Source organism: Bufo gargarizans, chromosome 1 (assembly GCF_014858855.1).
Source record: "Bufo gargarizans isolate SCDJY-AF-19 chromosome 1, ASM1485885v1, whole genome shotgun sequence".
NCBI lineage: Eukaryota > Metazoa > Chordata > Amphibia > Anura > Bufonidae > Bufo > Bufo gargarizans.
The window spans coordinates 658,406,204-658,670,679 of record NC_058080.1 but is presented as its reverse complement, the minus strand read 5'-3'; the positions used below and the strand labels follow the sequence as shown (position 1 = coordinate 658,670,679).

Here is a 264,476-nt window from a genome sequence, read left to right as displayed (position 1 = left end):
GTGGTTCCATGCTCAAATTGACAGAAGGCAGGACAACACAAGCTGTAGTGCAGCACAAAATACTGCCACCCCCGCCAGAGTATTCAACTGTATCGCCTCAGGACGACGATAACAGTTGAATTCAAGAGAGTGGTTGCTGGCCAGGTGCATTAGCATCAGATACTTCTAGCATTAGTTAATGCTGATATTATCAGATTGTTATGTACCTGGCCAGAGGCCAAGAAAATGGATTTGGCGGCCCCCTGGCTATTGGCCCACTGGGAGATTTCCCTGTAGGATCTATGGCCAATCGCAGGAAAGCCACAGGTTGGAGATCACTGCTCTACATGGCAACTTTGGAAGTTAAAGGGGTTGTCCAAGTTAAAAATGTTAGGCTACCTTCACACCGGTGTTTTGGCTTTCCGTTTGTGAGATCCGTTCAGGGCTCTCACAAGCGGTCCAAAACTGATCAGTTTTGCCCTTAATGCATTCCGAATGGATAAGGATCCGCTCAGAATGCATCAGTTTGGCTCCATTCCGCTCTGGAGGCGGACACCAAAACACTCCCTGCAGCATTTTGCTGTCCGCTTGACGAAACTGAGCGGAAAGGATCCGTCCTGACACACAATGTAAATCAATGGGGATGGATCAGTTTTCTCTGACACAATCAGGCAAAATAGAAAATGGATCTGAACTCCATTGACTTTCAATGGAGTTCATGACGGATCCATCTTGGCCATGTTACAGATAATACAAACTGATCCATTCATGACGGATGCATGCAGTTGTATTATTGTAACGGATCCGTTTTTGCAGATCTATGACGGATCCGCCCAAAACGCGAGCGTGAAAGTAACCTTACTTGGGCAAACTGCAGGGAGGCTGGAAAAATAATTAATAAAAAACATAAACTCATCTTTCCTAGACCCCTCTGATTCAGCACTGCTGATCAGTGTTCTCTGCTGGGCTACAACCTCATCGTAATATTTTGGCTGCAGCAGTGACGCCCCATCTACCACTGCAGCCAATTACTGGCCTCAACAGTGTATGGCACAATAATATGTAGGTCAGTGATTGTCTGCAGTGGTCATACAGAACATCAACGCTGAAGCCAAAACGTCACATCATGGCTGCAGCCCAGCAGAGAGAACGGAGACGTGCTGTTGGATGGGAGGGGGCTTTGGAAGGTGAGTTTAGTTTTTTATTACCAGTCCCTAGACAGCCCCTTTCCCATCAGACCAGACATTGGGAAAGTAGGTGTTTTTCTGTTTGCTCCCTTAAAGGGGAGTTATGATTCTAGCAAGCCCGAATCAGTGTCATCTCTCATAGCAATATTCCTGCTTAGTGCTAATAATCCCAAAAACTGAAGCAAATCTGGCAATTTAGAATCCCGACCCAAAGCCATGACCTTTGAGATGTTGGTTTCTTTCTTTTGGTATGTTAGCAGTAAAGTTCATGGCACAAACTAGACCAAATGACTAATACTAGTCCCCGTCCAGTCCTGTGTATCTATTAGCAACTTACGGTAGGTTCACATCACATTTTTGCCATCCGTTTTAACGTATACAAAAAACGTATACGTTAGCAGATGCCTCAGACTAATGCCATAGAGTGGCCTCCGTTCACCATAGAAAAAAATTGTAAAAAATAAATAAAAATTGCAAAAAAAAGTATGTTAACGGACCCTGCAGAATGGAAAAGTGTGGTGTGCTACGCTTTTGTATCCCCTTTTTTTCGCTCTGAATTCCTCTGAAGACCTACTGTAGGCACTTTTTTATTTATTTGTGACAGAAAAAGTGGCATGGGGGCTTCTTAAACAGGTTGTCCATCTTTTATTAAAGGGGTTGTGTCACTTCAGCAATTTACATTTATCATGTAGATAAAGTTACTACCAGGCAGTTACTAATGTATTGTGATTGTCTATATTCAAGGGTGCCAACTGTCCAGAAATTCCTAGACAATCCGTAAAAATAGGGAACTTTTTTTTCCAGTGTAAAAAATTAGATGTGTTGTTTTATTTGAGGCTGGTGGGACTTGAGCAGGTCACTTTCATCATACCTATAGCTTTCTAAATAAACAAAGAGGGACACGCCGTGCAAAGTGTGCTGTGGCATATTTTTTCCGCACTAGGCCACGCCTCTAACTCCACCCAAAACATAACTATGCACCTAATCCCAATCAGTCCACTTCATACCCCCACATAGTAGTTATTCCCCTTTTATGCCACCGCACAGTATTTATGCCCACATTGTGCCACCTCACATAATTATGCCCAGCTGTGCCCCCAGTTATGTGGCCACAGTAATATGTCCTGTAATGTTCCCCCAGTATTATTCCCAGCTGTGCCCACAGTAATATGCAGTTATGTGCCCCCAGTGGTATCCCTTCCCATACTGCATCACTTTGCGGTTTGTACAACTTCCTGGAGTGTGCTGATGCTAGAAGCTGTTACTACTGCATCCACAAGATAAGTCTGTTTTCTTTATTTCTGTTTTCCTGTGGGCTTGATCCTAGGTGACCCTGACTCCCTCCGTATTAAGTGTAGGGAGCCGGTGGTCGTGTCCCCTCACTATTATAGGGTGTTCAGGTGTTATACAGTCGAGGAACGAGGATATGCAATTTTCTACCATTGAGATTTTTGCATAGGCTGAGCAGTAATGGAGAGAGCTAGGGCTCTTACAGGCCTTCCCTCCTGTTCCTTAGTTTTGGATCAAGTCAGTCAGATCTTCATTTGTGTCTTCTAGTTTTCTGTACCAGGAGAGCTACTGCAATACGGGACTGTTCCGCCGGATCAGGGACGGTTGGGAGGTATGCTTTCATGGTAATTCTCACCTTTTTAGAGCTCACAGTTAATGCTGATAATATGTTCACTATTAGTAGCTGACCTATAGACATGGATTACTTATAATCTTTATAGTTCTTTATAGTTTTCCAATTTTTCCGTAAAAAAGGTTGGCTGTCCGTGATTTTGGGATAAATGGTCCAGAAAGAAAGAAAAATTAAGGTTGGGGACCCTGTCTATATTGCCTCCTTTGCTGGCTTGATTCATTTTTTCCCATTATGCACAGCTCATATCCAGGGGTTACAACAACCCTACAATCCATGCTTGCACACTATAGGAAAAAGCACCGGCCTCTCTGGTGGCTGGGAGCGTGCATATGTACGCATGCGCGACAGCTCCCATCCTGGCCACCTCATATCTGTGCTGCAGCGGTGGTCGTAACCCCTGGAAACGAGAAGTGTATAATGTGATGGAAAAATGAATCCAGCCAGCAAAGGAGGCAATATGGACAATAACATTAGTAATTGCCTTGCATCAACTCTGTCTAAATGTTAAATAACTTTGTCTACATGATAAATGCCATTTGCTAAAGTAAGCGCTTTTGGCAACAAAGAGAGAAAGGCGCTCATAGGGTAAATATGTAAAGTACCATTTTCCCTCACCTAGGGGAGGTAATATGCTCACCTGTTGGGGTTGCACCTAATTGGGTGCAACTACAATGAAGGATGAAAAATAGTGGGGATTGGTTGGTGCTGCCAGTCTTGTCCCATCACCCTTAGGTCGGGGCCAAACCGCCAATCGGGTGAGTGTGAGAACTGTAGAGTTGCTGGACCAAGGGAGTCCAAGAAGAGCGGACAAAATAGTCGATTACTGATCCTTCTCCTCACACATGCCCAGCCCCGCAGACTGAGTGTTTGAACATCAAAATGGTGGATTATTAATCCCTGTATCATAGTGGGATTAATAATCCACCATTTTGATGTTCAAAAACTTGGTATGCTGGGCTAGGCACCTGTGAAGAGAAGGATTAATAATAATCCACCATTTTGATATTCAAACACTTGGCGTGCGATTAATAATCCACCATTTTGATGGTCAAACACACTGGGTGTGCTGGGCAGTGGCACCTGTGAAAAGAGAGGCAGAGTAGCAGTGACAGAGAGACTGAGGCCAGCAGCAGCCATTTCAGTCAGACTAAAATGGCTGCTGATGGCCTCAGTGAGTCTCTCTGCCACTGGCTGCTCTGATTGAGTGCCTCTATCACACTCACACAGCCCACTGCCCTGCTTCCCAGCATTAACATTTACTATGGAGCTCTGGCTGCTGCTCACTCTGGCTGCTGATGGAAGCAGGTCCTCCTTGCTTGCTGCTTTCTTGTAGTTGGCTGCCACCTGCCACCCACAGAACCAGCCCGTGGTCTGATAAAGCTGGCTGCTGGCACTGAGAAGACTGGTGGCGAGCATTAGTTAGGTCACACTCACAGATGGGGCAAGCACATCAGGGGCTTCGGCTGACGGAGATATGCACTGCAGCTTCTCCTTCTGTGCCGGAGGAGGCGGATCTGCAGTGAGTGACTGAGTCATGTGCCCGCTCCTTCTGTGCCCGTCCTCAGCACTCTTCCGCCTAGCTTTGTTCCAGCCTTCCACCGTGGCGGTGACGGGGGCGGGAGCCGGCTGTTACCGTCTGCAGCAGGCAGCGCGTAAGTGAAGCGCTGCTGCTGCAGAGTATATTTTGCTATATTAATTTGTACATACTTACTTAGTTACTGGTGGCGCAAAATGGGGCGTTTGGGATGGCGAATCGGCGATGGGCCCTTTACTCACCCTGGGCCTGGGGCTGCCAACCCAAACACCCCAATTATAATCCGCCACTGTTGGACACTCACCGATCAGCTAGGGATGGCCTATTCTGAGGGTACGCCATGACTTAATAAGGGTCCATTCACACGTCAGTTTTTTCTTTCCTGATCTGTTCCGTTTTTTGCGGAACAGATCTGGACCAGATCTGGACCCATTCATTTTCAATGGGTCCTGGAAAAAATCGGACAACACAATGTGTGCTGTCCGTTTCCGTTGTTCCGTTCCGCATGTCCGATTAAATATAAAACTTGTCCTATTCTTTTCCGCAAAAATTGGATCCTGGTACAATACAAAGTCAATGGTTCCGCAAAAAACGGAAGACATTCGTATGTCATTACGTATGTCATCCGTTTTATGCGGAATCCATTCCTGGAAATTAAATCCTGCCCACAGAAATCACTTATTCACTTTTTTTTTTTCAATTTTTTTTCAAAGAAATCCAAACAACTTTATTTGCTTTGTGAAATTTATACATGTTTCCGTTTTTTGCGGATCCGCAAAAAACGGATGACATACGGAAACATTTTCAGGAACAACGGATCCGCAAAAAACGGACTGAAATTCGGAATATAGAAAAATACTGACGTGTGAATGTAGCCTAAAAGGTGCATCCCTTTAAATATGGCATTCAGCCTGAAATCCACATTTTTTACTATCTTTACACCACAAAATGCATACATACATACATTAATAAATCTACTCCAAGGTTTTAGTTAACCTGCCAACCTGTCAAACTTTCAAACCTGTCAACAGTCAACCTGTCAAACTTTAAAGGGGTATTCCCAACATGGACATTTCTGGCATATCCACAGGATATCCCGGTGACTGGCTGCAGCAGCCACATGAACAATGAATGGCCAGTGACTGCTGCAGGCCCAGTGGGGATCAGAGAGGTGGTGCGGGACATTGAGTGAGTGCATTTTTTCATTATTAATTTTACACAGCCTCCTGTACTCTGATAAAGAGGTTTTCCAACCCCTTTAAAAGTGTCAGAAAATCCCTTTAAGGAGTGGCCTATTTTGAGTCTTCAGGGCTGACATTGTATAGCGGCTTTACATTGTATAGTGGCTGTGCTTGGTATATCGCTCAGCCTCATTGAAGTGAATGGGGCTGAGCGCAATACCAAGCACAGCCGATATACAATTTATGGCACTGTGCTTGGTAAGGCAGCGGCGATCATAGGAGTGCCGGTGCCTTCTCATACAGTTGAATGGCGGTGGTCCTGGACTCCCCCCTCCCCGATCAGATACTGATGACCTATCCGGAGGATAGGTCATCAGCACAATCATCCACCAATATTTCATAGAGCCTAGATAGCTTGCAATCCGCTCTTCTCAATAGAATTTTGCAACTTACAAAAGGATTGGTCATTTCCACAGATGAAAGCTTCTTTTATTTCCCGAAGGAGTGCCACTTCTGTCCCCAGGCTGTGTCTGGTACTGCATCTTAGCCTATTCAATAAATGGCTCAGGATAAGCTATTTATTAACTGTACATTTACAACCTGTGTGTAACCCCACAAGACGACTGCAACCACACAAAAAAGAGAAAGGAGAAATTCTGCCAAGAATAAAAGGAACCGAAAAGAGGAAAGTGGAACTTTTTAACTGAATTGATAACACTCATATATAGATAATGCAGAAGAAAAGAGGAAGAGGGAGAGAATGAGGTGGAGGTGAACATGTTCCCAAACCTTTCTGAATAGAAATATGCAGTAGATGTGGATCACACACATTTACTACATCTCTATATATGTACATATTTATACCTGATCCTGAAGTCTCCCCAGATTTTTTTTAGTTTATTTCCAATTTTAGTAATTCTAAAGTTTCATCCAACAATATCACTAACACAATGACTTCCAAAGAGGATGCATTGGAGTGTTCAGTGACAAGAAACGAAGCACTGGCCTTGCTTGGGACAGCCCATTGGGCACTTCAGAACTAATTTTCATATGGGAATAAATTTTGTTCTCTCTAAAAGTCAGGCCAAAATGACATTTTCTAAATGTGTTTAAGTCTCCTACCCAGCCCTGCAATTGTTTTGCAAGGCATAACCTATCTGACAGGTACCTTTTAAAGGTAGTAACTGAATAGGGCTACTTTCACACTAGCCTTTTAGTTTTCCGGTATTGAGATCCGTCATAGGGGCTCAATACCGGAAAAAAATGCTTCAGTTTTGTCCCCATTCAAAACTGAACTGAACAGAACGGAATTCTCCAAAATGCATTCTGTTCCGTTTAGGCTACTTTCACACTAGCGTTCGATCGGATCCGTTCTGAACGGATCCGCTCATATTAAAGCAGACGGCGGCTCCGTTCAGAACGGATCCGTCTGCATTATAACTTAGAAAAATTTTCTAAGTGTCAAAGTAGCCTGAGCGGATCCGTTCAGACTTTACATTGAAAGTCAATGGGGGACGGATCCGCTTGAAGATTGAGCCATATGGTGTCATCTTCAAGCGGATCCGTCCCCATTGACTTCCATTATAAGTTGGAACGGATCCGCTCACCTCCGCACGGCCAGGCGGACACCCGAACGCTGCTTGCAGCGTTCAGGTGTCCGCTCACTGAGCGGAGCGGAGGCTGAGCGCTGGCAGACGGATGCATTCTCAGTGGATCCGCCTCCACTGAGAATGCATTAGGGCCAGGCGGCTGCGTTCAGGGCCGCTTGTGAGCCCCTTCAAACGGAGCTCACGAGCGGACACCTGAACGCAAGTGTGAAAGGAGTTGCGTTCCCAGACCGGAGAGCAACCTGCAACATTTTGTATTTTGCTTTTTGTCCTGGGATTCAGAGCAAGACGGATCCGGCATGACCTCCAATGGAAGTCAATGGGGACGGATCAGTTTTCTCTACCACAATCTGCCACAATAGAAAACGGATCCGTCCCTCATTGACTTTCAGTGGAGTTCATGATGGATCCGTCTTGGCAATGTTAAAGATAAAACAACCGGATCCATTCATAACGGATGCAGATGGTTGTATTATCAGTAACCGAGCATTTTTGCTGAACCTATTTACCTATCTACGGTGCCTTGAAAAAGTATTCATACCACTTGAACTTTTCCACATTTTTTCACATTACACCCACAAACTTAAATTTTAGTATTTTATTGGGATTTTATGTGATAAACCAACACAAAGTAGCAAGTATGTGTGAAGTGGAAAGAAAATGATACATAGTTTTCTAAACATTTTATAAAAAAAAATCTGAAGTGTGGTGTAATTTGTATTCAGCCCATACTCTGATACCCCTAAATAAAATCCAGTGTAACAAAATGCCTTCAGAAGTCACCTAATTAGTAAAAAGAGTCCATCTGGGTGTAATTTATTCTCACTTTAACTGAGCGGTTTGTTACAGAACATTAGTGGACAAACAGAATCATGAAAACCAAGGAACACACCAGACAGGTCAGGGATAAAGATGTGGAGAAGTGTAAAGCATGGTTAGGTTATAAAAAAATATCCCAAGCTCTGAACATCTCACAGATCACTGTCCAATCCATCATCCAAAAATAGGAGTATGGCACAACTGCAAACCTACCAAGACATGGCCGTCCACCTAAACTGACAGCCCAGGTAAGAGGAGAGCTAATTAGAGAAGCAGCCAAGAGGCCCATTGTCACTCTGGAGGAGCTGCAGAGATCCACAGCACAGGTGGGAGAATCTGTCCACAGGACAACTACTAGTCATGTACTTCGCAAGTCTGGCCTTTATGGAAGAGTGGAATGGAAGCAAGCCATAAGAAGTTCTGTTTGCAGTTTGCCACAAGCCATGTAGGGGACACAGGAAACATGTGTAAGAAGGTGCTCTGGTCAGAAGAAACCCAAGTTGAACTTTTTGGGCTCAAAACAAAAAAATGCTATGTGTGGTGGAAAAATAACACTGCACATCACACCATCCCCACCATTAAACATGGTGGTGGCAGAGTCATGCTGTGGGGTTGCTTTTCTTCAGCAGGAACAGGGAAGTTGATGAGGAGATGGATGGAGCTAAATACAGGACAATCCTGGAGGAAAACCTGGTAGAGACTGCAAAAGACTTGAGACTGGGGCGGAGGGTCACCTTCCAGCAGGACAACAACCCTAAACATGCAGCCAGAGCTACGATGGAATGGTTTAGAGCAAAGAATATTGATGTGTTAGAATAGCCCAGTCAAAGTTCAGATTTAAATCCCACTAAGAATCTGTGACAAGACTTAAAAATTGCTGTTTACAGACGCTGACTGACTGAACTTCAGCTATTTTGCATAGAAGAATGGGCAAACATTTCAGCTTCGAAGGCCCCATGCACACGGCCGTTGTTCACAGCCGTGTGCGGGCCGTGGAACCGCGGCCTGGATCCCTCCTGAGAGCAGGAGCGCACGGCGTCACTGGTTGCTATGACTCCGTGCGCTCCCTGCTGCCGGCACAGTACAGTAATACACTGGTACGATCTATACCAGTGTATTACTGTACTGTGCCGGCAGCAGGGGGCGCACGGCGTCATAGCAACCAGTGACGCCGTGCGCTCCTGCTCTCAGGAGGGATCCAGGCCGCGGTTCCACGGCCCGCACACGGCTGTGAACAACGGCCGTGTGCATTGGGCCGAAATGTGCTAAACTGGTAGAGACATACTCCAAAAGACCTGCAGCTGCAATTGCAGAAAAAGGTAGTCCTGGAGGCCTGAATACAAATGCATGGCACACTTTCAAGATTTTTATTTATTAATAATTTAGAAAAGTACTTTGTGTTGGTCTATCACAGACAATCTCCAAAAATACATTTAGGTTTGTGGGTGTAACCTGAAAAAAATGTGGAAAAGTTCAAAGGGTATGAATACATTTTCAAGGCACTGCATCTATCTGAAAAAAAATTAATACTTTTGAGATTGCAAATTTTACTGCATATTACCGTGATTTTGCTGTGTGCTGTTTTAGTACCAAACAGCAAGCCTGTGAACATTTACCTTAATAGCAGGGCTATTGGCTAAATATTTTGTATGTACTTACAATGCTCCTTGAAAGTTTGTGAACCCTTCAGAATTTTTATATTTCTGCATAAAGTTGACCTAAAACCACATCAGATTTTCCCAAAAGTCCTTAAAGTAGATACAGATAACCAGATCTAACTAATGAGTCAACAATATTAGACCTGATCATTTATGATATTGAGGAAAATGATCGAATATCATGTCTGTGAGTGGCAAAAGTAAGTGAACATTTAGGATTACAGGGAGTGCAGAATTATTAGGCAAATGAGTATTTTGACCACATCATCCTCTTTATGCATGTTGTCTTACTCCAAGCTGTATAGGCTCGAAAGCCTACTACCAATTAAGCATATTAGGTGATGTGCATCTCTGTAATGAGAAGGGGTGTGGTCTAATGACATCAACACCCTATATCAGGTGTGCATAATTATTAGGCAACTTTCTTTCCTTTGGCAAAATGGGTCAAAAGAAGGACTTGACAGGCTCAGAAAAGTCAAAAATAGTGAGATATCTTGCAGAGGGATGCAGCACTCTTAAAATTGCAAAGCTTCTGAAGCGTGATCATCGAACAATCAAGCGTTTCATTCAAAATAGTCAACAGGGTCGCAAGAAGCGTGTGGAAAAACCAAGGCGCAAAATAACTGCCCATGAACTGAGAAAAGTCAAGCGTGCAGCTGCCAAGATGCCACTTGCCACCAGTTTGGCCATATTTCAGAGCTGCAACATCACTGGAGTGCCCAAAAGCACAAGGTGTGCAATACTCAGAGACATGGCCAAGGTAAGAAAGGCTGAAAGACGACCACCACTGAACAAGACACACAAGCTGAAACGTCAAGACTGGGCCAAGAAATATCTCAAGACTGATTTTTCTAAGGTTTTATGGACTGATGAAATGAGAGTGAGTCTTGATGGGCCAGATGGCTGGATTGGTAAAGGGCAGAGAGCTCCAGTCCGACTCAGACGCCAGCAAGGTGGAGGTGGAGTACTGGTTTGGGCTGGTATCATCAAAGATGAGCTTGTGGGGCCTTTTTGGGTTGAGGATGGAGTCAAGCTCAACTCCCAGTCCTACTGCCAGTTTCTGGAAGACACCTTCTTCAAGCAGTGGTACAGGAAGAAGTCTGCAAGGTAAGAAAAACATGATTTTCATGCAGGACAATGCTCCATCACACGCGTCCAAGTACTCCACAACGTGGCTGGCAAGAAAGGGTATAAAAGAAGAAAATCTAATGACATGGCCTCCTTGTTCACCTGATCTGAACCCCATTGAGAACCTGTGGTCCATCATCAAATGTGAGATTTACAAGGAGGGAAAACAGTACACCTCTCTGAACAGTGTCTGGGAGGCTGTGGTTGCTGCTGCACGCAATGTTGATGGTGAACAGATCAAAACACTGACAGAATCCATGGATGGCAGGCTTTTGAGTGTCTTTGCAAAGAAAGGTGGCTATATTGGTCACTGATTTGTTTTTGTTTTGTTTTTGAATGTCAGAAATGTATATTTGTGAATGTTGAGATGTTATATTGGTTTCACTGGTAAAAATAAATAATTGAAATGGGTATATATTTGTTTTTTGTTAAGTTGCCTAATAATTATGTACAGTAATAGTCACCTGCACACACAGATATCCCCCTAAAATAGCTAAAACTAAAAACAAACTAAAAACTACTTCCAAAAATATTCAGCTTTGATATTAATGAGTTTTTTGGGTTCATTGAGAACATGGTTGTTGTTCAATAATAAAATTAATCCTCAAAAATACAACTTGCCTAATAATTCTGCACTCCCTGTAGTGGATTATTTCAAAGTGAAATTAGAGTCAAGTATTTTTAATTAATGGGATGACAAAGGGATCTGTCAAGTTTGATCTTAACAACACATTTGTGGAAGTGTAGTGTCCCACTAGGTAAATGTGGGCACTACACAAGGGTCAATATGGCCACGTTATTGTCCACCTCCTGTGGAACATGGTCATTGTATTTTATATGATGTTTTATGTGATTTTTCCTGTGTATCTCCTGTATCAGGCATGTTAGGGGTAGTTCCTCCTCCTAGACAGTAAAGGTAGCTAGGGAACCCCTAGTATATATAGTTATGCCGAGACAGGAAAGAGGCAGTGCAGTGCAGTATAGTCCAGGAGGCTAGTCAGTGCAGTCTAGCCTGCCTGAGGGTTCTGAGCAAAGTAAGCTCAGAAGCTGCCACCAGGAGAAGGGTTTTCCTCCTGAGAGAAACTAAGTTCCTACAAAGTACAGTGCAGAGCAAAAGTGATTCCAGCCGAACAAGAGAGCTGAAGGGCAGAAGGATCTATTTAAAGCAAGGAGACATATACCTGAGGAAGTTTTCCCTAACCAAGGATAAAGCCAGCAATAGGGCATACGGGCCTTGGGATAAAGACAAACAGGATTCTGAGGAAAGTGCAGCCTGATCTGTAAGTGTTTAACCCTCTGAGTATCTTGCAAGAACATTGTGCCTGCCAATTGATGTAAAGCCTGCATGTTACTACCTCTTGCATATGGAACTTTGACCAAAGACTGTATATAGTTAACTGTTCCAGTAAACAGAAGTTTTGGTTCACCACAACATCATGTTCCTCAATTATTACTACAATAAATCGGTGTGCCACTGTCACCGGCACTCGCGTCACGAATTTAAAGGGATCTTGCCACCGGCACATTAAACAAGCCTGCAACATCCAGGACACCTCACCCACCATCAGGCCTGGTCCCTATACACAGAGAGTGCCCCAGAGGTCCCCTGTGCCAGCCTCTCCATCACTGCTGTACGTCTGCCCAGGGTATACAAAAGACTGTGAGTACTATAACCACCCTCGGTTAGTAACCCCCTGTGACCTCACCATTCGCCAGACCCTGCAGGGCAGCGTACTGCAGAAGTGGATCATGGCACAAACAAAGGAGATTTCTGAGGAGAGTTGTTGCTGGAAAAGGTCACCAAACCATAACTAAAGAGTTTGGACTCAACCAATTCACAGTGAGACTGTGTACAAATAGGAGAAATTCAAGACCAATATTACCCTCCCTAGGAGAGGTCAACCAGCAAAGATCATGCTAATAACAAGGTGTGTAATAGTCTGCGAGATCATATAGAAACCCAAGGTAACCTCTAAGCCTGGGATGCCCAACCTCTGGCCCTCTAGCGGTTGCAAAACTACAATTCCCAGCATGCCTAGACAACCTACAGCTATTGGGGTATGCTGGTGAATTGTAATTTAGCTGGAGGGCCACAGGTTGAGCATCCCTGCTCTAACCAACTAAAGGCCTTTCTCGCGTTAACTAACGTTAATGTTCATGAACCCACCATCAGGAGCACACTGAACAGCAATGATGTGCAAGGCATAAATGCAAGAATAAACCTGCTACTCTCCAAGAAGAACATTGATGCCCACCAGCAGTTTGCTAAACGTCACCTGAAGAAGCCAGAATTATATTGGAACAATATTTTGTGGACGATTGGGACCAACATAGAACTGTTTGTTTTAAAAGAGAAGCATTGTTTGTAGAAAATATAACTCTGGTTAACGAGGAAAGTTAAGGATTTAGAATGGCCAAGTCAATGTCTTGATCTTAATCCAATAGAAATGTTGTGGAAGTACCTGAAATGAGCAGTTCATGGTAGGAAACCCACCAACATCACAGAGCCGAAGCTGTTTTATATGGAGGAATAGGCCCCTCCAAGCCGATGTGCAGGACTAATCAACAATTATCAGAAATGTTTAGTTGCAGTTATTGCTGCACAAGGAGGTCACACCAGATACTGAGTTTTAAATACTTTTGCCACTCATAGACATGTGACATTGGATAATTTTCCTCAATCAATAAATGAACGAGTATTTTGGACTCATTTGTTTGATTTGGTTATCTTTATTAGGGATGAGCGAATCGACTTCAGCTGCTTCATCCGAAGTCGATTCATATAAAACTTTGTTGTAATAATGTACGGAGCAGGCGCTCTGTACAGTATTAGAATGTATTGGCTCCGATGAGCTGAAGTTATTACTTCACGAAGTCTTATGAGACTTTGTGTAATAACTTTGTTAATTAATTATTACTGTAAAAAAACTTGATACCGCACTCAGCATGTCCTTTTGGTATCATGGGAAACTTGAAACGTATTACTCCCACCACTATACAGAGAAGTCATAGCCACAGTGTAGGTGTGTTAGGGTATTAGAGATCTGCGAAGTATTGTAAAATTTGATTCAGTTGTTTAGCCGAATTTTACAAAAAAATTTGCTTTGTGATGAATTACTTCGTCATGAAGCACATTTCTTTGTAAGCAGTGGGTGCAATGACAGGGAGCAGTAATTGCGCCGCTCCCCATCATTGTACCTCTCAGATGCCGCGTTCATAGCTTATTGCGGCATCTGACAGTAATATCATAGTGTAAAATAAAGAAAAAAAATTATATCATATTTACCTCATCCATTTGATCGCAAAGAGGTGGCATGCATACGTTTTTTCTGGCTTTTATAATCAATGGGGTCTGGCGGTGCATGGTATTATCTGGTTAGGCCAGATATGGCGTACTCTGGCAGGCTGTTACAAGCTTATTCTTCCTGGTCGTGATTTCAGAGCTGCTAGCAGTGATGTCCGAGAGAAGGAGATGTCAATCAACCTCGAGGACAGAACTCTGAGTTTGCAAGACTGCAGCATGGGCCAGAAGACTCCAGGTATCAGCACCTGGCTAGCCACTATTAAACTTATCTTTCTGAAGAATAGGATGCTGACAATTTTATTGCTCTTGTTAGAAGCAGATTGCATTAGTTTACCAGATCATCTATTTACCTAATTTGAGGACAGCATAAACTGGTGACAAAGACCCTAATAAAAGGCTAGGGCAGTTACTTACCAAGTTACCCAGTCGTAATAAAACGTTATTAAAAACATACAAATAAATTAAAAATGTGAAACAATTGTAGGCAACCAACAGGAAAGGTATTAGAGCGCAGATATGTGCCATGCAGGTTGCTAATCGCAGTGATCTAATTCCAGGTTTGCAGTGTGGCTATTCCGGCAGTTCACCCCGGACTTCCCACACTACTGACAAAGGAGTCCAGGTGCAGTTCCCAGAGGTAGTAAAAATAGAAAGTCTGTCTGGGAGCAGGGGGAAGGAAGACTCTAAGGGCTGTTTCACACGAGTGAATGCCGTGCGTAAATGACAGCCAAGCACCGCACTGGACAGCAGAGACACAGAGCATTAATGCGGTATGCCAGACCGACAGGGGAATTATGTGTGAGGTCACGGTGTGAGCAATAGGTGGGCCGAGGTAAATACAGTTCTGGTTACTCACGGTTACGTCGTCCCTGGGCAGGCTCGCATAAATGATAAGAAGAACGGCACAAGAATTCTCTGGGGGCACACTCTGGTGTAAGGGACACAGGCCAGATGGTGGTTCGAGATGACCTTGATGGTCTGTATTAATGGGCCTATGGCAAGGTCCCTTGTAGTCGTGACGCCAGTACCTTTTGTAGTGGTACAACCATTTACTGTAGTGTTAACTAAGCAATTGAAGACTGAGACAAGGATGGTGCAATCCAACTTATAACTTTTACTGAATGTTGCTCCTAGTAACAGTTACATCCATATAGAAAACAGTCTCTTTAAGATGGACAGAGGTAAAGCTGCAACAGGCCCACTGCTAACAGGTGTGATGTCTCTCTAGCTATTAAATGATATAGATTTTTATGCTTACTGGTAGAGGACTTTTATACTGGTCCCTGTTATCCCTAGTGCAGGTTAGTGAGGCTGCTGCAGGCTGGTAAATCCTTCACTTGTAACTCCAAAGGTCCTAAGGCGCGTGTAACAATGGCCATAACCCTTTGGGTCTCTGCTTCTTTAGTGCTTTCTGGATTAATATCCTTCTGAGTATATGGACCACTTCAACTCAGGGCTGAAGACTCCAGACTGAACTGGACTGAACTGCCTAAAGACTCTCTGCTAGACTGCACACCCTGACTAGGCCTGATGGGATGTGTTATCTCCCTCTAGTGGTAGGCTCAGTATAATGCAATCTAACACACCTGTTGGCAGGGATTAAGCATAAAGATGCACTGCAGCATAAGACAGGTTATATAAAGCATACAAAGCATAACACAACAACTTTGCAGTACCCACGAGGGTAGTGGGACACTGCATACCCCCTTGTTTAACCCGTGTCAACCTCAACACGAAGATGAAGGTCTCCTGAAAGATACAAAAAGAGAACAATCCTGCAGGCATGAAGAACAGTACAACAACCCATAACAATACTTTTTCTTGAGACTGAAAAGCAATTGGTTAGGCACAATTGTAAATATCAGGCAAACATCCAAAAATTGTAATAAACGAGTAAAAAGGGGCATCGTTTCTTCCCTCTGGAGACTGATGACCAGGGGCGCTGACCTGGAACACGGAAAAATTATACACCAGGATAGTCCACAGGCTTAACTGGTAGTTCAGACACTTGAATTGGAGGCTGATGTTCCTCTGCAACAGTCTCATCTGGAAGGATTCCCCTTGGAGTATCTTTCTCCTTGTTACACAGTTTCAAGCGATTGCAATGTACTATTTGAGGTGATTTGTTTTCTCTGGTGATCTCATAGGTGTCAGTTGCTGAATTGTGGATAGCTGAAACGATATAAGGATCTCTTTCCCACTTACTGTCCAACTTGCTGGTGCGATGATTGTTCTTTAGCCACACATATTCACCAATTTCAAGAGGCTCTGCTTTGGCAGATTGGTCATAATCTTTTTGCTGCATTTTGTAAGAATGTTCCATGCGGTGGTGAACAATTTCTTGTGCATCAGCTAGACGTCTTTGGTGCTCGCTCACCCAATCAGTTTTTGGCAATGGATTGATGGCATCAGGCACTTGTACGTCCAAAGTATGGTCAGCATGTAGTTTACCTTGTCGGCCAAACATGAGATAGTAAGGTGTATACCCCATGGAACAGTGAATGGTATTATTATAGGTATACATCAATTGAGGTAGAAGAGTAGGCCAATCATTCCTGGTAGCAGGTGGCACAGCTCTAAGCATTTCTATTAGGGTCTGGTTCATTTTTTCACAAAGTCCATTACCTTGGGGATGGTAAGCTGTCGTTCAGATTTTCTGGCAATTGTGAAGTGAACACAGTTCTTTGAAGAGTTGCGACTCAAAAGGCGTAGTAGAAGTATTCGTGATCTCATGGTGCATAGCCACTATACACCAGTGGCCCAAAAGAAAACATGGCTTGAAAGAGGAATCAGTGGCAACTTTAAATGCGGAGGTTGCGTGGCGTGCCCCTTTATGACCAAGACAAAAACATTTAGGAGTAACAACACAGGCAAAAGTTATACAATACAAGATTTCATCAATTGTAGAAGCATGGGAGTGATCTACAAAATCACATGTATTTGTGGAATAGAATATATTGGTAAGACAATCAGAGAACTGAGGAGGAGGATAGGAGAGCATGTCGGCGACGTTAAAAATCGGAGAGACACACCTGTGTCACGACATGTAAATACTGAACATGACGGAAAACCCGACTGCCTTTCCTTCACGGGAATTGAAAGAATTAAGTCGGGAATTAGACGGGGGGATGTGGACAGGAGGATCCTCCAATGTGAAGCAAAATGGATCTTCTACTTGAAAACTGTCCACCCCTCCGGTCTAAACGAGCAAGAAAACTATAGTTGCTTCATATGACTGCAGAGCTGTCATAATATAATATAGTATACCACCTGCTCTGTAGGGTTAATCCATGCGCACACCAAGCGTAGGGTAGGTATAGGTTGTTATTTTTAATAGGAAATATTAGCATAGCACTGCCAGTAAAAACATAGTTTATCCTGGATTTTGTCAGAGCGATTATACCGGGATCGAGGCTTGTGCTTGGTCATTCTGTCAGATTAATATCCTAGTTTCATTTATATTTGCAATTGAGCAATACTAAAATAGCAGGCAAGCTATCAATTGCAGCGTATGGGCCTTGCAGATGCGAGCTGGGCAGTTGCCAAGCAACTGGTGACGCTCAGACGCAGGCCCTGACCTCACTTCCGGTGAGCCCGCACCATGTGATGCCAGCTTCCGGTCCGGTCGAACGCACGCGAGCGGCGTGCGTTCCACAGACTATTCCAGATACTATGGCCGTTGTGGACAGGTGAGACAGGTGAGACGGGTAATCGGGGTGCGTACTTGTACCGGGAGGTGGGGTATATTAAGAGGTGGACAGCAACCAACAATTGCTCACCCAGATGACCATTTTGGGTGAGACAGACAACTTACATGGGACACTTCCCATGTTATGGCGTGGATATGACCCATTGAATATCCAGATTGGAAGTACGAGGCTAAACATTACCTTCTTCTTTCAGTAAGTAATCTGAGTCTTTAATACACCCATTTAGAGTTACCACTCAGAGTATTTAGTGATCTATAATTAGTATATATTTGTAATTTGTTTCTAGTTACCCTTGAATACATCGTTGAAGTCCCCTGATGAGGTCTGGACATTGAGACCGAAACATGGCGTATAGGGCTGTGCAATTAGGGTATTAATAGGATTAGGCCCCTACTGAGGGCAAGGTTCGGTATGGGGTCGCCCCTGTCGGGGCGGGTGCTCCATGTGTGCTAGGCAGGTGTGTATTTAGCTCCCAGCCCACTTGTAGGTAGGAAAGACACAATAGGGCTATACAGGAGTACTCACACTGCCTTAGACATCAGCACCCAGGTCACGCAGATTCTGGTAATCATCGAATACCTGAACCACCCTCCACAGGCCGTGGCATCCACCAGACGTGGTAAGATCAAACCATTTTCTTATCTCAACGTGAGACACTATCCGTAGAGGTATATGTAATTCTTGTTTGTCTGTGGAGGTTCATGTAATTATTGTTGTAATAATCGTTGTTTTTCACCCATGAGTAATTTCTAATTTAAATGACCTAGTAAACGTTATATTTTAACAATCCTCATTCACATAAATAATTCAGTGATTTTCAAGCAGACCCATTCATTTCTATGGGGCCTGCGTTGCGTGAAAAATGCTGAATATAGAACATGCTGCGATTTTTACACAACGCACAAATTATGCATGAAAATCACCGCTCATGTGCACAGCCCCATTGAAATGAATGGGTCCGGATTCAGTGCGGGTGCAATGCGTTCATGTCACGCATTGCACCCGCGTGGAATTCTCACTTGTGTGAAAGGGGCCTTAAAGTTTAAAATAAAAGAATGAATAAATATAAATATATATATATATATATGTTAATAATGTAGAAATGTCTGTGAGTGAATGAAAGTGAATCATATGTTGAGAATAATGTAAATTAGATTATAAGTGAAATGAATACATGTAATTGACAAGTAGCCCAACCTTGTGAAACGGGTGGAATCGTTTTTTTGACATCATTTTCATCTTCTTTCAAGCGTAAATGTTAGCAAATTTGCCAGGACCGAGCATGATCCCCGCTCTGCCCCCGTCTTGCCCACCTGCAGAACACAGCGTAAAAACGTCCATGTGACTAAATATTGCTGCACGGCCAGTCAAAAAAAGGCACTTGGTCAAGAAAAGGGACTATTTTTACTACTAAAATAGTCGCAAGTCCCTTAATCAATGACCCCTAGTATGTTCTGACCAGATGGATTGAGTCTGGATGGAACATAAACTGGTGCAATGTGAAGTGCAGATGTAGTGCGGTTTCTTGTGGAGCTAGTAATGCCAGATAAGGCTAAGGAATTATTGAAGAGGTTTACAACAAAGGACAAGGAGCGGTCATCAGCAGTCTTTTTAGGACTTGAACTGCTATACAAACCTGTTATAATCCCAGTATAAATCACCAGTCTGCAGGTTTTTTTTATGCAGATGCTGCCACCAGCTGGCCAATTTGTTGATCTGCAGTTTTTCTTTTAATTTCCTTAGGACCAGACCAAATATTGGGAATCTGACGTGTCACTTTATGGATGCTTTTACTTGTCTAAGCCTTGCTGAGATTGTTTTCTCGTGACACATTGCACTTCATGACAGTGGTAAATAAAGATTTCACCTTTATTTCTAAAAAAAAAATCCCAAATTTGCTGAAAATTTGCAATGATCAAAACTTAAATTTCTCTGCATGGAGTTTGTATGTTCTCCCCGTGTTTGCTGGGGTTTCCCCAGGGTTCTCAGGTTTCCTCCCACACTCCAAAGACATACTGATAGGGACCTTAGATTGTGAGCTCTATTGGGGACAGCGCGATGCTAATGTCTGTAAAGAGCTGCGGAATATGTCAGCGCTATATAAGTGCGTATAATAAAATTTCCCATATGTCTACTTTATGTTACCATCATTTTGTAAATGTCATTTTATTTTTTGGGGATGTTCAATGTATTAGAATTTTAGATGCAATTTTTAAAAGAATTTAAGAAAAATGCCAAAACCCGCTTTTTAAAGGACCAATTCAGTTATGAAGTCACTGTTGGGCTTACATAATAGAAAACACCCATAAATGACACCATTTTACAAACTAAACCCATTAAGCTATTCAAATATGATTTTTCAAACTTTGTTAACCTTTTAGGTGTTCTACAAGAATTAAAGGAAAAGCGAGGAGAAAGTTCAAAATTTCACTTCTTTTTGCACATTTTCCATTTGAAACATAAAGTGAATTAGAAAGATTTGAGAATGAATAAGCTTACGCAGGCTACGTGAATAAATCTAGTGATTAAATTTACAATAACACAAAAATTCACATACAGAATAATAAAAAGTAAATAAACATCACCAGCCTAAATGGGGTGAAGACTCCGTCAATCATGCTATTATAATCCATGGCTGTCTAATAAAAGTCAAAAGTAACAAAATGACCACTGGTGAGCGCCAATCCTAGACATAAATCAAGGTGGCGTTAGGAACTAATTGTTTAAAAAAAATTATCTAGGTCGATAGATGGATATATAATAAAATATGATAAAGCATATTACTGAATTAAATAAATATAATAAATATAAATGTGTCTCCGCTCACTTCACTGGGGGGTGAAGCCACCAGGATAAGCTCAAGACACCTGTGGCAAAGATATTCCTCCCCGGCCGGGATCGCCTGTAGTATTGTAGAAGTTAAGGTCAGCCTCACGGTCGTGCAATAGGATGGTAAGCAGCACGCGGGTCGACAGCTTCTTCTCACTTCCTTTATTTTTTATAAATAAGCGGCTCAACGAGTTTCGGGGGTAAAGCAGAATCTCCCCCTTCTTCAGGAGTCAAATAATAACATATACATACAAGATAAACATATATTACCTTTTAAAAGATGTCTGATACATGTGGTTTTCCAAAAAAGTGCAGGAATTTCGAAAAAAGTGCGGGAATTGCAGGACCGGAAGTGATTTCACTAATGGTTTTTGTGCGTTCCAGAGTGGAGCGCAACTGCGATCCTATTTTGTCACTATAGTGAGGTCTATTAAATCCTATTGCCCGCTATTGGCGTTTTTCTGTTATTAGAAGGTATGTTTAAAGTGATTGAGGTACCTAAGAGGAGGCACTCGTTCCTCTGGGCGGTCTGATTAAGTCACTTCCGGTCCAGTCCTACTGCTTCCTGTTAGATGCGTTCCAGCGTGGAACGCATATCATGCGTCTGGCTTCCGGTGTAATAACCCATCCACCATGGGGCTCACTTTAAAGCAATATGTCTAGAGGATCGGGAGTGTGGGCCGGGATACTGATAGGGAGACAGGAGGATCTATATATAATACCATAATGAGAGACATATATAAAACCATAGGACTGCTCAAAGGGGGGATAAAAATCATATATTAGGATAAGTGAAATCCGTATTAATATCCGTATTAGAAATGAAATGGTGTAACTTGTCCTCTCTCAGTAGTCTTGCATTCTCAAGATTGTGTAGTGTGTGCATTTCTTTCAGCCATTCTGGAATTGAGGGAGGTGATTTCTCTTTCCATAGTCTAGGAATTAGACGTTTGGCAGCATTAAGGATATGTAGTGTGAGGGGATGTTTGACGTTTAATATTTTTCCAATCAAATCTTACAAGTGAGTGAATATTTAGTATAATTACTTTTTTTTTTTTCTTTATTGCTTCCTGATGAAGCAATAGGCGAAACGCGCGTCGAGGAGCGCACGCTACACCGACTAGCCCATATCCTTACCACGCTGAACAACAGGGTAAGAAATGAGATATACAAATAGAAAATGTGATAGGCTTCCATGAATATACTATAACAGCGAATGACATCATTTAAAATGCCACACCACAATCGTCATTTCTCCCACACTATATTGATTGTGCTGTGATCTGAGAGGACTGCAGATAATCGCCGGAATCAGCTAACTGATATTATATGCTGACCTGAGCATCCTATTGCAGTCGTCCAACAGCACAACCATATATATAATATATTACCAGTAAATACAAGTGATGTTGATATTGACTACAATGTGTAGCACTCTGTATAAATTTCTGCAATTAAATGTTTTATATATGTATGTTTTTTATGTAATTTAAACAATAATAAAATTCATCCTAAGGGATATTCTTGTACTAATTTCTCCTGAGTTGATATTCATATAGGTGGTACATTCCTATCAAACATAGGCTGTCTTAATCCAGTTGAACTATATAAAATATACAGTATCAGACCGTCCAACGGGTCATTACAATAGTCGTTCACATTAACATTTTAACCCTACTACCCACCCCCCCACCCAATTGAAGAGAAAAGAAAAAAGAACAAAGAGAAGAGAGAGAGAGAGAAAAAAAAAAATCAAACACCTTGGCCCTGGTTCAACCATTTCCTCCAAATTTTATCAACTTTTTCATCTCTATCCCTATATCTCTCAGCCGCCTGTTCCAATTTAATCAGATTGAGCACTGCTTCCTGCCACTGTCCCACTGTCGAAGGGTCTTTATTTATCCATCTTCGGAGTATAAGCAATCTAGCCTGAAATAATACTTTACATAATACCGATTGTAACTCTCTTTTTAGTTTAAGATGTAGCGTGGCCCCCAAGATACAAACAATGGGATCTTCCGGGACTTGGATACCCAAAAATACTGATGTTATATCTACAATCTCTTTCCAATACCTTAATAATTTGGGACATCTCCAGAAACAATGCATAAGATCAGCCTTCTCACCCATACATCTTGGACACTTATCTGAGACTCTAACCCCCATTTTCTTTAACACCCAAGGAGATCGATGTAACCTGTGGACGATAAAAAACTGGGAGATTTTATGTGAGGCCCTTTCTGACACCTTAATATAACTTCCAAGGGCATCATTCCATTTTTCTTCCGTAAAAGATAAGATCTCTTTTTCCCACTTTCCTGTAGCTGGTATTATAATCCGTTCTTTCTTCAGCTCCATCAGAATTCTATATCTTTTTGCCGTAATTCCATTTTTTTCCACTTGGTTGGTAAATTTATATATTCTATTTGAATGTTCTTTTGTATATATATATTTGGATTAACTGCTGATCTTACGGCGTTTTTAAGTTGTAGATATTTGTAACTATCCTTTTGGTGGATCCCGAACTCCTTTACTAAGGTAACCAAGTCCTTCCGTTTATATCTCCTTCAAATATTTGAGCTAGATATTTTATCCCCTTTTTTTACCAGTCTATATAAGGCTTGATCCATTGCATTTCCTTTAAATTAATATTTTTTCCAAATAGGTGTGTACTGCAAGTACCACCCATGTACATTCCATTAAATTCATTATCCTATTTCCTGTATTATTTTTCCCCAGTGTTCCTGCTTCCAACACCTCTAAGTAATTCCTGTCCCCAGTCCACCCCATCTTTAATAATTCCTCCCTCCCCACTACTCCCTTTAAACTTCCTTTTATCTGACTATATTGTGATATTAAATAATAAAAAAAACTATTGGGCACTGTTAATCCACCTTCTTTTACTGGGAGTTGAAGAACTTCTCTCCTGAGCCTTGGAGTCTCCCCTTTCCAAACGAATTCCCCCATTAGACTGTCCAACAACCTAAAAGTTTTCTTAGGCAACCATATTGGGGCATTTTGTACTACATACAGTATTTTTGGGAGAAAAATCATTTTTATTAAATTTACCCGACCCTGAATTGAGATTGGTAATTTTTTCCAGATATGTATTCTGGTTCTGAGTTCTTTTATTAAAGGGAATACATTAAATTTTTCATAGTCTTGCATATTTCTCGAAATCTGTATGCCTAGATATTTAAAACTCTCGTGTTGCCCGAGCACATGCACCCTTGAAGCATTCTGTGATATCCCTTTCCCTAACAACATCATATGGGATTTCCCCCAATTTATCTTTAATCCCGGAAGAAAAAAAAAACAAAACACGTATCTATTATATCTATTACTCTGTTAAACTCATCCCCAGTATTGTGCAAAAACAATAAAATATCATCGGCATACATTATTAATTTCTCATTTCCGTTCCTATATTGGAACCCCTTACAGTCCTCACTATTTCTTATCATACATGCCAAGGGTTCTATTGCAATAGCAAATAGTAATGGGGAGAGAGGGCATCCCTGCCTAGTGCCCCTGTAAAGGGCAAAGGGCAGGGACAAGCTCCCGTCCACCATCACCCGGGATGTTGGATTGGAATATATGAGTCGAATCCATCCTATAAATTCCTCCCCTATACCAACTATTTTTAGAACTGCCCATAAATACTTCCATTCAATACAATCAAACGGCTTTTGTGCATCCAATGAGAGTATTGCTTTTTCACCAACTTCTGTTTCATTAGCTTCAATGTTAAGGTACAATCTTCTGATATTTGAGTATATTGTTCTTCCAGGTATAAAACCTGTCTGCTCTTCTTGAATTATACCTTTAATTACTTTAGAGAGCCTATAATTACTACTGACACGTTTATTATAAGTCTAACTTTGAATCTCGAGATTGCTAATAAAGACTACGGTCCTTACTGGTTCAGTAATAAATAGTCTTTCAAGATATAATATCCTTGTAATATGCGCACACAATAACATGTAAATATACTTACTATATACTGTGCATGATTATTAATGATATGTACTTTGTATTTTATCTATCGCTTTATGTATACATCGAAAAATAAATGTATACCGACATAAATTATTTGTATTCCTGTTATATATGAAAAATTTTCAAGAAAAACAAAATGTTACCAGAAATTAAATGGGACACAAATAACAAAGAAAGTTAAAACTAATCATGATTAAAGGGTTTCTACCACCAGTAATACTGTTATGTAGCTGAGCAGGGGAGGACTGGCAGCCTTAGTCCTGGGGGGCAAATCTAGTCAAGTGGCCCATTTTTAGCCCCGCCCATAATTAAAAGCCCCTCCTACATATAATAGGCCACTCCCAACACACACTGTACAGCTGACATTTTATAGTTGCGGCCTGTCTCTACACATCATACGGAGAGGGGAGGCCGTCCTGGCTGCACTGCCTGCTTATATAACAAGCTACAGCCAGGAAGCTCCTCCGCTCTCCTCCCTACCCTGATCCTGCTCAAGGCCTGTGGTTCCCCCCACCATCTGCCACCCGCCCGTGGCCTGCTGCCCCCTTTCGTCATCCTCACCCAGTTCTGAATCCTCCTTCTGCAAATGGCAGGAGGAGGAGCCGGAGCATCTCCTCTCCTACATAGCGCCACATACCTCTTACATCCAGTGATGTCACCTTTGTTGTAGACGTTCTCTTTCCTCATCTTCTCCATTCAGACCAGACCGCCATGATGATTTTTCTGCCATCTCCCTTCTCTGCAGAGATTGAGAAACAGACATTAGTTTCCTGCCACCCCCAATACTATACTGCAGAAACAGTCCCCCTGGAAATACAAACTACCACACAGATAGTGCCCCCAATACTGTACCCGCTATGCCCCCAATACTATACTGCAGAAACAGTCCGCCTGGAAATACTACTACCACACAGATAGTTCCCCCTTAAACAATTATTGGCACACAGCGCTCTAAAAAATAACTGCGCCCAGACACTAATAGTATAAAGATAATGTCCCCCAAAAATAATTGTGCTAAGCTGATACTATGCCAGGGTGCCCCCAAAGTAACAATGCTCCCCAAAATCCCACCAATAGAAATAATTCTCTGCCAGAGCACACTTAGTAGTAATAATGCCCCTATAGTGCCCTAGTAATCATGTTCTTCATAGCCCCTAGTAGTAGTAAAGCTCCCCATAATACCCCCTAGTAGTACTAATTTTCCCTATAATATGACAGTACATGAAATACCCCCGCTTAGTGCCCGCAGTTGAGCTAATGTCCCCATAATGTATGCCAGTATAAAATACCTCTATATAGTGCCCCAGTAAATGCCCTCATACTGCTCCTCTCCCCCTTCCCCATAGTGTCCCCATAATATGCCAGTAAAAAAATGCCCCTTAGTGCCCCCAGCAGATGCCCCTATAGTGCTCCTCTCCCCCACAATGTACCAGTAAAAAAATGCCCCTTCTTAGTGCCACCATATGCCCCAATAGTGCCCCCCAGAATGTGCCAATAATTAAAAAAAAAAGCCCCTTTAGAGCCCCCAGTTACCCCTATAGTGCTCCTCTCCCCCATGGTGCCCCCCCATAATGTGCCAGTAAGAAATGCCCCCATAGTGCCAGCTCCCCCAATAGTGCCAGCCCTCCCCCCATAGTGCTAGCTCCCCCTATAGGCCCCCCATAGTGCCAGCTCCCCCTATAGGCCCCCCATAGTGCCAGATCCCCCTACAGTGCCCCCCATAGTGCCAGCTCCCCCTACAGTGCCCCCCATAGTGCCAGCTCCCCCTATAGTGCGCCCCATAGTGCCAGCTCCCCCTATAGTCCCCCCCATAGTGCCAGCTCCCCCTATAGTACCCCCCCATAGTGCCAGCTCCCCCTATAGTACCCCCCCCATAGTGCCAGCTCCTCCTATAGGCCCCCCATAGTGCCAGCTCCCCCTATAAGCCCTCCCCCCATAGTGCCAGCTCCCCCTATAGGCCCCCCCATAGTGCCAGCTCCCCCTACAGTGCCCCCCATAGTGCCAGCTCCCCCTATAGTCCCCCCCATAGTGCCAGCTCCCCCTATAGTACCCCCCCATAGTGCCAGCTCCCCCTATAGTACCCCCCCATAGTGCCAGCTCCTCCTATAGGCCCCCCATAGTGCCAGCTCCCCCTATAGGCCCCCCATAGTGCCAGCTCCCCCTACAGTGCCCCCCATAGTGCCAGCTCCCCCTATAGTGCGCCCCATAGTGCCAGCTCCCCTTATAGTGCCCCCCATAGTGCCAGCTCCCCCTATAGTGCGCCCCATAGTGCCAGCTCCCCTTATAGTGCACCCCATACTGCCAGATCTCCCCCCAATAGTGACAGATCTCCGCCCCCCCCATAGTGACAGATCTCCGCAAAGAAGAAAAAATAATAAAAAAATACTTACCTCCATCAGCAGCGTGTGCTGCCGGCTCAGGCGTCGCGATGATAATGACGTCATCGCGCTTCCTGAGCCGGCCTCTGATAGGCTGCAGGCATTAGTGCCTGCGGCCTATCAGAAGAACAGGGGAGGGACACGCCTCTCCCTCCCCTGCCCCACAGCACACAGCGGCCGCAATTACATCCAGGGCCGCGCCGCCTGTGGTGATCGGCGGTGCGGCCCTGAAGAATAAAAATTATTTTTTTTTTTTTAGACAGGCGGCCCAGTGGCGATGCGCTAATGTCAGCACTACATAAGAGTATGTTTCTAACGTTAGTCCCTGCAGCCGTTTTTGTTAAAAACGTACTTTTATAGATATGCTAATGAGCCTCTAGGTGCTATGTGGGCGTCATTAGCACTTAGAGGGCTCCGTTCACTAACCATTTCAGCCGCCCATGGAAGTAAATCAACAACAGAATGGCTTAAACAGAAGAAAGCAGTCAGAGTCCTGACCTCAACCCGATGGAGATGCTGTGGCATGACCTCAAGAAAGCGATTCACACCAGACATCCCAAGAATATTGCTGAACTGAAACAGTTCTGTAAAGAGGAATGGTCAAGAATTACTCCTGACCGTTGTGCACGTCTGATCTGCAACTACAGGAAACGTTTGGTTGAAGTTATTGCTGCCATAGGAGGTTCAACCAGTTATTAAATCCAAGGGTTCACATACTTTTTCCACCTGCACTGTGAATGTTTACATGGTGTGTTCAATAAAAACATGGTAACATTTAATTCTTTGTGTGTTATTAGTTTAAGCAGACTGTGATTGTCTATTGTTGTGACTTAGATGAAGATCAGATCACATTTTATGACCAATTTGTGCAGAAATACATATCATTCCAAAGGGTTCACATACTTTTTCTTGCAACTGTATACTTGTGTTTATAGGGGAGTATGGTTAGTAGTTTGTATGTTCGAAAGATTCATTCAGACCAAAGCTGTTGGTAGGAGTGGGGGACCCACTCAATAGGGGTAACCTGCAGTAAGTTGGGGTCTCCATTATGGTGTGTGATTTTTCTACTGATATTTGAACGGTGCTCGTTCATTCTATCCCTAAGGGATTGGGTAGTTCAGCCCACATATAGAAATTCACAAGGGCACTTCAGTAGATATTTGACATATGGCGGATATCTATGATTAAATTCACCTGTGGAATCTCAATTCTCTTTCTCTTATCAGTGATCATAGAACAACATTTACATCTGTTTGTTTCACGTTTAAAAACCCTGGCTCTTCTTGACCATCTTTGTTTCTAGTTTCTCTTTTTTTTTTTGTGGTGATGTGTTTCGGGCACATTGGGGCTAATAGGTTCTTTAGAGTTTTTGTTCTCCGGAAAGTTATCTTAGGAACGTTGGGAATAATTTTGACAATGATGGGATCTTTAAAAGAGGACTGTCCAATTTTTTGTTATAATGTCCCTTATTTTCATATGTACTGAATTATATCTCGTGATGAGACTCGGTTGTTGGGCGTCCTGTGGTGGATATTTGGTATCCCTTTTTTGGGTATTATTTCGGGTAGTATTTCTTGGAAGGAGGCTCTCTTCTTGGGAAATCTTGCAGATTCTTTTTACGGAGTCTTTTAAAAAAAATTCGGATAGCCTTTCTCTAGAAACCTATTTCTCAAGATGTTTAGTTGAGTTCTTATTTCCCTATCGTTGAAACAGTTTCTTCTTACACGTTTCATTTGGCTGTAAGGTATATTACGTTTCCACTTCTGATAATGGCAGCTTTTATAATCTAAATAGCTGTTGGCGTCAACATTCTTAAAGTGGGTCTTAGTGGAAATTTTGTTATTATAAACTGAAAGGTGTAGGTTCAAGAAAACGATTTCCGTTGGATCATATTCCAAACTAAATTATAGATTCCAATCATTACAGTTAAGAGATTCTATATATTCTTTAAGCTCGGGGGTACCCCCCTGCTAAACAAGAATAATATCATCAATATAACGGCGATAAAATCGAATTTTAGGGTGTATTGTCAAACCAAAAGATGTTTCAAAAATACCCATAAAAATGTTGGTGTATGACGGGACAAATTTGGTCCCCATCACAGTGCCCTTGGTTTGGATATAAAAGGTTTTATTGAATATAAAATAATTGTGATGGAGTATAAACTCAATAAATTGTAATATAAATTATTTTTGTAGGGTGGGTAGTGAGGGATCTTTAGATAATATTTCAGAGACAGCTTTTAATCCTAAATCATGTGTGATGTTGCTGTAGAGAGAGGTGACATCCAATGTGACCCATATGTAATCTTCCTGCCATACTAGTGGTTCAATTAGTTGGATCAGGTGGACCGTGTCACTTAAATACGATGGCAGGAGGGGGACATAATTCTGTAGATAGCTGTCTACGTAGGCCGAGAGATTGGCTGCTAATCAGTCAATTCCCAAGATAATGGGCCTACCCGGGGGGTTTGTTAGGGTATTATGTATCTTGGGAAGCAAGTAAAAGCGGAATATCGTAGGATGTTGAACAGTCAGAAACACCTTTTCTTTGTTTGTTAGGATTCCTTTTTTGAAACCGGAATCTATAAGTTTGTGTAGGGATTTTAATAATTTTTTTGTTGGATCTTCTTTAATGGTAGGGTAATATTTTTCATCTGACAATATCCCGTTGGCTTCCTCATGATAATAGTGGGCTTCCATGATAACTATCCCCCCCCTTGTCTGCATTTTTAATCACTATTTCTTTGTTCCCCATTTTAAGAGCCTGTTGTTCCATTTTACTTAGATTATGTGGATATTAGGCACGTTTTTTAGGGGTGTTAAAGGCCACTTGCAGGTCTTTAAGGGCCATGTTATAGAAGGATTCTATATGCGGTCCCCTACTTTCTAAGGGGTAGATGATTTAGCCTTTTTCTGAGAGGGGACCGGGTCGGGTTCTGATGTAGTGGGTGCACACAGGCCAATATCTAGAGGAACCAGAGGAGATGGTGTAGTAATAGTGGATGTATGTGGTTCTGGTTTTGCATGAGGTTTTAAGGCAAAATTACGCTTAAGGGTCAGCTTACGTATAAATTGGCTTAGATCTACGAAAAGCTTGAACAAATCGGGTTGGTTAGTGGGACAGAAGAAGAGTCCTTTACTTAATAAGCTGATTTCATTCAGTTTAAGTTTATAATGAGATAAATTGAAGATGCCTCTCGTTCTTTCGTCTGTCACTTGATTTATTGTTTTTTGGATTTCTGTTTTTTCTTTACTGGTGTATCTGTGTTTTCCCCCCCTGCAACCTCTTGGTCGGAAAGTTGTCTTTTTCGTGAGGTGGGGATTGGGGAGTAAAAGTGTGTTATTTTTGTTGATTGTGTGTTCTGGACTTTGGATGATGTGTATTTGGTGATGTCAACACTGGACTCAGGAATTGGATTGCCAACCATGTTTGTCTTATTGGAGGTGTTAATTTTTTTCCTTTTAGCGCTGTTGGCGGTCGGTGGTTTAAAAAAGGACTTTCAGACAGACTAGTTGGTAGTTTAAGAAAATGATCCGGGCTAGTGCTTGACACTGAATGGGTGGATATATTATTTAATGGATCTATGCTTCCACTACTGGTATCAAGATTGATGTTAGATATTGGCGGGTCTGCTCTGAGCGGTTCTGTTTTTTTGAGGAACAGATCTGTGTCAGGTCCGTATTTAATGCTAGGAGTTATTAGGGCTGCTGGTGGAGTGTTGTATATTGATACATTGTTCTCTTCTATAGGGTGTCTATCTCTGGATTAGATGTTGTACGTGGAAGAGGGACTGGCGGGGATGTTGTTTAATCTTGATCATCTATATAATTAGATATTAGGTTTTTGGGATTTTTTATTTCCAGTTCAGAAGCATAATTATAATTAGTTTTTGGAGTTTGTTTTGAGTCTGTTTCTTTCTGTATTCGTGTAGCGGGTAAGGAGGATATGTTTATTATGGTTGGAGCCCCAAAAGGGGTGCTGATCTTTGATCTTTCATTTTGCCTTTGTGTATTGAGTGTAGGATTCTTCCTACGTATATCAGTACGACTTGCCTGGGTAATCTTATTGACAGTGAGATTAATGGATTGACTCACGTGGTTCTGGATGTTTCTGTTGTAGAATGTCCTACCTAGGTGGTGTTTGTTAGTTGTTGGGTGGCATCTAGTGGCTACTCCAGTGGGACCATAAGAGACATGTTCGTCCGATGGATATATATGACATGAATGATTATGGGTTGGTGGGGGATGACCTATTGGTCTATTTTTTTGTTTTCTGTCCCATACTCATACGGTTTTGTTTTTATAATCTGTTAGGTCTCTTGAGAGTTTGAAACATTTTGAAAGCACGTCATTGTATTCAAAAATTCTAAGGGTTTTACATTTAAAATGAGGAGGAATGGCACTTTTTTCTGTTAGACGTTTTTTCAAATAAAGGGAAAGGGTCTGGCAGATAGATTTGCGTTTTTGTATAAGTAGTCTAATGAATTCCTTGGAACATTGGTCACTAGTCTCTATCCATTGGGTTATAAACAATTCATCATTATAAAAATATGGTTTGAAAGATAGTCTCAAGCCACGTGGAAGGATGCCCAAATTTCTATAAATAGAAAGAAAATATACCCCGTTATAACACATGAACGACACCCCAGGGTGTACAACAGAGATAGGGCAATCATATTCACATCCTACCTAGAATGGAGGGCCTGGCGGAGTCTCCTGAATGAAGGTGGGTAGCAGAGTTTTAACCTGTTAGCCCCTCCTCCAGTGTGCATCACGCATGTCTCTGAGATCACTCAGGAATGGGGTCTTATCAGCACAATGGGGGATGGGTACTATCTCTAACCCACTTCAATACATGGGAATCTTATCAACTATTACACAAAGTGTTAGGCAGCTTTCACACTACTGTTTTTTTTTCCATTTACGGACCATTTTTGCGTTTCAATGGTTCCACAAAAAAAACGGAATGTACTCCGTATACATTCTGTTTCTGTATTTCTGTTTTTTCGTTCTGTTAAAAGATAGAACATGTCATATTATTGCCCGCACATAACGTTCAATGGCTCCATTCAAGTCAATGGGTACGCAAAAAAAACGGAACACATACGGAACGTGCTTCTGCGCTTTGGGATGTGCTGACTGACCCCCTTTTTTTTTGCAGTTTGCACTGGAGGTGTGGCTGCCTCCCCAGCCATGCACTCCTGACCAGCTCATCTGCCCCCTAGGCTGATTTTAATTAGTGTGAGTATATAGCTTGGCCTGCTCCCCCTCACTCACTGAAGCCATCTGGCACCAGGAGAGAGATAGTTTGTGGACTCTCATTGCAGTCCTTGGTGGCCATTTGGCGCCGGGAGTGGTGTGGAGTGGGCTCGGCATGCATGTTGGTACCTGCTTTCCTAGGATATAATGGAGGCCATTTTGGCACTAAAAAATGACAGAAATTAAAGCGGGCCCAGCATGCATGTGGAACCTACACTTGCTGAATTATATTATAGCCGTTATGGCACATAACAGGTAGAATTTAGTGTTAGGAACCCGTCTTACAGAGATCGCCTTGACGTGCGGCAGACAGGCTCAAATAATTTTGTACAAAATGATTTGCCAAGCATCTCTAACTTATTATATAGCATTTGCAACTGTGACGCAATTTTGTACTTTATTTGGTTTGCAGTGAGCTGTTGCATTGTATGTCTAGTTTAACAGTCTTGTTCTCAGCCATAGCAACGTGCTCCTGCGCTTTGGGATGTGCTGACTGACCCCCTTTTTCACATACGGAAATGCATCCGTATTTCTTCCGTATCCATTCCGTTTTTGCAGAACCATCTATTGAAAATTTTATACCCAGCCCAATTTTTTCTATATAATTACTGTATACTGTATATGCCATACAGAAAAACGGAACGGAAAAATGGAAAAACAACAGAAACAAAAACGGACTGCAAAACACTGAAAAAGCCATACGGTCGTGTGATAGAGGCCTTAATCAGAATTAGGGCTCGTTCACACAAACGTTTTTTGCGTTCAGTATACAAGTTATTTTTTCCGTATATGGAACCATGCATTTCAATGGTTCCACAAAAAAAAGGAATGTACTCCGTATGCATTCCGTTTCCGTATTTCCGTTTTTATGTTCAAAGATAGAACATGTCCTATTATTGCCCGCAAATCACGTTCCGTGGCTCTATTCAAGTCAATGGGTCCTCCCAAAAAAACGGAACACATACGGAAATGCATCTGTATGTCTTCCGTATCTGTTCTGTTTTTGTGGAACCATCTATTGAAAATGTTATTCCCAGCCCACTGTATATGCCATACGGAAAAACGGAACATAAATGGAAACACAACAGAAACAAAAAAACGGAACAACGGATCTGTGAAAAACGGGCCGCATAACACTGTAAAAGCCATACGGTCGTGTGAACGAGCCCTTAAAGGGGAGAACCAATCAGTCACTTAAAAATACCCTTACAATACACCATTTAAATCACCTGTAAGGCAGTAAGGGTTAACAGCAAAACAAAACTCAATATTTATTACCCTGATTCTGCAGTTTACAGAAACACCCCATAGGTGGTCATATACTGCTGTATGTGAGCACGGCAGGGCACAGAAGGGAAGGAGCAATATATGGATTTTGTAAGGCAGATTTCACTGATTTTCACAATTTTAAGTTGCCATGTCCCATTTGAAAACCCCCTGATGCACCCCTAGAGTAGAAACTACAAAAAAGCGACCCCATTTTGGAAACAACAGGATAAGGTGACCGCTGTATATAAGTTGCTATTTTGGGGTATATATGATTTTTGTTCGCTCGATATTACGTTTTTTGTGAGGCAAGGTAACCAAAAAATGGCTGTTCTGGCTCCATTTTTTGTTTTTTTACAGCGTTCACCTGACAGGATAGATCATGTGTTATTTTAATAGAGCAGGTTGTTACGGATGCGACAATACCCAAAATGTTTATTTTTATTTTTTGTTTCAGTTTTACATAATAAAGCTTTTTCTGAAAGCCAAATGTTTTTTATTGTTCTGATGATCGTCTTGTGTAGGGGATCTTTTTTTTGGGAAGAGTTGATGTTTTTATTGATACCATTTTTGAGTACATGTTTTTTTTTATTGATTGTTCAATATTATACTTTTTGGCGCAATGTGACCCAAAAATTTCTTTTTTTTTTTGCACAGTTGCACAGGAAGTAGATCATGTGATATTTTTATAGAGCAGGTTGTTACAGAAGCAGCGATACCTAATATGTCTATTTAATTTATTTCAGTTTTGCACAATAAAAAACATTTTTGTCTCTGTTTTCTGAAAGCCATATTTATTTTATTTTTTTGCCGATCGTATTATGTCGGGGCTTGTTTTTTGTGGGAAGAGTTGACGTTTTCATTTATACCATTTTTGTGTACATAAGATTTTTTGACTGAGTTTACACTAAGATGACAGACAGCTGTCCTCATATATCATGAATTATGAGCTGGAAATATTGCTTCCATCATAGGGAAATAAATGGTGGAGGGCAATGTTTTTTTCGTTGTTGATGGCAACAGCACTATCCGTGTCCTAGTAAAAATAGCTTGGTGCCTGTCCAATAGAAGTCTTTTCTGCCACGAGGCCTTATACAACCATAATTCAATATATCACGACAGTTCGGAAGTGTTTATTTTTGTCCACCAAATCTTAGATTATATAAGATTCCATTCACACATGAATCCAATAATTTGGGGCATATGAGAACACTCATTTCCAACCATACGTAGGTGCTAGTCAGAGCATAATGGCAGAAACGCTGAAATTAATTGATTTATGTGTAAATACAATTTTATGATCTAAGTTTTGGCGGACAAAAATAAAGATTACCAAATTGCAGTAAAGTTTTGAGTGCTTTTCTGATATATTGAATTATGGCTAGCACTCTTATAGGAGGACAATAAGACTGGCACTGCTATTGGTGGCCAGCACTGCTATTGGTGGCCAGCACTGTGGCTTTGAGGCTTACTGATAATAGTTATGAAGGGTCTGTGGCAGGCACTGTTGTGGAGGCACTGAGCACTGTGCTATTATGGGGGCAGCCCACTGTTGTGGAGGCACTGAGCACTGTGCTATTATGGGGGCAGCCCACTGTTGTGGAGGCACTGAGCACTGTGCTATTATGGGGGCAGCACACTGTTGTGGAGGCACTGAGCACTGTGCTATTATGGGGGCAGCCCACTGTTGTGGAGGCACTGAGCACTGTGCTATTATGGGGGCAGCACACTGTTGTGGAGGCACTGAGCTATTATGGGGGCAGCCCACTGTTGTGGAGGCACTGAGCACTGTGCTATTATGGGGGCAGCACACTGTTGTGGAGGCACTGAGCACTGTGCTATTATGGGGGCAGCACACTGTTGTGGAGGCACTGAGCACTGTGCTATTATGGGGGCAGCCCACTGTTATGGAGGCACTGAGCACTGTGCTATTATGGGGGCAGCACACTGTTGTGGAGGCACTGAGCACTGTGCTATTATGGGGGCAGCCCACTGTTGTGGAGGCACTGAGCACTGTGCTATTATGAGGACAGCACACTGTTGTGGAGGCACTGAGCACTGTGCTATTATGGGGGCAGCACACTATTGTGGAGGCACTGAGCACTGTGCTATTATGGGGGCAGCACACTATTGTGGAGGCACTGAGCACTGTGCTATTATGAGGACAGCACACTATTGTGGAGGCACTGTGCTATTATGGGGGCTGGAGGCACTGAGCACTGTGCTATTATGGGGACAGCACACTGTTGTGGAGGCACTGAGCACTGTGCTATTATGGGGCAGCCCACTGTTGTGGAGGCACTGAGCACTGTGCTATTATGAGGACAGCACACTATTGTGGAGGCACTGTGCTATTATGGGGGCTGGAGGCACTGAGCACTGTGCTATTATGGGGACAGCACACTGTTGTGGAGGCACTGAGCACTGTGCTATTATGGGGGCAGCCCACTGTTGTGGAGGCACTGAGCACTGTGCTATTATGGGGGCAGCCCACTGTTGTGGAGGCACTGAGCACTGTGCTATTATGAGGACAGCACACTATTGTGGAGGCACTGAGCACTGTGCTACTATGGGGGCAGCACACTGTTGTGGAGGCACTGAGCACTGTGCTATTATGGGAACAGCACACAGTTGTGGAGGCACTGAGCACTGTGCTATTATGGGGACAGCACACTGTTGTGGAGGCACTGAGCACTGTGCTATTATGGGGGCAGCCCACTGTTGTGGAGGCACTGAGCACTGTGCTATTATGGGGGCAGCACACTGTTGTGGAGGCACTGAACACTGTGCTATTATGGGGGCAGCACACTATTGTGGAGGCACTGAGCACTGTGCTATTAGGGGGGCAGCACACTGTTGTGGAGGCACTGAGCACTGCTATTATGGGGGCAGCACACTGTTGTGGAAGCGCTGAGCACTGTGCTATTATGGGGGCAGCACACTGTTGTGGAGGCACTGAGCACTGTGCTATTATGGGGGCAGCACACTGTTGTGGAGGCACTGAGCACTGTGCTATTATGGGGGCAGCACACTGTTGTGGAGGCACTGAACACTGTGCTATTATGGGGGCAGCACACTATTGTGGAGGCACTGAGCACTGTGCTATTAGGGGGGCAGCACACTGTTGTGGAGGCACTGAGCACTGTGCTATTATGGGGGCAGCACACTGTTGTGGAAGCGCTGAGCACTGTGCTATTATGGGGGCAGCACACTGTTGTGGAGGCACTGAGCACTGTGCTATTATGCACATACATATTTCCACCTTATAATACAATGCGCTGAGCAGATAATACAGGAGCATTAGCAGAGTACGTCCAGTCCTTCTGTGACAGGGATCAGAAACCTCTGGCACTCCAGCTGTTCAGAAACTACAACTCTTAGGATGCATGTTTGCATGTTGGGAGTTGTAGTTTCACAGCAGCTGGCGACCCAAAGGTTGCTGATTCCTGCTCCTCCTCCGCTAGATGGCGCACTTCGTTGGAGAATGTAAGAGCGTCCTCCGCAGCTAGATGGCGCTCTTCACCGCTCGGCGGGACACTGTACAGACAATACGTTTTTCTTAGCCTTCAGCAGCAGCTCGGTACACACGGCAGAACATAAACCGCAGGAGAGCCGTGACTGTAAGTGTCTACACCCTCCGTTAGTTACTCGTCCTCCTTGCAGGACTCGGGGTCACATGGCGCCGCCCACTGCTGTCATCACCCAGTGACACCGCTCCGTGACGCTCCAAGATGGCGGCCTCCATGCTGAGCCGGTACATGCTGCTCTCCAGGGCCCGGGCGGCCTCTGTAGGTGCCGCAGTGACAGGTACGGGGAGCAGGGGGTGCAGCCGGCCCGGTGTATGGGTGCAGGACGCCGGTCTGCTGTGACATTGGGACGTCCTGTGACCCCTCCTGTCTGCGGACAGGGAAACATGGCTGTCTGATAGTCTGCTTCACCAACATCAAATTCTGTGCTTGCTGTCAGGGAATGGAAATCTTCAGAAGCTGCAATCCTAATATGGAGCTTGTATCAGATCTGTGCCAGTGCTCTGCCTCTGGATGTAGGCACTGAAGTGTCACATCAGCACCCAGACTGGGCGCAATCGGTCACTTCACAAAAGCGCCAGAAAATCGCAGCGCGCAGATGCACTCGCTGAAGTGACTGGACCGCATGTGGACGCCACCCATGTGTGCTCCCTTTAAAAACGGACCCCCTGCACACAGTGAGTGAACGCACATAAGATCTGCATACATTTCTGTGCGTTTCTGCAGCATATCCGCAATGGAATCTACAATATCCGGCAGCGGTTTGATGCGGTTTTGTTGCAGACGTCACCCTTCATTGCAATAGGGTGAATCTAAAACTGCAAACGTAACTGACGCGCTGCGGATTCAGAAATCCACACGATGGGTCAATCCCCGTACAGAAAACCTATTCTCATACACTTAACGTGCTGCGGTTTTTCTGCAACGTGTGCAGGTGGCCCGAAGGGGCGGTATAAGGGCGCACACAGGTCTGGTCTGTTTTTTTTTTTTACTCACTGAAAAAATGTCATGGTAACAACCCAGTTTTTTTTCTCCATACGGCATGTGGGTTTTATGGCAGTTTTTTAGGGCTGTATGGGTTTTCTTGTGTTTTTCTCCCTTCAGAGCAGGAAATGGGGAAAATGCCAGAAAACTGCCAAATCTTTAACTTACTGCGTTTTGAAAACCCTCCAGTTACAAAATAATGCCACTGGACAAGAAACTCGTGCGTGTCCTGCGTTTTGTATCTCCGTAGACTAACGTCTGTGTTTCTAGCCCAAGGACCCCTTCACACGGCGTCTTCTGACATCAGGATTGACACATGCCAAAAAAGCAGCAGCAGCGTGCAATCACCTCCCATTGTTTTCAGGCGATTTAAAGAACTTCTGTCAGCATGATCAACCCTATTAAACCAGGCATACAGCCTAGTAGGGTTGATCATGCGGATGGAAATGACTCATTGGTTGGAACCGAGATTCCAGGTAATGAATGCTCCGTACTACAGAGGATCCGGTGTCTGCAGAACTGAGTCAATACTAAGAATGAAAATGCGGAACAGAATTGCGGACGTGTGAATGGAGCCTAAATGCAAGACAAACTCCTGACGTGCCCAGCCTAACAGTATTACTCACTAGTGACTTTATGTTGGACACAAGAGCATCAGGTGTGAATTGAGGTTTAGTGTGGACACGAGGACCCCGTGGCGCATGATATTTGTAGTAACTGATCGTTTTCCAGACCAGGACCATACTGTTTAGAAGTGGGATTTTGTAATTTCTTAGTTTTATTGTGTTTTTAATTTTATTTGGATGATCGTCTCAGACGATGATTTGGTCTTTTTAACGAATTAGTATTATAGCTTTACGTTGTGGGTTACTTGAGTGACAGTACATTTGTGTTCTCTGATTAAAACAATACCTTTATGTCTATAGGCATAACTGTTGCGGAGAGAGCTGCATTTTTAGCAATATGAAAATGAGGTGGTTCGAGCACCAAGGGGCTGGCCAGAGCACCCCTCTGATCTGGGTACCCCCTCTTCCTCCTTGATTGACAGTGCTAGACAGTTAGGCAAGGAGAGGGATAGTGTCCAGCTCCAAGAGGTGTTACAAAAGCAGTGCTCCAAGGGCTCTGGCCAGCCCCTTGGTGCTCGAACCACCTCATTTTCATATTACTAAAAATGCAGATTTCTTGCAAACAGTTCCTCCTACAAACCTAACAAAGGAATTTCTTTTAACCAGCATGATCGACCCTTCCTGGGTTGATCATGCTGACAGATGCTCTCTAAAGCCATGACCATGCCAAGATAGGACACATCTTTCTTGGCGCTGTGTCTGGATGGATGCCCCTGGAAGCCATGGAGGTTCTTTCGTGGTTTAGCTCCATTAAGTTGGGCTGAACTGTGAGAAGGTTCACAGCATTAAAATTGGAAAACGTGAAAACCATGTCAGAATCCACCGTGAGTATATCCTTAAAGGGAACCTGCCATGTTGAATTTGATGTCTGAGCTGCAGGAGGAGCTGAGCAGACTGATATATAGTTTTATGGGAAAAGTTTGCTGCTGCTGTGAGGGGGGGGGGGGATGTTATCTGAAAGATAATCCTCATGACAATGGTAGATGTACCATAGGGATTTATATTATTTTTTTTAACCCCTCCAGCCCTATTGTACTATGCATTCTGTATTCAGAATGCTATTATTTTCCCTTATAACCATGTTATAAGGGAAAATAATAATGATCGGGTCCCCATCCTGATTGTCTCCTAGCAACCGTGCGTGAAAATCGCACCGCATCTGCACTTGCTTGCGGATGCTTGCGATTTTCACGCAGCCCCATTCCCTTCTATGGGGCCTGCGTTACGTGGAAAATGCGCGAAGAGGAGCATGCTGCGATTTTCACGCAACGCACAAGTGATGCATGAAAATCGCCGCTCATCTGCACAGCCCCATAGAAATGAATGGTTCCAGATTCAGTGCGGGTGCAATGCGTTCACCTCACACATTACACCCGCACGGAAATCTCGCCCGTCTGAAAGAGGCCTTAGACTTTTCCCTGCCATTCATCATTGCAGTGAGCGTTGTGAACGGCACAGGCAGCTGTCGGGGGATATAAAGCAAATGCTTTAGGCTGAGTTCACACGGGCGAGATTTCCGCGCGGGAGGTGAACTCATCAACGCAGGCCCCATAGAAGTGAATAGGGCTGAGTGAAAATCGCAAGCATCCGCAAGCAAGTGTGGATGCGGTGCGATTTTCACGCATGGTTGCTAGGTGACAGTCTATTCACTGTATTATTTTCCCTTATAACATGGTTATAAGGGAAAATAATAGCATTCTGAATACAGAATGCTTAGTAGGTGGTCAGTTGAGGGTTAAAAAAAATTAAATAATTAACTCACCTTCCATGGTGATGGACCATGTGATTGGAGCTTGTGATCTGACGTCACCACAGGTCATTTAGCCGGCAGCTCGTCATTAAAGAAGTAAGAAGAGACCGGCAACTACGCGATCAAGAGGAGAAGGTGAGTTAATTATTATTATTTTTTTAAACCTCAATTGACCACCTACTAAGCATTCTGTATTCAGAATGCTATTCTTTTCCCTTATAACCATGTTATAAGGGAAAACAATAACATCTACACAACACCGAACCCAAACCTGAACTTCGGTGAAGAAGTTCGGGTCTGGGTACCACAGTCGGTTTTTTTTATCAAGCGCGTGCAAAACGCATTGCACCCGCGCGATAAAAACTGAACATCGTAACGCAATTGCAGTCAAAACTGTCTGTAATTGCGTACCTACTTGCGCGGGTTTGCCGCAATACACTGGGACGCATCCGGACACGCCCGTGTGAACCCAGCCTTATATAAAAGAAAGGATCAATTTCAAAGGGAATTGATCCTGAAGGAGGACATATAAAACACCTCAAAAAGAGATCGTCGTTAATTTTCTTTTATATTGCGCAATCAGTAAAACATGGTGCAAGCTTCTATACAAAAATATAAATGATTTATTATACAATAACTAAAGATACAATCAAAGCTTAATGAATACAAAAAAACTGAATAATATGCAATAATACACAGTAATATGCAGTGCCCTAAATTTGCTACTAGATGGATAGCTCTAACACAAATACCAGTGTTCCATAGCACCTCTCAAACATAAAAATGTAATGCAACCGTCTCGACCACAATTATGAGATATAAAATTCAATAGTGATAAGGACAGATACGAACCCTTGCTCTGCTCAAACTATGACCAATCTCGGATATCGGGTAGTATCGCTACACAAATTATAAATGATCAGGCCTGATATTACTATGGAATGGGATGATTCCAATCGAAGAGTTTCTCCGATATCAATATTGGATCTTTTATTCAGTAATATGCATCTTTACTAACGTGGGGAGTTACTAAATGTCAAGTCAAATAATTCAATCAATACTACACATAATAAAGTTATACGTTACCCGAGAATGCAGATGATATGCAGAGTCTTAGGGAAGTCAGCTCCTAAAGTACGTTCTGGTCATTGGGATTTTTCTCCTGGGCTCTCTCTCCTCTGTTTCTTTCTTTTCTGTGTCTCTGGTTTTGTTTTGTTTTTTATTTATTTTTTGTTTGTTTTTTCTTCTTCCCTTCATGTGTGTATGAGGTTTATGATCACAAACTTATCAGTTAGACACACCTTCCTAACTTTGAATTTTTTAATCATTGTCGGTTAGGTGTGTACATATGATAATGACTGTGATGTCACTATATCACCCAGAATGCATTTCTGTTGTTGGTGTAATGTTACTTATTCGTACCTAGGTGGCACTATTGCATAAGCTATTAGCATCATACTAGTAAGGGTTAAATGTTCAGGTCTAATTTCGTCTTACATTCCAGAATCCATACATATAACATAAGAAATCATAAATCGGAGCTAAGGGATTAACTTTGACACATGGACCAATTAAAACACAGGTGTTTGGGTACCATTTGAGACATTTCCCAAGCTACTAAATTTATGGTACCGATAAGAATATAACGGACCTTGTACTTTCACAGACGTGTGTCCCCTCGGTTCATTGTTTTAGTTAAAATACCACCATCTCACTAACCAAGTTTACACTTAAAATTCTTTTCATCATATTTTAGTAATGTATGTTGTTCCTAGTGAGAAATATATAAGATAATAGATGCATTGATGTCCTTTATAATATCCAATAATATAGTACAATACATGTGTCCTATTGATTATCTTATACTAAAACTTAAAGGGGTTCTGCACTTTGTTTTAACTGATGATCTATCCTCTTCTGATCGGCGGGGGTCCGACACCCGGGACCCCCGCCGATCAGCTGTTTGAGAAGGCAGCGGCGCTCCAGTAGAGCCGCGGCCTTCTCACTGTTTACCGCCGGCTAGTATCAACTAGTGTGGGCACGGCTAAGCTCCATTCAAGTGGGCAGGGCTAAGCTCTGTTCACTTAAATGGAGCTTAGCCGTGCCCACGCTAGTTGATACTAGTCGTGACGTCAGTGGGCCGGCGGTAAACAGTGAGAAGGCCGCGGCGCTACTGAAGCGCCGCTGCCTTCTCAAACATCTGATTGGCGGGGGTCCCGGGTGTCCGACCCCTGCCGATCAGAAGCTGATGATCTATCCAGAGGATAGATCATCAATTAAAACAAAGTGCAGAACCCCTTTATTGTTCACTATACGTTAGGGCTGCACGATATTGGAATTTTGTGCGATTGTGTGATTTGCTTGGATTTTCAAGGCACACAGAAATTACTGATAATGCTGAAATGTAGTTATGCTTAACTCAAGAACTGAAATGCACAGTGTTTTTCAAAATAAAACATCTTTTACTAAATTGATCAACATATTTGCATTACTGCAAAAGTACAAAATACAAAACTTGCCATTTTCTTAATAGCACTGCATAGAACAGATATAAAATAGAATATTTTTATATCTGTAACTGATGTATCGCCGGCCGCGCTGTGCAGCATAGCTGCCGGCGATACATTCGTGTCATCCACGTAAAAAGTCAACCATTGCTTTATAAGACGCACTGCCATTTCTTCCCCCCCTCCCCCCGCTTTTGGGGGGAAAAAAGTTTCTTATAAAGCGAAAAATATGGTAATACAATTGCAGGATTTTTGGGTCGGCCAATTGGCGATTGCGATATGGCGATTTATTGCGATTGCTTTGGCGATATATTGTGCAGGCCTACTATACGTGTATACTTATATCACAGTTTTTTGCTTCATCAATGGACATTAAAGGGACACTGACAGGCCCAATAAGCATATTTAGCTATATATATGACTGCACAGGTCTTCTAAAGTGTATTAAAAATCATATAAGTATTCCCCCTGTCCACCTTTTTATAAATAAAGTAAACTGATGTTTTATAACCTGGTAGAATCGTCTTCTTTCTGCCCAAGGGGCAGCGTTTCAGCTTCACTTGCGCCCAGCCAGCCGCCCCCAACCGCCGGTTTGAAGCGCCGCCCTGCGGCTTCTGCTGTCCCCGACTTTACAAGATCCGGCGCATGCCCAGTACAAAGCTATGGGCATCGGACTCCATTTCATCTTCAGCGCATGCGCCCGGCACCCTCACTGGCTGGGATCACATCGCGCCTGCGTCCCCTCTGCTTCTTAGAGGCTGCGTCAGCCTCTGCGTTCTGCGCCGGGCACTCTTCTCATTGCCAATGCAAATCCTGGATATAGCAGGGGGAGAAGAGAGGATGCTGCAAGCACCATGAAACAGGAGGCTGCATGAGGGGTAGGGTCGGTAGTGGTCAAGGAAAAGCATCACTGTCCCACTATATACCGTACACTATTAAACAATGTGCACTATAGTCCAGGACACTATCACACTATTTACTGTATCACTATAACAGTATATACAGTCAGGTCCATCAATATTGGGATATCGACCCAATTGTAACATGTTTGGCTCTATACACCGCCACAATGGATTTGAAATGAATCGAACAAGATCTGCTTTAACTGCAGACTGTCAGCTTTAATTTTCAGACTTCTTTTTTCCAGCACATCACACAGATGCCCAGTAATGAGATCTGAGGAATCTGGAGGCCAAGTCACCCATCCTTTATCATGTTCCTCAAACTATTCCTGAACAATTTTTGCAGTGTGGTAGGACATATTTTCCTACTGAAAGAGGTCACTGCCATTACAGAATAATGCTGCCATCAGGGGTTGGCTTAGCGCGATGTTTAGGTTTCCCAGCAGAACATTGCTTGGAGGATCAGACCAGTCCACCTTCCTACTTTGCTCCATGGTTGAGTTAAGGTGCTCATCTGCCGTTGTTGGATCTTTCAGCAGGGGGCAATGGTCAGCATGAGCACTCTGACCGATCTGCAGCTACACGGCCCCATACACAGCGTGCTGAGATGCATAGTGTGTTCTGATACCTTTCTATCATACCTGGTATTCACTTTTTCAGCAATTTGTGCTACAGTAGTTCTGCTTCTAAAACATCAACTTTAAAGAGGCTCTCTCACCAGGATCAACCCTATCAAACCAGACATACTGGCTGGTAGGGCTCATTATGCTGTTTAAAATAATACCTTTCTTTTATCTGTAGGATAAACAGCTGCAGAGAAATCCTATGTTTTTATTTATTTGCAGAAGAGAAATTGGAACACTAGGAGGCAGGTCTGAATCCTTTGAGCACTGCATTGTAACACCCCTTTTGCTCTGCACACTCCCCCTCCCCTTGATTGACAGGGCTAGACATCGGCATGCTGAGGGCAAAGCTGTGTCCTTGCATATACATATCATATACTCTATGTACTATAGCTTTGCCACCCTGAGTTCTGCTCAGGCGGCTAATAGACATATTACTGCTTTATTCACAAGCACAGTATATAATTATAACACCATTGATATCTGTTATCTTATAAGCACTTGGAACCGAACCAGAGTTCGGGAAATGGCAAATTAATCTATTAAGTTATTGCTCGAAGTCTCGCGGGACTTCGCGAAGCAAAACTTAGGCTCATCAGACCCAGTACATTCTAATACTGTACAGAGCTCTTGCTCCATACAGTATTAGAACGAAGTTTTATGTGAATCCCTAATATAGACTTTTTCTTAGGGGTTGAATGTGGAAGAAAAAAATATAATTTTAAAAACCTGGAAGTCTCTCCCAGGATTGAAACCTGGGATCTGTACATGCAAAACCATGGGCTTACCCCCAAGCTATAGCAGTACCACATAGAGATGCATGTTTTTTCAATGCTTATAAGCTAAAACACATTACTGGTGTCTGTATGATCTTATATTCTGCCTGTGAATAAAGCAGTAATATATAAGATTTCTGAGCAGATCTCAGTGTGGTGAAGCTATAGTACATAGTGTAGATGATAGGAAACAGCTCTGCTGTCTAGCCCTGTCAATCAAGAGGAGGGAGTGTGTGCAGAGCACAGGGGGTGTTACAATGCAGTGCTCAAAGGATTCAGCCCCGTCTCCTGGTGCTCGAACTTCTCATTTGTGTATGAATAAAACTCATATTTCTCTGCAGCTATTTATCCTACAGACAAAAGAAAGGTATTGTTTTAATCAGCACGATTAGCTCTACCAGCCAGTATGATTTAATAGGGTTGATCCTGGTGACCGAGCCGCCTTAAGATGTGACTGGTCAGGTACTATCTAATATACCCCAGCCCTAGATAGGCACCATTGTCCAGAGATCATCAATCACTTCACCAGTCAGTGGTTTTAATGTTATGGCTGTTCGATGTATATGCTCTGGAATATGTGTGATTTACTGAATGACTTCTTTATTTTGCAGGAAAAAGGTTCCTACTTTCTGCAGCATATACCAATGCCAAAGCATATGAGAAATGGGAGAAAGAGAGCCACAATTTAGGTGAGTGCTGATAAGTAGTATTCTTGTGTACGAGCAGTCGATAATTTTACGTGTTGTGTCATTAACACGTCAGGGATTCATGGATATGTGCTATACACGGACAGCACACATGCTTTAGCATGGTTCGTGGTTTGAGCACGGGAGCATGCTCTATTTTGTCCACGTTAACGGATCCATCACTCTCATTGTAGTCTATGGGTCCCTGAAAAACACGAACGCAACACGGATGCCATTGGTGTTTCACGGACCATTAGGAGGAAATTCTATGAAAATTAATTTTCAGATGTGCAGTGTCAATGAAACACTGATGACACATGGACTAAAAAACGGACACACGTTTGTGCCATGTGACCACAGAGCGTGAGTGAACCGCTTGCTAGTCTCCTGCTGGCTGAAACTGCGCTGCACTGTATCCTGACATACACACATCGTTAGGATGTAGTGCACGGACTGCGCACTATGACCTGACGCTGTGTGTATGTCAGCATACAGTGCAGAGCGTGAAGAAGATGATGCAACTGCGGAGTGTCAGCAGTGCCCCTACAGGAAAGGTAAGTATTTTATTTCAATGGCACTGGGGGGGAGCGACTGATGGCACTGGGGGGGAGCGACTGATGGCACTGGGGGGGAGCAGCTGATGGCACTGGGTGGGGGGGAGCCTGATGGTGCTGTGAGAATTGATGGCATGAGGGAAGGGACTGATGGCGCTGAGGACTGTTTGCTCAGGGGTCTGATGATGGCACGGGGGGGTGAGTTTTTATAAAGAAAAAACGTTCTTTTAATTCGTTTTTTTTCTTATTAGAGTACTCAATTAATCATTGGAGTAAGGCCTCATGCACACAACCGTGGTGTGTTTTGCGGTCCGCAAATCGCGAATCTGCAAAACACGGATTGCGTCCGTGCGCGTTCCGCAATTTGCAGAACGGCATGGACAGCCTTTAATATAAATGACTATTCTTGTCTGCAAAGCGCGGACAAGAATAGGACTTGTTATATTTTTTTTAGCGGGGCCACGGAGTGCTGTCCGCATCTTTTGCTGCCCCATTGAAGTGAATGGGACAGTATCCGAGCCGCCAAAACAGCGGCTCGGATGTGGATCAAAACAACGGCTGTGTGCATGAGGCCTGATCGGTAGAATGCTTGATTACAAAAATAATCGATAACTGCAGCCCTAGACGGAACCAGTTAGGGTGAATTCATCTGCTGCAGATTTGTTCGCAGAACTTTCTGCTGCTAAAAGTAAGTTCCATTCATCTAAATGGGATTGTTTTGGTGGCAAACATATGAGTTTCTGTAAATCCCATTCCAGTGAATGGAACAGGGTAGGGCTGCAGTAAACGATTATTTTAGTAATCGAGTATTCTATCGATTATTTTTTACGATTAATCTAATAAGAAAAAATGAATTAATAGACTTTCCTTTATAAAAACTCATCAGACCCCCTGCCATCAGTCCCTAACACCCTTCGTTCCCCCCTGTGCGATCAGCCCAAGTGCATCAGTTCCCCCAGTGCCATCAGCTCCGTTCCCCCAGTGCCTTCAGCTGTCCCCTACCCCAGTGCCTCCAAATGCACTGCCCTAGTGCCATCAGCCCCTCCATGCAATCCTTTGCCATGTCCCCCACTCCCCCAGTGCAATCAGACCAGCCCCTCCATGTCCCCCACTCCCCCAGTGCCATCAGATCAGCCCCTCCATGCCATCCATTGCCGGCCCCTTCAGTGCCATGTCCCCAGCGCCAGTGAAATAAAATACTTACCTTTACTGTAGGGGCGTCGCTCCAGAGCTCCTTCCTCTTCTCCGCGCACTGCACTGGATCCTGACGTCACACAGCGTTGGGTTATAGTGCGTGTTTACGTGCACTGTGACCAGACGATGTGTCAGAATCCAGTGCAGTGCGGTGCGGGCCGGCGGGTGACCACAGAGCGATAAGTAATAGCAATCGCTTCACTCCTGCTCCGTGGTCACATGACACAAACGAATCCTCGATGCAAAAAATTTGCATCGATGATTTTTTGGTGTGTCGAATTACTCGATTCAATCAAGTAATCGTTTCAGCCCTACATGAGGGTATACCCATTCCTGCACATGATGCTGCCCTGCAGTGGGATCTGCGCGTGGATTACCGCTAATTGCCCGACGGCGCCTGTAATTCTTAGGCTGGGTTCACACCTGAGCGTTTTACAGCGCGTTCCTACGCACTGTAAAACGCTCAACAGGCAAGAACCAATGATTCCCTATGGGAATGGTTCTCACCTGAGCGTTTTACAGCGCGTACGATCGCGCTGTAAAATGCCCGACGCCCCAAGAAGTACATGAGCTTCTTTGGGGCGTCTTGTTGCGCGTTCCCGTACATAGACTTTAGTGGGAACGCGCGACAATGGGCGTTCGCTTGTCTCTGTATGCGCGATTGCAAACGCCCGTACAATCGCGCATACAGAGCGTACGTTCAAGTACGCTCAGGTCTGAACCCAGCGTTAGGCTGGGTTCACACGTAACTGATTAGCTTGGGACTCTCTACAGCATTTCTGCTTCTAATCTGCGGCAAAAAAAAAAAACGTGTCAAAAGTTGCAGATTAGACGCAGTGTCAATCTTTGCTTTGGAAAAGATGAAATCGTCAGTATTAATTGACACGCTGCAGATTTCAAATCCGCACCACAGGTCAGTTTCTGATGCGGATTTTTTCTGCTACGTGTAACTAAGAATTGCTGAAAGCTCATCCGCTTTGCTGGTACTGTACAACTGCAGATTTGCCACACGAAAATCCGCAACAGCAAATCTGCAGCTAATCGGTCACATGTGAACCCAGCCTTATTGTCTCCAATGGCAAGTACATGTGTAGCCCGGCGTGGGGTGTTTACTATAGTGTATGCTTTTAAAGGGCCCTGATTTATCAAGACTGACGTGTTCTACTCCTTTCATGACATCCTTTGCACCACCTGAAGATACATGTCATTTATGACGCCTCCAGCAGTCCATGTACCTGACTGAAATCTCTGTGGGGTTTAAAAAGTTGCAGTCCCAAGGTTTTTGATGTTTTTATACCAGAAAAATGGCATATGGGGAAGATAAATGTCCCCCATAGGTGTTTTTTTTTTCTACTAAATTCTATATAAAACATGTTGTCCTGCTCTATCTAAGGCAGGGATGGCCAACCTGAGGCTCTCCAGCTGTTGCAAAACTACAACTCCCAGCATGCCCAGGCTACCTACAGCTATCAGCCTACAGTAGGGCATGGTGGGAGTTGTAGTTTTACAACAGCTGGAGAGCCTCAGGTTGGCCATGCCTGATCTAAGGGCTAATGAACACAAACGTATTTTCTTTCCAAGTCCGTTCCTTTTTCTGTTTTTTTCTTTTTTTTTTTTTTTTCTTTTTTTTTATGCGGAACCATTCATTTCAATGGGTCCCCCAAAAAAACAAAGTTACTCTGTGTGCATTCCATTTCCGTATGTCCATTCCGTAAAAAGATAGAACATATCCTATTATTGTCTGCATTACGGACAAGGATAGGACTATTCTGTTAGGGGCCAGCTGTTCTGTTCTGCAAAATACAGAATGCACACGGACGTCATCCATAAGGGTCCATTCACACGTCAGTGTGTGTTTTGCGGATCCACGAATCCGTGGATCCGCAAAACACAGACATCAGCAATGTGCGTTCTGCATTTTGCGGACCACACATCGCCGGCACTTAATATAAAATGCCTATTCTTGTCCGCAATTGCGGATCCGGGCAGCACATCGTGCTGCACCATAGCAATAAATGGGTCCGCAATTCCGTTCTGCAAAATGCGGAACAAAATTGCGGACGTGTGAATGGACCCTTAGACTGTATCTAGGGAACCATGCTCACAGCGCAGCATTGTTCCTAGTGAAGAACAGCTCCACACACTGTGTGCCGCTGTGCAGACCTCTCCTTGCAGCTCTGCGGAGTACATGAGGCCTAGATCCTATCTGGTAACAAATTTTCAAATCGTTGCAAAGGGGGGACAAACAACAGCACTGCTGGGGGTGTAGAGTATGAGCCAAGAAGAGGTGTGCTTGGGCTTTGCTGCTGTGCGGGCCAGGGCACTCAATGGAAGCGTTCCTGGGCACCTTTGAGCAAAAATAACCCCCCTCTGGGCACCTTACTGGCTCATTTGCATAAGGAATAAAGTGGATTTTTTCAAGATAGAAACCAAGCAGCAAAGAAAGAAAAGCGCATCTGGAAAGGAGGTAGTAAGTTCTGCAAGGCCATAGTTTTAGTTTAATGGTGATGATTCTGGTGACCTTAAACTACTGTGCTTTAGCTTTTGCCATGCAATGCATTTTTCCTTATTAGACACCAGGGGGCGACATTGCCTTAGTTCTGTTTATTTCAGAAAGCTTCCTCTAGTTCTGGTCCAGAGAGGGGCGTTCTGTATTTGCATAGGATCAGTTTACTTTAATATCTGTATTAAACCTTTTGTTACATAAGTATATGGCCATATGACCTGCCCACTTCTGTTATGTGAACACGTGGAGTCCGTGTGAAATGTCTGAAGCGCTGACATAGTGAAAAAAGACTTTTTCTCCAGACTTTCTGATGTATGCCTAAAATTTCAACTTTTGTTGAAAATAGTATGGAGGGCTTATTTCCTAATTTACAACCTGCAATTCTCCAGCTGTTGCAGAAACGGCAACTTTCACCGTACCCTGACAACCTATGGCTGTCATGTTATGCTGGGAGTTGTATTTTTGCAACGGCTACAGATTTGGAGACTGCTGCTGTAGACAGTAATAGGGGTTACCCTTTTTCTAAATTGCTGTATCCCTACATTAACCCCTTAAAGACCACCTACTGTCTTTAATCTGAAAGGCAAAAAACACGGAAGAGTGCGCATCCCAGGTAGGAACGCCTCCCCTTGGTTGAGATGGAAACGGCTGAAACGGATGCCAAATGTGCATAATTGATGCACAGGATCAGTTTTTTTCTTTTTGTCTGTTCTTCTAAATGATCAGAAGAATGGAAAAATAACGGTGATGTGAACTCTCCCTAAGCAATATGGATAATCACAGTACATTAGTAAGTGGCTACATTATGAATGCCATTTTCTGAAGTGACACAACCTCTTTAATACAAATTGCAAAAAAATAAAAAATTCAAATCGCCCCCAATTTTCCCAAAATTAAAATATAAAAACAAAAAAGCAATCAAAAAGCTTAACACCATAGGCATTGCCATGTCCGGAATCACCTGTACTATTAAATGTTGTGAATGACGTATCAAAATTATTTTTTTATCACTTCTTTTCCCTAAAAAAAAATGGAATAAAAAGTCATAAATGGTTTAAAAAAAAATCAGCCCTTACACTCCTGACCTCAAAAACACTTAGCAAACTGATAAGAATATGGCTTAGATGAGAGTTTAGCTATAATGAGGGCAGGAGATCAGTGATAAGAGCTTAAAGGGCTTCTGTCACCCCACTAAAGTCTTATAATCCTTATACTGCGATATATTAATATATACTGCTATTACTCATTTTGGTTCAGTAGTTAATTAAAAAAAACTGACTTTTATAATATGTAAATTACCTCTCTACCAGCAAGTAGGGCGGCTACTTGCTGGTAGCAGCCGCATCCTCCTTTCATAAAGACGCCCCCTCCTCATGTTGATTGACAGGGCCAGCGAACGCGCTCGTCTTCTGGCTGGCCCTGTCTGCATTCAAAATCTGGCGCCTGCGCCGTACCTGTTTTCAGTCGGCGCAGGCGTACTGAGAGGAGGACACTCGCTCGGCCGCTCCATCCTCAGTGCGCATGCGCCGGGTGTAGATGTGACATCATCGGCGCATGCCAATCCTAGCCAATCCTTTATCATTTCAGCTAGAAGTTATAAATGAATTGCTAGCAGTCTGCAGTAAGGGTACCAGAGGGGTAACCAGTTAGTGGGGGTGTCCCTGCACAATCTGAAAATGGGCGCACTGACTGGATAGTCTGTGCAGGTACACCCCCCAACTGGTTACCACCCCTCTGTACCCTTACTGCAGACTGCTAGGAATTCACTCATAACTTCTAGTATAAATAATAGAGGAATGACACAACATAGTCGTAAGAATAGACGCTTCAGAATTGTTATTACATGGGGAATGCATGAAGCTGTTAAAATATGCCTGTCAGGAGTGGTGACCGGTCATCTTTAACAGAGATGTGAACGAGGCCTTACCGGGTTTATGCAAAAAATAACTAGATTTTCAGGAGGGAAGGTGGACCGACTATGTGCGAGCCCTTAGATTCTGTCCAGGCCCCATAACCATGGAGTGTCTGGAGAAGTAAGAAAGGCACAGGTTTCCATTGACTAGGATAAAGGACGTTTGGGAGCTGGTTACTGATTAGTGTAATCATGGCCGTGAGTGGTCTGAGCCTAATGGAGTCGTCCTTCCTAGGCAAATTATGGCTTCATTACCATTTTAAGGAAAGACCAGATGGATTTTATTGGTGTGTGAGTTATAGATGGGGTTTCTTCTTCCTGCTCCTTCTCCATCTGTTATGTTCCTATATGTTGTCTGCAGCCAGGCTGAGAGCCGGATCTATTTCATCATTGCTTTTTTTTATATATATATATATATATATATATATATATATATATAAAATTTATTAGTTCACACACCGCAGTATACGGCCTAAAGCATGAGATGGACAGGTGTCAGCTCGTGTGTTCATGAACCAGTTAGGGGGCTTTGTGGGTACCTGTAAGACTCTGTTCACACTAGCCCCATGTTACTACTAGAGTAATGGCGAGTATGTTGTTAACTGGATTCTGACACATCGGATTTTGAAAATCCACCTTCAAAATTCAGCACTGAATTTTTTTATGCGTTTTTTAAACACTTTTGTAGTCCTATATCAAACTAGTTTAAAGTAGAACTGGCTTAGTTACCCATAGCAACCAATCAGATTCCACCTTTCATTTTGGACAGCTCCTTTGGAAAATGAAAGGTGGAATCTGGTTGCTATGGGCAACTAAGCCAGTTCTAGTTTACACCAGTTTGATAAATGACCCCATTATTTTATTCATTTTTTACCAATGGGAGTTTACTTCAATACAAAACTGCATTCGCGGGCGTAGTTTTTGGTGCTGACCCCTGCCAAAAAAAACACAGACTACAACAGACAACAAATGCAGTATATGTGCAAAAGCTGCATGGACACATACCAAGCCTTTTTTTTTTTTTGACACTTCACATTCATTTCAGTGGGAGGTTCAGGGCGGATTCTGCCCCAAGATAGGACACACTGCTGCTTTTTTCCATGTGGATATTTTGAGGCGGACACTTGCCTTAAAACTGTGTGAACGGACCCTTATGGTAGTGGGTAGTGGTAAGAGTCTAAGATTCACACTGGGCCAATTTGTCATTTTTTTCAAACTGTATTTTAGCCAAAAATGGTAACAAATCCCAAAAAGTTCATGTACACGACTGTATTCCTGGTTCTGAATACTATAGTAACTCATTCTTGTCATGTCCTTTAGGTGGCATCCATCTAACAAAATGAAATCCCCTTCTGCTGGATGCCGCGTTTTAGGCCATAGTCTCCTCTGAAGCTCTGACTTCGGTGTGATATATTGTGTATGGTGAGACCCATACTGCACACGTCTCCATTCTTGGACCTGATTGCACAGAATGCATTTGCTGTCCTATGAGCGTCAGATCACTTCTGGCCGAGAGTCGTTTTCAGAAATACATTAAGGTTGTCAGGGGTGCACCACCAATGAGGCCGGGTAAGGCGATTGCCTCCGGCAGCACCAGGTAGGGGCAAGAGAGGGGCAGCCGAAGGGCCATGGGCTGAAGGGAAGGGTTAGGTTAAGAAATTGGCATTGGGGAGGGAGGGGCGCCGTTTGTTTTCACCTCAGGCAGGTTGTGATATGATTTACTATTCAGTGCTTTTCTTGTCTTTTGCAGCTGACCTGGCGTCCATTATGGATAAGTGCTATGATAGAAAGATACCAGTCAGCTCACTGGTCATTGCACGGGTAAGGACATTTTGTGGGTCTCCGTATATTTGACCAACACAGAACATAGCAGAAAGTCAGAATGCTGATCAGCAGCCCACATCATCGGCCTTCGCTTCTAATACCAAGAAAATGTTTATATTGGTAATTTAAATAGCAGTAGTGTCTGTGCAGAGCGCTTCTTCTGTAATGTGGAGGGAACTGAATGCTTGACAATTAGGGAGAGTGATTGGAAAGAGAACCTGTCACATTGAACTTGGTGTCTGAGCTGCAGGCGCCATGTTATCGAGCAGGAAGAGCTGAGCAGATTGATATATAGTTTTATACAAAATAAGTTTTTAAAACTTGTATTTCATTCATTTATATTCCTCCTCATTTTGGGCTTTGAAGTCCAGGAGACGGTCCTATCGGTGATTGACAGCCTTCCCTCTGAGAGTGCTGTCAATAACTGATAGGACAACCTCCCTGACGTCAAAGCCCAGAACGAGCAGAAATGTACATGAATAAAATACAGTTTTTACTCAATCTTTTCCCACAAAACTATAAAGCAATCTGCTCAGCTCCTCCTGCTCTATAACATGCTGCCTGTAGTTTACATTGCATTTTCATGGCGATGGGTTCCCTTTAAGGGACACCGCATAGTTATAACCATTTTACTTTGTATGCTGCTCTGAGTTATTACTATTTCTCTGCTCATTATCTTATATCTCATGTTCTTTTCAGTTTATTGACAACATTAAATCCAGAGAAGAAATTGACCTGGGTGAATACTACCTGTATAAGTAAGTAGTATTGTTATCAGATATTTGTCTCAAAAGCTTATACCGACTTTATTGTGAACTGCACCGCTATTCCAAATGTATTCATTGGTGCCCTTAAAGAGGACCTGTCACCGCTCCTGACATGTCTGTTTTAGTAACTATTTGCATTCCCCATGGAATAAAAATTCTGGAGCAACAATTCTTATAACTCTCTGATGTGCCGTTCCGTTATTATTCCTGATAGAAGTTATGGATAAATTGCTAGCAGTTTGCAATGAAGGTCCAGATGGGTGTTACCAGTTGGAGGCGTGTCCCTGCACAGTCTACTTCCCGTGCCAGGTTCCTTTAGCTCAGCTCCATTACGATAGGTCATCAGTATCTAGAACCTAAATGACCCATTTAGCTGCAGCTCAAGTAAGATGGCCTCCCCCGTAATCTTCCATAGAAAATAGAAATAAGAAAAACTAGCATAAAAATAAATAAACAATTAGAGAAATATTATATTATTAAATAATAATATGAAATATTATTCCTGCTAAGGGCTCTTTCACACCTGCGTTCTTTTCTTCCGGCATAGAGTTCCGTCGGGGCTCTATGGCGGAAGAATCCTGATCAGGATTATCCTAATGCATTCTGAATGGAGAGAAATCCGTTCAGGATGCATCAGGATGTCTTCAGTTCCGGACCGGAACGTTTTTTGGCCGGAGAAAATACCGCAGCATGCTGCGCTTTTTGCTCCGGCCAAAAATCCTGAACACTTGCCGCAAGGCCGGATCCGGAATTAATGCCCATTGAAAGGCATTGATCTAGATCCGGCCTTAAGCTAAACGTCGTTTCGGCGCATTGCCGGATCCGACCTTTAGCTTTTTCTGAATGGTTACCATGGCTGCCGGGAAGCTAAAGTCCTGGCAGCCATGGTAAAGTGTAGTGGGGAGCGGGGGAGCAGTATACTTACAGTCCGTGCGGCTCCCGGGGCGCTCCAGAGTGACGTCAGGGCGCCCCACGCGCATGGATGACGTGATCGCATGGCACGTCATTCATGCGCATGGGGCGCTCTGACGTCATTTTGGAGCGCCCCGGGAGCGGCATGGACTGCAAGTATACCGCTCCCCACTACTACTATGGCAACCAGGACTTTAATAGCGTCCTGGGTGCCATAGTAACACTGAACGCATTTTGAAGACGGATCCTGTCTTCAAAGGATTTCAGTTCACTTGCTTTTTTCCGGATCCGGCGTGTAATTCCGGCAAGTGGAGTACACGCCGGATCCGGACAACGCAAGTGTGAAAGAGGCCTAAAAGAATCAATTGCCAGCGGTCTGCAATAAAGGTCCAGCTGGGTGTTACTAGTTGGGTGTGTGTCCCTGTACTGTCTGACACTGGCAGCGCTGGTTGAATACTGCCAGACTGTGCAGGGGCAACTGATAACGCCCATCTGGACCTTTACAGCAAACTGCTAGCATTTCATTCATTTCTTCTAGCATGAATACTACGGAATGGCACATAAGAAACTCATTAATGCTCTGGAATTGTTATTACATGGGGAATGCAAGTAGTTGCTAAAACAGACATGTCAGGAGAGGGGACAGGTCCCTTTTAAAGGCTATGTACACCTTCAGGGGTAATTTTCATTATGATCGCATTTTACTGATTTTGGGCTAAAAATTATTTTTTCAATTGGTCTTTATTAAAAATATTGAGCTGTTCTGTCAGAAAGGGTTTACTGTTTGTCTAGCTGTGTGAATCGTCATTTAATAAACCTCATCTTGATAGAGATAAAAATTCTTATCAGTAAGATAAGAAATGAGCTATAATGAGGGTTTATAAGGTCAGAGATAAGGAGCCATCAGCTGAGCTGCCTGACGGAGCAGAGTGAAAACTCAGATCCTGCTTCTAGAGAAACTCAAAGCTGCACAGAGACAGGGGTTCAACATTTTTAATAAAGACCAATTGCAAAAAATTATTTTGGCTCAAAATGAGTACAATACAATAATAAAATTATCTCTCAAAGGTGTGCATAGCCTTTAAGGTATACTACAATAACCAGTATACTAGGAGAGTTCAAGCACCAAGGGGCATTGACTGGGAATAAAAAAAATAATCTTTGATGGGCACTGTTAAAAATAGTTCCACAGCTTTTCCTTCAGAACCATGACACCCATAATAAATCTTTTGTAAGCTGCCCCATTCTTTCAGTCACAATTTTGAGAAACCTGAAGCAGGACAAGAAAATGTGAACAGAGCCTAAAAGATGTCTTTATTTTTATGATCCGGTAATGCGTAATGTGAGGAGGACTGTGAGGAGGACTCTTGATGGAGATGCCTTGCAAACAGGATTATCACCTTCCGATTGAAATGTCTCTTGAGCACTTAAGTGATCCCAATTATGTTTTCTTTCAAGGTATAATCCTTTAGCATTTCAGTCTTTGTGCAAATGGGATGCAATTGGATATGCATACAGTATTCATGAGACTTAAATAGCGCACAATAATTTCTAGCCCTGCATTTATTCATCATCCAGATTAATGAGCGCTGCGGCTCAGGACTAGGATCGCTGGCATTTCCCATCAGCCTTGACATTCCTGCCAAATAAAAGTGCAGTGTATGGGGCTGATCTGTAAAATGCTTGTGAGCGAGAGGTTTCAAAATGATTTCTGAGTATTTGCTGTGTTCAGTACTTTGGCTCTAGTTTTTATTAATGTACCTTTTAGTGCTTGAATCTGCGGCTCCTTGCATACACTTGCTTTGATGTTCTGTCAGGGGCTCCATTGGGTTTTCCTTTTCTTTTGACGGCAAGAATAGTGGTACACTTCCGTGTCCTCCGGAGCCAGAGAGGCAGGACTGAGCGGCCGGCACAGCTGAGGGAGGAGGGAGGAGGAGGGAGTCTCTCCCTCCTCACTGTGCGCGGCTGCCGCTGAAGACCAAGTAGGAGGAGGAGGGGAGGGACTGAGGAGGAGGAGGAGGGGAGGGACTGTGGCCACTGCACCACCAATGAATGCGCCGGCCATATCCCACAGGGTCCCCCTCCTCCCCCCCATCATTGGTGGCAGTGTCCGTTCCGATCGGAGCCCCAGCAGTGTAATGCTGGTGCTCCGATCGGTTACCATGGCAGCCAGGACGCTGCTTAAGTCCTGGCTGCCATGGTATGTTAGTGAGCAGAGAGCAGCGCATTATACTCACGTGCGCTGTGGCCGGCGGTCGCTCCTTCTCATAGGTCTGTGCGGCGCATTGCTAATGCTTACAGCATTAGCAATCCGCCGCACAGACAGAAGAAGGAGCGACCGGCGGCCACAGCGCACGTGAGTATAATGCGCTGCTCTCTGCTCACTACTAACATACCATGGCAGCCAGGGCTTCAGTAGCGTGACTCCTGGCTGCCATGGTAACCGATCGGAGCCCCAGCATTACACTGCTGGGGCTCCGATCGGAACTGACACTGCCACCAATGATGGGGGGGAGGAGGGGGACCCTGTGGCCACTGCCACCAATGATTAATACTGGGGAGGGGGGGTTGCGTTATCAGAGGCTGGGGGAGGCAGATCAGAGGCTGGGGGGAGGGGGGGAGGCAGATCAGAGGCTGGGGGGAGGGGGGGAGGCAGATCAGAGGCTGGGGGGAGGGGGGGAGGCAGAAGCTGGGGGGGAGGCAGATCAGAGGCTGGGGGGAGGGGGGGAGGCAGAAGCTGGGGGGGGGAGGCAGATCAGAGGCTGGGGGGGGGGCAGGCAGATCAGAGGCTGGGGGGGGGAGGCAGATCAGAGGCTGGGGGAGGCAGATCAGAGGCTGGGGGGAGGCAGATCAGAGGCTGGGGGGAGGGGGGGAGGCAGATCAGAGGCTGGGGGGAGGGGGGGAGGCAGAAGCTGGGGGGGGAGGCAGATCAGAGGCTGGGGGGGGGAGGCAGATCAGAGGCTGGGGGGGGAGGCAGATCAGAGGCTGGGGGGGGGAGGCAGATCAGAGGCTGGGGGGGGGGAGGCAGATCAGAGGCTGGGGGGGGAGGCAGATCAGAGGCTGGGGGGGGAGGCAGATCAGAGGCTGGGGGGGAGGCAGATCAGAGGCTGGGGGGAGGCAGATCAGAGGCTGGGGGGAGGCAGATCAGAGGCTGGGGGGAGGGGGGGAGGCAGATCAGAGGCTGGGGGGAGGGGGGGAGGCAGATCAGAGGCTGGGGGGAGGGGGGGAGGCAGAAGCTGGGGGGGGAGGCAGATCAGAGGCTGGGGGGGGGAGGCAGATCAGAGGCTGGGGGGGGAGGCAGATCAGAGGCTGGGGGGGGAGGCAGATCAGAGGCTGGGGGGGAGGCAGATCAGAGGCTGGGGGGGGAGGCAGATCAGAGGCTGGGGGGGGAGGCAGATCAGAGGCTGGGGGGGGAGGCAGATCAGAGGCTGGGGGGGGCAGGCAGATCAGAGGCTGGGGGGGCAGGCAGATCAGAGGCTGGGGGGGGGGAGGCAGATCAGAGGCTGGGGGGGGGAGGCAGATCAGAGGCTGGGGGGAGGCAGATCAGAGGCTGGGGGGGAGGCAGATCAGAGGCTGGGGGGGGAGGCAGATCAGAGGCTGGGGGGGGAGGCAGATCAGAGGCTGGGGGGGGGAGGCAGATCAGAGGCTGGGGGGGAGGCAGATCAGAGGCTGGGGGGGGAGGCAGATCAGAGGCTGGGGGGGGCAAGCAGATCAGAGGCTGGGGGCAAGCAGATCAGAGGCTGGGGGAGGCAGATGGAGAGAGAGTGGTTAATGGAGGCTGCAAGCACCACCTTGGCATGTATAAAGTTATTGGTTTAGAGAGGGGTTAATGAAGGCACCTCCAAGGTGCTTTCATTAACCTCTTCAGACCAATAACTTTATACATGCCTAATGCCAAGGTGCTTCCATTAACCCCTCCAAACCCAATGGGCATGTATAAAGTTATTGGTTTGGAGGGGTTAATGGAAGCACCTTGGCATTAGGCATGTATACAGTTATTAACCCCTTCAAACCAATAACTTTATTCATACCTAATTACGTACGTTATTTTAAGTAGCTTTTTCTTATTAGATTACTCGATGAATCGAGAAATATAATCGATAGAATACTCGATTACAAAAATATTCGTTTACTGCAGCCCTACATACTACTGTATACTACTATTGCCATCAAAAGAGATGGACACCTTTGATGCAACCCCTTTAGGGTTTGATTTTAAAAAGGTGTTCCTGTTGTTACCTCCACTGATCACAAGAACAGGGACCCTGTACCCCGCAGAGCACCCCTAAATGAACAGAAAGGAACTGCTGCTCCTTTCATCTATAAGGGAGTTCAGTAAATAGCCAAGCGCTGGATCGTCAGTGCACATGGTCAACCTGCCGCTTCATTCATTCTTTTTTTTGGGGGGGGGGGGTGGGGGGGGTTCCAAGGGGTACAGAATCCCTGTTCTCATGATCAATGGAGGTCCCAGCAGAATGAACCTCACAGATCTAATAAGTCTATCCCCCATTCTGTGCATAGGGAATAACTTGATGTATCCCATTGGTTTAAAAGGCCTCTGTCAACGACAGCAGCTCTAATAAACGAACACCAAGTTTACATAGGTCCTATTTTTGTAGATTTTTGAGTATTTTGAAATCTACAAATGAGCTGTCCCCTGTTCCGAGGGCATTGTTGCTGCCCTTGGTGCACAAAGTTCCCCTCCTTCAGCTTCCCAGCCGCTCCCTTTTGCAGTTTGTTGGACAGGTCCAGGCATTATCATGAGCACATGCACAGCAGAATGGTCCTCGTCCTGGCCGAGACTCTGGGCTCTACAGTGGATGTGTCGATGTCTGATTGCACGACACTCACTTGGTGTCCATCAAACAACAAAGAGAATGGCTGGGAAGCTGAAGGAAGGGATCATAGGGCACCGAGGGCAGTGCCAACACCCTTGGTTCAGGAAACAGCTTGTTTGCAAAAAAGGAGAAATCAACTTCAGAAACAAATACTACTTTGCACTCAGGTGAGCAATACGTATGTGAACTTGGGCTCAATATAGTAGGGATGCACATATGCAAATGACCAATTGGAGCACCAAGAGGTGGAGCTGAAGAGCTTGAGCACTGCTTTGTAACACCCCCTGTGCTTTGCACTCTCCCCCTCCCCTTGATTGACAGAGCAGACCTGTGTCCTTGCATCTATATATAATTTACGGTATGTACTATAGCTTCACCACACTGAGATCTGCTCAGAAATCTAATCTACACATTACTGCTTTATTCACAGGCAGAATATATGATTATAAAAACACCAGTTATATGTGTTCGGTTATAAGCATAGACAAAACCTGCATCTCTATGTGGTAATGCTATAGCTTGGTGGTAAGGTTATGGTTTTGCATGTATAGATCCCAGTTTTTTTTCTTCAGATATGTTTTGTCTATGCTTTTAAGCTAACACACATTACTGGTGTCTTTCTAATCATATATTGTGCCTGTGAATAAATCAGAAATATAGATATATAAACTTTCCCAGCAGTGTGGTGAAGCTATAGTACATGGAGTATATGATATGTAGATGCTAGGACACATCTCTGCCCTCAGCCTGCTATCTAGCCCTGTCAATTAGGTGGAGTGAAGAGTGTGCAGAGCAGGGGAGGATTGGCCATAGAGTTTACAGGGAAATTTTCAGATGGGCCTATGCCCCAGGGCTGAAAAGGCACATAATGAGCTCTCACCAGTAATTAACACTGCGAGAATCGGGTACTCCAGCTACTGACTGCACATGCCATCCTGAATTCAACTGCTGTGGCCCACACCTCACTTCCTAAACTCCCTGCTCCATATCTTACTCAAAGACAACTGGAGGAGGAGAACTGAAAATGGTAAGTGTTGATGACCACAGAGGGCCAGCTTTTGGGGCAGTATATTGTGCTACACGGTGTTATTTGGTTCTGCTGGTGTGGTATTCTGCACAATTGTTAACCCTCCCAATGGAACCACTTTTCTTTTTTTTTCTTTTATTTTTTTTCCCCAGGGCCACTTTAAGTTCCCAGTCTGCTCCTGGTGCAGAGCACAGGGGGTGTTACATAGCAGTGCTCAAAGGATTCAGCCCTGCCTCCTGGTGCTCCGGTTGTTTATTTGCATATGAATAAATACACGGATATCTCTGCAGCTGTTTAGCATAAAGACAAAAGAAAGGTATAGTTTTAATCAACACGAGGAGCCCTACCAACCAGTATGTCTGGTTTAATAGGGTTGATCCTGGTGACAGAGCCGGTTTAAATGGAAAGAAAGGACACAACTGTGGCGGGATTAGCCCCATCCATGTGTTTTTTATGCGGCATGCGTAACTGTTGCAGCATCCTGGCGTAATGATCGCCTGAGTAGTGCCATGTATTCAGATTTTCCTGTGTGCTTATGCTTACACTACACACTTGGGAAATCTTACTGTTCCTGTTATCCCAGTTTGCTAATATATTGACCTCTAGATTAGATTGGCCATTGGGCTGTTGCCATGCAGCTTTTTGTACTGGTGTGCTATTAGGCAGGCCATTACTCATCCCATATTTGTGTCTGAATATTTGGCATAAATTTTGTTGACCAATAAATCCTAAAATATTATTTTTGTAAAGGAGTCGTTACTGGCCCTGTAGGGGAAGCTTGCTGCTCTTTTTAAATCCGTGGTATTGATTACTTTGTGCATTTGACTTTGGTGCATGATTTATTTATTCATTGTATAGCTGACTTTAATATCCGATAGCATATTATGCATGCAGCAGCTGTACAGAGATACGTGGTGTACTCAGCATGGACGGAGAGTTCTTATGGCTAAAAAGACCCGCTCGTCAGATGGCTATTAGCCATTGGAAAAGAACTGGATGTTATTGTACGGCCAGGTAGCGCGTCGCTGCGGATTTTCCGGTACTCCACAGTATCAAAATCTCACAAAATAGTGCAGATTTTGTTGCAGAAATGCTGCATTGCAAAGGGTGAACTGCAACGTAAATTGACATGCTGAGGACCTAAAATGTGCACTGTATTTCAAGTTATTTGGGGATTTTGTTGCGGAAAATGTATACAGCACGTGGGTGAGGTTTGTTATAATCTCATCTACTTTTTGCCATGCTTGGCTGTACCCTAAGGCCCCTTTCAGACGAACGAGTGTCATGCTCTGGACTCGCCGCAGCACAGCTCCTGTCCTGACCCAGCACTGACAGGTCGCATAGCATTATATTGATTTATGATGCTATGTAACCCTTAGAGCTCTGGAATGTACTGGTTTCAGTGTTGTACCATACATTCCAGACCAATAAGGGTTACATAGGATCATAAATCAATATAATGCTATGCGACCCTGGCAGTGCTAGGAGGTTAGGACGGGCGCTGCGCTGTGAGTCTAGATGGTGACACCCGTTTGTCTGAAACGGGCCTAAGGGATAAACTTAATTGAAAACCGCATGTAGTAAGCTCTAGTAGTGAAAATGCACTGTATTGTGTGTAATGCAAACTGACCCGAATTTACTGTTGTGATTGCACTTAAAGGGAACCTGTCACACTGAACTTGGTGTATGAGCTGCAGGCAGCTGTTATAGAGCAGGAGAAGCTGAGCAGACTGATATATAGTTTTATGGGAAAAGATTCAATATAATGAGCATTTCATTCATTTATATTCCTGTTCATTCTGAGCTTTGTAGTCCAGGAAGCGGTCCTATCAGTGATTGACAGCCTTCCTTCTATGACTGTGTATACACAGATAGCTGTCAGTCACTGATAGGTGATGGGTGAAGTCACAGTCCTGGGGATAAACAGATTATGGGAGAGATCTCTGCACTGACCCCTGATATATTTATACATAGTTATTAGATCTCCCCTCAGTTGTCAATTTTTTTCTAAAGTGAATAACTCTAATTTTGATAATCTTTCTGGGTACCACCTGTCATGGATGATCCGCGAGAATATTGAACTGTCCTCCCAATATTATCAATACTACTCTGCCTTATTGATCAGTGGGTCTATTAAACAGTAATTATTTCCCTAGGCCCCAGAACCTACAATTTGATTATTCAAAGCGTCTCCTTCTGTTGTACCCAGAGAACAACATAGTCCTTTTGTTCAAGTCAGTCAATAGATGCCCAGCAGATCATGCAATTACAGCTGGCTTCCTCAGGTTGACAAAAGAACTTCCCTTTCTGAAGAGATATCACAGCTAGGTGTGAAGACTGCACCTGGAGGGAGCCATTTGGTGTCGCTGCCATAAGGGGTCTGTAAGCTAGCTTGCTGCAGACAAGCCGGCACCAAGGTTTCCCAGACTGCAACATGAATCTGAGATATGATTTTTACCTTTTTAAGAGAGCCCATGCATCTTAAGGACGTCAAAGTTACATCATCGTGTCACTCAGAATTCACTGGACGTTTACATAGGACAAACATAACGCTAAGATGTACCCAGGTAAAGTTATGGTGTTACCCCATCATAGAACCAGTTATAATAGTAATATTTGGTATCCCTGAACTCCATATTTTGTGGGGAATGTGAATATGTGCTTGTTACTTGTGTACAGCGGAGACACCCCACGATATGGCACATGACATATTTCAGAACTGACATTCACCTCAGGAATACAGCCTGCCCAGCAGGCGGACTCTCAATTCCCCGCCTTGATTCTGGGACCCTTTATAACAAAGACCTAGAATCTGCTAAAGGAGTTCTCCACTTTTAACAACACCTAAAGAGGGCCTCAGCCAGAGAACCTGTGGGCTGTAGGCATATTACACTGGACAAAGGCTTCTTGGACTTTATCCCTGCAACGGACTATTTCACCAACGGACATCTTTTCTGCGGAAACTAAGTATTTTCTTTCTTTTCTCCCTTTTGTTTATTGGACTATACTTTCCTTGATTATTGTGTTAATAATTACTGTGCATCGTGATAATTTGTATTGTATATAGATATATAATAAATGACCTCCAAGTCATTTCTCTAGCCATATGCCTGTTTTCAAACACTGCAAAAACTTACCCTAGCCTCTCCGAAGGGAAAGCTACTCGGTTGTGTTATCTAGATAGTGGGTTCCTTGCTCCCATAAATTGCAAGGTGGTGGCAGTTAAACTACCCTGTGTGTAGTTCCGGTCCGGTTCGTCACACGCTTACTTGCGGTCGGTCGGCGGTCCACTCCCTGCGCTTTCAGCCCATCGACTGTACGGACTCAAGTTAGACTGTCGGCGTGCTGAAAGTGGCTGGGAGGCCTGTTTGTGGATTGACCACTAGGGGCGCTGTGACGGTTTCGTGACGTATTGTCGCCGCGGCGGTCGCAGTTCGTCACACCACCCATTCCAGTTATTACTTTAGTCCCAGAACTGTACACAGTACTCCATGTGTGGTCTGACTAGTGATTTGTAAAGTGGTAGGACTATGTTCTCACCACGGGCATCTATGCCCCTTTTGATGGAACCCATTATCTTATTGGCCTTGGCAGCAGCTGCCTGACACTGGTTTCTACTGCTTAGTTTGCTGTTCACTAAAATTCCTAAGTCTTTTTCTATGTCAGTGTTACCCAGTGTTTTACCATTTAGTATGTACAGGTGTAGGGCTGAAACAATTACTCGATTGAATCACCCGCCGGGCCGTTCCATGCTGCACCCACCGGCTGTGAGACAGCAGCTTCATCGCCAACCTAGCCAATGACTACATGACCGACCTGCAGCGCCCCGAGCCCCCCCAGCCTCCCCCACCCACCAGGCCAGACAGGAGCAGACAGAGCGGGGCGCAGGTGGCGGGGGGCTTCTTCTTCTCTTCATCACCAATGTGGTCAAACAAAAGGCGGGTCTGGGAGAGCAGAGTGCAGGGGGCCCCGGGAGGAAGTCCCGTATCCTGCTGGTGGTAGATGACCCCCACACCGACTGGTGAGTCCTTGGCCGTTTTATGTGCGCACTAGATCATGGGGGCCCTCACCTGCATGAGCCCCGATGTACACAAGGTGTCCCCTGAGACAGTGCATTAGGTTCCGCATAGACTGGGGGGAGCCCCTGGATCATGTCGGCTCTGGGGTCCCCAGCTCCCACCAATGTACTTGTGTGCAAACTGGTTTACATTCCACAGGGACTGGGGGGACTCCCTGTTTAATGTTAGGGGTCCCCAAATGTATGCAAATTATTTATTTATATTCCACATCCTGCATTCTAGGGGCCCCTGTGTTAGATTGCCATAGGGCCCCCAGAAAACCATATGGAAAATATATTATGTCATGTACACAGGGGTACCTGTGTTAGATTGCCATAGGACCCCCAGCAAAATATATGGAAATTATGTTATTGCTTTATATGTCATGTAGACAGAGGGCCCTGTATATGATCGCCGCAGGGTCCTCAGCCCGCTCCCCAATAGTATATATGGAAATTATTGCTCTATATGTCATGTAGACAGGGGCGCCCCTGGTCTCCTGGATCCCACATACTGACTGGAGAGTTCCCCTATAATGAGACCTCCTACACCATGTCCTTGTAATGTCTCCCAGTTACTTCTGTATGTACTGTAATATATATGACGGGGATCCACGTGTGGTATATTTATGTTGTATACATGCACATAGATATAATATACATAATGCTGCATCTCTGCAGGAATGTGACCTCTCGGAGAGAACTGTTGCATTATGGAGAGTACTGAGAGTATAATGTGTCGTATGTGATACGCTGACAGATGTAACATGTATATAGAGATGGTATTATTTATTTTTTTGGACCGATATATAATGTTGGTGACTAGGAATCTGTGGGAAAGCTGGTGGCACTGGGGGGGGGGGGGGGCGGGCGGCAGCTGATGGCACGGGGTGGGGCTGATGAGTTTTTATGAAGAAAAACTTTATTTTAATAAAGTTTTGTTATTAGAATACTTGATTAATCGTAAAAAAAATAATCGATAGAATACTTGATTTCTAAAATAATCGTTTACTGCAGCCCTATTTAACAGGTGACTTGCATTTTCCATTTGCATAACCTTACATTTGTCAGTGTAAGGCCCCATTCACAGTCCGCAATTTCGTTCCGCAAAATGCGTACCTATTGATTTGTATGGGGCAGGATATTGAATTGCGGACACTTACTTCCGGGTCCGCAATTCTGTTCCTGAAAAAAATAGAACTGCGGAGAAGAATATGCATATTCTGTTAGTGCCGTGGATCCGCAAAACACACACTGATGTGTGAATGGACCCTTAACCCCTTAAGGACCAGGCTCATTTTCACCTTAAGGACCAGGCCATTTTTTGCAAATCTGACCAGTGTCACTTTAAGTGCTGATAACTTTAAAACGCTTTTACTTATACAGGCCATTCTGAGATTGTTTTTTCGTCACATATTGTACTTCATGACACTGGTAAAAGTCAAAAAAATTATTTTTTTTGCATAATAAAATACCTAATTTAGCAAAAATTTGGAAAAATTAGCAAATTTCAAAGTTTCAGTTTCTCTACTTCTGTAATACATAGTAATACCCCCAAAAATTGTGATGACTTTACATTCCCCATATGTCTACTTCATGTTTGAATTATTTTGGGAATGATATTTTATTTTTTGGGGATGTTACAAGGCTTAGAAGTTTAGAAGCAAATCTTTAAATTTTTCAGAAATTGACAAAACCCCAATTTTTAGGGACCACTACAGCTCTGAAGTCACTTTGCGAGGCTTACATAATAGAAACCGCCCAAAAATGACCCCATTCTATAAACTACACCCCTCAAGGTATTCAAAACTGATTTTACAAACTCCGTTAACCCTTTAGGTGTTGCACAAGAGTTATTGGCAAATGGGGATGAAATTTGAGAATTTCATTTTTTTGCCTAATTTTCCATTTTAACCCATTTTTTCCACTAACAAAGCAAGGGTTAACAGCCAAACAAGACTGTATCTTTATTGCCCTGACTCTGCCGTTTACAGAAACACCCCATATGTGGCCGTAAACTACTGTACGACCACACAGCGGGGCGTAGAGTGAAAGGTGCGCCGTATGGTTTTTGGAAGCCAGATTTTGCTGGACAGTTTTTTTGACACCATGTCCCACCATGTTTAGTGTCTCCATAGTCTGAGAGCCATAGTTTTTTCAGTTTTTGGGCGATTATCTTGAGTAGGGTCTAATTTTTTGCGGGATGAGATGACAGTTTGATTGGAACTATTTTGGGGTGCATATGACTTTTTGATCGCTTGCTATTACACTTTTTGTGACGTAAGATGGGAAAAAATTGCTTTTTTTACACTTTTTTTTTTTTTTTTTTTTACGGTGGTCACCTGAGGGGTTAGGTCATGTGATATTTATATAGAGCCGGTCGATACGGACGCGGCAATACCTAATATGTATACTTTATTTTTATTTATGTAGGTTTTACACAATGATTTTATTTTTGAAACAAAAAAATGATGTTTTAGTGTTTCCATAGTCTAAGAGCCATATTTTTTTCAGTTTTTGGGCGATTATCTTGAGTAGGGTCTCATTTTTTGCGGGATGAGATGACGGTTTGATTGGTACTATTTTGGCGTACATGCGACTTTTTTGATCACTTTTATTACCTTTTTTGGGAAGTAAGGTGGGCAAAATTTCAATTTTCTCATAGTTTTTATTTTTTTATTTTTATGGCGTTCATTTAATGACCGTTTTATAGATCAGGTCGTTACGGACGCGGCGATGCCTAATATGTGTAGTTTATTTTTTTTTTATTTCTTTTATTCAGTGATAAATGTTTTTTTTTTATCTTAACTTTTTTCACTAATTTTTTTTATTTTTTGACCCAGACCCACTTGGTTCTTGAAGATCCAGTGGGTCTGATGTCTGTAAAATACAGTACAGAACCTATATAGGTTTCTGTACTGTATTTTACTTACACTGAACAGATCTATGCTTTCAGCACAGATCTGTTCAGCACCATGGACAGCAGGACGCCTGAGCAGGCGTCCTGTTGCCATGGGAACCTTCCCCGTCTGCCACAACTTCGCAGACGGGGAAGGGTGAGGACGGGGCTTCGGGGGGCTGTCTGGGGGCTCTCTCCCTCTCCCATCGGGGGGCTGCAAAGGCACAGCAGCCCCCCGATCGGAGAGGGAAGGAGCTCCCTCTTACTGTTAACCTTTTCCATACAGCGGTCCGTACGGACCGCTGTATGGAAAGGGTTAAACGGCTGACATCGCATCAACGATGTCAGCCGTTTATACCAGGGTGCCAGAAATGTGCTGGCACCCTGGTATACCCACTGTACACAAACGATTACGCAATAGGAGGCGGGCGGGGGATCGCGATCCCGCAACGCCCCCACCGCCTGCGACACCCCCCCTGCACCACCCGCCGCCATCAAATCATGCAGGGGTGCAGGGGGGGGGTGTACTATATTGATTTTAGGCACTCTAAAGTTTCTGATCCCCGCGGTCAGGGACCGCGGGGATCAGAAACTGCAAAAAGCGCAGCAAACCGCAGGTCTGAATTGACCTGCGGTTTGCTGCGATCGCCGACACGGGGGGTCACATGACCCCCCCTGGCGTTTTAACAGGATGCCGGCTGAATGATTTCAGCCGGCATCCTGTTCAAATTAACCCCTGCGGCGCCGGAATGCCGATTTTAAAGTCAGGACGTACCGGTATGTCCTTGGTCCTTAAGGACTCGGGAAATAGGGCGTACCGGTACGTCCTATGTCCTTAAGGGGTTAAACCTCATCTGCCACTTCTCTGCCCAAGCCTCCAGTCTATCCAGATCCCTCTGTAGCAATATACTGTCCTCTTCCGTGTTAATAACTTTACACAGTTTAGTGTCATCTGCAAAAAAGTATATTTACTGTGCAAGCCTTCTACAAGATCATTACTAAATATATTGAAGAGCACTTGAGAAAATACAGAACCCAGTTTTGTTTCATGGTCTTGGTAGGAGAGAAGATGTTGCATCAAGGGTAATATTTTGCACTGAAGCAAGGAATGTGCTGCAACAGGGAGAGGGCTCCTGTAGGCGAGGAGGGGATGGAAAGACGAGTGGCTTCACTGCCACCAGCTTTTATGGCAAATGCTCAATGGGCTGAGCTGACAGTTACTGGTCCTTGGTGCAGCAGTTGCTGGGAACGTGCAGGGGATGGCTTGTCATGTTGGTATTACGTGTTCAGAGCAATGTGTCATTTCCTATATCCCATTAATTACTTCTCCTCCTCCATCCTTGCAATTCCCTTGTCGATGTCTTTCTCCAATCACCTCCATCGCTTTTCAGGGCCGTGCCTAGTTCTGCTTGACAACACGTTTCTTATCCTGGAAGCAGCAGCTGTGAGGTTAGACGGGCATGTATATATAGTATACACACTGCATTATAGTATATGAATACAAGCACCTATTCTTCCCAGCTATTGTCATGCACATAAGAACACAAAAACACCTACAATAAATGGTAACAGCCGACCGTGGTCCTAAGAATCTCATGGTTTTTAACCACCTAAGGCTAGGTCTACACGACGACATTTGTTTTGTTGCACTAATGTCGCGCGACAATTTTTAATATGGCAGTCTATGGTGTCGCACTGCAACATGCGACATGCTGCGACGCGACAGTCGCAGAAAAATCCATCTCGAATGGATTTTCTGCGACTGTTGCGTTGCAGTCGCAGCATATCGCATGTTGCAGTGCGACACCATAGACTGCCGTTTTAAAAATTGTCGCGCGACATTGGTGCAACAAAATGTCGCGCGACAAATGTCGTCGTGTAGACCTAGCCTAACAGTTTTGCCCCAGTCCAGCTTGGGCAGTAGGAAAAGTAGCTAACTGGAGGGGGGAGGGCGGCTTTAGATGCTGCTATCCCCTGAATGGGAGCAGCTAGAAACATGCAACTGGTCTTGTTTGAAAGCTGACATTCCGGGTTTTCATAGACCAAAATGAGAGCTAAAGCCCAGCAGAGGAGAAATCACTGTTAGAAATAGAGTTGGGAATAATGGCGGGTAAAACCAGTTTTTACTTTCACTTTCAGCTGAATTCACAGCATCCCGATTTCCATCTTTAGACCAGTTGCATGTTTCTAGCTGCTACCATTTAGGAGATGGCACCATCTAAAGCAGCCCTCCCCCTCCAGTTAGCTACTTTTCCCAGAAGGCATCTGTGTTGGTCCAATGTCTATATGCGCCCGCATTGCTGAGATAAACAAAGTTTTAATCTTATGCAAATGAGCCTCTAGGAGCAACAGGGGCGTTGCCATTACACCTAGAGGCTCTGCTCTCTCTGCAACTGTTGCACCCTCTACACTTTGATTGACGGGACCAGGCAGTGAAAATGTGATCACACCTGTCCCTGCCAAACAAAGTGGAGAGGACGCTGCAGTTGCAGAGAGAGCAGAGCCTCTTGGTGTAACGGCAACTCCCCCGTTGCTCCTAGAGGCTCATTTGCATATATTAAAACATCATTTTTCTCAGCAATCATTTTCTCAGGGTCATTATCTTGTTGTATCACCAACATCTCTTCAGCATTAGATCATGGGTGGCTGCCCTTACCTTTTCTTGTAAAATGTTTTCAGTGTTCCTTCAAGGATCACAAGGTGTCTTTGCCCTGAGACCCCAAACCTTGAAGTTACCTCCACCATGCTTCACAGGTGAGGTGAGGTGAGGTGAGGTTTTGGTGTTGGCGTGCATACTTTCTGCACATCAACCTGCACCTATATGCACGTACCCTTAAGCCTCATGCACACGATGGTATGTATTTTGCCGTCCACAAAATACAGATACCGGTTGAGTGCATCATGTACTTTCCGTGGACCTCATTGTACAAAATTCCTATTCCTGTCCGCAACATAGACAGAAAATGGAACATGTATCTTTTTCGCGGAACTGACATCTGGATGACACAAAAAATGCAGATCGTACTTAGATTAAAAAAATACGGTTGTGTGAATGAGGCCTGCGGGCATCGGCCGTTAGTGCACCGCATCACGGATGCGGACCCATTAGCTTGAATGGCAGACCGCAAAACAAGCCCTAACACCACATTTCGTTAGTAATCAGTGCAGAAATCAAGATAATTCCAAAGGGTGCACTTAAGTTTTCTTTAAACTGTAGATAGAAATTGGAATTGTAGTTCTATATTAGGACACATGGAGGTCATATAATGGAGAACCCTGCTAGGAACCCCCTCTGTCAGCCAGAATGGAGAACTACCCACATGGAGTGGATCTGGTGAACTTTGGCAGTTTAGTGGATCTTATATAAAAGGAAGTTTCTATGTGTATACAACCCTTCAATTTATTTTATGTTAAGGCCTTATTCACATGTCAGTGTTCGGTCACTGATTTCCATCAGCGTTTTGAGCCAAAACCAGGTACGGCTCTAAACACAGAACAGGAGCAGATCTTTCCCTTATACCTTATGTCTGCGGAGGCTCCAATCCTGGTTTTGGCTCACTGACTGTGAGAAAGCAGGTTTAGTGACTGGAATGGCTTTAGCCTAGCCAGAAAATACTTTGAGTTCTTTTTGTGTTAATCCAGGGAGGTTTATGGATTTTTTTTTTCTTTCTTTTGGTTTGCTTCCTATCGTTAAAGGGGTTGTCCAGGATTACAAATAAATGGCTGTTTTCTTCCAAAAACAGCATCACCCATTCACAGCTCTGTCCCATAGACTCCAATAGAGCCTAGTGTAGCTGGCCAGCTAGGATCTGTCCTAGGTTGCTAGTATAGCTTATATGTGTATACAGCTAGACCTGCCAATAGCCTTAATACCATTCTTATGTTTATGTGTTAAAGACAAAAGCAGTTATTTACTGTGACATCATGTTTTGGATGTCATATAAATGTTATATTTTGGGTTCACAGAAGCAGAAAAAGATAATATGCCTTTTTAAGATTCATTTTGTAATGTAAGGTAAGCTCAGTGACACAGCAGAAACAACAGAAAGCATAGTGTTAATCTGTTGTTGCTGGGCAGAAGTCTAGACCAATCACTGCCAGCTTCTCACACAGCAAGAGTTTTCACCAATCACAGCCAGCCTCACACACAGCCTGTGTGGGGAATTCCCCTGGCTGGAATCATTACTCACCAGAGAGAGAAGCTGAACAGACACACAGTTCCAGTCAGAGTACAGTTTTATGGGAACAAGAGGCCCAAATATATTTTCTTTTTAAACTTGTTGAAATATAACAAGCGAAGATTCGCATGTTACATACATTATACTGATATATTACACACTCAGTCACATTATTACATACAGATCCAATGGTAAGTCACATATAGATCTCTTCAGATTACACTATCAGTTGACAGTCTATTAACAATAGCTTTGTGTTGACTACAGAGTACATACATTCAGAAATGGTTCTGCTTTGTAGAATGCATATGTTTCGAAGATACTGTCAATGGCGAGGAACACCGTGATCCCCAAACCTTCTCAAATGTCTGAGGACATTTTCTATGGGAGAACATAATTTTTTCCCAGGGAATTATTTAATTTATATACTTGAAAGGAAAAAATCCAGCACCTCGATTTTTCGTGCTTAACGATGTTTTATTCCACAAAACCAAATATACAGCGGTGAAAAATCCTCAAGGTGCAAGCCCCAATACGGTCTATGCGTTTTGAACCAGATGGTTCTTAATCATGACCTGATTATTGATTTACCAAGGCTTTCCATTGAGTGACCATAGGCGGCCTCTCTGCCATCCATCTGAGAGCAACTGCCTTCCTAGCCATGAAGAGAGTCTCTCTCAGAAAAATACAGTTATAGTGTGTTAGCGCCTCGTCATCAATTACTCCTAAGAGACATTTTTTAGGGCACAGCTCAAGGGCACCCGGAGTCATAGAGGATAGTACTGTCACCACATCCCTCCAATAGTTCTGAACATAGGTACATTCCCATATCAGGTGCCAAAAGCCCGCACCTGGTTGTGCATACCTGTGACACCTGCTATGTGTCAATCTGCCCATCTTATATAGTCTGACCAGAGTGAGGTAGCTCCTATGAAGTATAAATAACTGAATAGGTCTATTGTTAAGGGAGGGTGATAACCCTGACGGGCCTTCTAATGCCTCATTCCATTCTTCTGTAGTGAGGTTTGGGATGCACTCCCTCCATCTAGTCTCCACCAACAGAGAGTTTGAGCTCATTTTGATATTCAAGAGGTGTGTATATAAAGCCGATATCATGCCCCTGGGGCCCTGGCTTTTAAGAATGCCGATGAGAGGGTATTTTGAAATGGATTTCTTCAGGGATCTCAGTAGTGTCTGAAGTGTGTGGCACAACTGCAAGTATCTAAAAAAAAAAAAAAAAATGAGTGCACACCACACCCACCTTTGTTTGAAGCTGAGTAAAGGAGAACAGGATCCCATTCTCATATAAGTCTTTCAGCCTAAGTACTCCATACCCTTGCCAAATAACCTTCCCCTCACACTGCATCAGCATTGGTAGTGATGGATTATCCCATAGTGCCATCTCATCCGGAAGGTCAGCATACTGTTGGAGCTTTGCAGCCTTCCAGACCTGATGTGCTAGTTTATGGATAGGCAGGGGATGCCCAGAAATTGCTGTTAGGTCTTCCAATACAGGCCACAGCCTAGAGAGCTGCAAACAATATTGTAGGTAGTACTCTGAGTTAGGGAGGCCAAAATAGGTATTTAAAACATTTATATAATGTTCCTACTGTTAGTATAGTGATTAGAACTGTATACTGAACCAGTTATATGTGTGTTTACTTACAGTTCCACCAAATTGCAAGCATACAATTGCAAACTACAAATACCAATTGCAACCTTTCAAATTCCATACTGCAACCCAAATTACATACAACCATACCAGATCATACTCAACCAATCTACAAATAGTTACTTTTACTGCATACTGCAAATTGCGACCAAATTCAGCAAGCAGACCTATTAGTTAGACCTCAGATATACCTCTCAGAGAGATCATAAAGTGCTTAAATAACTAAAGTGAGAGTACAGATACTCAAGAGAGAAATATATCCACTATTTTATGTTGAATGACAAGATTGAACAGTTGAACCACCATCTTATGCATACCGCCATTTTGTGATATCTTTTCAACACGTGTTATGTACATGGACTATCTGCTACGGAGGCTGGCAGTGTTATATATGAAGAAAAGTTAAAGTTAATAAAGAAGTTATTTGAAGCATTTGGTGTGCTTTTTAAACCTACTGTTTTCATAGAACGGCGCTAGAGGAATTCCAGAGTAATTAGACTAAAAGTCTGAGATATCAAAATTCTTCTAATGCCACAGCGCAAAAGGCACTTCATAGTGCTGCGCCTGCCACACCTAGCTTCAATGCCAGACACAGCCCAAGAACAAGTGAAGTGCTGTTTTTCTGTTCTAATCCTGAACAACCCCTTTAAAGTTGTGTAGATGGGTGTTTCATTATACAGGAGCATGCTATCTCAGTAGCGTGCAGTTTGCTGCAGTGTAACCTCGCTACAATTTACCAGTCTGATTAGTCACTTTTAGTTTTTTACTTTAATGCAGTGCGTCGACTCTGAAGGTAAGCGTTTCATGCGGCACACCCCGCTTACCTTATGCTGTGCTACGCTGAGTGACAAGTGAAGGCTGCATAATAGGTAGGTTGTATGGAAGCTACACAGAGACAAAGCAGTGTTCTATGGGCACTGAGCAGTCAAGAACGTTACCCGCCTTCAGCTTACAGGGAAGTGCAATAACCTAGAAACAAAAGATCGGCGTTCCACCTTAGAAAACACTGAAGTCTTTTTACCACAGTCAACAAATATTTATTTTTGAGCGAGCTCCTCAGAATATATCTTATTTTCACTTGGCAGCCTTTCCAGGGTAATAAAAAGACCCATTCGAATTCCCTACAAGCATCACATTGCCCTTTTCACATCTATGGAACTGGCATATGTCGAAAATGTGTCCTTTTGGTGCACGTTTGAAAAAGTGTGGTCGATTAGGCTTTCCAATACATGGGCATCTCACAAAAAGATATATTGCACGTGACGTGATTTTCATACCATGGTAGTCTGTGGATCTGGTGTACAGCCCAATGATCGGTGGTATAAGTTTGGTGTGTACGTCAGGAGATGTTCCTAGTGTATGCGCCAAGCTCTCATGAAACAATTGGCAGCAACAGCACCTTTGAAGACAGTGACTTGCATAGAAGAAAGGAAGGCCAATTGGAAATTCTTTAAATTGGTTCTCAGGATTTTAATTTTTTTGTTTTTTAACTCTGGACCCTAGCCTGGAATATCTGCAGAGAACTCCGTACTCACCTGCTCCCTGCTGCTCCATTACGGCTACCTGGTTCCCTTCGGTAGACTTTTGGTTTCCATCTGTTCAAGGGGTAAACTTGTAAACCCCCCAATTCATGAGACCCTCATACAGAGAATACTTAGCTGGTCACCGATGCCTGTGTCCTTCTGGATCTCTCCACGGCGTGACGTTAGGGGAGCAGGTCAGCGGCACTGCCTGCTTTTGGCTTCAGCCGCCCACTCCCCTTGTCCCCTGAAGTTATGATCTGTACGACGGGGAGATGCAGCGACGTCCATGGAGGGATTCGCAAGGACACAGGCGTCGGGTACCAGGTAATTATTCTCTGTTTGAGGGGCCCGGTCATTGTGGGGGGTTTACAGGTTTGGATAACCCCTTTAAATTATGGGGTCACTTGTGCCACTGCAACCAATGACTGGCATCAGCGGTGACGTTTACCCAAGCAGCAAGTCACTGCTGAGTCACTTGCCACTTGGGGACACGTCACCGCAGAGGCAAGTCGGTTGCCACGGACTGGAAGATCAGTGATGAGAGGCAAGGAGTCGGCACAGAGCTGCAGGTAGTAGGTGAGTATGGGGTTCTCCACAGGTAATCCAGGCTGGGGTGCAAATTAAAATAAAATCCTGTCCAAAACCATGAAAGGGGGGTCCCAGGAGTGGGACCACCTAGAACAGGCATCCTCAAACTGCGGCCCTCCAGCTGTTGCAAAATTACAACTCCCAGCATGCCCGAACAGCCTACAGGTATCGGCCTACAGCAGGGCATTGTGGGAGTTGTAGTTTTACAACAGCTGGAGGGCCGCAGTTTGAGGATGCCTGGCCTAGATCATACATTTGTCACCCAATTCTGTAGGGAAACAGTGTTGTTCATGGACCAAACCCCTTTTAATATGTTCGTTTTTGCAACACAGGACAGAAGGGCCTCAGTGCTTCTGCCACTGGTCTTTCCATGACCCTTGGGGCCATTTCCAACCTCTCCGGCTTGGACAGGTTCTTGCCACCTCACGGTGAAAGAGGTGGGCTACCTCTCTCCAAAGCCCCCATAGCAGCCCCATTGTTTATGGTATGCTATGTATGCCTTTGTTTAAGGGGTGCCCTTGTTTAATAGGGCATGTGTGATGATGTTATCACTGCCTGGTCCTGTCAATCAAAGTGCAGAGGATGTGCAGTTGCAGAGAGAGCAGGGCCTGTAGGTGTAATGGCAACGCCCCCGTTGCTCCTAGAGGCTCATTTGCATATATTAAAACTTCCTCCATGGAATCAACACAGATGCCTTCAGCTGCCAAGTGCACATGTAACAGATCAGCCAGCTTCATCGGTACAAATCTGCTGACAGATGCCATTTTAAAGGAAACCTGTCACATTGTACATGTAGGCCTTTCTACAGACTGCATTTGTTCTAGCGCAGAAGGAGCTCAGCCGATTGATAATAGTTTGATAAAAGCCGATTGATAAAAGATTTTGTGTAACTTGTAATTTATTAATTAAAATCCCTGCCCTTTCTATGCTTAGGAGTCCAGTGGGCGGTGCTGTCAGTGACTGACCGCTATCTCTGCATGTACACTTATACAGGGAATGCTGCTGATCGCTGTTGGGACCGCCCACTGGACTCCTAAACATAAAGGGCATTAATATAAATGAATGATACGTTTTTATGAATCTTTTCCCATAAAACTATACACAATCTGCTCAGCTCCTCCTGATCTATAATACGATGGCCGCCGATTGCACTGCACTTCGTGGTGACAGGTTTACAACCACTTTCAACCATGTATCTTATTCTGTCTGTGGGTTTCACGACTTTGTGCTTCATTAAACTGCAGCCATTTCAAAGGCTGTCACTTGGCAGAATGTCACCCTTGTGTTTCCAGACCTGCAGAGGCCGAATTACTTTTCACTTTCCCCTGGAATTGGGGGCAGGGGTTCTATGTGACCGTATAGGACACCAGTAAAATATTCTTTTTAATGAATACTAGTAAGAGTGCGCTCTCTTTCATCCATTATTTCATTTATAATTTATACATGTCAAGCTGGGATCAAACAGCGAACACTCATGACCCCGGGCTTCCTTAATTTAATGGATTACAAGCCTCAGCATTGCAGCTGACTTTTAACCCTTCATTGCTAACATTGACTTATTTGGCATTTACTGAAAATAATAAGAATTGCCCCACAAGGTCAAGAACGCTGGGTAGGTGAATCCCGTGCACATAACTAGTTTTTCTTTCTCCTAGGGGCGGAGGGCGACTGGCGAGGCACAGGGAGTCTTGAGTGGGTTACATAATTACTGTATGTGTAGGTTGTAAATGAGAATTTATTTCGGCCGGCTCCAGGACTCTTGAAATAAGGAGAAAAATCTCTCTCCGGGGTTACTATAGCAACCGCTCACCCCACCAGTCTCTTCATTGTGCGCAGCCTATCACCGTTCCGGCCGTCTGGTTGTCATTGGTACAGTATTTTCGTTCACACACGGCTCCTGTGATGCACCTTGGGAAAAATGAGATCAGATGGCTTTTATAAAAAAAAAAAAAAAAAAAAAAAGTTTACTCCTGCTAACGCCTTGGAATGGGTTAATGCCTGCAAGGTTTTTTTTTTTTCTTTTCCTGACATTGAGACAGATCCTGTGATGTTATTAGATTCCTCGATAGTGTCTTCCCCCGTGTTTTTTTTTTTTTTTTTTTTTTTTTTTTTAGGCTGTAATTGCTTTCTTCAGAACACAAGTCTGCACCAAGCGACTACATCTGTCTCTCTCTCTCTCTCTTATTGGGTTATTTTCTGCACAAGTCTTTTTCGGCTTTGTGAAGCCAGTGCACTTATGGAAATAAAATCTAATTACGTCCTCGTTCTTTGTCTGTCATATAATAATGATTCACAGAGGGGAAAAAAATGTGATGTTTATTCACTTAAAATTGGGAGTCATATAGTTTGTCAATTAAGTAACATTTACTGTTGGACCTGGACAAAGTTTTTTCTTCTATTTTTATGGTGGATTTCAGAATTTACTTTACAAGTGGAGAAATCTGTAACATTTACTTACCGTAAATCTGCAGCGGACAAATCCACTATGTGTGAATGGTGCTTAATACCCAGTTTTAGGACCCTTTCAGACGAGCGAGTTTGACGCATCGGACTCGCAGCGTGAGTATGCAGCAGCTCCCGTCCTGACCTTCCAGCACTGACCAGGTCGCATAGCATTATATTGATTTATGATGCTATGTAACCCTTAAAGGGGTTCTGCAGTTCTGTTAAAGTGATAATCTTGCCTTTAATGCTGTCAGTGTTATCCAATACATTCCAGAACTGTAAGGGTTACATAGCATCATAAATCAATATCATGTTATATGATCCCGGCAGTGCTGGGAGGTCAAGATGGAGGCTGCTGCATACTTACACTGCGAGTCCAGATATGCAACTCACTCGTCTGAAAGGGGCCTTACATGTATTGTACTGTACTTTGTTGCAAATCCGTAACGAATCATAGTGTCAGGGATGAGAATTTACAATGTATTTGATAACTCTCTACTAGGTATGAGCAAACTTTGTGTTTTCAAGTTCGGTTTACAAGTTTTCGGGTTACCTAAGAATTCCGTTATGGATTCCGCTATCGCAGACCATAAGTTATGCTCGTGCTGATGGTCTCTAAACCTGGAAACATTTTAAAATGACCCTCCAGTTCAAGAAAAAAAAATATCACATTAACTGGGGAACTAACAGAACACTTCCCTGGTGACCTTTTCATTTATTATTTTTTTCTAATTGTATTTTAATTAAAGTATACACAGTTCTTGTATCAAACAGCGGTGTTTATTCACACATTGGTGTATAGCAAAATGCAGATAAGCTGTATCACAAAACGCAGGTGGCTTGGTGTTTGTTCGCACACAAGGAAAGTCCATAAACAATAAGTCACCTTTTCTCCTGGGTGTTAATTCACACCCTGTTAGCAGTTCAGCATCATCAAGTCCATAGGCAGCCTGTTCGCCTTTAGAGGGGCCAGAGTCCTCCATCCTGGCTCAAACCTCAAATCCCAGCACAGCCCTAAGTTCACAGCACACTGTGAGCTCCACTGTCAGAGGGAGGGAAGTCCACCACACCTGGCAATGCTGGCTGGTTTTTATGCCTGGCAAAACCCATCCTGGAACATGGGGAGTAGTCACCCACCCAGCACTTTGCCTACTCCCATTAAGAGCCGTCCCGGATCAGCTGTGACAGCCATGCTAAATCTCAATGTGTCAATTAGCAATAGCTGCTGCTGACACATAAAATACCAGCTCTTACTTCACCGAGGCCAGGAACCTCGGTGACACATACCTTCCATCCACGATGATTCCAGGTACCTTCTTACAGGATGTAAATGCCCATAAAGCATACATTTAAGGTTATACAGAGATCTGCAAAGTCATATGAAAGAATAAGGTTGCAATGAAATGAAGATCTGATTTGTTCTTCAACCAAAACAATAACTCGGTAGCATATTTTAAGGCTTTACCTAGCTAATAACTGTAGATAAACCATTTGAAGTCATCATACCGCTAACAGGAAGCTATTAAATGGTTATTATAAGATATATAAAAAGAAAGAGTGAAGAGTAAGCATGTAGGTGAAAAGAAGGTGGACTACAACAGGACATGACACAAAGAGGAAGGACAAACAGGGAGGGGAACAGGTGACCTCTAGAGGCGTGTGCAGTAATAATGATCCCACAATTGACGTTGGGGTTGAGATGCCTCAACAGTTATGGGGTGTGGTACCAAAATATCAATATCTTATACGAGTTCTCTCTATGGGAGACACAAGTAGAAGTCAAGGCAGCTCTCCTCCAAATTAGTTCCATTTTTCGGGGGAGATTGCACGATCCAAAATGGTATCCTATTTGGTCATATAGGAGTGACGTACTGCAGTGGAGGAGTGGAGAGAAATAACGTAGATCTCAGAAATGAGTCCCTTGGTCGAATCTGAAAGTGGGGATTTAAATATACTGTTGAGGAAGTGTAGTATTTGCAGGTACTGATATCTAGTGGAGTCTGGGAGCTGGAAGGTAGATCTAAGAGCATCAAATGGTAAGAGCCGCATGTCTGTAAAGCGGAATAACTTGCTAGAGAACCATGGTCTAAAAAAAGGAAGGGAGCATACTCTCTGGAAATATGGAGTTGAATAGGAAAGAAGTCATAGAGGACTTATCTGAGACCAAGGAAAATTGTCGTCTGCAGATTTGCTAGATGTTACACGTAAAGGACATTGGAGGCGGAGTGGGAATTTGGCGCTAGGCTTAGTTTTTCTATTTCCATCCATCTAGAGTAAGCATAAAGAGAGGACCAGGCTGGGAGTAGTCTCAGGTGTGTGGCCCAATAGTACCTTGTGATATCTGGAACTGACAGTCCTTCCTGCATTTTAAGAGCCTTAAGAACCATGCAGGCTATTCTATGTCTTTTTCCATTCCATATGAACCGCAAGATAGCAGATTGGAGAGCTTGCAACTCCTTCCCAGGTACGGGAACAGGGAGGGCCTCAAATAGGTATAACAGTTTGGGAAGAATTTTAACTGTTGCTATTCGTCCAAAGAAGGATATCGGCAGAGTCATCCATTTGGTCATAAGGAATTTAAGGTCATGGAGGAGAGGTGGGAAATTTGGGGCATATAGGGAAGAGTACTTGGGAGTTAATTGTATCCCTAGATAGCGCAAGGATCTGGTACTACTTAAAGTGAAAGTTAGTTTGTAGTAATGCTAACCCAATAAACAAAAAAGATTTGGAAGAGTGACATGCAAGTCAGACAAGTTGAGAAGAATGTCATCTGCAAACAGAGAAACTTTAAATTCTATATTAATAACTAAAACTCCATGGATGTCAGGGTGAGACCTGATAGCCGCTGCGAGTGGCTCAATGCAAAGCACAAAAAGGAGCGGCAAAAGAGAGCATCTCTGGCGTGTGCCATTACTTATAGGGAATGTACCAGAATGGGCATGGGGCATATTTATAGTGGCTGTGGGTCGGGTGTAAGGCGCGCGCAGTGCGGTTAGAAAAGAGACAGTGATACCAATACCCCGTAGGGTGGAAAACATGAAAGACCAACTTAGGTGGTAGAATGCTTTTTCCACATCCAAGCTTAATAATAGAGCTTGTCGCTTACTTTTATTGACAACGCCGATCAAGCTTATAGTTCTCCTCGTGTTGTCACCACCCTGCTGGCATGGAACAAAGCCCACTTGGTCCTTATGTATCAATTGAGGAAGCCAATGTGAGAGCTAATTAGCCAGGATTTTAGTGAATATTTTTAGGTCAGAGTTAAGGAGGGCTATGGGTTAATAATTTTAACAGTCTAATGGGTCTTTGCCTGGTTTTAGAATGAGGGTTATATAGGAGTGGAGAGTCGACTCAGGTATCGGAGCACCCTGTAAGAAGGAACTGAATAAGGTTAACATGTGGTAGGAGGAGAGGTAAAAATAATTTGTAATAGAGGTAAGGTAGGCCATTGGGGCCAGGGGATTTATTGTTAGGGAGCTGTTTAACTACCCCCTCAAGCTCTTCCGCCATTATCTGGGTATTAAGCAATGCTAGTGCCATGTTCGGCATATTTGTCAGATTACATTTATTCAGAAAAGCAGAGAAAATGTTTTCGAGGTCTGTCTGGTTGGAAGGAAGTTGTTGGAAAAGGGTGGAAATAGTATTAAGGTCATATATCGTAGTGCCATCAGCCTGCTGCAGCGCTGTTGGGGTTCCTGTCACATTGCACTTTCGCATCTGACGTGCTAACATAGTGTGAGGCTTATTGCCCCATGCGTAGAAGTGTTGCCTTGAGTACAGTAGCAACTTTTCTGTTTTTGCAATGGCCAGTTCCTGCAATGTAGCTCGCAAGAGCACTATGTGGTGAAGCAGATGGCATGATCGACGTGTTCCCAGCTGAGATTCTAAATCTTTCAATTGAGCAGTAACTATTGTCTTTTGCAAAGCAGTGTCTCGTTTCAGTTTTGAACCCAGGGCAATACAATTTCCCCTGAAGACCACCTTATGTGCTTCCCATAGTGTAGAAATGGATGACACACAAGATTTTGTTAACGAAGCAGTATTTAGAGAGGGTGGTGTGCAGTTCCTGTTTAAGTAATGGCCTGGTAAGTAAGGAATCGTTTAGTCTCCAATGACACTCTAGTGTGGTATCCAGAGGTTTTAAGAGAGATAGAAATCGGGCAATGATCTGACTACGTAATGCTCCCCACCTCCGCATTGCAAAGCAATCGGAGGGTAGGTATGTTTCCAAAATAATCTATACGGGTGTGTGTCCGATGCGAGTGTGAGTAGAAGGTGTAGGATCTAGACCTGGGATAGTTTATCCTCCACACGTCATAGAGTGCAAACTTCCGGATCAGGCTCCTAAAGAGTCGTGACAGTCTACGTTGAGAGTGTGAAGGTGTAGATTCAGTGGGGGAAAATCTGTCTAAGTGTTCAGAGAAGGAGACATTAAAGTCACACACCCACAATCAGTGCGGCAGATAGATAGCGAGAAAGCTTCTAAAAGACTCTATTCAAAAAAGAAATCTGGGAGGAGTTTGGAGCATATATATTAGAGTATGAGCATAGTACCATTGAGAGTAGTCTTGAGGATGACAAATCTACCCTTCACATCAGAGATGGATGACTCAACCTGCAAGGGACAGTTGGCGGATAGAAGGATGGCTATTCCAGCCGTCTTTTTTTATCTGCTGAAGCGGAATTCACTCGGAATGATCTAGCTGCAAATTTAAAGGAGCCATCATAGTTGAAATGGGTCTCCTGGAGGAAAACATCTGCTTTTTGGGAGCGGCATTCAGTAAGGGCTAATCTCCTTTTAACATTGGAGTTAAGGCCTTTTACATTCAGTGAGATACATTTAATCATAGTTTAAGTGTGTAATGAGCACCATACTTGCTGTTAGGTGACACAAGATCCATCCTGGAGAGCCAATGCCAGGGGCACCAAACAGGAGAGTCCCAGTGTATGCGGGATGACCACAGAGTGCCTGTAGAGGTTAAATGGAGAAGGGGAACACATATTGGAGAGGGGAAACACAGAAGAGAACAGACACAAATAAAGAAACACAGAAATTTCCAGACTTTAGTCAACAATGCCCAGTTAGGGGCTAATGAGACTTGCCAAAGAAACCTAGTATTGTCCAACTTCCTTCCCCCAGCAACAAAAAGGAAGGAGGAGAGAGAAAGGGCAGAAAGAAAAACCCTGTACACAGGGGTGTGACTGATGGAACAGTTTCAACATGTGTGAGAAACACTGCTCGACATGCAAGCTCTGACTCGGAGAGCGAGCTTCTGCTGGGGTACAGTTTTAGATCTGTAGTGTTAGATAGTTGAGGTAGGTGCAGCCCAGGACCCAGACTCGGATAGTTCATCTTAGGGAGGAGAACGATGCCTTTTCTGTTGCAAAGTTTGCCATATTGGGACAGGGGTAGGTGGCGGCTTCGGAACTTCACAATCCTCGACAGTCGGAGTAGATATACCCAGAGAGGAACAGAACTCCGGAAGATCAGCATGGGTTCTCACGGATGGATGTCTTGCCATTGCTGGAAACAATCAGTGCAAAAGGGAACTGCCAACTGTACGCAACTTTTTTTTTTTTTTTTTTGTCCCGAAGACAGGTCAACAGAGGTTGCAGTGATCGTCTCTTTTGGACAGTCCTCCATGAGAGATCCTGATATAATTGTACAGAGGATCCACGAAAGTCAATGGGCCGCATAGTGCGAGCTTTGGCCATGATGGCTTCTTTAAGCTGAAAGTAATGCACGCAACAAATCATATTGCGGGGTTTCATAGAGAAATTTTTAGACAGAAGCGCCCTATGCGCTCTATCTAATTTAATAGCTTGGGGGGGTTTGGGAGCCCAATACTGAATTGAAGAGTTCTTTAATGAGATCATGTAGGTTTTCATCTTTCTCAGACTCAGGCAAGCCTCTGACTCTGATGTTGTTCCTGTGCCCCTGTTGTCTAAATTCTCTAGGTGGCGCGAGTTAGTATGGTGCCTGATAGTACGGGCATGCTGTACAATGGTAGATTAGAGATGAGCAATATATTTGCGGGTATCATCGTGATCTGTTTTAATAGAATCAGTTCGAGAGGCCATCAGTTTAAAGCCCTGGCGTAAAGAGGAAATTTCAGATTTACATACATTCCTCACCTCTGTTATTAAAGCCTTGAAGTGCTCTTTAGTGGGCATGTGTTGTAACGTCTGTTGAAGTATCGCTGAGGCCTGCAAGGGAAGCTGCACGCCATCTTCCCTGTCTTCTGCAGAGTCAGAGAGCTGGTCCCATGCAGCAGTGTCCCTCTCAGTCCTTCCCAGGGTCTGTGCTAGATCAAGGGGATCTTCTGGGGGCTCACCCCAATTACGGAAACTCCCTTTCTTCCGGCGACGGAGGAGAGGGAGCAGCGCTGTTGTGGGCCGCTTGGCGGGAAGGGCACAGGAGCTGATGCGTCACAACTCAAGGCAGTGCAGAAGCAGAAGACGGGGGTAGGCCGCAATCTGGAAGCAGTGGAGCGGGACCACGATACAGGTATGCGTCTAGATTTGTGATCACTGGAGTAGTGGCTTGTTCCTGGGATTCTTGGCAGTTAGTTTCGTCCCCACCACTGGTGCATATGAGTCCCCTTATGAAAACAGAGCTCAGAGCTTACGCCGCCATCTTCTCAGATGTCCAGGCCACGCCACCTCCTTTTTATCTTTTCAGCCTTATATCTGCCAGTTTCCGGGCTCCTCTTCTTCCATGCAAGATGGCCGTACTGCCTCTCAGACTACTTGGTACACACTGCATTCTTGACACTTCCTTCTTGTTGAGCCCTTTCTGGCCAATCTGCAGGCAGCAGGAAGTGTCGTTGACTGCACAGTATGCATCAGGCAGCCTAAGAAGTAGTGTGGTCATCTTGGATCGCAGGAGAGGAGCCCAAGAAATGTCAGATCTGCAGCTGAAAAGATGGAAAGGAGGTCACCTGGTAAGTGTTCTTTCTTTCCCCAGTGAATGTAAAATATTTTTCTTAAACCAGAGGTTCGCTTTAATGGTTATCTGATCATGTATGACCGTGTCTTAACATTGTACAATGAAGCAGTGTGCTATGGATCAGTGGCTGGAAGCTGCTGTATATATTATACCACAGTTTATTTTCAGTTTATTTTTTTTCTTTGAGGATTAGTCATTGCATTAGATTCAACATATGAGGCAAGATTCAGACTGCCATATTTCAACATACAGACACTTTTAAATAGTGTGGCCTCTGCATGACAGTTGTCCAGTGGTCTTCAGGTCTGTGAGACAAGAGCCAGTATGTTTCATGCCATAAGTTTTTCCTCACGCATCCTTGGTAATGAGTTGCACTATTTAAGTGTTTGGGTCCATGTGTAGACCATTGCATACATGGATAGACCTGGTCCATAAACCAGTCTTTTCCGTCCATGTGCTATCTCGACTGCACCTGTGGACCGTGGGTCAGCACAGAGAAGTTCACAGTATGCATTCTTTTCTACCTTCTATCCGTGGAGTAATGTACACGCTGTTCTGCAGAAAAACTGAACACTGATGGATCCCATCATAGTCAATGGGGTCCGGTTTGCTTTTGTTTTGACTCCAAAAAATGGATCAGCCATGCTGACAACAGACTAATGCTCGACGCGTTTCCCTAGCCGACTATTGTCGGTATTTCATCAGAAGCATTAAACCTAGTGCTTGGCCAATGTCATGTATTGCGACCCTGATGGTGGGTATGCAATGATTTTGCCAGGCACTTTTCGGTCTGCTGACTAGAGAGACGCTTCTGATATCGTGCGTACAGCAGCGAGCCTCCCGGCATTGTAGTGGCCGTAGCGCGCGAGAGATGTGCGCTGTTTAAATGGAAAAAACTAAAACGAAACATGTGGCAACCTGCCATCCCAAAATAACAGACTGCTTTAAATTTCAGGGCATCGAACATGTAAGACCACCACCCAGGGGAGGCGATATTGACACTCTGCTTCTCAGAAAGGAGGCGCAGTGGATGTTCACATTAAACACTGTTAAGCGAAAAGGTTTAAACTTTAAACGATGCCATCTCATACGCATGTTTCATTGAATGAAGGATTTTCCCTCTTTGTGGCTAGCATATGAAATTTATCTTCTGTCCCTACTTTGAATATTTTGTCCGCTTTGACGATTCTCTTTCATATTGATCTCTCCCTATTGAGTATTATGGAGACCATCCACGATTTGGGACCTAAATGTGTCCCTATTGTCCTGAATATGTCCATGAAATGGGACCTTAATATGTCCCTAATGCCCCTAGCATGATTGTCAGTGGTTGATACCTCTGCGATTGATGGGGACTTCTTAGGGACTATAGGAAATAGGACCACTCCTATTTAAGCAGGATTTGTTTCGACATTATATATATATATATATATATATATAATCTATCTATCTTCTCTGTTTCAGGCAGGAGGGATCCTCTCTGCCTTCATCCTGTTAACCACATATGACAGTAAATATTTAGTTCCGATTATTTATACACTGGTGTTACCTGAACAGTAAGTTAATCCATCGACTACATGTCCCAGCCTAGATGGTGACTCAAGCAAACGTCACAAACTTTCACTCCCCCTTGTCATAGCGATGAATGATGTGAGGAGCAGGCGGAGTCGACGCAGATGACTGAGCAATGGGCTGTCCGTCCCCTGGTGATGATGACAGTAGCAGGCGCGGTCATGTAGCGATTGTGCACCTATTGGATGCCTGCTAGAGGCTTGGCAGGGAAAGGGGTGGAGTTTTCTCCATTTAAACAGCGCACATCTTGCGCGCGCTACGGCCACTACAATGCCGGGAGGCTCGCTGCTGTACGCACGATATCAGAAGCGTGCAGCGTCTCTCTAGTCAGCAGACCGAAAAGTGCCTGCCAAAATCATTGCATACCCACCATCAGGGTCGCAATACATGACATTGGCCAAGCACTAGGTTTAATGCTCCTGATGAAATACCGACAATAGTCGGCTAGGGAAACGCGTCGAGCATTAGACTGCAGTACAAGAAAACATGCAGACTGACTTTCGCTTTCATATTGAGCCTATTAGGGATTAATCCTCCAAGTGTGAGACCCTATACAGCACTTACTAAAGAGTTTACAGCCCCGTATATGTAGTGCAAAGATATCCCTGTGAGATCACCAGAGGATTTGCCCCATTATCCATACACTCCTAAATATAAAGGAGTCTTTGTGGTAGGGTGTTACCAGGAACCAGCATATAAATAGTCTGAAAAATTCCAGTTCACCTTATCGGCCTATTCATGTGGAGATTTATTATTTTTAACATTATCAAATGAAGTGTTTTTAATGTACTTTAGATAGGCAGTAAATAATAATAATTTTTGAGTAGTACGTCTACAAGACCGTATTAAGAACAATGGTAGTCTGTGAGGTTATCCACATGGCTGTGTATTTTGACAGCCCGTGAATAAAGGCCATCAAAAAATAGGACATGTCCCACTTTGTTCGTTTTCATACAATTGAAGGGGGCCATTTCTCTGAAAGGTGTCAGTAAAAAAACATATAGACCATTTTGACGTTTTTAACATTTTCACTATCACGTGAAGGTAGCCAAGGGCTGTGTTCACATCACACTCTGTGTATGTGTTGGCAAAGCTCCTGGCGCATACACTGAATATATCCATAGGCTTTTCTTCACCCGACTGAGAAGCGTGACATTAGTCTTCCACCGCTAGTAAAAGTATTTCGTGCTGGTTTTTAACATATGTGCCAATAAGCAAAGTATGTCATTGTATGGCTTTCCACCGGGGGTACACAACGGGGACGCTTCTGACCTATATGTCTGACAGAAGGCGCAGGCGAGATCATAAGCCGTAAGTATACTTTTGAAGGCATTTTCTGGGAGTTTGTAAATCTCCTGAGCTTTGACGCTTGTCCCTGTTTTGCCCTCTAGGTGCCAATCTTGACATTTTTTTATGTAGGGACATTTGGTAGATGTATCCATGTTTCCATATAACTCACATACACGGGAACAAAGGCTGTATTCTAGCATTTACCCTTTAATCCTAGTCATAGTTGTCCCTCTATTAGGTGTTCATACACCATATTAAGGAATTCTGGGTGCCTAATTTCCCCTGTGGTGGCACTACAGGGAAATGAATGGAGTGCTGCAAATCTAAGAAGTTATCCACTATCCAGACTGCAGGGTTTCAGAAGAAAACAAGGGAGCCTGTCTGGATTTCATGCTGCCTGCGGTTTGGGTAGCATGAATCTCCCAACAGGATCCCGTTAGTAAGTGATCTACTGTGACAAAAGGGTTAATTGGCTGGTTTAAAGGGTTAATTTCTCTTATTGGCTCATTTGCCTCTTTCTATTTTTCTAAGGGCTCATTCAGACGGCCGTATGCTGTCCGTAAAAATGCGGTTAGTTTTTTTTTTTTTTTTTTTTGCAGATTAGATGCCGACCCATTTACTTCTATGGGTCCCTTCTATTCCATTCCACGGCTCCGTAAAACAAATGAAACATGTCCTATACTTATCAGTGAAAATCAGGACGTGGCCCCATTGAGGTCTATGGGTCCACAAAAATAAGGAATGCAATCCGTTTTTTTTTTTTTTTTTTTTGCAGACCTGCTGAACTGTCCGCAAAAAAAAAAACAGATCCGCATTTTTGTGGACACCATACGGCCGTCTGAATGAGCCCTAAGCGTATTACATGAATGTAGTTTTCATTGTGCGAGATACAAGGCAGTTGGGTGACTTTAGTTTCTCAATTCACATATCAGGAAATACTCCAGTTGGATGTGGATTTGAAGCCTGAGATCTACTGTAAATTCTACCTTTTTCTTTAATCGTTTTGTTTTGGGGCCCCCAGTCAGTCAGTGACATAAACTCTATTTTAGGGTGAGAGGCGGAGGGCTCGTCTGGATGGTTGCATGCCAGCCTGTGATTATGGCAGCAGAATGGCTGGTCTTGGATTGTGTTTGCATAACCCTGGCTTGCACCTGTTACTTGTGAATGAAATGAGGCCATTTAGATGCATTCATGCATGTCATGGCTCCCTACGGGACCCTTCAGTAATCTTTTTGCTCACTCGGTCATAGAGGCTGGGCATCCGTTTTAGGATTAACAATAGAGAAGGAAGGAGCTGACAAATTAATGTTTGTTCAGTTGAGAAGAACCATTATAGATGACTCTGTAAAAAGGCCATATCCTAAGTGCAGGACTGGGCTGGAGGGGTTGGCTTGTATGGTAACGCTTGTACCGGAATGACTCTAATTAAAGGGTGGATAGGCTTCATGGTTGATGTCAGTACAATGAGGTCAAATTCCTGCTACAAACCTTCTTCTTCCCCCCCCCCCCAAATCTTTTTATTTAAAGTTTTCAAAAATTTGGCAAACCACTGATCCAGGGTAGGAGGAGTAGTGTTCAGCCATTGTAGCGGAATTGGCAATCTTGCCGCCTGGATCAATAAAGTTTTCAGGTCCGAGGCAGCAGGATGCCATTGTTTAGAAGGGAGCCACAGTAGAACGGATTGAGGGGAGAATTCAACTGAGGATTTACATATTTTATTTACTGTTTGTTCTTGTTCTATCTGTTCCCAATATGTACGTATTAGGCCTCTTTTACACTAGCGTGTCCGTATAAGGTTCGGATGCGTTGCGGCAAACCCTTGCGAGTAGGTACACGATTGCAGTCAGTTTTGACTGCTCGCGCGTGATAAAAAAACTGACTGTGGTACCCAGACCCGAACTTCTTCACAGAAGTTCAGGTTTGGGTTCAAGCTGCGTACAGGAGCCGCGATTTTAATTTTTTTACGCAACGCAGGCCCCATAGAAGTGAATAGGGCTGCGTGAAAATCGCAAGCAAGTGCGGATGCGGTGCGATTTTCACACACTGTTGCTAGGAGACGATCGGGATGGGACCCGAACTTTATTATTTTCCTTTATAACATGGTTATAAGGGAAAATAATAGCATTCTTAATAAAGAATGCAATGTACAATAGGGCTGGAGGGGTTAAAATAAAAAAATGTAACTTACCTTAATCCACTTGTTCACGCAGCCGGCATCTTTTCTGTCTTTATCTGTGAGTAATAGGACCTTTGACGTCACTACACTCATTAAATGATCCATCACCATAGTGATGGATCTTGTGATAGACCATGTGATGAGCGTAGTGACATCATCAAAGGTCCTTTTTCTCACAGATGAAGACAGAAAAGATGCCGGCTGCGCGAACAAGTGGATTAAGGTAAGTAAAAAAAATTTATTTATTGATTTTAACCCCTCCAGCCCTATTGTACTATGCATTCTTTATTAAGAATGCTATTATTTTCCCTTATAACCATGTTATAAAGGAAAATAATAATGTTCGGGTCCCCATCCCGATCGTCTCCTAGCAACCGTGCGTGAAAATCACACCGCATCCGCACTTGCTTGCAGATGCTTGCAATTTTCACGCAGCCCCATTCACTTCTATGGGGCCTGCATTGCGTAAAAAAAGCACAAAATAGAGCTTTCTGTGATTTTCATGCAACGCACAAATGATGCGTGAAAATCACCTCTTTCACACGGGCGTCAGTTTTTTTGCCCAGATAAGAGGCAGGTGCGTTGCGGGAAAATGCGCCATTTTTCCGCGCGAGTGCAAAACATTGTCATGCGTTGCACTCGCGTGAGAAAAATCACGCATGTTTGGTACCCAAACCCGAACTTCTTCACAGAAGTTCGGGCTTGGGATTGATGTTCTGAAGATTGTATTATTTTCCCTTATAACATGGTTATAAGGGAAAATAATAGCATTCTGAATACAGAATGCATAGTAAAACAGCGCTGGAGGGGTTAAAAAAAAATAAAAAATTATTTAACTCACCTTAGTCCACTTGATCGCAAAGCCCGGCATCTCCTTGTGTCTCCTTTGCTGAACAGGACCTGGGATGAGCATTAAATACAGGTAAAGGACCTTTGATGACGTCACTCCGGTCATCACATGGTACGTCACATGATCTTTTACCATGGTGATTCACGTCATCAAAGGTCCTTTACCTGTATTTAATGCTCACCCCAGGTCCTGTTCAGCAAAGGAGACACAAGGAGATGCCGGGCTTCGCGATCAAGTGGACTAAGGGGAGTTAAATTATTATTTTTTAACCCCTCCAGCGCTGTTTTACTATGCATTCTGTATTCAGAATGCTATTATTTTACCTTATAACCATGTTATAAGGGAAAATAATAATGATCGGGTCTCCATCCCGATCGTCTCCTAGGAACCGTGCGTGTAAATTGCACCGCATCCGCACTTGCTTGCGGATGCTATGCGATTTTCACGCTTCACATTCACTTCTATGGGGCCTGCGTCGCGTGAAAATCGGACAATATAGAGCATGCTGCGATTTTCACTCAACGCACAAGTGATGCGTGAAAGTCACCGCACATGTGCACAGCCCCATAGAAATGAATGGGTCAGGATTCAGTGCAGGTGCAATACGTTCACCGCACGCATCGCACCCGCACGGAAAACTCGCCCGTGTGAAAGGGGCCTTACAGGCTGCTTTCTCTATAGTTGGCAAAAGGTCCTCTCTGTAAGTATATGACCATTTAAGAGGGCCCGGGGCCGTTTTGGACAGTGAGCAAACTTATAAATGTAGTGTCTTTGTAGCGTGCTGTGATGGCACACTCCTGGATAGACTGCTGTAATGTTTCCTCTAAATCTCCCAGGTATACAGTAGATGGGAGAAAACTGTTGCCCCTTATTCTATGTGCCTTTTGCTGTTGGAAGTTTTATGTTTAGTAACTACCTCCCAGGCTTCAATGGTAGGGAGTTGAGGTAGCTTGGATAAGGTAATGTACACTGGGAGCCAGGATTCAATAGGTATGGGCGGTATATCTAAGAGATCCCAGGCAGTGGATAAATCCTGGGGCGTGCAAACCACGCATCGGCGGCCATTTTATTGCAAAAGTTATCCCAAAAGGATAGAGCCATCTGTAAGGTATTTTTTGATTTCTCAGATGGTCGGTGAGAGGCTTAAGGGCTCTCCGTTTAGCCATGGTTGAGGGGGCTTTTTTTCTTGGTAGAGTAGAACAGTTGAATCTCTGTACCTTAACTCTTTCCTCTCCCTTGAGGCTTGTAATATGTCTGCTGTGTCTCTGAAGCTCAATAGACCGCATACCACGTCTCTAGGTGGCTCTCCCTGCTTAGGTGGAGGGCGCAGTGAGCGGTGAATCCTTTCAATGGTGATGTCTTCGGCCCTGTTTTCCCCCCAGAAGATCTGTAAATACTTTTCTGGCGGTGGTCTCCAGCTCCTCCGTCAGTGTTGACTCCGACAGGCCTTTTATTCTTATTCTTATATTTTTTCTCTGGCCCCTGTTCTCTTGATCCTCAATCATGAGGTAGGCATTGTTTAGCAAGGAGATCTGAGTTTCCAGTGTCTTCACTATGTCCGCGCTGTGCGACACTACTTGGCTTTGCTGAGCTTCCAATTTATCCACTCAGTGCCCCATAGCGCTCATATCTTGTCTCAATTCCCCTATCTCCTGTATTAATGGTGCTAGAGCCTGGGACAAGGTAGCTTTGAAGAAGGCTTTGGTAAGTGTGCCATTATCTTCAGTTTGCATGGTCTCATCTTCTTCTTCCTCTCCCTCGGTGTCACGCCCATAAGCCTGAAGCGCCATCTTGCCAGACCAAGCCGAAGAAGCTGCCAACGTCTTTCTGAGGAATCTGTCCATCGCCGCTTGATTTTTCTTTTGTTTGGGGGTACCGGATGTATCCCTGGACCTTTCTCTTTCAATTTTAACCAATTTTGTTGTCTCCGGCGTATAGAAGCTGTAAAACACGGGTCTGTGAGGAAGGAGCCCTCTCTCAGACCTCCGTCTTGTTCAGCGGTTTGGCTCCGCCCCCCTGCTACAAAGCATTTTAATACTGAAATCGCTGGAGTCCGTACAAAAGAGCCTTTTCTTTATAACACTCCTTTTTGGTCTACTCCTGGCTTTGGCTCAAAACATTTGTAAAAAAAAAAAAGTCGGCAAGTTTGTTCAACATTTAAGGCTACCTGCACACGCTGCGGATTACTCGTGTTTTTTCTGGGCAGATTTTTGTGTGGAAAAATAAAACACAACGTAATACAGTACCAACAAAATTGACCTCCTGTGCAGATTTTGAAATCCACAGCAGATTTAAGAAGGGTGAGATCTACGGAAAAGCCGCATCAAATCTGCAAGTAACCCGTGCGGATTTGGTGCCGAAACGCACAGAATTCTGCACAAATATTTGTGTGGAATTTCTACACCCCTGTGCAGGTACGTAGCCTAAAGGGGTTGTCCAGCCAATTTGTTTTTAATGGGTTCCATTATGTAAAATAAAATAAATCAGTTATCCCCTTACCGATACCCCGTCACTCCTGTTCCAGCTCCTCATAGTCTCCCACCGCTCTCTGCTTGTCGGTCCCTCTCGACAAACTTGAAATGCCTGTTCAGCCAATCACTTTGCAGCAGCAGGTCACCTGACTGCACTCGCGAGGCAGAAGCGGCCAAGTGATGTGCTGTCTCTGTCAATCCAATAGACTGGAAATGGAGTGACAGTGCACATGCTCCACTGCCGCTCCACTCAAAAGCTTCCTCATTGCAGCCGTGCAGTGGCGGTGGAGGTCCCAGCAATAAGACATGTATAGTGCCCTGAAAAAGTATTCATACCCCTTTAACTTTTTCATGTTTTTTCACTTTACACTTACAAACTTAAATGTATTTTATTGGGATTTTGTGTAATAGACCAACACAAAGTAGCAAGTATGTGTGGAGTATGACATCAGTGGGGGCCGCCCTATAAAGTAAGACCCTAATTAGATTAGGGCTAAACAGATAAAAGGTCCTCTTTAAGACTTACTGTTTTTTTTTTAGAGAAGCTACATGGGCCATGGACCCAATGGACAAGAGGGGACCCCCATTGACTTCTATAGGAGATTATTTTATGCATGCTGTGTGACCTGTGCAGAGGTCGGGAGGGAGTAGTATCACTTATCGTTAATGTTGGATCCTGTGTTATCTGTCCAGAAGTGTTACTTGTCATTGTAATTCTGCCTGCAGTAATAACAAGATAGCGACAGAAAAGTTACCTTTACAGAATAGGAAATCACGACCTATTATGCCTAGTGAACAGTGTGAAAATTATATATTAAATGTAGATCATGAAATGGTAAATAAAAACAAAAATTCTAAAGAAACAAACCTAAAAACTTGATTTAAGCAATAGGTCATTCCCTGTTGACACATTCCCTTTAAAACAACAGGTTTCTTTAAGGGTCCATTCACACATCTGTGTGTGTTTTGCAGATCCGCAAAACACGAACACCAGCACATTGCCGACGCTAATAGAATATGCCTATTCTTGTCCGCAGTTGCGGACAAGAATAGGGCATGTTCTGTTTTTGGGGGGAACGGAAATGCGGACCCGGAAGTGCGGGTCCTCATTTCCGGAACTGTGCTGCCCATAGGAATGAATGGGTCCGCAATTCCGTTCCGCAAAATGCGGAATGGAATTGCGGATGTGTGAATGGAGCCTTAAGGTACATCCAGTCATATTTTATGCAAAGGAAAGCTGATGAGTCTCCTCTTCATAAGAAGTGGCGCAGGCAACATATCCCTCCCTCATTGAGATCCATGATACTATTCCCCCTCCACATCTGTGATAGCATTACACTAGGCTGGCTTGAGGGATCTTCCTTCTTCTCACAATTTCCAGTGACCACGGGCAGTGTTTTCCAGCACCGGAGACACGGGGTAAATTGGAGGAGAATGGGTAGCTGTAATAATCTGGTAAATGTTCTGGAAAGCGAGTTCAATCAGATGGAAGAAATATCCCTGACAAGAAGCGCCGGGAGGACACGGCTGGAGGCTGCCAGCATCTGGATGTCTCTAGCAGCCTTATCGGTTCCTTGCTCTGCTAGGACGCAGCAATTCACTCTTTCAGTTTAAATCTCTGTTACTGTAACACCTCCGGTTTGGCACTGATCTGCCAGGGACTTGGCGTTAGAACAGGCCAGCCACAAGAACACACCCTTAAGGGACGGGCAGTGTAATTAAGCTTCCTAGGTCCTCGCAAGCGCTAGGTAAAATTAGGTTGTGGATACGCAGATTTTTGTAAAATTGGCTTCTGCTCCACTTTGCATGCAAAAGAGAGCCAAGTGCCCCTGCTGCACATAATGAGAAGCTAAATTGGGATTCCCTTGAACATTGATGCTTACAATAAAGAAGGCAGAGCAGTGACATCTCCTTACAACAGTGATTTCCCCGATAACCTGACAGCAGCAGAAGAAAATGAGACCGATTTACGTGAAACACAAGAGGTGCCTGCGGGCAGCAACACGTACTGTGTTCTGATGTGCAGATCAGTCGTGGCACCGTTGTAGGAGATGCAGTATGGTTATCAGTCTCATATGGAGCAAGCTAGAGACTGGCCACTAATGCTGGTGGTAGTAGTCCATTATGGCTGGAATTATTTCACATGCGTATATCCAGTCTATCCAGACAACAACAAAAAAATACAAAAACGTGGCTGTAAGGCCTCAGGCACACAACTGTATGCATTTTGCGATCCGCAAAATACGGACACTGTCCGTGTTGCCTCCGCATATTTTGCGGACCCATTAACTTTACTGGGTCCATGGTCCAGACGTTCTATCTTTCTTTTTGCAGAACGGACATGCAGATCTGGAAAGCACATGGATCATCTGTGCGTTTTCTGCATCCGTATGTCCGTTCCTCAAAAAGATAGAAATCTTCTGCAAAGTATGGACCACTGACCAATTGAAGTAAAAAAAAAAATATATATGTGGAGGGCACACGGACAGCACCTGTATTTTGCAGACCGCAAAATGGATATGATCGTGTGCATGACACTATGTAGATACGGCTGTTTTTTGATATGGTGCGTATTTATAAAGGAGGGATATTTCCCTCATTTTAGTATTAATAGTAGTAGTAGTAGTGGTCACGGTGAGTAGTACTCAATGCCCCTCTCAGTGATTTTGCAGATATTACAATGTCTTGGCCTTTGTTGTAGGTTTCGTCACAGTCCAAACTGTTGGTATTTGAGGAATTGGACAATACACGGGTGGATTCGTAAATGTCTCCAGTACGGGGCATCAGACAAGGCTTTATATACTCTGAAGAATAAGGTAAGACTTTTATTTTTTCTCTAGGGTTCTTTTTGACCAGAAACAACTGGAATTTGCTTCAAGGGGTTGTTCCTCTTTGTGGACCATTTCTACAGACTCCACAGAGTGGCTGCTCTCCAGTCATTCCCTGCAGTAACCAGGTGACTTGGCATCAGAAAGGATGTTGACATGGAGACCCAGTGGCATGCATCGTGTAAGTATGATCACCTCCATGGATCCAGCCTCACTGTAGTGTCTGTAGAAAATGTCCACAGAGGAGGAGCCTGAGAATCTTCAGATCTACAGCTGAAAAGATGACATTAAGCGTTCCCTTTAAGTGTAAGTGTTCTCCCAGGTAATGTGAATTGCTTGAATCAGATGGTCCCTCTGAGTTGACATTGCCCTCTCCATAGCTGTGGGCAATTGGCCATGTATTGAAAGATAGAAGATCTGGTGACTTGTCAATAATGAGTTACCATTGCCTACTCGCTATGGCGAAAGACTCTTATTTTGGGCAAGAGCGTTGACATCCTGTAGTAGTCGCTATCTGGCAGGTTCGCCTGTTACTAGGCAGTGGCTGAACTCCTTCGAGGGCTGCTGAGCATTCTTACTCGGCCATTTTGGGAACTCCAATAGAATCGAATGGAGAGGTCTGCACAGGTATGGCCGCCTCTCCCTTCAGGCAGGATAAGTGCGGTTCCCAGAGGTGGGGCTTTCACCTATCATACATTTATGACATATCCTGTGGTTATGCCATAAGTATTGTGATGGGAATAATTTACTTACATGTAAAAATGTCAGAATGCAATAATTTTCTGTGTCCCTTTCATAGGTCCAGTACGGAATGTTTCCAGATGACTTCACATTTAACTTATTACTTGATACATTCATAAGGAATGGAAATTTTGAAGGTACCGTATACATCTTTATTCACAATTTTAGTTTTTGTAAGTACACGTGTAAAATCTTGCATCTTTGTAACATGTATTGTGACTGTTTTTAGAGGTTTTCACTTATTTTACAGTTTACTTTAAATTAGGCATGGCTCCATCCATTCTCCATGGAACTGCTGGAGGCATGCGATTAAAGCATTTGGCTACCTGTGGCAATCCCATAGTGATAAATGGAGGTGCAGCGCAAATTCTCAACTACCAATAGATTCATACAGGAGGACCCAGGACCCCCATGCTCATGGCACTGGGGGGGACAACCACTGATCATCAGCTGCCCCCCCAGTGCCATCAGCTGCCCCCCCAGTGCCATCAGCTGCCCCCCCAGTGCCATCAGCTGCCCCCCCAGTGCCATCAGCTGCCCCCCCAGTGCCATCAGCTGCCCCCCCAGTGCCATCAGCTGCCCCCCCAGTGCCATCAGCTGCCCCCCCAGTGCCATCAGCTGCCCCCCAGTGCCATCAGCTGCCCCCCCAGTGCCATCAGCTGCCCCCCCAGTGCCATCAGCTGCCCCCCCAGTGCCATCAGCTGCCCCCCCAGTGCCATCAGCTGCCCCCCCAGTGCCATCAGCTGCCCCCCCAGTGCCATCAGCTGCCCCCCCAGTGCCATCAGCTGCCCCCCAGTGCCATCAGCTGCCCCCAGTGCCATCAGCTGCCCCCCAGTGCCATCAGCTGCCCCCCAGTGCCATCAGCTGCCCCCCAGTGCCATCAGCTGCCCCCCAGTGCCATCAGCTGCCCCCCAGTGCCATCAGCTGCCCCCCAGTGCCATCAGCTGCCCCCCAGTGCCATCAGCTGCCCCCCAGTGCCATCAGCTGCCCCCCAGTGCCTTCCGCTTCCCGCCCCCCCCGTGCCTTCCGCTTCCCGCCCCCCCCGTGCCTTCCGCTTCCCGCCCCCCCCCCCCGTGCCTTCCGCTTCCCGCCCCCCCCCGTGCCTTCCGCTTCCCGCCCCCCCAGTGCCTTCCGCTTCCCGCCCCCCCAGTGCCATCCGCTTCCCGCCCCCCCAGTGCCTTCCGTTTCCCGCCCCCCCCCTGTGCCTTCCGTTTCCCGCCCCCCCCCAGTGCCTTCCGTTTCCCGCCCCCCCAGTGCCTTCCGCTACCCGCCCCCCCCCGCCCCCCCAGTGCCTTCCGTTTCCCGCCCCCCCCAGTGCCTTCCGTTTCCCGCCCCCCCAGTGCCTTCCGTTTCCCGCCCCCCCAGTGCCATCAGCTTCCCGCCCCATGTCCTGACGTTGTCAGAATCCAGCGCAGCTCAGTGCGTGCTGGCGGGTGACCACGGAGCGGTAAGTAATCTTCGCTCACGCTCCATGGTCACATAACACAAACAAATCTTTGCATCGAGGATTTTTTTGTGTCAAGTTACTCGATTTAATCAAGTAATCGTTTCAGCCCTAATCTGGGGTTTACCAGTGGGGTGTGTCCCTGCACAGTCGCTGACAACACTGATTGAATAGTGTCAGACTGTGCAGGGACACATCCCCAACTGGTAAAACACCCATTTGGACCTTTATTGCAGACTGCTGGAAATTCATTCATAAACTGGTAGAAATATTTCTTTATGGCTGAAATACTTACATATATTAGAAAATTATAAGAAAAGATGCTCCAGAGTTGTCATTACATGGGGAATGCCAGTAGTTACTAAGGCTTGTTTCACCTTTGCGTTAAGCAGATCTGGCAGGCTGTTCCGGCCGGATCCATGAATACCGGGGGCTACCATGTGCTGCCGAGGTTCTGTCCGGATCCATTCACTATAATGGGGACCGGTGGAGATCCGTCAACAACCTGACAAATATGCTGAGGAGCAGCTGGACAAAAAGCGCTGCGCACAGCAGTTTTTCTCCGACTGCCTTGCGGCATATTTGCCGGGTAGCTGCGGAATCTCCACAGGTTCCATTATAGTGAATGGAGCCGGGTGGTATTTCGGCAGCGCACGGTATTCACAGATCCAGCAGGCTGTTCCCGGACAGAACAGCCTGCCAGGAGAAGTCACAGGTCCTCTTTAACGGCAATGATGTATATAATGTTAACCATCACAAAGAAGATGTAAAAGCCTATTACATCCCCTGGGCCACTAAGATAATGTACTTTCCAGTTATAATCAGTATATTTAGTATAATATGATCTAAAGGAATTATTATTATTATTTTTTTTATCACCTATGGTTTGTTTTATGGTTTGAAGAAGTTGCATTTTGATCTTACAGATGCCATTTCTGTGGTGACGGAGATAATGCTACAAGAGAGTTTTGAGAACGTCTCCACACAGCTTCTCTGTCTCTACGCTTTGCACAAATATCTATCTGGAAATCCACAAATGACGGTAATTTCATCATTTTTTGGGGTTCAGTTTTTTGTATTTGATGGAAAATTTTTATTTATAGGTGTTATCTCCTAAAGAGAACCACAGTCTGTTTTACCCCAATGTTACTGGATTAAGTGAAGAGCAGCCAGGGAGCGATACGAGGGAGGCTACAGCAGAAATAGATTTATACGTGACCTTAAAGTGTGGCCCATTGTGTGGCGCCAGATAGTCTGTGTCTACTGTGTCACGCGACAACCCCTGTCCATATGTTCTTTAAAGGTTTATCTAACAAAGCTAGAACCAGCCCTGTACCTCACATGGATCCAGAGATCTCTCCGTTCATTGCAGGACATGTAGAGCGGCGCCCAGGGATGTCCCTGCACTTACTATTATTCCTGGGCACTGCTCCGTTCGCCCGCTGTGCCCCCCATTACTGTCTCCTGCTCCGTATGCTAATTACTACTATCGGAGCAATGGGGAGGAGACATCAGCTTCTCCTGGGCGTTCCTTCTCCCTGGCTGTTACATTCTGCGCTGTGATTGGACAGAGAAGGAACGCCCAGGAGAGAAGCTGATGTCTCCTTCCCATTGCTCCGGTAGTAGTAATTAGCATACGGAGCAGGAGATGGTAATTGGGGCACAGCGGGTGAACTGACCAGTGCCCAGGAATAATAGTAAGTGCAAGGAGATCCCTGGGTGCCGCTCTATGTAGCCTGCTACTTAACAAAGTCCGGACCCATGAAAGGTCCTCCTATCATTGGTGGCGCCCGCCCCTCTCTCTTTATTGGCAGCGCGGCACAGGGGGGAAGGGAGAGAGTGACTCCTTCTCCCATGCTGCTGAGGGAACATGAACGCTCTGACATTAGCGCGTTCATGTTCTGTGATACTAGACTGCGCAGCCCAGCATCGAAAAAATGGAAATCCCGGTATCATATCGATACCGGGACAAAAGTATCGCTTGGGTATCGAAATTTCGATACCCACAACAACCCTACTCTCCATAACGTCGGCACATCCAGCGCCAGTTCTAAATGTAAGACCGCTTCCGAGCTGTCTTGCATTTAGACCATTCTCTAAACCTAAAACAGGTGTAGAAAATGATAAATGAGATGGGCCTGCCGCCCGACTATGCCACGCCTACAGTTTTGGACTTGGCGTGAGCGGGGAAAAGTTGCAGATAGCAGCACAACTAACCATTGTGCCGCCATCTCACCTGAAATACATCTAATTTAGGCGTATTTCAGATTAGTAAATGTCACCCTAAGGTCCTATATTGTCGCCATATCACTGAATTTGCTTCCACGTCGGCAGCTCCCTGTTGAAGCTACTAAGATGTCTGACCTCTGCCCAATTTATTTTATCCAAAGAAATCCTTCTTTTTAGCAAAGCAAATTCAACATTGTGCCTACAGCTAGGAAAGAATGACATACTGTGTGAAATGTGCTTCAAACGAAAATGTGTTTTTATCAATTTAGTCGGAAGAAGAAAGAAATCTTGGTGCTTCGCTCCTCCTGGCAGGCTTACGTCAGGAGAACACAGTGGGGCTCAGTTCTCAACTGTATGGATACACACTGTTGGGTAAGGATCAGCTTCCAAAACACATGCTTGTATATAGCGCTTCATCCTGTGTTATTAAAGAGGTTGTCCGAGTGTTTTATACTGATGACCTACCCACAGGATACTGTACGTCATCAGTATCTGATCGGTGAGGGCCTGACTTCTAGCACCCCTGCTGATCAGCCGGTTGAAGATGCCACGAGCGCTGCAGCCTCTTCCTAGGCCAGTGACGTCACGGTTATCAGTCACATGGCCTAGACTCAGCTGCAATACTAAGCACAGCGCTGTTCAAAAAAAACCTTTTAATAGCCATGGCCACTTTCAGAGTTAAAGGGATTGTCTGGTGCTGAAAGTATATATTAAAGGGGTTATCTCATGACTAATGTAAAAAATAAAAATCAGACATCATAAAGTACAATCTCTTTGTAACAAAGCTAGAACCAGCCCTGTACCTCGCATGGATCCAGAGATCGCCCCATTCATTGCTCTGCTAGATTCATATCAAGCTGACAGCTGAAGGGGAGTGTCTTTTCTGCTGCAGCTAAGGGGGCGTGTCCATGCTCTCCCTATCACAGCTCAGGAGGCAGTTGGAAGGAAGAAACTGAGCATGTGTGGCCATCTCAGTGAGCAGGACAAAGAAATAAGAAAAGAAAAACAAACAGGGGGCGCTATACAGATACATTTTATTGAATAACTCAGTGGCGCTGCTAATCTTTTAATTACTTTCAATTACAAAATAATTTAGGTCCAGCTGCTGGTTTAAAAACTGTAGAATATTTTTCTTTGGACATCCCCTTTAAGTACTTTACTACAGAATTCTGAGCTAGTTGAGAAGTTTCCCTGTTCGAGCTTCTAATTTGTTAGACATAGAGGAAAGTAAAGCATGCCTTCTTTCTGGAACAACGTAGACATCTGTGCATTACATAGACAGGATAGTAAAGCATGCTGTGCTGTGTTTTAGTCCATGTCATAGACATTGACTGGAGCTGCAGGATACAGGTGAAACTCGAAATTTTTTAATATAATTTATTTTAGTAATGCACCTTAAAGAGGACCTTTCACCGATCCTGACATTGTGAACTAAGTATACAGACATGGAGAGCGGCGCCCGGGGATCTCACTGCACTTACTATTATCCCTGGGCGCCGCTCCGTTCTCCTGCTATGCCCTCCGGTATCTTCAGTCACTAAGTTATGGTAGGCGGAGTCTGCCCTTGTTCTGCTGAAGCGCTGGCCAATCGCAGCGCAGAGCTCACAGCCTGGGAGAAAATAACCTCCCAGGCTGTGAGCTCTGCGCTGCGATTGGCCAGCGCTACAGAAGAACAAGGGCAGACTCCGCCTACTATAACTTAGTGGCCGGAGATACCGAAGCTTATACCAGGAGAACGGAGCGGCGCCCAGGGATAATAGTAAGTGCAGTGAGATCCCTGGGCGCCGCTCTCCATGTCTGTATACTTGGTTCACAATGTCAGGATCGGTGAAAGCTCATATGAGATAGACTCATTACACCAAAGCGAGATATTTCAAGCCTTTATTTGTTATAATTTGGATGATTATGGCTTATAGTTTATGAAACCCCAAAGTCACAATCTCAGGTACGCTTTGCCCAGGGAATATGGATTAATGAGTGACACTTTGAGCCTAGACTATTGAACCTTTTCACAAAATTCTAATTTTAAGTTGCATTTCTGAAAAAAAATGAACTTTTGCACGCTATTCTAATTTTTCGAGTTTCACCTGTATATGCTTGACTGCCACTCCTGTAAACCCTTTTTCTGGCTATTGGTGGGGATTCCAGCGCTTGCACTGATCTATCATTTATTGGATAGGTGATAAATTCTACAGGGCTCATGCACAAGACTGTATGTATTTTGCGGTCCGCAAAACATGGATCCCCCAAAAAAAGGATGACATCTGCGTGACGTCCGTGTTGCATCCTATATTCTTTTTCACGGATCCATTGTAACAATGCCAGTACTTGTCTGCGAAACAGACAAGAATAGGTGAGGTTTTATTTTATTTGCGGAACAGACATGCGGCCATACGGACACGTAATGCACACAAGGTCATTTCCATATTTATTTTTTTCAATCCCCATTGAAGTGAATGGTTCAGCATACGGGCCTGTTAAAAAACTAAACGGAAACAAACTACGTTCGTGTGCATGAGCCCTAAAATTCCCCTTTTAATTTCAGTGAGACATGTGCAGTGCTTCATTTGCCTTGGGGCAACGCTGCAGGGAAGCTGAACCCCAACTGGTGACTGGTGCATCATTCAGTGGGGCAACCCAGTATTAGCTCTTTGTAAGGGCTCGTTCACACGAACGTGCCATTTTTTGCGGATCTACAAAACACGGATGGCGCCCGTGTGCCTTCCACAATTTGCAGAACGGAACAGGAGGCCTATTATAGAAATGCCTATTCTTGTCCGCAAAACGGACAAGAATAAGACAGGACTCAAAATTTTTGCGGGGCCACGGAACGGAGCAACAGATGCGGACAGTACACAGAGTGCTGTCCGCATCTTTTGCGGACCCATTGAAATGAATGGTTCCGTATACGGAACACAAAATACGTTCGTGTGAACGAGCCCTAACACTAAGGAAGTAGGCAGTCGTGATGTCTTCTTACTGGTGACGTCAGGCTGTATCTCCTTACATACTGTAAAAATACTGTGTACAGTCATAGGAAACAATATATATCCCCGGGCTCAGCATCTCCCCCATCTTTATGCTATGCTGCCCTCATATACAGTAAAAAAAAAAAAAAGACTCTATCAGCAACGCTATCCACAATATTGCAAAAAGTGTCCAATAAAATACGGGAATGAAAAGTGCTTTTTAGATTTTCAGGCCAACGATCCATGATCTCTGTGAGACTTCTGCTGTGTCACTTCCAGTCCATGTGGAGGAGGGGGAGCCCTGCGTCTGATGCGCTCACATCATATTACATTGACAGTCCCTGGACTCTGTAGCCAATACTGTCATGTCATGCTTCCTGCTCTCTCACAAAATCTAATTGAACAGGCTTGTCCAATAAAAGCCCGGGGGCCCAGTCTGCCTCTAAATATAGTACAAAGGACGGGCAGTGGCTGCGAACTTTGTCACCGCTCTTTTACCCTCCGAGCCACCAATGCCATTTTGAAATCAGGGAGAAGCAGTTAGTTTGTCTCATTCCAGGAAGGCATGGATTTTATTGCACTGCGCTGCTGCCTGCTCAGCAGACAACAGGATTGTGTTGCCAGAGGGAGGAAATATTATTTGTGAGGGACAAATGAAGGTGATAATTGCTCCAGAGACTCCTGTGCAGGCAGTCCTACGATGAACGCTGCGCAGCTGCTTCTTCTGAAGATAAGGATTATCCCCCTCAAGATGGCTGTTTATTCAGTATTAAAGCCAACGCCGAAAGTTCACGCTGCTGCTCCTGCTTGGCGAAATATAATTACACTGCATTTTGTTTGTATGCAAAACCCCCAAAAAAAGACTGAAAAAGGAAAGTTTTAATTAAAAGCAAGAAAATAACGGGGAAACAAATTTCAGCATGTTTTTATTAAAGAGGATTCTGGTAATCCCTGGCGGACAGAAGTATGATAAATACAGTATTGTATATAAACCACTAGAACCGCAGCTGCTTGGAAAGGTTTATTGCTGAGCCAAAGGCAATTTATCAACTATTGCTCTCTTACTTAGACTCACTGCCAAAACTGTAGAGAAAATTCCAATTTAAAGGGCATCTGTCATCAGTTTTTTACATATGAAACTGGCTGACCTGTTGCATCTGCAGCTGAATGCATCTGTGTTGATCCCATGTTCATATGTGCCTGCATTGCTGAGAATTATTTTTATTTATTATATATATATATATATATGCAAATAAGCCTCTAGGAGCAACGGGGGCGTTACCATTACACCTAGAGACTCTGGCGCGCCCTCTCCACAGTAAGAACGTCATAATGCATGGCTCTGTCAATCAAAGTGGAGAGGGCGCGGCAGATGCAGAGAGAGCTGAGCCTCTAGGTGTAATGGCAACGCCCCCATTGCTCCTAGAGGCTCCTTTGCATATATTTAAAAAATAATTTTTCTCAGCAATGCAGGCACATATGAACAAGGGACCAACACCCTTCAGCTGCCCTAGCGCACATGTAACGGGTCAGCCAGTTACATAGGTACAAATCTGCTGACAGATGCCCTTTAAAACATAGATACCTCAAATGTACATGGGTCAGTTCATATACTGTGTGTGTGTATGTGTATATATATATTTATCGATTTTATTTTATTTTTTTTGTTCAGGAAAAGTAGAACTTTCCAAAGGTCTAAGAGCGGTCTACACCCAGATGCCCCTGATGTGGAAACCTGGGTATTTTCAGAGAGCTTTGGATGTTATGGAGAAGGTGTCTCAGCTGCCTGGCGAAAGCAAGATATGCAAGGATACTGTGAGTGTGCAGGATTGTTCACAAAGTATCATTCCTAATATCGGCATCCATCTCAAATTTGCTTTTTATCTTCGGCAAGGGAACTAAGGCCTCTTTCACACTTGCGGTGTCCGGATCCGGCGTGTACTCCACTTGCCGGAATTACACGCCGGATCCGGAAAAACGCAAGTGAACTGAAAGCATTTGAAGACGGATCCGTCTTCAAAATGCTTTCAGTGTTACTATGACAGCCAGGACGCTATTAAAGTCCTGGTCGCCATAGTAGTAGTAGGGAGCGGGGGAGCGGTATATTTACAGTCCGTGCGGCTCTCGGAGCGCTCCAGAATGACGTCAGAGCGCCCCATGCACATGGATGACGTGCCATGCGATCACGTGATCCATGCGCGTGGGGCGCCCTGACGTCACTCTGGTAACGTCAGGACGGTAAGTATGCTGCTCCCTCGCTCCCCACTACACTTTACCATGGCTGCCAGGACTTTAGCGTCCCGGCAGCCATGGTAACCAGTCAGAAAAAGCTAAACGTCTGATCCGGCAATGCGTCGAAACGACGTTTAGCTTAAGGCCGGATCCGGATCAATGCCTTTCAATGGGCATTAATTCCGGATCCGGCCTTGCGGCAAGTGTTCAGGATTTTTGGCTGGAGCAAAAAGCGCAGCATGCTGCGGTATTTTCTCCGGCCAAAAAACGTTCCGGTCCGGAACTGAAGACATCCTGATGCATCCTGAACGGATTTCTCTCCATTCAGAATGCATTAGGATAAAACTGATCAGGATTCTTCCGGCATAGAGCCCCGACGACGGAACTCTATGCCGGAAGAAAAGAACGCAGGTGTGAAAGAGCCCTAAGTTTGTAAGATTTTGGTGGTGGTGCATTATGTCTCTGTTATACAATACATTCCAGAACTCTAAGGGTTACATAGCATCATAAATCAATATAATGCTATGCGACCCCACCAGTGCTGGAAGGGCAGGATGGGAGTTGCATACTCGCGCTGTGAGTCCAATGCGTGGAACTCGTTTGTCTGAAAGAGGCCTTATAAGCTTACACCTTGCTTTCATGATGGGATCGGAGATAAATCGGATCACAGCTGTTTACTCCTTAGATGTTGCAGTCAATGCTTACTGCATCTACCGTTTTTTTCGCCCTATAAGACGCACCTAGGTTTTTGAGGAGGAAAATAAGAAAAAAAAAATGTTTTAACCAAAAGCTGTGCTTTTGATGGGTTTTGAACTAATTGGTGGTCTGTGCATGACACTAGTATGGGGGAATCTGTGGATGGCACTGTTATGGGGGGTGATCTGTGGATGGCACTTTTATGGGGGGTGGATCTGTGGATGGCATACAAATTATATATATATATATATATATATATATATATATATATATATATATATATATAGAAGAGAAAAATAGCCAGCAGCACTCCAAATCAATTCAAAAGTTGATGATTTATTGGATCCCAAAATCAGGCGACGTTTCAACAGCTTGTTGCTGTCTTGATAAAGCTTGTGCTTGATAAAGACAGCAACAAGCTGTTGAAACGTCGCCTGATTTTGGGTCCAATAAATCATCAACTTTTGAATTGATTTGGAGTGCTGCTGGCTATTTTTCTCTTCTAGTACATTGGACCTAGGTGCTGGTCCACACTGGCCGGATGTGCACCCCCTGCTTATACAGTGTGCTGCTTCCTCACTTTCTTCAAACTATATATATATATATATATATATATATATATATATATATATATATAATTATTTATTTTTTTTTATTTTTTTTTAAAGCATGGCCAAAATTGCCTTTTTTTGTTGTCCCGCAGAAAATAAGTCCTCATGGGGCTCCATTGAGGAGAAAATAAAAATTATATGACATAGAAACAAAGCTAAATTGATAGAAAAAAACTAAAAATAGATTGCCTTGCAATGTATGGATACGGATATGTGGATATGGATACGGTGTTGTGCTTGGTGAGCACGGAGAAGGCTGCCTTCTCAAACAGCTGATGGGCGGGGGTCCTGTGTGTCGAACCCCCACTGATCAGATACTGATCACCAATCCTGAGGTCCCTGTCCTTACAGCTGTAAGAGTTCATCCTTCCGTCAGCTGATCAGCCTCTCACTATTGGCTAAGTACATGAAAATGACTGCAATTGTTAAAGGATGTGTCCATCGTCGCCACCAAAATTTGTTTTATTGTTCCACTGAAATGAAAAATGAAGCAACTTTGCTAATTAGTCTTGATTAAAACTTATATCTACAGGTCGTGTGCAGACCTGAGTGTCTCCTTGGTAACAGACTAAAAACCCACTCTGCGGTCATACTCCCTCCCACCTCTTTCCTACCTCCCTGCAGCATACGTTCATAAGTAGTAACAGAGGACAGATAGACGGGAGGATCTAACTACACAGGGTTTGTTTTCAGGCGCACATGAAGATATAAATCTACGCATCTGCTGCAGATTTCATTCTGGCGCATTGACAGCCAGCGTATACGCCTAATTTTATGACGTGGCATGCATCTCATTATAAATTAGCCGCATCCTCCAGCAACGCAGGAGATTTTAAAGATGAGTTTATAAAGCTCCCCCATGGATCTGTGGAGGCACATGGATCTGCATGTGTGCCGCAGTCAGAAGACATTTGGTTGCATATCACCAAGACTATAATCGTTGGTTGCATATCACATTTATTGAAGAGCATAGGCCAGAAATTAATCAAGGCCATAAACCGGGGTCCTCACATGTACCTGTATGGGATTAATATCCAGATCAGCTGAATTTTATCAGGTAGCAATACACTATATCCAAAGTAATCTGTCATTTGACCTTGCATAAGTAGCCATCTCAGAGGCTTGTGTGCGGAGCATAATAATGACTTTACTAATGTCACTCATCACATCCCTCGGCATGGTAAAAGAGATTCTATTCACACCAGTAAAATACAAATTCCTATGGGTCGGGGGTCTTCCATATACATACAGCCCAGCAACCATCAGCTGCTTTTAGCCGCTTTAAAGCCTTAGATCTGATTTCCGGCCTTGCTTTTAATAAGTCCCTCTGGAGATCCAGACAGACCCGCTGCAGTCAGGTTACATGTTCTCAACTTATTAACCATTCGAGAACAGAAGGCTAGATATAAAAATAGCCGCATAGTCAGAACATCTAAATTCTAATAACTCCAATAACTATAGATCTTGTATCATGTGCACCCGAAATACAGTCCAGGGATACTTCTATCGCTCAGCGGAATCCACCATTTATAGATTGTGTTAAAAGGGTTGTCTCACTTCAGCAAATGACATCACGTAGACAGAATTAATACAAGGCACTTACTGATGTATTGTGACTGTCCATATTGCCTCCTTTGCTGGCTGGATTCATATTTCCATCACATTATACACTGCTCATATCCAGGAGATATGACCAACTAATGTAGCCAGGATGGGAGCTGCTGTGCATGTATGCCAACACACGCTCCCATGGTCCCGGCCACAAGAGACCAGCACCTTTTCCTATTTTGTGCAAGGACGACCACCGCTGCTGTATTGCATGTTGGTAGTAACCCCTGGAAACAAGCAGTGTTTAATGTGATGGAAAAATGAATCCAGCCAGCAAAGGAGGCAATATGGACAGTCACAATACATTAGTAAGTGCCTTGTATTAACTTTCTCTACGTGATAAATGCCATTTGCTGAGACAATCCCTTTAAGAAAAAAATCTGAGATTTCAAAACATCAGTGAGTATTATGGGTACTAGTACCAGGTGTGAAATGTTACTTCCAGAGACTAGGGCTCTGTTCACATCTGCATTGAAGTTTGGTAAGGCGTCTCCATTGTATATTTTACAAAAAATAGAGCTGCAGCTAGCACTATATTTCCAACAATACAGGATGGGTTCCATTAAAATGGCTTTAAACAGCAGCGCTCTTGCATCAGGGGTCCTGTCCTTAGTTGGTAGTGCCCACTGTCACAGTGCACAGTCTCATTCAGTATTTTATAGATAAAATTAATAATGCAAAATCTGTATAGAACAGCAGTCACATCCCCTCAGCTCTTAAAGAGATTTTCTAGGCTTTTAATTTTGATGACCTATCCTCAGGATAGGTTATCAATATCAGATCGGTGGGAGTTCGACACCCGGCACCCCCGCAGATCAACTGTATGAAGAGAAGGCATGCGCCGTGACGTCTCCGGTCTCTCTTCTTGCTTGCCATAGACGTAGCAGCAGCGAGCAGGAGATAGCACAGCACGTGCCTTCTCTTCATACAGCTGATCAGCGAGGGTGCTGGGTGTCAGACCCCCGCCGATCTGATATTGATGACTGTAAAGGGGGAATATTAATCACCAATATTATGTGAATATCGATAATTAATATTCCTAAATAGGAGGAGCCGTCTATTGATGACTCCGCCTATTTATGCCTTTATATAATAATTACACAATACCTTCGCTATGCTTTACACTAATCGCTACACTAGCTGCATGCGCCTTACTGTACTATCGCCAATAACTACACATTACACAGATAGGTACAAGTAACACAGTATTTATTACTACAATACACTACGCACATAATACACTAACAATACAGCACTAAATATACAGTACTCAACTACACTACACGTTCCCAAATTCCACCCACAAACTAACTATACAATACACACATACAAGTAATATTAACAACCCACCCCACCTGACTAATTCTATCCCTAAGGTATGACAAGGGTTAACGGTGGCACTGCAGGGGTGTATGCAGGCCACCGACACAAATACAGCTACACAGTAGGTGTTAACCAGGGGATGCAGGGTCACCAGGGTAAACGTTCAGGGGTATATAGGGGGTGATAGTAACCAGAATACCAGCAGGGGAGCTGGGGGTTCTGGCAGAGAAGGGGTTAAGGTGGTGGGATAGGGAGATAGGGTAGGGTTAATGGTGGGATAGGGGATATTGTAGCAGGGGGTTAGGGAATAAGGGGGTGATACTCATGCTCGCGTCCAGGGGGTCTCCTCCTGAGCGCAGGATGCGCTCTGCTCCTCTTCAGATGAGGTGCGGCACGGCTCTTTCTTCCAGAGCGCAGGGACATAGAAAGGGGGCACAAGGCCCCTACATTATAAGGGGGCACAAGGCCCCTACATTATAAGGGGGCACAAGGCCCCTACATTATAAGGGGGCACAAGGCCCCTACTATATAAGGGGGCACAAGGCCCCTACATTATAAGGGGGCACAAGGCCCCTACATATATTATAAGGGGTCACATATTTCCCACAGGGGCCACCATGAGCCCCTGGGGATCACCATGGGCAGACATGCGCAGATGCTGGGCACATCTGCGCACATCATCCCATGGTGCGTTGGTTAATGTATGCATATATACCATACATGCCCGCACGTGTTTACGGGCATGCATGGATATACATGCATACGTCTCAACCCTTCCTCAACAATGACCTATCCTGAGGATACGTCATCAGTATTAAAATCCTGGAAAATGCCTTTAATGACAGGAGTAGCTGTCACTCAGAACATAAGGGATTCAGAGAGCACTTCACAGTGAAGCTCCGCCTGCTGGGCACTTGCAGGACTCAAAACTGGCAGAAGAAAAGTTGATATCCACACTACTCCTCTTAATAAAGGCTCTACCAAAGCTATGTTGTGCTGCTCTCCCTTTTCCCTCCCTAGTGCGGTCAGCGGTTTACCATGAAAAACTGCTGACAGACTCCCTTTAATAGGAATGTTCCACTACTACTTATCACCTATCCTCTGGATACATGATAAGTGTCTGATCGCGCCCCCAGCAATCCCAAAGTGTCCAGGAATAAAGGAATAGTGAAGAGTGACCTCTTCTACATGGACTCCTATAGGACTGCTGGTGATAGCCCTGTGCTGTACTCAGCAGGCCCATAGAAGTGAGTGGAGAGGAGGGCACACGAGCACCACCCACCTCATTCCCATGGGGCACTCCAGTACTTGTTGTGTATGTTAGACATTCATCTCCTATACTGTGAAAAAGGGGGACAAGTATTGTTATCGAGAAAAGACTTTTAAATATGAAGCAGTATTTTTAGGCTCATTTTAATTTTCCATTGTGGTCTGTTCCATCAGGTTTCTATTGCTTTTTGATGGCAGAATAAGCCACTGGGATACGTTAGTATATATTACACAACAGATCTGCCAAGGCTCCAGTTAAAAAAAAAAAAAAAATATATATATATATATATATATATATATATACATTTTACTTGTGTGAACAGAGCCTTCACAGGGCTAACCAATATTTCTATGTCCCAGATTGTGTGACTACTGAATGGTAGTACTGATCATAAAGTATATTCACAGTTGGGAAGAATGCCAGAGGGGCACTAATTTCCTTATGTGAGATGACAGTCGTAACTGACACATACCGGTACTTAAAGCACCATTCTGTCACCTTTAAAGATACTGTACTGTTTTATGTTCTTACAGAGGCTTTTCAGAACCCAGCAAATGGTGATCAGTATAGGAAGGTCTGGAAATACGTATGAAGAGCAGTGAAACCTGATTCTAATCCACCCATGACATGATTCGGACGTGTCTCTTCACTCTTTAATCCAGTCCCAGCACGGCTTTAATATGTGCATGAAAATTGGATTATACAGTCCTCACATAACATTTAAATTTTCTAGTGCACATTTGCATTTTCCTATTTGACATGGCTGTGGATGTCAATATTTCGTGTTTAACATGATTTACATGTTTAACCAAAATAAAATTTTTCTCTTTTTAAAATTATTTTCAATTTACAGCTAGTAACATACATAGTAACATAGTATATAAGGCCGAAAAAAGACATTTGTCCAAATCAAAAGTCCAAATGCCCCTACACAGTCTGACACTATCCAGCCAGTGTCAGACTGTGCAGGGCCAATCCCCAACAGGTTACACCCAGCTGGACCTTTATTGCAGACCGCTGGCAATTAATTCATAGACTTCTAGCAGGAATAAAAGAGGAATGACACAAAGAGACACAAGTAGAAATGCTCTGATTTAAAATAAGCAGGTTCATTACATTATTTCACTTGCCTAGCAACAGTAGTGCCCGCCTTAGCCAGGGACTGATTGAGATGGCATTTTCTTCCTGCTGGGACCAGAAAGTGGAGACCAGTGGGTACCTCTTGGTAAGTGTCAGAATAAATAATGCATTCTTTCCCCAAATCACTCTGCCCCCTTTAAATAAAACAATGTCTCTGGATTTCTTAAAGGGGTTTTCCCATAAATATGTACGTTGGGGATATCTCTAGGATTTTTCATTCTTAAGTGTACGGCTCTAATAATAATAATGGCTCCACTAAAGCATAGAGGACTTTTCAGATTTCACGAAAATGGGTCAGTGTAGCATTTCTCTGACCAGAGCCTAGTCAGTAGTGGGACTGTCTGGAGAAGGTGACCATGAGAGTACGGGTCCTGTGATCCATAGATCGGTGGGAGGTCCCAGCAGTGAGACCCCCAAAAGCAGGTGAGTCATGGTACGTCTTGGCGATAATTTTTGGAACAGCCCCTTTAATTCTATTTTTCATCATGCACATGCTCTGCAGCAAACTCTGCTGCTTTCTTAATATCTCACATTTTTCTGGGCTATTTGGCAGTCTGTTACTCAGGATTACTGGTGCTCTGCCAGCATTCAGAGAGAATTACTATGCAGATGGGCTTATGTCGGAGCTGCTGCGGGTCACAACAAGACGCTGACAAAGCCTCAGGTTTAAGTTGGCAGAGAATTGGGATAAATGAGTGCAGAATACAATGCCATATTTCTGCCATTGTTCATTTACGTCTCGCTGCCTAAAATCACTGTGAATCTGTGCATTCTACATGATGTAGTATATTCCCCGTGTGTTTATTGCTTGCTTAAAACAAAATTGATGTGTGATAGAAATCTTGAAGACGCGGAGAATACATTTTCCTTTTACTTCTTGTACCCATTCTCTGTATTTTTTTCTGTGAGTGTCACAGGACTGAAATCCCCTAAGTATTGATTTTGTATTCCCTTCCAGACTTGAAAAACTAGTAGCAATTTGTGCTTTTAGTAAAAGACAAAGATATCAGTACTGTATATCAAACTATATTACATCTATTAGAAAGGAGGGCGTCATATGTAACTGTAATGGTTCATTCATTAGAGACAAAAGGATATGCTTCATATGCAGTAAGTGCCCTTTAACCAAATTGAACACAGTGGTCCCTCAAGTTACAATATTATTTGGTTCCGGGACGACCATTGTATGTTGAGACCATTGTAACTTGAGTAATCGGTTCCAAAGCCCCAAAATGTCATCCAAGGTAAGAGAACATGAAGATTTAAGAAAAATAAGCGGATAAGGCTACTTTCACACTAGCGTTCGGGGCTCCGCTTGTGAGTTCCGTTTGAAGGGGCTCACAAGCGGCCCCGAACGCTTCCGTCCAGCCCTAATGCATTCAGAGTGGATGCGGATCCGCTCAGACTGCATCAGTCTGGCACCGTTCAGCCTCCGCTCCGCTCAGCAGGCAGACACCTGATTGCTGCTTGCAGCGTTTGGGTGTCCGCCTGGCCGTGCGGAGGCAAGCGGGTCCGTCCAGACTTACAATGTAAGTCAATTGGGACAGATCCGTTTGAATATGACACACTGTGGCTCAATTTTCAAACGGATCCGTCCCCCATTGACTTTCAATGTAAAGTCTGGACGGATCCGCTCAGGCTACTTTCACACTTAGAAATTTTTTAACAATATAATGCAGACGGATCCGTTCTGAACGGAGCCACCGTCTGCATTATATGAGCGGATCCGTCTCAGACGGATCCGCTCTGAACGCAAGTGTGAAAGTAGCCTAAGACAGATAAAAGAAGTCCTTACATATAACAGTCAGGAATAGCTGCTAACTAGCAACCAATACATGAAAAAGGAAATTTCACGGCGCTTCCCAAAAATAGATACGTGTTTATTTCACCAGATGCAACGTTTCGGTTCTCCCTCTGGAACCTTTCTCAAGCAGTGACAAATTCATGGTGCAAATTACACACATTTATACCACACATGTGATTATTGAATAATTAAAACAATCAAGTACAAAAATATAAAAAGGGCATGCTTATAATATTAAAATTGCATATAAAACAGTGTATAATATCATACATATAATGTGTATACATTCATATATGAAATATCCAAAATGTGCAAATAGAATGTACAAAATCGCAGAAATCATTAGTGATTCATTAATTATAAACAAATGTGAATAACCCCTGGTTTGTGATAAAAAACCTAATTGATGCGTGGGGGGAAGGAGTGAGGCATCCTGGTCACACGGCCACCTCCATCCACAGCCTCACACTATGCTGCTTTGCCTCAAGCACATGATAATAGTCACAGGATAGGACAAGATCACGTGGCAGTGTATTATGCAAACGTGTCATGTCTTATTCAGCTATAATGGCCGTAGTATTAATTGAAAATTAACCCCTCTTTTTCGTTCACTACTGCCCCTCTCCAGGATAGTCCCCTCAGTGCATAAAATGAATAACAATCCACAAACATCAGCAGAATTCATGGATGGCTGGACATTACAGCATCAATAAGAGTAACCAATCCCCAGAGGCAGTTTGGCCCCAAATCAAACACTAAATAATATAATGAATAAAATTTGGGCCTTACGTTTGGGAGTCTTTAATGTGACATTCCAAAAATGGAATATAATAATATATGTCATGTGGGTGAACTATCCACGTGTTGATTAAATAAACTATGGCAGAAACAGTATTGTGCCCCACAGCATCGGACTACCATACGATGAGGAAATTTCATGGCAGGCAACCCCGCTAAGGGTGCCATCCAAGACCATCCTCATATAGTGAAAGGTAAGACATAAAAAAAACTTAGCGAGGACCCTCCTGCAACCGTGGTATATAAAAGGTCGCCACCAAGAGAATGTTCAGGCTCTTCACTGTGTCTACGGCAAGAGGATCCTTCCCATCCAGTACATTACTTTTATGACATAGTGGCCCAACAGAAGTCCCTCCACAAGTATAGAGTAAGAAATGTGTATATTGACTACCCTTAATAAACGCATCTCAACGTATAATGGCCTGTAACAAGGAAAGAATAATGATGAACAAAAAAAGTGAATAAAATGAACAAAAAAATAGCACAAAAAAAGGGGGGGATTCAATAGTTGAGATGATACAATATTCAAGTGTGTGCTGTTTCATGCTGATAGTAGGCTTCTTCCTCCACACACCATCAATTTATACTAAAAACAAAATAGAAAAATATTAGTATTGTAGTTTCAGTATGCACCACATTCCAGAAGAGACAAAAATCAGATACATCTCTGTCTATGGGGGAATTTATGTAAGAATACCCGGTCTAAAATCCACATTAAGTCCATTGGGTCTCAATGAATTCAGAGTGACAATCCAATACATCTCACGTTTTTTCAAGGACTAAATTCCGTTCCCTCCCCTACGTGAAATGGGCACATGATCAATCAAAATGCATTTTAACTGGCTTTCTTTATGGTTAAACTCCATAAAATGTTCTGATACAGGAAGATCAATTATATTTTTAATCACAAACCAGGAGTTATTCACATTTGTTTGTAATTCATGAATTATGGATCACTAATGATTTCTGCAATTTTGTACATTCAATTATTTGCACATTTTGGATATTTCATATATGAATGTATACACATTATATGTATATTATACACTGTTTTATATGCATTTTTAATATTAGAATCATGCACTTTTTATATTTTTGTACTTGATTGGTTTAAATATCCAATAATCGCATGTGTAGTATAAATATGTGTAATTTGCACCATGAATTTGTCACTGCTTGAGAAAGGTTCCAGAGGGAGAACCGAAACGTTGCATCTGGTGAAATAAACACGTATCTCTTTTTGGGAAGTGCTATGGTTTGACGGGAGGATCACCGCCACAGCCGCTGGCACTCCTATTGTTTGCAGGGCTGCCCAGCTGCTTTGACTTAGCAACTAATACAGATATTTTATCAGAGAAGTGACCTTGATTGGTTGGATCTGTGTCTGATCCATTGTTTGTTGACTCAACTTACGATGGGTCAGAAAAGACTATTGTATGTTGAAAATATTGTATCCTGAGGCCGTTGTATCTTGATGGACAACTGTATTTGAAGTCAGGAGACGTTTTTCCTGCATGTCTGGAAGACCATTTACATGCAGAGTGTCACATTAATGGAATAGATACTCAGCTTCTATGTCTTTTAGATATACACACCAGTCTTTTTGTAGAACTGTGAATTAGCAATCTGTCTTTTTGGGAGAACATTGGGTTGCAAGCTGGTTTGTACTCAGAATGCTGTACTTTTCGTTGCAGTTGAGTATTGCAGCCTTGTCAAATGACTGGGACAGCCTCAGAACTCAGATTTCAGCTTTGAAGAGGCTGGAGCACTCGCACGAGCGCCACTACCCATCCAGACAGCTGATCAGGAGGGTCACTGAGTCAGCCCCCCCACAAATCTAATATTGATGGCTTACTTACATAGGCAAACATAACACGCAATTAGCGGGATCGATTGTGCTAATTGCCTGCTCGTCCGAGGAGGTGAGAGCTGCATTTAGGGATTACTGCTACGATCGCTCGTCCCTATAGAGGATCTTTGTTTCTCGGCAGCAGATCGCTGTTTAAATAGCACTGCCAAGAAACAATGATCTAGTTACCGAAGGAATGTCGATAATGGATGTTACAGATAAACGGCACGTAATAAATAAATTAGAAAATATCAGAGGAGAATAAACGTGCTTCTAAAATTATCTGTATTTCAATTTGGGGGTAACGGGGCAAAATACCCTCATTATAACCCAAAAAAATTGTGACAAAAGGGCTCTCACCTAACAAAACAAAATAAACGCAAATATAATAACAGGGTTTTTGGGTAAAAAACCCTATAAGCATATCTGGATGACACAGACAATAATAACCCTGACGCGTTTCCTCTGCATCTGACGGTTCATCAGGGTGTAGTACATACGAATATTTGTAGGGAATGATATAATGAACAAAAATGATAATAATAATGATAAGATACTTGGCTCCCTGAAGTCACATGTGGGATCGAACCATGGCAGCAGATACTGGCATTTAATGCCCACAGCGCCTCGCACGCCGATGTTTGGGGAGCTATTGCCGTAATGGGGCTATTACCATCAGGGGGCTTTCCTGGGCAGAGTTTACTTTTAAGGGCCAAAATAGGGATAGATTTCTTCTCTACCCTTAGGCTCAGCCTTGCCACCCCAGACACGCCTATCATTACCTGTACCAGCCCTGTTAGTATATTTGCGTTTATTTTGTTTTGGGCAAGAGCCCTTTGTCACAATTTTTTGGGGGTTATTATGAGGGTATTTTGCCCTGTTACCTCCAAATTGAAATAAAGGTAATTTTAGAAACACGTTTATTCTCCTCCTGATATTTTCTGATTTAGTTAGCAGCATCAGCAATACTTTCACCCGATGAACGAGTGTTTGCTCGTTCTTCAGGTATTTAAGGGAATCTTTCACACGAGCATGACGGATTGGCTACGGATGCGTTCAGTTAATCTCGCACCATTTTGCAAGCAAGTTTAGTCGGTTTTGTTTGCGATTGAGTTCAGTTGTTCAGTTTTTTCCGCGCGGGTGCAATGCGTTTTGATGCATTTTTCACGCGCGTGATAAAAAAAGATGAAGGTTTGCAAACAACATCTCTTAGCAACTATCAGTAAAAAACGCATGGCAACCACACTTACTTCACTAAAGCCCATTCACTTCTATGGGGCCAGGGCTGCATGAAAAACGCAGAATATAGAAGATGCTGCGTTTTTCACGCAACCCACATTTGATGCATGGAAAAAAAACGCTCATGTACACAGACCCAGTAAAATAAATGGGTCAGGATTCAGTGCGGGTGCTATATGTTCACATCACGCATTGCACCCGCGCAGTAAACTCGCTCGTGTGAAAGGGGCCTTACAGAGGGCAGTTATTGGGAACAAGTGTACCTAGGAATAATCCTTACCTATAATTGCCTCAATCATTGGCCGTGTAAAAGGGACCTTAAAGGGAACCTGTCATCTGTTCTATGCTGCCCTCACTGGGGGAAGCCTAGTGTACTGGCAGACCCACTCATTTCACTGGTCTTTCACTGCTGTGATGGCAATCAGTACTTTTAGAGTACTGACCTCACAAAGTGTGCGCCAGCACTGTGGAGGAGATGAGTTTGGTGCTACTCACTGTTCTTGCCCTCCCCCTCCTTCTGTGACAAGTTTGCTGCTTCAGTGTTTTTAGATAATTTTTGTCAGATGTGTCTATGGTATACTGAAGTACAATTATAAGCATTTCATAAGTTTGCTTTTTTTTAACTTTCATTGACTAGTACATCAAGTTTTTGCAAATACTGAACATTTACAGTGTTGACCCTTCTTTTTCAAGACTTCTGTAATTCACCCTGGCCTGCTGGTATCAGCTTCTGGCAGGGGCAGACTGGTGATTTAAAGTGGCCCTGGAAGAAAAAAACTAAAAGTGGTCCCAATGTTGTAGGTGGGTCCAAATTTACAAAAGGTAGGGCACCACAAGTAGACGGAACAATACAATTTGCCACGGTCAGTAATAGCATAGTGCAGCACAGAATACAGTACCATCCCACAGAATTAAATACCACAGTGCAGCACAAAATACCTCCCCAGAAGCTGTCCCTCTGTGGTGGCCATATTCTGTCATCTTTCTCCAATTGTCTCTAATATGGATATGGAGCAGGGGGCTTAGAAGGTGAGATGTGGGCCACAACACCAGGCCCAGCCCAACCCAACCTTCAGCATGCTGCCTGGACTTCCTCTTATAATGACCTCTATAGTTCCCCCAGTAGTATGTACCCGGCCAGTGGCAGAGAGGGGGGCTCAGGTGACCTTATGGGCATCGGCCCACCAGGAACATTCCCTGTAGGGTCTATGACTAGTCTGCCCCTTCTGGGCCAAATCCAGACTTAATACAACCTCTTCTTGCCTCATCAGTGATTGGCGTTTATCACAAGTTCTTTGTTTTTGTTTGGCCACCTGCTTTTTCAGGATTGAAGACAGGTTCTCAATGGGATTGAGATCCGAGGAGTTTCCTGGCCATGGACCCAAAATTTCTATATTTTGTTTACCGAGCCACTTAGTTATCACTTTTGCCTTGTGACATGCTGGAAAAAGTATTGTTCATCATCAGATTGTTTCTGGATGGTTTAGAGAAGTTGCTCTTGGGGGATGTTTTGACCCTGTGTGTTTAGGCAGAATTGTGAATAAGCCCACTGCCCCATTATATCAGCATCCTGTCACTGCTGTCAGACCATACCATACTCTGCTGACAAGGAGAATGCTAACATCCAGCTGTCATTTTATCCACATAATTCCAGGAGGAATAATGGAGAAATCATACAGCACTGGGTTTCAAGAGTTCTGCAAGTGATACTGCCAACTCCTCGTAAAATCATGTGATGATGATGAAGAGGACGGTGGTAAATGTTGTGGGTATTATTACATTTTGCTGCTCATCCTCTGTATAGAGAAATAAGGGACATGGCGAGCATTGTGTGCCCTACTGCCTTTGTGTAATGCATACATTTTGGTAATTATCCACTTCCACATATTTTGATGACCTTGTGGACGCAGAAGGTATAGGATCCCTATGGCTTTGGCAAGGCTTTGATTTTTGTAACTTCCCAATTACCACAAACCTCACAGGGTGATCTTTCTCCAGGAAGTTCATGTTGTTTCGGATCACTGGGAAGGACTGGCATGCTTCTGGGATCATACTGTTTTTTGTTTAATTATATTCATGTCAGATTACTCCAATAATGAGATAGAGAACGAAAGCAAGAGAGGATGCCAAGGTGCAGCAATCCTACCCTGGTACTTTTATGTACAGAGCCAAATAATGCTTTGCGGCTGCCAGGATTTTCCAATTAAATTCTGTGTCTGTGAAGCCTGCAAGCAGAAAGCAGCCTTTCACTTGGCCGAGCGCCTGTCGGCCTTGGTTTGACCATAATACAGTTGTGGGTGCAGCACTCCCTACCTGTACTCATTGTACAGACTTCAGACTGTTCTAGTACTCACCTAGTACAGCCCCCCAGATCGCTCTTATTTTCTGTATGATTGATAACATTCACAGTTAATAGTTATTTCTGTCTTGAACACATCTAAACTTTTGGGGGGGGGGGGTACTGTATCTCTTTATGGAGAGCGCCTTAATCGACTTGAAGAGTCTTCTAGGCCAGGCAATGCTTCCCTGGAATTCTGGGAAGAAGCTATGCAAATGAGCTTTTAACTTTCAGAAGAAGAGCTTATTTGCATACTTCCCTAAATTTTCAGTCTTACAGTATTAGTAAATTTTCCCCATTGTCCTGTAGATTATTATAGGTGTCTGTATTTCTTAAAGGGGTTGCACAGGATAAGAAAAACGTGTCTGCTTTCTTTTAAAGGGAACCTGTCACCTGCATTTTGTGTATAGAGCTGAGGACATGGGTTGCTAGATGGCCGCTAGCACATCCGCAATATCCAGTCCCCATAGCTCTGTGTGCTCTTATTGTGCAAAAAAAAACGATTGGATACATATGCAAATTAACCTGAGATGAGTCCTGTCCCTGACTCCTCTCACATACAGGACTCATCTCAGGCTAATTTACATATGTATCAAATCGTTTTTTTTACACATTAAAAGCACACACAGCTATGGGGACTGGATATTGCAGATGTGCTAGCGGCCATCTAGCAACCCATGTCCTCAGCTCTATACACAAAATCCCTGTGACACGTTCCCTTTAAGAATAGCACGAAAACAGCCCGCAGGTTTTATGTGGTATTGCAGCGAGGCTTTATGAAAAGGGGTTGTCTGAGATAATTAAAGCGGATTTCTGAGATTTTTTTTAACTGATGACCTATCCTCTGGATAGGATATTAGTATCTGATCGGTGGGAGTCCGAAACTCGGGACCCCTGATGATCAGCTGTTTGAGAAGGCAGTAGCTTTTCCTAGGCCAGAGACGTCACGTTCATCGCTCACATGGCCTAGGCGCTGCGCATCCCCATTGCAGTGAATCGGGGCTGAGCTGCAATACCAAGCATAGCTGCCATACAGTTTAAAAACCTGGTGAACCCCTTTAAAGCGATTTAGTGCTATGCAGCAATACCACATAAAGCCTGTGGACAGCTATGGCACTCTTCCTGGAAGAAAGCAGCCTTTTTTTTTTTTTTTTTTTTTTAATCATATGCAAACATTTTTCTACATAGCATCAAGTAGGCAAAAGAGATTCCTTGTAGATACTTGTTAGGTGTGTATGGATGTAAGGGCTCTAGTAGTTTTGCTTTGCATTTCCAGTAATATTGTAATCTGCCTGCGGTCTTATGGGAAGGATTGGAAGAGGGCCTAGGGGTTATTCACTTCTCCATATTATAACTTTGACTGCAAAGTTTTATCTTGAACATCCCAGCCAGTAATGATCTTCATCTGTCTTTTTACAGATTGATGTTCTAAAATCTGCATTAGCGTCTGCCATTTCTAGTCTGTTGGAAAAAACTGAAGAGACGGAAGTTTCAGAAGACAGGTCGGAACCGCCTGAAGCTTCGGAGAAGACAGAGGCAGATTTGCTGCCGGAATACCTTTCTAGATTTCAGGTGGGTTGAAGCTGGTTAGAAAGAATCTTTAATATGTAAATAGTCTTCATTTTTGTCGTGCTGACATTTTCTTCTTCACGCTTTACCGCATCTGCAAGCGAACAAAACACATCAAAATTACATGTAAATCTTCTTCAGTAAAAAAAATTGCACAAGAGGGATCCAATGCTGAAGGTCACGTGTAGTGTATTTTATTTTACCATTGTCTGCCGGGATTCTTCCAACCCCCACTGACTTTCTAAGAAGCAGAAACCTATTAGCTAAAGTAGCATGTCATTGTAGGCCCATTACTCATTCATGGAAGCGGTCTTATGTTAACACAAATCACCATCTGCAAAATACATAAAAATGTTACCTCTTTCCTCCAGTAAATGAGGAGATCAGTAACTGGCAATTGTAGCATTACATGGAGAAAAACTGTGGGGGTTTGTCTTCACTTATGAGATGGTAACAACCCATGTTTACTGGCACAAGATTTAGTCAAGGCTTCGTAGATACGAATGTTCTCAGGAGCAATTCTGACTTTGTGTTATATTATTAGTGGCAATCACTGACTTGCACCCTTCCCCTTGTCAGTTGTCAACTTCATTATACATTTCCTGGAAAAATATCACAGTTCTTAGTAAGGAGTTGCTGTTGTTTGTAGTATTCCCATACACATGAGACAGGTGCTGTTCAGCCAAGAGGTATCTCCCCCAACCCCCAAAACACGCACTTGGATCATGTTTATGTGCATTGCTTATTTCAACTGGAAAAGGGAAATACACTTATGGGCAGACATGTCTGACAACCCTGTCTGTCGTCGGTGCAAAAGATTGTACATGTAAAATCCAACGTGTCTGATCCTACATTTCTGTTGGGCAGATGTTGAGGGCCTGTTAGATTGACAAATTAGTTGGCTTTAGGTATTCATCTAATGTGTATGGCCTGTTTAACACCTAAAGGGAGTGTTTCAAATGGAAAATGTAATGTCATAGACTATATGGACAGAAGTATTGAGATGCCTGCACAAGACACCTACAGGAGCTTTCAAGACATCTCATTCAAAGGCATGGGTATTATTATGGAGTTGGTCCTCCCTTTGCAGCTAAAAAGTCTTTCTGGGATTCTGTCTTCAAGTTTTTGGTTTTTGTCTTTGGCAATGTTTGCTCATTCATCCAGAAGAGCATTTGTGAAGTTAGACAAGATTACCTGGCTCACAATCTCCATTCTAGTTTATTCCAAAGGAGTTTGATGAGGTTGAGATCAGGATTCTGTGCAGGCCACATCAATCCCACCAATCTGTGCCTTTATGAACATTGCTTGGTGCACTGGGGCATAGTCATGCTGGAAGAGAAGAGGGCCTTCCACAAGCTGTTCCCACAAAATTGGAAGCATACAATTGTCCAAAATATCTTGTTATGCTAGAGCATTAAGATTTTCCTTCAATAGAACTTAGTGGCTTAGGCCAACTCCTGAAAAACAGGTCCATAGTATCATCCCTTCTCTAACAACGTTATAGTTGGCACAGTGCAATGTTTGTAAAGGCAGACTGCATGGATAGGGCCTGGATTTTATACAGGTGGTTGTCAACTTTGGACGTTCCCTTTTTGTTAGAAGACTTCTTCCAAAAGCAAGCATTTGTCAGATCATCCACACGTCACACAACACAAAATATGTGTGACTTGTTTGCAACTTACTGGTGGGTGACTACTTTAGAACTGTGATTTGGTTGTGAAAACACAGCCAAGTCGCAGACGAGTTGCACACAACTTCAAAGTCTATGGAGGAAAAGTTGCGTGCAACACAAAATGCAACATGACTGGATTTTTTGTGACTGTCAAATCAAAGTCGCAGCGTGTCGTATTGCAGCACCCTTGACAAGCATTACATGTTGCCGAAACCTGAATCGAGAACCTGTCAGCAGGCATTTAATTCCCTTCAAGTCCCACCATAGGACACATGGAGGATTACTCGGCTCCCGTTGAACACCCTAGGGTGTTCATGTAATACATTGATAGCCCAGGACCTTCGAAGTTCTTTGTATGAGCTCTCCCTTCTTGCCATTATATGAGGATCCTGAACACAGATTTTGAAAATAAGTTTTCTAAATAGGACAACTCAGACTTGAAGTGAACATAAAGTGTTTGTGACAGTTTTTGATTACATTTTTTCAGCTAAACACACAAGTGGTTCCAAAAGAGAGGAGGCTCGAAAAACTACATCACAAATGGCACTATAACTGCATGTGCGATTTCAGCCTTATAAGAAGCATTTGAAGGAGAAGAAATATGTTTATTGCAAAAGATTTTGCGTTCTTGCTATCGTCCACTTGAAGGGGTTCTGCAGTTAGTTTAAACTTATGATCTATCCTCTGATCGGCGGGGGTCCCGGGTGTCGGACCCTCGCCGATCAGAGGCTGATGATCATCAGTTTAAAACTGCAGAACCCCTTTAAAGAGAGACTGTCACATTGAACATGGTGTCAGCATCTTATAGAGCAGGAGCTGAGCAAATCAGTATAGAGTTTAATGGGAAAGGATTCAGTATAGATTGAACTTTTTTCATTTAATTCTCTACTCTTTCCGTGATTGAGTCCAGTGGGTGGTTCTTCTTCCCTGTATGAGTAAGACCATAAAAAGAGCATGGAATTAAATTAATAAAATACAAGTTATGCCTTATTCACACGTCAGTGTTTGTGAGCCAAAACGAGGTGCAGCTCTACACAGAACAGGAGCAGATCTTTCCCTTATACCTTACGTGTGTGGAGGCTCCAGTTCTGGTTTTGGCTCACAATCACTGATGGATATCACTGACTAATACACAGATGTGTAATTGAGGCATTATACTGATTCTTTTCCCACAGAACCTTATCTCAAACTGCTCAGCCCTTCCTCTATACTGTGTATGGGGCTGCATGTACAACGTGACAGGTTCCCTTTAAGTCACATACTGTAGACTGAGTGCAGATCAATCCGTTTTTTTGCCAGTTCAAGCTACAAGCTGTATTAGGCAACAAATGCCTCATTTAGCCAAGTGATTATAAGGACTCCCTAAAATCTGCAGAGTGCAGATTAGCAAATAAAAGCTTCCGATTAGTTCCACTGTCACTGAGAGCTTTTTCATGGTTAGCAGCTCTTGAACAAGAGACCAGTTACATACTGTATCTGAGGGATGTAGATATAAGGCAATGCTTCACAAGTCTTTTTCGTATATTATATATTAACTCTTCAGCTTTATTGACTTTGGAAGTAGCCCCCTCCTCTTCTCTCAGTGCAGTAATCATTTCATATACTGCACTGGTGTATTCTAAGATAAATCTGAATAGTGTAGAAATGAATAAAGATACTTTTTGGATAGTTACCGTATTTTTCGCCCCATAAGACGCACTTTTTCTTCCCCCAAAATGGGGGAGAAATGCCCCTGCGTCTTATGGGGCGAATGCTGCCAGTTTCACATCGCAAGCTGCGATGTATGAGCAGAGCGGGGAGGAGGAGGAGCTGGGGGCCGGCAATAGCGGCGGGGCGGTGCAGTCAGTGTAGTATAGCACTGCCCCGCCGCTCCGGTATACTAATATAAGATCTCATATTCAAGTAATAGTTATTAAACATGCCCCCCAACTGCTATTACTACTTTACATCCTAATCGCTGCTGTAGAATTCAGGCAGGCCGGGCGGGCGGCAGCGTAACTCGTGTCACCCTGCGCCGCCTACTTTATGAATGAAGTAGGCGGCGCAGGCTAGTGACGTCAGTGAGAATTTTACAGAAGCGATTAGGATGTAAGGTAGTAATAGGAGTTGGGGGGCATGTTTAATAACTATTAATTCAATATGACATCTTATATTTGTATGGCGGCGGCGGGCGGGCGGGGGTTCGGATTGCGATCTGTGGATGGCACTGTTACGGGGGGGGGGGGGGATCTGCGAATTGCACTGTTATGGGCTGGGGGGGTCTGTGCCATCCACAGATCCCTCCTGTAACAGTGCCATCCACAGATCCCCCCTGTAACAGTGTCAGCCACAGATCCCCCCCCCCCCCCCCCGTAACAGTGCAAGCCACAGATCCCCCCATAAGTGTCCGTCATCCACAGATCCCCCCCATAACAGTGTCCGTCATCCACAGATCCCCCCATAAGTGTCCGTCATCCACAGATCCCCCCCATAACAGTGTCCGTCATCCACAGATCCCCCCATAACAGTGTCCGTCATCCACAGATCCCCCCATAACAGTGTCCGTCATCCACAGATCCCCCCCATAACAGTGTCCGTCATCCACAGATCCCCCCATAACAGTGTCAGTCATCCACAGATCCCCCCATAACAGTGTCAGTCATCCACAGATCCCCCCATAACAGTGTCAGTCATCCACAGATCCCCCCCCATAACAGTGTCCGTCATCCACAAGTCCCCCCCATAACAGTGTCCGTCATCCACAGATCCCCCCCATAACAGTGTCCGTCATCCACAGATCCCCCCCATAACAGTGTCCGTCATCCACAGATCCCCCCCATAACAGTGTCCGTCATCCACAGATCCCCCCCATAACAGTGTCCGTCATCCACAGATCCCCCCCCATAACAGTGTCCGTCATCCACAGATCCCCCCCATAACAGTGTCCGTCATCCACAGATCCCCCCCATAACAGTGTCCGTCATCCACAGATCCCCCCCATAACAGTGTCCGTCATCCACAGATCCCCCCCATAACAGTGTCCGTCATCCACAGATCCCCCCCATAACAGTGTCCGTCATCCACAGATCCCCCCCATAACAGTGTCCGTCATCCACAGATCCCCCCCATAACAGTGTCCGTCATCCACAGATCCCCCCCATAACAGTGTCCGTCATCCACAGATCCCCCCCATAACAGTGTCCGTCATCCACAGATCCCCCCCATAACAGTGTCAGTCATCCACAGATCCCCAGTAATAGTGCCATCCACAGACCACCATTAGTTCCAAACCCACCAAACACACAGCACACCTTTTGGTTAAAAATATTTTTTTTTTCTTATTTTCCTCCCCAAAAACCTAGGTGCGTCTTATGGGCCGGTGCATCTTATAGGACAAAAAATACGGTACTAGGAGGAGAATTTTCTTAAACATATTCTACAGTTGTAAAACCAGCACTTGGATCTTAATACTTTTGTAATTTCATGTAATTAAAATTTTTGGATAACCACTAAGTTATTCAATAACATGTATCTGTATAGCGCCACCTGCTGTTTATTAGTTGTTTTTTAAAACTTATTTCTTTCTCCAGCTCACTGAGATGGCCGCACATGCTCAGTTTCATCCTTCAACTGCCTCCTGAGATGTGATTGGGAGAGCTGAGTCAGTGTAGTATAGCACCGCCCCGCCGCTCCGGTATACTAATATAAGATCTCATATTCAAGTAATAGTTATTAAACATGCCCCCCAACTGCTATTACTACTTTACATCCTAATCGCTGCTGTAGAATTCAGGCAGGCCGGGCGGGCGGCAGCGTAACTCGTGTCACCCTGCGCCGCCTACTTTATGAATGAAGTAGGCGGCGCAGGCAAGTGACGTCAGTGAGAATTTTACAGAAGGGATTAGGATGTAAGGTAGTAATAGGAGTTGGGGGGCATGTTTAATAACTATTAATTCAATATGACATCTTATATTTGTATGGCGGCGGCGGGCGGGGGTTCGGATTGCGATCTGTGGATGGCACTGTTACGGGGGGGGGGGGGGGAATCTGCGAATTGCACTGTTATGGGCTGGGGGGGTCTGTGCCATCCACAGATCCCCCCTGTAACAGTGCCATCCACAGATCCCCCTGTAACAGTGTCCGCCACAGATCCCCCCCCCCCCCCGTAACAGTGCAAGCCACAGATCCCCCCATAAGTGTCCGTCATCCACAGATCCCCCCCATAACACTGTCCGTCATCCACAGATCCCCCCCATAACAGTGTCCGTCATCCACAGATCCCCCCCATAACAGTGTCCGTCATCCACAGATCCCCCCCATAACAGTGTCCGTCATCCACAGATCCCCCCCCCATAACAGTGTCAGTCATCCACAGATCCCCAGTAATAGTGCCATCCACAGACCACCATTAGTTCCAAACCCACCAAACACACAGCACACCTTTTGGTTAAAAATATTTTTTTTTCTTATTTTCCTCCCCAAAAACCTAGGTGCGTCTTATTGGCCGGTGCGTCTTATAGGACAAAAAATACGGTACTAGGAGGAGAATTTTCTTAAACATATTCTACAGTTGTAAAACCAGCACTTGGATCTTAATACTTTTGTAATTTCATGTAATTAAAATTTTTGGATATCCACTAAGTTATTCAATAACATGTATCTGTATAGCGCCACCTGCTGTTTATTAGTTGTTTTTTAAACTTATTTCTTTCTCCAGCTCACTGAGATGGCCGCACATGCTCAGTTTCATCCTTCAACTGCCTCCTGAGATGTGATTGGGAGAGCTGAGACACACCCCCTTAGCTGCAGCAGAAAAGACACTCCCCTTGAGCTGTCAGCTTGATATAAATCTAGCGGAGCAATCAATAGGGAGATCTCTGGATCCATGTGAGGAACAGGGCTGGTTCTAGCTTTGTTAGAGATGGTCGTGTCCTACAGTATATGATTTTGTCCTACAGTATCTGATTTTGATTTTTTACATTAGTCATGGGATAACCTCTTTAAAGTGGCTCTCAAGTTTCATAGGGAATTTTTTTTTATCTTCCTAAAGTAGCCCAAACATTGCATGTTTTTGCGTCATATACCTGTTTTTCAGAACTTTCCTTTCCCTGTTCTCGGCATCACTGCATCCTGTCAGGATGTTTACAATCAGAACTTCCCATTTTCCCAGTTTCATCTTTTCTAACCAAACCCAGCATACCTTGTAATGTTTTTCAGTGCTTGCACTACCTGCTACACTGTTCTCTCTGCAGTAGTCACACTGCCTATAGCTCCCCTCTGGTTTTGGTTAGAAAACCCAGCAGGAAGTTCTGCTTGTAAACATCCTTCCCGGATGCTGAGAACAAGGAAAAGTAAAGTGCTGGTGTGAAAAACAGGTATATCGTGCAAAAAATGCAGTGTTTGGAGTACTCTAGGCAGATTAGAAAATTACAAAAACTGGAGAACCCCTTTAAAGGTGAAAAAAAATCTAACCTATGTTTTTTATTATTTTGTAATCACAATGGTCCAGATTCATCATTAGAAAACTGTGCGTTTGCAACTTTTACCGCGATTTCATTTGAGGCACACGGACTGCTGAATGCTGCGACTAATTTATGACATACACTTTGTCAGAAATTGGGTGCAGCATCCGGCAGTGCACCTGGGTATCCTACCTCACCGGGCTATGATAAACTTCCCAAATGTGTTTTTGGTTGCAGTTTATGACTTTAAAGGGACACTGACAGGCCCAATAAACTAGATATTCCTATGCAGTCATAGGTCTATTAAAGTGTATTCCAATCATATAAGTGTACCCCCTGTCCGCATTTTAAACCATGTAAACTCAACTTTATAATCATCTGTCAATCACCTTCCTTTGTGCCCAAGGGGCGGTTTTTCTCCTACCTTTGTGCCCAGCCGCTCCCCAACTGTCATTTCCTACTGCCTCCCTGCTCATTATTATTCACTGCGCTGGGCGGCTTTTACAGTCCCCGATCCTGCCGAGCAGGCGCAGCAGGAGACACAGAGAGCAGCCGCATAGAAGAATAAAGGACGCAGGTGCACTAAAATTCCAGCTTGTGAGGGTGCCGGATACAGGTATCCGGCGCATGCGCAGAAGGTCCAAATACGGCCGATGCACATAAGTTTCTGTCGGGCATGTGCGGGATCTAACAGGATCGGGGGCTGTAAAAGCCGCCCAGCGCAGTGAATAATAATGAGCTGGGCGGCGGTAGGAAACGACAGTTGGGGCGCGGCTGGGCACAAAGGTAGGCGAAAAACCGCCCCTTGGGCACAAAGGAAAGTGATTGACAGATGATTATAAAGTTGATTTTACATGGTTTAAAATGCGGACAGGGAGTACACTTATATGATTGGAATACACTTTAATAGATCTATGACTGCATAGGAATATCTAAAAATGTTTATCGGGCTGGTCAGTGTCCCTTTAAGCTGCTAAAAATAGTCCTAAGAGATTTATCATCTTCCTTGCGCCTGAAAATCGGCTTTAAAAAGTTTCAAGCTGTGTGTTTGTGCCTTTTTTTACGCTGCTCTGACTTTTCCAGAAGGGGCGAGACAGTGGCTGGAAAGGTGCGTGGCCAACAGTCAAGACAAAGTAATCTTCCTTTAAGCCAGTTTTCTGGTGCAAATGATGGCAGAAATCCACAGCAGCTTCGAGCTGTCATAGATTTCTGTTTAGGCGCTCTGGCTGCTGGAGAATGTGCCTAATTTATGATGAGGCCTGCATAGGCATAAAGCACCAGTCTTGATAAATCTCCCCCATAGTGTCCTGGAAAATGTCTTATTATCCATAGTACATTTATTGCAGAAATGGCACAGAACTGAATTTATTTCCCAGTGCTTATTGTGCTTCAGTGTATTCGCCGGCTCTGCAGAGATCGTCATCGTTCACTTTAGTCCCTGTAACCAATCTAGTGACTTTCTCAGACACACACACTCACTAGGATTAGTTTCATAGGAAGCCAGGTGAGATATAAGTATATTTTTAGCACCCTGGCTGTCAGATAGCAGAGCCACCATGTATGAGTGTTCATAGCACATGGAAAAAAGCTCATTATCCCATTAGCCGTCTACAAACTGGAATGTGGGTGGTCTGCTTGTATGCTAAATATCATCTAACTTCTTCAAGAAGTCTGAGTCAGCGGTGATAACCCTAAATTACTAGAACACTTCTGTATATTTACATATAATATTGTAACTGATTTCATAACGGCAAAAAAAACTGTGTTAGCAACTGGTGCGTGACAATTCTAGTTTTACAGGGATAGATTCAGTGGTTCAAATATTGTATGTATCTGACTATTGAGCAATATATCCATTGTTTAGTGCCAAGTCACGTTGCACTGACTGTTGTGTCATATGCAGTCCTGTTCTTGAGCAGGAGGAGGTCAACAGGTTAATCTATAGGGGGGGGGGGGGGGGATTAATCATCATCCTGTGCCAGAAAAGTGGTGGAAGAAGTCGCTGATTTCACACTCCTGCATGGTCAGCTGGAGGGACGCTTAATTTTATGACAAGGCCCGCAGGTCGTCATAAATTACCCGCATCCTCCAATGGCACAGCATATTTCAAAGACCAGCGTGATCTAAGCTGCTGGCAGATTCCCTTTAAATCCCTGCTCTTTCTACAACGGATCAGTGATTGACAGATGCTTCTGTATACACTGTCATACAGGGAGCATTGTCAGTTAGTAAATAGCATGGCGCTCTGGACTTCACCAAGTGGCGATAGTCGGCTGAATGGCCATATTTTAGCGATCATTAAGAATTATTGTCCAGGGTAAACATGTGCAGTAATCGAATGACAAATTGTTAATTAATGCTTTTGTCATTGATTATCTTTTATGCTGACATAAATTATTGCTTGCAAAAATCGAGGATGAACAGCACTCCTTAGTATCAGAGTAGTGGGTGCTCGTCTCCAAGGGGGTGGTAAAATCCCCCAAAGGTAGTGTGAACAATAAAGATAGAAAAAAAAAAAAAAACTGAGACAGCATGTCCAAACTTGTGGAATTGAATCCAGATGTAACGCAGATGCAACGTTTCGGCTTAAGGAAGCCTTTGTCAAGCATGTCATGCTTGAGAAAGGCTTCCTTAAGCCGAAACGTTGCATCTGGATTAAATTCCATAAGTTTGGACATGCTGTCTCAGTTTTTTTTTTTTCATCTTTATAAACCATTGCTTGTCAGTTGCCCATCCACAAATGCAAATGGGCGTCTGCCTGTCAGTTATAATGCAGTGGGCATGAGAGGAGGATAGCACAAATTGCTTTAAAGGGGTTATCCGAAACTATAAATATGGGGGATATGCCGGGCCCCCGACACGGAATATACTTACCCGGGTCCCCGTGTTACTCCTAGTCCCCGGGGGGGTCATGGTGCAGCCAATGGTAGATGGGGACGAGCCTCCCTAGCGTCACCCACAATCCTACGTCCCTGCCTGCCATTGGCTGCTCTCCCCCAACATCCGTGCATGGGGAGAAGCAGCAGCAGTGGTGCTGGGACCCGGTTAAGTATATTCCGTATGGGGGGCAATTTATAGTTTCGGATAACCCCTTTAACACAGAAATACACATTTATTATAAAATGTAGACTTTCTATATTGTTGCTCTTTATGGCCAATTTATCTGTCCATGTAAGAGGACCCTAAGTCCAGAATTAGCAGGGATTTAAATGAAAAAAATACAAGTTACACTGAATCTTCTCTTACAGAACTATATATCAATCTGCGCAGCTCCTCCTGTTCTGTATCCTGCAGCCTGCAGATCAACCACCATGTTCAACACGACAGGGTCCCTTTAAACATATATTTTTTTAAAATTTCAGTGAGTTATTTTAAAAAAGTCATTTTTCCTCGTAACTATATTAAAAAATTGCATATAATCCAGCAATTTTCACATTGGCCACTAGGTCTAATAGAATTACAATGAGAAGTAACACCTCTGTATAGAGCCACAGAATCCACTATTCACAGTAGGTGATGTCACAGCTTATCTAGTCCCTCCTGACCTCTGCACAGGTCACAGAGCATGCCTAGAAAACTCTCCCATGTAAATCAATAGGGTCATCTCCTGTCTACTGTGTCTATTGCCAAAATAGCTGCTTTCAAAAGACAGAAAGTTGTAACATACTTTAGGCTTAGTGGCAAATATCAAAATTGCAGGATTATATACAATTTAAAAAATATATATAGTGACATGGAATAAAAAAAAATCACCAAAAATTCTAAAAATAATTTTCTGATGACACGTTCCCTTTAAAGGGGTTCTACAGGAATTAAGAAAATAAAATGACTGAAAATACTTCATGTCTCCTCATGAACGCCATTCCCACAGAGATTCAGCTGAAGATCTTATCTGTATTCAGAGTCATAATCCCTGACAAGCAGAGAGGAGGATAAGGCAGCTATTTAGCTCAGTGTTGTGAAGTAACTTGTCCTGATGTGTGATTAGGACAGATTTTGTGGGTACTAATAGGACGGCGGCTATTTTATTTCTCCTAATGATTGCTCCCCAGACAAAACAAGCCATTATAACTAATAAAAGGTATTTGGAAATATATTGATAATAAAGTAATATCTAAGTATTTTCGTTTTCTTAATTCCCCGGAGAACCCCTTTCAGCAAAGTCATTTTCTGGATCTGGGAAGTTGTTTTAAATTGAGCTTTTTGTCTCCCATTCAGGACCTAAGCACAAAACTGGAATCGCTTGGCAAAATTGAACCTGCTAACCTCGTGAGCTTGACTACCAGCTTTGTAGAGCAGAAGTTGCCAGAATCTGAGAAGCCAGATATTGAAAAATATGAGGCTTGTCTCAAGGAATGGGAGCAAGAACAGTCTGCACTGAGCGAGAGAGAGAGGGAGTTGAGGGAGAAGGCGAGGCTGCAGTATGAAGCCCTGCTGGCATCCAGGGCCAAATCCACTGCTTAACACCTTCCATGCCTCATGCCCATTGTATATACCTTCATTGGAAGCTGGCACAGTTTCCCATTTGGTGTGCCACTCATCATGCTTCAGCATTGTCTCAAATTTGGGCACTGTAGTGGTACAAGTCCAGCAAGAATACCCATGTTTGAGAATGCTGTAGCCTTCTTCAATACAAAATGCTTATGTAGTATAAAAATGACCATTTCTAAAAGACCTTCACCTAAAACTACTGTTCGCTTAACTAAATGTAATGGGGACATGCAGGTAATGTATTTTCATTTATACAAGGCTAGAAGTACATAATTAATTTTATGTTCAGTTTTTTCTTATGTTTTATACATAACATATTTGAATTATCAGTTTTTGTGTCTAAAATTTGTACAATAAAAAAATACACATTCAGACTTCTTAGAATTTATTTATTTTTTGTGAGGGCAGGGAATCTACCCTAAAAGTTAGGCTCAAACATTTTAAAAAGATCAACTGTGTCAGCAAATTTGGTATTTTTGAGACTTAAGGGAAAATCCCTTTAAATTGTCTTTTGCATAAACCATAAATGTCTGAAAAATGTGGGTCTTGCCTCAGTACCCACATCAGGGGAGTCCTGCCCTACAACTACTATGAATGGAGAGGAGGCGGCCATGCATTGGCAAATCTCTTCATTCACTTCTATGGCGGTTCTGAATACAGCCAAGAAGGCTTTTTCTGCTGTTTTTGGAAATCCCATACAGATGAATGGAGAGATCAACGAGACAGAGAACCCACTTTTTTGGCAACATGGTTTTCACAAATACTATAAATGTGAAAAGTAAAGCCATAATAGGTTCAGCTGTCCAGCTTGTTGATGGTTTGACTTTATATTTGCTGTATAAACATTGCTATTGAAGCTTCACTTTAGGCTATGTTAACATTTACAAAGATGGATTCATTAGGAGCCTCTGGAGCCTATGTAATCAAAAGTGCCAGACAAAATAACACAACCTGCTGCACTGTTCTTTCTGGTTAAATGACGGACCCCATTATAGTCAGTGCAGCCCATTGGGCCAATTGGTGTCTGTCATGTGACTGATGGGGCACTGCCATTATGTTTGTGTTCTTGTCCTATACCTGAGCAGAACAACAGAAATGAAAAATGCCAATGTAAACCTAGCCTTATCGATAATAAAGTGAGAAGTCCTTTCAGAAGTATAAATTGGTCCTGAGGTAGAAAAGTGTGAAGTGAAACGACTACTGTCAGGACTGTAATAGAGACGTCCTAAAGATAACAAAACATGGCCTCAGGGATCGTGATTCACATTCAGAAACAGGTGGAGTGGCTTAACCAGTGTGTCACCATGAGGGATGGATTTGTTCTAGTAATGCATTGTTGAAAAGGGAAAAGCTAGAGTAGCAAAGAAGAGGAAGACATTTAATGAGGCGATATAGGAACTATGGGGGTCATTTACTATCCAGAAAAATATATATTAGGTGTCTTTCTGGCGTAGATTTTTGCGCCGCAATCTGTGACTTTTCCCCACTCACGGCAGTTCTAAAAGTTGGCTTGGCGGGAAGGTGATGGGTCGGTAGTCCTGCTTCATTCATAATTTTCTACACAGAAGTTATGTAGAAGCCGGCGCCTCTTCATAACTTCGGTGTATCCATCGCCCAGGTAAAAGGGTTATTAAGACCGCCGTCTAAAATGCCGGTCTTAATAAATGACCCCCTATATTTTCAAGGAAAATTAGTCAAGATTAAATGTTGTTTGTCTCAACTTCTTTAAAAAAAAAAATAAATTAGGCTCTCCGTAGTATAAAATAAGTCAATACTCCCCTTACCGATCCCTGACACTTCTCAGTTCCCCATCTGTCTCTGCTTCTGGATTCTTTTTGACATGCAGGAAATGAGCAAACAACCAATCGGAGAGCTCAGCGGTGACCTACATCAGCCAGTGATTGATCATTTCCTGCATGTGAAGTGGAACCCGGAAGCAAAGACTGGCTGGGGACTGTGAATCCTCGGAACGGGTGGTGGGGTAATGGTAAGGTGAGTGTTGATTTAAGGGAGTTCTTTGAGACCGCGAACCTGTAGAGTTGAGCATGGTGCAAAAGTAAAAGCCCAGAGCCAAGCTTCCAGCTGTGGCGTTTATGGACCCTGTCCCTGCTGACCTGGAACTGTGACTCAGCGGAAGCTTGGTGCTGGACCCTGAGCATGGTACTTTTCACCATGGCAAATTCCTTTAGGTTCCTGGTCTCAAAGAACCCCTTTAATTTATTTTGTACCAAATAACGTAAAATTTAGAGGCTGAACAAGCCCTTTAACCTTTTTTTTTTATATTGTTTCCTTTTTTAATATTGGACATTTTGGAGGAATGTATCAAGACTAGCATTAAGGATGCCAGTCGTGATAAAAGGTGTGCTGGCATAAGAGGAACCAAATTTATTAAGACACGCAAGCCTCTTAAATTTAGAGCAGCTTCTGGCAGTCCATGTGTCAGAAAAAGCTATGAGCTAGCATAAATTTGTCTTGCAATTTTCTCCAGCTTCTAGTGTAAATTATAGTAAATCTTTTGGACCGCAGAGGCCATGCTGTTTCTGCTAAGCCCTGCCCACTTTTTTTTTTTTTTCCAAGATTCTTTGCACAAAAATGTCACTTGTGCAAAAAATTTGCAAAAATGTAAAGTATGTTTCCTAATTACTAGTGATGAGCGAGCACCAAAGTGTTTGGGTGTTCGGTCCGAACACATCGCGATATTCGTGAGTTAGCACACTGAATGGCGGTCAGCATTTGTTGCCTCTTTACATTATGGAACTGTACCACAATTACAAGCTGCTATCTGACTATCTTGGAATTCTATTGTCTACCCCAAAGTAAGATCTAGGGAAAGTGGCACATACAATGAAAAAAGCAATACAATTGTAATTCCTCCAGGCCCCAAATGCGAAAGGGTCTAATATCTCCTGAAAAGGCATCTGCAAAGGAGAGAGGAGAAAATGGAGTCAAGCCTGACATTAAAAAAAAAACAAAAAAAGATAAAAACATTGAAATATTCACCCCTGTGCCACTATATAAAAATACAAATCAGTTTCCTTCCAAGTCTGAAACATAGAAAATAATATACCATGTCAGTTGACCCCAAATTTTTTTTTAGGTGAGGGCCTGCAGGTGAGCTGACCTTCCCTCAAGAGGGACATGAGGATATCTTATGCACTGATCCCCAAACTCTTAAGCGTCCAGAAGAAGATGACGGGAGGGGAGGGGGGGGGAATGGCAATTAGTGTTTCACTTGGTGGATGATACAGCATATATAAAACCATACACAACAAACATCCCAAATGTATACACTAATATAACTAAAGACCTAACAAACAAGAGTGGAGGTAAACCAATGGCATGATCTTTTTAAGAACTCATAAATAACCATAACATATTTTATTTTACAGCCTAATCTGAAAATCAAACAATAACAATAAAAACATGAAACCCTGGAACATAACAGGCCCAGCCCTCAGCGAATCAGGGCCATCACAGGGGCAGAAAACAACCTCTGCCCAGTGAAGAAGGTAAAATTGTACATGGGGCAAATGCTGATATGGCCATGTGGATCCCACCTTAATGTCCGGGATCCGGCCATACCATGCCTAGGCCACGTGTTCTCATTTTTCTCCCAACCTCCCCCATTTTGCCTGAGCTGCTGGTGAAGGTGCGCTGTGTGTGTGCCCATTTCCAAAAGTCATCTACAGCTGCCGTTGGTTTGGCAATGCTGCTGCAGCGCTTGCATTTGCCAGCTAACAGACTATTGTGCCATGTGAGCACGAGCTGGAACACTACGTTCTACATGTGGTCCAGGCTTTGTGAGCAGCAGAGGGCAGTAGTGGAATACCAGCTGCAACATGCTCTTGCATGTCTGACCTCTGTGAGGTTTTACGCAACTTTGAGGGATGATGGCGAGAGGCGATACCGCCATTATCACCCGAACCATACCACTTCTGTGTCCAGTGAAACGCTGGCTGCTAACGATGAAGGCGGATGCCTCACATGTGGAAGAGGTGGTAGTAGGGAGAAGACATTACACAGGGTGATAGCCAGAACACCATCAGTTCGGCTTCTCAGTGTGGATTGGATGAGGAGGAGGAGGAGCAAGAGACAGTTGCCTAGGCTGCAGAGGGTAGTAGCAATAGCAGGTTTTATTCCATCTGTTCTGCATAGATGGGCAGGAGAGGAGGAATAGGATAAGGAGAATGAGAGTCATCCTCCTGATGACGACAGCGAAGTCTTGCCTGTTGGGAATCTGGCACATGGCTGACTTCATGTTAGGCTGCCTTTTCCGCGACCCGTGCGTTACACGCATGTTAGACAACACGGATTACTGGTTGTTCACCCTTATCTTATCCCCCCCCCCCCCCCCTTCTACAAAGGGAACTTCTCATCTCTCATTCCTGTGGAGGAGGGGACGAGCAAAACGATGCAATAACAGAATGTCCTTTTTTAAAAATTGCTTAGAAAATTTCCATATGACAACAGTGGAGGTAAACCAATGGCAGGGCCTGTTAATTAACACATAAATAACCATAACATATTTTACAACCATAAACCATAATAACAATTATAATACCAACTATAATACAAACAAAAAACTATAATAATAACAGAAAAGAATGTCATTGCAGAAATATTTACAGCTGACAGCGCTGGTGGCAGAGTACGTAGTTTCTTGGCCAACCCAGGAGGGGAGACGAGGGGGACACGTCGCAGTTCCAACAGAGGCAGGACAACACTCTACAAGGCGTGGGACAGTTTAATGACACCCCACCAGCACCCTCACCCTGATGCGCGGCCTAGTGTCACAAGGAGGGAAACATTGTGAAGGAGTACATAGCAGACCGTGTCAGCGTCCTCGATGATCCCTCTGTGCCTTACAACTTTTGGGTGTCCAAGCTGGACACGTGGCACAAACTTGCATGAATGGCACAGGCAGCACATTGACTGTAGGCAGGCCACTATAGCTAAATAATAAGGAACATGGAAGATATACTATATTGGACTGTAGTATTCAGGGTAAATGATCGTGTGGGCACTTTGCAATAAATAAGTGTGTTTGCGGTTGCAGTTTGGGCATTCAGTCTCTAAAAGGTTTGCCATCGCCTTCACTGTTTTAGAGGGTTAGCGCACCTGGAGACCCTCATCTACATTATTTTACTCTGTTACATTGAGCCCAGGGCCACAGCCTCTACATGAACAATCAGCATCACGGCCACTTCCACGTCCCATACTGGCCCTCTTCTTAATATGAAATGTTATACAGTACAGACCAAAGGTTTGGACACACCTTCTCATTCAAAGAGTTTTCTTTATTTTCATGACTATGAAAATTGTAGATTCACACTGAAGGCATCAAAACTATGAATTAACACATGTGGAATTATATACATAACAAAAAAGTGTGAAACAACTGAAAATATGTCATATTCTAGGTTCTTCAAAGTAGCCACCTTTTGCTTTGATTACTGCTTTGCACACTCTTGGCATTCTCTTGATGAGCTTCAAGAGGTAGTCACCTGAAATGGTTTTCACTTCACAGGTGTGCCCTGTCACGTTTAATAAGTGGGATTTCTTGCCTTATAAATGGGGTTGGGACCATCAGTTGCGTTGTGGAGAAGTCAGGTGGATACACAGCTGATAGTCCTACTGAATAGACTGTTAGAATTTGTATTATGGCAAGAAAAAAGCAGCTAAGTAAAGAAAAACGAGTGGCCATCATTACTTTAAGAAATGAAGGTCAGTCAGTCCAAAAAATTGGGAAAACTTTGAAAGTGTCCCCAAGTGCAGTCACAAAAACCATCAAGCGCTACAAAGAAACTGGCTCACATGCGGACCGCCCCAGGAAAGGAAGACCAAGAGTCACCTCTGCTGCGGAGGATAAGTTCATCCGAGTCACTAGCCTCAGAAATCACAGGTTAACAGCAGCTCAGATTAGAGACCAGGTCAATGCCACACAGAGTTCTAGCAGCAGACACATCTCTAGAACAACTGTTAGGAGACTGTGTGAATCAGGCCTTCATGATAGAGTATCTGCTAGGAAACCACTGCTAAGGACAGGCAACAAGCAGAAGAGACTTGTTTGGGCTAAAGAACACAAGGAATGGACATTAGACCCGTGGAAATCTGTGCTTTGGTCTGATGAGTCCAAATTTGAGATCTTTGGTTCCAACCACCGTGTCTTTGTGCGACGCAGAGAAGGTGAACGGATGGACTCTACATGCCTGGTTCCCACCGTGAAGCATGGAGGAGGTGTGATGGTGTGGGGGTGTTTTGCTGGTGACACTGTTGGGTATTTATTCAAAATTGAAGGCATACCGAACCAACATGGCTACCACAGCATCTTGCCAGGGCATGCTATTCCATCCGGTTTGCGTTTAGTTGGACCATCATTTATTTTTCAACAGGACAATGACCCCAAACACACCTCCAGGCTGTGTAAGGGCTATTTGACCATGAAGGAGAGTGATGGGGTGCTGCGCCAGATGACCTGGCCTCCACAGTCACCGGACCTGAACCCAATCGAGATGGTTTGGGGTGAGCTGGACCGCAGAGTGAAGGCAAAAGGGCCAACAAGTGCTTGGCATCTCTGGGAACTCCTTCAAGACTGTTGGAAGACCATTTCAGGTGACTACCTCTTGAAGCTCATCAAGAGAATGCCAAGAGCGTGCAAAGCAGTAATCAAAGCAAAAGGTGGCTACTTTGAAGAACCTAGAATATGACATAGTTTCAGTTGTTTCACACTTTTTTGTTATGTATATAATTCCACATGTGTTAATTCATAGTTTTGATGCCTTCATTGTGAATCTACAATTTTCATAGTCATGAAAATAAAGAAAACTCTTTGAATGAGAAGGTGTGTCCAAACTTTTGGTCTGTACTGTATATGCTTAAAAGTATCTAACACCTACAGTATTGTAGGATATGTACGTGTACGCGCCAATCAATTAGAACAGGTATTTTGGATGCGCACATTTTACACAGGGGATGTAGCTCTGATAATGTCACAGACTACCATACACCGTCTGCGGATGAAGTACAGTATATGTTAGTAATATGTATGAAATGCACACACAGTAGATGTGGCACAAATATTTTACTTCTCACTAAAATACACTGTTTTCACATGTGGTACTGTATTTGAAACTGAGAGCCATGCGCTATGGACACTAGATTTTGAACAGATTATTTATTAGATTGGCACAACGGACATTCTTTTCAAATGTGATAGAGTATTTGTCACATGAATCCACAGTACATGGACAGTATATTTGGCACAAAACTGTTAAATTTGTCCCAAATAGAAATAATTATCTGCTGAATTACTGTATATATAGTTGTGGACTAAATTCACACACACGAGACCCAAAATACTGAAATTTGTCCCAAATAGAAATAATTCTCTGCTGAACTACTGTATATATGGTTGCGGCCTAAATTCACGCACAGATGTGACCAAAACCAGTGAAATGTGTCCCAAATGGAAATAATTCTCTGGTGACTAACTGTATATATGGTTGCAGTCTAAATTCACGCACAGAAGTCGCCCAAACTAGGGATATTTGTCACAAATAGAAATAATTCTCTGGTGAATAACTGTATATATGGTTGGTGCCTAAATTCACACAAAAATGTGACCAAAACTAGTGAAGTTTGTCCCAAATAGAAAAAAATCTATGCTGAATTACTGTATATAACTGTTTCGGCCTAAATTCTCACACAGATGAAACTGAAACTAGGGATTTTTGTCCCAAATAGAAAGAATTCTCTGCTGAATTACCGTATATATGGTTGCGGACTAAATTCACCCACAGATGTGACCCACACTAGGGAAATTTGTCCCAAATAGAAAGAATTCTGTGCTGAATTATTGTATATATGGTTGCAGCCTAAATTCACGCACAGATGAAACCCAAACTAGGGATTTTTGTCCCAAATAAAAATAATTCTCTGCTGAATTCCTGTATATATGGTTGCGGACTAAATGCAGACACAGATGTGACCCAAACTAGGGAAATTTGTCCCAAAAAGAATCGATTCTAGGCTGGAATACTGTATATAACATTTGTGGATTGAGTGCGCACACAGATGTGGCACAAATTAGGTAATTTCCCCAGAAAAATAAATTTCGATGATGGAGCGGTGTGTATCTCTCTAACAGGCACTCTAGTGAATAAGCCCCTTTTTAGAATTTCTGCTAAACGCACTGCTTTCTGATGGTGTACTGTAGATCGCACTGATATGTAATATTTATTTCTTTTGAAAGCTTTTTGGTACTGAACACAGCGATTTTCCAGCCAGCCGTGCACTATCTGTCCCTTCCTGCAGACGCCAGTCCCTAATACTGCCGAATTTAACCCTTGTTAAAAAAAAATAAAAAAAATGCTCCACTGCTGTCAAACACACACTTTAGTCCTGAAGAGGACTGTTTTGTCTTTCAAGAGCTTTTTGGGAGTTCAATCATTGTAATTTCAGCAAACCGCTATAGGTCCCTGCCTACTGTTGGCTGTCCCTGACGCTGAATGATCCGAACGCGGGACATCGGCTCCTATATAAACTAGTACCACGTGGTTCGGCCAGCCAACCAGTGTAAGGCTTATTGCTATGGCATTACACTGGAGGGAATTACTTACCTGAATGCTGATTGGATGCTTCAGGAGGTGCCAAACGTGCGGGGTGGAGACTTGAGCAATCCGACGAGCACACAGGGTATTCGGCCAAGTACCGCCACGTGCCGAGCATAGCGATGCTCAAGACGAACCGGTACTCGGCATGCTCGCTCATCACTACTAATTACCGATTTAAAAAAAAATGGAAGGAAAAATGATAGATTATAAAAAGACCCATTTCTGTAGTCGTGTAATTCTACATTTTACTTGTAGGGATCTATGATGCTGTTTGGTCCTTAGAACCATCTTTGGACAAGGATTTGTAGCCATAATACTGACTATAAAACGCAGCCAAATTACAGCAGGTTCAATGAAGTCTTATACTTCAGAGTGTGACTTATTCACTGGACTCGGTTGTGCTGAAATTTGGTGCAGGTCACAGAACCCCAAGACAAATGGAGGCAGGCGGTCTAAGTCACAGTGGCTGAAGCTGGATAATAAATTTGATGCACGGTTTAGACACTTTTGTCTAACTTTCTACCACCTATTGGTTGGCTTACCTTGCAATTGAATCTTGTTCCTAAATTTTGGCACAAAATGTCACATATTTAGCCACATCCTCTTTCTTTTCCGATAGTCACTCCCATTTTCCATTAAGTTACGCCCTTTGTCAGACTAGGCTCAGATAATTTCTCCACACCAAAATGGCACATCTTAAAGGGGTTATCCAACCCCTATAATGCCCCCCAAAATGCCCAGGCCCCTCATACTGGTCATACTTACCCTAGCACCCGCGTCGCTTCTGATGCCCGGATGGCCGCTGCTGCATCTCCCTGTCATGCGGATCAAATCCCCCCCCCCCCTCCCGGCGGATGTTTGATCCGCTCGATGGAGAGATGCAGCGGGGGCCATGCAGGCCTCAGAAGCGTCACGGGTGTCGGGGAGCGGGGTAAGTATGACCAGTATAAGGGGCCCGGTTTGGGTAACCCCTTTAAGTGCAGTGGATTATTATTTGTGGCTCATGTCTGCCACAATTGTGTTGAAAATGAGATGCTGCGAATTGTGCCAAATTTTGCCACAAATTAAGTTGGAATTCAGGGTGCATCTCCAACATTAAACATGGGCTGATGTTCCTATAAAAGCCTAATGTGCAATGCAGAAAATGTCACATTCAGGTAAATAACACACAAGGAAATACTACATTTGATTGTTTTTTATTTATTGAGGAACCAAGTTTGTTTCCTTTACATCAAATATCCTCAGTGAAAGTGGGGTATTGCACACAAATATCATAAAAGCACTACATATTACTTCACTGTAAACTAATGTTCTACATTAGATATGAATCGGTAGAATAGAGGTGATGCGGGATTATAAGACGATACCATATACAGCTGCAGACTGACACAAACACCATTCAGAACGAGAGAGGAGTGAGGACCTTCCCAGCCAGCCACAAGACTGATCCTGTCCAAGAGTTGGAAGATAGACCGCAGCATGCATACGTGTTAGCATTAGCATAGTTCATTGCTGCCAATTATTCCTTGTTATAATAGCCCAGTCTTGAGGGAATGTTACACCGGCTCCTTGGCATCCGAAGCCTGAAGCTATAGTAGTGCGGAGAAGCTCGTGTGAATCCTTTATATTCACTTCTTCTAGAATCACTCTTGTTACACGTCTTATCCAAAACTATGAACAAAGCCTGTCAGCCGTCGTATATTTCACTGAGGAGTTAGAAGTGTATATCTAGGTTTGTTCTTAGGATTTTGTTCAATTGCTATTGGAATAAAATGGTATGATGTAAAAAGTCTTTAATGGGTATGCAAATAATCATATTCATCCCAGTCTATAGCATAGCTTCGTTGGATGGTCCTTAATGGTAAGGGTAGTGTCACTGGCCTGGAACTACCTAAATGTTATGTCTGTTATAAAGTAAAATGACAAATGCTATATCCAAGAATTCCAGTTGTTTCCTGGCACTGAACTTGTCAAGCACACAGTGAAACGCACCCTGGACATAAAGCTGTATGCACTGATGTAGGTAGCTCAAGATTAGTGTGAAGCTAGACCTACACACAGAAGACTGGTAGGCATTAATGCTGATGATACGCAGTTAGTCCCCTAAGGCCAGGTTCACATCTGAAGCATGCTGATCTGGCCCAAATGCCAGCTGACCAAAAACTGTTGAATGCAACGGTTATTGTCCTGCCTAAACCTGGAAAAGCATCTGGATCATAGTCTATGGGGATCCAGCGGTACATGGTCATATATGGCAATGCCAGATAGCGGAGCACCAGTAGCCTGATCCTCAGCTGGACCAGACTACCGGATTCCAAACGCTACTGTGAACGTAGCCTAAAACAACACATTTTAGCATCCATATCACAGCTGCTACACTCAGAATCCCTGCGGTTCAGCTGAACCAAAATGAGTTCACCATAGAACCAAGTGGTGATCTAAGTATGGTTCTGTTGAACCATGAGATGTTCTTGTGGTGTGGCTGTAACATGGCTGTACTAGTACATACATCCGTTCTGCCTATATCACCAAACAAGAAAGCCATGTTCCTGTTTTCTGGTTGACTGAATGTTCTGTACAACCCTTCAGTCATCTCAGTGGTGTCATGATCACATACAACTAATCCCGTCCTCCAGGGGAGAACATGTGGTGGCTCCCACCATGTGCCAATGACAGGCCTAAAATAAGTTGCAGTATTAATCTATTTTCCTATGAGTAAAATCTGGACCATTTACGTGAAACATCAGCTTTCATTCACTATCTTGTACCCCTTCATAATACAGTTACAAAGAATAAAACTCTACTTTTATCATCTGGAATGTGATCTATACATAGGAGACGTTATTGTCCTGCAATCACTCTGTATTCCTACAAAACATACAATACATTTGGTGGCATCAGAAAAAAAAAAGTCTATTAATGTTCATAATTCTAATAGCCGAGAATATTTACACTGACACCTGTTTTAAGGATGCAAAGGATATTTTATGTGGCACAATTAGTTAAATGCTAAGTAACATGAATTGACCAGTAAAGGCAAAAAGAGGAATCCTCTCTGGTGATTTCTTTTATAAAGTGAATACGTTGCCTTTTAATTCAGCATGCTCAGGAAATAAGTATGCACTGTACATTGAATGCAGGCGTGGTCACTTGTCACGAGTTTCCATGGATCACTTACATGGCGTGTAATTACATAGTGCTCGAATAGCTTCCCTGAAAAGTTTTATTATGCTTCTGCTCCTACATGTTCGATTCAACAGGCTTTGAATTGTAGATTCTGCCCGTGAACAAGTCTTTTGACAGGTTTCCAGTTACCCATCCTTCTTGGCCAAGACTTGTCAAAGCACTTTGGGACCTCATAGTTTTGACTATTGTAAGCAACTCTCCATACTTGAAATGCTAGATCTCAACATACGGTATCATGTATTTAGTACATAAGTGAACCAATGCTACATTTTAAAAGGTTTATATTAAATTGAAAAAAGCTTTCATCCAAAAACAGCGTCACCCTTGTCTGGTACTACAACTCATCCACATTGACGTGAATGTGGCTGAGCTTCTATACCACACACAACCTACAGACCATAGTGGTGCTGTCTTTGGAATAAAGTAGTCATCTTTTTCTAATTTTATACAATACTTTTAAGAACTGTAGATCCATTTCGATAAATATGTGCGTGCCAATGAGTAGCAGCTTGAATGTCTTCCTGGTTGAACATATCAAGAACTTTTTGAATTTTAGGATGACCACACACAGCTCTGTATGCCTCAGTTTTCACGCTCATTTTTTTTTTTAATGCAGTTTTTGAAGCAAAAACCAGGAGTAGATCATAAATGGACATGTTTAAAGGAAAGGCTGAATCTTCTCTTCTTCCTGAATACTTCCCTGGCTTTGGCTTCAGAGATTTCATCATAAAAACCTGAATGTGAAAATCCAGCTTAACTGTTCAATCTGTATTTTGCTAGAAGAACCTCACATGCAAGTTGGAGGTACTTGCTTGACTAAGTGTTACAAGCAAGTTAATGAGATCTAATAGTAGGCCATATTTGATGAAAGAGGAGATATTGGGTGCGGCAACTCAGTTTTTACCATGACTTTTGTGTTTCCCCATGTAACATATAAATGGGCAGTGCAAGTGAACCCACCTGTAGGGCAGAATTAACTGTGTATGTTACATTCCAGTGTATTCCATTTAATTTATTCCTACCATCCAGTATTTTAAAAAAAATGTTGATTCCTATGACCAGAATCTGTTCAAAAACAGCAAACTATTATATGATCTTACATACATAGCAAAGCAATAAATATCATTGCTTATTACAAAAAAAAAGTCCTAATTCACAGCATTAACTGGACTAAACAAGTCCAAAACAGTACCAGAAATAACAGTGCAAATAATATAGTATAAAATAAATATATGACAAATTATAACACAAAAACACATCAATTCAGTGGCATCACAAATCGTGAATAGGACAGTGCATTTAAATAACTTAAAGCATTGATTTATCCAATAAAATCTTTACGTTTCAATACCTTCGCTGATAAAGCTGCAGTCATGGTCTTGTCATGTGTATAAGCAAAAGCCATAAGATGCACTCACAACCCATGCACTGTAGGAAGCAACCATCTACCACTTCATGTGACAATGTTTATGAGAAAGTAGCCCATCAAAAGCAATGGCCACAATCTGAAGCCCTCCAGATGTTGCAGACCTACTCCCAGCATGACCTGACAGTTTATGGCTGGGAATTGTAGTTTTGCAAAGAACTACAGTTTGGTGACCAGTGCTCATAAGAATGAGGCAAATTTATATATCCTCCTCAACTGACTGCGATTAAAGGGGATGTCTAGAATTTTGGGGGAAAAAAGGCTCTGTTTTCAAAGAAACAGTTCCACCTTTGTCCATGGGACATGTTTGGCATTGCAGCTCTGCCACAGTGAAAAGAACAGTCATAAGATGCAATACCAGACCAAGCCCATGGACAAACGTAGCAATAAAATAAATGGATCCTTGTTTTCTGATCTTGGACAAATCCTTTTGTTCTGTAGATAAAACTAATTCAGCGTCAATGAGACCTGGAAGAATTATATGCAACGTCTTTGCCATCCACTGATATTCAATACTGGGAGTAAAGGGAAGAATAAGAAGAAAAAACTACCAGTAACCACTCTTAAAATCAGAAATTTTCCTTTCCTCAGGAACGTCATACAGCCAAGGCAAGCAAATAAATCTGCTTGCGAACTCAAAAATGTAAATGAAGTTTGTAGTTTATACATATTAAAAAAGGGGTCTGTACATCGTCCAGGAAAATCTACGTAAAAACAAAGGTAACATGGGAAGGTCGGGCCAACAAGGATCAAAAGAAAAGGACCACTGAATCTTCAACTTGCCTGGCAAAGCAATCCTCAGACACTCATATTGTGTATTAACGCAGTAGAATAATGGTCGCCCTGGTGTGTTCCGTCAGCGAAGCAATTGCCACCCTGCAAAGCATGCACACACTTCTGAATTGACGACCTTGCATACTTTTGTACACTTGCTGACTGAAGTTAAAAAATAAGTGCATTAAGTATATTTGTACATTCAAGTCACTTCCTAAGGCAAATTAGCTACCAAATGTACTCCCGAGTGCTTTGGTTTTTTGCTTCTGTGTACCGACTGTGATTCACAATGTGCGAAATGTTGAGATTTGGTAAGATTAATTTAGCGGGAGTATGCCTCAGACACAATGCTTTTTTTTTTTCTTCCACCCTGTACAGGTATGTTTATCATGGCATGACTATAGCAGGTATACTATTACACATATAACCAATATTAGAAGTGGTTGGGCCGTTGAATTTGTTTGCCAATTTTAGCACCTGTTTTGAAGGAAGGAGGGAACAAAACTCAGGCCCTGTTACAATAAGACACCAAACACTGATAGTAACCAACTGTCCTCCTGGTTCCAATTTGCAGATCCCTAGTTTTGTACCTGCAAATGACAATGTATAACAAAACTTTATGTAGAAATTAGCCCATCAGTACTGACGGAGAGATGCCACAGTCATGAGCCATTGCACAGGTCCTTCTTCTCCAGGTCTCTCCTACTGTCTTGAAGAAAAAGTTCCCATCCTGGACTAAGCTGAATGAATGTGTACAAGAGCATGTCCTACAAACCTGTATATTAAACCTGGACAGCAGAGCTTGCAGTGACGTGAGCTTTATAGTTTGCCATGGAGATAATATATTACTGACATCTGTGTCGCTGTGACACAGGCTAGCAGTGGGCAAGATATAGTTCTGAAGGTAGTTCTAATCTGTGGGTGACATTTCTGGTAATCACTGTGTTAGGGTAAAGGAGCGGGCAGTGATCTCACAGTTCAATTTTGCATGCTGGGAAGGATTCATCTTGCATAACGACCGTGCTGCTACTCGCTAGTACCATAATATTAAGGTCCTGTTGTTTTTCATGTGTCTCCTGGTACCATTCTCGCATCACTTCTGAATCGTGAGTTGGGATAAGTGTGACCTGCAATCATAGGAAATCAGTAGATAGTCATACTGTAATCAAACTTCCAGATTGGTTCTACATTACCTGAGAGGTTTTCCACCCTTCCCCTTCCTGCATAAAACACATATCCATAGAGGAGGTTTGTGGACCTGCTTGGTCCTGTCCGTTTTGTTATAGGGTGATAACATTTGTGCAGATTCGCTTCTATCAGAGGGACTGTCAAATTGGCCAAAGAGAAAGAGAAAGAAACACCAGGCCTGGGTGGTAAAAGCAGCACCATAATGGGGGCCCATTTTGATGTTCACTATCTGTAACCCTCTCTTATGTCAGCCACTGAACACCACTAAGTACCATGCATGTAAGGCTGAGGCTGAACTACTTCTGCTTACTGACATAAATCCATGGCATTTTCCTGCAGGTGCCACTAGGTGGAGCTCAGTGCAAAGATAATCAGCTTCTGTTGAGTTCATGGGCAGCTGTGTAAATTTCTATACACTCAGCTCCCCTTAGTGGTGGGTGCAAGAAGCCTGTTTTATAATACCACACAAACATAGAGATGTATGAGGGATGTTTAGAAAGCACCTGCTCCAGTTTTTCCAATATAAAAGTCAATGAAGGTGGATGAGAGCTTGGCTTTCTTAATTGAAACATTTCTCAACAAATAAAGAAAATAGCAAATTTGTCAGAAATGTCAATGAGAGACCCATAAACAGTTATTCTATGGAGCTCTGGGTTCATCTCTGCACCAAGGTACCTTTATTCTCGGTGGGGCCTCAGAGGTCCGAAAAATTTATTTTTTTCCTTTCTGATACATGGAGATAATAGAATAATCTACATCAACCAGAAAATTTAAAATCTATACATTGCTGTTATTACAGACTTGAACTGGAACAGATTATGGTGTCCAATCAATATACAAAAATTATCAGACAGCAACAAAATACTTGTTGCTGTCAGAACAATGTTAAATTTACAGCCAACAGCAACACAAAGCTAAATATTCTGATCTTGCCATTTCTACTTCTATACCAGTCAGCTACTGTTAGCTGTAAAGTTATAGTATTGAATGTGAAGCAAGTTAACAATGCGTTTCAGAACATCACCAGCTTTTATAACACCATACTATACCTGCATATTGCTTCCCCACTGAGATTTTCCTTCTAGAAGAGCATCTAGGACAACCCGGCTTGGTTCTCCAGCTGCAGGATCATTTCCACTCACTACATAATATGAGGATCGCACTCGTTTGAAAAACTCCACATCAACATTTTTGTTGCTGCTGTGATTCGGTATATATACCAGGTCGAGGTACACTGGGGGTCCTGGGGGCACTGCGGCTGATTTTGTTGTCTTGGTAGCTCCACTTCCTGGAAATATAATACAGATAAAACAAAGTGTGACACAGTAGTTTTTAAACAATATAAACATTTCTTCATCTGACATCTAAGTAAAACAAAACCAGTGTGTGATTCAATCAGATTTTCCAAAAGGTCGTATATTCTTATGTAAAAAATAAATAAAAATGTGGCTGTATTCAAATGTGGATTCTTAAAAATAAAAAATCTGCAAAATGCCCTAAAAGCCAAGCAGATTTGTAGATTTTCTGCATGGAAGTAAACATAAAAAAAAAATTATTTTTTATTTTTTCAAGTTTCCCACTTGTCTCAGTCAATGAATGAAATCATTAAAGGGCTTCTGTCAGCCCACTAAACCGTTTTTTGTTTTGTTTAATAATAACCCCTATACTGCGAGCTCTGCATACATAAGCTAAATAATCATTTTGGTTCAGTAGAATTTGATAAAAAGCTATTTTTATAATATGTAAATTACCTTGCTACCAGCAAGTAGGGCGGCTACTTGCTGGTAGCAGCCGCATCCTCCGATCCTAATGACGCCCCCTCCGCATTGTGATTGACAGGGCCAGGGAACGGAATCGTTCTCTGCTGGCCCTGTTTGAATTCCAAATCTCGCGCCTGCGCCGTACCTGTCTTTAATCGGCGCAGGCGCACTGAGAGGCGGCCGCTCCATCCTCAATGCGCCTGCGCCGGGTGTAGATGTGAAGTCATCGGCGCAGGCGCATTGAGGATGGAGCTGGTAGCAAGGTAATTTACATATTATAAAAATAGCTTTTTATCAAATTCTACTGAACCAAAATGATTATTTAGCTTATGTATGCAGAGCTCGCAGTATAGGGATTATTATTAAACAAAAAAAAAAAAAAAACGGTTTAGTGGGCTGACAGAAGCCCTTTAATTAAAAGGTTTTTCAGGTTTAAAACACCTGGCTGTTTTTCCCCAAAAACCGTGTCAAATTGTCTCCAGTACTGCATTTCAGCTCCTTTGGAATTAATCGGCTGAGCAGTAATACCATATACAACCTATGGACAGCTGTTGCACTGTTTTTGAAAGGTAGTCATGTTTTTCTAATTCAGGACGACCCCTTTAACATTGTGGTTGAAAAACTGGAACACAACCTTACACATCATCCAGTTGTGCTGCTGTTTGCATCACTACTGTTCAGTTTACATTCCTGACTTTGCTATGGGTTTCTATATATTTCTAATTTTATCCCTGGTAGTAAGGTTAGGCAACTGGGTTTCTAATCCTTGAAGAATGAAAGCTGCTGAGTGATTGCATAACAATAAAAAAAAATGTTAAATGAGCCCATTTTGTTATTATGAAAATGCCCTATGTGCCCAACTGCAAGAAAAACACGTCATTTACCTGTAGATCCAGTTTTAGTTGATTTTGTTGTATTTGTATTAGTTGCATTCTTGGTTTCTTTATCTTTCTCTTCTACCTTTGCTGATTTGGGGTCGGTAATTGAACCACTTTTTGGACCCTTCTCTACTGAATCTTTCTTTTTTGGAGCAACAGTCTTGGAACTTTTCTCCAAACTTTCTTTGATTGGCCCAGGTTTTGGTGAAGTAGCTAAAATCTTAGATTTGCTATCTGTTTTTCTGGCTGGAGAAGATGATTTGGTTTTTCCTCCTACTTTCTTGGTTTTTCCTTTTTCTTTGATATCTTTTTTCAAGGGCTTACCTAAACTCTGGTCAACAGGCATAGTTTCTGGATCCATCATTGAGACATCTGGGTGCCTAGGAGAAGGGTTTGGGTCCTGCATGGGAATTGGAGGCGGGTCCATATGTTTATAAGTTACAGTTTTATCAGTAGGGATAGTCTCAGATTCATCTTCAGAATCTATGTTTGCATCTGCTGTTATGGAAGGACATTCTTCAGTTTCTGGTGGAACATCTGAATCTGTCTGAGATGGGGCTGATTCACTAACTGAGGTTGGAGGAGTCTCATCACATTGACGCCCTTTCTGTTTTCCTCCTGAAGGTGGCTGGCCTCCTCCAAGTTGAGTTAATGGCTTGTCTTGCTCCTGAGTTTGCTCTTCACTTGCAAACCATTCTAATGGATTTGGGTTAATAAAAGACGGTGACAGCTCTGTTTTGGGGTGTTTATACTCACATGCAGAAACAAGACATAAATCAACTTCTTGTCGGTTCTCAGCAAAAGGTGACTTGTCAGATATGGAAAATCTATCATTCATTTCACTAGAATAGCTATAAACCTCACATTTGTTACTTCTGTCATCTAAATCTGCTGAATAAGCAAATGGATTTGTATTATGTAAAACTGGGGGTTCTTTTACTGCCCTGGCCTGATAACTAAATGATTCTTCAAAAGCAATTGGTAGAGATGAGGCTATTGAGCCATAATCCATTGAAAGATCATTTTTGGTAGATGACGGCTCATCTACACCAGGGGACTGTCTCAATGATGATGGAGTTGGTGTTAAGGGAGAAACATCCGTTTCAGGAGAGAGCTTTCCTTGCATAAAATATTCCTGCTCAAGTATTGGTGGTGAGTAAAGTGGCAATTCTGAATTTTGAACTACATCTTTTAATGAGTCTTCTTCTTTCAAAGGAGAACCTGTTTGTGAAGGTGTGTGTCCAGAGGAAGTGGATGGTGAGGCCTCCACCTGGGATTCAGCTGCTGCTTTTTCTTGCTTTTTGTCTGCAGTATAATATCCGTTGTCTGTTGAAATTTTATTACCAAAGTAAGAGTCATGTTGTTCAGATGGACTATATTCTACTTCAGTTGGTCCATTTTCTGATATATGGAGCACACTAGAAGCTAATGCAGGGTGTTCTGGTGATTGTCTACTAAAGTCCATGGCAAAAGATTGCTCTGGTGATTCTTGACTGAACTCCATGGTTGATTGCTCTGGTGATCTTTGTTCTTGGAGTAAGGATGTGGATTTTCCTGTTCTAGGTGAGAAATTAGGTGGAGATATAGACATTGGACGGGGACATTCCTCCCTAGATGGTGATATTTCTGTTTCTTGAAATGTGGTAGGTGTCTGAACAACAGAGACCGATAAGGAGTCATCTACTTCTGTGGAGTGTGGGGACCCAACTTCAGCATGAAGAGAAGGGGAAACATCATCTGTAGTTGGTTCTGGGAATGAATTGGTAGCAACAGAAGCTGTGGAAACTGACGCAACACCTTCTATGTGAGAGTAAGTGTCTTCTGCAACATTTTCATCTACTGGAGTGGCAGATTTATCAGAGGCAGTGCCTTCAGAAATAGACATCTTTGTGTCCTCCTTAAACAAAATGAATGGGTTAGTGCTTATCTGGGTGGGAGACAATTCTCCTACAATTTTCCCACCATTAGATGTCATACTTCTAGTTTCAAAACTACCAGTTTCTACACCAAATGCTTTACTTGACAAAAGATCATGCTTCTCTTGTAGAGTATCAGGACTAATCTGAGAGGAGGAATGTCCATTTTCACCAACAAATGTTTGTCCAGGAGATGACTTAACATTAGAGGTCAAGAATATGTCATAGGGTGTTTCTGATCCAATTAATGGAGGGCTGCGTAATGGGGATAGAACTTTTTCAATTGGAGATTCAGAATCGGGCACTGGCTCATCCATGGGACTTATTCTAGGGCTTTCACTCTTTTCTTTATCAGCACAGAATTCAAACACAACATGGACAGATGACTTCTCTATATTCTCTGTCGAAAGGTTTGCACTTTTTTCCTCTGTTGGTGACTGGTAGTAAGGTGTGTGACCAGCACTTCCAGCAGCAGATGGAGAAGGAGACGCTACCTCCAAGGTTTTATCATCTGGACTCGGACATTGTTCTGTTACTTCTTGCACTTCATCATGCAAAGGTGGTAAGATGCCTAATTCAGAATTTTTAATTTCATTAGGGGTAAGGTCAAAATTAACACTTCGTTCACTTAATGGTGTTTTAGAAATTGGTGATGGAGGTGCCGGACTCTTACTTGGACTTAGATTGTCTCCCAGCTCATAATCATCTTGTATTTCTAGATTTGCAGAACTTTTTGCATCAGTGTTTCCATACATATAAGCTTCACGTAGTGCTGATTTGGAGAATTTATCTTCTTCGAGAGATGAAGGTGGTGAGATTGTTGAAGCTGAAGCATTGTATTCCTTGCCATCAGTAGCATCAGTTTTCGAAACATCAGACAAACTATTCAATGCATTAAGTATTGGGGATACCCTTGTTTTGTCATATTCCTGGGAACACAAAATTGCTTCATATTTAGTGATGTTGACATATTCTTGAGATGGTGATTCACTTTCCTCATTGTTTGTCTCATCACTCATTATATCTCTTGGTGTTGACATATCATCCATTGGAGTTGGTTCACTAGATATTTCAATGGTTGAATGAGTAAACCCTGAAGTGGCAGTAAATTCCTCCGGTTGATCTCTGTTTTCTTCGTCAGATACAGTTGCTTCACTCTCAGAACCTCCAGGTAATGTCTCATCATGAATAGAAGCTCCTGGTTCTACAGCAGGTGACTGGGGTTCCGATGTCTTGGATGGTGTAGAAGACAAGATATATTTATCATCAGTGTCACTAACGACTTCAAATTTGTCTTTTGTTGCAGTAATATAGTGGCCTTCCTGATCACCATATTTTGCATCATCTGTTCTGTCTTCATCTGCTTCTTCTTCTTCAGTTTCCTCTATATCTTCCTCTGCTTGTTCATCTGCTGCCTCGGAATCAGCAAAGTCCTCATGACTATCATGCTTGCCTTTCAAATGTTGGAATGCATCTGTATCAGCCTCTTCCTCAGTTTCATCAGTTTCAGCTAACTCAAAGCCTGGGTGTTCACCTATTGAAGCTCTCTCTTCAATATCTTCCACTTGTTCCTCAACCTCTTCTGTCTCTGCTTTTTCTTCATAGTCACCAGCTTCTGATGATTCCTCAAGCCCAGTCCCCTCATCCTCATATTTGTCATTTTCATCTCCCCTGTGTTTATCGATGATTTCTAATTCATCTGGAGTCTGTTCACATTCGCCTTCTGTAGTAGTTATTCCTTCATCTGGTGAATCTGCAGGTTTTTCAGTGCTAGCATCATCTTTTTTGATAGTATAAGAGTCAGTCTGTACGATAACGGCTTCATCTGTAGGAGACAGTGCCTGTAAGAGAGTTCTCCCTTCATTGAATTTGCCTTCTTCATCTTTGAGGTCCTCAAAGTCTTTTGTTAAATCTTCAGGGGAAGACATAAGGGATCTTTGTGAAACTAGATCTACTATATTTTCAGCAGCTTCAGCGGAGGCTTGAACAGATACCGCTGCTGCTGCTGCTGCTGCTGCAGCTACTGCTGCTGTAGCTGCCACAGCTCCTGCAGCTGCCAGTGGCTTCTTCTCAGTCACTTTCTTTATTACTTTTGTCTTTTCTTTCATCTTGGTTGTAGCGGCTGCTTCTTTTTTAATAGGTTCCTCTTTCTTTAGTACTTTTCCTTTAGCAGCAGGCTTTTTAGCATCAGGAGCTGCTGACACTTTCTTTATTTCTTTAGAAGGTTTCTTGATTTCTTTTTTTGCATCCTTCTCATCCTTCTTCTCTTTATCATCTTTCTTTACTTCTTTTTTCAAGTCTTTCTGAGGAGTTTCCCTTTTTACATCTTTTTTAACCTCCTTTTTCTCCTCCTTCTTTACTTCTTTCTTAACCTCTTTTTTAACTTTATCGTCCTTAACTTCCCTTTTCAGCTTGTCTACCTTAATATCTTTTTTAGGTTTTTCTTCCTTAACTTTAACCTCTTTCTTAGGTGTGTCTTCTTTAACTTCCTTCTTCAGTTTATCTTCCTTTTTAGCTGGCGTTTTATCTTCTTTCTTTAATGCTTCTTTCTTTACATCATCAGTTTTTGCTTTTATTTCTTTTTTGACAGCTTTTTCCTTTATGACTTTAGGCTTCACGTCAGCTTTTACTTTGTCCACATTTTCTGATTTTATTATTGATTCTTCTTGGTTTGTCGAGGATTTAGTCTCATTTTTTACAAGCTTTTTAGTAGACATTTTCTCCTTGTCCTCCTTTTCAGCTTGTTCGGGGTGGCTGACTTTTACTGCTTCAGAATGCTCTTCTTTTGATTCTTTTTTCACTGGTTTGCTGGGGGTAGTTTTTGTGGATTTTAGACTTTCTTTGCTTTCTGCTCTCTGCTTCATCTTTGCCTGCTTTACTGCAGGGCTTGAAACATTGTCACTTAGGTCCTTCTGTGTAATGACAGGTTGCTTTAAAAAGTCCAGATGTTTGAGCTTTTCAAGGCCTTCAAGTATTTGGTATTGTGTTGTATTTCCTGGAAACAAAACTCTCACTATTTTCTCTGAAGGATTTGATGGATGCCATACAATAAGAGAGGAAATTGAAGTTAAATAATTAATAGGGACATCAACTTCTTGACCATTAGGTAAGACAAGGCCAGCTTTTTCTTTATTACTACCTGACCATTGCTGCATAAAATATTGAGTCTCTTTGCTTCCCTTTAATGGATTTAATACATACATCTCAAGCTTTCCTACACCCATTTTTTGAAACAAGATAATGGGTTCAATAGAGTTTCCTACATTTCTGAACAGAGGTTCTGGTTTCATAGACAATTTACTTAAGTACTGAAGTGTAAAATTAGCCTCTTCTATGCTTCTTCTTATTTTAAAGTTGGGTTCTGGATTTTTTACATTGTCTGGGACGTTTAGAAACACAACTCCAAGGTCTGGAGAGATAAGGTTTTTCATCCAATCACTGTTGGCTGTTGACCCTTGAGACTGTTCCTCTTCAAGCTCGGATATTTTCCTTTGAAGCATACTATTGATACCAGGCAGATTGTCATCTCCAATGTGGGTGAGCAATATTGAATCCACCCTATCTAGATGTCTAATGAGTTTCCAAAAGCAAGATTTTCTCTCAGATCCACCATTTATAAGCATGTTAAATCCATTTACTGCAAACAAAGCTGAGTCTCCTTTTCCTCCAGGGAAAATATAGCAACATGGCTTTGAAAGTTTCAGAAAGCCGCCAGATGTGGGTGGTTCTAAAATGTCAAAAGGTGACGGTATTTCTACAGATTCTGATAGATATTCTGTAAATTCAGAAAGTCCTTCCATTTCAGGCAAAACTGAAGATGAGTTGAGTTTGATATTGATGAAGTCTTGAAGATTATGTCTCTCTAGATTAGAATTTTTCCAATGTCCTTCTTCAGGACAAAAGAGTGTAAGGCTTGCTTTATTTGCTGGATGTGTATTGCTCAAAAGTTCACCAATCTAGATGCAGAAAACAGAAATATATATAGTAAGAAATGATGGAGTGAAACAGATGATGATCCTAAAAAAATTCAGGTAAAATGTGGAGGAAACTTTCTTGTTAGACTGAAAAGATGATAGATTCTATGCTATGGGCAACTAATTCATGTTTTTTCTGCACTGTTTTTCCTTGAGGCCTAATGTATTTATAGTTCTGAAAACCTTGCATACAGTATGACAAATGGACATTGATCCATGATCTACTGTAAATGACTAAAGGAGACACCCAACCTGAACAAAATATTATAACTAACCCTAAATGTAGTTAAAAGGGTTTCCTTAAGAAAGGCGATAAATGTATGATATTTGGGAGCCCCACTGCTGGTATCTCCACAATCACTAGAGTAGGGATCCCAATATATATATATATATATATCATTTGGGCCTTTTGCACAGTGGGTCCGCAATACACGGGCACCGGCCCCTGTGCACTCCGAATCACTTGAATGGGTCCTCAATCATGGAGATGTGGAACAGAAGCAAGGATCGGAACCCCATGGAAGCACTATAGAGTGCTTCCATGGTGTTTCTGTCTATGCCTCTGCAACGCAAAAGAAAATCGAACTTGTTCTATTTTTTTGCGGTGCGGGCGGATCACGCAGCCTTTCAAGTTGAATGGGTCTCGATCCGTCCCGGCCGCCGCACGGACATTGCCCGTGCATTGGGGACTGCAAATTGCGGTCTCCAATGCACGGAATGGAACCACAACGTTTGTGTGCAAGAGGCCTAATTTGTTTTATTAAATAGTAATAACAAAGTTGTACTTTTAACTTTTTGTTCCTTGATTATAACCTGTAATTATATATAGTTCGTTCTCTTTGATGGAGAGATTATTCTTGCTAATCTTATTGCTCATATTTGAAGGTAATGGATAATGAATGTAATTTCTCATTTAATAAAGATTTATGGATTAGCAATCCAGCAAAGAACAGGATATTGCTTACTACATCTCATGATGACTCTCATACCTCCTGATCTGTGAAGATCTCTATGAAGCTTTGGAATGAGAAAGATCCAGACTGAAGAATAAGTTCTCCTGTATTTTCAAAGCACTGTCCAGTCAGAACTAAAAGTTTGTGTCTTGCGGCATCTGTGATCATCAAGCGTACCTAAAGATAAAAGACAAACACGCTTAATCATACTAATCATACTGATACTAATTCTGCTGCACAGAGTACTGTCTAACTGCAGCCACCACTAGAGGGAGCTAACTTCATAATGTTATACATTAAACTTAACGTAAGCCCCCATGATCCCTCTAGAGGTTGCTATGGGCAGTCAGCATATTATCTTTTCAATCTACAGATATGTCTATGCTGGGAATTTGCAGCTCTGTACAAAAGAATTGGAGCTACAAACACTATACAGATATATTGATGAATCAATCAGCACAAAATTTCAAACCTAAACATCGCAAAAGACAGACATTCACTATAAGCATAATAAGGTCATCCTGGAATTCTGAGAACTTTTATATGGACATATACATTTTTTACTGTTTCAAATATTTTAAGAATTTTAATTAGGGCATTTTTAGAGCACCTTAGGACTGTTATTTGGGTTAGCCTTTATGTGCAGTTTGTGGATGCTCCTGTTTAAACTCTACCACTCTAATTCACTTGAATGTGGGCAGCACTGCATTAACCAGCTCCGTCCACTACACAGTAAATAGGGCTGTGTAGTTCTACCGGAACTACTGCAGAACAGCTGATCGGTGCGGGGTGCCAGACACTTAACAATCTGATATTGATGGCCTTTCCTAAGGAGAAATATACAATAATCTTTGAGAATCCATTCAAATATACTTGGCTGTGAGATGGAAATTGTCTAATACTATTGTCTAAAATTAATTGAGCCGTATTCAATAGTGTAAGCCCATGTTGTACTCACATTCTATACACATTCTGCAAAAAAGTATTTGCCCCTTCCTTTCTTCAATCTAAATTTTTAAGAAAATGAAACAACTTGATTTAATTTATTGAAGAAAAAATTATTTTCTGCTGTAAGTTGTTCTATGTGGAAAGGAAATTGACCTTTTATAGCTGCTAAATCAACCACTGACTCAAATTCCATTGCCAATTGGGTTCAGTTTCACTAGCCACATCCAGGCATGATTTCTGCCAGATCGGTTGAATCTAAAGATCACTTAAACAAAATCGATGTGAAGATTCAGAATTGGTCTGAAAAAGCAGCACACAATGCCATGTTCAAAAGAGACTAAAACACATGTGAGACAAAATCATTGAAATCTACCAGTCTGGAGAGGATTACAAATAGAGATTAGTGAATCGATTCCGCACAAATCGGATTCGTTACATCAAAAACTTTCTTGATTCATCCTGCACAAATCACTTAAAATGGTGGCAGGCTTCAGCATAACATCTTGCAGTCAGCCCAACCTTTTATGAAGGACTATGGGTGTACCGTAAGTCACTAAATAAAACAGCCCATCCTGGAAATGGTGGTGCCTTGCAGGGGATACACATAAGAGAAAGAGGACATCGGAGAATGAGACAGATAGTAGAACACAGCATACAGAGAGCTCATTAGTGTCAGTGAGGGTGTTTCATAATGAGGAGAAGATGATAGACTTACAACAATTGATATAGAGACAGATTTTAGAGTCAGATTCAGGCAATGTCAATGGTTTAGATAGTCAGGCAAGGCAGCCATTGCTGTAAGTGCTGCTGCAGCAATACAGTTCAATTTCTCACATTAATTTGTGAATCAGTGTCCAGTCCTAGGAGACCTCAGTGAGTGTCTTTCAAATTTTTTGGGCCAATTGGGCTTTTATCTGAGGACTGAAACAAATTTTAGGAAATTCTCTCATCTCTAGTTACACAGCCATTGCTAAGGCTCCGCAACTCCAGCAAAAAATGGAGAGCCATTATCCACAAATTGAGAAAACTTGGAACAGTGGTGAACTTTCTTAGTTAGCTAGCCAACCAAAATTTTCTAATTGACAAGTCTTAGAACTCAGACAAATATCTAAAAACTGCAGGCCTCAGCTAAAGCCAATATACATGATTCCATGATAAGAAAGACACTGGACACAAATTGCATCCATGAGAGAATTGCAAGACACAAACCACTGGTGACTAAATAAAACATAAATGATTATCTCTCATTTAGGAAAAAAAAGATAACCCCCACGATTATGCTGATAATATAATGAGTCAAATGTGGAAGATATTACATCTGGTGTAAATCAAAACATTCCACCAAAAGAACATCATGCCAATAGTGAAATGGTGTGATGGTATGGGGCTGCTTTGGCTCTGCAGGACCTGGACAACTTGTCACAATTGATGGAACCATGAATTCTGAATCCAGAAGGAGAATGTCTTTCAGTTCATAACCTAAAGCCCAAGTACATTTGGTCTATACAGCAGGACAATGATCCAAAACACATAAGCAAGTCTAACCTCCATTGACTGATGCTGGGTGATAAATATAGTATACCTTTAAACTGTCTAGTCTAGATAGTCTCATTTTTAGTGCTTTTTTTTAGGTGGGTTACCACCCCTTTCCCTCCCTTTGTCGGCTGAGGCAAAACATTTTCTGTGTTTCTGTGACACTTAACGGGGAAGATTCTCTCCAGAAAACTGCCAACAAAAAGTCTTTTCAATTACATTTTTTTTTCACAAGAAAGCGTTTTCCCACTAACCCCTCCAAGAATGAGGCATGATGGGGGTGTGGTGTGGGTCAGGCTCTCTGGTATAGATGCTATGAACTGGCATAGATTTTATTCTAGGCATGCAGACTGCTGGAGGATGGATTAAGACAGAGGTTTCTGACTCCAGTCTTAATAGCAAACCTTGCTGGTGTACGATGCGTCAGAAAAGCTAGAGAGCTGGCGTAGGTTTCTGGTCTAAAGTGTGTCGGTTTCTGGTACATGGTAAATAATCCTACAGCCCACATCCTCCCGCCCATCCTACATCCAATCTCGTAAAAGTGCAATAAAAAGTGAAAAATAAAATTGGAGCACAAAGTTACTACACTGTGGATTTGGTAAAAGCTGCACTTACTTCTTGGCTAACAGCTTCATCTGTGGGGTTGATTAAGACAACTGTTTCTAAAACATCACTCCGATGGTGAAGGATTTTTTGACCTAAAGAAAATAATTGAAGAAAAAGATAGATAAATAAGCAAATACATTAGTAGTCAGTATATATATGAATGCAGAGTTGGGAAGTCAATACTTGCTCTGTATTACAGCATGGAGAAAAATCTGCGAGAAAAGAAACCTGTGTGTAAAACTGGAGGCACACCGATATACAGGCATTTACGAGAGCTGTATTATAGATCCATACATACAAGTAATGCAACTGTGAGGCCTGAAGGAGGCAATAGATGTCACATTTTTACTGTAAAGTCCAGGAAACCTTGGAGGGATTTACAGTGAGTGGATTCACATATTAAAGATTAGGGCTTTGTACCGATGGCTCGCTGACAACATTTGTTTGTAGGACCTCACTGTGTTTGCATGGGTTTCCTCCCACACTCCAAATTTTTTTGTTGAAAGGGACCAAACAATTTCTGAATGCATTATGTAAAGCACACATTTTCAAAGAGGATCTGTCAGCACTTGCACTCCCGGCATGGCTATTTTAGTGAACACAGTTCAGTCGCTTGGATGAGACACAGTCTATGGACAAAAGTGGTGTTATTTCTCAAAAAGGGATTTTTCTAAAAAGGAGGAAGAATATGACTTTTTTTTTTTTTTTTTTTTTTTTTTTTTTTTCCCCTGTTAAGTATCTTTATTATTTTTTTCCAACTACAAGCAGTATAAAAAAGGACATCAGATCACAGAGAATGAGCACATATAACAATTACATGTAGAATGTATCGCTTACATACCATAAAGCAAACATATATAGCGAGATGTCTATAATCAGGATAGCCCAGCCTTGATATCGATTCTCTGGCATAGATATCAAACCCCAAGCAAAACCCATCCCCCCCCCCCTCATCACCCCCCCACCCATCCCACCTGGCTTGGTGCGGCCGCCACAAGGGGCGGCGGAGTGCTCATGCCCCCCTCATAGATATTTTCTTCAATCCTTTTCAATATCAAACCTGCTTAATGTGGACTGTGTTGATAGAGTTTATCTTGTAGGGATGTATAATGATTTGTTAGGTTGTAATTTTGCCATAGTCTCCACCGATAAGTAGTCATCAGTTCTAATCCAGATATTGCTACTAGCTGTTTCCCCTCTCTATACGCCCATTCCTATGACATCGCTCAATCCGCGTCGTTTCATGCCCTCAAAATGTGTTATTCTCGTCATTAGACTTTGCCATTCATTTATTGTTGGCGATCTATCTTTCACCCACTGTCTCATGATTAACACCTTAGCCAATAAGAATCCCTTCAACCAGTACGCCTGTTCATTTTTGGTGGTTTTGTTTTTGTACTCAGGGGGGAAAAGTCCAAGCACAGCTACTTGGATAGTCAAGGGGGGGCTATTCCTACTGTTTACCGCCATTGTCTGAAATAAGCAGCCCCAAAAGGTCCTAATAGCGGGGCAGTCCCACAGCATGTGTACAAGCCCTGCGGCTACGAGGGAGCATTTCAGACAACTAAATTCCTGACCGTTATTGATGTACATTTTGGATAATAGACTTGGGGTAACATATAGACGATGTATTATTTTAAATTGTATGAATCGGTGTTGTCGTGAAAGGGAGGCCTTCTTAATGTTTTGGTATATTTCCCGCCATTGTGAGGGGTTACATTCCCCAATGTCCATCTTCCATTTATCTACACTTTTGAATTTAGTGATAGTGCTTAATTCCTCAATGAATCTCCTATATATTAGTGAAATCTTAACTTTATTCCCTACTATATTATAACAAAATAGTAAAAACCCCTGGGTAGCTCTTGTCAGAGGTGTTTTTTTAAGCGTGTATGCTGATGCGTGTTGTAATTGACAATATCTATAGTGCTCTAGTGCAGTTATTGGTGCTTGTTGTATCAGTTCCCTTATTGGTTTGATTTTCCCTTTCGTGTATATATGTGAAACTAATGTGATGCCTTTTCGAGTCCAGTATTCATTTTCGTTAAGTGTCAGAAATTCTGTTAGCGCGGGATTATCCCATAGCGGGGAGAAGTCCAAAATTTGAGGAGCACGAATCAGTACCTTGATTTTATTCCAGGCTTTCTGTAGCGCGGCCCCAATGGGGCAGGAGTAATCTGCGCGCTGAAGCAGCCCGGATTCCAATATACTAAAAATGTTATTTACGTGCTGTTGGCGTTGACCTAGGATATGGGATAGTAATACTCCGTCCCCGGTGTTAACACACCATTGTAGTTGTGCACACAGATAGTAGATTTGGAAATGGGGCAGGCCTAGGCCCCCATTACTTGCGGCCATTTGCAAATATTGTAATTTGATGCGGACCCTTTTTCTGCCCCATATCAAATCATTTATCAAGCGATCAATCAGATTGAAGACACTGTCCTCAATCCAAGCAGGGCAGGAGCTGACCGTATACAATATCCAAGGCAACAAAACCATTTTAATGAGCGCAATCCTATTAATCTGCGAAAGCGGAAGTTTCTGCCAAACTCTTATTTTGTCTTTTATTTTCCCAACTAGAGGGGTAATATTTAGCTGATTAAACTCCCTAATATTATTGCTAATTTTTATCCCAAGATAATCCTAAGTGGTCTGTTGGGGCAATAATTCTAATCCTGAGGTCGTTCGGGGGGGGCATCCGGTTCAGGGGGAAGAGTACAGACTTTACCCAGTTTATCTCATATCCGGCAATTCTGCCGAATTCCTCTGTTATCCGCATAACATCGGGGACGCTTCTCCATCCATCATTCAGGTAGAGTAAAACGTCGTCTGCATATAAACAAATCTTATCATCCGTCCCTCTCCCCCCAAAACCCACTATACCAGGTTCAGCCCGTATCCTGCAGGCAAGGGGTTCCATAAAGATTGAAAAGAGGAGTGGAGAAAGGGGGCATCCCTGACGTGTTCCCCGCTTTAGGGAGACAGCCGGGCTGAGCACCCCGTTAACCTTAATTCTGGCAGTTGCTTCACTATATAGCAATTTAACCCATCCAATAAATTCCTGGCCCAGATTCATCCTATACATAACACGCCAGAGGAAGGGCCACTCGACCCGATCAAACGCCTTAGCGGCGTCCAATGATAGGATCGAGCGGTCCTCCCCCCCTCCAATCTGAGTATTAAGGATGGTCCGGCGTATATTGGTCTGTATCTGTCGCCCAGGAATAAACCCTGTCTGGTCTACATGGATCAGGCGGGTTATTACTTTTTTTAGCCTGTTAGAAAGAACTTTTGCGATTATTTTATAATCTGCATTAAGCAGTGATATTGGGCGATAGTCCTCCACTCTGTTGCCCTTTTTCCCTTTTTTGAGGATCAGTGTAACCGTTGCTTCGGTCAACGACGGGGGCAGCTTTCCACATTTGCTAGACTCATTTAGGACCTGCAGCAATCCAGGCAAAAGTACCTCCGCATGGCGCTTATATATGCCAAATGGGAGTCCATCCGATCCAGGCACCGAAGAACCCCGGGTCTCATGCAGAGCCGCCTGTAGTTCCCCCAAAGAAATGGGGGCGCTCAAGGGGGCAGAGTCGGAGTCCGACAGCGCCGGGATCTTGACTTGTTCTAGGAAATCATCTATTTTAGTCACTGTATCTACCACGCCGGATCGATATAGATTATCAAAGTGATTAAAGAACTCTGCCACCATCTCCATTCCTCTTTCCAATGTACGCCCATCACCTGTCAGTATTTGTCTAATTCTTTGGGGGGGTTTTTGATTCGCTATAATAGAAACCAATAGTTTACTCAGGGGTGCCCCCCTCGCAGAAATCTTTATAGCCCATAAAGAATAATTGATTCTGTGCTTTTTCCTTCATGAAGGTAGTATAATGATCTTTGGCAGATTTTAACTTGGTGCGCGTATTCGCATCATTCCGTACTCGAATACAGCCCTCCAAGTATGCAATATTTGTCTCCAACTTTTTTTGTTCCGCAAAGAATTCATTTTTTTTCTTTTTTATTCTAGAAAAATAAAGCCCGCGCATAAATGCCTTCATAGCATCCCAAACAAAGTGGACGTGTGCTGTACCGCTGTTCTCTTGCCAAAATTGTAAAAGTTCTTTATCTATCCCAACGGAGTCGTTTAGTATGGTTAGCCAGTGTTCATTCAATCTGAACGATCTGCTAATCCCGGTTTGTTGTCCGGTCTTCATCACCAGTAAGATCGGTGAGTGATCGGAAATGCCGTGTATCTCATATGTCATTTTTAAGATAGATTCAAGCATCTGCTCATTGGCCAAGGCCATATCAATCCTGGACATAGCGCTGTACGCTTTACTAAAGCAAGAGAACACCTGTTTATTGCCATAAAGCCATCGCCAAACATCTGTTAAACCTATCTCCTCACAGAACCCACGAAGTAAGGCATGTTTTCCCTGCGCACTTTTCCGGGCAACTGAAATTCTATCCAGCGCCGGGTCAAGCACGCAGTTAAAATCACCGCATATTAATATCGGAGAACGCTCTATATTGTGCATAAAAAGCGCCAGCTGCTTTAAGACTGTCATTGTAAACGGTGGCGGAATATACAGAAAAGCAAGGACGCACTTTCTGCCATTCCATTGGGCAAAGAGGAAGATATATCTCCCATCTCTATCAATCAACTGGTCAAGCAGGGTAAAATCAATGCTATGATGTATATACACGCTGATCCCTCGGGAGTATGCCGAGAAACCAGAGTGGAATTGATGCCCTGCCCATCTCTTTATTAAGTATTCAGGGATATTAGGTGTAGCATGCGTTTCTAGTAAAGCAACTATTGCAGGGAGATGTCGAGTAATCAAATCGAAAACCACTACCCTTTTCGTTCTATCAGCCAGTCCACGCACATTCCATATCATGACTCTATTATTAGTCATATCATGAATTGTGAAGGAGGCGTCCGTCGCCCCCCAAAGGCAACCGCCACCAAGCCAGGGTCCCCCCCCACCCTCTATCCGCCCACCCCCTTTGACCCCCACCCCCCGGCAACCCCCTTACTGGTTCACTGATGCAAAGCATCGTTGTCAACCTCTTACATTTCGCCCATCCGTCCATGGGTCGCCCCCGCTGTTCCCCCACCCCTTGATTGAGTGGCATTCCTGCCACATCAACCAAGACCCGGCGTACAAACCCTGACAGAATCTAGCCATTCTAGAGTTTCTCTAGGGGAGTGAAAAAACATTACGGTATCTCTATACACCACTCTTAACTTAGCGGGATATAACATGGAATATTTAATATTTCCCTCGCGTAATCTTTTCTTAATATCAAAATATTCCCTACGCTTACTTTGGGTATCCCTAGAGAAGTCGGGGTATATCTGTATGGGGTGTCCATCAAGTATAGTGTCAGCTAGATCCCTCTTGCGTCGAAGCACCCAATCTCTATCACTGGAAGAAAGTATCCTAATTAGGATGGCTCGGGGGGGGCCACCCGGCGGGGTCTTTTTTGCTGGAATTCTATGCGCTCTCTCCACACATAGTGCAGGAGTATCACCGCCGGATCCTAGCGTTTCAATCAGCCATTTTTGCATAAACGCCACGGGGTTCCCCCCCTCTACCCCCTCAGGAAAGCCCACTATTCTGAGATTGTTACGGCGTGCCCTATCCTCCATATCAGTTAGTCTTGCATTAATCCGTTTATTTTCTTTGTCCAATTCTTCTATTTTTTTTGACATCTGTAACTGTTCTGTTTGAACCTTGGATAACCCAGTTTCTACAAGTGAGATGCCGGCCCTAATTTGGTTCATATCTTCTCTAATGAGAGTAAGTTCAGTCTGTAGTGTCTGTACGGTGGTGGAGACGTCTAAGACTGATTGGTTGGTGGTCTGCACTACCAATAATATGTCCGTTAATTTGTTCTCAATAATGTCAAATCTCATGCACTGTTCAGTCTGTATAAGTGGGTCTATCTGTATTTCCGCCAGTTCGGGTATTTTTTTCCCCCCCCCTCTGTTTCGGTGGAGGCGATTTCAGGTATTTATCCATTCTCGCCTGTGGACTGCTACCACCGCCCGCCCTAGGGGATCCCGTACCCCCGGATCTCCGGTTGTATTTAGGAGGCATATTGTCAAGTTTTTCAAGCAAGGGTACACCATATACTATTCCAAAAGCAGACGCTCTCTCAGTGCCGCCCCCCTGGCGAGGATATCCCAGCGCTGTTTCAGCGTCCGGTTTTGTAATTGTATCAATCAAATGGCAAAATGAAATTTCTATGCAACCTGACGTTAATTTATACAGACCCGTCTAGGAGGGGGGTATAGCTATATAGGCATATACATATATAATAGACCCAACGCTTGTTTACATGGCATAAAGAAACAATAGATATCAAAAAACTTAAGCAGTAGCAAACTGTGATCGCAGGTGTCGGGCGTGAGCCAGACACCCATTTAAATCAATGGTACAAACAAAGTCAGTAGTGGTGGATAAGGGTCACGGACACCGTCACCACGCATCACATGTACCCAGGTGATGCCTGGTGACCATTAGGGCCCCTGATTGACGTCAGCGAATAATGTCCATCGCGGAAGCTCCAGAATAGTGGAGGGTAATCCCTCATTTAAATTGCCGCAGAGGAAGTCCAATCGATCCGGCCAAGCTCGGCACAATAACGTAGAGGTGGCCTCTATTAGCTTTTTTTTTTTTTTTTTAAAGGAAAGTGTCAGCAATAGGCCCCCATAGACCCTAATATGTTCCTTATAGTTTTAGATTCTTCGGCACGTATTCAATGTTCATTCGTCGTGAGGGAGTATGTGAAGGCTGCTGCCGTTAAAGGGTTAAATTGACATCGACTGGGGCTTGAGGAAAATCCATATAACGGCTAGCCACATAATTGGCATATGCCCACGTATCAAAAAGGAGTGTCGGGGTTCCAGCCCTCCGTCACCAACCATCAATTTCATAGGGGGTTATCACGGGGGCTATCCCACACAGCCATTCCAGCAGTATATGCGGGAGTCCTGCTCCTAACCAACCCAATAGCCGATAATCAACAGATAGGCAAAAACTGTACCGTGCAGGCGGCGGCTATCCGTGCACACAGGATTAGAATAAGCGACATGGGTTAGTAGGGAAGGGTGACAATGGGCGACTTGACACACTTGACACAGAGGCGAGGGGCGACACAGAGGCGATCTCACCAATCTTCAGTAGCAGCCCGCCATCAAATACATCCGGCACTTCACTGCACACATGACAGGTATCCCTCAGTCATCCATAGCCGGCGATCCCAACGTGCAGCAGACGGCACCCAGCGAAACCTCTAGGTCCACCACCGGCAGGTGAGCGCCGTATCATAAGCCTCAGTCCGCATTCTTCCTCCAGGACAAGACTGCAGGGCGGCCGTCCGGCCGTTCAACACCTCCACCTATTCCCTGCTTCGGTCAGGTTTTCAAAAGACCAGCGCTCGAGGCTGCAGAGCAGGGGAGAGGGCCAGGACGCCGAGACGCCGAGTCGAGCGGGTGGGCGGTACCCATGCGGACGTGCAGTACGCCTACGCAGCTACTCCGCTACGTCATACTGCTCTGCCTCCATTAAAAACATGGAAGAATATGACTTGACATTGAGGTTTTTAAAGAAAATGTAAAGTAAGTGCCTCGCCTCACGCTGCTGTGGAACTACTGTACATTTGGACCAATCCTGGTGACTGATTTGTCACCATGGTCAATTTACTGTGCACAGCTCAGGCGTTTCAAATAAAAAAATCTTACAAGAACAGCAAAAGTGAAATTAAATATTGAGTTGGGATGACACTAAGAGCGGAAAAAATCTGTGTATTCTTTCTAGTTCTATGATGCCTGGGGCCTGGAGCTTATTTTAGCCGTTCCTTCTGATAACAGAAAGACTATTGTTATTACCTGTTGCCAGTATTAAGGTCAGACTCGCACTACGGGCAAATTTAGCTTTTCGTCTTCTGCCATTCAGCTCTTTTTTTACAGGGTCATAGCTTTTATGTTTTTATGTGAAATTAAAACTAGGGACAAAAGGGCAACATTCACATCCCAGCGTCAGTGACACTGGTTCCACAGCTTTTCTGCAGGCGGATCCCGAGGGTTGTCCAATTTCCTTCCTTTAAGAACTGAATCCATGAAGCTAGTGTGAACATGGTCTAATTGCTGGACCTACTATGTATGAGACTACTTAATATTAAACACTGTTCAGACAAGTGGGATTTTTTCAACCCATCAACTCAAAAAAATAAATACTTTTAAACACGTCATATGATTTATACAATGTTTGTTTTATTTCCACTCTAAGTCTATGTTCACACAGCAACAAAAAAAATTGCAATCTGTGGTGTGAAATGGTGGCTTTACGCAGCAGAATATAAAGTATTTTTGGCAGTGTGAACATAGCCTTAGACTGGAAAATTGTGTACTGAAAATAACACATATATATATATATATATATATGCTATATGAAATATGATGAAGCTACAGCTCGCTGCAGTTCTTAGGCTACCGATTGTTGTCCCTGTAGCCTCCATCCATGTATTACATGAGGCTTATAAATGCCATTTTCTTTGACCTTGTATTTGACATTAATCACCTTCACTTACCCTACTGATACAACTACCTTGGGTAATGACATTATATGGCAGTATGATCAATGTTCTTTAGGATTATTATAACTTTTCTTGTTATACATTACAAGATGAAGAACTAAATGTTCATGAAGAACTAAATGTTCAGATGTTCCAATTATTGTCCTCATCCACATCTATGACATGCACAATGACTGGCTGAAGGTACAGCACGTAAAGTGCACCATGTCATTACATCTCCTCCAAGAACTCTATACACTGAATACCTGAATATCACTAGACATTTTTCTTTCTCCCTTGAGACCTGAGTCTATTCAACTCCAGCTGCCTTCCTCTTTACAATAGGTCTCAGGCAGTAATATATTGATTTTCTGTGTACCGTGCATTAAGGAAAGTTAATATCATGCTGCATGTAAATCACTGCACGACACACAGTTTTATCTTTACTGTTTTGTGGTTATATTTTAGTTCTCATACAACACATTTTGTGAAGTTGTTTTTGCTTATTTTTTGACTTTATTATGACCCTTAGGGCGCATTCACACGATTGTATTTCAATTAAGATTGCAAAAGATGTGGACAGCAGTTCCGTTCTGCAGCCCCGCAAAAAAAGATAGAACATGTCCTATTCTTGTCTGCAATTGCAGACAAGAATAGGAATTTCTATCACAGTGCCGGCCATGTGAGTCTGCAAATTGCAGAACACACATGGCCCGGTATCCATGTTTTGCGGATCCAGAATTTGCGGACTGCCAACCACTACGGTCAAGTGAATGCAACCTTAAGTCTGAGAAAAATGCTTCCATTGTATTTTGTCATGCTAGGTCTTTAAAGCAGTTGTCTGTCCTAGAAGCCAACCAAGCCAATCTTTTCAACCTCTGCCTAATTTAAACAAAAACACTTTTCCGTACTCCCAACGTTCTGATGCTGTGGCCCCGCTCCCGGCTGCTTCAAGTCTCCACCGGAAATGCAACATATCCCCATTCACCAGAAGCTCTTTGGATATTTTCCTACACATCTGCTCCAGTTGATCATCAGGATCACTGATGTCTTACCGCCACCTCTTCATGAAGAGATACCATACTCAAGTGATATACCATGATTTCTCATGCTTAGAAAACCTCATTGTGTCATCTGAGACATTGGTGGCATGTCACTTAAATATTCTACCAATGTATAGAAGGGCCCCAATACAAAGGAGGGCTCACCACGCCCTCTCCATTGACTTTTATGGGAGTTCCAAAAATAGCAAGCGAGTGTGCTAGAATGGGTGCGAAATTCGCACTGAGTTTCACCAATCTCTTTTTGGCGTACTGGGAACACTATTATATTGGTCCCTTATTAAACCAGAAAGAGATAGAGAGGAACTTATGGGTGTAGCGAAGATATATTGATGACTACCTGTTCATCTGGAAGGGAGAAGAAGAGACATTGGGAAATTTCATCTGAAATATAAATAATAATGACTGGAACCTAAAATTCACAGCAGGAGTAATATACCTCCTAGAATGCCCCTGTCACCTTCAATACGTGGGCAGGACTTTAAGAAAAGTAAAAGTAAGGATTGGAGAACATAATAAAAACATAAAGAAAGGGTTGGAAACCCATAGTGTGTCAGTCCATTTTAAAAACTGTCATCAGTGCAATCCAATGGGACTTAAGTTTATGGGCGTGGAATTAGTACGTAACAGATGGCGGGACGGGGACCTGGTTGAATATATTAACAAAAAAGAAGCAGAGTGGATATATAAAATGAAAACTACAACCTGTGGGCATAAATATAGATTGGGATATGAAGGCAGTATCGATGTATTAACTGCCGGCTGCTATACAGTGGATATAAAAAGTCTACACACCCTGTTAAAATGTCAGGTTTCTGTGCTGTAAAAAAATGAGACAAAGATAAATCATTTCAGAACTTTTTCCACCTTGAATGTGACCTATAAACTGTACAACTCAATTGAAAAACAAACTGAAATATTTTAGGTGGAGGGAAGAAAACAAAAAAAAAAAAATAATGTGGTTGCATAAGTGTGCACACCCTCTTATAACTGGGGATGTATCTGTGTTCAGAATTAAGCAATCACATTCAAAATCATAGGAGTCAGCATACACCTGCCATCATTTAAAGTGCCTCTGATTAACCCCAAATACAGTTCAGCTGCTCTAGTTGGTCTTTCCTGAAATGTTCTTAGTTGCATCCCACAGCAAAAGCCATGGTCCACAGAGAGCTCCCAAAGCATCATAGGGATCTTATTGTTAAAATGTATCAGTCAGTAGAAGGGTACAAAATAATTTCCAAGGCATTAGATATACCACGGAACACAGTGAAGACAGTCATCATCAAGTGGAGAAAATATGGCACAACAGTGACATTACCAAGAACTGGATGTCCCTCCAAAATTGAAAAGATGAGAAGAAAACTGGTCTGGGAGGCTACCAAGAGGCCTACAGCAACATTAACCCCTTAAGGACCGGGCTCATTTTCACCTTAAGGACCAGGCCATTTTTTGCAAATCTGACCAGTGTCACTTTAAGTGGTGATAACTTTAAAACGCTTTGACTTATCCAGGCCATTCTGAGATTGTTTTTTCGTCACATATTGTACTTCATGATACTAGTAAAAAAAAGTCAAAAAAATTAATTTTTTTGCATAATAAAATACCTAATTTACCAAAAATTTGGAAAAATTAGCAAATTTCAAAGTTTCAGTTTCTCTACTTCTGTAATACATAGTAATACCCCAAAAAATTGTGATGACTTAACATTCCCCATATGTCTACTTCATGTTTGAATTATTTTGGGAATGATATTTTATTTTTTGGGGATGTTACAAGGCTTAGAAGTTTAGAAGCAAATCTTGAAATTTTTCAGAAATTTACAAAAACCCAATTTTTAGGGACCACTACAGCTCTGAAGTCACTTTGCGAGGCTTACATAATAGAAACCGCCCAAAAATGACCCCATTCTATAAACTACACCCCTCAAGGTATTCAAAACTGATTTTACAAACTCCGTTAACCCTTTAGGTGTTGCACAAGAGTTATTGGCAAATGGGGATGAAATTTGAGAATTTCATTTTTTTGCCTAATTTTCCATTTTAACCCATTTTTTCCACTAACAAAGCAAGGGTTAACAGCCAAACAAGACTGTATCTTTATTGCCCTGACTCTGCTGTTTACAGAAACACCCCATATGTGGCCATAAACTACTGTACGGCCACACAGCGGGGCGTAGAGTGAAAGGTGCGCCGTATGGTTTTTGGAAGCCAGATTTTGCTGGACAGTTTTTTTGACACCATGTCCCATTTGAAGCCCCCTGATGCACCCCTAGAGTAGAAACTCCATAAAAGTGACCCCATCTAAGAAACTACACCCCTCAAGGTATTCAAAACTGATTTTACAAACTCCGTTAACCCTTTAGGTGTTGCACAAGAGTTATTGGCAAATGGGGATGAAATTTGAGAATTTCATTTTTTTGCCTAATTTTCCATTTTAACCCATTTTTTCCACTAACAAAGCAAGGGTTAACAGCCAAACAAGACTGTATCTTTATTGCCCTGACTCTACTGTTTACAGAAACACCCCATATGTGGCCATAAACTACTGTACGGCCACACAGCGGGGCGTAGAGTGAAAGGTGCGCCGTATGGTTTTTGGAAGCCAGATTGTGCTGGACAGTTTTTTTGACACCATGTCCCATTTGAAGCCCCCCTGATGCACCCCTAGAGTAGAAACTCCATAAAAGTGACCCCATCTAAGAAACTACACCCCTCAAGGTATTCAAAACTGATTTTACAAACTTTGTTAACCCTTTAGGTGTTGCACAAGATTCAATGGAAAATAGAGATATAATTTCAAAATTTCACTTTTTTGGCAGATTTTCCATTTTAATATTTTTTTTCCAGTAACAAAGCAAGGGTTAACAGCCAAACAAAACTCATTATTTATGGCCCTGATTCTGTAGTTTACAGAAACACCCCATATGTGGTCGTAAACTACTGTACGGGCACACGGCAGGGCGCAGAAGGAAAGGAATGCCATACGGTTTTTGGAAGGCAGATTTTGCTGGACTGGTTTTTTGACACCATGTCCCATTTGGAGCCCCCCTGATGCCCCCCTAGAGTAGAAACTCCATAAAAGTGACCCCATCTAAGAAACTACACCCCTCAAGGTATTCAAAACTGATTTTACAAACTTTGTTAACCCTTTAGGTGTTGCACAAGATTCAATGGAAAATAGAGATACAATTTCAAAATTTCACTTTTTTGGCAGATTTTCCATTTTAATATTTTTTTTCCTGTAACAAAGCAAGGGTTAACAGCCAAACAAAACTCATTATTTATGGCCCTGATTCTGTAGTTTACAGAAACACCCCATATGTGGTCCTAAACTACTGTACGGGCACACGGCAGGGTGCAGAAGAAAAGGAATGCCATACGGTTTTTGGAAGGCAGATTTTGCTGGACTGGTTTTTTGACACCATGTCCCATTTGAAGCCCCCCTGATGCACCCCTAGAGTAGAAACTCCAAAAAAAGTGACCCCATTTTAGAAAGTACGGAATAGGGTGGCAGTATTGTTGGTACTAGTTTAGGGTACATATGATTTTTGGTTGCTCTATATTACACTTTTTGTGCGGCAAGGTAACAAGAAATAGCTTTTTTGGCATGTTTTTTTTTTTTGTTATTTACAACATTCATCTGACAGGTTAGATCACGTGGTAATTTTATAGAGCAGGTTGTCACGGACGCGGCGATACCTAATATGTATACAATTTTTTTTATTTATGTAAGTTTTATACAATAACTTCATTTTGAAAACCAAAAAATTGTTTAGTGTCTCCATAGTCTAAGAGCCATAGTTTTTTCAGTTTTTGGGTGATTATCTTGAGTAGGGTCTAATTTTTTGCGGGGTGAGATGACAGTTTGATTGGCACTATTTTGGGGTGCATATGACTTTTTGATCGCTTGCTATTACACTTTTTGTGACGTAAGATGGCAAAAAATTGCTTTTTTTACACAGTTTTTTTTTTTTTTTTTTTTACGGTGGTCACCTGAGGGGTTAGGTCATGTGATATTTATATAGAGCCGGTCGATACGGACGCGGCGATACCTAATATGTATACTTTATTTTTATTTATGTACATTTTACACAATGATTTTATTTTTGAAACCAAAAAAAATCATGTTTTAGTGTTTCCATAGTCTAAGAGCCATAGTTTTTTCAGTTTTTGGGCGATTATCTTGAGTAGGGTCTCATTTTTTGCGGGATGAGATGACGGTTTGATTGGTACTATTTTGGCGTACATGCGACTTTTTTGATCACTTTTATTACCTTTTTTGGGAAGTAAGGTGGGCAAAATTTCAATTTTCTCATAGTTTTTATTTTTTTATTTTTATGGCGTTCACTGTGCGGGGAAAGTAACATGACCATTTTATAGATCAGGTCGTTACGGACGCGGCGATACCTAATATGTGTAGTGTATTTTATTTTTTTAATTTTTATTCAGTGATAAATGTTTTTTTTTTTATCTTAACTTTTTTCACTTTTTATTTGATTTTTTTGACCCAGACCCACTTGGTTCTTGAAGATCCAGTGGGTCTGATGTCTGTAAAATACAGAACAGAACCTATATAGGTTTCTGCACTGTATTTTACTTACACTGAACAGGTCTATGCTTTCAGCACAGATCTGTTCAGCACCATGGACAGCAGGACGCCTGATCAGGCGTCCTGTTGCCATGGGAACCTTCCCCGTCTGCTCAGTTATGGTCAGAACTTCGCAGACGGGGAAGGGTAAGGACGGGGTTCTGGGGGGGCTGTCTGGGGGCTCTCTCCTTCTCCCATCGGGGGGCTGCAAAGGCACAGCAGCCCCCCGATCGGAGAGGGAGGGAGCTCCCTCTTACTGTTAACCTTTTCCATACAGCGGTCCGTACGGACCGCTGTATGGAAAGGGTTAAACGGCTGACATCGCATCAACGATGTCAGCCGTTTATACCAGGGTGCCAGCAATGTGCTGGCACCCTGGTATACCCACTGTACACCAACGATTATGCAATGGGAGGCGGGCGGGGGATCGCGATCCCGCCTGCCGCACCGCCCGCCTCCCGCAACGCCCCCACTGCATGCGACACCCCCCCTGCACCACCCGCCGCCATCAAATCGTGCAGGGGTGCAGGGGGGGGTTAACAATATTGATTTCGGGCACTCTGAAGTTTCTGATCCCCGCGGTCAGGGACCGCGGGGATCAGAAACGGCAAAAAGCGCAGCAAACCGCAGGTCTGAATTGACCTGCGGTTTTCTGCGATCGCCGATACGGGGGGGTCAAATGACCCCCCCCTGCGTTGTTACGGGATGCCGGCTGAATGATTTCAGCCGAAATCCCGTTCCGATTAACCCCAGCGGCGCCGGAATTAAGATTTTAAGTTAGGACGTACCGGTACGCCCTTGGTCCTTAAGGACTCGGGAAATAGGGCGTACCGGTACGCCCTATGTCCTTAAGGGGTTAAAGGAGCTGCAGGAATATCTGGCAAGTACTGGCTGTGTGGTAAATGTGACAACAATCTCCCATATTCTTCATATGTCTGGGCTATGGAGTAGAGTGGCAAGACAAAAGCAAGAAGAAAAACATCTAAGCCCGGCTACATTTTGCAAAAACACATCTGGAGACTCCCAAAAGCATGTGGAAAAGGTGTTATGGTCTGATGAAACCAAGGTTGAACTTTTTGGCCATAATTCCAAAAGATATGTTTGGCGCAAAAACAACACTGGACATAACCAAAAGAACACCATACCCACAGTGAAGCATGGTGGTGGCAGCATCATGCCAAGGGGCTGTTTTTCTTCAGCTGGAACTGGGGCCTTAGTTAAGCTAGAGGGAATTATGAACAGTTCCAAATACCAGTCAATATTGGCACAAAACCTTCAGGCTTCTGCTAGAAAGCTGAACATGAAGAGGAACTTCATCTTTCAGCATGACAACGACCCAAAGCATACATCCAAATCAACAAAGGAATGCCTTCACCAGAAGAAGATTAAAGTTTTGGAATGGCCCAGCCAGAGCCCAGACCTGAATCCGATTGAAAATCTGGGGGGTGATCTGAAGAGGGCTGTGCACAGGAGATGCCCTCGCAATCTGACAGATTTGGAATGTTTTTGCAAAGAAGAGTGGGCAAATCTTGCCAAGTTAAAATGTGCCATGCTGATAGACTCATACCCAAAAAGACTGAGTGCTGTAATAAAATCAAAAGGTGCTTCAACAAAGTATTAGTATAAAAGTAAAATAATATGGTTGCATAAGTTTATACTTTGTCTCCCTTATTTTGTCTCCCCTCTACCTAAAATATTTCAGTTTGTTTTTCATCTGAGTGGTACAGTTTATAGGTCACATAAAAAAAAAAAAAAGTTCTAAAATGATTTATCTTTTTTTTTTTACATCACAGAAACCTGACATTTTAATAGGGGTGTGTAGACTTTTTATATCCACTGTATATGATAGAGAGCTTTTATTAGTAGCATATACGGTGGATATTAGTGGGTATACAAGATAGTCAATACGGCACAAGAATAAGGAACATCTAGGCTTCACTTGTAGGCAATTGTATAAAAAAAGCCACTAGTGCTTTATAACCGTGATAGGATATACTATTATATTATTGTAATGTTTTTATACATTTATAAAATGTTTGTATAATTTTATTATTGAGAGATATGGAAATGTATTTATATTGAAAAATACCTCACTATAATAATAAGAGGGAGTTAATTTTTTCGGGACGTGACGTCCCGAATGAGGAGGTTTAAATGCACCCGTACCAGAAGTGAATCTCAGCACGCCCCTGATGAAGCGGAGCGAAACCCGGGTTGGGCAGTGATATTTTATGTGATTTGATTAAGACAACAACTTTGTAAGTACAACAAAGTGCGACTATTTTTATCTGTACACGGTGAGCACTATGTATGCATCTTTCCTTAAAGGATAACTGTCACACTTAGACCCTAATTTCAATTTTCATATATGTAGTTACTAATAACATGATATTCCAGAATCAGTTACTATTACACTGACTTACCCCATATTAAATAAGATTCAGCCCTTAGCAACCAGTCTGCATAAAACTACATTTCTCTATTCAGTTAAGATGGCCTCCACTGCCCTCACCCTGAGGCTAATTCCGCCTGCCCTCACTAGCCAGTAACAATAGCCCCCCAAAAGTGTCAGTAACCACAGCCCTCCCCCTAAAGGGTTAATCTCCTGCAGCACACAGGGGTCCTCTTACCACATGTTGCTTCCATTTATACACTGAGCAGATGGCAGGTCTCCCTTCCCTGCTCTGCGCTGCTTCCACTCTGCATTCTCCAGCTCTGCTGAGTGAGGGAGCGTCTGCCAAGCGCAGGGACAGGGAGAAGTGCACACAGCCCAGGCACTGTTATCAGCTGCTGGGGAGGACCTGGCTTTAATCATTTACTTACAGTCCCTGGCTGTCAGTAATCTGACCTTGCACGCTGCGTGCTTCTGCGTCCTCCGTCCTTCAACACATAGACGGACCATGCCTAGCAACCTGATTTTAAGCACAGGTAAAAGTAGGCAGTACAGGGAACAAAACTGTGGAATTAAGGGGTAATTGAGTACACAGTCAAAAGTTGAAATAGGGCCACCAAGGAGAGATTAATCACCACAATCCAATACTCCAGAAAAAAAAAGATGACAGTTATACTTTAAGGCTGCAGCGCTGGAATAATGGGCAGAAACGAGCATTGCGGTACCTGCATTCAGCACTGAAGTATATCGCCATAACTAGAGAGGTGTGAACACCTGTGGGCTAAGAGCCGGACTTTGTTAGTTGTGTTGAGCATATACTGACAAATCAGAAAACCTGTTTAGTCTGCATAAACATAGCTAGGCTTTCCCTTCAGGGAGGGAACAATTCAGTCTGCCTTCAAACCTCTGAGAACATATGTAGAAATAGGAATTACATTTATGGTTATTATGGTTATTATATATATTAATTATATGTGTGTGTATATATATATATATATATATATATATATATATTCCATTACCGGTAATTTTAAAATCCAGCAGTGTACATTCCATTCACAACTAACATTCCTTGTCCATTGACAGATACTGAATTCAGTGATACAACGCTTTGTGCTCATGTTTGGTGCTACATTAGTCTGGTCCATCAATCAGGAAGACAGGTATAACTACATGCAATAATTTTATTAGGTGTAGGAAGGGTGAAGGACACAATAACCTCCGTCTACAATCCATCTGATGAAACTGGAGTAGGACCAGATCGATGAATGGCTATTCTACCAACTGTGTCTGATAAATGGAGCACAGGTCAATATACTATGAAGAGATATAACAATTGCAGATAGTAAAGCTGTCCATATACTGTCATATCTATCAAAAAATGCTGCATTTCACCTAATTTCAGGAGAAAAAATGAATCTCACTTCCTACATTGCTTTTGACTTTTTGTATACAGGAAATGTAGTACTGGAAAGCACCCTTTATAGTCATCAGCTGTCAGATTTTTAAACTCAAGCCTCAATCTCAATACCTAAAGGTCAAAAACAGTTTGCAATATTTATAGTAAATCAATGTGGAATGCTAGGGGGTGGAAACGTATGCAATACTCGGGGTAGTACATGTGGTACTGCTGTCATGACCCTAGGAAAAGTACTCTAAAAAGGAGCCCACATTCTCCAATCAACAGCTCGCCGTGTAACACTGTTATTCACAGCTCTGTAATGTTAATAAGATTCCACTAAATATGCTGAGATTCTAATATCTCACCTATTCCAACCCCCCTCCCCCATTCCAGAGGCCCAGAAAATCTACACAGTGGTGTCCAGGGGGGCCCTGAATATTTGATTGTTGACGATCCACATATTCCAATTGACAGCCGGGCAATACGAATTGCTTTTTTATGGACACTTTTGAGTTGAATAGTGTTTCTTTAAAAAAAATGAGCTACCATCATCATAGTAAATTATGTGTTACTCCTTCCCGAGCTGCTGAGGCTTCTAAATCGGACACAAAACTCCCAGCTCTACTCCTGTTTATGCTGCTCTCTACTCCCCGCTCCCTTTCTTACTGTTACAGATAGCAGCAGGGAAGGGGAGGTGGTTGTACACTGCAGATCAGAGTATGGAGAGGGGTTGGGTAATCTAAGGAAGGCCGTTTACATCGGCTGTAGATAGGAAGGAAAGCACACACAAGGCAATTTGCAGGGGAAAATTCACCAACTTATAGGGGTTGTCCGGGTTCAGAGCTAAACCCGGACATACCCATATTTTCACCCCGGAAGCCCCCCTGATACCAGCATTGGAGCATCTCATGCTCCGATGAGCTCCTTTGCCCTATGCTAGATCGCGCTGGGCACTGGCTCTTTTGTTTACAACAACACACTGCCGAGCGGAAGCTTCCACCCAGCAGTGTGTTCGGTGATGTCACCGGCTCTGAACAGCCCCATGGAGAGCCCAGTTTGTCACCGGAACTCCTGAAAATGCGATGCTCAAGTCAGGGGGGCTGCCTGGGTGAAAATGGAGGTACCCCTTTAAGGAACGTCTGAAACTAGTAGCAGGTTGCAGGGACTGGAAATGAATGAATGAAGGAATGAAGATTGCAGAATTAAACTTAGTGCAACCTTTTTTTTTATTTTTTACTTAGGTTCCGTGCTGCCGCTAGTGCACGCGTACCCCCAGACTACTGTTCCGGCCCCTTTGACTATAATGGGGGCGGGCCGGATTTCCTTCGGCAGCACGGCAAACATGCCGAGAGGCGGCCGGAATAAAACTACAACATGTCCGACATGGATCCGACAGGCTGTTCACCTGCCGGAGGTCATTGCTGCTAGTGTGAAAGTACCCTTACATATGTTAACCACTAACACCATGTCAGAAGTGTTCATAGGCTTTAAGTGCCAAATCCAAAACTAGCAAAAATGATGTGCTGTCCACATTTTTGCAGCCCCATTGCAATCAATGGGATCTGCAAAAAAAATGCCAATTGGATGCAGACCAAAAATATGGTTGTGTGAATGGGGCCTTACAACTACAAAGTCTATGTAGAGAGTGTGGATGACTATTAATATCTAGGACTATCTTATCATTTCTAAAAGAAAATGAAAAAGAGCTAATTAGTATTGTAATTCCTTCTTACGGACATTGTATCATTGTGTGATAAGAAGATACAAAGTATAACGCGAATATATTGTATATTATATACCAGTGGTAATAATTTACCAGCCACTACAGTTCAACACTGTCTGTATCTAACATTCAGTCGCATAACATTACATAAGAGCATTCTGCCCCAAGCAGGTATTGATCATGGCAATATGTTGGCAGCAATTGTCACAAGGTAATTGACTATGGAGAACTGGCTCAAAGGGCATAGGGAATCTAAAAATGCACAATGCCTGGATGTCACCGGCTGAGTGCTCTGAAATAGTGAAAGAAAACTGGCCCATGGGGCATATGAAATCTGCAAATGCATAATGCCCGGATGTCACAGGCGGAGTGCTAATAGCTTTTATCAGATTGTAATTCAAAAGGATAAAATGTAAATCGTCCTCCATAATTTGGATTTAGTGGGATCTAATTAAGCCATACCCTGGAGTTACACTGTCTTCAGGAATGTGTGTGGAAAAGAATAGACACATTAATGCTGGTGGCGGAGCACCATCTATGTAATATATGTCAGCTATAGAAAGGCAGATAATGTTAAGTAAACTCCATACCACACAGGTTCTGAAATGTATGATAGAAATAGTATATAAACGAGAGAAAGGGACACACAGGTAATACTATGCTGGAAATGACACCTGCAAGCCAAATCTTCCAAAACAAGAGTACTGTATCCCAGTATTATACTTCTCTGAACAAGACAAGCAAGCCATTTCTCCTTCCAAAACAACAGAGTACTGAGTGTCTCAAGAGGAAATTACCTTTAGCTGAATGGCCTTGGGGGTGTTTTTTCTCATTAGTGAGACCTAAAAGTATGCATGAAGAGTACTGCAGTCCAGCCAATGATGCTCTGGCATTTTGAAAAATATATATATGCAAATTTTAGTATCTTAGATCTGCTGGCATAGTGTTCTTTTCTTTTTGGAAGGAAAGCTAATTTGCGTACCTTTGGGAAGTACACACCGAGGAAACATCTCAAGGACACTCAGCTAACCTGATCAATTTTCTCTTGAGACAGTCTTTACTCATGTCCTTTTGGAAGGAGGACTGGTTTGTATGTCTTATTCTGATAATTGTAATACTGAGTCACCTAGTACTCTTCTCCTCTTGGAAGGACAGCTGACTTGCATATGTCATTTCCAGTGTAGTATTATGTGTAGGTCTCTGTCTCTCACCTTATAGGACTCATATTTATTCTCTGACTCTTTTCCGTAACCATGAGTCCTAGGAGAACAGAAGTTTGTTTATCTCAGCTAGATTTTAGATGGGTAACATAATTTCCCTTTATATTTAAGTTTTTTTATGCAGAAACAGACCAGTGTGTGCATACACAGTGCTAGTCTGGAGACAGGTGCATAACTACCATAGTGGCAGACCATGCGATTGCTATGGGGTCCAGGGCAAGAAGGGGCCCTGTCTTAGTTGGGATCACCCCCTCTTAAACTGGGGGTGAAAACTTGGTCAGGACTCTACCCTCTAAAGCAACAACTTTTAGCAAATGAGGCAGTGGAAAAATGGTCCAAGGGTCATTGAAAGGGGTTTAGGCAGAAACCCTTCTGTCCTGTGTGGGGGGCCTGGTTTGATCCTTGTTATGGGGCCCTTACTTCTCTATGTACGCCACTGTCTGGAGATAAAGGGGAGAACGTATTAAACTAGTACACCAGATCTATATGTACAAATTTCGGGCATTTTGTGATAAAATATGTGACTTTTTGCAAGAAAACTGACAAACACCACACTGGAAATCTACAAGAACTCCATTGCTGGTGTAGGTTTCTTATCTTGTACATCGAACACCTAAAGATGCACCAAAATTATTACTTCTTAATTAATTAATTACTTAACCATGGTTAGTAAAGCTTCTATAAAATGTTATGACTAAGTTATATCTAATTTATATCTATGTCATTTTCTAAGACTGTACAAAAACAATTTTTTTCTATTAAGTTTTAATTTCCATCTTTGAGGGCAAGAAAAGCGTAGCCTGCAGTGCTATTTTTGCCAGCTAGAGCCCTGACAACTCATGAAGCTTATTATAAGGCAATTAGATACATCTACAGCGCTGCCCATAATTATTCATACCCCTGGCAAATTTTGACTTAAAGTTACTTTTATTCAACCAGCAAGTCATTTTTTTGACGGGAAAAGACATAGGTGTCTCCCAAAAGATAATAAGACGATGTACAAGAGGTATTATTGTGGGGGAAAAAACATTTCTCAGCTTTTATTTACATTTGAGCAAAAAATACAAGATGTTCTGCACTGTTGAAAATCTCAGAGGATGTGGTCAGAAGCCAAAAGTGACACCTGTGCTGGCCAGGAGGATAGTTAGAGAGGTGAAAAAGAATCCAAGGATCACCACCAAGGCCATCCTGGTGAATCTGGGCTCTGCTGGTGGCAATGTCTCAAGGCAGACAATCCAACGGACACTGCACACTGCTGGGTTCCACTTCTCCAGATAAGGCACACAAAAGCTCGCTTGGCCTTTGCAAAAGCTCACCTGGACAAAGAAGAAGACTTCTGGTCTTCTGTGTTATGGTCAGATGAAACAAAAATATATATTTTTTTAATTAAGTAATTTTTTATTAGCATTTTTTAATATTAAACAAAAATGTAATTGTTTGGTCACAATGATGTTTCCTTCCTTTGGCGTAAAAAAGGAGAAGCCTTCAACCCAAAGAACACCATCCCCACTGTCAAACATGGTGGTGGAAGCCTAATGCTTTGGGGGTGTTTTTCAGCCAATGGACCAGGGAACCTAATCACAGTAAACCATGAAAAAAGAGCAATACATGAGGATTCTCAATGACAACATCAGGCAGTCTGCAGAGAAACTTGGCCTTGGGCACCAGTGGAGATTTCAGCATGACAATGACCCAAAACACACAGCAAAAGTGGTGAAGAAATGGTTAGCAGACAACAAAGTTTTGGAGTGGCCCAGCCAGAGTCCAGACTGGAATCCAATTGAGAATCTGTGGAGGGAGCTAAAGATCAGGGTGATGGCAAGAAGACCCTCCAACCTGAAAGATTTGGAGCTCATTGCTAAAGATGAATGGGGGAAAATACCTGTGGAGACATGCAAAAAGCTGGTCTGCAATTACAGGAAGCGTTTGATTGCTGTAATAGCCAATAAAGGCTTTTCTATTGATTATTGAGAAGGGTATGAATAATTTTGGACTGGACACTTTTTGCTCAGATGTAAATAAAATCTGAGAAATTTTTTTCCCCCACAATAATGCCTCTTGTACATCGTCCTATTATCTTTTGAGAGACACCCATGTCATTTCCCGTCAAAAAATTACTTGCTGGTTGAATAAAAGTAACTTTAAGTCAAATTTTGCCAGCGGTATGAATAATTATGGGCAGCACTGTAGATGCACCGAGATATAAAAAAAGGGCTTTATCATGTCAGTCATGGCCCCTTTAAAGATCAGAAGCCATGACAAGGTGTGACATTTTATCTACTCCACTCTATAAATGTCTATTTTCTATTGTGACTGTAAAGTTGGAAGATGTTAGCTCCAACCTTCTTCTCAAAGCAAATTTGAGTAACATTAAAAACCTGTGCAAGAAACGCTAAGACTTTATACTAAGGATAGAAGAAATATGTACTTTGATCGTTGACGTTCATCACTGAAGGAGACACTTAGCCCCAGCACTTAGTGTACAGCTAAGAAACATACATAATTGAGGAGAATTTACATTTTAAAAGGCTATACATAATTAACTAGTCTCCATAATTCACAGCATAGTCTGTGTTGTGAGACCGCACATAAAGGAATGTATTCCCCGATGTGAAGGGGCACAGTATGCAATTACTCTAGGAAATGATGGCCTAATGGGTTTGCTGCACGGTGCAATGATGTCATTATTAGCACTAGAAACAAACCTGTGCTGTGTAATGTCCATTAGGCTTTCTTTACTGTTAAATTCCCTTTTCACAACAACCATCGATTTTTGCGGGCACACCAAAAACTTTAGTAATGAGGTGCAGAATTGACTGTACTTGTCTACTGCTTTGGCACCAGTTTCCAGGAACACTGGATCTGCATAGTATCATTGGAAATTGGAGGTGAGTGAATTTCGGGAAATTAGTTTCAGGTCCGATTCTAGCTAATCTGTCGGACCCAAGTCAAAACTGCTTCGATTGGTGGTGTATGATGCTCTGAGGTCTCTTAGGACTCATATTTTTTCTCTCTTGTCTTTCTCTCTTACTTTAATGTTTTTATAAAACCTTTTTGCAACAGGTTTTTGGAAAGAAAGATGCAACTGGACAACCACTGCTAAAAAAAAATATACACTGCTGTTGATGCAAATTCATTAGCTGTAGAAAATTTTAAACTTTTTATGGGAAAAAGGGCACGATTTCGTAATTTCTGTGGCCAACTATACAGCGATGGTGGCACAGAAAAACACACTTTTTGCATACTCTTTATAGGGGTATTCCTATTACACACAATGGGGGTATATCGCTAGGATATGCCCCATTGTCTGATAGGTGTGCGTCCCACCTCTGGGACCCGCACCTACAACGAGAACAAAGCGGGGAGAGCTGTGGCTGGAGGACCCTGGATTTCCCGGGGTCTTCCACCACCAAGTGCTGCTTCCCGCTGCTCCCATAGAAGTGAATGGGAGCACACCGCCCACGCGTGGCCCCTGCTCCTATTCATTTTTATGGGGCAGATTGAAATAGCCAAGCCCCATAGAATTTAATTGAGGGTGGCTGCGCTTGCGCACTGTGCCCTTCGTTCATTTCCCCGCTCCGTTCTCTGTTCCCAGAGGGACCCGCACCTATCAAACAATGGGGGCATATCCTAGCGATATGCCCCCATTGTCTGTCATGGGAATACTCCTTTAACTGTAGAAGTTTTGCTTGCAACAGTTTTTTGGGGAAAAAAGTCTGGTTTCTGCACATGAAAATGTGTAATGTCTCTTTATGATGTCATTTCTTTTGCACTACAACACAGTCTGTATATGAACAGCTTCAGCCCTGGTTGTAGCAGACACCCAATACACTTACTCACCCTATCCTGTCCCTAATGTTAAAACCTGACTAAACCTGGGCAATTTTCTTTTTATCATCCCAATATATTCATTTTGGGCTAAAATAATTTTTTTTTTCAGTCAGTCTTTGGCCTCATGCACACGGCCCGTTTACTTGAATGGGTCCGCAATTCCGGAGATGCGGAACGGAGTCATGGTACGGAACACCGGAGCACTTGTGTTTCTTTCTGTTGTTCTGAAACGCAAATAAATATGACATGTCATATTTTTTTGAGGTGGGGACAGGCCTTGAATGGGTCCGGCCCGCTGCACGGATGTTGCCCGTGCATTTGGGACTGCTATTGCGGTCCCCAATGCACGGAACGGGCGCACAACGGCCATGTGCATGAGGTCTTTATCAAACATTTTCAGCAGTTTTTGTCCTACAGACAAGTTTTTGTCTATCTAGGTACACTAATTAAAACCAGATGCTGTTACATATAATTTTTTTTGTAATATGTTTTTATTTCCTTTAGATTATTATTCTATTTTCTATGCAAGGCAATGAGGGCAGCCATGTTGCCATGTGGCATTAACAACAGCAACTTTTAGTTTGGATATGTTCTTTGACTTTCATGGGAGAGTGTTCTTGACATGCTCTATGACCTGTGCAGAGGTCATTGTGCAGGGAGGAGGAGGAGGTGAGCTGTGACCATCATTTATTATGAATGGTGGATCCTGTGTTAACTATACAACTGTCACTGTAATGATAATGTGATAACTGCTAAGAAGTGGTCTCTACAGAAGAGAAAATGTCAGCCTAGAGTAACTTCACATGACCATGGTGCCACTGTGCCTGTGTTGCGGACCGCAATATGCGGGTCCACAATACGCAGGCACTGGATATGTGAACTCCGCATTGTGATGCAAACCTATTCTCTTCACTGGGTCCACGATCTGCAAAATGCATCATGTCCTATCTTTTGCGACATGTAGATACGGACTCGGAAGGGCTCCTGTGTGTTTCTGTTAGCTTTCAGGTCTGTGCCCCTGTATCATAAAAGATAGTAAATGTTCTATCTTTTGCTGCATCTTGCAGATCGTCGATCCATCAAAGTCAATAGGTCTGCACCACGATGTGGAATGCACACCGCCTGTGCCCGTGTTTTGCAGACATGCAGTTTGAAACACAGGCACAGCGGCAGCATGGTCGTGTGAATGTAACCTAATATGAATTTCAGTGGCCAATGGCCAGAATGAAAACGGTAAAATTTTAGGATTTTTTTGCCAAAAACTTACACTATACACTCCCTTGTTGCTCAGCTTTATTGGCAATGGAAAAATTTGAGACGCTATCTTACAAAGAAATGTAGGGCATATGGACGAGAGTTTTCATCCTGTGACAGCCCCTTTAAAGCATTACAGGGAACTGATATAATCATATAATCAACAAGAAGCCACTGCTTTCATGGGACGTCTGCTGTCCACTACATTCAGGCTCTTGATTTTAAAGGGGTTTTCCGGGATTTTAATATTGATGACCTGCCTCAGGATAGGTCATCAATATCAGATCGGCGGGGGTCCGACACCCAGCACCCCCGCCGATCTTGTCTACAGATGTTACTTCAGTTTTTTTTTCCTGCTGGAATAAGGACTGTTGCACATGAGTGAGTCCATTGCGGGAATCACGCTCCGTGTGTGAGTGTGATCCTCCGTTCTGGACTTGCAGGAGCGCACGGCATTATCATGACTTACTGTATAATGCTGTGTGCCTCTGTCTGACCTTCCTTCTACAGAATCATAGGACATAAAGCTATCAGTATGATCCTGTAGAAGTAAAGTCAAGCAGAGACGCACAGCACTATAAATCATGATAATACCCTGCGCTCCTGCAGGTCCAGAACGGAGGATCACGCTCACACTCACACACGGAGCGTGATTCCCGCAATGGACTCACTCGTGTGAAAGATTGCAGCCTTTTTCCACCTTTTTTTGTAGTTGATAAATCTGGTGTGCACCTAATTAACCATGCCCACCTTCCACCAACTTTCTGGCCTGATACATTTTTCCATCATTATATACTGCTTGCTGCTGCTCAGATGCAAGTTGGTCAGGACAGGAGTTGCTGCGCATGTGTGCCTATGCGTGCTCCCAGACAGGCCAGCGCCTTTCCCTATAGTGTGCAAGCATGACCACCACTGCTGGACTGTAGGCTGATCATAACCATGGAAACAAGCAGTGTATAATGTGAAGGGAAAATTAATTAAGCCAGCAAAGGAGGCAATATGAATAATAACAATACATTAGTAAGTGCCTTGTATTAACTTTCTCTACATGGTAAATGCCGTTTGCTGAAGTGAGACACCTTTAGGCAATTTTTTTTTATAATTGCCTATTACTCATTTTGGGCTAAAATCATTTTTTTATTTGATCTTCATTAAAAATGTTCATCAGTTTTTGTGATACATTTGGTTAAAAATCTGTCTATTTGCAGACAATCCTTCCTGAGTTCTATCAGCTGACGGCTTATGTAAAGCCTTATAGCTGATCTCCTAACCTCATAAACACTCATTTAAGCCATATTCTTATCAGTTTGATAAAAGTTTAGATATACTAAATGTTTATGAGGTCAGGAGATCAGAAATAAGGCTTCACATAAGCCGTCAGCCCCAAAAGTGTCCATACCGTTTAAGAAATGCTTTCAAATCAGATTTTGGCTGAAATCCTAAATAAATAAAAAACTGTTGTTTCCAAATTTGCTAATTCTATTTTCTCCTCTTCCTATTTCAGTTACACTGAAGCAAAAGCACAAAGTGAATACATTTAAAAAAATGAGATTTATAATTTCATGCACTGGCGCAGGGATGGCCAACCTGCGGCTCTCCAGCTGTTGCAAAACTACAACTCCCAGCCTGCCCATACAGCCTACAGCTATCAGCCTACAGCAGGGCATGGTGGGAATTGTAGTTTTACAACAGCTGGAGAGCCGCAGGTTGGCAATGCCTGCACTGGCGCATTATCCTGAATGGGAGTAATGAGAATCAAGACTTCATCATACCCTGACACAACACTTACCTAGAATCAGATGAGCATAAAACTGACAAAGATCAGCAGACACTGACACGGTGAACAACACACTAAATACTACAAATCTAGAGAGCGGCGGCTGCGGGTGCAGTCACATATTAGCTCTTATTTGCGCAGTGCGGAATGGAGGAACGGAATGCAATGGAAGCACTACGAAGTGCTTCCGTGGGGTTTCTCTCTGTGCCTCTGCACAGCAAAAAGATAGAATTTGTTCTATTTTTTGCAGTGCGGACGGATCACGGACCCATTCAAGTTGGGTCTGCATCCATCTGAGCTAGCCACATGGACGGTGCCTGTGCATTGGGGTCTGCAATTTGCAGTCCCTTATGTACTGAAGAGGCGACACATGTTCGTGTGCATCCCTTCTGGCGAAGAAAAGTCACAAATTTTGGAGTAAGTCTCGGTTTGTAACAAAATTTGCAACTCTCTAGCTTTTTCCAAAACCTTCGCCACTTTTTCAAAAAGTGGGCTGGAGGAAGCAGGCCAACTTATTTAACATCATGCACACCAGACAACTGGAGCACATTACACCTGAGATCTACTTCAGCTCCTGGCTAACGTAGATTTTGGTTCTGGTGCACGGGTGGCTCGACATGCACCACAACTATTTAGAGCCATGCACCTCTTGATAATTGTGGCCCTTCTCACACCAGTGCGGGACAAATTAAGACTAGAGTTCACAACGCTGGTCTTCATGTGTTATATTATGAAGATGAGTCTTGCTTTAGTAAATATTTGTATTCCCCATTGAATTACAATTATGGAGCGTCTCTTCGTAGAATTCAGTGTTGTGCTCTTCCTCCTAGAACAAGGATTAGCAGCCTTTGCCACTCCAGCTGCTGTGAAACTACAACTCCCAGCATGCACACCTACTTAGCTGTTCTTGTCACGTCCATAGAAGTGAAAGGAGAATTCTAGGAGTTGTAGTTTCAGAACAGCTGGAGTGCTAGAGCTTTCTGACAGCTAGGTGTTGTGTTACCAGTCTGGGGTCTGTCACTACACACACTGACAGTACCCAATCAATGCTAACAGTGTTAGACGGTATAAGGACAGTAACACCCAGATGTCAGTTTATACTTACATTTGTAAGAGGAATAACAGAGGAAAAGTACAACAAAGTAGTAAAAAAAAAAAAAAAAAAAACATGATTCAGCATTGTCACCTTATGGGGAATATAAATAATGACTAAAACAGACACAGCAGATAGGTCCTCTATAAATGCCGTGGCTATTTATGTTTTACTGTCGAATACTTCCCCGAGAGCTGCCATCAGGGGCGGATTGGTCATAGACTCTACAGGGAAATTTCTCAGTGGGCCGATGCCCAGGGGGCTGCCTGAGCCCTCCTTACAGCCAGTAGTGATCTGTCTCTCCCAGAGTTAATTAACGCTGGGGGTGTCAAGTAGTTCTGTACCTGGTGGGCGACCACAGAGGCCCTCCTGATTCCTGAATTCAGCTGTTTTGTCATCCTGAGGCAACTGGAGTAGGAGGACAGAATGTGGCAGCTGGTGCTGGTCACCACAGGGGGAAGCTTCTCAGGAGGTATTTTGTGCTCCTGGGGCATTAGTTTGTGCTACACTATGTTTTTCGATGCTGCCGGGACAGTTTATTGTATTTGGCTCTGCTAGGGCGGTATTTTGTGCAGTATATTGGCATTGCTGGTCCCACCTACTTGTGTTGCCCTGCCTTCTGTCAATTTATGACCTGCCTACAACATGGGGCCACTTTTATTTTTTATTTTTTTCCATGGCCACTTCAAGTTCCCAGTCTGCCTCCTGGTTGCCATTTTAGAGGTACATACCTTCCTTAGTAATCCTTAGTGACCCTAGAGTCATCTCTAGGTAATTAGTATGTGGTTGGTGGTAGTCCTACAATCCCCACCCCCACTGTTCAGCTGTACCAGTCAACCACCGGCACCAGGAGTGGCCCTGCCATGGTACTTCAGCTCAGCTCTCATTCAAGTGAACGGAAGCTGAGCAGAACTATGCCAGGACCGGAAACTACTGAGCGAATGGTACCTTCTGCTTTCAGCTCTGGAGGCTGACTGAAGCTGATTGGGGGGATGAAGGGGGTGTGAGATGTCAGACCCCTGTAATTCTGATATTGATAACCTACCCTGAGGATACGTCCTCAGTATCTTAGTCCTTGAAAGCCCCTTTAAAATTCTGCTCCATTGAAAGGGGTGATATCTGTGGTCAAAACTCACAATAAAAATTAAAGAGGACCTTTCACTACATTAAAAAATCTAAACGAAGCATACAGACATGGAGAGCGGTGCCCAGGGATCTCCCTGCACTTACTATTATCCCTGGGCGCCGCTCCGTTCTCCCGGTATAGGCTCCGGTATCTTCAGATTTTCGGCTAAACTGGGTGGAGCGCTGGCGATTGGCCAGCGCTACAGCCTAGGAGAAGGAGACGCCGGCAGGCTCCACCCAGTTGAGCCGAAAATCTGAAGATACCGGAGCCTATACCGGGAGAACGGAGCGGCGCCCAGGGATAATAGTAAGTGCAGGGAGATCCATGGGCGCCGCTCTCCATGTCTGTATGCTTAGTTTAGATTTTTTATTCTAGTGAAAGGTCCTCTTTAACATGTTACAGATTAAAAAAATCTGCATTGAAGGTCATTGCATAATAAAAGTAGGCAGGATGTGGTTGAGATTTAATAAAATCTCATCCAAATGCCTAGTACTGTAATTGGCTTTAGATTTTACTTTCAGATTTGCAGCTTTGGGATGTGTCCTGAGGGCTTATTCACATACTGCAGCCTTGTTGTGTTTTTGGACCAAGATTTAGCAAATGTGGAGCAAGAACACTGCATGAATAAGTCATTATACTGCACCAAGTCAGATACTGAAGAGCCCGCAGTGAATTATTCTCATTTCTAGATCAAACGCTCACCTCTGCTTTCTGCGGAAAACCGCGCTGAGTGACGGGATACAAAGAGCTTTAGTTCTTGATCTAAGTTGCATTCAGTGAGGTCTGTGTCCCATGATCGGATACCTGTAAAAGAAATCACAGGAACACACTTTTAATATTTTTAATACATTACTGTTATTCATAGAAATATTAGCTTTTTATGAGGTTATGTCATGTTTTCAGTGCAAGTGCAGAATTGTAGGCCCTCCGGCCTTCTCCCTCCTATACCGTTTTAGCGGAGCTGAGTTTGTTAATGCAACCACTTTAATTGAAAAAATAACATTTGTTTTAAACTTAGACGGAGTAATTTGCCCATTGGACAAGAGTTTGTAAACGCAATATAGCTGATCATTTCACACTGTGGGAGGTATTTTTGAGGGCTTTTCACCAGTATTTTGGGGTGGGGTTAAAGGGAATGTGTCACCTATAATTTTTTTCTGCCAGTTAAAACCAGATAGCGACACATATCCCTTTTTCTAGTCCGTTTCAATTTTCTGACTGTTCAATTTTCATTCTGTTACCTGAACATGATTATGGGGATGCGCCATCTTGCCTGAGCCATACTGGTCTATGGGTTATGTCTGGTAGCAACTCAGCTCCTGCGGACAGGTGTGGTGCTAGTTGTGGAAAAAAGCAGCCATGTTTTTCTAAGGCTGGACAACCCCTTTAACAGTACTTAGAGATATGCTTTACAGCAGCCACCATGGGACATGGATACAATAGTCTGGAGGGAACTCATTGACATTTCTAGGCATGCTCTGAGACCTGTGCAGAGGTCAGGAGGGAGGAGATAAGCTTTAATATCATCTATTGTGACTGATGGATCATGTGTTATCTATATATAGGTGATATCTGTCATTATAATCGTGCCTGTGATAATGAGATTCCTGCTGAAAAGTGATCTGTACAAACTAAGAAGGCTTAGGCCTCTTTCACACGGGCATCAGTTTTTTTGCCCGGATAAGAGCCGGGTGCGTTGCGGGAAAATGCGCGATTTTCCCGCGCGAGTGCAAAACATTGTCATGCGTTGCACTCGCGTGAGAAAAATCGCGCATGTTTGGTACCCAAACCCGAACTTCTTCATAGAAGTTCGGGCTTGGGATTGATGTTCTGAAGATTGTATTATTTTCCCTTATAACATGGTTATAAGGGAAAATAATAGCATTCTGAATACAGAATGCATAGTAAACCAGCGCTAGAGGGGTTAAAAAATTTTTAAAAAAAATGTAACTCAGCTTAGTCCACTTGATCGCGAAGCTGGCATCTCCTTGTGTCTCCTCTGCGCTGAGCGGCTGAACAGGACCTGGGGTGAGCTGCTCCATTAAATACAGGTTAAGGACCTTCGATGACGTCACTCCGGTCATCACATGGTACGTCACATGATCTTTTACCATGGTGAATCACCATGGTAAAAGACCATGTGATGACCGGAGTGACGTCATCGAAGGTCCTTAACCGATATTTAATGGAGCAGCTCACCCCAGGTCCTGTTCAGCGCAGAGGAGACACAAGGAGATGCCAGCTTCGCGATCAAGTGGACTAAGGTGAGTTAAAAATTATTTTTATTTTTTTTAACCCCTCTAGCGCTGGTTTACTATGCATTCTGTATTCAGAATGCTATTATTTTCCCTTATAACCATGTTATAAGGGAAAATAATAATGATCGGGTCTCCATCCCGATCGTCTCCTAGCAACCGTGCGTGCAAATCGCACGGCATCCGTACTTGCTTGCGGATGCCATCCGATTTTCACACACCCCATTCATTTCTATGGGGCCTGCGTCACGTCGAAATCGGACAATATAGAGCATGCTGCGATTTCAACTGAACGCACAAGTGATGCGTTAAAAACAACGCTCATGTGCACAGCCCCATAGAAATGAATGGGTCAGGATTTAGTGCGTGTGCCATACGTTCGCCGCACGGATCGCACCCGCACGGAAAACTCGCCCGTGTGAAAGGGGCCTTAGAGGCCAGTGCAAAAACTGCAGGAGTTTAGGATTTTTTTAAAATATAGATATTGGAATGGAAAATTAAAAATAACATCACCAAAAATTCTTTAAAAATATGTTTAAAATAAAATCATCATTTAAAGAATAGGCCATTTTCTGATGACACATTCCTTTTAACGGGGAGGTCAGCAAGTATCTAACAGATTCCAAATTAGGCAGATGAAAAGGTCAAATCGACACCCGCTATGAGAAGATTTACTGCTTTAAGAACAGTCCAAAATCTGCCAAGTTTATTAATAAATGTGAGCCTCCTAATAAATTTGGCACATTTCCCCCCTATGTGTTTCAGTATAAGATAGGCATATGAAACGCTAGTCTTAATAAATCTCCCACTATGTGGGACCTGGTTCTAGTGGAAGCTAGAGTGGGCCAAAGGTCCTCCTGCCGCCTGTATAGTAGAATTCATGGACTACTTTTTGATATCTCATACATTGATTTCACAGTGAAATACAGTCCATATATATATATTTGGACAGAGACAACATTTTTCTAATTTTTGTTCTGTACATTACCACAATGGATTTTGAACAAAACAATTCAGATGCCTTTGAAGTTCAGACTTTCAGCTTTAATTCAGTGGGTTGAACAAAATGATTGCATAAAAATGTGAGGAACTAAAACATTTTTTAAACTCAATCCCTTTATTTAAGGGGCTCAAAAGTAATTGGACAAATTAAATAATTGTACATAAAATGTTAATTTCTAATACTTGTCTTGAACTCAGGGACATCACCAGACGCTGTGTTTCCTCCTTTTTAATGCTCGGCCAGGCCTTTACTGCAGCGGTTTTTAGTTGTTGTTTGTGGCCTTTCTGTCTGAAGTTTAGTCTTTAACAAGTGAAATGCTCTATTGGGTTCAGATCAGGTGACTGACTCGGCCATTCAAGAATATTCCACTTCTTTGCTTTAATAAACTCCTGGGTTGCTTTGGCTTTATGTTTTGGGTCATTGTCCATCTGTATTATGAAATGCCGACCAATCAGTTTGGCTAGATTTGAGAACACAGTATGTCTCTGAAAACCCCAGAATTCATCCGGCTGCCTTTGCCCTGTGTCACATCATCAATAAACACTAGGGACACAGTGCCACTGGCAGCAATGCATGCCCAAGCCATCACACTACCTCCGCTGTGTTTTACAGATGATGTGGTATGCTTTGGATCATGGGCTGGACCATGCCTTCACCATACTTTTTATTTTCCATCATTCTGGTAGAGGTTGATCTTGGTTTCATCTGTCCAAAGAATGTTCTTCCAGAAGTGTGCTGTTTTTTTTTTTTTGTTTTTGTTTTTTTTAGCAAAGTCCAATTTAGCCTTCTTATTCTTGAGGCTTATGAGTGGCTTGCACCGTGCACTGAACCCTCTGTATTTACTTTCATGCAGTCTTCTCTTTATGGTAGATTTGGATATTGATTCACCTATGTCCTGGAGAGTGTTGTTCACTTGGTTGGCTGTTGTGAAGGGGTTTCTCTTCATCATGGTAATTATTCTGCAATCATCCACCACTGTCTTCCGTGGGCGTCCTGGTCTTTTTGCATTGTTGAGGTCACCAGTTCTTTTTTTTTCTTTTTCAGGATGTACCAAACTGTAGATTTTGCCACTCCTAATAGTGTAGCAATTTCTCAGATGTTTTTTTTCTGTTTTTGCCGATGATGGATGGCTTGTTTCACCTGCATGGAAAGCTACTTTGACCGCATGTTTACTTCTCAGCAAAATCTTCAAAATGCAAGCACCACACCTCAGATTAACTCCAGGCCTTTTATGTGCTTAATTGAGAATGAAATAATGAAGGAATTTCCCACACCCGCCTATGAAACAGCATTTGAGTCAATTGTCCAATTACTTTTGGTCCCTTTAAAATCAGGGTGCCACATGTAAATGAGCTGAAACTCCTAACCCCGTCATTCAATTTTAATGTTGATACCCTCAAATGAAAACTAAAGATCTGGACTTTATGTCCATTATATAACTATAACTTGAATATGTTTTAGTAAACCGGTAATAAAAACAAAATTTGTGTCAGTGTCCAAATATATATGGACCTAGCTGTATATTTCATTCTTTTCCCCACACGCAGTAGAAAATACACTTATTTTAGAGACACATTTGATTTCCCGTAGCCCTTGTTACTATCATCTACATCCCGTCTCTACAGACAATACTTTTGTTTAGTCAGTAGCTGAAATACACGAGGGACTGCCTTCAATACAGGACTGTGTTACTAAGAAACCTGCTGATTTCCCATGTGCTGAACTCTGCTTACAACAATGTGTTCTGACAGTATTCACGAGCCGCTCTAGTAGGAATCCTAAATATTCCTATATGGTAGAAATTTAACTGACAAAAAATGTCTCCACAAACATGGAAAATACATCAGGAGTATATACCAGTGATGCACACCATCTCAGCTCTATAGAAACCCTGGAAGCTTATACTGAGGACCATCAACACTACCATGAACCCCTATCACACTGGACATGGGGTCTCATCACATGGACCACACACACAGTCCCTCCTTTACTGTCGTATCGCATAATATGGGGCGAAATTTACTATAACATGCATGATGTGTGGCAGTCAGAATGGAGAAATGGTTCATAAATTATGAATGTTGTGTCCACTCCATACAAGCATCTTTGAATGGATATGGCTACTTTCACATCTGCATTTTGCTATATGGTTGGAGATCCATCACAGGATCTCAAAACCACAGCAAAACGCTTCGGTTTTCTCCCTATTCATTTTCAATAGGGACAAAACTGAACAAAATTGAACTAGAGTGCGTTTTGTAGACTTTTTGTGTACATCATGGGATACTGTGCAGGACGGATTCTGGCATGAAACTGTCACGGCTGTGTCATGGTCTGGTGGTAGTGGACCGTGACACTTTAGCCACGCATGCTTTTAGCATGTTTACACACTTCCCATTTAAGGTTGTTGTCCCTTCTCATTCTGGTGGGTATGGGGTTAAAGTGTGAGCAAGGTGGAGCTGTGTGTGGGCTTTTATAGTACTTCGGCTTTGAGCCTGATGTTAGTGGGACTTCAGCTTCTTGTGGAGCTGGAGTTATGCTGCCATCCTGGACCTGACCATCTGTCCAGTTTCAGGGTCACCATCTTGGACATAGATTGTCATCCCTTATGTATCCTCCATTTTCCCTACCTTACTTGTGTTGATGTTTGGTGTAGGTTTATGTTCAGGGTGTGGTGTACGTCTTGTTGTTGTTTTATATCTGGTCTTTTGGTGTTGTTCGTCCAGCATGTATGCAAGGCATTTCCCTGTGTGTTGTGCCTCTGGGGAGGGGGCTCCTGGGTTCCTCGGAGGGGGAACCGCGTTGACACCTGCCTGCAGAAGTGGGCTCCAGGGTTTCCCAGAGGGGGAACCACTAGTCAGTAGCAGTTGTTGTTTCATCCATTTGTTGTGGCAGGTAAGTGCTGTTGTTCCAGTGTGTGTTGTTTATGCTGGGTGCTTACCTGCCAATCTGGTTTATGCTACTGTCTGTCACTTTCTTTGGTGATAGGCCTGCTGGAGACTCCGGTTCATCCATGTCGTGGATGAACAGGTTGTCTCCTAGCCCTGACATTATTACCAGGGATCTCTAGGGTTAGTAGGGTCCAAGGTATAGGGAGATATAGATAATAATCAGGCGGCACTGCATACACTGATCACGCCGTATTGGGACCGGGCCACATGCAGTATAAATTGCTTCTCAATGTGGTGCTCAGCAAAGTGATAGCTTGGTAGCAGACAAAATGGCAAATTGTGAGGAGAGTTGAAAAGAAGTTGCGGCACTCACCGAAGTGTATCAAAGCTTTTCTTTTATTGTGGCTTCCTTAGCAGGTAGCAAAAAGGATCCGGGGCGGACACATAGGTTGCGAGCAGCGACGGCCGTTTCGCGCGCTAAGACGCGCTTCCTCAGGCCACTGATTACGTCATTGCGCCTACGTGCGCTTTATACAGGTGGACAGGGGGACGGCCGACGCCGTCAGCAAGTACCTCACTCCCACGGATGTGACGTGTAAAATTCAAGCAAAACAACAGGTAAGATTGCATTCTAAAGGTTAATTGAGTCAGCGACAAAGGCAAGACACATAAAACATACAAAGGAAGGGCGATTATGCGAGTATACATAAGAAACAAGTGGCAAAATTGCATCTCTTAAGATTGCGGTCCAAAAGGGATGGAATGACTAATATAAGTGGCGGCAGTAAATTGCGATTCCCGACCAAGGACCATGTACCCGTTATGCATATTTACAGGCCTCATCAAATTGGCACAGTATACATTGGGAAGAGCATAAGGGGAGGGGGATCCGCTTCTACATGGGAAAGACAAGTCGCAAAAAGGTCCCTCCTAATGTGAGCGCGTAAATTTTCACAGAAACACGGACATGTCATTTCTATCATTCATTCCTACCGCCTGCATGGCCTGCGTGCGCATAATCCACCTTGCCTCCCTCTGCAGGAGCAGGCGATGTCGGTCACCACCCCGAGGGATGGGGCGGACATGCTCTATGCCCGCAAAGGAGAGGCAACGCGGATACGCGTCGTGGGCCGTGCGGACATGCTCAATGAGGCGTGGACTGCCTCTGCCTGATCTAATCGAACCAATGTGTTCGCGGATGCGCTCTAAGAGGGGGCGAATTGTCTTTCCGATGTAGAAGCGTTTACAAGGGCAGAAAACCACATACACTACGTAGGACGTACGGCAGTTAATGAAATCCCGTACTGTGTGTGATACACCACCTATTGTTAAATACCTAGAGCAGACATTAAGTGCACAGAAGGAGCAATGGCCACATCTAGATGTGGCCATTGCTCCTTCTGTGCACTTAATGTCTGCTCTAGGTATTTAACAATAGGTGGTGTATCACACACAGTACGGGATTTCATTAACTGCCGTTCGTCCTACGTAGTGTATGTGGTTTTCTGCCCTTGTAAACGCTTCTACATCGGAAAGACAATTCGCCCCCTCTTTGAGCGCATCCGCGAACACATTGGTTCGATTAGATCAGGCAGAGGCAGTCCACGCCTCATTGAGCATGTCCGCACGGCCCACGACGCGTATCCGCGTTGCCTCTCCTTTGCGGGCATAGAGCATGTCCGCCCCATCCCTCGGGGTGGTGACCGACATCGCCTGCTCCTGCAGAGGGAGGCAAGGTGGATTATGCGCACGCAGGCCATGCAGGCGGTAGGAATGAATGATAGAAATGACATGTCCGTGTTTCTGTGAAAATTTACGCGCTCACATTAGGAGGGACCTTTTTGCGACTTGTCTTTCCCATGTAGAAGCGGATCCCCCTCCCCTTATGCTCTTCCCAATGTATACTGTGCCAATTTGATGAGGCCTGTAAATATGCATAACGGGTACATGGTCCTTGGTCGGGAATCGCAATTTACTGCCGCCACTTATATTAGTCATTCCATCCCTTTTGGACCGCAATCTTAAGAGATGCAATTTTGCCACTTGTTTCTTATGTATACTCGCATAATCGCCCTTCCTTTGTATGTTTTATGTGTCTTGCCTTTGTCGCTGACTCAATTAACCTTTAGAATGCAATCTTACCTGTTGTTTTGCTTGAATTTTACACGTCACATCCGTGGGAGTGAGGTACTTGCTGACGGCGTCGGCCGTCCCCCTGTCCACCTGTATAAAGCGCACGTAGGCGCAATGACGTAATCAGTGGCCTGAGGAAGCGCGTCTTAGCGCGCGAAACGGCCGTCGCTGCTCGCAACCTATGTGTCCGCCCCGGATCCTTTTTGCTACCTGCTAAGGAAGCCACAATAAAAGAAAAGCTTTGATACACTTCGGTGAGTGCCGCAACTTCTTTTCAACTCTCCTCACAATTTGCCATTTAGTAGGGTCCAAGGTTCCGGGTATTAGCCCTCCCACCATTAGCGTTCGCTCATACAGTTAGTAGGTCAGGGCTAGGATTTAGGGATGTGTTACAAGGTGACCTGTTCCCTTTATTCCTGTTTGCAGGCCTAGTGGTATATCCAGACAGCCTACATTGTATGGTGCTGAGTTCCCCCCTCTTCCCACCGTGACAGAAACACAATGTAAGTCAATGGTGTCCAAACCAGTTTTTTTTAGATCCGTCTTGGATCCATCTTGTTCATTTTGGAGGTAATACAATTGGATCCATTCTGAACGGATGCAGACGATTGTATTTTTGCTGGATCCATCAGGGGATCAGCAAAAACACAGATGCGAAAGTAGCCTGTTTCCCATGTTGAAATTGAAGGCAAAACATAATAAAAACATGTTTATTGCTATTGAAAAAACTATCGTTGCCTTATGTATTCCACATGCACTAATAAGGATCTTGTATTTACTCTGTAACCTTGTCAATACTTTTTCTGAAAACAATAAACATTTTGAATGAGAAAAAACATGTTTATTGCTATCGGTATGCATAATCATTTTCCTGGCTTCAAGTCAAATGATCGTAGTGCAGTGGGCGTGATATTTGCATAGTGCTGAGCCTCTAGGCGTAATGGCAATGCCCCCGTTGCTCCTAGAGGTTCATTCGCATATAGTAAAACTTCATTTTCCTCAGCAATGCGGGCACATATGAACATGGGACCAACACAGATGCCTTCAGCTGCCAAGTGCACATGTAACAGGTCAGACTGTTTCATAGGTACAAATCTGCTGACAGATGCCCTTTATAGGACACTACAGGTAAAATACATACTGTACATACATACAGCCAGGTCCATAAATATTGGGACATCAACACAATTCTAAAATTTTTGGCTCTATACACCACCACAATGGATTTGAAAAGAAACAAACAAGATGTGCTTTAACTACAGACTGTCAGCTTTAATTTGAGGGCATTTACATCCAAATCAGGTGAACGGTGTAGGAATTACAACAGTTTGCATATGTGCCTCCAACTTGTTAAGGGACCAAAAGTAATGGGACAGAATAATAATCATAAATCAAACTTTTACTTTTTAATACTTGGTTGCAAATCCCTTGCAGTTAATTACAGCCTGAAGTCTGGAACACATAGACATCAGCAGACGCTGGGTTTCATCCCTGGTGATGCTCTGCCAGGCCTCCACTGCAACTGTCTTCAGTTCCTGCTTGTTCTTGGGGCATTTTCCCTTTAGTTTTGTCTTCAGCAAGTGAAATGCATGCTCAATCGGATTCAGGTCAGGTGATTGACTTGGCCATTGCATAGTATTCCACTTCTTTCCCTTAAAAAACTCTTTGGCAAAACTTTGGAATCCTTATATTTTCTTAATTACCCTCCAATATTCACCAAATCATGGGTAAATTTACCGTTGTTATTTTTAGGCTGCTGCCATCTTCTGAAAATGCTGAGTTTCAGCAAATTACTATATCCTATGCAAACACTGCCAATCCTAATTAGACACGCAGATATTCAAAAACTCTCTAGAGAGTTCCGTTGTTTCACATGGAAATCAGGAAAACCTAGAATATCGCTTAACTCACTATCCCGATCAAAATTGAGGGGTGGAGTCGGATTCCCAGATATCAGACGATACAATCTAGCACATCTGATGAGATACTGTTTAGACTGGTTAAAAGACACCTCATGCTATTTTGTCCTCCCCATTAAAGCGGAATTAGCTAGCCCCTGGAGCCTAAATGCTAGTTTACACAGAAAATACTCCTTGTTACCCCGGGCGCTGAAACTCAGTATTCTGATTCGTGACACAATAGCCACTTGGAAAGTGGTCAGGAAACTTTATAACCTTCCGTTGCAGTTGTCTAAACACATGAATATATAGAAACATCCTGAATTTCGGGCATAATCGATAAATAAACAATTTTCCCTCTGGGCAGGATTGGGAATTAGGGAGGTTAGACACATGATAAATCTGAAGGAAAAAAAGATATCAAAATTCTAGAGAAGTTCAGGATGTGTATGGCATCCCGAGCTCTCATTTCCTTGCTTATCAACATCTCCTTGTTTTTTTAAAACCTAGATAGAGTACAAGACTTGTCCAATGAATGTAGAACAAATTTGTTTCACTCTCTGGTCACTTCAGGAGGAACGACAAACTCTTTGGCCTACATTTATAGTTGTATGAATGACGTAATGTCATAAAAAAGGTTGGCGCAAGGAGTTCCCGAAACTGTCCATACCAGATGATATATTGGAGGGATGGGAGCGAGTCCGCAAACATATAGGAAATGAAATATGGAGGGAAACGCAATTCAAAGTTATACACAGGGAGATATATGGTTTCCATGTTCCTAGAAATCCTGCGAAAATTGATGAAAATAAAATAACACATTGCCCGAAATGCCAAACACCAAACACAGATATGAAACATAGTCTATGGGCTTGCCCTAAGGTAAAAGATTTTTGGAACTCTCTTATAGTTTTGATTGAAACTAAAACTCATATAACACTTCCCTTAGACCCAATTTTATTTTTATTTCATACGCAGACAGAAACATGTAAAGTCAAGTTTCCACCAGTGTTCCACGTGATTTTGCTAGCGGACAAAAGGAGTTTGTTAAGGCACTGGTTAAACTCAAGTGCCCCACAAATTTCGGAGTCATTTCAGATGACCACAAGATTTTTAATATTGGAGAAATCAGAAGCTGAATACTGCAAATCTAAAATCAACCAAATCTTTCTTTGGAAGATGGAGACCATATATTTAAAAATTCCTTAAGACAGAGGAGATCCAGGAAATTGTGCGACCTTTTAAGCACACGGAGTGGTTTCTAAAATTGGAACCATCAGATCTTTGGTACACACTTTTTTCTAAATAACATGTATATTTGGAAAATAAAAGTAACAGAACTTAAGATATTACATTAAGAACAAAAGGCGATCTTGGATGCTAGGCGGTCAAGGAGTAAGATAGACAGGAAAAGGGGGTGGGGGGAGGGAGTTTCCAGTATGTTTTGTTTAGTTATTAATCATAACTTATGATCTATAATCGGATATAAAAGGAAAATGATACTTTGATAGATGTACATTTGTTTCTAACATCATCTCATATCTACTACTAGAGATCATCATTACCTGATATGTATCAGATATGTCTTTGCATAATTCTATTGTATATGAACACACATTGTATGTGATTACTATCAAAAATCATAATACAATAAAAATTATGGTTTAAAAAAAACGAAAAACTCTTTGGTTGCTTTTGCAGCATGCTTTGGGTCATTGTCCATCTGCACTGTGAAGCGCCGTCCAATGAGTTCTGAAGCATTTGGCTGTATATGAGCAGATAATATTGCCCGAAAAACTTCAGAATTCATCCTTGCTGCTTTTGTCAGCAGTCACATTATCAATAAATACAAGAGAACCAGTTCCATTGGCAGCCATACTTGCCCACACCATGACACTACCACCACCATGCTTCACTGATGAGGTGGTATGCTTAGGATCATGAGCAGGTTCTTTCCTTCTCCATACTCTTCTCTTCCCATCACTCTGGTACAAGTTGATCTTGGTCTCATCTGTCCATAGAATGTTGTTCCAGAACTGTGAAGGCTTTTTTAGATGTCGTTTGGCAAACTCTAATCTGGCCTTCCTGTTTTTGAGGTTCACCAATGGTTTACATCTTGTGGTGAACCCTCTGTATTCATTCTGGTGAAGTCTTCTCTTGATTGTTGACTTTGACACACATACACCTACCTCCTGGAGAGTGTTCTTGATCTGGCCAACTGTTGTGAAGGGTGTTTTCTTCACGAGGGAAATAATTCTTCGGTCATCCACCACAGTTGTTCTCCGCGGTCTTCCGGGTCTTTTGGTGTTGCTGAGCTCACCGGTGCGTTCCTTCTTTTTAAGAATGTTCCAAACAGTCGTTTTGGCCACGCCTAATGTTTTTGCTATCTCTCTGATGGGTTTGGTTTGTTTTTTCAGCCTAATGATGGCTTGCTTCACTGATAGTGACAGCTCTTTGGATCTTATCTTGAGAGTTGACAGCAACAGATTCCAAATGTAAATAGCACATCTGGACCTTTTATCTGCTAATTGTAATTGGGATAATGAGGGAATAACACACAGCTGGCCATGGAACAGCTGAGAAGCCAATTGTCCCATTACTTTTGGTCCCTTAACAAGGGGAGGCACATATGCAAACTGTTGTAATTCCTACACCGTTCACCTGATTTGGATGTAAATACCCTCAAATTAAAGCTGACAGTCTGCAGATAAAGCACATCTTGTTCGTTTCATTTCAAATCTATTGTGGTGGTGTATAGAGCCAAAAATGTTAGAATTGTGTCCATGTCCCAATATTTATGGACCTGAATGTATGTATATATATATATATATATATATATATATAAAGAAAACATATAAGATACAAGCAACATTAATGGCTTCCGAATTTGTGTCCTGCATCTTGGCACATCTTAATCAGTTCAGGATACGAAGCCTGTTGGAGAAGAGTGTTCCCTCACAGCTTATTTTGTAATACAACACCACTTAATCTCTGCCTCTCAGTCTAAATGGTGAAAATTTTCTTGGAACGTCATTACTATATTCTGCTTTCAATGTTAAAGTCTATTATAATGCATACACAGCAAATAACTATACAGCATGTCCTGATCCAACCAAGATGACCAGGTGAAGTGCATTAAAGCAACTGTAAGAGGCTCTTCTCTGCAAAAAAATTTTGAAGAAAATTTCGCCAAAATTATTCCGGCAAAATGTCAGCAAGTACTTTGTACATCAAAATTATACAGCAAATGATGCCGTGTAAACATAGCCTAAATTAACATTTCCTCAGAGAAAAATACTTTTCCCCTGAATATAAGTCCCCCAATTCTCTATGTCTTTTAGGGCTCATGTACACAAACGTATTTTCTTTCCATGTCCGTTTAGTTTTTTTTGCGGACCATATGCGGAACCATTCATTTCAATGGGTCCGCAAAAAAAAACTAAAGTTACTCCGTGTGCATCCCGTTTCCGTATGTCCTATTATTGTCTACATTACAGACAAGGATAGCACTGTTCTATTAGGAGTCAGCTGTTCCGTTCCGCGGACCGCAAAATACATATGGTCGTGTGCATGAGCCCTTAAGATGCTAGACATCATATCCAGTTGATTGTAAGGCTGGGTTCACAGATGCGTCGAATTCCGGTATTCTGTTCATTGGAATCATCCGATCTGGCATATGTTCACTTTAACGGTTCTGTCAGGTTTCTGGCATGTATAGTAAGCACTCTGCTGGACAAAATATTTGTGGTCTTTTTTTTCAATGGAGGCTCCTGCCTGAACCTCTGCTGCAGATGTAAACCTAGCCTTAGATTGGTGACAAGCAGCAATGCCACCATTACAGTTCGACAGTCCGCATTTTGCTGAACAGAACGTCTGGGCCATAATGTTCTATATTTTTGCATGACCACAGAATGGTGAAGTTTTTTTTTTTTCTCCGCTGTATTCTCTGAGGAAAATAAACTGTCAGATGAAATGCAGAATGTAAAAGTAAATTCCCCATTAAAAGTGTCCTGTCTGACCCAGGAAGAAGTACAACAGCGACTTAAAAAGATTAAAATAGACAAATCGCCAGGACTGGATGGCATACACCCCCGTATCCTAAGGAATTAAGTAAGGTCATAGCCAGACCCTTATTTCTGATATTTGCAGACTCTATACTGACAGGGAGTGTTCCACAGGATTGGCGCATGGCCAGAGGCGTACATAGGAATCACTGGGCCCCATAGCAAAAATCTGAATTGGGCCCCTTAACCCCGCCCACTACCCACCATGGCCCCTCCCACTTCCTGACTTTGCTCCTCCCATGCCACACCCCCATTAAATAAATTTATACATGACCTACAGAAACTGTTAGGGGTTTCCTGGGGGTGACCTGTCACATGGGATATCTGCTGCAGCCTGCAGGTCTCCTTATTTGGGGTGCCATGTTAGGCTACTTTCACACTTGCGTTCGGGTCTCCGCTTGTGAGTTCCGTTTGAAGGCTCTCACAAGCGGCACCGAACGGATCCGTCCAGCCCTAATGCATTTTGAGTGGATGCGGATCCGCTCAGAATGCATCAGTATGGCTCCGTCTGTCCTCCGCTCAGCAGGCGGACACTTGAACGCTGCTTGCAGCGTTCGGGTGTCCGCCTGGCCGTGCGGAGGCAAACGGATCCGTCCAGACTTACAATGTAAGTCAATGGGGACGGATCCGTTTGAAGTTGACACAGTATGGCTCAATTTTCAAACGGATCCGTGCCCCATTGACTTTCAATGTAAAGTCAAAACCGATCCGTTTGCACTATCATGAACAAAAAAAATTTTTTTTTTTTTTTTTTTGTTCATGTTAATGCAAACGGATCCGTTCTGAACGGATCTAAGCGTTTGCATTATAGGTGCGGATCCGTCTGTGCAGACACCAGACGGATCCGCTCTGAACGCAAGTGTGAAAGTAGCCTTAAAGGGAATCTGTCACTAGCAATTTACCCCCAATTTTTTTTTCATGAATCCATGTTTAACAGAGTACCTGTTTTCCATCTGTCTTGTTCTTTTGATTGTGAGTCTTGTCATGTCTTCAAAAAATCGATTCTTATGATATGTAAATGAAGCTGTAAGGAGCCCAGAGGGGCGTTATTCTTTCTCCACGGTGCCCAGGAACGCCCCTCTGAAATGCCAGTGCCCGGCTAAGTTTGAAAACTAATAACGCCTCCAAGTTCATCTAAATCGCCTCCCAGAGGCGCGGCTAAGTGCTCAACACCCCCCCTCCTCAGTGCCGCGCTCTGCGGCAAACACCCCGATCCTCCTCTCGCCGGCATGCCAAATCCCGCGCAGGCGCAGTGCCGTCAGTCATCTTATCATAGCGCAGGCAATCGCCGGCACTGCGCCTGCGCGGGATTTGGGATGCCAGCGAGAGGAGGATCGGATTTGGGAGGCGATTTAGATGAACTTGGAGGCGTTATTAGTTTTCAAATTTAGCCGGGCACGGCACTTCAGAGGGGCGTTCCTGGGCACAGTGGAGAAAGAATAACGCCCCTCTGGGCTCCTTACAGCGTCATTTACATATCATAAGAATCGATTTTTTGAAGAAATGACAAGACTCACAATCCAAAGAACAAGACAGATGGAAAAAAGGTACTCATGGATCCATGTTTAATAAAGTACCTTTTTTCCATCTGTGTTCTTCTTTTCCATGTCAGTCTTGTCCTTTCTTCTAAAAATCGATTCTTAGGACATGCAAATGACGCTGTAAGGACTGGAGCCCAGAGGGGCGTTTTTCTTTCTCCACGGTGCCCAGGAACGGTGCCCCTCTGATTAGTGCCGTGCCCGCCTAAATATGAAAACTACTAACGCCCCTCTTTGATGACGCCCCTCTTTTCTCCCCAGGGCCCCCCCCCCATGTTTAGCTGAATCGCCTCCCAGAGGCGCGGCTAAGTCCTCAACACCCGCCCCCCCCCCCCCCCCCCGGGCGCCGCGCTCTGCAAACACCCGATCCTCCTCTCGTCGGCGTCCCAAATCCCGCGCAGGCGCAGTGCCGGCGCCTGCGCTCTGATAATACGGCTGAGGGCAACAGCTTCAACATCGTCACTGGGCTCGGCGCATGCCCAGTGACGATGTTGAAGCTGTTGCCCTCAGCCGTATTATCAGAGCGCAGGCAATCGCCGGCACTGCGCCTGCGCGGGATTTGGGACGCCGACGAGGGGAGGATCGGGTGTTTCAGAGCACAGCGCTGAGGAGGGGGGCGGGTGTTGAGGACTTAGCCGCGCCTCTGGGAGGCGATTCAGCTAAACATGGGGGGGGGGCCCTGGGGAGAAAAGAGGGGCGTCATCAAAGAGGGGCGTCATCAGTGGGCGGGCCTTATCTGCGCTACGGGCCCCCCAGTGCCGCGGGCCCCATAGCAGTGGCGTGGTCTGCCTCTATGGGCGGTACGCCACTGCGCATGGCAAATGTGGTGGCAATATTCAAAAATGAAATAATAATATAGGCTGGCTCACAGTATTTTTGCATCAAATGCAATATTTATTATTATAAAATGCAACTACGTAAATATCAACATATCAGCACAAGTACATATATGTGTATACTGTATAAATATAGACAGTGCGGAGCTCACGCACTAACTTATACAAACTGGAGTACTCCTAAAATAGATGAGACCTTATGACTATACTGGACCTGCAAACTTTCAATTGGAACCACAGAAAATGTCCTCGGACTAGATATCAATTTGCCAGTTTGTTGGAACCGTAGGTAGGTACCGAAATACAGAGCTTACTATTATAAGGATAACTTTTGAACCTATTTGGTTCCAACAAACTGGCAAATTGATATCTAGTCCGAGGACATTTTCTGTGGTTCCAATTGAAAGTTTGCAGGTCCAGTATAGTCATAAGGTCTCATCTATTTTAGGAGTACTCCAGTTTGTATAAGTTAGTGCGTGAGCTCCGCACTGTCTATATTTATACAGTATACACATATATGTACTTGTGCTGATATGTTGATATTTACGTAGTTGCATTTTATAATAATAAATATTGCATTTGATGCAAAAATACTGTGAGCCAGCCTATATTATTATTTGATTTATCTGTTTTCTTTCAGCTGGTAACTGAAAGGCTGAGCTCCAGTAGTTTGCTGGTGGAGCCTTTCTAATAGTATTTAATATTCAAAAATGGTCCAATAACAGAGCCTGGAAACTATAGGCCGGTAAGTTTAACATCTGTTGTGGGTAAATTGTTTGAAGGTTTTCTGAGAGATGCTATCTTAGAGCATCTTAACGGAAATAAGCAAATAACGCCATATCAGCATGGCTTCATGAGGGATCAGTCATGTCAAACTACCGTAATTTATTTAGTTTCTATGAGGAGGTAAGTTCTAGACTTGACAGCGGTGAATCAAAGGATGTCGTGTATCTGGACTTCTCCAAAGTATTTGACACTGTACCACATAAAAGGTTAGTATATAAAATAAGAAAGCTTGGACTGGGAGAAAATGTGTGTATGTGGGTAAGTAACTGGCTCAATGATGAAAAACAGAGGGTGATTATTAATGGTACATACTCAGATTGGGTCACTGTCACTAGTGGGGTACCTCAGGGGTCAGTATTGGGCCCTATTCTCTTCAATATATTTATTAATGATTTTGCACAGTAATAACATTTTTGCAGATGTGAAGTAATTAACACTGAAGAGGACACTATACAGCTACAGATGGATCTGGATAGATTAGAGGCTTGGGCAGATAAGTGGCAGATGAGGTTTAACACTGACAAATGTAAGTTTATGCACATGGGAAGGAATAATGCAAGTCACCCGTACATACTAAATGGTAAAACACTCGGTAACACTGACATGGAAAAGAACCTAAGAATTTTAATAAACAGCAAACTAAGCAGTAGAAACCAGTGTCAGGCAGCTGCGCCAAGGCCAATAAGATAATGGGTTCCATCAAAAGGGGCATAGATGCCCGTGATGAGAACATAGTCCTACCACTTTACAAATCATTAATCAGACCACACATGGAGTACTGTGTACAGTTCTGGGCTCCTGTGAACAAGGCAGACATAGCAGAGCTGGAGAGGGTCCAGAGGAGGGCAACTAAAGTAATAACTGGAATGGGGGGACTACAGTACCCTGTAGGATTATCAACATTAGGGTTATTCACTTTAGAAAAAAGACGACTGAGGGGAGATCTAATTACTATGTATAAATATATCAGGGGTCAGTACAGAGATCTATCCCATCACCTATCTATCCCCAGGACTGTGACTGTGACTGTGACGAGGGGACATCCTCTGCGTCTGGAGGAAAGAAGGTTTGTACACAAACATAGAAGAGGATTCTTTACGGTAAGAGCAGTGAGACTATGGAACTCTCTGCCTGGGGAGGTGGTGATGGTGAGTGCAATAACGGAATTCAAGAGGGGCCTGGATGTATTTCTGGAGCGTAATAATATTACAGGCTATAGCTACTAGAGAGGGGTCGTTGATCCAGGGAGTTATTCTGATTGCCTGATTGGAGTCAGGAAGGAATTTTTTATTCCCCTAAAGTGGGGAAAATTGGCTTCTACCTCCCAGTTTTTTTTTTTTGCCTTCCTCTGGATCAACTTGCAGGATGAGAGGCCGAACTGGATGGACAAATGTCTTTTTTCGGCCTTATATACTATGTTACTTTTGCGGCACCATTGAAGTGAATGGGTCCGCATCCAACTCACAAAGAATGCAGATCTGATGTAGACCAAAAATATGTTCATGTGCATGAGCCCCAATACTGCAATGGAGTGTTGATAAAAGGAACGGTCACCCATAATCTATACAAGGATGCTGTATCCATGAGGATAGTTTATGATTGAAACATAGGGCAGAAGAATGAATTTGAAAGAAGACAGACGTTCCTTGACTGGCCCTGTGTGAACACATCTCCGAAGGGTGCACTCATTGTCTGCTTCAGTTTTTTTTTTCATATTCAGATATAAAATAGATAAAGATCAATGAAAAGCTAAACAGGATTTGATATTCTACTAACAATTCTGTCTTGTAGCCTCAGAGAACCTCAAGAATTCCTCTCCAAATGCATACAGAGACATATGGTTATCAGTGACTGTTCCGTCTACAGTAGGATGTTCTAGGCATAGCTTTCATATACATATGATGACAATTGGAGGTGACAGCCTTTACAGTCTGGCAGATTCCTCTTTTGGAAGAATTCTTCTATACCTGGATGAACTACGGTGCATAATCAGGCTTCATTGTTTAAAAGGAAGTTATAACAACTTGTAAATTAAAGGGGTTCTGTCATGAAGACAACTAGAGCACTATACTGCACGGAAGCCCCCCCGAGCAGAGAGATGCTAAGTATCAGCTGCTTTCCCCCTGGTGGACCAAGCTTGTCCATGTATTACAGGGATGGCATTCAGAGGAGATGTAACTTACCCAGGAAGTAACAGCTGGTTAGAGAATAGTTGAGATCATCTGATCTCAGCGCTGGCTTCATTACAATAAATAGAGTTGCAGTCTTGAAAGAGTCCCTTTAAAGAGAACCCGTCACCTCTTCTGACTTACGCGTTTTAGAAACTACTTACATTCCCCATGTAAAAACAATTCTATTGACTTTATGTTGACTCTATGCTGTGTCATTCCTTTATTATTCCTGCTAAAAGTTATATGAATGAATTAGTAGCAGTTTGCAGTCAAGGTCCAGATGGGTGTTACTAGTTGGGGGTGTTTTCCTGCTCAATCTGACACTATCTGATTGGTACCGCCAGTGTGAGACTTTGCAGGGACATCACCTAACTGGTAACACCCATTTGGACCCTCATTGCATACGGCAAGTAATTCATTTATAACTTCTAGCAGGAATAATAAATGAGTGGCTCACAACATAGAGTCAAAAGAATAGATGACTGAACAGTTCTTACATTGCGTACACTGCTAGGACTCCAAATGATCACCTGTAATCTATAAAGGAGCATGACCGCAAGTGTTTAACTCTCTTGCAATGCCAGAGCAGCAAAGCATTGCGCAGTTATCATTAAAGTCAATGGGCTGTCCGATTTGGGTCCTCCAGAGAGGCACTTTTTGCAACCCCTCTCTACTCTGACCCCTAAATGGGCACCCCTGTCTATTAACTTACAATCCCCAATAGGGTATTTAAAAATGGGTATTTTTAAGCCAGACCATATCATACCCCTGTCGCTTCGCAGTCATGTCATGTGTTGCATGTCATGTCACGACTCCACTGACGATCATTGTGTTGTTGCAATCTGGAATCGCAATCTTCAAATCCTGTGACACATATGATTTGCATTCCCAGCCTTAGGCCGCTTTTACACAGTAAAGCCTGATTCATATGTCACGTACAGTACCGCACACTTACCCATACATTTTAATGTGTGTGTTCGCACATCAGTTTTTTTTACCGTGGTCCGTGTTTTTAGCACGGATGCATGCTCTATTTTGTCTGTGTTCACTGATTCATCACGCCCATTATAGTCTATGGGTCCATGAAAACCATCCGTGTTTCATCCGTGTTTCACAGATCATTAGGAAGAGATGCTTTGCAAATTATTTTTCATCTTTGTAGTGTCAGTGAAACACGGATGATACACGGACAGCAAAAAACAGACAAACGGACCCAACATGGATTCATCACTGACATCTTCACAGAGGCATCACTGACCACCTTTTCACGGATTTAAAAACGGACGTGTGAATGAGGTTTATGTCTCAGGCACACAACTGTATGTATTTTGCGGTCTGCAAAAAACGGATCCGCAAAAAATTCGGATGACGTCCGTGTGCATTCCATATTTTGTGGAACAGAACAGCTAGCCCCTAATAGAACAATACTATCCTTGTCTGTGATGTCTGTTTTTTTTTTTTTTTTTGCAGAATGGACACACGGAAATAGAATGCACACGGAGTAACTTCAGTTTTTTTTGAGGACCCATTGAAATGAATGGTTCCAGATAAGGTCCACAAAAAAAAACTGACACGGAAAAAAATACGTTTGTGTGCATGAGCCCTTAAGTGTTTGATCAGTGATTTCTATCAGTGATTCTGGGCCAAAACCAGGTGCAGGTCAAAAACTCAGAACAGGTGGTCACAGCGTCGGACTGCCCCACCAGAGTACTGGAGGATGCCACAGTGGACCCCACAGGTCCAGGAGGAAAACTCATTTGGAGCTACCCTTGGAGTCAACCACTTGGCACTAGTGGTCTATTTCTTTGAATCAAAACCTATTAGACTTTATTGATGATATGGAGGTTTGGCCCCGAGAATAATTTTCTCTGGTCCAAGGCTACAGGTGGAAATCTTTCCACTATACCATATCTCCTTGTCAATCAAAGTGCAGAGGGTACAGCAGTTGCAGAGAGAGCAGAGCCTCTAGGTGTAATAGCAACGCCCACATTGCTCCTAGAGCCTCATTTGCATTTATTAAAACTTCATTTTTCTCAGCAATGCGGGCACATATGAACATGGGACCAACACAGATGCCTTCAGCTGTAAAGCACAGATGTAACAGGTCAGCCGGTGTCATAGGTACAGATCTGCTGACAGACGCCCTTTAAGGCCTCATGCACACGACCGTTGTGTGCATCCGTGGCCGTTGTGCCGTTTTCAGTTTTTTTTCGCGGACCCATTGACTTTCAATGGGTCCGTGGAAAAATCGGAAAATGCACCGTTTGGCAGCCTCATCAGTGATCCGTGTTTCCTGGCCGTGAAAAAAATAGGACCTGTCCTATTTTTTTCACAGCCAACGGTTCACGGACCCATTTAAGTCAATGGGTCCGTGAAAAATCACAGATGCACACAAGATTGTCATCCGCGTCCGTGATCCGTGTCCGTGATCCGTGTCTGTTTTTTCCTATCATTTCAATGGCAAACTTGACTTTTTCATGTCCGTGGATCCTCCAAAAATCAAGGAAGACCCACTGATGAAAAAACGGTAACGGATCACGGACCTACGGACCCCGTTTTTGCGGACCTTAAAAATAAACGGTCGTGTGCATGAGGCCTAAAAGATATAAATGTTCTTCATATTTCACATCATTATAAAATTTTACAAAAGCTGATTTTTAAATACAGAAACATAAGATTCATCTGAGATATAAAATGATAATCTATTTAAATACAAGACATTCCAAGTAATTTCTCACTGCTCCACTTAATGAAGCGAAGTCCTATTTCTTGATATCCTTTCATCACTAGGCTCTTATCGGCCACTAACAAGCCTGCGGTCTCTCGTTTGTGACATCTCTGAATGGCTACTTAGAATTCAAAGAAATTAAAATAGGAATCACACATGACTGCGGAGTGCTGGAAAATCAAGGAACATAATGAGCCATTAGCTGCCTGTAGTGATTGTTAGGCTACACTTAGAAGTGGAAGGCACAGAGAAGAAGACCCAAGACATCGACCTGTTCCATGCGCGGAGAGCATGGGACCGATATGTCCACCATAGTGTATAACACATTTTGCAACTTGTTAATTCATTGTAAGACTAGACATAAGCTAGCTATTCAGTGGCTTGCAAAAGTTTGGGCACCCCTGGTCAAAATGACTGTTACTGTGAACAGTCAATCAAGTTGAAGATTAATTGATCTCCAAAAGGCATAAAGTTAAAGATGACATTGCCTTTGTATTTTAAGCTACAACAATTATTTTATTTTCACCTTTTACATTTTCAAAATAACAAAAAAGAAAAAGAAACTTTGGGAACCCTGCATGGTTAGTACCTTTGTTGCACCCCCTTTAGCAAATATCACAGATTGTAAATGCTTTTTGTAGCCAGCCAAGAGTCTTTCAATTCTTGTTTGAGGCATTTTCATCCATTCTTCCTTGCAAAAGTCTTCCAGTTCGGTAAGATTCCTGGGTCGTCTTGTACTGAGGTCTATCCCCATATCTTCAGTGATGTTCAGATCAGGGGACTGTGAGGGCCATGGTAAAACCTTCAGCTTGCGCCTTTTTAAGTAGTTTCAGGTTGCCAATTCCTCATCATGCCATTAAAACACAAGAATAGTGAAAGTCAAGAGAAGGTCTGGAAGACCTTAACTGCTCATAGTAACAGTAATTTTGACCAGGGGTGTCCAAACTTTTGCATGCCACTGCATATACTTCAGATAAAAGTCAGTCATTACTGACTTTGGCAGGATCTACTGATCTAATGTGTATTGGTGAACAACCCTACTCTTCCGTGAACTATAAAATAAGGATCGGGTATGTCCTATCTTCTGTTTCTGCAGCAGGTAAAGCACTGCCTGAGGGATCTGACTGCTGCTAATTTTCTTCCCTCCAATAAAGAAAAACAGGCGCACTCAGCTGAGTGTTTGGCCGACAATTATCTAAAATATATGACTAGCTTTAGGTTTTTAGTAGCTAGATATTTTTATGAATAATAAATAAATAAAAATAACTAAAAAATATATATACATTTATCAGTAATTATTATTATACTATTTATTTTTAATGAAAGAAAAAAAGTAGTTGTAACTTCATTGTTCATAATTCACGTAGGTTAGCAAACTGCTGGACTACAGGGAGTTTCAGGAGGTTTCAGTCAGGATTAAGGGAGATGTGGCTCAACACTTTCCTATAGGCAGTCATTTCTGGGTGTTATCTGAAGTAAAGTAGCAATCTGCTTAGTTACACCATGATACAACCTTTGGATCCATATCATGTTATATAAGCCTTTTTGTTGCTTGGGATGCTAGGAAAGCTGATCGGAATTCTTTTTGTAATAGCATACAGTTAAAAGTTTTAGTATAGCCACTGAGTTATTCAATAAAATGTATCTGTATAGCTCCATCTGCTTTTTGTTCTTCTTTTTATTTCTCTGACCTGCTCACTGAGAAGGCCGCACATGCTCAGTTTCATCCTTAAACTGCCTCCTGAGCTGTGATAGGGTGAGCATGGACACGCCCCCTGAGCTGCAGCAGAAAGACACTCCCCTTCAGCTGTCAGCTTGATATAAATCTAGCAGAGCAATGAATGAAGAAATATCTGGATCTGGTCAGTGGGGGCCTGACACCTGGGACCCCCGCCGATCAGCTGTTTGAGAAGGCACAAATGCTCACAGTAGTGCCGAAGCCTTCTCTCAGCTAACTAAGCAAAGCTTAGGCCACGTGACCGATGATGTCACATGGCCTAAGAAAAACTGCTGGAGAAAGCCAAGGCACTACTGCAAGCTCCTTTGCCTTCTCGAGCAGCTGAGCAGCAGGGGTCCTAGGTGTTGGACCCCCACCAATCAGATATTGATGACATATCCTGAGGATACTGTAGGTCATCAGTAAAAAACTCTTGGAAACCCCTTCATAGAAAATAGTGCCTCACATATAGCCCCATCTGGTCTAAATCCATGTGGTATGTGCAATGTCCGACTGCGGACGTCAGTTGCAGTAAAGCAACAACGGGACGGAGTCCTTGTAAGAAATGGTGTTGGTGGTGGTACCCAGGTGTAGGAATGGCCGAGTGGTATAGGGTGGTCTGCAATGTCCCTTACTGTTTGGTATGTGTCACAGTGCTCCTACCTGGATACGCTGGATCCCAGGCGTTGTCTTCCAAAGCAACAAATAAAGGGGGTAGTTAACTGGGGGATGAAGAGTAAATTGAGTTCAGACCCTGTAATGAAGTTCAGTAACAGCTTTACTTGGCATAAACGTTTCTCCAAGCGGGTTACAGACTTTGTCTTGGTTCTAGCAGGATTTAGCATTAAAACTCTGGCAGGCAAACTCATCTCTGCTACATCTGTTGCTCTCTGGCTCTACTGTATTAACAGGGTAGCTGTATAACTTAACTTCCTCTGGATGCTGCAACTTTGTATGGTCTGTCTCTTAATTATGCCAGGGAAATCTCCTCCTGGCTCCTGAGGCTCTAAGCTGTGTCCTCCATATCCAGCAGAGCTGACGGTGCTCTAGCTGGCTTGGCCTGGGAACGTCCAACAGCGACGGGCCCAGCACTTGTTTTCTTCCCCTAGCAGGGGGTAAGCTAGACTGCTCTAGAAACTGGTCCCCACCCTTCCTGAAGGAAGTGAGATTCGCCCACTCCTCCACAGAGGGGGGGTTAGAATGGAATGGAAAGCTCCATTCTATGTAACTATAGCTCTGCTGTGTTTGCTGAAAAAATAGGTGGTAGGACAGCACCACTTACTTGGAAAAGCTCAAAAGATTTTGCGGCGGTGCTCGTGGCGTCAGGTCCCGGCCTCAGAGACCCCCAAAGTTGCCATGTAGAAATGAAGAAGGCCACGGCACTCCAAAAGCTTCCTTATTCAGTGTTCTTTATTGCACCAAAAATACAGCAGCAACGTTTCGACAATATAGTTTATAGATATAGAGAATTTAGAAGCAAGGATGAATGAATGAATGAAGGGTGCCTGGGATGCTTCTCTATGACATTACTATGCCAGCACTGAAGGGAGAGAAAGCTACTGAGAACATTAGTCCACCTCTGAATGCAGGAGAAGGTGGACCAAAAGGATAAACAGTAGGGGGCGCTACCAGGGAGGAAAATGCACATAAAAAAGTGAACAATAGTTTTACTGCACATACCGTATATTGCAATAATACTTCTATTCAGTGCACAGTAATACTTTTATTGGTATAACCCCTTGAACATAACTTTAAAAGTCTAAATTCTAATAAATAAAAATATGAGGGTGGTTTAACATGCAGCATTTTTTTATGCAGCTCTTGAGCCATTCCCAATGAATGGAAAATATGAAGGAAGGACTTATACTTCACATTTCTTCTGGATCTACACCTAGCTTTAGCGGGGAGGGGACTGCTTAAAAGCCTGCAGTATTAAAAAAAAATGCTGGTTGCGAAAGCACCCCTAAAATAACATTTATGGAGGGCAACCGGATTATCACATTAGTTCCAGTGCTGTCGATATAACTCATAACCTTTTATATTTATTGCATACAGCCGAGCACCTGCTACCCACAATGTATAAGACGCTCAAATAATCAACTTAAGAAGATTGTAGCCCTGAGCCTGAGGCGCATCTCATGACTGATATTATGTACATTCTGGGTAATTTGGTGAAGATGCAGCATGGTACACATTTACATACATATACGTACAACATGAATATAATACTATGAAAACAAATGTAAGTAATCTAGTCTAATAAAAATGAGTCCACAAGAAAGGAGGGGAGGCCAGAGAACACAAGTCATGCCCTTCACAGGCCTGCAGTTAAATATAGCAGCACTTGCCGCCTGACCGTGTCCCTAGAGTTGCAAAGCTGTGCACTTCTGAAGAATACCGCATCCTTGTAACGGTGCATAGATCCATAACTAGGTCACCTCCCGCTTACACCGGCCGGATATGGCTTTAAAGAAATCAAATATGCATGGGCAACTATAAACTTTTAAAATTGGGTGGCTAACAACATATAGAGGAGAATGGAAACCTTCTGGGATTCCTAGAAAGGAATCACAATGTACTTTTTATTTTTATAGTGTAATGCTTTTTTTTTTTAAAGGGAAACTGTCATCTCTAAAATGAGTACTAAAGTAAGCATACTGTCATATAGGGTACGAGCTCCTGAACATAACTAGGGATGATCGAACCCAACGTTTTCAGGTCCGGGTTCGGCGTTCGGGCCTTTAAGAGGCATTCCGTTTTGCATTCCAACATAATAGAAGTCTATGGGCAGCATAACGGATCTGTCTGGTTTCCATTATGCAGGACAGGACTTTGTTTTCCGTTATGCTGCCCATAGACTTCTATTATGCCTGAATGCCTCTTAAAGGTTTCCATTTTGCATTCTATCATAGAAGTCCACTATATTCTGTGTTAATGGAATCCATAACAGAATTCCTCCACCGCCCAAACGCCGAACCCAAACCTGAAACCGTCGGGTTCGCCCATACCTAAACATAACCATTCCTTTCTTGTGAAAATCCATTTTTTCTCATCCTGTGTTCGGTGCACTGTGGCCGGGGCTACTCTGTTTGGTGCACCTGGCTTTTCCTGTGTCATCACTAACGGCTCTGAAAATACTTGGGAGGGGACCGATAGTTCATTTAGGCATGCGATACAGAGCGTGTCATGCTATTACCCCAACTCCCCTGACGAAGCCGCATCGCGGTGAAACATGTCGGGTGGGGTAGTGACAATCTCCAATTTTTAGACAGGTTGCAGTATAGGGCAAAATCCACAACTAGTAGGGTCGCAATTTTTGTCCAGCTCAATACATATTGTGTAAATGTTCGGAGGCAAACTGCCTGAGCCTGAGATGTGTGAATGAATGATGGATGTCTGTCACATAGGGATATAGGAATACATCGTATCTATTTATTATAGAAACTCCTATACTTAGGACCTATAGGGACACCAAACAATTCACCATTGAAAACACACCTGCTAACCTGTGGAGATATATGGCCACACAGTATCCATGAGGTTGGCCACCTCTTGAGTAGAGTGCAGAGCGAGCGACAGCGCCCCAGGAAAGACATAAAGTAACTGACTAAGGGCTCTTTCACACCTGCGTTGTTCTTTTCCGGCATAGAGTTCTGTCGTCGGGGCTCTATGCCGGAAGAATCCTGATCAGTTTTATCCTAATGCATTCTGAATAGAGAGAAATCCGTTCAGGATGCATCAGGATGTCTTCAGTTCAGGACCGGAACGTTTTTTGGCCGGAGAAAATACCGCAGCATGCTGCGCTTTTTGCTCCGGCCAAAAATCCTGAACACTTACCGCAAGGCCGGATCCGGAATTAATGCCCATTGAAAGGCATTAATCCGGATCCGGCCTTAAGCTAAACGTCGTTTCGGCGCTTTACCGGATCCGACGTTTAGCTTTGGTTACCATGGCTGCCAGGATGCTAAAGTCCTGTTTGCCATGGTAAAGTGTAGTGGGGAGCGGGGGAGCAGCATACTTACTGTCCGTGCGGCTCCCGGGGCGCTCCAGAATGATGTCAGGGCGCCCCACGCGCATGGATGACGTGATCACATGGACACGTCATCCATGCGCATGGAGCGCTCTGACGTCATTCTGGAGCACCCGGGAGCCGCACGGACGGTAAGTATACCGCTCCCCCGCTCCCCACTACTACTATGGCAACCAGGACTTTAATAGCCATAGCAACACTGAACGCATTTGAAGACTGATCTGTCTTCAAATGCTTTCAGTTCACTTGCGTTTTTCCGGATCCGGCGTGTAATTCCGGCAAATGGAGTACACGACGGATCCGGACAACGCAAGTGTGAAAGAGCCTTTAAGGGTACTTTCATACTAGCGTTTTTCTTTTCCGGCGCTGAGTTCCGTCCTAAGGGCTCAAATCTGGAAAATAACTGATCAGGATTATCCCCATGCATTCTGAATGGAGAGTAATCCGTTCAGGATGCATCAGGATGTCTTCAGTTCAGTCTTTTTGACTGGTCAGGTTTTTCAGAAAACCGTAGCATGTTGTATTTTTACCTCCGGCCAAAAATCCTGAACACTTTGACTGAACGCCGGATCCGGTCTTTTTCCCATTGACTTGCATTAACGCCGGATCCGGCGCCATGTGTTCAGTCAAACCGGATCCGGCTTTTGCATGTTAAACCCGAAAATTTGAAAAAAAGTCCATAAATGGCGGATCCGTTTTTTCCAATGCATTTTTTCATTGTGATCAAAATCCTGATCAGGATTCAAATGTAATCCATTTTCACACGTTTTTCCGGATCCGGCGGGCAGTTCCGGTGTCGGAATTGAACGCCGGATTTAAACAACGCTAGTGTGAAAGTAGCCTAAACTGCAACCTGATATTTTTAAATTACCTTGTAGTATTGATTTCTCTAAGTATTTTCGTTTTAAAAGTAAATAATAAAGGTTAAAGTTTTAACATATAGATAGGACCCCTAAAAGGAGTTTTTGGTCAGAGCTCTTTGTTACATACAGGTGAAACTCAAAAAATTAGAATATTGTGCAAAAGTTCATTTATTTCAATAATGCAACTTAAAAGGTGAAACTAACATATGAGATAGCCTCATTACATGCAAAGTGAGATACTTCAAGCCTTTATTTGTTATAATTTGGATGATTATGGCTTACAGCTTATGAAACCCCAAAGTCACAATCTCAGGTACCCTTTGCTCAGGGGGTATGGATTAATTAGCTGACTACAGTGTGACACTCTGAGCCTAGAATATTAATTCCTTTTCACAATATTAACTCCTTTTAAATTGCATTACTGAAATAAATGAACTTTTGCAAGATATTCTAATTTTTCGAGTTTCACCTGTATCTAGATGTTTTCTAGTCCCCTGGCTCTTAGCCCCACCTAAAGGTCAGTTCGCATACTTACTTCATACTTCAGGAATGTGGCCAGGTATCAGGCGTCACTAAGCAACTACATCACAAGGAATTAAAGGGGAAGAACCACTAAAATACGCCATTGCTTTCTGTGATGGAAGCACTTCTTTAATTGTGTCCTACTTTCCCCCGTTCTCACTCTAGCACTGGGCTGTTCCATACACATTATATTGCTGATGGATCCTGTCAAAATTGGTGTTATACAGCAGCAAATATCTAATGTGTATGGCTAAAAGTATTTGAATGCCAATAACTAGATCCAGGCCTATATTTAGATTTTGAGTGCCTGCAGCCTTTCCACTTTTAACTAAAAGTATCCACTAGGAGATTTTTTTATCTTGCTTTCTTGATAATGTTACAACATTTTCATAAAATAAGATAAAATAAGATTTTGTTATTGATGGCCTATCCTTAAGATAGTCCATCTACCGTATATGTGATTGGCGGGGGTCCAACACCCTGCACCTCTGCCGATTAGCTGTTTCAGAGGAGCTCCAGCACCGGAACTACACATCTGCCCATGGTGTAGGGGACATAGCTGGTAACTGCCGTGCTGCTCCTATTATAATTATGTGGATCACGGCAGCAATGAAATCTGGAAAACTCCTTTAAGGAGGGACACAAATAAAGATATTCATAAAGATATTTAATTCATTTTGTTTTATTGGACACACCACCACCATGCAATGAAACAGAATCATCAAGATGTGACTGAAGTGTAGACTTTCAATGGGTTTTAAAAAAAATTGACATTAACCATTTAAGAATTACAGGCATTTTTAAGGCTACTTTCACACTAGCGTTCGATCGGATCCGTCTGCATTATATTGGCAAAAAAAGCTAAGTGTGAAATTAGCCTGAGCGGATCCGTCCAGACTTTTACATTGAAAGTCAATGGGGGACGGATCCGCTTGAAGATTGAGCCATATTGTGGCATCTTCAAACCGATCCGTCCCCATTGACTTACATTGTAAGTCTGGACGGATCCGCACGCCTCCGCACGGCCAGGCGGACACCCAAACGTTGCAAGCAGACTGCATCAGGGCTGGACGGAAGCGTTCGAGTCCGCTCGTGAGCCCCTTCAAACGGAGCTCACGAGCGGACAGCCGAACGCTAGTGTGAAACTAGCCTAAACAGCCCTTTCACCTATGCAGGTTCAAAAGCAGTTGGACAAGCTAAAATAATTATAAAGAGGTATTCCGGTTTTAATGATTATATTTCTTTGTTGAGAGAATCAGCTGTCATACAATTTTCTAATATACATCCATTTAAAAGTTTGCTGGCAGACATTTATTATATCTGTTCAGTAGTCTCTCAAAAAAAATATGGTACATCCCGTTTTAGCCCTGAGATCTGAATAGAACTAAACTAAGCATGGCGTCAATCATGTGACCCTCACATGTGTCATGTGACCTCTGGCATTCAGTTAATTGGCTGGGTATCTAACACAGAAGCACATCTCTGGGTGTGTTTGTTGGGATTGTTTTTACACTTAACTTTATTGTAATAACCACAATAATACTCATTATTCTACCATTAGTCCTATTTAGTTATCACAAGGATGTGTCCTGTATGCTGACCCAAAATTGCATGAATGATTTCTTATTATGTAAACAAATACATTAAAAAAATTATAAATTGGAATACCCCTATGAGAATTCTTTTTAAAAATGTGGATGCAATTCCTTTCTAGTCAATGACGTCCTGAAGTGTGAATTGCATGGACATCACCAGATGCTGTTTCCTCCCTTTAGATGCTTATTCAGGTCTATACTGTAACTGCTGTCAGTCCATCCTTGTTCGTGGGATTGTCTGCTTCCATTTTGTCTTCAGCAAGTAAAAAGCGGCCTCATCGAGGTTGAGGTCAGATGAATGACTCAGTCATCAAAAAAATATCCTACTACTTTGCCTTAAGAGGCTCTCAATGGCTTTTGCGGTACGTTTTGATCACTGCTTAGAAAATGTTATAGATGTTTTCTACCAAAGTCTTATCTGGCCTTTCTGTTCTTGAGTATTACTGGTGGTGAGCGGCATGAGATAAACAATCTGGACTTACATTCATGTAGGCATCTCTTTAGTGAAGACTTACGCCTATGTAGTCTAGACTGTTTCTGAATTGGCTACAAGGGTTTTTCTTTACCTAGGAAACAATTCTGTAATCATCCGCTTTTGTTGTACTCCGTGCTCCTCCAGGCCTCGTGGTTGTGCCGAGCTTGTCAATGCTTTCCTTCTATTTAAGAAGGTACCAAATTATTTATTTTGCCTCATGTTTCTGCCATTTCTCTCTCATTATTCTCGCTTTTTTGAGCCTTGTGATGGCCTCCTTCCCTTGTATTGATATCTTTTTGGACTACATGTTGAGTTCCCATGAACAGCCACTCAGATTCAACATTTGAAGTCAACTCCAAACCTCATATCTCCTTACACTGTCATGAAACACTGACATAATAGGCCACCATGGACCATGAAACGGCTAAAATAAACCCCCCTTAAATTATAGCTGATAGTCTACATTCAATCACATCTTGAGGGCTTTTGTTTCAAATCCATTGTGGTGATATGTAGAGCCAAATTATAAAACGTGTGTCACTATCCCAAAAATTCTGGACCCAGTTGTATATATATTGCATTGACTCACTAAAAAGGTTTCTAAAACAGTCTGTACCTATTAATAGGTTGTATCTAGAATTGTTGTTTAAATAGGTTGTCTGGGCTTTTTCTATTGATGATCTATCCTCAGGATAGGTCATAAATATCAGATCCGTGGGGGTGCGACACGCTGCACCCCCGCCGATCAGCTGATTGAGGAGACGGCACGCGCAGTGCGCATGTGCCATATCCCTTCTCTCTTCCTGTCCACTACTGTTGTCCCACAGACATACAGCAGTGCACAGGAAGAGAGATGGGAGATGGCATGTGTCGGACCCCCACCGATCTGATATTGATGACCTATCCTAAGGATAGAAAAAGCCCAGACAGTCCCTTTAAACTACTGGTTACTCAGGCTTTATTTCTATGATGGTGATAAAAGGTTCTTCCTACTCTTAGGATAGGCCATTCATTTCAGATCAGGGATTTTTGTAACTTTTGATCAGCACTCCTTCCTTGATTACCGCATACAGCCCAGTATCAGCTCTGTCTAGTATTACAACTCCGTCCCATTCGCTTAAAGGGGTTGTCCCTTCTGGATGTGTATGGCAGGTCCACAGGAGATGATATAAATACCTGGTAGCTACAAGATGCATCTCTGGGACCAGCTGCTACCTCAAGAACAGGGCCTTGTGGAGGAATGGAGAGGACACTGTACATGTGCGGCTATCTCCATTCACTGCTATGGGACTTATGAAAATTACTGAGTGTGCTTACTTGAAGATTTTCTGAGCCATTAATGTGCAGCATTTGCTCTATTGCTGACAGGGCCCATTCTTGCAATAGGAGCGAGTCCCAGAGATGGAACCCTCACAGATCAGATATTCATAGCACTTCCTATAGATATTTCATGAATGTCCCTATGGGATGACCCCTTTTAATGGGACCAACTGTAAAATCAGGTACAGCCATTACCAACATTACAGAGCTGTGCCCAGTAAACATTGAAGGGATGACCAGCAGGGGTGCAGTCAGATCACCAAAGATCTGACATTGATGGCCTATTAATTTTATAGTCCCTTTTTATACTTTTCTTGAATTCTGGCATAGGCATCACACAGTTTAGGAAAAACCACCATGACTTGCACTATATTTGTTACAACTGTCTAACACAAAGGGATAAGTTTCACCAGGGGCGGACTGGCCATAGATAGTACAGGAAAATTTCCTGGTGGGCCGATGCTCATAGGGCTAATAGAGCCCTCCTCACTGCCACTGGCCGGGTACATACTTCTGGGGTAACACTAGGGGTCATTGTTAGGTAGCATGCTGAAGGTAGGGCTGGCCTAGTTTTGTGGCCCACATCTCACCTCCTGAGCCCCTTACTCCATATTCATATTAGAGACAATTGGAGGAGGAGGAAGAGAACAGTACATGACAGCTATTGATGGCCAGCACAGAGAGACAGCTTCTGGGGAGGTATTTTGTGCTGCATTGAGGTAGTTGGTTCTGTGGGATGGTATTCTGTGCTGCACTATGGTATTACTGACCCTGCCAACTTGTCTTGGCATTATCTACTTCTGTTGCCCAACCTTGTGTCAATTCTGACCCACCTACAACACTGGAGCTGCTTTTACGGTAGTTGTTTTTTTAGGGCCACTTGACGTTCCCAGTGCACCCCTGAGTATCACTTGGAAGGGTGATATTGACTTTATTCAATCCTGAATGACTTATTGTATCCCAGAAGCAAGCACTAATGGGACTAGACCACAATGTGACTCAACAATGTCAAAAAGCCTATTGACTTGGTCTTGCGGATATGTAAGTCACATTGCTGCATTAAGTCATCACTTAGCCCAAGGAACATGACACAGAAAATAAAGTCCTATATAATTCTAGTAGCTGATCATCACATTTTTATCTCAGCCCTGATCCTATAAGAAGCCTTCCCTATATGCATGTAGCATACAAATCAGCCACTAATCTGAATACCTTTTCTGTCTTCTCTTCTTCATTCATATTCCTACTGCAATAGATACTAATTCTTCAAACTACATTTAAAGAGGACCTGTGTCATCTGTTTTCTCTTATGTAAATTGCCTACCTAACATTATATCCGCTGCTTTCCTGATTGCAGCGATGTCTTTCTTTAATCTCTAGATCCCCCCTCCCGTTCTTAAAATACGGCCCCCGCGAACCTGCCGAGAACGGCGGGTTCGGCCAACACACTAACGTGTATGAGGAGCTCCCGATACTCCCTCCACAGATGATGTCAGGGAAAACAAGGATCGGGTGAAATGAATATTTTCGCCTAATCCTTTTATTCTCCCAGGAGATATGCCACCACCAGCAGTGTCTGGTAGCGTCTTTCTCCACTCTCCCCATAGAATACACGTACACATTCAACCGAGCTGAACATGTATGTGTATGGGCAAGCCGGGAGGGTGTTGGGAGAGATAGTCGATAGCTACTGAATGTGTATGGGCAGCTTAAGCCGTTCCTCAATGTATCTTCATGCAAGGTAAGTACTGCATTGAGCTTTCTGTTATACTTCCCACGCAAATAATTTCCTCAATCTAATATATTCTTATGTGTAGAATTTACCATAGGCTCCACAACAGAAATTCCCGGCTGATACTTGCCTACTCTGCCGGTTTTTCTGTGTGAAATCAAGAATTAGAATGAGTAGTATGCTGTTTTTTTTATTTTTATGGATGTGCATAAGGTTACAAAAAACCCAATCACATGTGCAATGCATGACAATTGTCATCGAATTTGATCCAGATTTAGGACCTAAACATGTGAACGGACTCCTAAGGTATACATGGTAGCAGTTGCATGTCTGTGCGCAGTTTTCAAACTGAATGTTAATGGGTGTGTGATTTTGCAAGTAAAGTAAGGTTAGTTTCACATTAGAGCTATGTATGCAGCTGACTGCTCCCTGCCGAATCTCTCTGTGCAGCGGTTTTCTTCCAGCCGATTCTCTGCATATTTGCCGGGTTGCAGCAGGATCTCTGCCGGTCCCCATTATAGTTTATGAGGCCATACTACAACATTTAAGCTTTTGAGAATGCAGAGAGATCCGGCAGCCTACCGGATACATAGTGCTAATGTGAACCTTTTCTTAGTAAACAGCAGTCTTACTGTCACGGCTGTGTCATGGTCTGGTGGTAGTGGACCGTGACACTTTAGCCGTTCATGCTGTAGTTTTTAGCATGTGTCCACATTTCCCCTTTAAGGTTGTTGTCCCTTCCCATTCTGGTGGGTATAGGGTTAAAGTGTGAGCAAGGTGGAGCGGGGTGTGGGCTGTTATAGTACTTGGGCTTGGAGCCTGAGATTAGTGAGACTTCAGCTTCTTGTAGAGCTGGAGTTATGCTGCCATCCTGGACCTTACCATATGTCCAGTTTGAGGGCCACCTTGTTGGACATACTGTCACGGTGGGGAGTGGGGGGAAACTCCACACCGTACAATGTAGGTTGGTGGGATATGCCACTAGGCCTGGAAACAGGAATAATGGGAGCAGGTCACCTTCTAACACATCCCTAGCCCTGACTTCCTAACTGTATGAGCGAACCCTAATGGTGGGAGGGCTCATACCCTGAACCTCGGACCCTACTAACCCTAGAGATCCCTGGTAATAATGTCAGGGCTAGGAGACGACCTGTTCATCTACAACACAGATGAACCGGAGTCACCAGCAGGCCTTGCAACAAGGAAAGGGACAGACAGTAGTATAAACCAGATTGGCAGGTAAGCACCCAGCGCAAACAACACACACTGGAACAACAACACTAGTGCCAACCTGATGAAGGGGATCTGAACTCCCCGAAACGTGTTGTTTTTACTTGCGCGCATTTTTAATGGAATAAAGAAATCTTTCTACATCCAAGACTGTCTGAATTAGGATTGAAGCGCCGGAGCAGGATTTCATTTTTACCCACTCCCCACCGTGACAGTATGTCCAACAAGGCGGTCCTCAAACTGGACAGATGCTAAGGTCCAGGATGGCAGCATAACTCCAGGTCCACAAGAAGCTGAAGTCCCACTAACCTCAGGTTCCAAGCCCAAGTACTATAAGAGCCCACACCCAGCACCACCTTGCTCACACTTTAACCCCATACCCACCAGAATGGGAAGGGACAACAACCTTAAAGGGGAAGTGTGGAAACATGCTAAAAACTACACGTTGCCACTGGCAACAAGCATGCACGGCTAAAGTGTCACGGTCCACTACCACCAGACCATGACACAGCCGTGACACTTACCTGCAAAGGCAAGCAAGCCATTTACAATCATGTGAGGCCATACCCTCATAATAGTTCTATGCATAGAATTATATAGGCTCATTATAGTTAGTATTGAGCGAATCAACCTTCGGACCCAAGATTTGTCTCCGTACTGCATTCAAATATATGGCTCCGACGAGGGAAATTTGTAATCTCTGGGGGTACTGAAGCTGACTTCGGATTCCTGTTTACCAATCGAATGCTGAATTTATTCACAGAAGTCTCGCGAGATTTTGGTGATAACTAATTTTAACTCGCCTGAGGCTCTGTATAGTATTAAAACAAAGTTTTGAGTGAATCGACTTTGGATCTTGGATCCGAAGTTCGATTTGCTGATTCCTAATTATAGTGCTTGATCCAAGCAGGAATACACAAAGGGGAGACAGAGGCAAAATGCAAACACAACCCAGCTCCTTGGCCCTTCCTGAGCCTTGAAGGGACTGTGTCATCAGAAGATAACCTGATTATAGCCTAATTGAGGCATAGTAGAAATGAATTAACTGTGGATTTCAGTAAAAAAAAATTAAAGCAACTGTACAGCCAGTCAGGAACTCAAAACTGATATGTCTTTACCTTCAAGGGTTATTACCTGCTATTTATTTCTTCAGTGTCTGCTGCTTGACCCCCTTTTTTTTTTTAGCTCAGCTAAAGGCACGTGATCCATGATGACAGATAAGCTGCAGAGCCTACAGGAAGTGTGAGGTAGTCTGAGACACGCCCCCTGTCTTATCATTGGTTTAGACTGCAGCACTCCTCCTACAGCTCTTCCTCCACAGATCGGCTGCTGTGTATAGACAGAAGCCCATCAAAGACTCACCAGGAGATCAGTGCACGAGGACCTGATTTCTATGTGTACTAAAGCAAGGGAGGTCTGAGACTAGTGGTCCAGACTTCTAAACCACTAGAGAGATAAGAAGATTGTCAGCTAATTATCAAACATCTACTGAGATAAAGGAGCCTCAGTGTGGAGGAGCCTGGAGAGGTTCCTTAAATACAGCTCACCAATTATTATCAATGCTCCCAATACTTCAATTATTCTATTAGAAGCAATGTCACGAGGAGGGACTATGATGTCATCTAATTTACCGCAGATGACAGTTTAGGTGATACATATGCCCTGCCATACTGCCCTTCTTCCTGTAGTCTAATCATTCATGATAACATCCAGGTGCTCCGCCATGTTTTTGAAAGCCCCAACAGTTTTAAAAGGGCAAAGCTATTTTCTAAACCTGTCATTAAGACTCATCTCTATACATTTTGGTTTGCATTTACTATGTGCCATGTGACATATTCCTAAGATGGCGATGTCCCTGCTGGCATCAATCTGAATATTAACGTGACGAATGTGGCATGCAGTGCAATGTGTAACACACTAGAAAATAAATTCCAAAGGGTGTGATGCGGTATATACTGTACGTATATGACAGCATTCCTCCCTGCTAGTATGTTACATACAGTACTACATCAACTAGTGCAAATGCCGTCCATAGCAGCCAATCAGGTCTCTGCTTTCATTTTATAGCTTATACCAGAAAAATTACGGAATCTGGAGCAGAGAACTGTGGGGAATGCAATTTGCTCCAGTTTCCATAGATCTCTGTCTCTTCCATTGTGCCTTCACATGAGAGCCTTGCTGGCCACTTGTCCTCCTGAGAACACTATCTAGGTGTGGCCCGACGACTCGCTGACAGACAGATATGTACTTACACACCGAGATATCATCAGATACTACATCACCAGCCTTATTATCCAACCACTGCTTAGCTTTCGCATTATAAAGGGATCATACATTTTATGTCATCCGCTAGGTGACATTATTCGCCTTCTTTTTTGCCTGCCATTATATACGTGGGTGTGTTCATTATAGAATTGTATTATTCTCTAGGTTCTATATTATTTTACATACGGTTTATTTAGTATCTGCTTTGTGAAGGTTAGGACGATGGCGTGACAAGTGAATGAGGCAGCACTGACACAGCAGCCTTCAGGAGCAGGGAGCACACAGCAGATGCTCTCCCCTATGCTGCCTGCACAACCCCTCTTTGTCCACTGTGTGCTGCCGTATGCTGCCGTAGGGACCGCAGTGCGGACTGCACCACGCCCACCAGCCGGCATCTCTCTGCGTTCTGCAAGTGTCATTACTCCAGCCATAGAGCTCTGCTGCAAGGGCAACCGACTGCTGTGCTATTGATCCATGCGAAAAATCAATCACAAATCAATTAAGAAAATGACAGGCCCTAACATCCTCCTGCCTTCCGGTGTCATTGGTACCTGGTTTTGGTAAAATCAAATGATGGAGACATCAGAAAACAATATAGGAAACCTATACCAACAATGATCACACCTTACAGTCATGTATATAATATATGATATCTATGTCACAATGAAAGGTGTATGAATGAGCTAAATCATCAAGAATAGTCTATCCATCATCCTGTCTGAATATTACTGCAGCAAAGCCTCATGACCTCTAACGTCACGTCCCAATAAGCCATTAGCATGCACAGATAGCGGTACTCCTGCTTGCCATGGGTGGGGTACAACATGTGTCCTTGCTGTCTTAGAATTCCCCATGTGGCTTCAAGACACAGTAGAAGCGGTGCTGAGACCTCAGGGATCTGGAGACGTACACCCACCAGTGTGTCTTAAAGTGTCTCCCCAGTAGTCAGTGCATAGTCAGGCAGAAAGTTTTCCTTTCTAGAAATAATTGTCACATCATCCACCGGTCTCATCATATGTCAATGACTGCAGGAACGAGTCACAGTATAAGAATAGAACACAAAGCTATGGCATAAATCATACTTCTACTCATAGACACTGTATACATAGAGGCTACTTATGATAGAGCTTCCTTCCAGGCTCCTGTGCCTGCTCTCAATGAGACAGCAGAGGGAGGGGCTGCTTGCTTGCCAACTGTTAGATCTGCAGCCCACCACATTTTCCTTCTAGAAGAAAAGGGAGTGGCTGCATCACATTGTCTTTGTTCCCTTTAAAGATCAATATTTCTATTTTCTTGCTACAATGTTTCATATCAGATACACAAGAACAACAACAACGGCATTGTCTGCAGCAGCCACCCAGGAGGTCCGCTTGTAGGGTGCCACCTGTGGTGTGGGTGGCATTGCCCAGGGAGTGCCAGCTGCCAGTGCTTACCTCTCTCTATATTGGTGATAGCACATCTCAAATGGTCCTCTGTCACTATTTCTCCAATCACCACCAGCAGGTAAAATTTATTGTCTAGGAATCTGTGAGACAGGCTGGGGGAGGTAGATGTAGGGTTGAGGATGCTGTATGATGGGTCAATGTCCGCTCCTGGCTCCACCAGAGTTGCCATCCTTGCACAGTACCCCCCAGTTGTGCCTGCCTCTCCCTGGGTGTGATCTTCCTCCCCCTCTCTGTTAGGTACAGCAGCTGAGAGCAGACAGGGAGTGAGCCTGGGAGGAGAGACTGGCTGCCTTTTATATGGAGAGTCTGGGCTGGGACCCTGGGAGGAGAATCACATTAGCTGGCAGTCTATTTTCCAGCATCCACTCTGATGTCATCTGCAGCAAATCATAGCCTCCGGAAGCCGAATGGGAAGAGGTGCTGAGACAATGCAGGGCACAGGGATGTGGATGAACTTACCTTCTCATGCACTTCTATGGAGCCTGGATATAACAATGACTATGGTGTAGATGGAAGCAGGTTCTCACACAATAGGGAAAATCATTACCATACTGAACATACAGTATAACAATTGTAATTGCTAACTTTCATTTATCTATCTATATTTGGCATTTCAGGTGAAATTTATAGAAAACGCATTTAAGTAGAAGCATGTAATGGTGATTTCCACATCTCAAACTATTTATTGAAACAAATACCAACACCAGTGGTGGGTATAGCCCCACAAAAATGTAAATGTCTCAATAAGTCTATGTTCACACTGATGTTTTGGTTTCCGTTTGTGAGACCATTCAGGGCTCTCACAAGCGGTCCAAAACGGATCAGTTTTGCCCTTAAAGGGGTTCTGCACTTTCAATTAACTGATGATCTATCCTCTGGATAGATCATCAGCTTTTGATCGGTGGGGGTCCGACACCCGGGACCCCCGCCGATCAGCTGTTTGAGAAGGCAGCCGCGCTCCAGGAGCGCCGCGGCCTTCTCACTGTTTACCGCCGGGCCGCCCGCCCACTGACGTCACGACTTGTATCAAATACAGTGGGCACGACTAAGCTCTGTTCACTTGAATGGAGCTTTGCCGCGCCCACTCTAGTTGATACAAGTCGTGACGTCAGTGGGCGGGCGGCCCGGCGGTAAACAGTGAGAAGGCCGCGGCGCTGCTGGAGCGCCGCTGCCTTCTCAAACAGCTGATCGGCAGGGGTCCCGGGTGTCGGACCCCCGCCGATCAGAAGCTGATGATCTATCCAGAGGATAGATCATCAGTTAATTGAAAGTGCAGAACCCCTTTAATGCATTCTGAATGGAAAAGGATCCGCTCAGAATGCATCAGTTTGCCTCCGTTCCGTCTCCATTCCACTTTGGTGGCGAACATCAAAACGCTGCCCGCAGCGTTTTGGTGTCCACCTGACGCAGTCGCGAACGGATCCATCCTGGCACACAATGTAAGTCAATGGGGACAGATTAGTTTTCTCTGACACAATCTGGCACAATAGAAAACGGATCTGTCCTCTATTGACTTTCAATGGTGTTCAAGACGGATCTGTCTTGGCTATGTTAAAGATAATACAAACGGATCCGTTCTGAACGGATGCAGATGGTTGTAATATCTGAACGGACCCGTCTGTGCAGATCCATGACGGATCCGCACCAAACGTGAGTGTGAAAGTAGCCTAACTTGTTATGTGGCCTTGAGCATCAATTACAGGTTGATAACGACGTCTCATGCTGTTCACAAGTTGCCTTATTGTCTGCTGAGACATGGCACCCCACTCTTTTTAAAGGGCATTGAGGTTCTGGGGTACAGAGTTACGAGCCTCTACACGGTGACTCAGTTGATCCCATTGGTTTTCAATGGGATTCAGGTCTTGAGAAAGTGCAGGCCACTCCATATGAGGTACCCCAGTGTCCAGCAGCCATTCCCTAATGATGCGACCTTCATGAGCTGGCGCATTTTCATCCATAAAGATTAAATAAGGCCTGTGTGGTATGCAGAGGCACAATGACTGGATTGTTCTTGTTTGATCACCTGGGAGCCCAACAGCTGAGGTCTGGCGAGGAGAACATGGACTGTGAAGACGAGTTTTGTTGCCTCTGGCAAAACTGTGGCCTCTTCTCCCTGGACAGTCAGGTAGAACTGTTCCGCCATGTTTATTTTCACTGCTACCACACAAAACTGAAACTCCAGGCGTTACAGAGTCAGTCGGACCTCATCCCCTGGCAGCTAGAACGCAGGGCCCAAACATGATCCCCGAACTCCAGAAAAACTTCATATGTACAGTACAGACCAAAAGTTTGGACACACCTTCTCATTCAAAGAGTTTTCTTTATTTTCATGACTATGAAAATTGTAGATTCACACTGAAGGCATCAAAACTATGAATAACAAAAAAGTCAAAAAAGTCTGAAACAACTGAAAATATGTCATATTCTAGGTTCTTCAAAGTAGCCACCTTTTGCTTTGATTACTGCTTTGCACACTCTTGGCATTCTCTTGATGAGCTTCAAGAAGTAGTCACCTGAAATGGTTTTCACTTCACAGGTGTGCCCTGTCAGGTTTAATAAGTGGGATTTCTTGCCTTATAAATGGGGTTGGGACCATCAGTTGCGTTGTGGAGAAGTCAGGTGGATACACAGCTGATAGTCCTACTGAATAGACTGTTAGAATGTGTATTATGGCAAAAAAAGCAGCTAATTAAAGAAAAACGAGTGGCCATTAAGAAATGAAGGTCAGTCAGTCTGAAAAATTGGGAAAACTTTGAAAGTGTCCCCCAAAGCAGTCACAAAAACCATCAAGCGCTACAAAGAAACTGGCTCACATGCGGACCGCCCCAGGAAAGGAAGACCAAGAGTCACCCCTGCTGCGGAGGATAAGTTCATCCGAGTCACCAGCCTCAGAAATCACAGGTTAACAGCAGCTCAGATTAGAGACCAGGTCAGTGCCACACAGAGTTCTAGCAGCAGACACATCTCTAGAACAACTGTTAAGAGGAGACTGTGTGAATCAGGCCTTCATGGTAGAATATCTGCTAGGAAACCACTGCAAAGGACAGGCAACAAGCAGAAGAGACTTGTTTGGGCTAAAGAACACAAGGAATGGACATTAGACCAGTGGAAATCTGTGCTTTGGTCTGATAAGCTCAAATTTGAGATCTTTGGTTCCAACCACCGTGTCTTTGTGCGACGCAGAAAAGGTGAACGGATGGACTCTACATGCCTGGTTCCCACCGTGAAGAATGGAGGAGGAGGTGTGATGGTGTGGGGGTGCTTTGCTGGTGACACTATTGGGCATTTATTCAAAATTGAAGGCATACTGAACCAGCATGGCTACCACAGCATCTTGCAGCGGCATGCTATTCCATCCGGTTTGCTTTTAGTTGGACCATCATTTATTTTTCAACAGGACAATGGCCCCAAACACACCTCCAGGCTGTGTAAGGGCTATTTGACCATGAAGGAGAGTGATGGGGTGCTGGCCTCCACAGTCACCGGACCTGAACCCAATCGAGATGGTTTGGGGTGAGCTGGACCGCAGAGTGAAGGCAAAAGGGCCAAGAAGTGCTAAGCATCTCTGGGAACTCCTTCAAGACTGTTGGAAGACCATTTCAGGTGACTACCTCTTGAAGCTCATCAAGAGAATGCCAATAGTGTGCAAAGCAGTAATCAAAGCAAAAGGTGGCTACTTTGAAGAACCTAGAATATGACATATTTTCAGTTGTTTCACACTTTTTTGTTATGTATATAATTCCACATGTGTTAATTCATAGTTTTAATGCCTTCAGTGTGAATCTACAATTTTCATAGTCATGAAAATAAAGAAAACTCTTTGAATGAGAAGGTGTGTCCAAACTTTTGGTCTGTACTGTTTGATAACGCCGAATGGTACTACAGGCATGTTGACTCTCACGGTCTGAGCACGGAATATGAAGTTCCTGGTAAAGAGAACTCGCGTTTTGATGTGTGGGTGGAATGACTGTGACTGTCCCAGAGGCAACATGCAGCAGATAACTAAGGCCGTGATCAAGGTCCCGTGTTAGGACCGAAACTTTGGCCAGTTTTTGCAAATATTATTCCTGGATGCTGATAAAAATGAAATGATAAATGATGAAATGAAAAATGAAATGAAAATATAAATCTCCAAAACTACTAAAACGAGTGCCGTGGTTTCCTTCTTATTAAATGACCCCAAACACACCGCCAGGCTGTGTAAGGGCTATTTGACCATGAAGGAGAGTGATGGGGTGCTGCGCCAGATGACCTGGCCTCCACAGTCACTGGACCTGAACCCAATCGAGATGGTTTGGGGTGAGCTGGACCGCAGAGTGAAGGCAAAAGGGCCAAGAAGTGCTAAGCATCTCTGGGAACTCCTTCAAGACTGTTGGAAGACCATTTCAGGTGACTACCTCTTGAAGCTCATCAAGAGAATGCCAAGAGTGTGCAAAGCAGTAATCAAAGCAAAAGGTGGCTACTTTGAAGAACCTAGAATATTACAGATTTTCAGTTGTTTCACACTTTTTTGTTATGTATATAATTCCACATGTGTTAATTCATAGTTTTGATGCCTTCAGTGTGAATCTACAATTTTCATAGTCATGAAAATAAAGAAAACTCTTTGAATGAGAAGGTGTGTCCAAACTTTTGGTCTGTACTGTATATATATATACACACAGTGCAGAAATTCCACTGTAGCAGCTGCTATGGGCCCTCCATTGGCAGAGGGGTCAGGCCTACCCTGCCAGTACAAACACACAGTAATAGTGATTACTGTGTGTTTCTAGGTAAGGCTCAGACAGTAATGAAATTCTGTAAGGTAAGGCCTCCTTTCCCAGCTCTGCTCTCCCCAGCAGGTGCAATAAACTGATAGCATTGTGCTAGCTGGGCTGAGGAGAAGAGCGCACGGGCATAGCCGGATGTTACTGCAGTGTCCGCCAGCCCCCATCGACTATAATAGGATTCAGAGGATATTCAAATATGCCCTGGTTCGGCCGGACTAAAAACGTTGCATGCAGCTGTCTTTGTCCAAACGAGTCCTGGCGCATTTTTTAGGTAGCGGCTGGATCTCCAATGGATCCAATTATAGTCAATGGGGCTGACGGGCATGGCGTTAAACATCCAGCTATGCTTATGGATAGCATTCCAAGGTGTGTAAGGTCATGTATTTCTGCGCATGGCACTTATAATTGATTACTTGATACTGAATAAATCAAGATGTCTTGAATATTTTGTTTCCATTTTTTATTATTTGTATACTAATAACATGTCTATTGATCCTGTTAATTCCATAATTTCATGACTTTTCCATCTTGGTGTTGCAATAAAAAAAATCAGGAGAGTAGATAGATACAGTATCTCACAATTTTGTAAATATTTTATTAGATCTGTTCATGGGACAACGCTGAAGATCTGACACTTTGATACAATGTAAAGTATTCAGTGTACAGCGTGTGTATATACAGTTGCAAGAAAAAGTATGTGAACCCTTTGAAATGATATGGATTTCTGCACAAATTGGGCATAAAATGTGATCTGATCTTCATCTAAGTCACAACAATAGACAATCACAGTTTGCTTAAACTAATAACACACAAAGAATTAAATGTTACCATGTTTTTATTGAACACACCATGTAAACATTCACAGTGCAGGTGGAAAAAGTATGTGAACCCTTGGATTTAATAACTGGTTGAACCTCCTTTGGCAGCAATAACTTCAACCAAACGTTTCCTGTAGTTGCAGATCAGACGTGCACAACGGTCAGGAGTAATTCTTGACCATTCCTCTTTACAGAACTGTTTCAGTTCAGCAATATTCTTGGGATGTCTGGTGTGAATCGCTTTCTTGAGGTCATGCCACAGCATCTCAATCGGGTTGAGGTGAGGACTCTGGCTGGGCCACTCCAGAAGGCGTATTTTCTTCTGTTTAAGCCATTCTGTTGTTGATTTACTTCTATGCTTTGGGTCGTTGTCCTGTTGCAACACCCATCTTCTGTTGAGCTTCAGCTGGTGGACATATGGCCTTAAGTTCTCCTGCAAAATGTCATGATAAACCTGGGAATTCATTTTTCCTTCGATGATAGCAATCCGTCCAGGCCCTGACGCAGCAGAGCAGCCCCAAACCATGATGCCCCCACCACCATACTTCACAGTTGGGATGAGGTTTTGATGTTGGTGTGCTGTGCCTCTTTTTCTCCACACATAGTGCTGTGTGTTGTTTCCAAACAACTCAACTTCGTTTTCATCTGTCCACAGAATATTTTGCCAGTACTGCTGTGGAACATCCAGGTGCTCTTGTGCATACTGTAAACCTGCAGCAATGTTTTTTCTGGACAGCAGTGGCTTCCTCTGTGAAATCCATTCTTGTTTAGTGTTTTACGTATCGTAGATTCGCTAACAGGGATGTTAGCATATGCCAGAGAGTTTTGTAAGTCTTTAGCTGACACTCTAGGATTCTTCTTCACCTCATTGAGCAGCCTGTGCTGTGCTCTTGTCATCTTTACAGGACGGCCACTCTTAGGGAGAGTAGCACCAGTGCTGAACTTTCCTCATTTATAGACAATTTGTCTTACCGTGGACTGATGAACAGCAAGGCTTTTGGAGATACTTTTATAACCCTTTCCAGCTTTATGCAAGTCAACAATTGTTAATCGTAGGTCTTCTGAGAGCTCTTTTGTGTGATGCATCATTCACATCAGTCAATGCTTCTTGTGAAAAGCAAACCCAGAACTGGTGTGTGTTTTTTATAGGGCAGGGCAGCTGTAACAAACACCTCCAATCTAATCTCATTGATTGGAATCCGGTTGGCTGACACCTCACTCCAATTCGCTCTTGGAGATGTCATTAGTCTAGGGGTTCACATACTTTTTCCACCTGCACTGTGAATGTTTACATGGTGTTTTCAATAAAAACATGGTAACATTTAATTCTTTGTGTGGTATTAGTTTAAGCAGACTGTTATTGTCTATTGTTGTGACTTAGATGAAGATCAGATCACATGTTATGACCAATTTGTGCAGAAATCCATATCATTCCAAAGGGTTCACATACTTTTTCTTACAACTGTATACAGTGTAAATTTAATGTGCCCTCAAAATAACTCAACACGCAGCCATTAATGTCTAAACCGCTGGCAACAAAAGTGAGTACACCCCTAAGTTAAAATGGACAAATTGTGCCCGTGATGTCATTATGGAGGAGTGGAAGAAAATTCCAGTAGCAGCCTATGAAGCTTTAATGAACTTCATGCCCAAGAGAGTGAAGGCAGTGCTGGCAAATAATAGTGGCCACACAAAATATTGACACTTTGGGCACAATTTGGCCATTTTCACTTATACGCAAGAGCAAAATCAGAAGAACCCTTGACTTTATTGGGACCGGCGAACGATGTGCATCACTAGGTTAAAACATTTGGGGCCTAGGCCCCAGATGTTTTGTCCCGGGCCCCGAATGTACTGCTTGCTAATAAAAAAAAAGCCTGACTACTAACCAGGGATGCACTGCAGCAGCTGAAGGACCTGTGATGACATCACAGTCAGGTGATCTGTGCTAGAGGAAGAGCTCAGTGGTGGAGAAGGACCTTCGATGATGTCACCGTCATGTGACAAGTGTGGGAGGGGGCGGAGCTAACCTGTGAAGAGGAGAACTAGTGGAGAAGACCCTGACTGTGATGGCTTCTGTGACTGAGGAGAGGTAAGTGAAGGGATGGATACAGTGTGAGAGCCAGAGAAATGCTGAGAGTTGTAGTTCTGCTCTCTCACACCACCTCCCTGCTTGGTTGAGAGAGTGATGTTATTTACAAGGGACTGTATGTTAGGGCTGAAGGGAGGGGTGTTATTTACATGTGAACTGTATATTGAAGGGACTGAAGGGAGGGGGTGGTGTTACTTACATGGGACTGTATGTTGGAGGGGCTGAAGGGCGGGGAGTGATGTTATTTACATGGGACTGTATCTTGGAGGAGAGTGATGTTATTTAGGTCATGTGATAGCAGTTTAAGTAGCGTCCATATATAACCAATTATAACCAATTGCAGTCTATGTGGCTGTTCACATGGCGTTTTTTCTTTTTAATGGTCTAGTAAATAGCGGCCAACAAAAAATAGTACATGTCCTATATTTGGCCGTGAAATCAATGGGGCCATTTTTAACAGCCGTCTAGACAGGAGCGTGCCCGTTTAACAGCTGATAAAACAGGTACAGTGGGGATAAATGATATTTAAGGAGTTAAAATAATTTTAAAAATGCCTCATCCAAAGCACAGAGACACAGACTCCTCATTGGATGCAGAAGGACCTGCGCTCCCAGCGTGATGACATCACACGATCACATCAGGTCCTGCTGCATCCAGTGAGAAGCGAGTGTCCCTTTAGACCCTTCTTTGAGTCTTTCTATAGGGTATTGGAGGCTGCTAGATGGTGAAGAAGGCCCTTGGGTACTTTATCCTTTTGCTCTCCGTTAGCATGAAAGATCAAAGATTTTTAAAATCAAAAACCAACAAAACACATTTCTGCTGCTTGTACTTTTTGTAATAGTATTTTATAGTCAGACTCTGTACAATGCGCCAGTGAAGAACACGGTATGATTCAATAAGAAGCAGTGAAAATGTGATAAGTCAAGTGACATTGTATAGTACAAATCTAATAGTATAAGTTTGAGCGCCGTCACCTGCCAAACTACTACAGCTATCACAGCAAGAAAACAGCAATAAAACACATCACATGCAGGGTAGACGTACAGCTCAATCAACAATGGCGTTTTGTATATAGCATCCATTCTATATCTTAGGCTATGTTGGCATTGCATTTGAGTCTTCCATTGGAGGTACACATTGGGATATACACTGTTGACAGAAGGCTGCAGTGTATGACATTTATAGGCATACCATGGCTTACATTGCCCAAAGGAACACATTTTAAAGAAAAGTATGTCATGTGCTACATATTTCTGTACTGTCTCCCTTTGCATGGAATAGAACAGTCTACTCTATTCTTCTCCCATGCTTGGGAAAAAAAAAAAAATTCAATTACTGTTATTGCTAATACAGTATATTTGGATTCATTATGGTTGCAGTGTTATAAATCTATCCAGGTGCAAAATTATGATGTGCTATTTTTGTCCATCTTTTTTAATAGATGCTCCAACTGAGATGTGAACTGAGTCTACAGCACGTTACCAACTATAAAGATAACATAAGATACCAATACATTTTGATGTTTCAGTCCTCCCAGAACTTATTTATTGGTATGCTTCACATTGGACATATGAGTTATGTCTGCTACTGTGCATATTTTGTGCATATTTTGGATTAAAAAGCTGTTGATTCTATCAGTTTCCAGAAAGGTAAGTCACTGTAGAAGAGCCACTAGAAGGGCCTCTAGAATAACAAAGTGGCTGAAAGTAGAGATAAAGGGCCATCATTCTGGCAGGGAGGAAAGGAAGCAACTGAGATCCTGGCCATGAATCCTGAGCTTCCTCCTGTACAGTCTCTAAAACCGCTATTGTAGCTGACCAGCTAGGACCTGTCCTAGGTTGCTAGTATAGCTTATATGTGTATACAGCTAGACCTGCCAATAACCTTAATACAGTTCCTATGTTTATGTGTTAAAGACAAAAGCAGAGTTCTTTAATGTGACATCATGTTTTGGATATCATATAACTGTTATATTTTGTGTTCACAGAAGCAGAAAAAGATAATATGCCTTTAAGATTCATTTTGTAATGTAAGGTAAGCTCAGTGACACAGCAGAAACAACAGAATGCATAGTGTTAATTTGTTGTTGCTGAGCAGAAGTCTAGACCAATCACAGCCAGCTTCTCACACAGCAAAAGTTTTCACCAATCACAGCCAGCCCCACACACAGCCTGTCTGGGAATTCCCCTAGCAGGAGCTGCTAGAATCATTATTCACCAGAGACAGGAGCTGATGAACAGACACACAATCCATTAAGAGCTGTGTTTTATGGAAGCAAGAGGCTACGAACTACTGAGCCATACAATCATACAATCCAAACAAATTGCATACAAATGTGAACTGCTCATACCAGATCTTAAGCAATTGTATAGAGCAAACTGCAAACCAAGTAGAGCAAGTGAACTATTGGTTAACCTCAGATATACATCTCAGAGAGATCATAAAGTGCTTAAAAACTTAAAGTCAGAGTACAGATACTGAAGAGAGAACTATATCCACCATTTTATGTTGAATGACAAGATTGAACAGTTGAACCACCATCTTATGCATACCGCCATTTTGTGATATCTTTTCAACAGGTGTTTTGTACATGGACTATCTGCTACAGAGGTGGCAGTGTTATATATGAAGAAAAGTTGAAGTTAATCAAAAAGTTATTTAAAGCATTTGGTGTGCTCTTTAAACCTACTGCTTCCATAGAACGACGCTAGAGGAATTGCAGAGTAATAGACAGTCTGGTTAGACTAAAAGTAATAGATATCAAAATTCTTCTAATGCCACAGCGCAAAAGGCACTTCATAGTGCTGCGCCTGCCACAGCTATACCACTGATGCCTTCAGCTCAGGAAAGGACAATGTTCACACCTGATAAGGTTAGTAGCATCTCCCTCCATTTCAATTGTTTCTTGCCGTGCAAGATCATTATATGGACAAACGTATTAGGATAAATGTCTTAATCACTGAATTCAGGGGTTTCCTTCAGTCCCATTGCCACAAGTGTACAAAATCCTGTCTACCACAGACATTTGTGAAAGAATGGCTCGTTCTAAAGAGCTGACTGAACTGACTTAATTCCTGCATGGTCCTGTAATAGGATGTCACCACTGCAACAACTGATAAGACATTGGCGTAACTAGAAATGACTGGGCCCCACACAAATTTTTGAGCAGGGCCCTCACCAGCAGCTTCTTTGTAACCTCCTTCTCCTGTGCAACCCCCACTCCTGTGACCAGTCAAGATCACTCTCAGACCAGGCCGGCCAGCTTCTTCATCTATTTCCTAGATGTATATACTGTATATCATGTAACTGTATATGTTATCACTGTACGTATACAATATCATTGCATAATACTGTTTTTGGAGCCCTGGCAATAAAATCTTTTAGTCCTCATCCTGAGTTAGGGCCCTGTAGCGGACACTTCCTCTGTTTCAACTATAGCTACACCCCTGGTTTGGGAACATAGCAGCTCAGCCACAAAGTGGAGCCCATGTACAAACCGGATTCCAAAAAAGTTGGGACACTAAACAAATTGTTAATAAAAAATGAATGCAATGATGTGGAGATGGCAAATGTCAATATTTTATTTGTAATAGAACGTAGATGACAGATCAAACGTTTAATCCGAGTAAATGTATCATTTTAAAGGAAAAATAAGTTGATTCAAATTTTCACGGTGTCAACAAATCCCCCAAAAGTTGGGACAAGTAGCAATAAGAGGCTGGAAAAAGTAAATTTGAGCATAACGAAGAGCTGGAAGACCAACTAACACTAATTAGGTCAATTGGCAACATGATTGGGTATAAAAAGAGCTTCTCAGAGTGGCAGTGTCTCTCAGAAGCCAAGATGGGTAGAGGATCACCAATTCCCACAATGTTGTGCAGAAAGATAGTGCAGCAATATCAGAAAGGTGTTACCCAGCGAAAAATTGCAAAGACTTTGCATCTATCATCATCAACTGTGCATAACATCATCGGAAGATTCAGAGAATCTGGAACAATCTCTGTGCGTAAGGGTCAAGGCTGTAAAACCATACTGGATGCCCGTGATCTCCGGGCCCTTAAACGACACTGCACCACAAACAGGAATGCTACTGTAAAGGAAATCACAGAATGGGCTCAGGAATACTTCCAGAAACCATTGTCAGTGAACACAATCCACCGAGCCATCCGCCGTTGCCAGCTGAAACTCTACAGTGCAAAGAAGAAGCCATTTCTAAGCAAGATCCACAAGCTCAGGCGTTTTCACTGGGCCAGGGATCATTTAAAATGGAGTGTGGCAAAATGGAAGACTGTTCTGTGGTCAGACGAGTCATGATTCAAAGTTCTTTTTGGAAATCTGGGATGCCGTGTCATCTGGACCAAAGAGGACAAGGACAACCCAAGTTGTTATCAACGCTCAGTTCAGAAGCCTGCATCTCTGATGGTATGGGGTTGCATGAGTGCGTGTGACATGGGCAGCTTGCATGTCTGGAAAGGCACCATCAATGCAGAAAAATATATTCAGGTTCTAGAACAACATATGCTCCCATCCAGACGTCATCTCTTTCAGGGAAGACCCTGCATTTTTCAACAAGATAATGCCAGACCACATTCTGCATCAATCACAACATCATGGCTGCGTAGAAGAAGGATCCAGGTACTGAAATGGCCAGTCTGCAGTCCAGATCTTTCACCTATAGAGAACATTTGGCGCATCATAAAGAGGAAGGTGCAACAAAGAAGGCCCAAGACGATTGAACAGTTAGAGGCCTGTATTAGACAAGAATGGGAGAGCATTCCTATTTCTAAACTTGAGAAACTAGTCTCCTCGGTCCCCAGACGTCTGTTGAGTGTTGTAAGAAGAAGGGGAGATGCCACACAGTGGTGAAAATGGCCTTGTCCCAACTTTTTGGGGATTTGTTGACACCATGAAATTCTGATTCAACATATTTTTACCTTAAAATGGTACATTTTCTCAGTTTAAACTTTTGTTCCGTGATTTATGTTCTATTCTGAATAAAATATTAGAAGTTGGCACCTCCACATCATTGCATTCAGTTTTTATTCACGATTTGTATAGTGTCCCAACTTTTTGGGAATCCGGTTTGTAAACTTACAGTTCTGTCTCGCAGAATGCTGAGGCACATAGTACATGAAAGTCACCAATGCTGTACTGACTCCATAACTGCAGAGCTACAAACCCCCTCAAGCATTAAGATCAGAAAAACAATGGGCACCAAGAGCTTCTCGGCATGGGTTTCCATGGTCAAGCAGCTGCATGCAAATCTTACATCATGAAACACAATGCGTGGATAGAGTGGTGCAAAGCATGCCACCACTGGACTCTAGAGCAGTGGAAACATGGTCTGTGGAGTGATGAATCACGCATCTCTATCTGGCAGTCTGATGTCTGGGTTTGGAGAATGTCAGGAGAACATTACCTTCTGACAGCATTGTGCCAAGTGTAAAGTTTGGTGGAGCTTTTTCGGGTGGTGGCCCAGGTCCCTTAATTCCAGTGAAGGGAAATCTTAATGCTTCAGCATACCAAGATATTTTGAACAATAGTGTCACGAACCAGCGGGTGTGAGCCCACTGTGCCACCCGTCCTACCTCCTCTAAGGGCTTTGTCCAAGTGAACCCTTCATTCTTCACAGTACCCCTTATGGTGGGGATAGGCTTTCCCAAGAGGAACACCAGGTCGCTACCTCCTGAGGAGGATTGGCACATGAGGCAGCTGGTCTAGGCAGACCAGGAGGTACCTGAGCAAGGTACCACGGGTACAGGAGCAACAGTGCAGGACTAAAGGATGAGGCAGAGGCGAAGTCAAGCAAGCAATAGGTCAGTGCAAGCGGAACAGTTACAGGTCAGACAGTGCGGGTCGGCAACAGGAGAGTCAAGGCAAGCAGGCAGGGATCAAACACATAGCGGAGTCCAGATACACAAGCACGGGTCAGGTACACAGAAACACAAGCAGAGAAATCAGCAACCTTTGCAGGACACAAGGACCTGAGCCACTTATATACATGCAGGAGGGCTAGGATTGGTCAGCGAGGTCACATGATCTAACCCATAAAGCACAGGAAATGACGTGCGCCGGCCCTTAAGGAAGTGCTGCAGGGAAGAAGCAGCAAGCATACTGTGGCCAGGGCTGAGGGGAAACTGTGGAGCAGATCCCAGAACAAACAGTACCTGCAAGGACAGAGCCCAGGACTGCAGCGGTGAATGGGGAAGCAGAGGCAGCAGATCCCCACTGAACATGGCGCCCAAGACCGCAGTGGTAAGCAGGAGAACAGCGGCGCACAGACGCTGATGTTACAAATAGTGCACTTCCAACTTTGAAAAAGGCCATTTTCTGTTCCAGCATGACTGTGCCTCCAGTGCACAAATAAAGGTCCAAAAAGCCATGATTGGGTAAGTCTGGGGTGGAAGAACTTGACTGGTATGGACAGAACCTTGACCTCAACCCCATCAAACACCTTTGAGATGAACTAGAATGGAGATTGTAAGCCAGACTTTCTCATCCAACATCGGTCTCTAACCTCACAAATGCTGTTATGAATAAATGGTCAAAAATTTCCACAGACACACTCCAAAAATCTTGTAGAAGAGTGGAGGCTGTTTTAGCTACAAAAGGGGGACCAAGTCCATATTAATACCTATGGATTTAGAATGGGATGTCATAAAAGCTCCTGTAGTTAAAACGACCCCACTGCACACCTGGGAAAAAGACCTTGGATTAACGTTTTCAGATGAACAATGGTCCTCTGCCTTCACTTTTATCTAAAAAAATCTTAGATGTGCTTTGCATTATGAATCTCTGATGAAAACTACATTAAGGTGGTACTATATTCCTGACCGCTTAAGCCACATTTTCCCAGGATCCTCACATTTGTCCTGGAGAGGCTGTGGTCAGAGGGGCACACTATATCATATTTTATGGTCCTGTCCTTTGTTGCAAGGTATATGGAAAACCACATTTTCTCTTGCTTCGGACCTACTGGGTAGCCAGCTCTTGCCTTCTCCCTCATTGGCCCTTCTCTGCATCGATCTTGATAAAATACCCCGCGAAGTAAGGGTGGTGCTGGGGCATCTTTTCCTTTCAACCAAATTGGCTATCACACAAAACTGGAAATCCCAGAATGTTCCAGCTTGGCGGATATTACCCGCAAGCTCAATTCCACTTACATACATGAGAAAATGTTAGCGAGAGCTGGACTCTCATCCGCAACGTTTGAGAAGGAGTGGAGTTCCTGGGGTCTCTCCCTGCTTGCAATACAATCCCCTGACTAATCCTGTCCTAAACACCTAATATGTGCCTGCCGAACAAGGCAATATTTATGTATGTACCTGTCTCATGAATGTACTGAATGTTCTTTAGTTTATTTGTATTGTCTGTTGACTATTTACTGCTGTACTAGTGATGCGGTTGAGTTGGCGCTGCCAATGTGGCTATGTAAAGCGCTGACTGTGTTGCCGCTCATTGTTGATTATCAATTATGTTTAAAAATCAATAAAAACATATTGATTGAAAAAAAAAAGCTCCTGAAGGTGTAATGTGTATGTGTCCAAATACTTTGGTCTATATACACATCGCTAGTACACAAAATACAACAGACATGTTTATACACACATTGCCATTAAGTGTTTTGTATTGTTATACTAGTATTTCCATGAGTTATAGGAATTCATATCCAGTATAAGATATCATGATTTCACTTTTCCTTTTTAATTAATTCTGATTGACTTAATTTCTTTCTGCAGAGTACATTCTATAGAATATAACTAGAGATGAGAGAATTTCTAAAAAATTTGATTCGGTCGGTTTGCGAATCGTGTTAAAAAACAGCTATTTCCTGTCTGCAGAGAGCCTGTATAGTGGTGTAGAACACTGTGCCTTGCAGTAACATGCATAGGGAGTCTACTGTGCCAATACTGTGAGTCAGTATGAATTAAAATTTAAATAATACCCCCCAAAAAAGGCTGCAGTGCAATTTAACTTCACTGCACAACCGCAATTAAGACATATATTTTTTCGGATTAATAACCCCACCCAAAAAAATAATCACAATTCACTGCAGAACATATAATAGGAAGTAGGTTTATTTCCCTTCAATACACCCCGTAAATGGCTGTAGGACAATGTAACTTCGCGGCTGAACGGCATATATTTTTTCCTTTTTTTTCCTATTAATACACCGCCCCCCCCCCCCCCAAAAAAAAGCTAAACAATATAAAATCAATGCAGAACGGCTAATAGGACGTACAGTCGTGGCCAAAAGTTTTGAGAATTACATAAATATTGGAAATTGGAAAAGTTGCTGCTTAAGTTTTTATAATAGCAATTTGCACATACTCCAGAATGTTATGAAGAGTGATCAGATGAATTGCATAGTCCTTCTTTGCCATGGAAATTAACTTAATGCCAAAAAAACCTTTCCACTGCATTTCATTGCTGTCATTAAAGGACCTGCTGAGATCATTTCAGTAATCGTCTTGTTAACTCAGGTGAGAATGTTGACGAGCACAAGGCTGGAGATCATTATGTCAGGCTGATTGGGTTAAAATGGCAGACTTGACCTGTTAAAAGGAGGGTGATGCTTGAAATCATTGTTCTTCCATTGTTAACCATGGTGACCTGCAAAGAAACGCATGCAGCCATCATTGCGTTGCATAAAAATGGCTTCACAGGCAAGGATATTGTGGCTACTAAGATTGCACCTCAATCAACAATTTATAGGATCATCAAGAACTTCAAGGAAAGAGGTTCAATTCTTGTTAAGAAGGCTTCAGGGCGTCCAAGAAAGTCCAGCAAGCGCCAGGATTGTCTCCTAAAGAGGATTCAGCTGCGGGATCGGAGTGCCACCAGTGCAGAGCTTGCTCAGGAATGGCAGCAGGCAGGTGTGAGCCCATCTGCACGCACAGTGAGGCGAAGACTTTTGGAAGATGGCCTGGTGTCAAGAAGGGCAGTAAAGAAGCCACTTCTCTCCAAAAAAAACATCAGGGACAGATTGATCTTCTGCAGAAAATATGGTGAATGGACTGCTGAGGACTGGGGCAAAGTCATATTCTCTGATGAAGCCTCTTTCCGATTGTTTGGGGCATCAGGAAAAAGGCTTGTCCGGGCAAGAAAAGGTGATCGTTACCATCAGTCCTGTGTCATGCCAACAGTAAAGCATCCTGAGACCATTCATGTGTGGGGTTGCTTCTCATCCAAGGGAGTGGGCTCACTCACAATTTTGCCCAAAAACACAGCCATGAATAAAGAATGGTACCAAAACACCCTCCAACAGCAACTTCTTCCAACAATCCAACAACAGTTTGGTGAAGAACAATGCATTTTCCAGCACGATGGAGCACCGTACCATAAGGCAAAAGTGATAACTAAGTGGCTCGGGGACCAAAACGTTGACATTTTGGGTCCATGGCCTGGAAATTCCCCAGATCTTAATCCCATTGAGAACTTGTGGTCAATCCTCAAGAGGCGGGTGGACAAACAAAAACCCACTAATTCTGACAAACTCCAAGAAGTGATTATGAAAGAATGTGTTGCTATCAGTCAGGAATTGGCCCAGAAGTTGATTGAGAGCATGCCCAGTCAAATTGCAGAGGTCCTGAAAAAGAAGGACCGACACTGCAAATACTGACTCTTTGCATAAATGTCATGTAATTGTCGATAAAAGCCTTTGAAACGTATGAAGTGCGTGTAATTATATTTCACTACATCACAGAAACAACTGACACAAAGATCTAAAAGCAGTTTAGCAGCAAACTTTGCGAAAACTAATATTTGTGTCATTCTCAAAACTTTTGGCCACGACTGTACATGTCTTTCCTATTAATACACCCTGTAAATGGCTGTAGTACAATGTAACTTCGCCGCTGAACGGCAATTATGACATATATTTTTTCCTTTTTTCCCCCCTATTAATACACCCCCCCAAAAAAAAGTTAAACAATGTAAAATCAATGCAGAACGGCTAATGGGACGTATGTATCGTTCCTATTAATACATCCCATAAATGGCTGTATCACACAGAACTTGCACCCCAATCACAAGCAAAGTTTGCTGGAATTAGTGATGTATCATATAGTGCAAACAACCTAAAAGCTGCAGTATAACTGCAATTTGGATCCCCAATTAGTGCAGCAAGGTGTAATAGAATCGCACCTATTACCCAGCCTGTACACTTCCCTATTGCACCCTGTTCTCCTTTTATAGTGTGGATGATACTTCCCTATCCTCTCCCTACACCTTGAATAATATTTCCCTGAACTTCTAAATCGATTTTTCAGCACAATGAAGTCTTTTCTAGCACTGTCCCTAGCGCCTGATGACATCTCTCCCTGCACTAAGCACACTAAATGGCAGAATCCGAGATGGCTGAGGCTATTTATAGGGCTGTGACATCACAGGGCTGGCTGGCTGCTGATTGGCTGCATGCATGGCATTGTGGGTAATCCCTCGTTCGCAGAGTTCTTTGCTCCATGTCCTTACACGTGCAGCAGCCATTTTAGGAAAAATATGCGATTCGTTACCACAAAGCGTGAGTAAATTTGGCGCAAACTTTGATTCGCTCATCTCTAAATATAACTCTGAGGCCGCTGGTTTATTGTTATTAGGCCAGTATACAGCCCTTTATAATGTATGTGCAGTTATATTTCGAATTCATATTATGTAGGACTCACTGAGTGATGTTTTTTTTATTTCAGTAGGTGTGATAGAACTTACCACATCGCAAATCTCCTACACAGATTATAGCTGGTCATAGGGGGTGTCAGCAGCTGTTATAAAACTTTGGCTGCCTTCAGCTACCATTAGGGGGGACTTAGAAACTTACCGTGCACTGACTTATCTTTATGTCCAAATGAGCCAATATAAATCCATATACAGTGAGCTCCCCCTAGTGGTAGTTGAAGGCAGCCAGAATTGTATAATCTACCTCCTTACCACTATAACTATGAAGGGGATATGGAGCTGTGCATCAGAAAATGTAAAAAACAAAACAAAAAAACTATATAATTAAATTAATATGGAAAAGAATTCTGGTACTAAAACAAAGGAGGAGATTTATCATTTCCCTGTGCCTCTTTTTCGGCATATTAGAAAGTCACACTACTTTTTAGAAGCCCTTGCTTCTCTTTCTGAAAAAGGAGTATGTTGAGGGTGGTAAGTGGGCGGGGCCAGCAGGTCCACCATATTTATTTTCATTTGCGCCTGTTTTCAGGGCTCTTAGCTGCCATAGATTGCACTTTGGCACATGAGCAGCCAGATGCAGGCCTGCAGCTCATCATAAATGAGTCACATCCTCCAGCAGAGCAAGAGATTTCAAAGACTGGCATCATATCATTACTATATTATTGTTATCATTACTATTAGTATTCATTATATGAAATCCCTATTCCTAAAGCTGTTGATCCTGAAGAAAGCGAAAACCTCGAGACACATTTATATATACACAAACAACAAAAAAAAAAAAATATATATATATATTATAATGTGCATAGAATTATGATTAGGCTACTTTCACACTTGCTTTTTTGCTGGATCCGGCAGGGCTCAGCCAAAACACTTCAGTTACTGATAATACAACCGTCTGCATCCGTTATGAACGGATCCGGTTGTATAATCTTGAACATAGCCAAGACGGATCAGTCATGGACTCCATTGAAAGTTAATGGGGGACGGATCTGTTTTCGATTGTGTCAGAGAAAATGGATACGTCCGCATTGACTTGCATTTGAGTCATGACGGATCCATCTTGCTCCGCATCCCAGGACGGAAGGCAAACAGCAGCATGCTGCGGTTTGCTCTCCGTTATGAGAACGGAACGGAATGCATTTTGGAGCACTCCGTTCTGTTCAGTTACATTTTGTCCCAATTGACAATGAATGGGGACAAAACTGAAGCGTTTTTTTCTGGTATTAAGACCCTAGGACGGAACTCAATACTGGAAAATATTAACGCTAGTGTGAAAGTAGCCATATACAGCAGCACATACTGATGCACTTGTGCACATATATAGACAAAAAATACAAATGTACACACATGTGCAAACAGTGGCGTAACTACCAGGGAAGCAGGGGAAGCGGCTGCTTCGGGGCCCGGGCTGCCAAGGGGCCCGGCGCCCAGCGTGTGTGTGAAAGTTTATTTTCAACTTGATTAATGATTCGATTCTCATTCTTCACAGCAGGCACAGCAGGCGCAGCGGCGGCGGCGGCCGGGCCCCCCCCCCCCCCATGTGATCGGATCGGATCATGATCTTTCATCTTTCTATTCTTACTGTCTCCAGTCTCCTGAAGTCTGCGCCTCCTGTCACTTACTGCTGCCGCCTGCCGCTCCCTGCTCTGCTCTTAACCATCAGTATGTGGGCGGGCTTAATACAGTCTGCGCGCTGCGCAGACTTCAGGAGACTGGAGACAGTAAGAATAGAAAGATGATTGAAAGATCATGATCCGATCCGATCCGATCACATTGGGGGGGGGGGGGGGGGCGGCCGTCGCTGCGCCTGCTGTGAAGAATGAGAATCGAATCATTAATCAAGTTGAAAATAAACTTTCACACACACGCTGGGCGCCGGGCCCCTTGTCTGCGCAGCGAAGTCTGCGGCCCCGAAGCAGCCAGGAGGAGCTGCGCAGGCGGCAGCAGTAGAGAAGAAGAGGCAGAGCACTGAGAGCAGCACCACATCCATGTCAGGTCCAGCACCAGCAGTCCAGCGCCCAGCCAGCCCAGAGCCAGAGTGTGGTAGCTAGTAAGTTGAACTTGTAACTACTTTGTCTTTGTGACTGACTGAGGTTGGGTACTAATGGAATATGGCTACTCTGTGGGGGCTGGGGCAATAAAGGGGCAATGGGCATTCATTGATTGGCATAACTAGTGTGTGGACACTAATGGGGAATAATAATAACATTTTACTGTGTGGCGTGGGGGCAATAAGGGATGCTGGGCCTGGGAGCATAACTACTGTAAAGGGGAAATAATGGAGCATAACTACTGTTTGGGGGTACTAAGGGGCATACATACTGAGTGAGTGGGACATCCGACGTTGTGTGGAGAGTGTAGGAGTCTTACAAGCCGCTGCTGAGGGAGGGGTTATGGGGAAGTTGCTCTGGGCATTCATAAATTTGCTCTGGCTGGGGCTGGGGCCCATACATTTCTAGCCATTGTCTGCGCCTCCCTGGCCCCTGGCCCTTATCTGTGCCCCCTGCCTTTGTCTGCGTACTGGCCCCTGTGTGCACCTCCCTGGCCCTTTCAGTGCAGCCCCTGGCCCTTATCTGCGCCCCCCCCCCGGCCCTTGTCTGTGCCCCCCTCCCTCCGGCCCTTGTCTGTGCCCCCCTCCCTCCGGCCCTTGTCTGTGCCGCCCTGACCTGTGCCCCCCTGCTTGCTGTTCTGCCATCTACTACTGCTTATTTTATTGCTCTTATATATGCAGAGGGTGTGCGCTTATATGTGCCATAATAACCACTAGTACATGGCAGAACTGCGGGCAGAAAGGGGAGGCTGCCATGTACTGCAAGCTAAAGACATTATCACCCCCCTTGCCAATGTTTTATATAAAGATAAATAAATAAACAAAACAAAAAAGTCTTCCCTTTTAAAATATAAAAAATACTAAAAACATGGTTTTGGTGACCATAAACCCCCCCCCCCCACTCCTCCCCAACACTCACACGCACACACCAAACAAAAAAAAAATGAATAAGGGCCCATGCACACGACCATATGCCCTTATGGTCGAAGCGCGCTGAGGGGGGCCCTTACAAAAATTTGCTGTGGGGCCCAGTCACTTCTAGTTACGCCCCTGTGTGCAAAGATACACACATGAGATATTTATGCATAGCAATATAGATACACAAAGCCATGCATGTTCTGTACATTAGCACAGGTAAAGAGGAATATGCACACATCAAAACCCTCCTTCCTGCTCCCCTAGTATACAACACTTGAAGGGATTCTGTCACCTCTTTTTACCCTATAGAGATGCAGACATGCACAGCTAGATCCCGGCTAGTATGTCTGCAATATACCTGTCCCTGTCTGGCGCCGTTGGAGGAAATCAGGTCTGCTTAGAGCCTAAAGTTGTTCTCCCTGATAGGTTCTCAGGGGGTGGTGATGACTTTATTCGGTTCAGGCAGTCCTGCAGGTTGAATTTTCGTCTGTGGCCGATTTCATCTGGTGACGAGAATCAAACAGTGGGGATTATTATATCTCTGCTCAAACGGGACGCGATAAAAATTCGAAATTCGAATATTCGTGATCAACACTAATAGGTCAGGAAGTGGTTAAGGAAGTCTTATAGCGGTCTTAGGCTACTTTCACACTAGCGTTCGGGCGGATCCGTTCTGAGCGGATCCGCTCATAATAATGCAGACGGAGGCTCCCACATTGTGGCATCTTCAAACGGATCCGTCCCCATTGACTTACATTGTAAGTCTGGACGGATCCGCACGGATCCGCACGCCTCCGCACGGCCAGGCAGACACCCGAACGCTGCAAGCAGCGTTCAGCTGTCCGCCTGTCCGTGCGGAGGCGAGCGGAGCGGAGGCTGAACGCCGCCAGACTGATGCAGTCTGAGCGGATCCGCTCCATTCAGACTGCATCAGGGCTGGACGGCTGCGTTCGGGTCCGCTCGCGAGCCCCTTCAAACGGAGCTCACGAGCGGACCGACGAACGCTAGTGTGAAAGTAGCCTTACTGTTTTCATCAACAGTTTCTTCAACCTCTTCTAAGCTTTTCTCCTCTTCCTCATCATTCTCTTCATCCTCCTCGGTCTTCATCTGTCTCAGAGTATTCATGCTTCCCAGTGTCTTTAGCCAGTAGCCACACTCTTTTCTCCCTATTGCAGACTTCTCATTAATAGTCTCCTTGTCTAGCTCATCATCTTCCTGGTGTTTTGGCTCCCAGTTCTTCTCTGCCTCCATTTGTTCATTCTTAACCTCCTCCACCTTAAGGTCTTCATTTCTTGCCCTCATAGGTGTAAGTTTGGGTTCTTCTTCATCCATTGCCAAGGCAGGTATTTCCACTGAGCCTCACGGTTGGTCGGCATGAGGAGCTAAGAAAAGATTGAGTCAATTGTCTATAAAGACGCTCCTATAAACCCTTTACAACTATAGGTACAGCATGGATGAAGCTGTTATAAAGACATCATGATAGGCAGTATGATCACTAACTTCCATGTTGAAGAGTGGTGATGGGAGGAATATCATGCAGTAGATCAGTGATTCTCAACCTGCGGTACACATACCCCAAGGGGTACATGCTGAAGGGTGAGGGCGTAAACAGGACTTTTAAGGCCTCTCAACATTCATCAATATTGCCATCCTAAGGAAGCTTGCCCTGACAGTCACTCTTTTATGAATACAGGCAACTAGGTTTGAAGCCTATCAGAGGATAACGCAGGTGGCACAATGACATCAACACGACCCCTTGAGCCAGACTGCAAGCAGCTCAGAAAAGGCTGTGTCCTGCATGCATTTCAGTTTGTTATTTTCCTTTGGCACCCTATTACTGGGGGCACTATGAGGACATAGCTACTACTGGCAGCACTATAAGGGGGCATTTTTTTCTACTGGACACATTATGGGAGCTTTATTACTACTGGAGGCATTATAGGGGGGCATTAGTACTACTGGGGGACTATAGGCAGGTAGTAATACTTCTGGGGAATTCTATGGGGGCTTTATTACTACTATGGGGGGCACTTTAGAATTTGATCTGCAGATCTTAGTGAAACCTGCTACTTTCTCGGTTTGCATAACCTTATAGCTTGTCCTTCTTGGTGTTGCAATTTCAATGTTGAGGAACTATCTATCTATCTATCTATCTATCTATCTATCTATCTATCTATCTATCTATCTTTTACTGTGTTGCATTGTGTTAATATTATCTGGATACTGCATACTTTTAGTGCTTTCTCACTTCAGTCTGTGGCCAGTTGTGTTTTTTACTTTCTGGTGAGGAATAGCCACAAAGAGAAGGAACAATATAATGGAAAGACTGATGTGTCTTCAGCTCTTAAACATCCATTCCCTCTGTTTGGCTCAGAAAAATTGCCACAAATGTTGCATATATGATTCCAGTCTAAGGACCCCTTTACACAGAGGGTACAGAGAGTTTTAAATTGCATAAAAAACATAATGTGATTTTTTTATTTTTGTTATTTTGCACATGAGGTATTTCTGGTGTTTTTAAATTCTATAGAAAAGCCTTTGGAGAAAATAGCAGAAATATTCACCATTCTTAGTGAACATATTGAAGTACATTTACCAAGACTGCCATTCCTGTATGCCAGTCTTGATGCCAGACAGGCTGGATAATGTAGAGATCAGGGCTCTGTGGAGGCCATATCATCACTTCCAGGACTCCTCGTTCTTTATCACGCTGAAGATAGTTCTTAAGACATTGGCTGTGTGTTTGGAACCAATCAGATGCCTCCCTGATGGTAGTGCATGATGGATAGATACAGTACTGTATAATATATGTATATATTACACACACAAAGATTCTACTTCTCTCTTTTTTTTTTATCCAGTCCTAGTTTCTTTGTTTGAAAAACATGTTTCAAAATGGCACAAGTGAAAGCACCCTAAAAAGAAACTAAACATCTGAGCAGTGCTATTAACAACAAGAAAAGAGGATTTTTTTTCAACACAGCATTGCTGAAACCAACTGTAGGCCTTATGAAAGACGAAACTAAAGTCTTGTTGCCATCTGCAAATTTGAGTGTAGGGCCCCCTCCTACGCTGGACCCCTGTGTAGCTGAACCGGCTACACAGGCGGCATGTCCGCCCCTGCTTGGATTTTTCATACATACCTTATCAGCAAAGTTGAACATTGTCTGACAGATATCAAGGTGAATTTGCTCAAAACAGTCAATCATAGCCATATTATCTCATAATATCTCAGAAGCCTCCTCACACTATGGCCTAGGTATTGATTCACAGCAGTGTGAATCCACCCTAAAAAAGGCTGAACACGTCTTAAGATGCACCAAATTTATCATCCAGCTTGAGCCACTGTGATAAATTTGGGGGATCTTTAGACTGCCTAACTTTAAACTGTCCAAATATTAGACAGGATTAATAAATCCCCTCAATGCTTTGGCCAGGGTCCTTCACAGATCCCGAATTCATACCTGTTGTGCTGTTTCTTTCAAATTTAATTAATGCACTGTATTATTATATCTCCTTTTACTATGTTGTTTCTACGTATTGTTTCTCTGCTGCCATCTGCTGGCCGGAATTTGTATGCTGCACGCCTTGTTCCTTATCCATAAAGTTTTTCTCTGCTGGGCGTGTTTTTGCAGCCTTGGTCCTGGTCACTTCCTGTAGCCATTTTCAGTGCTGCACTCCTTGTGACTGGAGACACACATCTTGGCTTGGTAAGGCATCAGTTTTTGACCAGCAGTTGCTTCAGCAGTTGCCTCAGCAAAGACATCCACATCACAGCATCTACTGCATCACTGTATGTCACTGCTTTGGATCAAATAAACCCACGTTTGATTGCATCCTCATGTCTGCGTCTGGGTCCATCTAACCTGAGCATCTGCCGGTCCGGTCTGCTCCACTGCTTGGATACGAAGGTAGGACAGTCACAAGGTCATTATCAGTTACACCTTCATTCGCCTTCATGTGGGGACAGAACAGTCAAAAACTGCCTTAAAGCCTTATACCCCAGTAAATACCTGTCTCAAGTCCAATGCTCGGCTACAGGTTCCCTCAGAGCCCAGTGCCACACTCAGGAACCTCCCCTGCAACAGGCCCACTCGCAGCAAATCTGCCCGGCAACAGTGCACGTCCCACCAGCCCAAGGGGAAGCACGGCGTGTCCGCAGTAGATATACTCTTGCCTGGAAGTCCTCCACTACTCGCCAAGACACTTTCTGTTAACCCTTGCTCGCATGATATAGGAACTGTTCACGTACGCGGGGCCTCCCTCAAACCAAAACCCCGCAATTTACTCAAAACACTTTAGGAACCTCATCGGGGTGCCTCATCCGAGCCGCACTGCAATTTTCAGCCCCCAATTCGAAAGTTCATTTTCTTAAAGAGACAGCGCACCTTAAATCAAAATGGCCGAAAATGACCTTGTACAGTTCCCCAGTGATGAAACAAAGCAAATGCAACCTGATACTGATCATTATGAAGAGCTGGAGGTAGAACCCACACTTTCAGCGGACCAAGTCACGCGACCAAGGCGCTCTCTCAAACCAACTATAAAGATCACGGAAAATTATCACATCAGGAAAGATGAGCTATGTGACAACCTGGAAGAGCTATGGGAACGAGTTTCCTCCCTCATATCAGGACTTAAGTCCTCCTCAGGTGATGCCACCAGTTTACAAGTTGCCGTCGGGCGGCTGAACGCAGCCCATGAAAGATACAAGAGACTGTCCACAAGGTATATAACCTTTCTAAAAGACTCTAATATTGAAGAAGCCCCATCAGAATTGTGCAAGGCAGAATCAATAGACAGACAAAGAGACGCCATGGTGCTGGACACTAAAGATAAAGTGGAACTCCGCATCTCTCAGTTGCAAGAAACTAGATCACACAGATCACATTCATCCAAACATTCCTCACGGTCCTACAAATCATCATGCTCTAGAAGCTCCGCCCTGAGCGACAGATTACTAGAGGCCCGTATAAATGCAGAGCAATCCAAAGTGAGACGTTCCTTCACCGAAAAAGAAGTCCTTGCGAGGGCAGAAGCACAGACAGCGGCCAAGAGGGCTGAAGCGGAGGCAGCGGCCAAGAGGGCTGAAGCAGAGGCGGCGGCCAAGAGGGCTGAAGCGGAGGCAGAAGCCAAGAGGGCAGAAGCAGAGGCGGCGGCCAAGAGGGCAGAAGCAGAGGCAGAAGCCAAGAGGGCAGAGGCAGAGGCTCGAATAAAGATCCTTGAATCAGAGAGGGAAGAGGAAATTGCATTAGCAAAAGTAAGACTACTTGAGCAAGCATTGAGCCAAGGCCTTGATTCAGTCTGCTTACCACCAGAGGAGATAGACGATCCAGTTGATCGGACCAGCGACTATGTACTGAAACAGTTATCTGCACCACCCCCGGTATGCAGTACTGTCCAAGCCAATAACACTGAAACCTCCAAGCCAGCTCTACCCACAGTGCCAGCGATACCCACAGTACCTGAGCAACCCAATAACAGTTGCCCAGGCGCGCCCTCTCAAGGGCATTTATTACAGCAAGATGGCTACCAGGTGTTTCCTGGCCTACCTCCACAGCTCAAGCGGCAGTCATCAGAATCTACAGAGGCTAGACCACAGCTCAACCCTGCAGCAACATCATTCTACCCGGAAGCATCTCACCCTTTCACGCCACACAGCCTATACGCCCCAGGGGCATCACAAGTTGTCATGGCAACAAGCAGTGAGAGATCAGATATGTCTGAGTTTGCCAGGTTTATGGTGAGCAGAGAGCTAATTAACACCAGTCTCTCAAAATTTGATGACCGTGCGGAGAGCTACAGAGCCTGGAAGGCAACCTTCAAAGCTGCCATCGCCAACCTCAACCTAACTGCAGAGCAGGAGCTCGACCTCTTGATCAACTGGCTGGGCCCAGGCTCCACAAATCGCATCAAGAGCCTTAGAACTGTCTATGTGGGACAAGCAGAAGCAGGTCTCGCTGCAGCCTGGCAAAGACTCGAACGCACCTTTGGCAGTGCAGAAGCAATAGAGAAGGCACTATTCAGGAGACTGCAGAACGTTCCCAAGATCAGTCTCAAGGATGTCCACAAGCTTCAGGATTTAAGTGATTTGCTCATGGAACTGGAGCTCGCCAAAAGAGATCCTCGTCTGTCCGGGCTGTGCTACCTGGATACTGCCCATGGGGTGAACCCAATTGTCGTGAAGCTACCATACAGCCTGCAAGAGAAGTGGGCGGCATCAGTCTCAAGGTACAAAAGAGTGCATGACGTCACTTTTCCCCCGTTTATTCATTTCTGTAGGTTCATCGACGAACAGTCCCAGATGAGGAACGACCCCAGCCTCGACTTCCTGGAGTTCAATACTACAGCTTCAGTGACACCATCATCAAGGTATGAAAGTATTGTGCATAAACACAGAGACTTTAAGAGCAGCGTGAATGTTAGGAAGACTAACCTACCATCATCTGCAGTACCCACTGGTAAACAGTACACTACCTCATCAGGAGACAAGGCCTTCAATCGTGAATGCCCCATTCATAAAAAACCACACTCACTAAACAAATGCAGAGGATTTAGATCCAAAACCATACAGGAGCGCAAGAAAGTCCTCACCGAGCTTGGGGTATGTTTCAGGTGCTGCGCTTCATTGGAGCACATGGCTAAGGACTGTAAATCCATTATCAAGTGTGAGGAGTGTCATAGTGAAAGACACGCCTCAGCTATGCACCCAACTCCACTCACAAGGGATTCACCGGCTGCTTTCGCCACCAGTCCCGCTCCAAGTCATGGCGGGGAGCCCCAAAATAACGCCAACACAGCCACTGCTGTTTCCTGCTCATGCTTGGACGTATGTGGGGAGGGCCAGAGTGAGAAATGTTGTGCCCGCATATGCCTAATCAAGGTCTACCCGGAGGGGCTACCAGAAAAGGCAGTAAAAATGTATGCCATCATTGACGACCAAAGTAACCGCTCCCTAGCAGGACCTAAATTCTTTGAAGCCTTTGGAATAAAGGGACCGTCAGAACCCTACATCTTAAACACCTGCTCGGGTCGCATAGAGACTAGCGGCAGGAGGGCACAAGGATTCATCGCTTGTTCCGTCAGTTGGAATACAGAAATACCTCTACCGACGCTGATCGAATGCGATCAAATACCCAACCATAGGGATGAAATTCCTACCCCGGAAGCCGCATTTCACCAACCACACCTAAGGCACCTAGCCAACGTTATCCCACCTATGGACAACAACGCCGAGATTCTACTCCTGCTTGGCAGAGACAATCTAAGGGTACACAAGGTGCGTCAACAGTGTAATGGTCCTGACTATGCACCATACGCCCAGAGACTGGACTTGGGATGGGTAGTCATAGGAAATGTATGCTTGGATCAACCAAGAATCCACTCTTTCAAAACGTACGTGCGTGGAGATGGACGCACAACTTGCATTAAGCCTTGCCCTCATCACTACGAGGTGAAAGAGAAGCCTCCAGACCTCATACAACCACCTGACGACATTCCTCCCTTCTTTGCCGACAATTTGGGAAGATTAATCTTTCACACAAGCAAGGACGATGATAAAGTAGCTTTGTCAGTAGAAGACAGAGAATTTATCAAGATAATGGACAAGGAGTTCCTTAAAGACGAAACCAATCACTGGGTTTCTCCATTACCCTTCCGAGCTACCAGGGTGAGACTCCCGAACAATAGAGAACAAGCTCTGTCTAGATTTAACTCTCTTCAGCGTACCATGAACAGTAAGCCTGAGATGAGAGAACACATCGTTGCCTTTATCGACAAAATATTCCGTAACAACCATGCAGAACCAGCTCCATCCTTAGGGAAGAACGACGAGTGCTGGTACTTGCCTTCATTTGGAGTGTATCACCCACGGAAACCTAATCAAATTAGGGTTGTTTTCGACTCAAGGGCCGAACACCAAGGCAGGCAAATTACTGAGGGCAAATTACGGTCTACAGGCCTTTGGATTATAGGTATGAAAAAACGTGTGGCCCAGGTACTGCATCAATGTGTGCACTGTCGTAAAGCAAGAGGAAAACAACTACACCAACAAATGGCCGACTTGCCTGCAGATAGACTATGTACAGAGCCGCCTTTCACCTATGTTGGCCTAGATGTCTTTGGGCCATGGATGGTATCCGCACGCAGGACCCGTGGCGGTCACGCAAACAGTAAGCGTTGGGCCGTACTATTTACTTGCATGAGTGTGCGAGCAGTTCACATAGAGGTGATAGAATCTATGGACACATCCGGCCTTATTAATGCCTTAAGACGGTTCTTTGCAATCAGAGGACCAGTAAAACAATTGAGGTCTGACCAGGGAAGCAACTTCATTGGAGCCTGTAGAGAACTTAACATCGACACCAAGTCCATCCAAGATCAGTTGGCGGAAAAAGGTTGCACCTGGATTTTCAACCCTCCTCACAGTTCCCACATGGGGGGCTCTTGGGAGAGAATGATCGGCATCTCACGCAACATCTTAAATTCTATGTTGATGGATGTAAACTCGTCTAGACTCACACATGAGACTCTAGTTACTCTCCTCGCTGAAGTTTCAGCCATTATCAATTCAAGACCCCTTGTGCCAGTGTCTATGGATCCTGAGACACCAGCCATTCTGACTCCGGCTATTCTACTTACCCAAAAAACTGAGAGTACGCTTATTCCTAGTGGAGAATTCACTCATGCGAACATCTATCAAAAACACTGGAAACGTGTACAATATCTAGCAGATTACTTCTGGAACAGGTGGCGAAAGGAGTACCTCAGTGTTCTTCAAGGAAGAAGAAAATAGCAACACCACAAACCAAACTTGAAGGAAGGAGACCTTGTATTGATGAAAGAGCAACAAACCGAAAGGATTGACTGGCCTGTTGGGCTAATTTCAAAGGTTTTCCCTAGCAAGGATGGTAAGGTCCGGAAGGTGGAGTTGAAGATCTTCAGGAAAGGCGAGCTTAAAACGTTCTCAAGACCAATCAATGAACTCATCTTAATACTACCCATCGAGAACGTCCCTGACGGGTGAACAGGACTGTATTTAGCTTCGCAGATCTTCTCCATTCCAAGTTGAAAACAGGACTATCTATGTTTTGCATTCTAACATGTTTTTTTACAGGTTGTTTATATTTTATGGACATTCGTCATAGTGAAATCCCCAAAGTGAATTTCAGACGGGGAGTGTGCTGTTTCTTTCAAATTTAATTAATGCACTGTATTATTATATCTCCTTTTACTATGTTGTTTCTACGTATTGTTTCTCTGCTGCCATCTGCTGGCCGGAATTTGTATGCTGCACGCCTTGTTCCTTATCCATAAAGTTTTTCTCTGCTGGGCGTGTTTTTGCAGCCTTGGTCCTGGTCACTTCCTGTAGCCATTTTCAGTGCTGCACTCCTTGTGACTGGAGACACACATCTTGGCTTGGTAAGGCATCAGTTTTTGACCAGCAGTTGCCTCAGCAGTTAGCCTCAGAATAAGACATCTACACAACAGCATCTATTCTACTACCGCATTACAGTACTGCATCACTGTATGTCACTGCTCTGCATCAAATAAACCCACGTTTGATTGCATCCTCGTGTCTACGTCTGGGTCCATCTAACCTGAGCATCTGCCGGTCCGGTCTGCTCCACTGCTTGGATACGAAGGTAGGACAGTCACAAGGTCATTATCAGTTACACCTTCATTCGCCTTCATGTGGGGACAGAACACCTGTATTAGTCATTTACATGCCTTTCAAAAAAGTTCAGAGGTGAGTTTGTCAGTTGTAGCAGGGCTGAGTTTCTAATTTGATGTCCACCTTACTGCACAGGTGTAATTGAAATATTTGTAGTAGACATTCGCTTGCATCAGACTTTGTGTACGGAAAGGTAAATCTCTCAACCGGAGTCAGAGGTGGTTTTCATGTTGAGTTCTGCTGAGCACTGCCTCCCCTCCTGCCCAGTCTGTTCACCTTTATTTAGTCACAAAAGGGTGTAACAAATAGAAAAGGGGCCGCGTACACGTACCCATTGATTTAAATGCGTCTGTGGACATTTCAGGATTTTTTTACTGACCGTAGGTCATGCAATGCTTTGATCCGTAATGCGGACCAAGCACACCCATAGAAGTCTATGGGTCCGTCTAAATCATGGCCACACCATGGTTAGCATCCGTGGTGCATCCGTTTTTCACAAAAGACTGATAGGAGATTCTTTGGAAATAAATTTTCACCTGAGAAACGTCAGTGAATAACGGATGACACATGGATGGTTAAGACGGACACACGGACCAACCACGGATACTTTACAGATATCTTCACGGATGAAACACGTGCGCTTTTTTTTCATGGACGTGTCACTGACATGGAAATGTGGATGAGTCATTTGGTACAATTATGTAGTGTAAGGAACGTGATCCAGGCAGTGCCCGCAACCTATTTAGTCAGGCGAGCGCAGCACTGGCCCGGTAGGAATATCTTTAGCGGTGACCATTAAAAATTAAAATTGAGGATAACCCCTTTAATCAGGAGATTTAGCTCTGCTGCTACTGCTTCATGTGTTCAGCAACTCAAGCAGTTATCTTCGATGCTATAAAGCTCTAATAAAATGCTTTATTAAACGGAAAATGGTGAATTTTATAACAGAATTTCGGAGTCAGACAGGGAATGAATACTCGGGACAGAGAAGCGCTACCTGTGCTTCTATTTCTAGAAGAGGCGGGGGAGCTGTGGGCTGGCATGGATGCCACCTGTCGTTGGTTAACCATGAGAACACAGCAGACTTTGAAACTTGGCATATCAGGATGATTAGGGTCCAGATGGCAGTCCTGTGAACGGCACAATTCTGTCAAACCCAATGCAAATGAGGGCTCACCGAAAGTGCACATAAAAACCTCCAACAGTGTTTATCGTATGCCTCTCAATGATTAGTGAACACACTTTCCAGAAAGGCTAAATCGGACCAGTTCTTCAGTACTGTCCATGGATATGAGCTCAGATAATACAAACATAATAAAAATAATCAATTATTTATCAAGCACAAGTCATGACGGTGCAAATAAGACATGCATCATAGAATTACAGGGGAAAGGGTTAATTAAAATGGGTCCTGCTTGTTTATTAAGCACATAACCTTTCTGCAATTTAAAATCGACGTTGTTCAGTGATCTAATTAGCTCCGGCAGTCTACAATGAAATTCCACCCAAATAAAGACAAAGCCAGCTGAACAGAGCAAGCCAGAACCATTGTACTGGACGCGGGTAATCACTAGAAGATAAGGATGCCAGCTGCCAGCCGGTGGCGGATGCTGATAAAACACATTTGCTTGAAGTAGATTATTTACATGAGTTTCTGCTGGTAGATAGGCACAGAGCGATAACCCATAGAACAGGCAGTGATTGAGGTACAGTAGGATTACTGTCAATGAACGGCTTTCCATTTACTAGAAACCTCTGCTTTGTTGGCACCAATCAATAGCGTAACTATTGCCATACACTGACAAGCAGAAGGG

At 43.4% G+C, this 264,476-nt stretch overlaps 2 protein-coding genes across 2 annotated transcripts; one reads left to right on the top strand and one right to left on the bottom strand.

Annotated features, from left to right (window-relative positions):
- Positions 1 to 37,191: 37,191 nt before the first annotated feature.
- On the top strand, positions 37,192 to 134,731 carry MRPS27 (mitochondrial ribosomal protein S27). The gene is made up of 11 exons (XM_044291757.1): positions 37,192 to 37,289; positions 45,789 to 45,866; positions 53,780 to 53,850; positions 54,553 to 54,611; positions 96,769 to 96,883; positions 97,695 to 97,773; positions 100,007 to 100,122; positions 101,579 to 101,681; positions 105,951 to 106,093; positions 122,606 to 122,758; positions 134,087 to 134,731. Exons 1-11 carry the CDS (start codon positions 37,214 to 37,216, stop codon positions 134,330 to 134,332), a joined length of 1,239 nt encoding a protein of 412 aa, XP_044147692.1. The 5' UTR covers positions 37,192 to 37,213; the 3' UTR covers positions 134,333 to 134,731.
- A 9,420-nt stretch (positions 134,732 to 144,151) lies between these two features.
- Positions 144,152 to 231,910, bottom strand: MAP1B (microtubule associated protein 1B). Its single transcript, XM_044276047.1, has 7 exons — positions 231,654 to 231,910; positions 192,871 to 192,972; positions 162,123 to 162,205; positions 159,063 to 159,203; positions 152,190 to 158,055; positions 150,595 to 150,833; positions 144,152 to 149,484 (listed from the first exon to the last, which is right to left on the bottom strand). The coding sequence occupies exons 1-7, from the start codon at positions 231,832 to 231,834 to the stop codon at positions 149,329 to 149,331; spliced, it is 6,768 nt and encodes a 2,255-aa protein (XP_044131982.1). The 5' UTR covers positions 231,835 to 231,910; the 3' UTR covers positions 144,152 to 149,328.
- Between the last annotated feature and the right edge of the window lie 32,566 nt (positions 231,911 to 264,476).

Coding starts and splice junctions, on each gene's coding strand:
- MRPS27 (XM_044291757.1), top strand. CDS start 37,214: ATGGCGGCCTCCATGCTGAGCCGGTACATGCTGCTCTCCAGGGCCCGG. Junction 54,612..96,768: donor GGTGAATACTACCTGTATAA/GTAAGTAGTATT, acceptor CCTTTGTTGTAG/GTTTCGTCACAGTCCAAACT. Junction 106,094..122,605: donor GCAAGATATGCAAGGATACT/GTGAGTGTGCAG, acceptor GTCTTTTTACAG/ATTGATGTTCTAAAATCTGC.
- MAP1B (XM_044276047.1), bottom strand. CDS start 231,834: ATGGCAACTCTGGTGGAGCCAGGAGCGGACATTGACCCATCATACAGC. Junction 162,206..192,870: donor GTTTTCCGCAGAAAGCAGAG/GTGAGCGTTTGA, acceptor TATTTTCTTTAG/GTCAAAAAATCCTTCACCAT. Junction 159,204..162,122: donor ATGAAGCTGTTAGCCAAGAA/GTAAGTGCAGCT, acceptor TTTTATCTTTAG/GTACGCTTGATGATCACAGA.